The 238622-nt window shown below is 42.0% G+C and overlaps 1 protein-coding gene across 1 annotated transcript; it reads left to right on the top strand.

Annotated features, from left to right (window-relative positions):
• Positions 1-34740: 34740 nt before the first annotated feature.
• On the top strand, positions 34741-201352 carry znf407 (zinc finger protein 407). Its single transcript, XM_033640767.2, has 10 exons — positions 34741-35010; positions 37838-38569; positions 38821-41064; positions 48146-48260; positions 106127-106201; positions 133540-133706; positions 144315-144398; positions 147300-147420; positions 153369-153547; positions 199779-201352. Exons 2-10 carry the CDS (start codon positions 37897-37899, stop codon positions 200645-200647), a joined length of 4527 nt encoding a protein of 1508 aa, XP_033496658.2. The 5' UTR covers positions 34741-35010; positions 37838-37896; the 3' UTR covers positions 200648-201352.
• The last annotated feature ends 37270 nt before the right edge of the window (positions 201353-238622 follow it).

Consider the following 238622-nt stretch of genomic DNA (forward strand, 5'->3'; position numbering starts at 1 on the left):
TTGTAATTGGGAAGGCTACAATAATGTGAGCAATGCATTGATGGGAGTTAAGAAGTATGAGGAGTCAAGTTGGGGTGGTGGACAAAACACAGCACTATCCACCAGGACTTTCGCCCAGGAGACCATTGTTTGAACCTTGTGAAGCTTGAGTTATTTTAATGTATGTCGTTACCATGTATCTTTTTCTGAACCTAACTTACATGACTTGACTTGCCTAAACCTACCCTATGTAACTTTACATTAAGTATGTAACATCATTCATCAGTCATTAGATACCATACAAACCAAGGATGGCTATGCTGTTTATGAATGAATAAAAAGAAAAAAACTCACCTTTGCCTAAATCTATTATCAGCCTTTAGGAAACTTGAGGATCAAATTTAAAATACATTAATCATTTTTGATCAAAAATACATCACGCCTGTAATATACACAATCTCCTACCCACCCACTCACACAGTATGACACATTCTGGACAGAATATTGGCAGTAATAACATCCATCCATGGAACAAGCTGCTTTGCATTGACCTGCCACCTTTTTCCATTCAGACTACTCAGAAGAATGACTGGTAGTTCAGCTGGCGGTGAAACTTTGCCAGATTATTTGTGATGTTAAGCAGAGCTAGTGGACGAACCTTCAGTCCCTCCACTGAGAATATGTTTCCCGCATCAGAGGATGTTAGACACTGAAAAAAAAATCTATAAAGTAAATGTATGACTTGATGTTTATTTGATGCATATGATATTCTTTGTTCCAGTAGGATAACTGCATCAGCTTCTGATTGCTGGCATGCACCACGGTCATCTTTAATGCCGTATTTACCCACAGATTGCCAGCAACACTGATGTATAATGCAGATGTGCCAAATTATGAAACATATATTCCAGTGAATACTGTTAGTTGATATAAACTGTACATAAATAGGTGAATCTGCAAATACATTCTCAGCACTGGGTATGCATTATGTGCAGTATGATGTCACAATACACTCTAAATACTGGAGCAACATGTGCGAAAGAGTAGCTATAAATTACACAGTACATGAACAGGATGGAAAATTTTAGGCTAGAAGACCAGAAAGAGTTCTCACTCAAGTTAGATTAAAGGTGTTGCATGGAAAATTCGGTGACAGCAGCTCTTTGTTTTGTGCACCAGAGGTTTAGTTAAAGAGGGGGCTGTAAAATTGGAAGGCAAACTGGCCACAAACTTGGCTATAGCCTTTATAGTACGTGTAAGCTTATGCCTTATGTTACTTCCTGATTGTGTTAGTGTAATTAATTCCTTACAAGAGGCTTTGGAGTTTTAATTGTTGGCTTCACATTTCCTTTTAAGATACTTGTGGGTAAAAGATGTGCTGCAGCCCCTTCATGAAAGGAGTGTCATGGAGGTGGAAAGAAAGAGGACGTTGTATTGGTACATACTGTATATGATTGTGATTTATAGATAAACCAACACAGTCTCATTCTTGGGTCCACAAATGCAACTCTTTGTGATGCCTCTTAGCGCCTGATGCTGATGCACAAAGCACCCTCGAGTGTCTGTATGAGACTTCAATGTAAACCCATCCATGGCAATATTGTCAGAGCAACTGACGTGGTATAAATACTGAGGGTCCATATTGGGATGGGGTGAGAGTGGTGGACAGGACAGGTCAGGACTGGACAGGAGTTTCACCCAGAAGACTGCTGTCCATGTCCCATGTGAAACCAAAAGTCAATGATATTCTTACCCAAACCATGATTTTTACATATATATTAACATAACCAAGACGTTCTTGTGCTGAAACCAATGTTTCCTGTGAACATGGGAGTTTATTTCAAAAAGACTGTATGGGGTGACCTCTAGCTCATCTGTAGAGTGTAAGCCCCATATAGCCCTCTGCCAACAGCTTGGTTTGATTCTGACACACGGCCCTCTGTTGCATGTCATTCCTCCCTCTCCCCGACCTTTCCTTTCTAGCTGTCCTATCAGCAAAGGCAAAAACGCCCAAAAAATAGTCTTAAAAAAGAAAGAAAGAAAGAAAGAAAAAGATACTGTATGCATGTAATGAGTGGAAACGGACATGTCCAGAGCTGACGCTAGGGGTACCTAGAATGCCATAGTTAGGGCCACTAACAATTTGCTGTGTTTGACTAGTTGGGGGTGACAATGTTCTGGAAAAACCAGTATCCTCCAATTTAGCATTTAAAGATTAATGAAAATGATTTGCTGATTGTTGAGTCTGTATGCAACCCAATCTCCAAAATAAATGTTGGCATTGTATGTTTCTGCAAACCACGGATATGTAACATTTGTATGTTGTTATGGAACAGATATGTTGAAACTTTACATTTCTTTACGTTTTGTTGCGTTATGTTGCTGTGGTTAACTTACGATTAGGTTTAGGCACAAAAACCCATCAGTAACGGTTTGGAGAAGATCATGTTTTGGCTTAAAATACCCAGTTTTGGTGCCACAGTCATGGCCAGAAATTTGTCGATGCCTGGCAAAGAAACACGTGTTGAGTAACATGAAACATGAGTTGAACACCGGTTTAGTGGCCACTGAAAATGCCGCCAATGTCTTGCTAAAAAAAAGAAAAAGAAAAAGAAAAACTTTTATTGTTTTTTGATCTCGAACAGTGGTCTGCAGCTTGGCAGCTGTCTTGCCTAGGTGTCACGACATCCATCATTCCCTCATCCTCCTCATGAAAGTCAGCGCACATATATGTAGAACTACGTCACAAATGTTGATATGATATGCATAAGGCACAAATCTGACATATCTGTGGTTTGCATAAATGGACAATGCCAATTTTTCCTTTGGGGACTGGGCTGCTGTACAACTGCTTTTTGCAGGAGTGGATTGGATGGCATTTGCTGAGATCAGGATCAGGTTCTTTTCCAGAGTCTGCCACAGGTTTCAGAGAGGTGATAGGACCACATCGCTGCCAGCAGCTGATCCCTTCAAAGACTGGTCTCCTGGTTTCTTGTTTTCTTTACTGATAAACATTTGTTCAAACGTTTCAGTTGTCCTAGCTGTAAGCTGTTTAGTTTTTTATAAATATGATTTTTTTTCCCAGAGCCAGCCGTACATTTGACATCAGCGAATGATGGTAACTGGTCCTGGGGTCTTTGATAATTGACCTGCAGTGTTTTCCACAATTTGATGCAGCCCATACACCCCTGTGCTGTAGAATAATCTAAGTGGAGCCTCCACCCCTGCGTCCTTCTCCACCATGATTCTTCCTCCTCCACCTCATTCAATCCTGCTTTGGCTCTTTCTTTAGTCTCCTTTTTCTGTCTCTCACCTCATATTCATACTTTTCTTCTTTTTCCTCCTCCTCCTCCTCCCCCTGGTCTCTCCATCATACTCCATTGTACCCTTCTCTTCCTTTTCCTCTCTTCTGAACCCTCTAACCACATAATGAGCCTCATTCAGCAGGGCTAATTGTTTTAAAAACTCCCATGTGTTCAAATGACTCAGTAAGAATTAAAGCAGTCATTGATGATAGTAAAACTCTTTTTGCACGGCATATACCACACAATTGAAGTTTAACTATCACATGATTTGTTTTGCACAGAAGCCTTCATAAAAAGACAAAAATTATGCTGTTTATAATTTATGATGTTTGATGATGGTTTTTGTCAGTCTGTGGAGTTGCAGCTTTAGTGGGTGACATTGGTAGAATCCAGACGCCTGCTACGCCATAGCCAAATGATTGACCACCCACAGCTTAGCAGGCTCTCTAGTTTTAACACACAGTGAGCTGATGTAAAGCCGCTTAGTTCTCAGTCCTAATGTCTTTGTTCTATCGGTTCGGATATTACTCACACATTTAACACCTCCATCTCTACAATTCACCTGGGAAGGTAAATGCCCTTATAAACATTAGGAGTGATAAAAACAAGTGTGAGGTTGATAAAGGTTTTGCTATAATGACACAATGTAGAGGAAATATTCAGAGCCTTTATTTGGCTAAAAGTACCAATAACATGATGAAAAATACTTCTCTATGAGTAAAAGTTGAGCAATGAAAATCCTTCTTAAGTAAAAGTACATAAGTATATTTAACTAAATGCACTTAAACTGATACTTTGCCAATTTTCAGCCAGGTCTGTGTCACCCCGGTGTGGGGAGCGTTGGTTGATAAATGGTGTTAAGGTGCTCTCCCCTATGCTGTCAAGCTTCCTGCCCGTCTTCCAGCCAGAATTCACCGGATGACAGATTTTTGCTTAGGGTGTGGGCGGGCAACATTGTTCATCTGCACGCACTATGGTGAGTCAAAAATCTAGTTGAAAATTGGCAAAGTATCCCTTTAATAGCCTAGTAAGACCATCCTTATGACGTGAGCTCAACATTGTGTTTCGCTCTCTGTATCAGGTTGGCCCCAGTGTTGTCCCAAACACTTTCAGTGGGTGGGAGTACTCACCTTGACACTCAAACTTCTTCAACCAATCAGCGAACCAAAACACCAGGAAACATCTTCATCACCAACGGAGCCAGCTGATAAATCATGCTTCTGCCAAGTCTAGTCACAAGAATGGTGAAAATATCTTATCCTCCAAGAAACTCTGAGAGTTCATACTCTTGTTCTTAATTGTTGTTACGGACTACTTCTGCAATAACTTCACTTATTGCTGTGTTTACTCTGCTAGGAAGTGGCTGTAGCCTGCATTTTATGTCACCAGCGCCCAGGTGGAACTGTTGATAGGAGCACTGTTCTCTGCAAATTCTGCAGTGAGGAATTTTTGTACCATTGAAGTATTTCAAGCTTAAGATATCACCTCAATGCAAAGCATTTAGCAGCAACCTGGAGGTCCAAGCTAGCACAGCCTAAAGACAGTTGAACCACATTGGACCAGGCAGTCAAACGCAAGCTGAGTAAGTCTACCTTTGAGCGACTAAATAACTCCCTAATCAAAATGGATTCCAATGGACTGTAGACCTGTTTTGGTGAATTTTAAAATACTTTCACAGCAAAAAATGATGTATGCAATCAATTAAGATTAATCAACTACAGAGCATGTAATTAATTAGATGATTTTTTTAATCGCTTGACAACCCTAATTTTTATATAATTTGTACATTACATATTATTAGACTGTTAATACTAAAGCATTAATGTGTAAGTATCATTTTACTGTTAATTAAAATTTTAACTGCTTAATATACAGTTTGGCTATTTTGTTCAGCAGTTCAGCAGCATGTAGGGGTGAGGATTCTCCAAAGAGCAAAAGGATAAATCTGAGGGGTTGTGTGATGACTAATGGGAGAGGCACAAATTAAAAACTTCTGCTTTCCTGTCAGTGTAGTTTTTTTTTAGTTATTATATATTTTTTTAAATTTTGATCAGATCTTTGCTTTTTGTTTAGTAGTTGACAATGCATTGTATTCTTTAAGCACTGATAAATGTGCTGGGTAAGAAGTACAATATTGTCCTCTAAAATGCAGTGGAGTAGAAGCATAAAGGAGCATAAAGTGAAATACTCAAGTAAAGTACAAGCATCTCAAATTTGTATTTAAGTATCATACTGATGTAAATGTACTTAAGTTACTTCCCACCACTGACAGCCGGCATCACCAAATACCAACCTGTAGCAAGTAAAGGTCACTGGGGTACACCTATGTGTTATATCTGTGTGTGTGTGTGTGTGTGTGTGTGTGTGTGTACTGTGTGTGTATGCATGCACTCAAAATGTGAGAGACAGAGAGACAGACAGAGAAAGAGATCTCCAGCTGCGGCTGAATTCCCATAGGGAGGTGAAAATAAAGTGATGCCTTAATGCCTGGAGAGGAGGTCACAGCTGGGACGATGAAGCACAGAGTATAAGTGTATGTATCTGTGTGACTGTCAGTCTCTCCTCACTGACTGCCTTTGGGAGAATGGTGAGTAATGTTTGACTGTGTATTGTGAAAAAAAGTCAATCTTCATAAGGAACACAATTTGGTTTATTTTTTTTTCTATGCAGACCTTCTGTGTAGACAGATCAGGGGGAATTAAACTTTTCCTTCTGTGTCACTGCTGTTACCCAAAAATTAAATTAAGTTTCTGTATGAAAATTACATTTTGGAATAGTTTAATTTTCTGCTCATATGGCTCATTGCATTGGTCTTATATCAATTACACGTCAGTGGAATTACATCATTTTTTTCCCCTGTGACCTTGTTTTGTAGGCTCGGTGCATGAACAGTCACTGTAGGCACCAGTCATGTTTGGGGAGATATATGAATCAGAGTTTTAAGCGCAAAAAGAAACAAGTATATAAATAAACATGCAAAAACAGTCTCTGATTCATAATATGAGTGTGGAAAAAATAAATCTGTGTCTTAATCACTTCTTCTTGCAGGAGGCCTCATTTTACTGCTTGTACTGTAACCTCAGTCTTAACTGGCAGATAGTCAAGCTCTAAATTGGGCCCACAGCGAGAAATGGGACCGAGGGTGGCGATCACACTGAACATGAGTTGTGTACACGCTTGTTGTCTGAGGGTGTGTGTAATTATCAATTTGCAGAGTATAGCCAGTCTTCCCTGCCTAACAGGACCCATGTGTCCTCTTTCCTTTTCTTTCTCTGTGTATCTCTATTTTTTCCTCTTGTTTGCTGTCTGTCTCTCACACACACACACACAAACCACCTGAATCCCATAGTGCACATTGCACACACTCTAATTTAATAAAGCTGAGTAAATTTGACCTCTCCCAGTGGAAGCTGATTAAAGGACCACTGACTCTTGTAAGGGAGGGTCTCCTTATGTGTGCTTAATGACCACTTCAGGTTCTGGATGGTGATAAAGATGACGACAGTATGGGGACTGTGTGGACATACAGTGAAAAAAAATCCTCTATGCAAGCTTGAAGTAATATAAAGCAGAAGCTAGTGGAGTATATGCATGGACATTTTAACCTTAACTTAGGCAGAATATGTTTTTATTTTTCCAGGACAATACTGTGGGCATTTGAATCATCTTTTCCACAAATACAAGAATGTTTAGGATTGGGTTAACATCCACAATAAAACCATTAACCAAAGCAGCATTTGTCTAATGCTGTCAATGATGATAATGAGTAATGAGGGTGGAGCAGCTTTATGTGTTTGAACACCAAAATCCCCACCGGGATAAACAGCGAGAACATTATTATTATAGCTGAAAACAATGTAGAATGCTGAGAAACCCCCGAGATGAAGGGAGCACAGGGCACGCACATCTTGACAACAGACAGTCATGACAGAATTCAGACGGACAGATTCTGCTTTCTCTCGTGCAAGTCTGGGAGCACCACCACAACTTGGACTTCAATGGGTGTATAAAAAAACCATCAAGGACTCTGATTCAGAACTGGACCAACAATAGGAACATAAACAAAACACACTCTAATATTGTAATTCACAGTGGGGTTTCTTTCTTTCTTTCTTTCTTGACCTTGGAAATACTTACTTGACACATTTACACAAACAAAACACTGACTCAAGGTAACTCACTTAACTTCAGCTCATGTGCTTTGAATAAACAATTAAACTAAAATGAAAGCAAATAATCAAAGGGTCTTATTAAGTTAAGCAATTTGAACAGATCCTAAATTTGATGACTGGCGTATCGGACAGACATGACTTTTATTATGTCAATAAAATTTGTATGTAACAAAAGGCATATGTTTGATGTAAAGATTGACTTATATTCTTTTAAAACAGAGAACTGTTTCAAATACTTGAGTTGCTTTGAATAAAAGTACACGCAAAATTCATGTAATATCATGTAAAAATACAACAATACAATAACTAAACAGTCAGACAATGAATGATTATAATATTTTATTATATGTCAATCCAATCTAATTGGCTGTTGAAATGTATCTTTTGCATATCTCTCTCTATACACATCACACACATGCAATTACTAGATAGTGCAGGGTCAGCCATGGCACAGCGCCATGGTACGCCGCCCCTGGAGCAGTTGCAGGGTTGGATGCTTTCCTCAAGGGCACCTCTGCAATTCACAGGAGGCAAACCAGGCACCTCTCCAGCTGTCAGTCCATACTTAGTCCATTTGGGGACTTGAACCGGTGACCCTCTGGTTCCCCACAGCCTGAGCTACTGCCGCCCCCAATCATCTAAAATAAAGAAGAGCAGCAGGAAAAATAATCAGGACCGTGGAGCAATATTTCAGAATTAAAGACAGGTGAGTGTCACGGGGCGTGGACACTGACGGAGTTATAAGGTCAGAGTCATGTTGGGAAATCCAGCTGTGTCTTATCAGTAAGATGTGTTACCAACACGTCAGTGCATACGTGGCCATACACTTAAGTAATGCCTAACAAATGTATGACTCATGGCGATTAAATGCATAAATTAGTGCAGGGTGTATCAAGAATTTCTGTTGCTCACCATGAAATGATCAAGTCACTATGACTTTATGTTTTTAGTTCACACTTAATAGTTCAATTAAGGAATGTTAATTTGCGTATGTCATACATGAATTGATAGGCTACCACAAAAGTTCATTTCAGCCCCATGCATACACTTTAAACTGCAACACAGAACATGAGGAAAGCTAATTCCACTCCACCTAATGATTAATAATTGTTGTGAATATACTGTAATTACATGTTCACAATTTTTATGGCACTCTAAACCCAGGCGGATGCTTCAGAAGGCCATCTGATTCAGACACTAAGAATTTAATCCTTCAAAGCTTAAAATGAAGTTAAACCTTCTCCCTCAGGCAAAGGTTTTACAGTGCTATTTGCCGTGTGTACATATGCGTGCACTATATGTACAATACAGGAAGACCCACAACGGACACATTATTTTCTCGCCCCAGGTTCTCGTGTGAACACACACCATTCTCCTCTGAGCCTCCTGCCCCCTTTCTCATGGGGTCATCTCCCAAATAGAATAAGCAAGTTTTTCTGCAAGAGCCAACAGACGGTATTAATAGTCACTCAAACAGAAATCACAAGGATCATCTTAAAGAGAAATGTATTCACGGAAACGGAAGCTGACCATTTACCAGTTACAGATGCAGTTGAGGTCTTCAAAGCAAGGGGGTTCGAAGGACGTGACTTGACTTGGTTGTCACATGAGCAATATGAGGGTTACAATATGTACCCACAGCAATTTCAGTCTAAAAGGAACTGCCTGGATTGTGGTGTTTGTAGATGATGTAACATGTGTGGTAAATCAGCGAGCTACAGACCTTTTCTCTCAAGGTGTAGCGAGTTTGGTGGTACAACAGTGTGTACGTGTTTTAAATATGACTCATTCTAAGCCTTTTCTTTATGTGACATGTACATATTTCCCAGAATGCTGGGAAATATGCTGCAATGAAAAATCAAAAATCTTTTTCATAACAGTTTCTTAAAGTTAACATGTTTCTGTCAAGCTTCATCCAATTTCCTCAAAATTAAATTAATTTACTCCCTACACAACAGCAGAGGCGTATTTATAGTTGTCTTACGATCATGTTTCAAGGAAAAATTGACAGTTTTGGGAATGAGCATATTCGCATTTTTGCCGAGACAACCTGGCCTCACTCCAAGGTTAGCAAAATCTGGCGCTTGGACAGTGACTTGCGGTGTCAGACACCAATGAAAAATGTCGGCATGATGCGCAGCCTGCCACTGTTATAGTTTAACAGCGCTTGGTGGCGTCAGGGGGACCCGGCTGGTCAAGAAGGAAAGTTAAGGCAGTGAAAGTCTGAGTAGGGTGGGCGTGAGGGGTGGTGGATGGATCCTACAAACACAGACCTTCACCAGGGAGAGTGGTCCCGTGAGATTATAAAGCCAAATCCTGTTCTTTTTTTCTAAACCCAACCATGACCTTGATAAGGTTCATACTGTCTTCTTATTTAGAATATTTTAAAGTTTTCTTATATTCAGACTGTCTGAATATGAGAAAACCTTAAAATATGTGCATTAGTTGCTTAAGGAAAAAAAAACATCAGTTGGCGGAGTTGTACTGACATAGTGTATTTATTTTGAAAGAGACTGTATGTAAATGTTGAATTTCCTGTGAAAATGGATGTGTATCTCAAAAGAAGACAATGCATATAACAGGCATAACTTGACACTCAACAACCAATGCACCCATGGTACCTTGCACATCATACCTGGACGTGGAAAGTCCATGACCAAATGTCAGCATGTAAGAAGGTTAGAGTGAGAATATTTTGGCCGAGAAGACTGATACAATTCTAATGTCTGTCTTATATATAAGCCTGTAACCAGGACCTGGCTAACTTAGCTCAGTGCAAAGACTGGAAACAGGGAGGAACAGCTAGCCTGGCTCCGTCCAACTGCAACAAAATCTGCACACCAGCCCCTCTGAAGCTTAAAAAGTGTAAAAATGGCAATTTGCCGTTTTATGAGAGCTTATGTGCCAAACTATTTCTTGGCAACGACAAATTGCAAGGCAACCAGCGGAGACTGGAAATTACTGGTCCAGGCCAAGAAATAGTTTGGTAGAATTATCCCCTCTAAAACAGTAAATTGTTGTTTTTACACCTCTGGTTTCTGTACAGATTAGACAAATGAGATGCATGTAAATTAATGAGCTTTAGACGTGTTTCCTTGGACAGAGTCAGGCTAGCTGAGATATGGCAAAAATAATGTGCTTGATTTGCAAACTGTAACTCAACCAGGACTGCTCTTGTGTTGTTTGATTTAGTGTGTGTGTGTGTGTGTGTGTGTGTGTGTTTGTGTGCTTTTACAAGGGAAGAACATTGGAATGATTTTGGGTTTTGATGATGAGTGGCTGTTAAGTTGCTGTTGTCCGCCAAGAAAAGCTTTGTCAGATCAATGTGCCGTTTTGGCCCATGGTTTTGAGAGGAGGACGTGCTGTAACTGCTGTACCCATGCCACAACCGAATCTGAAGTTCTCCTCATCAAACACACTCATTCAAATGCTTCTGCACACACTCTCACACAATAATACACCCTCTGTTTGTTCTTAGCTTAGAGACTCTTGGTTTCAATTCTCAGAGAAATTAAGAAACTTCAGATGAGGTCAGATGAAACAATGACTCAAATAGCAGGACTATATCAATGAGATTTAGAAGCACTGTCATTTGTGGCCGATGGTTTGATTCTCAACAATGCAACACATTGATTCTGGCTCTCAGATGTCTCTGTGGTGTGGCTCATGTCATTCTGACTCCCTTTTGGAAAGGATGAAGGGAAATGAGTCAGATATACAAGGCTGAGAGGATTAGGACCAGAGGTCGAAAACACTTCAGTTAATAATGACTCTAATAAACACTGAAGATAGCTTTTTTTTATTTTTTATTTTTATCATCCTACATGTTCACAGCACATTAGGTTGGAAACTTACTTATAAAGTATTTAAATGTCAATAAAACTATGTGTAAATAAAGAAAAGAAGAAAAAATAACTATGTGACTTTCACTGTGAGGGGAGTAAAGAGGGGAAGAAGAGATAAAACTGTTTGGCAGTTCCCTCCCAGGGAGGTTAAGAGGGGATGACTGGGTCAGACTACAGGGAAACGACCTCAGACTCCGTGCTTCCATGTTCCCAAGGTCAGACATGCCTCATTTAGCCTGCCACCACACACAAGAGACTCATGGAACCTCATATTTTTTTCCTTAAAAGGGACTTTGAAATAATTTGACTGCAAGCAGAACAATGCTACTAATACTTGGGGCCCTGCAGTTTAACAGGGTGGGTTCTCCGCATTCTGTGCGGAGTTTGCATGTTCTCATGTCAGCTTCGGTTTTTGTTGGGTACTCCGGCTTCCTCCCACAGTCCAAAGATTAGGTTAATTGATGATTCAAAATAACTATAGTGGTTGTCTGCCTCTATATGTCAGCCCTTCGATAGTCTGGCAACCTGTCCTGGGTGTACCCGGCCTCTTGCCCAATGTCAGCTGGGATAGGCTCCAGCACACCCACGACCCTCAAGAGGATAAGCGGTTACGGAAAATGAATGAATGAATGTATGAACTATTCATGCATGAACATCTGAATATACAGTAGAGTCTTCTGTTTGGACAGCAAAAAGTGTCTGAGGCTGTAAATTGAATATGGGCTTTGTCCAGTGGCAGACTTAGGCTGTCTGGGGGCAGAGGTGAAAAAAATAGAAAGGGCACCAGTTCCATGCAGTCGGGCACCAGCGCACAAAGAATAGGGCAGCCTATATGGCCCTGCATCACATTTTCTTAATTGTACAGGCATTCTAGAGAGCACTTTATCATGCCCTCTCCACTGGATGGGAACCCTGGAGGACACTTCATCAGGTTTTCTTCACTTGAAGGGCACCTTGGAGGGCCCTTCAAAATGTTTTCTCCACCGGGAGGAAACCCTGAAGGGATCTCCATTATGATTTTTCCACTGGAAGGGCACTCTAGAGGACACTTCATAACAATTTCTCCATTGGAAGGGCACCGTGGCGGGCACTTCATCACATTTTCTCCACTGGAAGGGAACCCTAGAGGACACTTTGTCACAATTTCTCCATTGGAAGGGCACACTGGAGAACACTCCATCATGTTTTCTCCACTAGAAGGGCAACCTGTAGGGCACTTAATCATGTTTTTCCTATGAGAAGGGCACCCTGTAGGGCACTCAATCACATTTTCTCCACTGGAAGGACACCAAAGAGGGCATGTTTGCTGCAGTTACACACATATATATATATATGTGTGTGTGTGTGTGTGTGTGTGTGCGCGTGTGTGTGTGTGTGTTTATATGTAACATGCTTCCCCATAAAGTGCAGGATGATTTTGTCCATCTCTCTGTCTTTCTCACACACACAACACACACACACACACACACACACACACACACACACACACATATCTAGGGCAGGCAGTGGTCTGGCTGTTGATTTAGTGTTGCCAGGGGAACCCGGGATTCGGGGATTCTGTGCTCCAGATGTTTCATGAACAACAAGGGGACTTCCTGATTCCTGAAGGACTGTGTGTCAACTTTTGTGCGTCTGTGTGTGTGCTGCATGGATTTCTGTATTTCTTAGAAGCTTCAAATGCTCATCAGCTGTAACTCCACCAGCATGTGTGTGACATCAGAAAAGACCTTTTTCAAACCCACCCCTCCCAGTAGGACAGGACGTTTTCTTCTCTTCTTCTCACACAAGCAGGACAGTATAAATTGTAACACACCCACACACACACACACACACACACACACACACTCATACAGAAAGTGGGGTAAGCCTGTGTGTGACAAATCAAAAAAGTCAGAAACAGTGAAATAATCAGATTCATAAAGAAAGAAACACAAAGAGAGGGAGCAGTGTGTGTCGCAGTCAGCACTGGCCTATGCTCCTTACAAGGCTACTGAAATAATCTTGTCTCACACACACACACACACACACAGAATAAGATCCTGCTGAGTGTTTATATCTATCATAAGTCCCCATGGCATGCTTCTCCAAGTCACTGCGTTCAAGCCACAAGTCTGGCCTGTTAAAATATTCCCTTTATTACATTTTCTTTTTCATCTGATGACAATGACAAGGAATGGGGAATGAATGGGAGCTTTTAAGTAAGCACGCTGTACATCACAGCTGTGAACTGGGTTTAAAACTGTGACATATGTGTCATTACGAAGAGTACGCACGTTAAAGAAGCCACAGCGGCTATCTGATTTCACTTTACTAAATTATAGCTACACTTATGACACCATAGTCTCAAAGTCTTACCAATAGGTCTACACTCTAAAAACACAGTGTTCCACCATTTAAAACTGCACTAATTAATATTTTTACATTAACAATGGATCAAATGATCATGTATAATGTGGGTTGCTCATAGTGACAAACCAACAATGAATAATCCACCAACTGCAGTTTTGATCAGCTCTATTTTTGTTTAGTTTATTTGACAGTTTATTTTCAGAAGACATATCCATGGTTGTAACACCAGTTTACATGCACAATTAAAAACGTAATTGTGGTCCTCGTTGTAGTTAAGTACACACTTCCCACTATTCTCAAGCTGGTCCATGACATGGATTATATATGACCCTGCCTACACAACTGTCTTTACAGGGGCTAAAAGCCAGTTTTTCAATTTTGACTGGGTTCCCAGTCTGTTTAAAGCTATAAGAAACTCTGTTCTAATCATGGGCACCCCAGTAACTAAAACTACTCTTATGGGCTGAGACTGAAGACCATTTTGATCAATTCATTTTGGGTTTTATCTCCCATGGCTTGGAAGATAATGCTGGCATCATGAGTGGCACTGGATTAAGCTGGATGCCATGAGTTTTAGGCTTTCCCTATCCAGGAACATTAATTTTCTGGCTAAGAACTTAGTTCAGGCGTTCATTTTCCTACCACTCTCTGGGCCATTACTGCACCCCCTGCATTGCTGTTGAGTGTACAGCCCAAGTAATGGACAGATGTTTTAAGGAAAATGTTATTTCCCTTATGATGTAATTTGAGGTCCTTAGTTATGTTTAATCTGGGTTTAGAGCCACACAGAGTTAATTCTGTTTTCCCAAGGTGTAAAGAGAGTTTATTATTAGAGAGCCATGCACTGATGCTAGTCAGCTGTTCACTGAGCCTTTATTGGAGCTGAGCCAAGTTTTTGTCAACGACCACCAGAGCTGAGTCATCTGCGTATAGGAACGGGTCACAATTCCATGCCTCTTTCATGTCATTAATATACACTAACTGTGGTGCGTTTATATGTCTTTGAGCTCATTGTTTTGCTTGTCTGGCCCATAACTTTACTGTTTGCTTCACGATTACCGTTCTCATCAATGTTGTTTCCAGCAACATTAAGCAACTGTTTTCAGTGGAAAAACTCTGCTTAGCTGGCTGTACACTACCTGCACAGTGCCAACAAGCAGACAGACAAAGTCATAGTGACAAGCTTATAAACAATTTGGAGCATTTAGCAGCTAAATATTGAACTTATATTTCCCATGTGTCCAAAAACAGCACTCCAAATGAAACATATTGCTCTGTGTCTGCTGGATGTGTTATGGGCAGCACCTTATACAGCTCATAGGGACAACTATGAGCTGTATAAGGTGATAATGCGTTGGTGTTGTATTTGGAGCTTGATGTGCTGCTCCCAAGTGACAAAAAAATAAAATAAGATAAAAAAAATAAATAATAAATTTGTGCTTCATTGACTGTATTTACTTATAACAAATGCATTTTCATCAGTCAGAAGAAACAGTTTGGTAGCTTTCTAGTTTAAAGAAATCCATATATTTCATAGCTGCAGTGAGTACAGTAATATAATCTCATGGCAGTCAGTTTGTTCATGGACATTTTCAGTAGGAATTCAGTAAAACACACAGCTGGAGCCCGTGCACCTCTCCTCATTGTTTTCATAGATAAAGTCAATTAAGTAGACTGTATATACAATATTTGGACACCGAATTGAGCAGTGGCCAAACGCACAGACAAGAAAATGTCTTTGTATTTCTCCACCCATTTCCAAAGATTAGGTTAATAAAGCCTCAGAGAGATTAATGTCATGCTCTTATACTGTCTTTGAGCGGATCTCTGGTAAATTGAAATAAAGAAAGAGCTCAGATTTTTTTGCTAATGCTGGTCACTTACTTGTAGAAACCTGAGAGTGTCCTGATTTAGACAATTTATCACCCAAATGACCTTTACAGCAAAGCAAAAGTTTATACATATTCATTTGTCATTTCGACAAAGTTTTCTACAGTTCTCAGGACAAGTGGCCACCCAAGCATCCACTCAACGAGGCTGCGTTCATGCTCTTTATGGACTCATTTCAGGGTTTGAAAGATGATCTTGGTGGATCAAAACCATTGGGACAGAGACTGTCAGGGAAGATCTGCATGACTGCTCACACTGATAGCTCCACAGAGAACCTGCTCCTCTCATGTAGCCTGCTACCCTGGATCCTCTGTCTGGAATATTCAGTCTGTGTAAGTGCAAAAATGCATGAGGAGGAAGTCGGAGGAAGTTGATGCAGCTGTTCCTGCTATCTATGCTCAATCTGAGAATCTTAGTCTATTTAATCTGTAACTTGTGGGCAGTTACTGACAAGGAGGCAAAATGAAAAATGACAATACTGTATATTGCCTCAATGCCAAGTGCACATAGTGTGATATGACTGGACTTCATGGGGCTACTCTCTACTCTATATTCAAAAAGATACTGCATTAGAAAATGAAGCCAGGTGGAAATACACTTCAGAAATCCAAGCCTGTTCAAACAAAGGCTGATTTACTTTTTACAGTGATTGTATTGTGTTCACAGTCCAGAGTAAGCAATAAACCAATGTTTCTGTATTCCCTCACTGTCAAAAATTCTTAAAAAGAGCATATAATGATTTCAGAATAGTGCTCTATCTCTGCCATAGCACGAAAACTGAGAGTGTTTTAGGGCCAAATGGATGAGAGGTTACCGTCTTGAACACTAGTTACAGTGTTCTGCTCTCAGTACGATGTGTTCCCTATGACAACACAAGGGCACAAACAGATTTCATCACTGTCCTGCCAAACTGTGTGACTTTCAGTGCCTTCATTTTATTTTAACGAACTGCTGATGTGAAAAAGTTTGACCCCAGTTCTTAAAATTTTTTACATTTATGGAGATGCAAAGGTTTTAAAAAGATAAGAGTTGACTCAACAGGCAATCCGCCCCTCCCTTTTTTAAATGACTTGAACACAGATGAGCAAGAGAGACCTTAAAAGCCAAGATCAAAGTGACAGACTGCTGGGAATCAAACCACTGAGCACAGATCACACAGCTTTTTAATCTCTTCACCATCATTTGAAACGTCATTTCGTCTGAGCTCATTCATGCGCTCCAAATTCCCATCTGAATTACAGTGACTTCTAATGTGCAGTGTTATCTTTTTTCTTAAATCCAATATCTAAAATGAAATTCAGACAAGAACAAAGACATGCTTAAAGTAAAGCAGCAGAATAAGAAGATATATAGGAAGAGAGGAGAGATGGAGAGATAAAGAAAGGGGGGAAAGAGGCAGCAATTCAAAATGCATTTTATATCTCAGCGTCATAGGTACATACTAAAATAATTGCTTTTGGAGTACAGAAGCTTAAAAGGGAGTACTTAAGCTTTTAGCCCACTGTCATCTCCAACAAAAATATTCCCATGTAACACAACTTCTGGGCAGTATGTCATCCCTAGTCAGCTCAGACTTACTGTCTGTCTAGCACATAAGTCACAGTGATAAAATTACCTGCAATGTCATGTCCTGCCAGGTATTTATCCATCCTAAATGAGGATCTGATGTGATGTTTGTGTGTAATTTAACACTAAACATAGCTGTGACCGGCAATTTTAGCCAAGTAAAGTGAGGACACACAGACAGAAAATGCCAGGGAAATAAATAAAATAACATTAGAGGAGCCATAGAGAGACTGGCCTCTCTCCTTGTCTGTACTTATGTAAATATCTACCTTTGTCAGTCTGAGTCAGTGAAACCCAGGAGGTTATCTCTGGGTCAGAAAAGTGAAGCTAATGCCGAAGTGCTCTAAACCTGCATTGTTTCTAATGGCCAACAGGACTACGAGAAAATGACCCTACTTCTCATTTGATTTATTACCTCAGTAAACATTTTCCTAATGAGTTTATGGACCCAATCGCTACTTTCAAGTCTTCTTTAACACAGCATGATGTTTATTTTGTAAGATAAGGTCCAATGTAGAGTAAAAAAGACAATAAAGCAGGATGCACCTAAGGGTAGCCATGCTCACCTTATAGCCCACAGGCTAAATGTGGCCTTCGATTGGATGCTGGGTGCCCCGACGAATCTAATTCACAATGAAAATAAATTGATTCACACATTCTTTGTACTTTGAATGTAAATAAGGTGCCAGAGTGCATAAAATGCATCAAAATAGAGCTTGTTCATTAAAAAGGTTCCAGGGGAGCAAGGGCATTTCAGTATTGACGGGTGCCTTTGTATGGGCCTTTTCTGTATCAATTTATGGTGTAAATGTCTTCCAGTTTGGGAAAATAAAAGTCCTCAGATACTTTGTTGTGATGTTCTTATTGAAGGGGTGGGGGGATGGATGACAAATGCACATGTTCTAATTATTGAGAGGATGTATTCTCTGTGTTCCCCCTGAAATCTATGCCCATGGAGGGGAGGATTCCCAGGACACCCCAGCAGAGGTCCAGGTTAAGCCTTGATTGTGCTCAATCCTAGAAACACCCCTGCAAATACCTGACCTGTGCAGGGCTGCTGCACTGGATTTGCCTCTTTTATCTGATAAATATTAGTAGCTAGTCCATACCCATTGGTAGCTTTGTCACCTTCTACATATGCCAATCCTCAATGCTTAAGTGCAGTTTCACATAGATTGACCACGTCAGTGAGTAGAAAAACGCGGGACAGACAGAATGACTGACTGACAGAAAAACACACTGACAGTTTCCGTGATTATGTACAGCATACCATACCATGACTTAGTCATACCAAAAATTAGAAAAAACCCCCAAACATTCGGCCACAGGGGGAGCCACAGTGATCGGCCGCATTTTAGCCATTTTTAAGCATTTTTCTGTTGTTATAGCGCCACCCAGTTGCCAATTAGAGTTAAATTTCTCCAGTCACCTTGAGGCATCCTGTTCTACATATCTACCAAGTTTAGTAAAAATCGATATGGCGGTTAGGCCTAGATATGAAATTAGCTCTCTAGTGCCCTCATTTTGTTTGATGGGGTCAATAATGGAGGGGTCCCCTCAGATTATGTGTGGTCATATGCCTACAAAGTTGCGTGGTGATTGGTGAAACCCTTGAGATGTTATACACCTTTATGTGATGAGCCACACCCTCCGCAATATTCATTGCCTTATAGAAGCTCAGTTTTAGTAAGTTTTCCAACTTTTGCCAAGAGGGAACTTTAGATATTGGTCCCTAGATTATGTTCACCGAGTTTCATGCAGATCGGTCAAAGGAAGAGATCAATTTTAAGTGTTTTCAAAAAATTCAAAATGGCGGAAAATCTATATAAAGCGGAAGTTATGGGTTCTTGAGGCAAATTTGTTTGTGCAAAGTTTCATGTCTCTACGACATACAGGGCATGAAATATGCCCATTCAAAGTTTGCAATTTCAACGGGGTCAACAATCAAAACACCCAGGGTACCTTTCACATCATGTGGACATGGAAGGTCTATGACCAAATGTCCATGTGACAAGGTCTGAGTGAGAATGTGTTGCCAAAACACCAAGATGTCAATGGCCAAAATGCCAAACTCAAGGCTTCAAAACAAGAGTCAAAAAACTAATGGATGACAACACTGTTGCTATGTCCACTTCTTTTGTACAGTCTGTGGTGAAGCCTTGTATTCCTATATATTATTAATGTATAGCAGAAAGCTAAATGTTGATATCCTTTAAAGAGCTAGGGAGGATTAGACATAGAGTAAACCTGTGCTAACTTCTAGATATAAGAAATAATACAAGAAGCTCTTGTCTCATGGGAAATAAAGGAGGGTTGTTTTTTTTTTTTTTTTTACACACATGCAGTAACGTAAGTTCCCCTTCATTCCCAAGCATGAGTGACTTTCCCAAAAGCTCAGTAACATTATAAACCCTTAGTCCTCCATCCACTGAACAAAAGACTGAAAGAGATCAAGGCACTAAATCTGTTTGGGAAAATCACCCCTGCTCTCTCTCACCCTACCGGACTACCGTGTCATTCTCACCTGGTAATTTAACAGCAAGGCTTCAGCATTTCTTTGTTTTTCCTATTATCCAATACATTTCTCCATATGACGTGAAAGACACTGTAATGCTTTAGTTATGAAAAAAATTACTAGCAGATGCCCCTTGTTAATAATCAGCTGGACTGTTTTCTAGTGGAGCTTGAAACAATCTTTTGCATTCATGACCTGAAACCGCAGAATGAATATCTTTGGAGTTGCTCCCATGTAATTTTGAGGGAAACCTTTGCAGTGGTTTGAAATTGTGATTAAAGAAAAAAATGTCTGAATATCATGCAGTCTTCTTTTCATCCCTCAGTCAGTCAGAAACATTTCTTGTTCAAAGCATGTGGTAAACTCCAAGTTGCATAATGCCATTTTTCAAAGATGGTTTGAGATTCTTTGTTTCTTCTGGGTAACATTTAACAACAGTAATTCATACATACTACATGAAAGTTCTCTGTGTAGCCAACCAGGGGCAAAGCAGACCCTTGAGGCTGTGACACACTTAAGCTTTTGGACTGCTGGCTGGCTTTGGTGTTATTCTAGACTAAACACTCAGTAAACCACAAAGGATACAAACATTTTCTCAGCCAGCACAACACTAGTGTGTGTGTGTGTGTGTATCTGAGGGAGAAAGACAGAGGGGCGGAGAAGGAGATGTAGGAAGTTTGTGCATTATATCCTCAATGAATAACCTGAAACTTACACCTTTTTTCAACTTCTCAGAGAGTGATGAATCCCTGTATGATTCATATGCTGCAAATACGATCAAAGGCTCTATCAAACATTTTTTAATAACATGGGCGTTTTCAGAATTGATACAGGAAACTAATTTCCTCTGAAAATGGGAAGCGGATCATGTTCTTGCTGTAAATACGGTGGTCAACGAGGGCAAAACCAAATAGACACAACACAAGCAAATTAAAACACATCTTCATGAACTTGACAATGGTAAAATCAGAAAAATATACTTGACAATGCACAAAAACATCAATTTGATTACACATGTGGAGCATTTAGAAAAAAATGCTGCAAGCAGCCCAAAATATATTGGAAACTTTGCAGAGGATACTAAAAAGTAATGCACACGACTGGGACATGCTTGTTGTTACCATGGCTTTTGGCTTGTGAAGTTATTGAAGTCAGCTATCCATCAGTAGTGTTGGAAAAATCACTTTAAGGGTTTTATTGGCTTATTTTAATATTGTGACCCTAGTAGATATTATTGCAGATTGAGGATCTGCTATTAACTTGACATTAGCCTTTTGCATATTCCATAAAGTTGAGCTTGGATGTCGATGTTTTTGTGTATTGTGGGGTTGGTGAATGTTTTCTAAATGCTGCATATGTGTCTTTAAGATGGGGATTTTTCTGTATTTGCTTGTGTTTTGTCTATTTGCAGCATCATTGCCTTTGTTGGCCACCATGTAAATCAAGACATAAAGTTGCATAAAGACATAAACTAGGCATAACCAATTAATTTTGACAAAGCTTTGAACTTTCAAGATCTACTGAAACTCAGATTTAGATTTGGACTCAGATTTGGACAGCTGGGGATTTGAAAAAAGACCATGTTAGAAACTAAGTAATGTCAGAGTCCAGGAATTGAAACTGAATGTTTAATTTCCACATTCATTTCTGATTTACTATCCCAACCACAAGCACTACTGTAACCACAAAGCCACACTGCAGCTTGCTCTTATGTTGTAGTTCAGCCTGTTCTTTATGTGGATAAATGTGCACCACCCATCCATCTAACCATCCCTCCATTCATCCCTTCTCTCTCCTCCTCCTATAATAATATAGACCAGAAATTTTGGCGTGGAATCTGCCTTTGTGTGAGAAACCTATGCAAAGGTCATGGCTTCAAACAAGCCCTCAGTTTTACACAAATTCCCATGATGCAATAATATCACAATTGACCACACATGTTAGCAGATCAAAAACTGATAGGTAATGCTGAATGACATTCACTGTCTTTTAAGTATGCAGGAAGAGGGGAGGTGCACGTATTTTAGGTGCACCACCTATACTATAAACATACACCTATACTCTACTGTACTGTACTGTACTGTACTATACTATACTGCACTATACTATACTGTGCTATCACTTACTTGAGGAAACAGTCTGAAGTTGTTGGATCTTATGTCTGAATGGGGAATAGATTTTTGAAATTCCATAACCGCGAGAAATGTGAGTTTTCTGACTCATACAAACGTCCCAGATTCCCTTAACCCAGCACCATGACTAACTGCAGATTATTATTTCTGAGGAACCTAATACATATCAAGCATCTGAAAACATGTATGGTAATGAGTCACTGCTTTGGTTTTCTTTTTGGGGAAACTGAAGATATGCTTAGAATCTTATAATACAGAAAGTAGACACATTCAATACTGTGAAATCTGCCTTATTGAACACAAATATGAAAATGTGACTTCAAAATTTGTGCTGGTTGACAGTTGATGCTGCTATCCGTCTTATTCTCCTTGTTTAATTGACAGTGGCTCTCAATGTTTCTATGTATTTCTTGATATGGCCTTCCATTTAATTTACATTCGTGGATTAATTATATTCTTATAAATGGATAGTTCTGCCTTTAGAGAAATAAGCATATTATATTTCTTACTCAGAGTTAGATGAAAAATTGATACCTTATCTGTATGCTAATATGAAGCTATCACAAGCAAGTGGTTAGCTTAGTTTAGCACACAGAGAGGAAAAGGCTAGCCTGTTTGTGACCACAGGTCTCAAAATCAGCCTGCCAGCACTTCTAAGGCTCAGTAATTAACATGTTAAGGCCCAGACACACCAAAACAACATCAAAGTACTAGTGGTGATGACAGTCGGTGGTTGCGTCTCCTTGCATCTCCTGTGTCTCAGCCAAAAAGCACAACTTGAACACATTGCATAGACTACAGCAGACAGCCAACCAGCACAAATCTTCTGCGCCTGTGTGAGAGGAAATATATATCCATGCCAGCAGGTGGCCATAGTCTGCATTCACACTATGGAGAAACCAGAAGACTGACAGGACGGATTCAAGATGTCAGTCAGCCAGTTAGCACATTAACAGCAAAACCTGAAGTGAAAGAACAAAGGATATTTTCCACGCACAAGCAAACAATAATACAAACAATTACAACCTGTTTCTGCTAAAGACCTCAACGGCTAAAAAAAAATTGTACCTCATATAACAACTTTGTTTCAATCTAATGCCCTCTTGACTTCCGTTTTCTCTTCTCGTGCACTAAAATGAACTACCATTCAGAGTGATTTCATTCACCAACAGGCTGCGCTGTCTCCAGTGTCCGATGTTTCAGTCTGCTGAATTGGCTGACAACGGCTGACGTACCACAAAAACTAGGGCCCGGGATGCCCGCCGACAGCATTGATCAATGGCCAACTGTGGGCTCGGTGTGTCAGAACATTTATAACTCATTTGTTCAATATGTACAAAAACGTATCTGTAAAAACAACAGTTAGCCATTTACAAGGGATTATATGCCCCTTGTAGTCTTGTCCCAGCTGAAATCTAAATGTGCATAACCTCCCTTAACAGCACCTAGTAGGTGTACTTTAAAACTCTGGACAAAGCCAGGCTAGCTGTTCCTCTCTGCTTCCAGTCTTTGTGCTAAACAAAGCTAACCAGCTGCTGGTGATAGCCATTAGAGTGGAATCACTTTTCTCATCTAACTCTCAACAAAAAGCAATTCACTTTTCCTTTAATCCCCCCCTAACTCACTGCAGCATGTGTGTATGTGTGTGTGTGTTTGTGTGTCTGTTTTCATGTATGTATACTGTATGTCCATATCCACATGTGCGTAAGTTTAGCCGAAGTCTTGACTTTATTGTAGAGTACTGCAGGGCAGTGCAGTTTACTTCACAGTCATAAAAGCAATCTGCCTTCATAGCAACTCAGTATCAGTCACATACACTGTTTACACACTCACATACACATCTGAAACATAAATACATATACACTCAGTCAGTCTCTCAGCGAGTTGACTTTCAGCTTGATGTGGCTGTTACCGACAGAAAGCTCTCCAAACATCAGCTGTCAAGGGTCTGCAGTCCCCCAAACACACTCACCCACTATGAAGACCCGTTTATTGCCAAATCACGTGTGTGCGAGTGTGTGCGAGTGTGTGCGAGTGTGCTTGTGGAGTGTGAGTCCTCTTGCATGTGTGTTTAAGTGAGGGAAAGGGGTAAGTGTTTGTGTTTGGGAAGGGGGTTGCTAAGTCTGAACGTTTTCTCGGGTTCAGCCCTAACACCAGCAGACGTCATGACACCATAATCACCCTCTCTCTCATACACACGTGCACACACACACACCCCTCATTGCTATGACATGAACCTGCAAAGGAAAATAAAAGCATTAAATGCCGTAGGCGGAGACGTCACGTCTCGGACAGGAGCTCTGGATCATAGTCAAGTCAAGTTTAAGAACTGCAGTCTGTTACTTGGAAAAAAACATTTGTCATTGTCAGACATAAAAGTTAAAAAGCCTTGAGTCAGGACTCACTGATTATCTAACACTATACTCATCTGTTTTTGGCAGTGGTGTAGTGGTAGCGGTTGAGGTGGGTGTACTCCAAGGTAAATGAGTAGGTTACTGAGGAGGAAGTGGGTATACTTCTATACATTCCAATGGCTTTTTGGCTAAATGATGGGTATACTGTAAACAGCCAGAAAAAGAGGTGGGTATACCCTGTATATAGTATAGAGCAGTGGTTCCCAACTGGTGGACCAGTCACGGTCCAAAAACGGGTCATGGGTCCATTCTGCATGGACCACCAGTGACCTGAAAACGTGTTGTGTTTGTAAAAAAAACACAATTTTTTTCTTGGTACACTGAATTTCTGGCACAGAGCTTTTATTTTGAAGTGCCATTTCCTGCTGCAAAGTCAGAGAAACATATTAAACTGTGTGGACCTTTAACTAATGACTAGGGAGAAATCTGGAAGCCGTGGCTGGACCAGTTGGGAACCACTGGTCTAGAGTATAGAGTATAGTTTTTGGTCTCTTTCATCCCATGGCAGTGGCAAGGTTGTACACTCTTCCGATATGGCAATATCTTTGATATGAATTGTGAATATCCATACATCTGCATAAAAAAACAGCACTCTGGGGTGTCCCCGAGGCCATGGGTTGATCCACTGATAGCTGTTTGAACATCCACAGCTCCAGTGCAAACAGGAACTGCTTAACGGCTAAAAAGAGAGGCTACAACTAACTCATCTCCATGGCAACTTTTTATACTCAAAACATGATAGGATCCCTTGTCGGGGGTCCTAATTAGAGTTTGCCTCGGGGCAGCAACACATCCAGGACTGCCACTGCAGGACACTATTAAAACTATTGACCAAACTCATGTCTGCCTCAGCTGTACTTACACATTAATGAGGCAGTTTTCAGACTGACATAGCTATTTGTGAAAAAACACAGCCCCCTCATTCACTTCAATGAGACCACTGCGTTGGCACAGTGGGGTCGCTGACGCAAAAGGCACCCACTGAAATAAGCAGGGTTACACGGCAAAACAAAGCAAAAACAGAGACTGAGATAGAGACAATAAGAGGTAGGTGAGAGCTGCGAGGAGGAGATTATACTGTAATAAGCACATAAGGAGAGATTTTAAGAGAAACCACTCTCAGTCTAATTTCTCCTGTCTCGTTGGGTGGGCCTGGGGCGGTGCTGAGATTTAAATCACGGCTGTTTGACTGATGTTATACACAGCCACTCTCATAAGCCTCAGCCTCGAGGATGTTTAGATGACCAGCAACAGTCAAAATGTGCTGAGTTATGCTCTCTGTATTTTATGGTTTTCTTAACAGCACCCTCTCCTCTCAGAACAATTCACTCCCATTTTCTCATACCCTTCATTGTGGTTACTATCAGCAAAATCACAATAATTTCAGCGTATACAAGGATACACCCTCCACTTTTACCTTTGCTGTAATGGGATTCACACACTACAGAGTTTGCAGTAAATTTTACCATATTATATGAAGGTGGGAGTGAAATGAAACACCTCTTGGTTGTAGGTCATGGTAATGTGACAGCCCCTCCATTCCACTAGGGGTCCCTGCATCCTGGTACTGCTGTTACTGATTGATGTTGCAGGTGGTGAATGGAGGGTCGTCTGCAGGATGAGCTACCTCTGGGCCTGGTGTGCTCTGCCCCAAAATACCTCTCTCTTCCCTTGCAGGCACATCTGTGTTTTTGATTGGGTGACTACTGACATTTCCACACACCCACACATGACTGATTACTGACTTTTTATTTATTTTGTTATGTACCGTTATTTTGTAAATAAATATGCTATGACCCTTGTGGATAGCCGTCTTGTCCAACACATTCTCACTCCGACCTTGTCACATATTGACGTTTGGTCATGGACCTTCCATGTCCAGATGCGACGTGAAAGGTACCATGGGTGCATTGGTTGTTGACGTTCTGGGACGCTGTGTCAAATTCTGCCAGTTACATGCATTGTCTTCTTTCAAATACACTGTTTACATACAGTCTCTTTCAAAATAAACGCACTATATCAGTATAACACGAATTGACGTTTCTTTTCCTCCAACAACTTATGCACGTGGTTGGGTTTAGGCAACAAAAACACATGGTTACGTTTAAGAGAAAAGAACAGGGTTTGGTTTATAATCTTACAGGACACGAACACCGCTCTCCCGGGTGAATGTCAGTGTTTGTTGGACCCATCCACCATCCCTTCCACCCACCCTACTAGGACTTTCACCACTTTAACTTTCGTTCTTGTCTGTCAGCGTCTCCCTGATGCAGCCGAGTGCCTGCAACCAGCTGTGTATCATGCCGACGTTAAAGGATGGCTTTTTTGGTCAGTGTCTGATGCCACAAGTTACTGCCCAAGTGCCAGATTTTGACGACTTCGGAGTGAGACCAGGTTGCCTTATCACAGTCTTTCTTTTACTCTTGTCCTGTGTCTTTTGCTGCAGTCTCGTTGCAAAGCTACCTGTCCACTTTGCAATGAACATCTCAAACCATGGATGTTTCATATCAGAAAAAAGGTAAAACCTTTGCAGGATACAACATACCAAATACAAAAGAAGCAGCTGGAGAAGGGAGCTGAATTTAGAGAGAAAGACGGATTAAGTCTAAGTGCTCCACCCAAAGCTGTTTAAATGTGCCATTTAAACAGAGACGTCTCAGACCAACAGCTTCTTTCTCTTGCTTTCCCTTTCGCTCACATGCAGACACATAGATACAGAGTTCAAACACACATACACAAATGCACTCCCCAGGTGATACCTCCGACTCTGCCTAATGTGGTGTGAGGTAATGCTTCTAGGAAAGGATGGGGAGGCTGGAAAGGGAGGGATAGGGGGTGTCTAGGGGTGTAGGAGAGTGAGAGAGAGAGACCCTGGAGAAAAAGTGTCCCGCAGCTGTGTGGCTTACATGTGTTGTTGTGTTTGATGCCAGAAAACCAAGGAGCTCCCCCCTTGAATTCATCATCAGTCTGTTTCAACTCAGGCGCGCCCAGTGAACACAGAACATGAAGCAAGACCTTGATACTTGGTCACCGTTCCGACGGCTTACATGCAATTTTTTCCATGTTTATGCTGTGACAAATGCTGTAGCAGAAATTGGCCATTGTAGTGGCAGGGTTAGTCGTCATAGTCGTCTGAATAACATATCCGCCCATTCCTTCTGTCCAATTTTACTCTAAATCCACACACTTTTTGAGCCTCAGGATCTTGAGATAGAGAAGTAGCTTCATTTAGATCCAGCAGAAACCTGATCTGTGTATCAGCCCTGGCCTGGCCCAGATCTGTGAGGGAAATGTCAGAACTTGAGTGACAGGGATTAGTGAAGCTAGTCTAAAGGAATGCTACTGCGCATGCCATCCACTTGGGATGCAGATTTACAACAGATGGGATAAAGGTACAGGGTGGACAGGAGCAGGTCATAACTGAGGACAGAACAGTACAGTAAATTAGATTAAAACAGAACATAAGCAAGAAACAAAAACTCATAGTACATGTAAATCAGTTCACCACTGGGGAAACCATCAGCTGTGTTCCCCTGAGAGTCTTTGGAATACCGACATGTTGTGGGACAACAGGGTTGTGGGTCACTGAAATCCACTACAGTTTTTTTTAAACATTCTCTTTTAGACTAAATCAAAGCCAAAATGTTCCACACTGTGTGTCCTTCAAACCCTCAAACCCAAACATCACTGCACCCCATTCTGAGAATCACCTTTTAAACATGGCTGTGTGTTTACACAGTGAGGTGATGCTTTTTGGGGCTGCAGTGACCTCATGGTCTTAAACAGCTGCTGGTACAATAATGAATGAAAACTCTTGCGCACACACACACACACACACACACACACACACACACACACAGAAAATAGGGGGTATCCTCATACTGCATTACAGTGTATATGGAGGGTGGAAAAAGGCTGCATGTGCAGAGTGAAGTGGTTGGATTTCCCCTGTCCTTCTTGTAAACCTCCATTTTTAAATCTTCAGGGTACTGATAACACACTTGACCACCAATGCAGAGTAAACAACCCAGTCGCCAGCATAAATATTGGCATTGTACGTTTCTGCAAATTATAGATATATTGAAACTCGCGTTACTTTTTAGCACTGTAGTAAACAAGTGGTTATATTTAGGCACAAAAAACACCTGAATACAGTTAGAAAGGGATCATGTTTTGGCTTAAAAGACCTGTCTTTGGGTGATAATCACGACTGGAAATGCCACAGATGTCTCGCTACAAAAACTACTCGTTTTATTGCTTGTTGGTCTTGAGCAATGGTCTGTAGTGGTCTGCAGCTTGGTAGCCATCTTGTGTAGGTGTAACACCATCCACCATCCCCTACACCTCCTAATAACAAAGTCAGCTCATATACATGTTATCAGAACTACGTCACTTTAGAAACACTGATATGATACATATGAAATGTACAAATTTAACATTCATGGTTTACAGAAACATGCAAAGCCAGCATTTTCTTCTGGTGACTGGGCAGAAGTAAAAGTACACACTGAAACTGTCAGCTGTAAGGTGAAGAGAAGTAGCTGACAACTCTGGAAGGGTCACACTGGAGTCTACACCCCACCCTGGCCAACAGGTGGGCATGAGACCATGTTATACACTGGGCAACATATACATTGGAAACAAAGAAGAAGCAGGAGAATGGCTAAAGTCACATGCAAATCCCAGCATTTATTACAGTTAATTATTTGATTAGTATAGATGTACTTGGACACACTAAATTCTAAGCCACGTCATACCCAAAGATCCCTTTAAGAGCAAAGCTTGAACTCTTGCATATGCAGTCATCCATGAGAACAATCTTCCTTGAGATCAGGATCAAACCTATGCATATAATGTGCCTTACTCAGTGAAAAAGGTTGATGATAAACACTAAATTGACTCCTATCCTAACCCATTTGACCCACACTGAATGCCTGCATGTAAACAACTTGACAGAGGGGTATTGTGTGACATCAGGTTTGGTGGATAAGAGTCACAGACAGGTCAGCCGGGAAACTGAGGTTTTCCAAGGGTCCTGCTTGTTTTCAAGAATATCAAACTGGTGATCTATGTCACATCACTGCATATTGTGATTGAGTGTAGATTCACATGCAGCATCTTAGTGTTGGTGTTAACAACACATGGAGTGTTGTTAACACCAACACAAGATGCTGCAGATGTTGATTGGGTTGTGTGAAATCCGTTTCAGAGCCATTTCTGGCTGATTAGTTTGGAGTTCAACACTACTGGCTACTGCATGAGTCCCTTTTATACTGCCTCTTCAAGGCGGGAATATTGTGCTGTTATTCCACCTTGCACTTCTATATAAAAGGTACAATCACGGAATTGGGGAACGGAGTCAGACTTCTGAACTGTGAACGGAGGTAGCAACAACACCAAACCAATGTCTGTACTGACAGGGCAGTTGGCAGGACGGGATCTTGGGAGGCACGGGTGTGACGTTTTGACGATGTGTTATGCGTGCGACCCACTGCGGGAAATTTAAAGTTAGTAGCCAACTTAAAGAAGAACAACAGCAACCGACAATGCCCGCAAATTGGGAAAACAATGAGATCCAGGAGCTTCTTACCCTCCGAGCAAAGGACGAGTACAGGCGCCTTATAAAGGACGGAAAATGATTGTTATTGCCATGTTATGCCATTGTTATGGCTGCCAAGGCATATGTTAAATGTCACACTAGAGGGCAATGCTAATGTGTTGCATGTCACACCCATCACACCTCTTTCGATTCCGAGATGCCAGCATGCTGCGATCTGTAATCACACACGGGAGGGGCATGATGCACTGTTGTTTGGTTCTGTGTAAAAATGCAAAGGCAACATAAAGAAGGGACTTCATAGCAGACCTATAGCACCATCTCTGTGTAAAAAGGGCTATGGTTACAACTGTGCCTGCTATAAGGGGAAAAGTACATTTGGTGTTAGCAGGTGCAACGATTTAATGTACCCTTTAGAATGGCATAAATCACAACTTTCAGCAATAACTAATGTGTAGAGCAGTTTGTGTTTTATTAATGGATAAAGCAGCAGTTAGCAGGTTGCACTGACACAGCCTGCTCTGTATGTTCCCACACAATATCCGTTCACAAAACAACAGAAAGTAGTATTTTTAGCCGTGCATGACAAAGGTATTTATGTGATAAGAAAACTATACGAGGGCAGTTCCTGTAAACCTTTCTGTAAAAAGAAGTCTATTTAAAGTCTAATTTTGGCTGCTTCTGTAAATTCAGACAAGAAAGGTCCTTACTTGGTATCACTGAGCTGTAATTGTGTTTGCATGAGCTTTCTCTTTCTTCCTTTACTTCAATTCCCTGAAATACTATTACAGCATTATCACTTTCTGGCAAGAGTCTTGTCTTTCAGCAAACAGTTTTTTTGTTAAATGTGTCTCGGACGGTTGCCATGGGCACCGCATACACACACACACACACTGTGCAGCTGTGGCTGAAGAGTGCCGAAGTGTGATAAATGTGCTGATTGCTCCCTCTGGTGGGTTCAAGTTAGTCTCTGTTATAGTGGAACTTGAGCAGCTGGAGAACTCAGAACCAGATATACTAGGATTTACACATGTGCTGTGTTTATCATATAAATGCGAAGGATAATAAGCAATATTTTGAGTAATAGTATGATTTTCTCAGGTTGAGTTGGCCAAAGTAATCATCATTTCTTTATTTCTTTCACTCTGACCAGTGCTTTGGAGCTCTGCCTCACTTCAGAGTGAGCCTGGAGGGCAGTACCAGGATCAGTCCAGGAGCTGACTGTGTAATGAGCTGCTGCCTTAGTAAATCAGATGCTGAATAGACACAGACTGGGGTCGCAAACTAAATGAAAGCCGCAGAGCACATTTGTACAACCATTTGCTATGTAAATCTGGCCCGTAGTGTTACATAATATTCCATCCTATCCATCTTCAGTAGGCACCCTCAGGCAGCATGAACACACTGACACTGGCTGTGGCTCAGCAGACTAAAGTACATACATATAATTGTCTAAAGAAGAGTGGGGAATATGGGGTACATCTGAAGCTAGAACATCATTCCTGTTGAGAGAGAAAACAACTGCTGCCATTTGCTCATGTGTCCTAACAATGTAATGCTCTTTCACACTCTTAGTGACCATGTTCTACTGTACACTGCATATATGCTTGTTTCAAAGTTTGATGTCGGTCATAGCTCAGGAGTACACATCCTGGTGGACAATTTGGTGTTTTAAAATATTCTGCCTGATTGGATCTGCTCATATTTAAGTTATCTGAAGTGACCAAACTCCTCAATAAGAATGATTATGGTTTCATTTTATCCCAGCCTAAGATACACAGTAAAACTAAATTCAGGAAGATGTCAATAGGCCTTTTTCTGAGAAGACATGTCATATCGTCACAGAAGGAGAAACGCAAGTGTTATGAAATTAATGATGGCTGAATTTCACATAGCTGCATCTGTTTCTGGATTCTGGTATTGTGCATGCTAGCTCACTGTCATGGCTTACACTTGATTAGAACTAGCTATCTAATTAGGCAATAAACTGACTACACCTGTGTGGGTGGACCATACAGGTTCTTTAAAAAATAGTTCATGCCAAATATTTAGGGATTTATTGATTTGAGTTGTGTTTTTTTTTTTTATAGAGCATCACTTGACAATAGTCAAAAGGTCAAAAGGATATGTGCTTGTGTTTACTGGTACAGTAATATATTGAAATGTGCATGCGCATGATGTGTATGTAGTGAGATAATGAGTGTTTTGTAACTGTACCTTGGTATCTACGTTATCTTTTGGACAAGACACTGAAATCAACATTCTTTGACATTTAAATCTAATATAGTAGAGATAATGACTTTAACCTATTCAGTAAAATGTTGTTTCACATATTACTGGAAGACAACGTCATGGCTTGATCCCCTGTATCTGCACATGCCCGAGTTAATATAGACATCTATTACAGGATGGCATTGGTCAATATATATCATACAACTGCTATTATCACTGTGGATAGTAAGACCACTGTCATAAATAACTAAAGGTACCAACAAAATAAAAACTGGTCGGCTTAACTCGCCTAGCTTTAGCAGCAACTTTTGAAAAGCATATAAGTTCCTTTATATAGACTGACAGGTGCTGTGTGTATGTTAAGTGTGAAAATGTAACATTGTGGAAAACTTGTAACACTCTAAAGGTGATTTTATTGCAGAGAGTGAGCCCTTTTATAAATGTAGGTACAAAGTGACAGCTGGCTATAATGAAGATGTGGCTCAGCGGCAACACAGGCCTCTTAACTGTAGACTGATGGAAGTACTCAGGTAGAGTCATTTTTGAGTTTATAAAAACATTCAACTTATACAGGCGCTCTGCGTCTGAGTAAAAAACGAGACTACTATGAAGGTTGGAAGGAAGATATGAATGACAGGAATATTTTAGAACCAGCAATGTCTCTTAATATTCTTTCTATATCCTTTTTTTCCTCCATGAATCTGGAAATGTAGTTAACTGGCTGACTGACTGTTTGAGTGATTGAAGATAAAATACAACAAAAATCTAAAATTTAAAGGGGGACAGTCCGCTGATTTCACGGCAAAACTTTACAAGAAGCAGAACGGCTATAAAAAGGAGACGGAGGCAGTGTCCACCAAAAGCCAGCCTCGTCTCTTTTAAACAGACAACTAATGGAGAAAAATGAATGATGAATCCTAATGAAAAATGGGGGGTGGGGGAGGAGGGGTATGTGTTTCCAACCATCCATGTCATATAATTTTGACTGTGATGAATTAAAGAAAATTATTGCAAAGTAAACTGTGTATTCATTGCAGGAGGTATCATTTATCACCTCCTGACCTGTCAGACTACTTAATCAATTAATGCCCATGCATTAATCCATCTTCAGTCTTTCCATGAAGCTAACACTGGATGTCAAATGGAAGTGGTGATTCATCACAGGCTGACCATCTGAGAAGAAAAATACACACACTGTGTCTGCATGGGCCACATGCTGAGCCTACTTTGAATAAATACAATAATTTAAAAATATATTATCTTACCATGACATTTTAATGACTAAAAGGGACAGAAGTGTGCACACATCCAGGCAGGCATAGTCAGGTGCAAGACAAAAAATATATTGTTGTAGGGCACAATAACTCACACTGATAAGTCTTCAAAAAATGTGCCAAACGTGTAGGAGAACTACAGTGGCTGATGCAAAAATATGAATGGCCCTGTCTAGTGCCAGTGAACTGTCTGAGCAGTCCATTCTGGGCTACTGTAGTACAACATAAAGGACTCTGCGGGAGAGGACAGACAAGGCTATTCAATGAAGACTCTGACACAGTCTTTGCTCCATGAAAGCTATGGGGTATGACACATGGGCAATATAACTGAAGCTGCGATCCTTTAGGAAATAAAAGGATGGTATCCACTCAAGTGGTCTTTGGGTGTGCTCTTTTTATCCTACTTGGGTGCACTCGGCCTGACAGAACTTTTCGGGTACACCTGAATGGATGGTGAACGATACACAATAAATGTTTTCACATAGAAAGAACTTTATTGGTCTTTCATTAAGGAACTTTTCAGTGATTGCAGGATTGTATTTCTCACCCATATTTTCATTTTTTGTACAAAATATATTCCTGCTCAAGGCTGCCTGTGGACACCTCAGCGAACCATCAGTCATCCCTGTGATCTATGATAATGTACCAGCTATTGAGCCTTTTGGCAGGTGCAGACCATATTTCACTGTGCATGTGTTTTACCCCAGTGATGTGATGCAATATTATTCTTTTTGACCTCCTTGGTCTGTACATAGATATAAACTGCTCATTCTAAGATAACAAAAACACAATGACTCTCAATTTCATGTGACAACAAACTAACATGACTAACATAATTATGAATATTATATACCATTTCTAGATTTGCCTAAATCCTACTCACTGGACCTTTAAGGCATTTTTATAATTTATAAAGCAACATTTTTATCTTCAAGATCCTCCCCAGGCCGAAGGAAAAGCCTTAGCCTAAAGAAGAGAAAAATGCCTTAAAGAAAAAATGTATATGAAGGAAACCTGAACACGTACATTCACACTATTAAAGACTATCGCACTGTATTTTGTGGTTTGTATTTTCTTTTATTTTCCAAAAACAGACTAAAAGAAATATTTTCTTCACAGTATAGCAACATGGTAAAGACAGTTGGTATTTTGTGTTACATATTTGTATAGACATTTTTAAACTTCAAATAAAAGCACAACTCTATCAACACTACTGCAGAACAGTGACAAAATGTGCTGCATTCACATTAATGATGTCAGTCCTTCGTCATACAATGGTCTTCATCAAGTAACAAACGTAATACCATATCATAATGAAATAGAAATACCCAAATTCAAGAGCAGTAAGTTATTTATTTAAACTTAAACGTAGGCTACAGATTATTTCCATATCTATGCATGATGTTCCGCCTGGCTAACCATGTACTTTGCTGCGATACATGACCTTAAACGCATCACCTCCTGACTGGGTGTGTTGCCACAGTTAAAATTCTGGGCAGCAGCACTGAAAGCTTTCACATTTCCACCCGCGGCGTCCTGGGCAGTCTCTTCAGAGTGTTAAAGTATCACAAATTTCAGTGTGTTGTCTTCACGTTATGTGTTGCTGGCCGTTTTCCCACAGAACTGGAATGCATCATGTGACCAAACCAGCTGAAGAAGGAAAAAAGAGAAGTCGCGCGCACAGGCCGCCTTCTCATGTGACGCATGGCTCACGCTACGGTACGCCATTTGTGTCTAGCAGCAAAAAGCGCGGACAGTAGGAATAGTCGTATAACAAGAGGTAAGTCCAGTTGAGATTTGACTTTATTACCTATTAACTGCTTAAGTTGCTTTTGCTTAAACGACAAATGACTCTCTGGGGTGTTTTCAAGCGCTGTTTCTGCAATATAGAGCAGTGTTTCAGAGGTCGATGTTAGCCTCCTTTTTGGGCCTCTGTGCTGCCGTCGTTTTCCAAACCATGGACCGACATAGACCCGCCTCTGTCCCGCTGTGATTGGACGACACGGCTGATGTAGCAATTTAATTGGACGTGCTGTGCGTATCCACTTGAGAAACATGTCGACACTTAGCAAGTTAGCCGCGATAGCAAGCAGCAGTATCCATAACAACTTCACCCGATATTTGCAGGTTACGGTGAAGGAGCCAGTTACGAGCTAAGAAGAGTTGTCAGCCGGTATTTTACACTGTAACGCTGGACGGTGTGCATTGTCGTCGCAGTCTGAAACATGTTGGGCTAACGTTACTACTCTTAATTTTAAGCTAGTATCGGATGCTCATTAAAAAACACTGGTAATTCATCTAACATAAGATAGCAAGTTCACAGTGTGGCTGTGCTGTGTTTCAAGTCTTGTTCAACGACGACGGAGTTGCACCTCAGTTAGACTCAGCTGTTTCCTTTGTCCCTCAATGAATGTGGTGTTTACAGGTATCAGCTCCTGCCCAGATGCTGTCCGAGGGTACGTGGTGGCAAATCCGCAATGAAAGCATTTACACATGAGCTCGAGATAAATGAAGACCCTTAGTAATTCACCTCTATGTCACACTTCATTTCGGCGTTCAATCAACTTAACCTGAGCGACCAAATGATCACAATCCAACTCGATGTGGTGTTCCTCCTGTTAATCCTGTTGTCATATTGTACCAAAATACCCAGTGGATGGCGGTAGTGAGCTCACTGAGTATGTTCTATTAGTTGGACTTCATTGAAACAAAGTACTCATTGGTTTGACCTTATTATAACCTCTCTGAACCGCTATTACCCTGTATGCTCCTGCATTTACATTTGCAGGTATAAATAGACTGAGGCTTGTCAGTAAAACAAGACATAAGCCACTACACGTAAGTCTAGGTGATGGACAGCATCTAATAGGCCTATAGAGTTCACTTAAGCCCTTACCAATATCAAAAGATGAAATGTAGGTAAAATGTTCAAAAAAATAAAAAATGGGTTGAAACTTAATTGGCCAAGATGATCCCTATATTTTAGACAAACTGTATTATAGTGTTTGAGAAAGCTGCAAATAAACACAAGCAAATTAAGAATCATTTGGTCTGAGTACGTGCATGTGACACAAACAATCATGCTGCAAATACAGAAAATACAAGCAAATAGAGTGACACTTATTGCAAGGGAACTACACCCATTTTCAAAATTAATACATGTTATTCCTGTGGTCTAAGACAGTCCAAAATATGTTAGTATACATGAACAGCCCTCTCTCAAATCCAAAAGCTAGAGTGCTAAAACTCAAATTGTTGATGTCATAGGGTATAAAGTCTGGAGCTGCTCCACAGACAATGACTTGGGAAATATGTCATATATGACACCAAGAGCACCCAGGGGGATGTTCTGTTCAGTGGCTCCCTGTGGCTTTGACAAAAAAATATGCAAAGGAATAATGGTTATTTTTTAACATTTTAATTTTCATTTGTCACCACTGTAAACCTTAAGAAGCTCTTACATTCTCCAACTGTAGAAATGTGAAGCCTATACACCAAATAAGAAAAATGTTTTAACATTTCATCAACTAAAATATGCATCATACATCTATGGCTTTGCCCCTATTCCTTGAAATTTTGCCAGACCTCAATAGCAGTAGCTAGTCTTGAGCGTTCCTAGCTAGGGTGTGGACAGGTTTGTTTGCGTTTACTGCTAACGCAAAAAAGTTTAAGTCCGGAATAACCATAATGAGCCCACTGCAGAGTAGCTACCTTGGGGTAAAACATATTAAAGAATGCTCATTTAGACCTATCAATAATGTTGATAGGCTAATTTAGACTTAATTGGCTGTGTTACCCTCTTATAAAACTCAAATATGTTTTGTGGCTCCAGACAGATTTTTAAAAAGTATTTTGATAAAAATAATGGTTCTTTTGATAGTAAAGGTTGCCGACTTGTGGTGTATGAGTACATTTTCTGTCTCAGAACTGAGAACACCACACTAGAATAAAGCCCTTTTTGGTATAAATAAAGAAAACAAACGTTCTGTGGTTCCACAAGATCAGTTTCAGTTTCTATGGAGCAACTCTAGAGTTTACACTTGATGACACCACAAGATTTAGATTTCTCTGGTTTCTGGCTTTGAGAGAGAGTAGCTCATGTTAACAAATACTGATTGAACGTTTCTAGGCCCTGAAAATAATATATTGGAATTCTTAATTTAGGTGTTGTTCACCTTTAAAATGGAGTGCACCGAGCTGTCTCTGCCACTGTAAAATTAACTTGCATCTTTGCCGTAAAAAAAAAAAAATCTGCTAGTATTGCAACTGTGCAAAGCATTAGGAATATCGTTATGGTTTTTAAACCAGCAATGCCTTTATGCTTTATCAAATGACTGACTCAGATGAACTTGTTTTTCCATTAAATAAGCAGCAAGTCAGCTCAACAAACAACAGTTTGTGCCTTGAAGCACTAGATGGCGACATTTCCATATGTTACAGCAGATTATGCTGTTGAACTACTGATCACTTTTCATAAGCTTGTGGTTAATTGTACAATTTGTGGCAAATGCACTTGACGTGTTTATAGAATTTTTCATTCACTAAAATTGTATTGTAAAATTGTACAATTGAAGATGCCAAGCATGGATTTTGTCTTTTCTTTCCAGGAGTTTGATCCAGTTTTAGTGATCAGCTTCCCTGTTATATAATTATAGCAGGATATGATATGGATAAAACACTGACATCAGAAAAGGAGGCTGTTGAGGGCAAAGTGCCTGACGATGACCCCAATGGGAAGGTGCAGCCAGATGATGTGGAAATGGAGGAAACTAAAGGAGACTCCCCCAGTAGGACTGTGAAGCCTGATGAAGCAGATGAGGAACTCGCTGAGAGCCTGCAGCCAGACTCCGTACCTGAAGATGGGAATAGCCTCTGCACAATTTGTGGCTTCTCCGCCAAAGGTCCAAAATCACTGAAGATTCACTATGCAAGAAAGCATGGGAAGAGCTCAAAGAATACCAACAGAACCTCAAAGCCAGCTGAAGAAAGTGAGAATATCTCTGTCGTGAATCCAGCTGAAATCCAACAGGAAGTCGACATGCACACAGATAGTTCTACTGAAGTTAAACAAAACCAGGAGTCTGATGTTGATGAGCTGAAATCAGCAGCCAGTGACAATGACGTGAACACAAATAGTTTAACTAAAAAGGAAACTGTACTAGACAAACAGCAGGCAGATCAAGAGGAGGCGATCCCTGCTCAAGAGAGAAGAGTAAGCAAGCGAACCCCAAAACCTAAGATGATATATTCCTGCAACTTCTGCGGACAAGAATTTAGGGACAAGTCCCCTCTAGATGTGCATGTCCAGAGATACCACACCAAAGACGCCCCTTACACATGTGAGTATATGCTATTCTCTAGTTCAGTGAAAGTTGGCAGTAATAACTTGTTCATTACATCGAAATGCTCTTTTTGGGAGAGAGGTCACATAATATATAATATTGGTATTAGGTGTATAATTAAAAAAAAATATATAGTTTTTTTCCCAACATCATAGCATGTATTGTTCAATTTGTGCACTTTTTTAACTGAATTGTTTAAATGTATGGTTAAAAAGAGACTTGAAAAATGTATTTGAAATGTCTTTCAGTTGAGGCAGACGAGAACATGGATCAAGAAAAGGCAGCTGAGGATCCTGGCAGCTCTCTGAAGGCTACTCCAACTCGAGTGGCGGTTAAGCGCACACACAGCAGGTTCCAGCTCAAGTGTACCAACTGTGATTTTAGGGTTAGCACCCCTGCATTGCTGGAGAGCCATGTTCGTGTCAAACACCTGAACCAGGAGTGGTACCATTGCAAATTGTGTAATTTCTTTTCGGCCACATCTGCGTGGATGGACGTTCACCTGTCCTCAGAAAGCCACCTGCAGCAGCAGAAAGGGGAGAAAAACCCAGAATCGTTCTCATATGATGTCCACGTTGAGCGTGTAAGCAGGGACTGTGCTGGAGATGGTGCTAATGTGGATGATATGGCTCAGGTGGCTGGCGGAGAAGGGGCAGCTACTTCGACAGGAGGTGATCAGGAGACTGAGGAGGCTGCCAAAGCTGTGTCGGTTGAGGAGGAAGATTCAGAGCTTGAATCTCCCAGAAAGAAAAGAGGAAGACCAAAGCTAGGGTCCACAACAACTTGTGGATACTGTGGCCTGGTAGTGTCCAACGCTACTAACCTCAGTGTCCATGTCCGCCGTAAACACAGCAAGGAGTATGGCTACAGCTGCACTCTGTGCAACTACAGCTGCGTGACCAAAGGAGACATGGATCGTCACTGTTTCACAAAGAAACATGTCAAACGGGCACAAGAGTGTGCAAATAAGAACGTAGCCAACAATCACACGAGTGCATCACCGCAGGAACCCACAACTCCACAAGCCCAGGAACCAAACATAGCCTCGCACACCACAGACAAAGAGCCAGAATCTGACAACACAACCTCCAAAGAAAACAGTGGAGAAGAGCAAACTCAGTCAGACAGCCAGAAAAAAAGCAAATACGACTCTGTTAATGCTTGCAGCCATTGCGATTTTGTAGCTCAGTCGGTCCCTTCGCTCCATCTTCACGTCAAGAGAAAGCACACCAAAGATTTCGAGTATGTCTGTCTAGCCTGTAGCTACTACGCCGTAACGAGCCGGGAAATGTCTCGCCATGCCAACACGGAAAAGCACAAACAGAAAAGCCAGAAATACCTGGAACCGCTAGGGAGTGAGGGACAGAGAGCTTTGGAAGATCCATTGAAGCTGAAAGAGGTCATTGAGCTTGTGGGGGAAAACTCTAACCCTGAATGTGAAGCTCTTAGCCCCACAGAAGAGTCTGACTCTTGTTCTGATGACATCCAAGCTGTGGTAATTCAGAGTACAGCTGCACCCTCTGTCACCACAGAGCCTGTCGATGCTGTAGCAAGCGTGGCTGGTAGTGCAGATGAGAAGCAAACAGAGAGTAATACATCTTCCAGTATTAGTGAACCAGATCCAACCAATGAGTCAATTAGACCTGCAGCAGTTTGTGAACCCCAGCAGGCTCCAGCAGAACTTCAGCCTGCAGCGGATCAGTCCACACAGCAAGAGTGCCAGGAGGCAGAGGGCAAAAAAGTGGATGACGAGCACTTGAATGCAGATGAGATGATTTTAGATGTAAAAAGTGACGGCTCTCATTCAGATACACAGATGTCCAAAGCCATTCCCTTTGATGCCTGCATTGTTTCCATGAAGGCCCTTGCTGAGCAGGAGCAGGAGCTGCAGGAAGGTCTGGCTCTAGAAGGCGAAGCTGCTGTGATATGTCTGACCGGAGGATCGCCTGTGCCCTCTGGCTTCCAGCCCCCCAATTCCACATATATCAAGAAGCTCAAACAAAAGGAAATGAAAATTAGAGAGGAAGTCAAAGTAAACTCTCGTATACGCTGCGAGGACTGTGGCTTTATGGCCGACGGCATCAGTGGCCTCAACGTCCACATCTCAATGAAACACCCATCCAAGGAGAAGCATTTCCACTGCTTAGTGTGCGGCAAGTCCTTCTACACCGAGAGCAACCTGCACCAGCACTTGACCAGCGCCGCCCACCTCCGCAACGAGCAGAACAGCGTGGAAGAACTGCCCGAAGGGGGCGCAAGCTTCAAGTGTGTGAAATGCACTGACCGCTTTGAGTCAGAGCAGGAACTGTTTGTTCACATCAAGGAGAAACATGAGGAGCTTCTGAGGGAGGTCAACAAGTACGTGTTGGAGGACACAGAGCAGATCAACCGCGAGCGCGAGGAGAACCAGGGCAGCGTGTGTAAATACTGTGGCAAGGTGTGCAAGAGCAGCAACTCTATGGCCTTCCTGGCACACATTCGCACACACACTGGTAAGCATCCTGCTTTTCTTTACTCACACTCTTCCTCTTACTCTGTGTATCTTTCACACACATATACTCAGTATGCACACACCAGTTCAGTATGTATGCCGTGTAAAAGCAGGTCAAAGCTATTATCCCTCATTTAATGTACAGTTTGAAGACTTAAAGGAGCGCCCGAACCCTTACAGCTCCACTACAAGTTTGTTAAGCACCACATGACAACACAGCATTGGGAAGGTGTTTATAATGCTTTGCTTTTTATTTCATCTCTCTGCAAATATTTGAATTGGGTATCTTGATAACACATACTTCAATGCATTGTGCCACAATTTATAAACTCATTTGGACCATAAATAATATTTTGATCTGAAAAATGTAAAAATACCTGCACTTACATGCAATCTTACAACTTAACAGCAGCTGCATAAATCACCTCACCTCTGGTGACTGATATGAGGCCTGTTAATGCCTTATGGGGACCTAAACGCATCAGCTTTTACCAAAAACAATAATCTCTTTGTGTAGCTGCTCAGCTATTAGGCCTTTGTTTTTAGGTACAACACAGCCTCTTCTTTGGCAGCTCAAGCTAATGTTAAGGCTACTATCTACTGCAGCCAGGTAATAGCTGTTTCAGTAGAGGTGAAGGTAAAGACTGATTGAGCTTCAGACCAGCAGGAGAGACGCTAATGGACCCCAGATTGGGATTCCCTGAGCAACGCTTGGTCAGAGACATGTGCGACTCATAATTGATGTGTCCATTACCAAGACTCAGTTGTAATTATAGTCAATAAGTCTCTGTAAATGTGTTAAAGCTTAGGCTAAAAGCATTGGAGGTCCAAAGAGAGGTGGGCTAATAATTTAAAATAATCAATGCAGACGTATTCAAAGCCTTTAATTTCCCCAGTGTCTGTACGTCCATGTTTGTGTATAAGTGTGTGAGCACTCGTATACCCAGCGAACGTGTGTATATGTCAGCCTTCATGGCTAGCTGATTATCCTCAATCCATTAAGATTTATCTTGTCATTTATAATGCAAAGCAGGGCTGCGTCGGTCAGGCCTTCAGCAGGGAAATGTCCGGCAGGTTAAGAACATAGGGCGCTCCATTACTTTTCCCTGACCATGTGTATTAATTGCTTTTAAAATCAACTTAATGCAGGAACGAGATGTGAGGGCGCCATCAATAAATGCCCTTCTCTGCCTCCTTTGGTTCATCCCCCTTTCAGCCCAAACTTTAATGGGACTTTAATTGAAGTCTTTGCTCTGTGCTTACCGTGTGTGTACATGATTGTATGTGTCTTTGTGTGTGTGTGAAGTGTCTGTTGAGTCAGAGATAAAACAGGATGTTTCCACTTTGAGACTCAGTGACAGGGGATGGTTTGTGTAGGCATTGTAGCTTTCTGTTTGCAAACCTGGCGATAATATTCCCTCAGTGTCCCCACTGAATACTGCTGTAGTTCTTAAAACAGTGTGCTGATTTCACTCTATTATGTCATCATAAATGCAATGGGCTAAAAATGTGCTGCAGTAAAATATACTTTGAGGGATAAACAATGTATTTGCCGGGGCAGAGTAATAATTTCACTTTAAGGAAACTTGAACATTTTTTGTTCTTTTATGTAGTGTGTATGCCAGTCACCTTGTCTGCCCAAAGTCAGATTGCTTACTGCTAAAATCAGATTGCTTAAAGCTGTAAGGATTGGAGGTTAAACTCCTGATGATTAATGTTGAGCCACCACTTTCTTCTTATTAATGAATAGTCTATATGTATTCATAATTTTACCCTGTGTCATAATTCTTGAGTTTTGAGGTCACTTACTTAGTGTTACTTAAGAAAATGAAAGCTGTGACACTGAGGTCTCAACAGATGGCTTCAAGTCAAGGGCACATTCTGACGTTTCAAATGATGAATGCTTTGTTTTAAGGTTTACCTCTTTTTATTCAATTGAGTTATGGTCTTGTTTATGAGATTACTTTCCTTTATGCTGTTCTTATTTGTGGAAAGCACCTATTTCTCTTCATTTTTTGACAACATATGCCAGTTGTTATTATTGCTAAGTTCTCTCATTACAGTGAATTATTCACCTTTTATGTGGTGGTCATTTATTCTGGGAGTTTGTTTGTGGGGCTGTGGAGCTGCACGGTGGGGGTCTGCCAGTTTCTGGGCTGGGAGCACATCCAGATCCTTTTAATTAAGACCTAGTTTTTATTCACTTGATTAATCAGTGAAATCAGGAGACGGTAGTGGGAGGCTGCACACAGATTTGTCAATTTGTCCCTTAAAGGAAACGCGTACACATGCTTGCATTTTGCCAATGAGGGTACAGCTGGAATTTGCATTTTGAGGTAAATTGGTCACTTTTTCACTGGAGTGAGCTGTCTGACCTCAGACTGAGCCTTAAAGTAATGGACACACACGCCATGAATGCACGTTCACACACAGGATGTGATGTGTGTTTGTAGAAATAACTTAAAAGTAAAACTGTAGAACACGTAAAACTTAGAAGTATATGGGCTTTTGATACAGAAGTTCCTCAGCTCCTGAAATCCTTGAAGTTATTTAGTGTTTTCCCTCAGGATTTGATACTTTATCAAGTATAAAAGTATTTCAAAGCAAGTTAAGAACATCGTGGGACAAATTGTAAATACAATGCCAAATGAGGTTTCAAGAATGATTTGTCTGCATGAGTTCTACATCAACCACCACCATCGCTCACCATCCAGCTTATCAATGCATGGGGTTGCAAGGACTAAAACAAATGGACCAGATTGAGAAAGACAAGAGAAAAGTTGAAGGATGAACCAAAGTGAAAATATAAAGACTGGGACAAGACTGAAGTATTTACAGCTCTAGATGTAATAGCTGTTTTTCTTTGCCAGTTCCTCCTGCTGCAGCACTCACCATGCAGGCAGTGGAGGGACTGGTTAAATAGTCTTTACAGAGGGAGGTCCCTAGGCTTCACAAGTGGATGAGCTGGCACAGGACCACAGGAAAGTACTGAAGGACAACTCATCTCTCAGGAGAACAGTTGGGGAGCTGGAGTGGGAGCTGGCCAAACTTCGTGAGGACAACAAGTCTTTCAGACAGGCTCTCAAGAGGATGGGGGAGAGTGAAACCCCAGTGACAACAGTTGCGACCACGACTGTGAGCAACAGCTTTTTACTCCATCACAAGAGCAGTTGTCCCCGTTGCGCCTTTCACCCTCTCCCTAGCCCCCCACGGACAATGGCCTGTAGCTCATCCTCAATGTGTGCGGAGCCACAATATTCACCTCACTTACCATTGTCACCAAACGGGGAATCCTCTTGTACCTCTACACTGGCTGTACGAATATCATCGACCCTTAATGCCCTACCAGACATGCAGACAGATATCAAAAGCAAATTGAGAGCAAAACAAAATGGACCAGACATGGATCCAGAGGTAGAAGACAACAGTTTTCGAGTTACAAAACACAAAGATGGCTGCCGGCGCCCAGATCATTATGCCCTCAGAATGTTTATGATGATTGTGGCCTTTTCCATATACCTGTCATGGGCACAGAAAGTGAATTGGAATGGGTTGCATGGCCGTCCCAGAAACGTTATTTTTAAGTTCAAGGAGCTTCTTCAGCACTGTTAAGAACTTTTCAGTCAACGAATGGAAAGACATTAGAGACTGTGGTAATGAAAGACTGAGAAACCCCAGCAAGGGTGAAAAAGTTTTAGGCTATTGTAAAAGACTGAGGCCTACTGTACATGCCACTTTGTCTTCAGGATAATGACGATGACATTGCTTTACAGTAAATCATTTTGATGGTGCTTGCTCATTTTTAAATAACTTCCTTACTAGAAAATTCCGGTTTTCTTTGTTTTAGTGTAATTATATGCATATTTATGGGACTACGCCTGTAAGCCTGTATAAACAACATACATACATTTTGATTTGTACTGCTTATGTTGTGAAATGGCATATCTAGCAGCTGTTTGGGGTTTCTTTGGAAGGGAGCGTGGTTCAACTTGTCTTCAGCTATTTGAGATACTTCAGTTTCTAGGCCTTTTCCATGACACTGCCATACCACGGTTAAGTAGAAGTACCCAAAGTTGCATTGCAGAAAAGTATATTCCTTTGTGCTACTAATGGGCCATCAGTTCGACATTCCTCAGCCATATATAATTCCCCAACTGCGCAGTATATGAACAGGCGTGTGCGCCAATGTCACTGACAGAATGAAAACTCATCTGCAGCCTTTCTCTTCCAATTTCACACATGAAGTTCAGTTTGTTGATCATGAGGACGACCAATGAGCTTGGGAAAACAGTTGTGTAATGTATACTTTGGCTTTGGTGGAAACTTTCTAAAGTTAAAAAAAAAAAACCTGTCAGTGTCAAGATTATCTTGACTTTGGCTTGAATCTCTGATAGTATATACAAGATATAAGTGAGGTTTGGAATAGCAAGCATTTAAGCAGCAGGGTGTCAAATGAAAGACACTGATAAGTTATGTTATGGGAAATGAAGGATCCAGTGTTTTTGGAGTTATACCCGTATTAGGGGCCACTTTAATACAGCCGCATATTTTAAAAGTTTGCTGCTTTTATTTACTTGAGACAGTTTCCAGACACCATGAAACTTTTTTGTTTGCGAGGCAGGAGAAATGCTTGTCTCTCCCTCCCCTCAACTGTAGCTCACAGTTTCAGTATATTTCTGATATGTTTGTGCTGATGTTCACGGGTGAAGTCTCCCCATATAGGATCATATGGCACTGCATTAGCCATGTTCTAATCCACTCACTGTTTAATACATCTGTTGGTTGGTTACAGTAACTGAAAACAATGTGACAGACAAAAATAAATTTTGACTGGATATCTGTAACCCTGTGTCTGACAGATTATGATATACAGTGTGAGCTGTGTACACTGTGTGGCCGACCCGCAGCAGAGGAAGTAGGACACTCTCAAGTGCTAATGTTGTATATCTGCTGGTCATAGAAAATAACAAAGCAGACATTTACTGATATGAAATTATCATGTATGATTGTCTTCATCCAAACCTGAAGATTAAAGCCAAGGTCATGACAGGAGTGTGTGGCATGTGCAAGGCTTAAGATATCACCTTGTGTGTGTGTGTGTGCGTGTGTGTGCGTGTGTGTGCGTGTGTGTGCGTGTGTGTGCGTGTGTGTGCGTGTGTGTGTGTGTGTGTGTGTGTGTGTGTGTGCGCGTGTGCGCCTGGAGTGAAACATTACATGAGGTTCTTTTCTCCTCTCAGGAAATGAATTAGTCATTCTCTGTCTCATCTGGGATGTGCGGGAGCCACATCGCCCCTATGTGGATGGCAATATTAATTTAACATGACACTGCATTGATGGTCAATTTCAGTTTCATGGAGGCTGTTTAAGTGGAGTGGTGGAGTATTAATGTGATAAGATGTGGGAACTGAGGGACGTTACATCTCTCTCCTTTCTGCCATGTCTCATACTCAGCCAGCCATCTGGACAAATCAGCTCCCCACACGCCTCTCTCTCACCTCAACTTTAGGTTGTGTGTGTGTGTGTTTGAGTGTGAGAATGATTGTCTCTCCTTCTGTTTGTCCATGGGTGGTTATGTCTTGTGAATTTAATGCGTGTGTCTGTATGCACATGCATAGGTGTGAGGTGGGGCTTTGAATCTAGATCTAGGTATGTGTAGGTGTGATGGTGGGTGCGGTGTGAGTGTGCATGTCTGTCTTTTTTGTTTTTTTATGGGTGTTGATGATTGTGTGATTTATTTTTTAAGTGTGTGTGAAAGTGTCTGCACATTTAGGTGTGAAGTGTGTAGTTATGTATAGGGATTGTATGTGTTTATCTGCCTGTATTTGTTCTTGTGTGTGTGTGTGTGTGTGTGTGTGTGCCCCTGTGACTGTGTGTGGTGATTTGTGTGTATGTGTGTAGTATACTGTAGGGACATGTGAAATGAAGAGGCTGGCTTTGCGTTTGACCATGTGTGGATCCCCCCCCCCCCCCCGCCTCCTGTGTTTATGGGCCTTGTTAGCACGGGGTTGCCTTTCAATCTTCGTTACCGGCTTAAAATTCGATGTGTCGTACTTCCAGCTCACAGCAAGTGAACCGTGTATGAACGAATTAGTAATCTACACAAAGTGCTTAATCAAATCAGCGGCTGCCCCTGGAATAAATATTGTAGAACGTCTTGGGATATTCACTGCGAGAGGGTGAGGGTTTGCTCAAAGATGCGTACATGGATATACCAGGCTGCCACTTAGATTTGAGTGTCGCACTGTGTGATGCTGGCCCGAATCTGGCCCAGCCTGACAAACAAAATATCCCTTTCATTTTGCCAAATTCATATATTAAATTTTGGAGCTAAAGTGTTGGCTGCACAGCAAATTATTTTGCTCAATTTAGAGTTTGGTATTATTTTTGAAACCATATAAATAAGTGATTTTGACCAAGATATCCGTTTTACTGCTTAATGCTGAAGGACCCAGTTTCCTCTTTTAACTCAGTGGATGTTTATGCGTCACACAGATAGCGCACGCATCAGCCCGCGCAGCTCTGCCCTTAAATGACGGATGGCAGGCAGAGGCTCTGCCACTCTCTCAAACGCTACCCCGCCCCCTGGACTTATTAATGACAATAATTAGGGAGAAACCTCCCTGAGAAGCCCGCCAGAGTGATTAGTGCTTTAATGATGGAATGGGAGGTAGTGAGCGCACACAGAATTGATTTACGTATTCGCCCTGACCTTTGGAATCCAATTTACGCATCCACAGGCAAAGCAAGAGTAGGTAAGAGATGAAGGAGAGTGACAAGGATAGATAGAGAGTGAAAGAAGAGGACGCCTGGCACTCGGAGTGTGACTGTAGTTTTTATGGGGACTGTAGTAAGGGCATCTGTTTTTATAATTCTGAAGTCATTTTGTGGCTGTAAAGTAGGTTGAAGTCCTAGCACAAGACTAATAACAGTCTTACATGCCTGGCATTGAAAAATGATCTGTAATGTAAAATCACATTTCTGCCCAGCGGGTATATAGTCATGTTTTATTAAAATTGCCACCTCTTTCTTTCAAACATAACATTATTGTTTGATATGAACTCTCTCTATACTTTGTTTTGCAGGATCCAAGCCTTTTAGGTGTAAAATCTGCGACTTTGCAACTGCTCAGCTAGGAGACGCTAGGAACCACGTCAAGAGACACCTTGGCATGAGAGAGTACAAATGCGACATCTGTGGGTGAGTTACAAAGACTAACATCTTTTTAAAAGAATTGAAAACACTTTTTTTTTTATAAAGTAAGGATGGTATTGTATACTGGGAAGGAGTGAACCTGACATTGGCAAAGTGTGGAACAAAGTCTTTGCTATGGAACAACTTAAGCAAGTTTGGAGACACTGTCAAATCATTAGAGACCTGAACATTCAAACTGAGAGTCTGGTACTTTTTCACCCTTTAAAAAAGAGTGTGCCCCAAGTCAAGTATTTAAATGTGTGTAGGTTAGCATTAAACTGATGATGTTACAAGTTATAGGGCCAGAAACAACCTTGTGAGAATCAGCCTGATCAGGTAAGTCAGGGCCAATAAGTGAACATTTATTTAGATGATGACATGAACTGTCCTGCTGTCTATGGAAGTGTCTCATATTCATTTGAAAACAACCTCAAAGTATCTAAAATGTGTCCTGTAGCTTATCCCTACGACTATCAAATACAATTGGATGTTATGACATCAACATTTTTTTCCTGAAGGTGAGGAATGAGGTACAACACATATACTATGAGATACTGGCGGACTGTGAATCGACTGGGAGGGAGCCACCATGCACATTTCCATGTCATTTCAACAATATTGTCAGTTTTCAAAGTAGGATACTTTTAACATACAGACACACTGAACATTGTGCAACACTTGTATGTAAAAATAACTATTGTTACCAGAGATAAAATTAGTCCTAGCACATTAAATTTAAGGCCTACATTTACATGACAGAATCTTGTGAAAAGAAAAAGAAGTTTCTCTTTTAGAAAAAGTGCAAATGGAGCTTTGAGTAGCTTCTTTCTTTCTTTCTTTCTTTCTTTTAATAATATTAACAGCAGAGAAAGCTGACTCACAGTTGTAAGTCGACTCAAATGTGGTAAAGGTGTTTTGTGCTACTTTGGTTAGACCAGGTAGAACAGTTTCAGTCTCTAGCCAGATGGTAACAGAGTCAGTTGCTCTCCATGCTGTCATCACTCTCACATCTCTCTTATGTTTTCTGTGGTAAACAACTGATTTGACTGGCTCAGTTGAGTGAAGCTATTGCCATATTACTGTAGTTAGCCGTGTCTGCGGTCTATAGTCAAGACCATCTGACAAAAACAATGCTCCATAAAGACTATTTATTATCATTAACTGGTCATGGTTCTGGATAGAACCGCCACCTTGTCCAGGTCTGGACTGCTGTGCGCCATTTTATAATGCTCTGTTTAGGAGGAATTTGGTGGAGTTTCAAGGACAGCTGCCATATATCCTGAATTGAGAGTTGAAACATAGAAACAAACACCAGACACATCCAGTGAAGGGTTATATTCCTCCCCTTTCATATTGGTGTCTAAGGAATGAGCTGCTAATTATCTATTGTATGGACCACCTTAAATTGCATTTGTCTCAAGCCAATTCATAATGCAATCCAGTTTAACCCCGCCTACCCACAAGTGGTTCTAATTTGATTTAGATTCCTTGTCAAAATTGTGAGATTTCAATCTCTAAACAAAAACATTACAAAGTATGCACAAATGAGCTGCTAATATTATTTGTGTGTCTTTAGAGAATCTTGGTTTCATAAGTTTAAATTGTATCTAAAAAGGGTAAGAACACATCAGTTAATGTGATATTTGTACACCACATGGAATAAAGTCAAACTTGAAAGGTTTTGGCACATTTAATATTCGGGTTGAAACTCTAAATACATAGGCTATTATTTATTTAGGACATAAAGCAATCAATTTAAAGACATTTAACATTGACAAAAACTGGCCGCAGTCCAAAAACTATCCAAAGAATTTCATTATAGTATCACCTTAATGTGTGAAAAGACTTTCTTTAACCTTTAAGTGCTCCCAGGCCTTTCTTAACAAGACGAATGTATTGCTCCCAGTCAACTTTCTCCATGAATTAAAGGTAAAAGAAATGGAGTTTATTTTACCTTCCTTATCGTTTCAGCTGTACAAATAATCCTAATTGGAAGTTTATGTAGGTAACCGCGAGCCTATAAATACCCAGTAGTGCAAGAGTACAGTTATTATCCCACTACCTTGTACCCCCTACATGTAGACCATATGTTGTGTTCAGCTCGTTTCATTCCCGTGGTAGACCTCCTCACTGCCTTGCCATGTTCAAATGGACGTGTTAAGCTGTTTAACATGCAGTTGGGGAATAGAGTAAATTGTGGGATTTCCAGCTTTGTGCCATCGAGCTTCTGCGGCTACACTCTCGCTAAGATGAAGACATATGTAGAGTTATTAGTTTCTCCCTCTGTGTAATTCTGTGTAAACCGTTCCATTTAGTTCAGTCGCGGGCCGATTTTGTTCTTCTAAAGCCAAGCAGAGCAAACGTGTTTATTTGCTCCTGCTGATGTTCGCAAACATATTACAGCAGGAGCAAACAAGCTTTGGTTTAAACACAGCTTCTCCTTTAATGAGAGGAAAGGCTCATGTTTCACAAACCCTCCAGCTGAAAACCCCTCTTCTCCCAAGTGCTGCAGATGTGTCGGGCTTTGACCAAGCGTCGAGCTTTACATACACACACACACACACACACACACATACACGCACATACATACAGAACACTTCCCCGATATGCCTTTAAATGGGACTACTAAATACAGCCCCCGGTTTCACAAATCATGTGGATGGAGGAGCCGTGTGCTGCCAGTGCCAGCCACTGGTGACAAATCGGCCCTGTGTGTGCTTTCAGTACTGACTGATCACCAGGCCATCCCTCCTCTTGACTAAAGAGCAGCAAACACAAAGAAACCCCCAGAAACACCCTCATTAAGGCCAGAGCCATACATACACAGAGCCCGCTCCCCTTCCCAAACTTCTCCCGTCTGATGATATGTCCTTAACCTGAATCTAAAGCACCTTACTAATGGATGGCCATGTTTTGGGTACAATATTTAAAGTGAGATTATAGCGCGATTAAGTTCTGCGTTCTCCGGCGGATACTAATGACGGCAACATTTCGTAACAAAAAAAACTTTTTCTGGATTTTGTTTATAATCACCATTAATCATTTCAATTAAAACAGGACTATGTTTAGACTGCCTTTTCTACAATATAAGATTTAGGTTTCATTAATTTTTTTCATGACTCTTGGGCCTCCATGGGGCGTGGAGTTTTGCTGGTTTAGTTTATTGCCATTTTGTTCAATGCATCGGCTCAGCATATTGTTTGAATGTTTTTTCTTTTCCTTAAAAATCCCACCCCCCTTGAATGCCATCGATTGCCGTGTTTTCCTTGTTAAAGTTTCAGACTAGAAGATTATCTCGGCTCTGACACTGTGATTGAACGGATGTGCTGCACCTCGGCTGTCCACCTCACTTTAGCTTCGGCTCGCTGCCGCTGGTCTCCCCTTTCAGGAGCGGGGGAGGGGGGAACTTGTTGATAGTTAAAGATCATATTGTTGTGGCATTTAATTAACAAATGCAAATGCAGGGCCAGGACAGATTGGAACCCTTGACCATGCTGCCAATCAAACCTGAGTGGGCTGGTCAGTGCCTCGCTCATCATTGCTAACACTTTATAGGCTTTCTGTCTCTGCCTCGCCATTTTCTTTCACTTCCTCCGCACATCTGTGTCCATGTTTCTACCTATCTGTTTGCCCGTATGTGTCTTCATTTGAAAACAGCCTGATCTGTCTTAATTTGCTTATAAAGAACTCTTAAGGTGCAAAAACAGCAGAAAAACACAAATTGGCTGTTGGCATACAAGATAAGATTTCTCATATTTAATTGGTTAAAAAAATTCTCCAGCATGTGAGACGGTGGATTCTTGCATTTCCTCACGGCGCGTTTTGTCCACAGTGGGGCTCGGCCACTTAATGAGCCTCCTCCTCCTCTCCTCCATCATCTAACAGAAAGGCCCTGGATTCAGCATTTCCACCCTCCCGCTCTCTCGTCCTCCCCAAAGATGCAATGGACATCCAATGCTGTTGTAGGTGTTAAATTATGCATAAACAGTCTAAATGCTTTGAGGCATTGGTTTAATATCTCAGCCCGGGCCTTAGAAGTATTAACACTATCATGGACATGGATTGTCCTCTTGTGGACTGCCGTTTTATGATTATGGGTCATAAGCTGCCCGTGTCCTAGTGTCACTTCAGGAATTTGAACAAAACTTAAAAACCTTTGCTTTCTTGCAACACAAAAGTTTGCAGCGTGCTAAAGTTTGTCTCCTCTGTGGAGGAGGATGCATTGTGTTTTTCCCTCCCTCCCTTCCTTGTCTCAGTTTTCTTGACTTAGTGTTGGAGGGAGTATATATAGTCATGATTTCATGTTGGGTGTTGTGTGTGTGATTTGACTGTTAACAGGATGGGGCTGGCTCATGTCAGGGTTTTTATGTCCCCCCTGTCTTGTGAGATTGTCTGGTCTGTTCCCAGAATAGCCCATCAGTTCCGCCCTGCGTGGCTCATCCGCTGTAATGTGCCTTAATGCCCGGGCCTGTATGAGTAGTGTGAGGCCTGGCAGTGACAGTGGAGGAGCATCTTAGCTTGCTGCTTATCCAGAGAAAGCCGTCACTTAACTCAGCCCCTCTATTGTCTATCCACACCCCTCTCCTTCTCCCCTGACGTGATTCTCTATAATCCTCAAACAGATTCTGGTTAGAACTCCCTGAGAACTATTTTTATGTTTTTTTTTCTACCCTTCCTCCCATTTAAACATTAATGGTTGTTGCAGATGAAGAGAGGGATCCCTATGAGGATGATTATAATGTCACTCCACTGATCTCCCGCCGCCCCGAAATAATTGTACATCATCGCTTCATAACGTGTCAGAGGGACACGTTGGTGGCGTGCAATTAAAACCGCAGAATATAATACACCAAATTACTGCCTGTCAGGCCTATGAACAACACACTCGGTATTTGAGTTACACTTAATCATCATGTACATTAGCGATTTCGCTAAGATCCCTCCACCCCACCCCCTCCGCTCGTACAGCAAGGGCGTGAAACACACTGCTCCTTACAGGCTGAGGGATTGTGTCTGATACAACAGCTCTAGGGTAGCTACGCATTTATGTTAGAGTTGGACCTTTTGAAAGCTCGTAGTGTCCTAAATGATTTAGCTGTGTGTGACCAAGAGCGTGCACCATGTGTTGGCAGGAACTGGAAGCAGGGATTTTGAATTCATTAATGCACAAGAGATGTAAACACTGGATATTTTCCTCAGATAATTCAGATCCAATAAGTCTTTTGTGTTTGCATATTTCATTAGTACTTTTGTCAATCTTTAGATGCCTGTAAATATGTAGTTTAAGACATGTTAAGTGAGGAAATCTAAGGCTATAAGTATAAGCAGCTTAAGGCAAACTATAATCTTTTTTAACCAACTACATTTTTTCTGGCCTAAAAGTTGTTGAACCAACCTTGACGCAGGTGTTGTAAAGATAAAATGACAACCATATATTTATGTAAGTTGTGTATGTGCTCCTTATCTAAATGAGTATGGCCCTTTTTTCACTTGTTTTGATCCATTTAATTTATTTGTGCTGATCAGACTCAGGGCCCGGTCTTTAGTCCCATCAAGAAGATGTATGAATGTTTACTGCTGTGGACACTTTAAGAGTTTGTGTCTGGGAACATGGTCCTTGTCAGTCAGTGTAGTCCCCTTCACCAAAATAAACACATTTTGCTCTGATGCATTTAACTAAATTTAGTGTGCCATTATCGGAAATGAAATAAGTAACGCTAAAGGTCATTTGGAAAATAATGCAGAAAGGCTGGTCTGGAAAGGTTAAGTATGTGACGGAGCTGTTCTGACGATAACGAGGGCTGCGTATAGCTTGGAGAGCTCGGCATTCTGGTTTGACTCGGCACTCTGCGATCGCTCTTTATGACCGAGACAGCTTTACAGCCCGTTACCCCCCATAACACGATAAAGCGCAGCATAATGGATTGGATGTGTTTAGTAGCCTTGGGCTGATGTTTGTAAAATTAATGTTTTTTGCAATAGAAACACACTCGTGCACGGGCACACATGCGCACACAGAAAAAGGCAAGAGAGGAAAAAGAGAGGAGGGAGAGAAATCAACTCCGGACACCATCGATGTATCAATATAAATCCACCAGTGTACGGTTTTACACTTTTTATACTTGTTTTGGAGCTGGGTTGTCAAACTTTATTTCCTCACAAGTGTCGTGTCCTCGCAGATATCGCTCAGCTGAAGAGATGACAACAAACATATGGCTTCATTAGTTGGGTTTGGATTACAGGCCCGATACTCAGCAGAAAGGCGATGAATGCTATTAGATTTGTGTTTCAAATTACACAGCACAAGTACTTGAGGGAGATACAGTCTGTTTGCTCAGTCAGTCTCATGTTGGTGAAAGGATGCTTTTGAAGAGTTCGAATGGGACCCCGCACAGCATCACTGAGCGCCAGAGACAAAAAGAGAAATCTCTGTCAGCAGATCAGTCCTATTAGGTTTTAATAACCATCTCATATTCTTTAGTGGGCCCAGAACTGGGGCCTGGGGGCTTCATAATCAGACCATTTCACTTTAATCAAAGACAAACAAAAACAAACATTGGGTCCAGACACTAAACGGCAAGATCAGTAGTTAAGCTAGGGAGCCAACGCAGCACATAGGCTTATGATAGTAAGTTATACTACTCTTGAGGACGGTCTAACTTAAGAGGCTATTGTCTGCACTATGTATGATCTCAATTGTTTTTTTTTTTTCTAAAACATTAAACTTCTTGTGGCCTCAGCCTTTCTCAGCCTTTTATCACTTTTTGTTTTTTTTTTCAATCTCAATTTGCAGGGCAAAAATGATGTAGTATTAAGTGGAATAGAGAACTAGTCACTTTTTGTCTATAAGACTCTTATCTTTATAGCATTTATAGACTTTGAATTTACCCTCTAAAGATTAACATCAGCTAACAAAGGAGAATTACCTCCATTTGGTAGAGAAACACAAGTAAAGTTTGCACCCTCCCCCTCCAAAACCACACGAAAGAAGTAGAAACTTTATCACTTAAAGTAGTTGAATTATTTTAAAAAATGTTGCTGAACAATCCATTCTATAGAGTTAATCATGTCATAGGTATATTGTAGGAGAAAAAAACATAAAGGGGGGAAAGTTAATGAGTGATTAACAACAGCAATTAAAAGATGAAGAGGAAGGCAGATGAAAAAAGGGGTGTAATTAAAATATCAGTCCTCTCATTGTCAGAAGTGCGAGTGTCATCCATTGTGCACTTATTAAAAAGCTGGGTGGAGGGGAAGGAGCAAACGGCGCTTAATTCCAGCAGCCCAAAGTGTCTGGTAATCTGCCCATGGATGGAGCTGGAAAAGGCTGTAACTCATGTTTAAGTGTTGGGGCCGTGTCATTGCAGGTTCACAGTCATGCATTTCTGTGTTGACACCCATCGGGGCAGGGGATATTTGGCAGTCAGGAGTAATTTAACTTAATTAATGGGATGCATATTTGATGGAGGAATAAAATATCCCGGCTCAGCAAAGTGGAAAAGGGGAAAGATTTAGTGGGAGTTAAAGGTGGAGGGGAGAGTAATTTGTGCATTCAGTTACCGGCTGCTTGAGAGACAGAGAGAGAGAGGAGAGAGAGAGTGGGTCGGGGCTGATAAAGATGGCAACCGGGAGAGAGGAGGAAGGGAAGGGGAGGATGAGAGATGGATGGTTGACACAAAGCTGAGCTGATGTGTAGAGGGGAATGGGCTGTCCCTCCATTGAGAGGGCCATCAGACTGACAACGCTTGATTTAATTGATATCCGGACTGAGCCCTTCCTCGCTGCAAACAGACACATTACGCTGGTTTGCAAACTTGTGGCAGAGCTGCCGGCTGCCAAGGGCCTTTTTAATATTCATGAGGGGGCTTTTAAGGGTGTTCGGCAACGGTCTTCTCCCTCCACCACCAACACTGCCGCCGCCACCCCGCTTTCCAACATGTCTCTACTACCAATACACACACTTTACCTTCCGCACGCTCACAGCAGACACGCAACACGCTGGTTCTCCCAGACAAACCCGTGGCCTGACGAAAAGCTGTCACGCTGCTCTTAATCTCCCCTGGCACTTTTTAATTGACTTCCTGTAGGTATAGATTATTTTCACGGTGAGTCTGCCACCGAGATGTTTGATACCGTCCCGGAGACTGGCATCTGGGATGCTTGTAGCTCACCGGAGATGATGCCGTTATCTTGGTCTCTGTCTCTCTCCCTTTCTCCCTCTCCTCTTCCCTCTCTCTCTGTGTGATGGCCAGACTTATTGGGGGAACGGGGGAGAGGTAAAATGCAATCAGTCATTGCCATCATCATAATTGAGCTGATGTACCTGCTGGGAGTGCTGGGGAAATGTTGGCTTGCGTGGAAGGGAGGCTCTTTGTGTCTGACTCAAACTGTTAGTAGCATTAGACCGATATACAGGGCAGGTATTGGCCCTCTGTTCGAAATTGGATGTCAGCCAGTCTGTGCCGTCCAATTGATGTGATGGATGTGATGTTGTTTGTTTGATTACATGCTGTATTTATTGTTAAATTAATCAACACTAGGCTGCTTGTCTGAGGTAAGCTCTTAAGTCTAATGAAACAATTTGATCAGATTCCAAACAATTATGTATGGATTATGGTTATGATGAGTAGTTAGGTCAAGTTCATTTGTATAGCCCAGTATTACTTATGGTGCCTCAATGAGCTTTACAAGCCAGCAACATCAGCAACCCAGCTTAAAGGAAAACAGCTGAAGGTGGAGGAGCTGCAGGTCGTAGCCATAGATGTAAGAGATAGAAAATCAAACAGTTTATAATCCAACAGTGAGATTATAATGTGTTCCATACCAGTATCCGTGGTCTCCGTGTTATGCCCAAAGCTTTTTTCCTCCATAACCTGGATAAGAATCTCAGAGAACACAGAGTCTTTGTAAGTTTTTGGATATTTTGGCCTTGAAAATGGTGACATTTCAAGTTATGAAATACTGGCACAAACTGTCTGCTGTCAGTGGCTTGAGTCCAAAAAAAAAACATTGTTAGTGATACAAGCCTTCATATCCATCGGTACGCCAAATACCACTCTCACTTTGTGTATCACATGTGGTCTGGCCCACACATGCTCATACCAGGCAGGCACAAGCGCACAGGGCCTCCTCCTACACACTACCAGCTATTTACACACTTACACACACATCCAAACTTGCCTTTTCTATTACGATGAAAGTCTGGATATCCGACATAGTGATTTAAGCAGGCGGGATATATCTAACATCATGCGTCGGTTCCCAAAATGGGAACTGGGGGCTTGCAATGATCCACAGTGGGGGCTAATGTTATTGTTATTTTCAGCCCATGAGGATTAATCAGAGACGGACTGTATAATGTGAAGCTGCTTTGGCACTTCTCAGCAGTTTTACAGTATAGAGACAGTTATGTGATTTGTATATTATCGCACAAACAATATCTAAGAACAAAACTGTTCTCAGATGCTGTTTGTTAGCTGTAAACTTTATGAATAGGGTTCTGTTTTCCATCGCGGATCTGTTGAGGGCTTACATAAAATATCTGTGCTTCTGTTTTACAATATGCCTCACAGTGTTTGCCACTTGTTTCAGTGGGCTTGTTAAGTTTGGAGCTCATTCTCTGCAGTCGATCATTTCGTAGCATCCTTCAGGCTTAATATCACAAGATCCACATGATTCTCAGATTTATGAAGTGATATTGACCATTGTCTATGCGAAACAGATAATAAGCCGTGATGAATGGCTGACATTAGTGATGAAATTACATCAACCTTAACAGGCTATTGTATTAACACACCTAGCCGATCCCACTCCTCCCCACTGCCCGTTTAATTGATTAATTGCTGACGTGGATGGATGAGGGGTTGCGGGTCCTGAATCGGTGGCTGATTGCTAGTCAACCATAAACAGGAGCAGCCACAGTGGGCCCTCAAGGGCAATATTCATGCTCCCCAACCTTATGGTGATTCCTTATCCAGCCCTGACAAGAGGAAAAATATTCGGCCATAAAATCGCTGGTATCACCGGGCTGACATATAAAGCCCTCCGTCACTCCCTCCCTCTCTCTCTCTCTCCTTTCCAGCGTTGTGTCTCCTTTAGCTCTCAGTCGCTCAGCACACCCGTCGGACTCTGAAATCACCCATCCTCCTCTGCATGTGTAGCTACAGTCCCTCAGGTAGCCCCAGCTTTAAATATGAGCAAATAATGGCGGAGTGAGTGATGCTGCCTGTGTCCTTGACTGGGATCCTCTGTGTGCTATAGCCACATCTCACTGTCTCCGAGCCCCATGGGACGCATAAAACACCCTCGTAGAAAAACTCCCGAGGCTTGTTGGTGGCATCCGTTGGATGGATGCAGGGATGCAGAAAGGCAATGAGGTCTTTGTGTATGTTTATGCAAGTGTGGAGGGGGGGGGGGGGGGGGGGGGGGGGGTGGATAATGTTTACACTGCTGTGTGTTTAATGAGAGGGGCACTGTGTCCACTTTAATGTGTTTGCATTTCCGATGTGGTGCAACAAAAGTTATTAAAACGTTATACGGCACATCACATCTCCTTTATGTATTACTGTTTGTTTGCCTGCATCCTCTGTGGCCTTGGTAGCTGATGTTGGGTTTAGTTGTGGAAGAGGTTAGGATTATGCTTTGTGGCTGTCACTAAAATCACCTCATCAGTGCAGTTGTCACCAAATTGTGCCGAAGCTCCTGACACGGGCAGTTTGGGGTAATTCTTGAGGAGGATAAAGTGTAAGGAGGGGGGCGAACGGGTGGGGAGAGTTGCTTGCCTTTCAGTGCGGCATCCACAAGTGTCAGGCCCTGCAGGAAAGAAGAGCAGACATGTGGCCAGAAAAGTAGAAGACCCCGTCGTCAGTTACACTGTCTTCGCTCTCCCCAACACTGCGCCATGTTAACCCCCGCGCCACTGAGCCCCTCCAAACCACGGCGTGGGTCTGCACCCCTGCAGCCGGCCGTGAAAACGCTGACACATTGATTACCCCACAGGAAAAAAATGTTGAGCGTGATGAGGAGGAGCGTACCGTGTGAAGAGGAAGCATTTATTCATTTATTCTGTTTATTCAGCAAAACAAACAGAGGTCAGGATTATGCTGCAACACTGATAGCTCTGTGTCTATTACAGTTAAATTTCAAATTAGGGGGTTCACTCTCCCACTTTTATGGTCACTTCAAAGCCTGCCTGCTGCCTTCCAAGCCCCCCAGCAAAATCTGATTACTTGGACTTTTACAGTCCACATAAGCTTCAAGAAGAGCCAAAAAAACTAATTTGTTTCTTTGACTCCAGTTTGGAGCTCAAAGAAACACACGCTGGTGTTCTTCACTTGTGGTCTTCCTATCGGACATTAGATGGCGCCATTCAACTTGCTAGAAACCCACAGTCCCCGGCTTCATTTGCAATATTTGGCTTCCTGGTGTGTGGTACATGTGGATCTCTTGCATGAATGAAATGCAATTAAGATTCTATTCATTCTGTTTAAAGGTTTGTTCAAATCTGCGACTCTTTTAACATTTATCTCAATTGATTTTGTCATTTTAAAATAAAATACAACTAGAACATGCATGGCTATAATTGTATAGGTTAGTGGCGATGTCAGAACTGGGGAAGACAGATAATGAAGGGAAACTTCTCGCTGGTTTATTTCAGATTTCAGCAAATTGTACAGTTAATTAAATGTGTAGATGCCCACAAAGGGAGATGGCTCATTTAAATGTACTTTAGTGTCCAACGCTTGCCAAAGTTCTACTTTCAAAAGTAGGAAATTTGTTAACAGAATGTTTCCCCCGTATCTTTTGGTGAGTAGGTAGACAACCACAGTGGGTGTTAGTGCAGTTGTAAATGAGCGGAGTTGGAGGCTGGGCTTGTGGCAGGGCAGGCGTAGCGTTCAGAGGGGGTGTCCCTGCCGGTGCTGCTTTAACTAGGACAAGCCTCTCTATACCGGTGGACCTCAGGGGCCGATCAGCAGGTCTCAGGAGAGGCTCCCCGCACCGCCGTCTAACCAGGCCTGTCACGAGGGGGCTGATGCTGGGCTGGCTGGCTGGCTGGGTGTGGGGCTGATGTGACGGTGGTGGGTGGCGAGCGGGTGGGGGCTGACATGCCGAGAGGGCAATTACAGCAAGGACAAAGACTACACAGTGATAAGTCCCCACAGCACCCTAATGAAGAGAGCAGGTTAGCCTGTTAAGAGGACTGGGAAAATGAGCGTGGTCTCAGTGCGTGTTTGTTTGCGGGAGTATGTTTGTGTGTGTTTAACCTACCCGAGGAGGATACATTTTCTGAGGTCATGTTGCTACCATGCTCGCTAACCTCACTGACTGATGCCTTCCCGAGCTGGTGTTTTCCCCTCATAGAGCAAAAGCAAACAACGACATGAAACTGGAAACCATTGCATCTTTAGGGAATTGTATTCCTGTGGCTGTGTATAGTAAGAAAGAAAGTCCCGATGCAAGCTATTAATAAAATGAAATCTTTAAAATATCATGCCTTCGGTGGGTAATTGTTGCACATTAGCGGATCCACAATTTGTTTTTATCACACCACTTAATGATTTTTTTTTAATAATATCCCACTTAAAAATTCAGTACATTATATCCTGCATTTTATACGTGAATTAAATTGATGAGTCTGTAGGTCAGCAGTTGTGGAAAATACATTTTGGATGAGAGGTAGCATAAAACAGTAAATGAAAACAGGAAAAGGAATCATTTCCAGAGAAGGATTAACTGCTTTCCTCTTTTGGTCACTTTTGCATATCCAGCCTGGATGTGATTACAGTTAGATCATGTTATCAGGCAACAGATCCCACATGCACCAACACTCTTTTCTCTTCTTCTTTCTTTCTCTTCTTCTAACCTTTTTCTGTTTTCTTTTCTTTTCTTTTTTTTTTGGGGCGGCAGAGAGAGATGGTGTGTACCTGATACTGCTGTGTTGGCACACCCGTCTGGGATCTGATAAGAGAGCCTCTGGAGCGGTGCTTATTCAAATCAGTGCATGTTCACAGTGAATAGGAGCAGGTAAAGGCAATAAGATACAATGCGATAACCTTTCTGGAGAGGGAGAGAGAATAGTTTTACACCCTGTTTCACAGCTCTGCTACACTAGATGAGGGATTTTCAACAGAGCCTAATTGATTTGCTTTATCCCGATTTAACCAAAAAACAAAAACCTTTCTCTCACTAGTGCAACTTAGAACGGATGTTTGAGGAGTTTATACGGATTTGTGATGCATTACAGTGATTTTATCATTAGGCTTTCTTTTTTTAATTTGATTTGTAAATTGATCAGCTCTCAACCTCCTCATTGACTGCGTTTGACTGCTGTTTTGGCGCTACTCGTAAGTGTGTGTTTGGGACCGGACTCTGTGTGTGTGTGTGTGTGTAAATGTGAATGTGCAGTTACTTGTTTATATTAAATACATATTCAAATTTCATGTAATCAGTTTAGTTTTTAACATTCGCCCACCGTAATCTCTTTTAGACCGACTCTAAGATAAAAGCAGAAATGTGCTCCGGAGTGTGGGTGCTGCTTGTGAGTGTGTTTAGTCTCTGCATGTGTATGTCTGTGTACATGTCACAAACATAAACATCATATTAAATCAATTTAATTTAATAACACTGATCTGCAGTGATCAGTTTTAGAGGCACTGTGCAGAAATCTGAAGTGAGGCTTAAAGCTTAATTGCGGAGTAGAGTTTGGTGTTCCAGGAGTCTCAGGGGGTGGGGTGGGGGGGTTGTAACATATGTTACGTGCACTCAGTGCAAGACTCAGCAGTGATAGTTAAACATTGGGGTGAAATGCATCCTCCAAGGGCCTCCGTGTTAATGTGTTTGGCTTGTACCGAACTCAACATCCCTGCATTTAAAAGTACGATGCTGTGGAACAGTCGCCCACACTGAGTGTATTTTGATGATACAAATTATCAAGAAAATTTTAATATTATTATAGTAATGGCAATAATTACTCTGGCTCATAATTATGATGCCGGTCTAATATACAAATAATATGTTTTGATGTGTCTAACACTTTATTTTTGAAGTACAATTTATGAAATTATTATTTAAGTTTACCACTAAATTTTTACTATGTGAAAAAGTCTGTTGGATTTTCATGTTCTTGTCTGGAAAATGTGTGTGTGTGTGTGTGTGTGTGTGTGTGTGTGTGTGAGAGAGAGAGAGTGAGAGAGAGAGAGAGAGAGAGAGAGAGAGAGAGAGAGAGAGAGAGAGAGAGAGAGAAAGAAAGAGACTGTGCAGACTTGTGCTTGTGAACAGTTTGTGATGCAGGTCTTTTGGTCAGAGATGACGAGATGATGTGTAGTTACACAAAAAAATACACAAAAAAAGAATATAGAATTATATTTTCGTGTATTTAACATATACATTTTTATATCTGTGGAGCTTCTTATCAGTATAACATGAATTTAAATGCTTTTTAAAATGTTGTAAATATTGATATTGCAGAATTCTAGCACACAGTAGGAAGATACTGTAACTCCCAGTGTGGTAGGCTGTTGTGCTGCTCATTACGGTCAGGGGTCTAATGTGCAGGCTCCCTTGCTAAATTAATCTCTTCTCTCCTTTTATATTGACACTCACAGTATGCAGCCTACCAAGTGAACAAGATAATGAAACACCCCCTTTCCCCCCTTTGCAACCAAACACTACTAATCTAATATATTAGTCACCCACGCTTATGTATGGGTGAGCAATTATTCTAAAAGTTTCCACGCCGTGCCGAGGTGACAAAGGGAATATGGGCAAGGAGCACTGCAGACACATTTGACGGCTGCTCTGTGATGCTGATAGGCCAAACGGTGGTGGGAACCCGCCACTTTTAATCATGTGGAGGGTGACGGCTTTCATAAGAGCACGCGGCGACTCTGACAACTCTAATAAGGAGAGGTGACAGAGAAACTTTCTGTGTTAGCGGCAAAACAGAGGGGGAAGGTCTCCTTGTTTTTTTGGTTTTTTTTATGTGTGTGTTTTTTATTTTTTTGTTTTTGGTTGAGTATAAGAGATGAATTTCACAATCTGAGACCGGATTTGTGGTGAAAGAATGTCAGCATTAATAAAGGGCTTTGGGGACAAGGTCACACGGGTCCCTGTACAGCAGAGCACCCCGAGTCTGTTTGTGGCTTTTGAGATAGGCAAAACATGCTAAGACGTCTTCCTGTGCATAAGGTAACCGACTGGAGTTTTGCCCGTCAATGTCTCATCGCACAGTCTAATTTATGATTCTTCAGCCTTTTTTATTCAAAGACAATCTCAGCTCTGAAAAAAAAAAAAGAAACGAAAAAGGAATGATGCTTTGAGGATATAATTAAAGATATCGTTCAAAGAACAACTTTTTGCATATTTGAATTATTACTGTCGTTAAAAACCACACAAAATATGGAAATATGATTGCCGGAAGCACATAAATCAATGATCAGCAAGGCCTCAGAGCCCAATAAATATGGGGAGTTAAATACTTTAAAATGCAAATCACATCTTAAAATTTGCATATGGATGAATTTAAAGGAAGTGTGCCTCCTTAAGACCCTCTGAGGTAGAAACGGGTGGAGCTGGAGGGGGTTCGGGGGGGACACAGACAGGCAGCCGGAGTGTTTTTTTTTTTTTTCTTTCACGTCGTCATTGGTCAAGTTGTTGGATCGTTCTAAATGATAGCAGCTGAAGTGGGCTGACAGACACGACTGCATCTCTTTTGTGGATCCAGAAAGTGCCTTAAGTGATCTGAATAATTAGGAGTTAATTATTCTTCATCCATCTAAATCAGAAAAGGACAGATATGGGAATGGAATTTATAATTTTAGCCCGACGTCCTGTCTTGTTCTAATGTGGTAAACTAAAGTGACTGTGAATAATACCTACTGACCTTCGAGTAATTACGCCTCGCCTGGCAATTTGCTTGCTGTTGCTAATTGAGGGTATTGATTCAGTGAGATTCATATTAAAAATACATATGTTTTATGGCTGGGATTTTTTTTCTCTTCTGCTTGTCTTTAATGTATTATTAATCCTTTTTTATTTTTTATTATTTTTTTTTAACAATAATTAGCAGACAGGATGTGCTACACCGCAGGGTTGGAGTACTTTCTTTGTCCTACTCCTACCCACTGTTGCAGGTGCTGTATATTTTGCCAAACTTTCTGCTGAATCTAAATTAGTTTTCAAGTTGTATAAAGCTCCACATCTAAAAGCAGCTGTTTATGTAAAGTTTATTGCCCAAACTAAAAGTAATATAAGTAAAACTACTACATTACACTGACTATTTTTCCTCCCCATCAAATGGCAATGATGGCTGCAGCAGCAAACAGTGATAAGTGTGCTGTAAATTGAAAATAATTCTCTGCGAGGCTCCCACATGAAGGCTCTGATCCCACTAGTTTAGCATAAAACCCCCCGTGTTGTTTTCCCCCCTCAGACATTTAAAGACGCTCTGGCGGCACCACTGGATCAATGGACATGATGTCTCTTTGTGCATTAACACTCAGGTTAGAGTGTTAGGTTAAAAACCTGCCCAGCACCTCCCCGGGAAAAAAAAAAAAAAAAAAAAAAAAAACGACAAGAGAGAGAAAAATCAATTTTCCCTGTGGAGTCAGAGGGGCGATCTGTTGGTTCTGAAGGCATCCCTTTACCAATATGCGTGTGTGTGTGTGTGTGTGTGTGTGAGTAGCGTGGGGGTGGCCGTGACTGTCACTCGTGAGTGTTTGCATGTGTGAATGCCCTTCCTGTGGCGCCTGCAGGTATTGACCAGCACAGAGGACGAGGTGGTTTGCTTCAAACACATCTCTCCTCCCTCTTTAGCCCGTAATATTTTAAGCCTTTTTTCGACCAGCGGAGCTCCAGTGGCAGCTCACAGCCTCATAATAACCCAGATAGGGATCGATGGCACTGGATTTAGGCACTTACCCCTGCTAAAACTGGTAAACTCATTTGTCTTTTCCCGAGCAACGTTCTCTCTGTTGTTTAAGGAGACACTTAAAAGAATCCCCTGAATTAAGATAATGTGACTGTTGGTGTGTGATCAGGCAGGCTCAGCTGAAAGGACAAGCAGCTTTAGCTCTTTTATTAGCTCTCTGTTTAACGGGGCCATACATGTTTTGACGGAGTCCGACTCTCTTTATTTTATTTCTGTCATGCCGATTAGTGTGCCAGGGAACACCCGCTTTGCCCCCACACCCCCTCCCCACTGGACGAGTGTGTGTGTGTGTGTTTGTGTGTGTGTGTGTATATGTGTGTGTGAGAGAGAGAGAGGCTGTGTTAAGCATGCCAGCTCTAAATGAGATGGACCAAAGTGTGATGGCCCTGCTGCTCCATGTATTCAAGCTTACATGAACGCCTCAACACAAATTCTTGGTGAAGGACTCAATGGATGCCGTGAAATCATATTTGCTGTACAGCTAATGGCATAGGACTGGTTCTGCTAGAATGTTCCTCAGAGCAAGAAAACACGTCATTTGGCCATGATGCACATTGACCATTTGTGCTTTACCACGCACAGACCACATACTGTATGGATGTTGTAGTGCCACACATGTGCACTTAATAAAAGCAGACATGTTTTCAGGAATTTACACAAAATAATTCTGAAATTAAACTACATTTTTACGGTGTTTTTTTTTTTTTTTTTTTAGGAATTTTCCACCAGCCCTTGGACTGCAATGTCAAACTTGCAATTCAAGTAAAAAATCAGAAAATCAAGGGATACACACACTGTACAGCACCCACACAGCAGCAGCACATACTGTGTGCTTAGCACACAGAGAAGAGAGCCCATCTGAGTCTTTAGAGGTGCTGTTAAAGGTGCCTTGTCTGGGGAAAGTAGGACAAAGTGTCATGCTCAGTGGGGGAAGAGAAAAAAAAATATTGTTAAAAACAAAGGAAGGAAAGGAAGAGGCATTTTGATGAGTCAGAAAAGTGACTCCTGTAAGGAAAAAAAAAAACAGCCAAAACTTGCAAACTTCAAACAGACCTCACATTCTTTTTAGCCCACCTCCAACACGCGCACATACACACATTCACCCCGCCGGCGTCACATGGGCGTCTCTTTCTCTCCTTCCCTGCTTTCCTCCTGCGTGTGAAACTACAAAGGGCCGTCCGTCCGAGGGAGCCGCTCTGCTGTGGGTGCCGCTGGGTGCTGATGCTGGTGGTAATTAGGCGTCACAACACTTAGGCCGGGTGTCTCGCGCGGCACTGAATTCCTCCTGACGTGACGGAGGGATGGAAGAGTTATTCAGCTCTGCAGTTTCTTCTGCTCTGCTGGTCATCTGTCCTTTTCAGGGCCCATCAGCCTAAACAGCCCACCCAACACACACATACACACACATGCACTTGCACACACACTCCCTGACCCCCACCACCAACCCTTCCAAGCACCCGGAGGCAGAAGAGAGAGGCAGTGTGTTAGAGAGAGAGATATCAAAGCCCTAGAGGGGTTAGGAGAGGGTTGTGGGGGGGGGTGGTTAAAGGGATGGTGTGTGTGTGTGTGTGTTGATGGAGGTTGAGTGTGTGTGTGTGTGTGTATGGGGGGTGGGGGGGGGGGGGGGGGGGGGGGGGGGGGGGTCTTAGTCAATACTCAGACCTCTGCATCACTAACTGTACAGACAATATAGATCAATATGAGGTGAAGGCACATATATTTTACTAATTACTGCAATAATTAAAAGGGTCTGTTGTGATTAAAATAAAATCAGTAAGTGGTCAATTTTTAGCTAAATGGATTCAGACACAGTGGACTAATCCTGTTTCAGCCTTGTTGCTCCCTTGTCATAAAATCATTTGAGAAAAGAACATTAGCGACGTGTATTCCCCCCCCCCCCCCCCCCCCACCCCCCCCTTAATAGGTCAACCACACAAACCCTTGGGACAAGATGAGGAAATAACTTTCTCAGTTTATTGTTATTGCCACAGCTGACAGTGTTAGTCAGTGGAAACACACCTGAATCTGATCGGATGTGGTTACTTCAATAATAATAAAAAATGCAGAACTCACTGGGACTTACAGTAACTTTTAAAAACGTGGATTTTCAAAGGATTTTAATCACTGGCGGTGTTAATGTTTCTTTGCTTATCTGCTTTGTATTTGCATCTAGTTGTCGATCCTCTATTAATAACACACACATTAACAACAAAAGATTTGATTGAATAATGAAGAAGGCAGGATGGGGGGGGTGGGTGGAGGTGGAGGTGGGGGGGGGCGTTGCAGGGTTGGGAGAAATCTGCTGTGGCAGTAAATTCCGAGTTTGTGTGGCGTGCCGAGCATAACGCCGGGGCTACAGGAGGGAGAGACATGCTGCTTTCATGTCCCTAAGCCATGTTCACGTCCACTGAAGACTTCTGTTTTTACACAGGTAGGCAGTTTGGGGACTATCTCAGTGAGGAAGAAGGAGGGGGTAAAAAAAAGAAAAGAAAAGAAAAGAAAAAGAAGACATGAGAGGAATCAAAGGATGTTCCCCCTTTTAATAATGTAACAAATATTCTAATTTCTAAAAATAAAACCTCCTCTTCATCCTTCCTGCTAATCTGAGCAGTAATTTATTCCAACCCAAGGCCATATTAGTATGCTAGCCAAGGGCAAAATGGTTACGACAAGACCAAGTTCCCTCAAAAAACTTAGACACGTATAAAAAGAGAATGAAAAGATCAGGCTGCAACTTGTAGACACCTCCTGAATTTAGGATTGGGTCCCAGCAAATTACTACTACAGGGGATTGTAATTACTATAGAAGAGAAAATATAAAATTTAAGCCTAATTTTTAATTGTGAAATAATTCTTAGCAACACATTTTTGCCTTTGCACAGGTCGTAATAATTAATGGACGCACATTTTTTCATATTGAATTAAAGGAAAAAAGGGCAAGGTAACATATTTTTAGAGCTAAAACAAATGTAGCATAAGACAGTGCTTGGCTCTGCGCACGCAAGCATTTTTTATTTCTGATTAATTGCATCTGAACTGTGCGTTTCTATGTCTGTGTGTGTGTGTGTGTGTGTGTGTCCACATGGATATATTGATGCCATTTTATGAAAAGCAATTGAGCAATGGGACTTTGTACCAACCATCAAACAGACACTTCATTATGGGAGCAGTGATAACAAATACATTGTGTAGGATAATGATGGCAGTGGTTCATATTGTTCATTATACGTCTGGGTGTCACACGACACTCTGAATTTATGTGTGTGTGCGCGCGTGTGTGCATGTGTCTTTGTTTTTGTCATTTTACAACATCATGTTTCAGCAAATTAACGTCTGAACCATTGGGAAGAAAAATATACCATCATTTGCCATCGGTGACAAACAATATATTTTGGATAATGATTGCATCTATTGGCTTCTGCATTTGTAAATGTGAGGTAATGAATTTCCTTTGTGAGCAATGAAAGCAAACAGAGATATTATGTCAGTTTGCTTGAATAGGACTACTGGATGCACGATGGACTGTCATTCTATGATAAACTGTATCTGTAAGAAAAAAGCAAATTTCTTTTATAGTAAGAACATGCTAAGTAACCGCTCTGTGTGTAACACATAAATATTCCTATAGATTCTTATGCTGTTCAGACACACTGGCGCTGTCCCATGCAGAAAGTGGGAGGTGTGTGATGTGGAGTCTGACTGGTGCAGGCCTCGGGCGTGTTGGCTGCCTTTGACTTGTGGGCCTGTCAAAGGTTTTGGGGCACTGGACTGAGTCAATGCCTGCCACACACATGTCATGCCTTCCCTCCCTGATGAGCCCTGCAGTTACGCAATCAACAGTATTATTGCTCGGAAATGTATATATTTAATTTGTGAAACAATGACAGTTTCGCTTGATTTATGGCGCAAGGCAAGGTTTAATTAATTGAAAAATGCATATTACCCCGTGACTTAATTATTAGCTAATTAATCACCGGGTACTTGTTCAGTCGTCCCCCTCCTTTTTCCCCTCTTTTCAGGCATATTTCTGTGTGTGTCTGACACTTGAATTTCCTCCCGGGGTCATTTTTATGTGAGGTCATGCTTTTTCTTCCTGAGTGGCTGTTGAGATGGAGAACAGTCGCTGTAGAGAGCCTTAGGTAGAGCCGGACGGCACACAGCTCAGGTGAAACTGAAGTCAGTGAGAGTGTGAGTTTCAAAGACCTGACATTATATATCGGGTGCGTCAATACACATACAGGACAGGATAAACAGTGTGTTTTGAAGTATTTGACGCAGAGAATATTAGAGCAACTCAGGTCATATAAAACCTTCTAAAGAATCAGCTTGTTAGCTTCTTAACGGGCATTATGTGTTTATGTACGTGTGTTTGCAAAGGAGAATTCAGGCACTTGTATGTTTGAGGCTGGAGAGTAGCAACCTTATGCTGTGTTCACATGGTATCAGGGAGATGGTAGACTGCAAACCAGATGTCATTTTAGTGGACGAGAGCAGGACGATAAGATAAGGTGAGGCCAGCAGAGAATGCTGGCAGTGGTAATGGTAGACAGCATTGTCATTCGAAGTTCAAATATTTTAACTTTTTACCCCCAGATGTTACGTAGTACCCTCACGAGGAGAAATAATGGGCAATATGGGCATTATCAGAAAAATTACATGAAATAATAAACACAGCATAGTGTTATTTCAACAAACAATAAATAAGCAATACAGCATCGCCATCTCAACAGAGCATCATGCATGTTCCGGTTTACCGTCCCATCATTCCGTCGGACTGACTATTTGTTTTTCCCGTGCTGTTCAGATGGTTTTTCTGTCTGTGGTCTACTGTCTGCCTGATTCCATGTAAACGCAGCATTACTCTGGGTTTCCCATCTGTGCGGTATTACTACTAAATGTAGAAATAGGAAAACCACCAACACAGTTTACACACATCCACTGGACTACCCCGATGCTGAAATGTCAAGCATTTTTGCACAAGAGCGAGAAAACAAGCATGTAACCAATACCTCCTCCAGCTCTGAACCCAATCAGCCGAATGACGCAGCCTTAACCCTGGAGACCTGGCTGTGGCTTCTAAATGTGGCAAAATGGTCACCTCCACCCCACTCATAAACACATTCACAGATATAAAGGTGTACGTGCATTAATATGCACTCCACCAATCACACATGCATTCGCAAATTATAGTCTACACTTCAAACTCTATGAGAAGGACAACCGCCGGCTTGTTGCACACATAGAACGTATTCATATCTTCTGTAGTAGCCTTGGGAAGCACAATTTGCCAAAGGCGTAAGCTGATCCTTGGGGTCATGGTCAAAAACGGTGAATAAACGTCTCACTGTTACAGCTGTCAGTGGTTTACCTCTCACTGGTGGAGGGTCTAAATAGTAGTATTTATGTCAGTTGGTTTTCTACTGAAAATGCAGGGCAGGCTGATCGGAAGATCAAGGATTTCCCCCTCATGAGAGCTTCTCCAGATAGCTGCTGTTAGGAAATGATAGGGAATGGACACATTGGATGCAAGCATGTAAGAAAGAGGAGGAGGTGTGGCTGCAAGTAGAGGCTGGCCTGCCAAAACACCTTACCCCAAACACTCATCCACCCTGCCTGGCCACTATCCGGCCCCATGTGTCTGTGCCTGGTAATGGTAAGCGTTTTAAACTATTAGAGCTGCTGTGAAAAAGGCCCGTTTGAGTGCAGAGCTGTCAGTCTGCAATGAGGCAATTGGGGGTGGGGGGCTGTCATGGCTGTCACTCAATGGGAGGATGAGAACTGTTTGGCCCTAATGGATTCCTCCAGGCGGACGGCTTACACGGCGGCTAGAAGTAAAATCGATGCGTTGTCATGAGCGAGTGAGGCATCATCAAACGGCCAGGTGGACGGGGAGGCAAGGAAGGGGAGGCCTGCCCGGGTAGTTACGTCTATATCTCAGCTTGTGTGTGTGTGTGTGTGTGTGTGTGTGTGTGTGTGTGTGTGTGTGTGTGTGTGTGTGGTTTGGAAAGGAGAGAAGAGACAGACAGATGCTCGGCTCAGCTTTACACGCCCAATGGGGCCTCTGCTATGATTGTAAGCATGAAAGGGGGCTCTGACCTCCATCATCTCTGTTGCTTTTATTTTCCGGTTCTCTTGGAATCGGACACAGATACACACAGACATACCCACACACACACACACACACACACACACACACACACATACACATAGATAAATGTGAAGCTGTGCAGACAGGGGTATATCGCCCTGACAAAAGTCAAACATTATCTTGTAGGCAAAATCACTTTTCATCGTACAGACTTGTGTTCAGTGATTCCAGGTTTTGACTAGAACCTGCAGAGAATGAGGCAACTGGATTTCAAAAGAGGCCAAACGGTTTAACAGTTGGTGACAGAATTTCAAGCGCATCTTTCCGAAAATATTTAATGTGACAAGAGGAACACTCTGGAAAATCCTGACAGCATAAGATGAACATGAGCAACCTGCAGGAGGAAAGAGGAAACCGCAATTTGAAATTTACCAGTGGTGACGGAAGACTTCTAACAAGATTGTGAAGAAACCCAAAATAACTAAAGTGAACCATCAGAGTCATTAAACCAAAAAGGGATAGGGACTATGAATGTTACGAGAACTGATACTTTGGCACCATATCAATTCCAAAATTCTGAAAATATGACAATACTCATTTTTCTCCAGTGCTGTAGATACTTAGGATGCAATCCTTTCTGACCTGATGGGGCAGCATATACGCCTACAAGTATTCTAGTCTGCCATTCAGTGTCAAAAGAAGAAGACGAAGAACACCTACCTCAGAAGAAACACAACACGTGGGCAGCTATGGCTCAGGAGGTAGAGGTCGTCCACTAATTGGAAGATTGGTGGTTCGATCCCCGGCTCCTCCAGTCTGCATATTGAAGTATTCTTGGGCAAGATATTGAAACCCAAATTGTGCAAGTGTGGGTGCGTTTAAGCTGAGTAGCAGGTGGCACCTTGTATGGGAGCCTCGGCCACCAGTGTGTGGATTTGTGCATGAATGTGACATGTAGTGTTAAAGCGCTTTTGAGTGGTCCAAAAAAATTGAAAGGCGTTATACAAGTACAGGTCTATCCACCATTTATGTGGATTACAATATGCTACAAGAAGCATGATGAGGCTATAAGCATCCATTTTGCAGTGAGCGCTGCAAGTTTAGCTTTTCGCCGTTATTTCAAATGTCCCAATCGTCATTTTGAATTGCTGTCTTCATCACTTTTCATGCAGTTGTTCAATCACAGTGGAGGAGGTGCTGGAACAAATAGCTTTTCACAAAGACCAACCGTCACATCCTACACGTACAAGTGCTCAACAACAACAACAACAACAACAATGGAGGAGAAATATTTTAATCTAATGAAGAAAGTTAATTAATAGTATTTTTTAAAAATCATGAACCCACATAGACTAGTAGTTTGCGTTCGAGGCAGATCATCAGGGATTATTAATGGAAATTATTCCTTTTAATTCCTTTTAAAAAGAAAGGTATCTTGAAGTACACAGGCTTTATTGTTTTGTTTTTCATTGTGGTAATGAACTGGGTATTGGAATCGTGGAATTTAACTGGTATTGTGACATGACTAGAAAGTGTAGAAAATACATTTTATGTATTGTAGTGAAGCCCCAGAAAGGTTATTTGAAAGGTATAACTTTGAATCAGGCTTGAAGCTCAAAGGTACCTTAACTGTTCATTAAATACTTGACTACTACTCCTCTTCTTTTACACAATATTGTTTAATTGCTGGGGTTTTCATTGTATTGTTGAGAGAGACAGCACCCTCTAACTTTATTTTAAACACAAACAGACAGACAAACAACTGTTTCAGCTTATTTTACCTCTCCTCACCATTTACCCTGGTGGTGATGGGCCTCCGGGGACACAGCACGGCCACCCCTCTGGCCCCCGACTGGGCCTGGGGGAGAGGTCCAGGTCCATTGATTGACAGGTAGAGTTGGAGGAGATTGCTCCAAGCTGGCTGTAGGCAGGCTGCTGATGCTGAGCAGGGATGCTGGTGTTCAACTTCCTCACTTGGCCTCTCTGTCTGGGCTCAGTCAGCCTTTGCCAGCTCCTGTCAGCCTGCCTGCCTCTTTGTCTTTGAGTTAACGTTTAAAGGATAAGTCTGGTGATATTCAGTGTTTTCTTATTGTTACCAAATTCCATGAAAAGACCAAAACAAACCATGATTTGATCCTACTAACAAGGATTGCCTCTGTAGCCAAAGTCAGATGCAACTCATTCCTTTGCACCGCAGAGCTCCATGGGTGTCCAAAAAATGATTAAAAACACATCAATGGGCCACACTGTTAGTTTGGGTCACATGCTCCTTCATTACTGTAAACATGGACAATATGACTTCTTGTGAGAAGATCCCACATGACTAAAAATGATTCTTAACAAATGAACTATTTATTCCTGTTTGAGAAACATTTTGCTACAGTACCCGACTGTTTTAGGAAATGAATTAGCCTTTTAATAATATTCCTGATTTAGTGCCAGTAGGAAGCAATGGACTGGGCAAGTCGGGGACATCCAAAAGTTGCATTTCAGGGAATTTTTTCATAATAATATCCTTTTCCCACCGAAAAAAAGTGTATGCAGGTGCAGAGCTAACCTTACCTAAAATAGGTTAGTAAACAGTAGAAAGTAGCATGGAGGTCAGTGAAAATGTTATGGTGGCTACTTCTTTTTAATATTTCCTACGTATTCAGCCTCTCTCTCAAACTCAGTGCGGACTAAATTTGGAATGACGTTTGAGTGCTGCTTTGAGAGACACGGACTGTATTTTATGGCGGCCCCTGATTGCATCCTGCCAGCAAAGGGGCAAAAATTAGTGCATCTCCGATCAGGTGTGATATTACCGTCACTGCTGATTGGAGCTGATTGGAGTTGGAGTTGATAAATACCTGTGACTACTGCAGAGTCATTTGTCCTGTAAAAGTCCGGTGAAAGGGGCATAAGAACAATATAGAGTATAGCCAGCCTCATTATTTCCTGTGCTATGGTGGGCAATACTGGGCATTCAACAGCTTTTATAATAAAGTTTTGTAATTGGTGTTTATATCAGGTAGTACTTAAGAAAGTCTTGCTGATTGCACAGACTAACACATTTGAAGCTGTTGATTAAAATCCTGCACAATTCACAGCAATATATTTTTTAGGTCTTGTATACAAGACTAGATTGATATGTTTTTCTAAACATATTCGACGGAGTTGTTTTGAAGTGGGTATTTCTTCCTTCTACCAATCTTCAGTTTAGAACTTGAGTCAAGACACACTCAATACACTTCTTGTTAGCCTTTGGAAACAGGAATTTCTTCTCTTTATTGCTGAACACATGAAAGAGTTGGTGTTGATTAAGGAGGCCTTTTAAGCTGTGAAAGCCCTAAATGTGCTGTGTCCTTAGTAAGATGAAAAGGAGTTGAAGTTAGCCGGAGTTGTTTCTTACCTTAGCTCTTCCAATGGGAGAACCTTTGGGAGGATGCCTGAGAGAGAGACAAACTAGAAGCCCTTATTCTATATGCTAATTTCTCCGCATTTTACTTGTAATTATGCCCCAGCATCCTCCTTTCTTTCTCTTTCCTCTCTTTTCTTCTCTAACTGCACCCTCCCTCCTTGTCTCTTATTGCTGATGAAACATTTTCCTGCTTGCTCCATCTTCTTCATTTTCAAACACCAGCCACATCTTTTAGACCTTACTCCTCTGTTCACCAAAGAAGTATTTGATTATTTCCATCCTTATAGGAGTAGTTCCTCCTAGATGAAACAAAATACATTTTCGTTTCTTACTTCATCGCTACACAGTGAATTGGAACAACATGGCCCTTTATCGATGCGCTACGGATGTCTGTTTAAGCCAAAGTGTTTTGTGGTGACGTATGTCCCCTTTCTCCTTCTAACATGTCACTTCCCCTCCATCTCAAGGCTGCCATTGCCCATATTTATTTTATCTCGCTAATGTGGGTCACCCCTGTATGGCGGCCATCAGCGAGGCACAGTCAAATAGCTGTGTCTGAAGCCTACCTTTGGCATGATTTATGGGCCGGTGTGGCGCTCAGCTCTCAGAAGGACCGCCATTGTCCTGCTTCAGCTCTCAACTCTCGACGTAGGGGCGCTTTGTCTGCGCTGAGGCAAACCAGACCCCCGTCTTTAAAAAGAATCAAATTATTTCATCATGTTGGAAATGAAAAGGCTGTAATTACTCCTAATTAGACCCTGACTTTTTTTTCTTTACTTCTTTCTTTCCCTTCTTCTCCTCCCCTCGCCTCCTCTCTTTTCTCACTCTGGAGTTTCGGAGGTGAATTCTTTTTCCAGAGGGTTCGAGATTGCTCTAAATCAGAGCCATTGGAGTGGAGAGTAGGAAACAATTTTCTGTTCAGTTTGAAACTGATTAATATAGGCTTTTGACAGCTCTTCTGGCTTTGATATTCAGTGAGAGGGGAGGTCTGAAGTGGTGTGATGACACTGTAATGTTTGCTTTAAAGGCCTACCTTAATGGGGCCGGCTCCGCAATGTCATGATGTTTCACAACCCAGAGGAAAAATGAGAAGCAAAACACACCATTTGTGGAGTGTTAAAGCACATGTCCGTTCATGTGTGTTTGAGCATCTACATGTGGGAAGCCTTGGTGGACCATCTACCTCACCATGTGTCTTTGCAGCCGTGTAGGGTTTCCCTTCCAATAACATTGCTCAACGCTGGAGAGCACTAGCCTAATGGCCAGCTATCACGGAAAATCATTTTCTGCCCGTCAACTATTTACATGTATCTTTACCACACAAGTCTTGTCGTTTTAGGCGGCACAACAATTTGCTAAGCAAATCCACTCGCCATTTATCCATCAGGGGGGAGGCTGTTGGTGTGTGTGTCTGGAGAAAGTTGGGGGGTGGCGGCTGGTGGAGGAGGAGGAGGAGGAGGGCTTTTTAGTGGAGGTGGGGGAGCATTGAGGGAAGCAAATATTTTCTCTGGCTTGCGACAGCACAGTGAAAACACACTCCTGATGCTGATGTGTATTAGAAGTGAGCCGGGCAAATATTAGCACTGCCTTACAGTGGCAGAGTGGTGGTGTGGGGATGTTGCTGTGTGTGTGTGTGTGTGTGTGTGTGTGTGTGTATGTGATGGGAGGCTGCTGTGCTATGTAGCACTGGTGGATTTCAAAAAATGATGTATTCTTAATGTCATGCCTTAAATTTTTTGTTTGTATGTAGCCATAAGAAGAAGTTTAAAGCAGCACTAGAATAAGTAGGGCTTGAGTCAAATAGTATTTTTGGTAAACTACCATATTTGAATTTGTAGTCTGGAGCTGCACCTAACAATATTTCCATTATCAATAAATCGATCAACTCATTTCTCAATTAATCTCTTAAATTGTTTGCTCTAAAACGTGAAGGGCATTAAATGTCTTGTGTTATCTGACTAACAATCCAAAAGCCCATGATATTTGATTTGCAGTGATAGAAAATATATGAATATATCTCACATTTGACAAGCTGAAACCATTAATTGTGTGGCTTTTTTTGCATGAAAATGGATTTAAACAGTCAATTTGTTATCATAAAAGTTGCCTACTGTACTCTACTCACTGTCATGACTAAAATGTTGGTTCAACCATTAACAGGAATTTGGCTCAGGATTGAACTGTGGAAAATAAAGCCCAACATTCACTGTATGACACTCCACAGTCCATGCCCAGCTCACACACTCACACATACACTGTACACACACAGACCTTCCCACCAGCCCACCCAGTTCTCCCAAACAAATCATAGCATTTACTCAGCCGGACATTAACTTGTTCAGGTTGGCATGTGTGCTCAAGGGCACAACAACAACAACAGCAGCAGCAGCAGCAGCGGCTAACTCCACCCACATTTCCTGCATAAGTCAAATACTTGCGAGAGAGGGAGAAAGGAAAAAGACTGCGAAGGGGGCGGTCAAACAGAACGGTGAGGCGTCTTGTTTGTCAGCAACAGAGTGCAAGGAAATGTGACAGAGCGCTGGAGGAGGTTTCCAAATCCATTTCCTGCTCTTGTCCGTCCACATCAGCCGCTGACGATGGATCTGCTGGTTCTTATTGTGTTCTATTATGGAGGGGCGGTGGATGTGGATGGGGAGGAAGGGTGGGTGGGTGCCTGGGTGGGGTGGGGGGGTTTAGCTGGTGCACACATGCCCAAAAATGATGCGTCTCCTTTGATCTGTTCCAGTGTGAGCCACATGAACAGCTCCGCCGCCAGGCACACACACACACACACACACACACTAATACTCACGCACACACACAGACAGCCCTGCAGTTTGGCCCTTTGCACTTTTTATAGCCCTGTTCAGTCTGTGTGTGTGTGTGTGTGTGTTTGTGTGTGTGTGTGTGTGTGTGTGTGTGGTTTTGACTTACTCCGGCATCTTGTTTTTTCCATCCACATGATTTTTTTTTTCCCAGATACATTTGTAGACTCACTGTAATAGGAGCCAGTGTTTGAGGTACAGTGCTTATTAGTTTCTTATCTCAGCTAATTACCCATTAAATAACCACATGCACATACACATACACACCCCGACGCACTCCTATTACTGGATAATTAGCAACCAGCCCATCATGAATATGCATTTCCCACTGCTTAATACACAGAAATATGAATATATCCATTCTAATTTTCTCAATTGACTTGTCATGCTTTTCATGATTCTGAGTTAAAGGCTGTCTTGGGTTACTTCACCAGAATCAAGGGATCAGAGTCAGCTAACCAGACTGCTTGTTATGGGATGGGTCTATTTTCTTCATAGTGTGATTTGCGGACAGTTTCAGTCTGTTCAGTACTTATATCTGCAGTGCTGTATTCCATGTGTAGTCAGTTTGATACTTCATTAGCAGCAATTGATGCTGGTGGCCTGCAGGCGACCTCAGGAGTTGGTCCAGCAGTTGCAGCTGGGAGGTCTAATTCAGTCCTCACTGGGGCTGAACCTTTTTATTGACGCTGATTTCCAATATTTTCTTTTTGTATAAGTGTCTGTATTTTTAATTCAAGCTTAGAATATTAAAAAGCCAATTAATAAACTTTTTGGTTTGCACATTGCTGCAGGACTGGACAGTCTGTTCTTGTTTCTCTTTGTTAGCCTCTCTGCATGTTTTGTTGTTTTCACTCTGCCCATCCTCTCTGGCCTGTTGTGCAGAGAGGATGCTCGGAGCGGTGTGTCACATCAGGTGCGTCAGGATGCCCATTGGCTACCGGCCGCCGACCGGAGCCATCCCGGCCAATCAGCTGTCGGCGAGCTGACCTTTTCGCTGGCGCCCTGACCCTGATGGGAGGTGAAGTGTGTGGCTGGTAGCAGTCAGTACTGGCACAGCAGGATGAGGAGGAGGAATAACAGGAGGAAGAGGAGGAGGAAAAAGGACCAGGCCGGAGGGCGAGAGATTTTCTTGGCCAGTCACTCCTGTTCCCGTCCTCCTTTCTCCTCTCAACTCTTCTTCAACTGGAGTCATGACAGCCTCCCTTGGCCGGTTTACACCGTGTTTCACATGCAAGGACTCTCTCGTCTCTTGTTACAGAAGTCAGAAGTAGAAGAGTGTAACCACATGAGATACTTCCAGGCTCGTCCATTGTCGTGTGTGTTTTTGTGACTTTGTGTGTGTTATTTGAAATGGTGACTCGTCCCATTTCCCACTAGCCTCTCCTGTTGTCTCAGAGGTGCTTAGCAACAATCTGTCCTCCCGAACGAGAAAACAAAAATCAGAGGATGCTCGAAAATGCTCTGAAATGCAGTAATGAATATTTTAGACATAAAGGACCACTCTCCCAGCCTCCATTTGCCTGGCTCAGTCCTCCAAACAGCCCTTTTAAAGTCAAGTGATGGGGGTTAAGTTAATTATGCACATTAGGGCCAGCCTCCCTCCCTTGCTCACTCAGTCGCTGTGTATGTGTGTGTGTCTGTGTGTGTGCGCGGGCTGCGGCGGTGGCTTGGGATGCCGAAACTCTGCCTTTAATTAAACACAGATGCATGGAAGGAGAGACTGTCTGTCACACACACTTTTAACAGCAGCTGCACGCATGCAGACACGCGTGGGCACATACACAGATACATACGCACACACACACAATTGAAGAAGATGAAAGAGTGTAACAGACTCGGTATGTGTGTGTGTCTGTATGAGAGGAAATGACCTCTTTCTATCTCCGCTCTGCAAACAGATAAATAACTTAATCTAAATTAAGACTGAAAATGACTGGCTTTAAAAGGTGCAGATATGTTGGGTATTTAAATGTTTGTGCATGTTTGCAGAGGAGTTTAAAAGTCGGTGTGGGTTTCTGATTTATTTATCATTTTATTTATTCATGTGTCGGCCTTTCAATATATGTTTTTCTCATTTTCATATTGTTTATCTGCCCACTTGTTTGGTTTCCCGTATGTTTCATGCAACCTTCAGCTTTTTTTTTTTTTTTTTTCTCCATCAGGCTGGATATGGTTATATGTCTTATTGTTATGACAGTATTTGATCTGCCCTGACATGGCAGCTGATTGATGAAATCCATTTGCAGGAAGCAGAGGAAGCCAATGTTAATCAATGACATGACTTTGATATAAAAAACACCACTTCAAGACCAAAAATAATCAAACATCTAGAACTAACAGAGTCCAGTTTCTCCAAACCTCTGATGGCTTTTGAGAAAACGTGTTCTGCTTTTTGACAGAAGCAAGAGAACCACACATCTGTACTAACATTTAGTCTTGTGATTGTAGATAATTTCATAAAAAATTAAGTCTCAATTCACTCTGACCAGCTACAACATACAAATGCTGCTTACATACTAATGTTTCAGTAAGAATAATGTGATTATCTAATATATGATATGGTGGTATTACCATGAAAACCACTCTGCTGCCTAAGGGGAACTTTTGATACTTTAAATACCTGCTGATACTTCATTACTTAAGTAAAACATTGAACATAGGACATTTACTTGTAACAGCATGACTACAGTAGTATTCACAGCATTCATTTACTTAAGTAAAAGATCTGAATACTTTTTCCACTACTTAGAATTTACAGTGTATTTTTATACATTATTGGTAATTTTTGAAAAAACAAAAAACAAAAGAAACCATCTTTAATCTGTTTTTAATATTTCATGAATTTGGCAAAAAAACATTCAAGTGTCTAAATCAAACTTTTAAATCTTATGAATTTAGATTTTTAAAACATTTCTAAGTTCAGTCAAGACTTCCTAATATTATTTTACTCTTTTTTTCTTTCTTTCTTTCTTTCTTTCTTTCTTTCTTTCTGTCTATTCCTTATCCTAAAACAGCTCATTTCTGCTTTCAGCACTTACGCCAGTTTCATATTTAATTTAGCCTAATTAAGGATGTTCACCTAGCGTTTTTTTCTGCACAGGAATGAGGCGTTTGTTATCCTTGAAAGCCTTAAATTCAGAACCCTTTTCTCTCCTCTTTGTCTCTCGGTCTCTCCTGTGCCGCAGCAACGGCCTCATTTTTCATTAGAGGATTGCCCCATTATTTCATTTCTTGTGATAAAATGACAAGAGATTACTCACGAGAAATACTAAATACAGAGCCGGACCGATGGGATCTCCCCTCATATGTAACGCTGCTGCGCTATGGCTGAAGGCTTCATATTTCCTATTTCTCTCTCTATTATATATATCTGGCAGAGTTGTAGATACAAGAACTGTGCGTGTGTGTCTGTGTGTGTGTGTGCACATGTGAGTACTGTATTACATTCTGGGTGTCCCAATCTGATCAGACACCACTAGCTGGTCAGCAGACCTTGCTTCGTTTTTTTTTTTTTTTTCTTTATATAAGAAACCTTGTTTTTGCAGGAGAAATGTAGAAAAATTAGTTGCTCTGCTGACAGAAATGCCAGTGAGTTGGGGAAAGAATAACTTATTTCACACAGAGAAGGAAGAGGAGGGTAAACACAGCAAACACAGGCCAGCGATGGCTAACTGGGAATTAAAAAAAATATCCACACAAGATAAATAAATAATAACAACACCATATCTTTATCTAAGATGATTCATATTTTATTTCAAAACAGTGCCTCCATTGGTCACATTTTTCAGTAGTGGATAATAGAAAATGTAAAGATACGGGCGGTGAAATATGAGTCGGTTTGGGGAGGTAAGAATGAGAAAAGATTAGCTTGAGATTAGAATAAGAGAGATGGAGGAGGGAGGAAGAGGAGGGCAAAGAGTCTCGCGGTGTGTGTGAGTAGTTTTCGAAGTGCAGGTTGGTGTGTCTGTCAGCGTGTGTGCGTGAGAGAAGAAGGATGATCGTACACACTCCCACCCTACTTTGTTTTCCACCTACCTCCACGGCAGCAGAGATTGGACATCCTTGACCGACCGACTCGGCTACACTCACACCTGCCCACGCATAGCTTTTATTGTTACTGACCTATCAAACCCCACATATACCTTAAACTCGCATACATGCTTCCTGTTTTATCAAAATATTCAGCTGGTACAGTCTGCTACCTTCCATGCTTTGCAAACTGATAAACATATGTTTTGTTTTGTGCTATTGACTCCATTGTTTTTGCATATTCATTTGTCTGTTTGTATCAGATGACCCACCTCCAGTTGAGTTCCCGCTGTTGTTTATTCAGTGAAGTTGTTTTTCTTGACTTTTCTTGCTGCAGTCCTTCAGTGGTTCACAGGCTGTTCCCTTAGTGGCCCCGGAGTCTTTAATTTAACAAGATACCCACCAAGGAGAGTTGTTTTGGCTGCTCCCCTCCATCCTGAGAGTCATTAAGGCCAGCCCATGGTGAGGGAGACCCAGCGAGGCATTAGCATAACTGGGCAGAGTGACAGAAGGAGCCCTAGGTCAGTGGAAACATCCAGATCAAACACTCCAAGTTACCCCCCCAGACCTGGGCTCTGGTTTACACCAGCAGGAACCAGTAGCCCTGGGAATGTGTTACCAGGCTTAAACCAACACTACCAGCGTGCCCACACACGCACACACAGACACACACAGACACAGCACGCACACAGGTTTGGAAATCTTTCTTTGTCTCTGTTACTTTTTTTTCTTCACCTTTTCTACGCCGTCTCCTATTTTGTTAGCAACTTGAATCCCCCTCTTTTTGTTATTTCACCATTAGCCCTGCTGCAGAAGTGAACCTGTTATTAGTAGCAGCCTTCTTGACAAGACATTTTATTTATTTATTAATTTTCTATTTCTTTCCCTGACTGGGCAGAGATGTGCAGTGCGACACTAACGAATGTCCCCCTGAAGAAAATTTTAAGGTGCTGTGAGAGCCCAGACTCTCTTTTCAACGAATTTTATTTTGAAACAAATTTCCGCTAACATCATCGTCATGATGTGTTTCTTATCACGTATATTCGTTTTTTTCCTTTTCGAACTGAGCCTCTTATTTTTCCCCTTTTCTCATGGAGAAAGCAATTCTCTGTTCTGCATCTTAAATTTGAGCACAAGTTTCTTCCTGTAGACATGACTATCAGTGACATTTTTATCTTCATTGACGCATACATGTGGGTTTTTGTTACAGCATTTTCTCAAGAATTTACAAAGTGTTTTTCACCATGTTTTTTGGAGGGGAGGGCTTCCATGCAATATTGAAACATGACCTGCACAAACACACAGTGAATGCACATCACTGTGAGTTACATTCAATAAACACAGAGAAGGGTGGGTAAGCTATGACCTTAGTCAGTTGTCATCATAAGTCAAACATTCTCCAGCATCAATAAAAATTGTATTATACATTCAGAATTGAGCTTTTCCACGTTTTTCAGATCGGGGCTGAAAGAACCATCAGGGTGATGCATCTTTACTTTAATGTATACAATGTATTTGTGTCCTCAAGTTTGGAGCACACACTCTTTCTAAACAAAATCAAAGGGCGGGTCATCAGGGTTCAGAGTTCTGGTTACATTACATAGCATTACATGTGGAAAGGTCATTTCAGTCCCACAGCTGCTGTCAGTATGTAATGCACGAGACAACAATTTGGATCGCTCATCTTAAAAAAAAAATAAGCTGAAACACATACTTTTCTGTTCATATAAAAAGCTCTGTGTTGTTTTTATCATCGTGGTATGAAGTGTCCCTTTCACTGTGCCTGCTCTGATGGCATCTGCTTTGCTTTAGAGGAGTAGCTGAGCGATTCACAGTGACGGACGTGGTCGACTCATCACGCAGGGCTAATTTACTTTAAGTTCTGCCGCGTTTGTGTTGCTTCAGATCTGTCACGGGATCATGTTGACGTTGCTATAGCATGCTGTTGTTTTGTTTTGGGGACTAAGAAAGGCAAACACTGGGATAAGGTATGATGAATAATGCTCTCTGACAGACAGGGCCTGTTGTTGGTGGACATAGCTGGCAGAGCCTGTGTGTGTGTGTGTGTGTGTGTGTGTGTGATCATGAGTTACCATTACTTGAAGCAGCAATGGAAGACAGTTTTTCCATGGATTGTCTCTAAACACTTCTGTCTTTTGATTGTTTTCAGTCACTCTCATAAAGCTGTTCAGAACTGTTGAATGTGCTTAAAACCTGCCTGTGCTCTTCAGCGGCTATTGGGATTTAAATGGATTAAACAGCTTTGTGTAAATGAGAATACTCTTACCTTGCATTCACGTTTCTAGCAACTAGGTTGATGTGCCTGACTGAATGTGTGTGGTCAAAAGACACAGATCACATCTTTTGTCAGGAAATGTTAAGTAAAAGTACAAAGGTATTCGCATCAAAACCTACTTGAAGTTCTACATGGTAACTTTTAATAAGAAAAAAATAGCAAAAACAACCAATCAGAGCCGAGGAGTCTCTTAAGCAGCTGTCAAACATGTCAATCATTGCTTGTGAATTGTGGTAACACTGTCAAACTAGGCGGTGCAGATCAAATATAAATCAAGATTCTGTTACTGCATTGCCTATTTCTTTCCTCAGATGTTTTCAGAAACATATTTTAGTGTACTGTTTAGCTGTAATATGAGACAGTTGGTCGAGCTGGTGGGCGGTGCTTGGTACTTCATTTGAATATATCCAATATGGCAGCCAGGTCACAAAGTTAGAGACGTAGGCCCTGATCACACAGAAAGCGCTTTGCAGAATGCAAAACGCGAAGCGCACTGCACCGCACTACCTTTTTTTAAAAAAACAAATTGAATGCCACTTGTAAAAAAAAAGCCTGCTGTGCCTTTTTATTGTTGCCCAGGTAACCAGCCCATCACGTTCTTTCACTAATATTCCCATATAATCAATCTACCATTTTGTTGTTGTTTTTTTTCATAGTACATAGTAGCTGGTTACTAAAATGGACAGGCAGCAGGTACTTGCTCTCGCTCTGGTTGAGGGTGAGAGGCTGTCAGGAGATAGTTTGTTGGGCACAGTGAAACGGAGATCTGTGTGGGTACATGAGACCCGAAAAAAGAGGGTGGATCACAAAATCACACAATTACAAAAAGGCACCTCCAGCTGCTAAAACGCTTTCTGTGTGATCGGTGCTTTAGAGACTCCTCAGCTCTGACTGGTTGTCCTTGGTGCGCTGCCATCTGATTCTAGCCAGTGCCATTAGAGACCGTAAGAGGGAAGGAGGGATATGATTTCGGACTATCTGTCAATACAGTGACAGTTTCAGTAAATAAGAGAATAATAATAATAATAATAATAATAATAATAATAAAGTTCCAACAGTAAAAGTACTCACTATGGAAAATACCCCATTTCAGAATGATGCACATTATAATATTGGCTTCTAATTACCGATGCATTAATGTGATCATCACTAATATTGCAGCTGGTAAAGGCGGACCTAATTTTAACTTATTTATGTATATATTTATATATGTAGCTTGTGTATCGCCCCAATTGTTTCACAATTTGTTGGTTTATTTACATATTTGACTTCATTTATTCATATGATAGTTAATTTTTTATGACTTATTTAATTATTTAATACTGAAGCTGTAGGGCTCAATTGGCTAGTTTCAACTCTTGCACTTGCCAGGTGGAACAATGGGACATGACATGAAGCCATGCTGATGAATAACTGTCAAAGACAGCTGATAATAGTTGTTGTTAATCCTGCAAACAAACAGTAATGTAGGAAATGATTTGATATTCAGTGACATTTTGCTCAAAGTTCATAGTAATGCTATATGCCTTTGGCAACAGAAATCAATGAATATATAATATGTAGATTGATTTCTTTTACTGGGAACAGAACTCACAGTTTACCCATTTACTGGTTGTTAATGGTAGGTTTCACCACTCAGTGCTTGCTCTGGTTGAACCAAAGTTTTAGTCCAAGTGAAGAGTTGACTCAAAAAGTAGTGTGAAACCTTTCTCTCACCAAGGTCTTGGTCCAACCTCTGTTGCCTGGTTTGACCAAACAAAATAAGAACTCCTTCCATGCTCCAAAGTAACTCCTGTGAACCAACTAGATGCAAAAATCTCTCTAGTTAAAATACAGCTCTTGCAGCAAAGCAGAAAAAGTTTCAAAGCTGCCGGCCTGCTCTGTTTTGCAAGGGAAACAGTAGCTTCCTACGACACTCCTTGCAGATGTTGAAGAATTGTTTATCTAGTTAACACACGTCAGTCGACGCTCAAAAAACCCTTCTGTCTAATTAGAGACGGGAGTCATTGTCATCTGTCTCATAATGAGGAATCATGAAGGCTTCTTATTTCTCTCTGATATTTCCCTGTGTCTACAAATGAACAGGGGACAAGTTTCCATATTTTAAGGCAGCGCTGTAAACAGGGTCGCTTGGGTTTTTTTTGTTGTTTTTTTAAACATGCACTGTCAATTACCCAGTGGCAGTAGCCTCGCAGATACAGCAGAGTGCTGTGCTGGCTGGCTGACTGGGTGACTGGCTGGGTGGCTGACTTGGTGGCTGACTGGCTTGTCTCTTGGAAACCTGTGAAATATGATTTACATTGAGAGCATGTTGTAGCAAACCCTAGCCCACGGTATGCATATTCCCCCATTGTTTGTGACAGTTGGTTGTACCTGCGCCGGGGGGGAAGAGCGCCAAGTAGGCATCCGACTTTGCATTTCAGTGGCTGAGCTCAGGGTCAGGAGCACATCTGGTTGACTGGGAGGTTTGTGTGTGCGGTGTGTCATTTTTGCGTTTCAGATTCTGTAACACACACACACACATTCACGAGCTCACTTGTTGCTGTGCAGCCAGAGCCCGTGCGCATAAAGCAGCAGCCGCGGCACACAAACAGCAAACCCGGCACACCGGTGCACTCCTACACAAACAAACAAACACACCTGCTGCTCCTGGCAAGTCGCTCTGACAATCAGCCGAAGGAGGGAAGGCAAACAAAACAAACAGTTTAATTTACATGACAGTAGCCTGCTTTACATTAGCATGCCGCGGCAATGATAGAGTGAAGCTCCGCTGGAAACAGCAGGTAATGAAAAGTGATGGTCCTATTTGCGGTATACTGTAAGTACAGGAATGGGAAGCTCGAGCAGTCAGAACTAATAGCGTGCACTGTGCTGCATGTCTCCCAGACAGTCCTTTTGGTGTGTTGGTTTAAAAAAAAAACTACTCTCCCAGTCCTTTCTGAAATAACTAATTTTCCAGCAATGCAGAATAAATATAAGCAATTTGTTGTGGTGAAGAATTCAAGATGTGTACATGTGTTAAGTGAAGAGAGGAGTGTGATATTTTTTTTCTTTCCGTTTCCTCCAAACTTTCCTCCTTTAGACAGAACATGAAATGTTTATGTAGTTTGTGCAAAAGAATTCATGTGCAATTTTAACGAGCAATTAACTTCATCAATAAATAAGTAAACAGTGTTTTGGCCGGTTTGTAATTGCGCTGAATGGTATTTGTGTCTTGAGACTGCTGTATTTGTACTTTGTAAGCTTTATTTCCTGGGACATTTACGCCATGTGTGTTAAGTGTGTGTGAGTTTGCATGCTCGTGTGTGTCTGTGTGTGTGTGTGTGTGTGTGTTGAATTTGTGTGTGTGGTTTGCGGGTGGGTTGGGTTTGTGAGTGTACGAGTGTATCGTGCTCGTTTGTGTTTTTGCAGATGATAGCACACACTCATCGTGTCATATGTTTGTAGTAATACTATTAAGGTGTGTCTGTACATCTATACATGATTCTGTGTGTGTGTGTGTGTGTGTGTGTGTGTGTGTGTGCTGGCTCCAGTGGTCTGCTCCTCATGTAAAGAGATAGCATCTTCCCACAACAGATCAATAAGGGAATATTTCTAGAATCCCTGTTTCTGTCTCCGATTTAAGCAACCCCGTGTGTGTGTGTGTGTGTGTGTGTGTGTGTGTGTGTGTGTGTGTGTGTGTGTTTTTGTGTGACGAATACTCAGACTGACAACCTCACTTGTGTGCTGGTGGATAGGTTGAACTTAGCTGCCATTATTGAACCTATTGGCATATTATCAGACTCAGAAGAGCAGCAGAGCCATATTTGGGTTTGTCTCTGCTCTTCACTCAAGGGCAACTCCGTTTAGATTTGTACTTCCTGTTCTGTTTGCGATCTGTTCATCACTCAATCCAAAAACACTCTCACTATTGCCTCATCAGTTGTTTGGAGCATTTGATAGGCAGAACTACTCTGTCCTCTCTGGATACATGCTTCTACTGCTGGTATGAAATATTGACACACACATGTGGATACACTCCGTCTTGCACATACAATCTCCACCAACCCCACTCTTCACCTAGCTCATGTTTACTTGCTGTAAATTGTCCTAAAGGGACGCAGCCACAGATGATTTATGATGCCAGATATGATTAGATCCCATGTATTTTTACACAACGGACACATTTTTGCATGTGGCGCCTTAAGTGGGAGACAGTAGTCATTAACGACTGAATAAACAGCATGTTCCCTACTTATTAAAATATAGCTTCATGTTTCCCCATTACAGCCGTGGTGGCAGTGCCTTGGCAACAGAGGATAACCCGCTCTGAGTGAAAGTGAAAATATTTATTTAAGAATGTGTAATATGACTGAGGATCTGTTTCGTTTAAAGGCTGGCAAGTGACAGAAGTATGGAAAGGAGTCAGAATGACATTTTCTGGAAAATGAAAGCCCTGACTTTAATTGACCCGAATTATTCACAGATTATTGACAGACAGTGTTTTAGTGGGAGATGAGTCTGTCCTTAGCTACTTGGACAAAGCAGTTAAAAATTCCTAGAAATAGTTGAAATAGTTCTTATGTTTTTCATTTTGACTCGACTGTAAGTCCTTATCGGTGTGGTGATTGACTTAGCTCACTAGCTGTGGTTACATGGACAATATTTCTTCAGTCCGATTCAAATAATTTTGATTACAAATTCTAACTTAACTGGTTATATGGAGACTAAATAAAGTGATCCAATAAGATGCCAAAAGCATTAAATTGGAATATAGCTGTCTTGCGCACAGAGGTTTCACCTGCTGTAGAACATCTAATCTACTGGAAATATAACTTTTTTTTTCAACTTACTGACGATTTAATTTGTTCAATACATGAAGAAGGAGAAAAAGTGGTTTCGCTTGTGATTACAGTTAGCGAGTAAGTAAAGTAAGTGTAACCCAGGTTTTTTACTGTAGCTACAAATATAGATGTCTCTTAAACACCTCACATGCAGCCTGTCGGTAGACGTTACAGTTTGCTGATGTTCCCTAAACGTCTCATATGGAGGCTAGCATTTGTGTTAGCAATCGGACATTGTTATGGCCGGCAACCCCACAATTCAGCCTGTAGCAACAGCGTTATGCAAGGCTACTGTTTAAAAACCAAAGAATCCATTCATTAGTCAGAACACTCACAACAGAACATAGCTCTAACAGAGCGCTGAATACGTTTTGAATTTATGAAGGATGAAGGATTCTCTGCTAATATAAGCAGAGGGAAGTGCGTAGAAACAGCTGTTGCAGCACGTTGTGTGTGGCGTACTACGTCACCTAATGTTACCACCACGTAGGACAAACATATGCAAAAAGAATAGATTTTTTCCAACCAGACGCAAACAGTCCTATAGGGCGTTTATATAGTTTTCAGATGCTAATATTTTCCTGTTTAACAGATTATCAAAGGTTTGCATTCAACATGTTTTTGTTTTTTTTTTAATGTTCGATACACGAATGTTCGGTTTTTGACAATGCAAATTTCTTGAACAACTTGTTCCTGTGAAGGGTTAATGTCCGGCACGAAGTGCCCTCATATGGCTGTCAGAACAGTTTGCCAACAGATGAAATTTTTCTGTCATTTAGAAAAATGATCGTTATAACAACAAGTGGAAAAAATGTAAACAAAATAGTCTTACTTTTTTGAGGCAAAATAAAATAATTTCTTTCATGGTTAAGAAGGTGGGGCTGTTTTGAAAAGAAAGGCCCAGCTGAATACAGAAAAGTGTGCACAGCACAAGGCCATGTACATATAGCAACTTTACTTATTTTTTATACCTTTGACCTGTTTACTTTTTGCTCATGAGGGTATTCAGACCTGTTGGTATAGTTTGCACACACAACCTTTATGTCTTGCAGAGGTTGAACACACACAGTTCAAGGTTAGTCTCCAATTCAGCTCAGTCCAGCTCACAGATAATTGTCAATAAAATTGATCTTTCTATTTTTTTTTACTCTGCTCATATTTTTCCACTCTCCTCCCCTCCCCTACACACTTCCCTTGACTCCCTCACTCCACTCTCCTTTGCCTCTGTCCTTCTCTTTTCATCTTAAGCCAGATAAGTCTGCCTCGACTGCCAAGAGCACCGAGTATCACTGCTTGCTTTTTTTTCCCCCTCCTCTTATGTTCTTCTCTCAGTGCACTGAAGCCATGTCGCAATTTCTCAGGGAGTTTTGATGCCTGGATGTCTCCTGTCCGGGTCCATCTCGTCTGAGCTGCAGCGCCGGCCCTATGCGATCTGAACTTCGCTGCCTCGCTGCAGGTCAGCCTTCACGGCCGATTAGTGTCGAAGCGCCACTTTGGTCACAAGTTGTCGGGAGCGCTTATCGTGAAGATCAACAGCGATCAGTCTCGCCGCTGCGCTCTCTCTCTCTCTGAGTCCTCTACATCTCCTCCCTCTTTCTCTCTCCTTTCTGTTTTCTGCCCTCTCCCCTTTTGGCATTACCACCCTCCCCCCTTCATGTTTTTTCCCCTCAAATCACCATATTTCCATCTATATCTTATCATTGTCATCCTTCCTTTCTCCCACCTTCCCCCCATGCTGTGTCTCTTGCCGTATCCAAACAATCTCAAAATGTTTTTCCTTCTTAACAACTCCTCCCTTATTGAAAAAAACCTTATGAGGTCAACATAGATGTGAAATCACAAGAAGAAAGGGTAGGATGACATTGTGCTAGGAGGATTAGACTGAACCTAACTTAGCTGCTCGTGTAACGTCAGGTGTAACTTACATGGTCTTTAGTGTAGTGTGCTTAAAATAGGGCAGTATAATTCTGTCTTTAGTAAAGCATATTGAGGAGGTTACTGGAAAAAGAATCACTAACAGATTTTCTTAACATTTAATTGTCTGGTAATTCATGGCTGCTATTTAGGTGTTTCCATAGTAACTTGGTCTGAATTCTACATAATTCAAATACTTTCTGACCACACCTTACATGTTTCTGCATTTCCACATGTAGTTATCTTCCTCTGCTTTTTTTTTTTGCTCCTTTTTTGCTCAAAGAAGACTTCTTGTGTCTCAGAAAAAGCTAAAAGTTTATCTCTTATTTCATATTTGAACAACAAAGTGGTTTTGCAAGTCAAAGAAAAGTGAGTGAGCACTTTTTCAAGTTGGCAAAAGTGACTTTTTATTCAAAGAACAAGTGAAAAGAGACTTTTAAGACATGTCACTGGTGCTTACTTTTTCCACTCATTACAAAATAGGGAGGAGACTATTGATTGGTCTGTATCCAGTCAAAACAGGCTGACATCATTTCAACCAACCAACCAACCAACCAACTACAATCTTTTTACCTATGAGTGTGTCTGGCCTTTGTGATTGACTGGATCTTCTTTTGGCCCGCACAGAGCTGTGTTCGTCCAGTTCAGCGGACACAGATTCCGTTTGTAAGCATTTGCCCCCCCCCCCCCCCCGTGCTAATCCCTTCATCCCTTCTTCTCTTGGTGTCTCCGTGTGCCGTCAGGCCTCGTCTGTGGCAAGAGCGGAGACGAGTCATGTTTGGCCTGTCAGTGTGGCTGCTAGTGTCAGTATCTGGAGCTGCTGGTTCCTCTGACAGCGCTGGAGGGGCTGCTGGTCCTAGCAGAGTGCAGCCGTCACCCTGTGACACGCTCAGTGTCACCGATCCCCTCCGTCTGGTGACATGGCATCCCCTCCTCCTCTTCTCCTCCGTCCTCGTCTTTGCCCACCACTCCACTACAACTCCCCACCCCCCCTAGCCAGTGGCCTTTTCACTGCCACTCCACAGTCAGTCACTCAGTCAGTCACTTACTGCTTCACTGAGGAGTCTTTAGTAGGAGCTGACCTACATGTGTGTTTGAAAGCTGATACCCGTGTTTTGGATTGAAGCTGGCAATAGTGTTTGCAGCTGATACTCTCTATCTTTATCTTTTACCATTTTCAGGAAGAAATTATTGTTAAAATATAGTTAGAATGACAGCTAGATAGACAGATGGATGGATAGATGGATAGATAGAGAGCCTCTGTGCACAGCAGGACTAAATATGTGTGTGATTTAATCTGGCCTTGGCGAGTGTGCAGCAGTGACAAATGGATGCTCACTATGAAACCCCCTCATCCAAGAGACAGTATTAGTTTTTGCTTTAATTACCAGCAGCAGTAATGTTTCCTATCCATAACTGTCGGCCTGCTAGAATGCAGCCTGGCAGAGGGGTGAGGGCCTTGTCTCTTCTCTCAGTGGGCCTCCTGTCTCTTCTACCCCCCCAATCCGTCTATCCTCCTCTCCCTTCCTCCCTCCCACCTCCTCCTCCCTCCCCCCTCCCATCCCCTCTGCGCCCGCCGCATCTTTCATTTCAATATTTCAATATTTATGCCTCATCTGAGAAAGTTCAAAGTCACAGTAAGGAGGCATAACTTTCCCCCGCCTCCCTGCCGACAGCGCAGGACCCTGCCTGGTGGACGGGAGAGGAGAGGCTGGTGACGGCTGGTCTCCCCTCCCCTCCGCTGGTCACCGGTGGCAGAAAGGGAGAGGCCAGGCTAGCTGAGTCAGATGCAGAGACAGACAGCTGGAACTTAAGTGTAACAGATATGGGATTTTGAAGTTTACGGTGACACTGATTGACACTATTTACAGTGTTTTTTTGCCGATATTATTTTGAAGATATATGTAAAAGGGAAATGAGTTTGCCTTTTATAACAACAACTGCAACTACTCAGGTTAAGAGTTCTTCAAAGACAAGCAGTTTTTCAATTTTGTAAATAAAGCTGCATTACATCTTGCTTAACTGGACAAAATTTAATACTCAGGTGAAGCCGATATCAGTCCATCGGTGTGACACATGGCTGGACACCCTCGGCTGATATTAGGTTGCACAACATGTAGCACCTCAAAGGTCCAGGGGCAGCGCAAAGGTCCCATGGGAGCCTGTGTTGGATCTGTTATCCATGTCACTATGCAGGTACATTTTTCTGTGGGTCTAGCTGACCATGCCTTTACAAAAATCCCCAGCCAGTTTTAATAAATAAAGTGTCTGACAAGTCCGTCCTTTGCCATAAAGATCTTTGACAGCCGCCGTCTGGTAATAGATTAGCCTAATTACAGCGTCCCTGAGTTTAGATCACAACGTCACGTACTCAGCCTGTCGCTCTAATAGCCATTACAGCCACCACTCTCCACTCCCCTCCTGTTAATGTAAAGTTGTAAAGAAAAAAGAGGAGAAAAAAAAAGGAAAAGCCAAAAGGAAAAGGTCGTCCTCATTTGCATGCAAGCCTTCATTAGAATATGCGAATATGCTAAGGACCAGAGCTGGCGCTTTGCATGTGCAGGTGATGAATGGCCAGTGCATCGCAGAATAGGACGAGATGGAGGCTTCGTCACCCTCATCTGCATAGCATACTTTATTTACTTATTTATTTATTTATTCATTTACTTTTGAGTGCTTGCTCTCCGTGATACATCTCTCGTCTGTAGTGTGACTGAGGAGGACCTTTGCAGTTTACACCCCCTCCCTCTTCACATTCTCACACACACACACACACACACACTTCAATAAGACGAGGCTCTATTAAATGGCTGAATGAGATCTTGGAGTTTTCACAAGGCTTTCTTTGCTCTTGGAAATAAATAAGGGAATGTTTGGATGGCTCGTGATGTAAATCATTTGTGTTTGTTAAACCACTTAATACATTGTAGCAAGGACTTAAACAAGGCATTAGAAAAGGTAGACATTGTCTGCTTTTTGAGCGATGATTCAACCTGTGGAGCATCAGAGAGTGTCATCGGTGGGAGGGAGGCCAGCGCTCGTTTGAGTGAAACCTTGCAGGGTGTTTTTCTCGAGGGGGGTGTGTGGATGGGGTGGGGTTTGCAGGGTGGAGGGCGAGTTTCCAGAGAGAAAGTCTTCTCTTCACTCTTCTCTGTTGCGGGGCGGCAGATGGTGGGTGTCAAGACAACGGCAGCAATAGCCAAACAAAGACATCCTTTGTGTGTGTGTGTGTGTGTGTGTGTGTGTGTGTGTGTGTGTGTGTGTGTGTGTGTGCGTGCGTGCGTGCGTGCGTGTGTGTATGCATACTTTTTGAGAGGTGTAGAAGTGTGCTTGCTTTGAGTAGGAGGCAACAGCATCTATAATAACACTTGAATGGTGCATTGTATAAATTCCTAAGCTGTATTCTCACTCAATCTCCAGAAAGTCCGTTGTTTTATTTGACTTGAGACAGCTGACACCTCACTGAACCTCTGAGAAAATACTCTCAAACTTACTCCCGGGTGAAAGTACCCTTCAGTATCCTCCACCAGAGCGGACGTCGGATGTCACATTTGCAGTTAAACTTTCCAAACCCAGAGAGTGTGAACTTCCACCTGGCACAATCTTTTCTTTCCATCAACAGTTTTGGTTCTTTGAGCTTAATAAGTCATTCTTTGATAGGATCGCTGAATATTAGATTAGTACCATCGCGGTTTATTTTGCTCCTCTGGAGTGTGACCTTAGCTGCCCTTCACAGAGGCGCGAGGATAATGAGAGTGGTAGCTGGCCCACAGACAGGCCTGACATCCCAGCTACGCCCTTCACTCAGCTGGCTGAGGAAAAACGTCAATACGGAGGCCTTATGTTTTATGGATTATCTGCTTTAGCAAAACTATAGCGAGAGAAATACAACTCTCGCTTGTCATGTTGCTTCAGTTCTTTTTTAATGTGCGAGACCACTCACCAAAACAACAGCGGTCGAAATTAGAGGCTGTCTTCTTTGTTTGTTTCTTTTCAATTTTCACTCTCCTCACCTCTCCCTGCTCATTCTTAGCATCTCCCGATTGCTCAGGTTGGAACACGGTGACCTGGTGTTCTTTGATTCAACGAAACCTACTTTTCTGACCTTATTTTGAAAAGCCATAGTTTCTGGTTCCCAACATATGTTTGATTTTAGGTGATCATTTTGAATAGATCTTTGTCATGCACCTGTTAACACAGTGTAGTGTGTGTCTTGAACAAAACCTGTTATTATATTTCTCCTGTGCAATTTAAACACACTTCATGGTGCTAGACTTTTGTGTATTTTATTTTTATTTCCGGAATTTAATTATTTATTTTACCAGCTCTCTCCTTTCCTTTTCTTCACTCATTCTTTCTCCCTCTCTTTCCTCACCCTCTTTTTCATACATTTAATTTGTTCTCAGAGGACGGGCAGATACAGTATACAGTAAACAGACTGAATAAATCATGTTTGGGCTTTTTTTTGGGGGGGGGGGGGGGGTCGTCTCAGGGATACTGTTGGTTTTTATCCCCAGGAGGCACAGGGGAGGCTTGCTGCTGTAAACGGACCCAAGTGCAGCCCTGTTATCCGCAGTTTAATCTGCCCACTGGGGGCCAGAGAGAGGTCGGGGGGGGCTCATCACAGCTCCCGGTCCCCGCAGGAGCACAGAGGGTGCAGAGGTGGGGACGGAGGTGAGAGTGCTGGCTGGTGTCTTTCCCCTCAATTAGACTCTTTAAGAGGAGATGAGGCCCTGCTGGTGTGTTTTCCTGTTATAATGACGCCGTGCTCAGCTGGAAAAAGTGGTTACAGTTCTACCAATATATCAGTTTGACTGGCTGATTAAAAATATAATGCTAACATCAGCAGTGTTGTCCACCTATGGTACAGCGTAGCAACCTCTCTGACCACAGACAGTCAGTTTTTATGCTTGCTGCTCCTTCAAAGAAGTCATTTCAGGGCAGCGGGGAAGGATTCAATGTAACAGCTTCAGTAGTATCAGTGCGTAAATCTTGAAATGAAAGCAAACACCTCTCGCCTTAAGGAGCCTTCTAAATGAATGATATCAGTATGTCCTTTAGCTGCATCCTGTGATGGCCTAAGAGCTGTTTCAAAAGTGCTCTAACCTTCCAACAATACTCTGCTGGAAGAGGCGGATTTTTTAAACCATAAATGATTAAATTTAATGCTATTTAATATCAAAACAAAATGCTGTTGGTGTTTTTATGCAGCATGTGAGCTGAAGTTCTGACCTTCAGTCCACACATACAGTTTCAGTACATGCTTTTGAATGTCATCTGTTAAACCCTACTGTCAGTGGTCATGTTTTGCTGTGTTTGTAATATTATTAACTTTATAAAAATATATTTTACGGGATGTAAAATAATTTTGCTTAGTGCTAGATTTACTGCCAAAACAAGCTTAATAATATTGAAAGTACAAAGAACACAAATAGGCTTTTTTTTGTTATTCTTCACTCCCCACCCTTCACCTCTCCTCCCAGCAAACACCACACACACACACACACACCTGAGGAGACCTTATAAACATAAGGAAACCTGCATTACAAATTACTGCACATCATAGAAATTGTGCAGCAAGCTTTTTAAAATACCAGCGCTGCCAGTGAGGCGCTTTGTAATTTATCCCTTCACGGCTGTTAGCTGCGCCGCGCAACGGTGATTTATTTGGTTTAAGAGAAGTTTTGTTTAGAGAGATAATGAGCAGGACTTCTCTTTAATGATTTAACACGGCGCGGTGGAAAGGAGATGGGGAAGGAGGAAAAAAAGCACATATATTTTTCATATCTTTAACTGCACTGCAGAGAGGAAGGAGAGAGAGATGCATTAGCAAGAGAAGCTAACGGCCTTTAACAACGAGCATTTTTGATTCATTTTGTTTTGTTGTGTAAAATGAGACTGTTTCACCTCCACATAACACAGCAGTATTTTATAATGTTATATGTATTTCATTTAAAATGTTTCTCAGGACATGTTCAGTCTTCGTACCGGATAGTGTTTTCTCTCTCCTTTTCCTTTAATACATAAAGGTGAATCGTATTTGTGCTGATTCCACACAATATGGCAGCTCATACAAGTCTGTTGTGAAAAGTGCTATAGCCACTTGTGTAGCTGTCTGTACCTTGTTCTTTATACACCTCTCCTTTCATCTTGACACCAAATACAGTATTATTCTCTCTTGTTCAGCGTTTTCAAGTTTCTCCCCTCACTTAGGATTTAAATCCCCAAATTAAAGCAGTTAATTAGAAAATATAATGATGCTGAGTAGCATAATATGCAAACAGTGCTATGACGCTCAGAGCTGGGGGCTCCGTAACACTGAAACTGCCATCGGCGCATAACGATGATGATATCAATAATAGATTACTTCATCAATCGCCGTTCTCTTGAAGATGGAAATGCGCTGTTGGGAAGGGACTGAATTTTTATTTTTCATTATTATAATTTTTTTTTTCTTCCCTTCCTCCCTCCCTTCCCGTAGCTTGAAAATGTCTGTTTCATCTCACATTAGGGTGTGCTCTGCATAAGTGCAGGTGGAACTTGCTCTCCCTCTAAATGATCCTTTAATGGAACAGTGTGCACTGGAGCTGGGAACTCTATGGGGCGCTGCCACTGTCGATGAGAACTTCGCCTCAATCAATCCGTCAAGCCCCATCACCTGCCTCAGCAGATGATCCAAAAACCCCTTTGGAGAGGCAAAGTGAGCTTTTTATGTACCTCCTCTAAGACTAGAGGACACACACGCGCACACACAGGCACGCACGCACAAAGCGGCGGCATCATAAGTGAGAGGTGTCTGTTTCATTGAGAGGCTTGACGTTGATCAGTCGTCAGAGAAACACTTTGCCTCTCTTTTATTTTTTATCAAGATTATCTTAGAATAGATCAAGTGCTTGCTTTGCTCTGGCACAGGCATGAAAAACAAAATCAATTCAGATGTTTTATTTATTTATTTCCCTCCCCAATATCTGTTACATTATGGGATGTTTCCATAAGCGGATCTCTTAGAAGCCCAAGCAATATTGATGCGAAGTCGCCTCTTACTTCCGTCAAACAAAGCGGCATCGCTGCAAACTGCATTTGCCTCGGCTTCTCTCCCTAGTTCACATTCACTCCAGCTTATCTGGATACTCCATCATGATTTTTCATATTCCTTCATTTCCCCTTCTTTCTCTCCTGTGGCTTTTCTTTCTCCATCCTTCCATCACCATCTATCTCCACATCTGCAAATTTGACACCACATTTAGTTCGCCCCATCTACTGCTATAGGCCCGCTTGTAGAACATCCATTAAACTCAGCCTGTAAACTCAGCAGAATCCCTCCTTCCTCAGTCCTTATTCTTGATTTCTTCCTGTCTGTCTGTCTGTCTGTCAGGAAAGCAGTCGCTCCGTCTGTCAATAAATGTCTTATCTTTTCGACTTCTTGTTCCTGTCTGTTTATCTGTCTGTCTGACATGTCGGCAGCTGTCTCAGCGCTCCGGGGTTGCTGTCAGCCAAGTGTTGGTTTCTGTTCTTCTGTCAGTTCACCTGCCTGTCAAAGCTTCTCAGATTAGACTTGTCAACTTACCTCCAGGTTTTCCGCTTCTCTGGGATGGGTTTATAAAAAAATAAATAAACAAGGAAGAAACACATTATGTTTACTCAGAAGACTAAATTAGTTTTGGCATTGAGAAAAGTTCTTTTTTTATGCTATGGGTCTCCCTCTTCAATGATAAATATAGTTTGCAGGCACTTTATCCTTTTACATTTATGAGCTAATGTTTTATAGCATTTCCTCTGTCAGTAGATCATTGTCAAATTAGTTGTGAGGCCTTTTACAAAAAATAAATGAGAATGTTTGACTGACACACCAGTGGCACTGTTCTTGCAAGTGTTTCTAAATTAAGACCACATTTCCCATACATCCTAGAGCTTCTTCACTTACCCTGTATGAGAATTTGGTTCAGTTAAAGATGGCAAAGATGATGAAGAGTCAGAAAGGGAAAAAGTGGGGAAAACAGAAGTTTGGGAGAGGAGGTGAAGCAATGTGGGTGCTGCAAGAGTCAGTGCTACAGGAGGGGAGAAGAAAAAAGAAGTGTAGCAGAGAGATGGATGGGAGGAGGTAATATTGAGATGAGTGGTAGGAGAAACAGAAGATGGAAGTGCAGGGAGATGAAGGAAGCCGAGATGGCAGAGGAGATGGAGGGAGGAGTGTGCAGAGGGGAGCTACCTGCTGCTGATGGCAGTCAGAGTCAGTGAGGGATGGAGGGCGATCCAGCTGTGACATTAAAGCAGCAGGTGGAGGCCATCATTAGGACTGGCACAGGAGGCAGGATGAGCCCACACACACTCATTTCTTTGGGGCCCAGCGGACCACTGAAGAGCGTGTGTGTATGTGTGCGCTTCTCCTCAAAAAGAGCTGAAGCATAGTCCCATAACTTCAGAGCTCATCCCCACCTCCCCCTTTCATCTTTCCCACATGGAATCCCTCTCCTCTGCAGGTTTCAGCGGCTTCGCCTGGCGAGGGTTGAGCGGTTCCTACATCTGGTAGCTTTCTCGTAATGGTTTTTCAGTTACCTTTTAACCAATTACAATACAGCAGTTTGTTCGATTTCAGCTTAATTTTTCAGCTCATAGCTTTTCCGATGTTGCGTTCACATTGTGGCAGAGCACAGCAGGCAGCAAACTGGATGTTCAATCGTTTCCAAAGGACAAGCGATAAGAAATTGTGCCAACTGTTCCCTAAGTTTTGTCCTCTACAGCCATAGTTAGGACAACAGAGTTGTTTTAAAATCTGAAATATGTGCTCTACCTTTGCCCACCTGCTTCTCTCTTGATTTAGTCTTCTGGTTCTTCATATTAGTGTCTAGGAGAAAATAATGTTGGTTTTGGTAAAGCTCTCAATTTCTCTACTGAGATGTAGAATACAATGTGTAACAATCCATTAAACAGTTAGAGGTGAAGTGGCACATACATACAGATGAGTAATTGTGTCCATGGACTTATCTAATCTTTTGTTAACAGTCCATTGTGTAGGATTTAAAGGGATTATTGGCAGAAATGGAATATAATAAGTATGATTTCTTTAGTGTATAATCACTTGACAATGAGCATTGTTGTGTTTTAGTCACTGTAGACTGAGCTGTATTTTACTACATAGGAAGTGGTTCCTCATCCATGAAGTCTGCTATGTTGCACCCCCATGTTTCTACAGTAGCCCAGAATGGACAAACCAAGCACTGGCTCCAGACAGGGTAATTCGTGTTTTTGCTTTTTTTTTATTGGCCACTGTAGTTTGATGATGGGCTGTGTCGGATTGTTTTAAGTGGAACTGCTTTATTTATACTTTAAACTGGTTTAAATCACTGAATCCATTTGATTTGGAGAGGGAGAAGCCTTTGCGGATAATTCGGCCCCTGGTAAAAATCCCCTGAATGTCAGGATTAGAAAAAAAAGGTGAGCACATAAGTTTTCAGAGACAAAAACGTGAGGACACATTAGCAGGTGATTGTCGCAGACAGGCTGAGCAGCGTCAGAAAAATACTGATTTGTAACGTAAAACTGCTTTGTTCAGTGTTTTTACCAGTTATGATAACCAAATCCATTTGTTTTAGAGAAGAGACCTCTGCAGATAATTTAACTCCTGATAACCAAAACAATGAACACCGAGGGAGAAGACAGGAGAAGTTTCAGCTTGTTGCAATCTGCAATCCTCACTGCTGGATGCCACCAAATCCCCCTAAATCTTACACACTGGACCTATAATAAGATACATTGACGGTAGTGCCCATTTTATGTTGAACCAGAAGTTGTCGACTGACGACTGGATATTTCTGCCAGGATAAAGTGTTTCCTACCAAACAGGTTCACATTGCTTGGTTACAAAAATTTAAATTTCCCAGCCACACCATTTTTGTTCACAGGCTAGAAACCACTGGGTGAAAGCAACACAATGGAGGATTGCGCTTTTTACCTCATGGGGTCCCCCTACAGACAAAAAACAGTATTGTCTGTTACAATTCTTTCGGCGCGTGCATTTGTTGACATGCCACTGATATCGGTGAACTTCCCGAAGCTGGCCGTGTAATGCGCGATCATCATGTCTTCAGAACAGGTGAAGTAGCCTTATAGCATTTTGTACATACATGATTAGGCCGATTGCTTTATTTATTTATTCATTTTCGAAACTCAGAAATGAGTTGCTCTCTGCATGTCTGGGCTGACCTCCTTCTCACAGCACGTTCATGCTCACACACACACACACACACACACACACACACACACACAAACTCAACATAGTGAAGTCAGACAACAGCAGAGAGGCCGCAGTGCAGATGACGGGAATATAACTTCAAGATTACTCTAGTTGACGACAGTTACACTTGTTACTGTACGTATGTGCGATAAAACCTCTGCCAGCCAAGCCAGTACTTTATCAATACATGTGATCAGCATGTAGAAAGCCATATTTCAGTCTGGTCTGTCCACAGTCTCTCATTCACCACTATTATGATTTACGATCATGGTTGACACAAGCACATCACGCTCGCTGTGCTCACAGCAAACTGTTAAAGACAAACTAACATGAAAGCTGTCTGTATGTAGGCTAACACTTTATCTTAAAATGTACCTGAGGCAGCCGACCTGCAGACAGTGAGTCTCCTAAGTAGAGGGTAACAGCAGTAACAGCTCCAGGTCACCATCGGTCGGGCATTCCTCCTCCTCTTTCAGCTCTCGCCGGCATGTGAAAGCCAGACCAATATTAATTCTTGTTCGAGCTCTTGTTTTATCGCTCTCCCGTTTTCTTTTCTTTGTCTCCTCAGACAACACCTTCACCTTCTTACTTTTCTTTGTCACTTCAGCCATGACAACCATGTCGAACTTTGTTCACCTCGGTTTGGCTACGCTACTCTAAAGAGAATAAGGGGATATGATGTATGCCGTAAAGCAGCAAAATTTTAGTCCTTCTGTGTCTGGGTTCCTACCCGAACCCCGAAACTGCATAGTGCCAGTGCAAGTGAAACAGACGCTCTCAAGCAGTGACGGAGGTGTCATCCAACCTATTGTGAGTTGATGTACCATCACAAGGATCTTAGATATATATTTTGAGGGCTCAAAAACTTCATTGTGTTGCTTTTAAAACCACGTATGGGTGAATGTAGCACCGACACAATATGGGGTTAACCCGCCCAGTATCAGTGGGCTGTTATGATGCTTCGTTAGTGTTATTGTTATAATACTGTTCGGTTATTGGATCAAATCAGCCCTTGTGTTGGGTAGTTTTCTACCCATGGCTTCTGGGTAAAACTAACCCATTAATGCATCCATGCAATATTTAGCCATGCTGTGTCAGTTTAAACCCATTTGGTATTTTTTTTTTTTAAAGCAACAATATGAGTACAGAAATGTCAGATTAAGTGAAAGACGACAGCATGTTTGTCCTCTTATACCTTTCAAGGTTAACTGTCAAAACCCGAAGAAACAAGTTCAAAGTAACTCAAGCAAAAGTTGGCAAAGTATGTCATGTCTGACCTGGCGCTTTCCCAGCATGCCTTGTACACAGCTCTCGGGAATGGGTGTGTGCGTAATTTGATGGGTGGTGGGCTACGGTACGTCTAAGCCGAGCATTGCTCCAGGCCTTTTCTTAGATCTCCCATCCCTTCCGGACCTGTAGATGGGCCTATCCAGGAACACCATTAGGCAAATGAAGTTGTTTGTATCAAATATTGACATATTATCTCTTCATCATCAGGCAGCGGGAGGGAGGAGAGAGAGAAAGATTGTAACTGTGGGTAATTGAGCCGTGTCTCCCCTGCTTATCGGTAAAGCTCCGGCACGTCACGGACCTAACGAGCTGTGGCGCGCCGATTAGTCTGAAGGGAAAGTCGAACGTGAAACACCAGAGTCTCTGTCTTTCTTTTTCTTTTTCTCTTTTTTTTCATATCTGCAATGGATATTATGAGCCTCCCTGGAGGGCAGAGGCACAGCCTTATTAGTTCAATTCATGGGGGGGAAGAGAATTGATATGGATGAATGGCATGTTAAAGTATCCCTTTGTTACAATAACCATCAAGGCTGATGGTTCGGGCTGATGATGCAGCCCAAGGCAGCAGGACGACAAGCTGAGGCCTTGACCTGGATGGCAGAGGATGCACACACACCAAGGGCAGGGGGCTGATTACACACTGCCTTAAACAAATGGATTTGCCCCTTTAACATTTAGATATGGGATCTTTGTGTGTGTTGGTGTCTGTATATGCATGAGAGAGAGGGTACTTGTGGATGTCCTTTTTTGTGAGTAAGGACTGTCATTTGTCTGAATTTGTATCATTGTGTGTTTGTGTGTGTGTGTGTGTGTGTGTGCATGCTGCCTGTTTTTTATCTCAACATTATCAGGAATAGTAGTTTGGGTGTATTAGATAATCATATGGTGAATAGCTAATTATAAATGTGTTATCATCACCATTTGTGCGCATTTCCCATTTGTGTATTTATATCTGCGGCTGTGCATGTTGTTATTGTGCATCTTAGTGAATATTAACACCCATTTCTGTGTGTGTGTGTGTGTGTGTGTGTGTGTGTGTGTGTGTGTGTGTGTGTGTGTGTGTGTATGTGTGTGTGTGTGCGCGTGCAGCCTGTGCCAGGTGCCTCCACAGGGCATTACCCATCTTGCACTCATGCCACTCTGAGAGTAATCCAGTAAAAAAATGGGCGAGATGAGAATCTCACAACATGCCAGTTTGATTTGTACCCCTTGCTATCAAAGAATGCTAATTAAAATCATATTTTGCATATGTCTTGTCTTTCATGCGCATATGCAAATTGCCCCTGTTGCCTTTCAGCACTCTGTAATTAGGTTTATGAAGGACAGCTGTAATACATAATTAACAGAAATGTTTGCAAGCTCTTTTTTTCTCTGCGTCTAAACACGACGACTTAAACAAGCACGCGTGAAGTGTTCCAAGGCCGTGCTTTTCTCTCAAATATATTGATTAATTCGTTTACCCCCCCACCCCCTCAGAAATATCTTAATTATGCTGTTTGTTTATTTATAGATGATGCCGTCAGTCAGAGGCACTTCCAGTGGGCCAGAGAAGCTCAGCATTTTGATCTTGCCAGTCTCCCTGATTGGAGTATACAAGATTTAGTCATACGCTCGCTCCCAGTTTAACTCCAAGGCAGCATTCTGGACGGGTGGATGGATTGAGTTAGAGAGGATTGAGAAAATGTGGAGTGATGATAGCGAGGCAAAACAGGGGAACATGTTTGAATATTTATATGGTGGTGTTAGTTAGCGTCGGCCTCAGGGGCCTTGATGACGGACGGGACTCTGGGGCCATGATGGGATGGAGGACACAGCCTTGTGTGTGTGTGCGTCCAGACTTTGGGGGGGGGGGGGGGTTGGGTAGAGAGGGGCAATAGCTAACATAGCGACATAAATAGCGAAATAATTATGCTTTCGCTTTATGGAAGACTGACTCGTAAAGTTAGAAGGAAAGCTTCAGAAAGGCGCAGACGGGGCTTGCCGAGGAGAAAATAGAATAATGATCTACTTGGAAGAAACAAAAGTGAAAACCTCCAGAAATGGGAGGAGTGACAAGGGGGAGGACCTGAGTGTGTGCAGTGACAGTGCCAACCACATGACTGTCGGTTCAACTCCCTCGGCCCCTTTCATGTAGCTCCATCCTCAGCTCTCAGATGTGGTCATTGTCTCTCAGTTGCACAATAATGGGAAGTGATGGGTGCTAAATGAAAAGGCCAGGGGATGAAAACTCTGGTGAAGCAGCTTGGATGTCAGAGTAGTTAGTCCTGTCATCCGTTCATTATGTTTTCATATGCTGTTTAGGAGACACGGTAAACTCAGGGCCCTCGACAAAGTCAGGACATTGCGGTCACTGTCAAGCTTTGGTACCATGGTATTTTTGACTGTGCGTGTGTGCAACTGTATTTACTGTAGATACATGTGCATTTGAATCCTTGCACGTGTGCACATATTTGTTTGACACATTGATGTACAACATGTGGAGCTCTTTGCCTAGATTCTCACTCTACTGTCTGACCGAAAAGGTGCTGTTAAAACAAACATTCTCAAACCTATACTCCTCTTGTGGTACAAAGTTTTCCTATACATTTTTTGTCCGCTTTGCTGGTCTGTCATCTATTAACAGAACAATAGTCTCTCTACCCAAAAGCAACTGTTTATGACAGATTATATTTAAAACTCAATGTCAGATGGGGTCTGTTCCTGGGAAAAATCTTGGAATGTTGGAGAAGGATGGGTTTGTTTTCTCATGCAATTGTGAGAGTGTCTATCGGGGAGAAAAAGAAGGACGAGCAGCATAGAAATAAAGGGACAACCAAAACGAAGACACAACATCTTCTCTGCTTTATAGCTTCTTGTTGGAAACAGTGACAAATGGAGAAGGTGCAGCTTGAGTCTTACTTTAGGAATGGTAGTTCATTGATTTGAGAATACATGATTGCAGAAGCTGTCTTAAAATCCTAGGAAGTATTTGTCAGGCATGTATAAGGCTGGGTATAGTTCAAAGAATTACAGTACCAGTACCCTTAAAAAGAGGCTATCAATACCAATAGAGTACTTCTATTGATACTATTTTATGCCTCCTCATGGGGACAGTATGGGCCAGAGGCATAATGTTTACGTGTTGTCCATGAGTCCATCCAGCCTGTATGTCAAAAACGCCATGAGGTGATTTCTTAAAAATTTGACACACACTTCAGGTCACTTTGACTTCACAGAACACCTTTTTGGCATTACTCAAGAATTCATATGTTAGTCATGACAAAATTTCACAAGTATCTGACAGAATAAAAAGATGAAGTGATGAAATTTTACATCCAAAAAGTCAAAGGTCAACTTCACTGTGACATCGTTAGATAGTGATTGGTGACACTAATCTCGGGTGTCTGCTTTGGAGCTGTGCCATACTTTGGAACATTGTGGCGGCGTCTTGACGTGTCTAACAGAATAAAATGATGAAGTGATGACATTTTATATTCACTATGACATCAAATTTTTTTGCAAAAACACTTTTCTGGACATTATTCAACGCTATAACTCAGGGGAGAAAGGGCAGAAATTTGGTAAGATACTGAATTGGTGATACAAATCTTGGGTGTCCACTTTGGAATTGTACCATACTTTGGAACGTTTTGGTGGTGTCTTGACACAGTAAACTGCCAACTCTGTCAAATACGCTGCTCTATTTCACCACATTGCAAACTGTATGGGTTGTAGCTGCTGCGGTGGTGGGCCAATCACATGTTGCATCACATCGAAGAACACTTTGCATGATTGGGGGCAAGCAAAACCTTATGAAGACTTTTTATTTTAAATTTAGATCTTGATATAAAGGCAATCAAATGTAAGTTTTGTTTGAGCTTGTTTGAGTGGATACCTTAAATGTATAGAATACCAATTCCCAACCCTACATATGTACTGTAATGACTGCTTTACAGATTTTCTTGAAATAAACAGCAATTGAAATGAACCCATACTGGACAAACTCCCTTGTGTATACTACTATGTACATTAACCCATGTTCTGTGTGTGTGTGTGTTTTGTAGATGGGCTTTCGTGATGAAGAAACACCTCAGCACCCACCTGCTGGGAAAACATGGAGTCGGACAACGCAAAGAAAGGTACATTAAACACTTGCAACCACATCCAGCACTGCACATCATCATCTCCTTTTCAGTCAAAGTCAAAATCAATTCTAGCACATTTACATTCATGACAGACAGAATTTGATTCAGATATGATTCCCTATCCTAGATCCTGACTGTCAAGTATTTTAGCTTGTTTTCAGGAGTCTTAATATGAGAGATACTGCTGGCAATTAATTCTAGATTTTGGTGGATGACTCCTTCAACCCCTATGGAGGTCTGCAAGCTTTTAAGCAAAAAGTCCCCACTAGTTAGAGTAAATTTCAAGTTAAATATAACTTGAGATCCTCCGTTCCCTAATGAGTTAAATGGCTTTCACTCATCTTGTCTGTCTCGGTCTCTTGCTTACATCCCTTTATTCTGTCAAACTTTATCTGGCTCCCTTCCTCATCTTACTTTCAGCTCTCCCTCTTGAATTAAGGATGAATGATGTTTCTTTTACCATTTTTGTCTGCGTATGCGAGTGTGTGTTTCTGTGTATGTGCAATGTCTCCCGCTTGGCCCTGTCTATCAGAAGCAGAGCCCTGCTGTCAGTGTATGTGCGTTGTGTATGTGTGTGAAAAAGAAAGATGAGGAGATGAAGTTGTGAAGCCCCCCCCGCCCCCCTACTCTGACAAGCCAAAACGAGACGTTAAACACCTCTCAATCTGTCAAGCGAGCTGCTAAAATAGAAACAGACCCACTTTTTCATTACTCCACAACCAAATTGATACTTTTGACAACGTGTGGTATTAGATATGACAAGTGGCTTCAGATATGGAAGTAAGCAACCCGACCAGATGCCTCTCCATCTCTCTGACATTATCAACTAAATTCCTACTGTCAGCTGTTCATCTGGATTAGATGGAAACAAATCCTCATATCCTCAACTGCTTCAAGTATCCGTTTGATCCACATATTTTTTTTGTTATTGAAACCTTTATTTGTCCAAGTATAGCTGATACTCCTTACTCACAGTTACATATGTTCACATCTGTGACCAACCCAGTGCAACCACATTTTTTTTTGCCATTGGTTAACAACATTTATGTAACTTACTGTTTGAACACAACAGATAATGCCAGGCCAACTGCCATTACCTCAGGTATTGGTGGTTTCCACTGACAGATGAAGGTTGAAGGTGGAAGTGTACAAGCTGCCATGACTGCGGTAACATCTCATTTGTAAACTCGCACAGTTGTAACATTGTAATTACTTCTGCCAACTTTCGTGTTAAAAGAATGGTCAATGAATGCCATTTAAATAGTTTTGTTTCACCTGCAAATCCCCCAGACTACACTTACTGGGCTGTGCTCACACAGGATTAGGTCAAAACCTAGTATATGGCCGGTCATTAAACTATGGCTTTTAATTTGAAACAGGAAGTGGAGGCACTTGCTCAGTCACAGACTTTTAATTACAGTGCTGGCCTTGATGGTGCGGTCCACGCAAAAATGTATATAAATACATGTTAAAATGAAGAACAATACACCTAGACAGGCTCACATAGCAGAAAGGTTCTGGTTTTTGGAGCTGAGTGACCCATGACATTATACATTGCACAAGGTTCACCAACATACCAGGTGTCTTATACGAGACACATTTTCCCTACATATACAACATGCTAACATTATTAGCATAGACCTCTGACATTTCCCACTGCATAAATTAGCCTAGTGGCTAGCGGAGTTTGCTTCTACTCATATGAAGCTTGAGGAAATCACACAGAAGACTTCAAATGCTTTTTTGTGGGGGCTTTATTATTAGTTATTGCTTTTTATCTGTGAAATAAAAGTAAAGTAAAGCTTTCCAACATAGGCTGTGAAGATAATAGTTACTGTGAAGTTAACCATTAATTTGTGGACGTGAGGTTAGCATTTCAGCCGTCACCATCTTGGCAAGAAGCTGGCTCTGTGGAGGAGCGAGGGGTGGATCTGACTGAACAGTCGAGGACACTATTGGTAGACAGCCGGCACTCAGTGCAGCCCGCCCTCAATTATATGTAACTTTAAGCATTAATGAAATATAAACTGGTGAGCAATATAAAAATTCACTCCCTGTACAGTTGTCAGGCTGTAAATATGTTTATTGCTAATGACAGTTGAGCATTTTAACATGGGTGTCTGTGGGGATTGACTGGCTTCTGGAGCCAGCCTCAAGTGCACGTTTCAGGAACTGCAGTTGTATTTTTCAGCCCTAGGGCTTGCCGTTGGGTTTCAACTGAGGGAAGTGTTTTTTAGTTAACAAAAACAAACAGGAGGTCTGCAGTAGGTCGCCATGGCTCTCAGCGCCTGTTTATTTGGAAAGAGCAACAGCCAATGCGGAAACTCCAGATCTCACAACATTAGTCATTCTGACCAGTGGTGTAACTTTATCACTCACTCACGGCCTTTTATGTTTGTAAGGCTGGCCTTACATTCTGCGGCCCAGTCAACAATATGCTAAATGCCAGGGTCTGCCTGCAGCGTGCTGCCGATTCCTTGCTAGCTGGGCTGCTCTGCAAAGGCTTTGTGGCCCTAATTCCAATTTAACTTTGGCACATCTTTCAGATTTGATGTGTATGATCTGATTACAATTCTAGAGAGGAAGGCCAGTGAAGGTTACACAGCCAGATACATTTCACACTAGTGTTTTGAGAAAAACCTCCACATTAACACAAGCTACCAGTCTGTCAGAGGAGGCAATCGCTGACCACAATCAACCCCAAACATTTGCACTTTTATTGTCAGATAAATTGCACACAGTTTGATTCTCCCACTGTAGTAAATGGGGCAATGCTAGAAAGCACAGTGCCCAAACAGAAGAGTTAGTCTCTATTTCTAATTCCCACACAAGTTGATCTTTGCTAATTTGGAAATGCAGCACATCTGAGATGTGACATTTTAGCCAAAGCTAGTGAAAGCACTGATTTTAGTTGAAACAACCTATAGTTTTGAAAATAACTAGGATGCCGTTTGGCTTTAATTGTCTAGCTGGTAAAAAGACATAAAAAAAACCCCATGTGTATCACACTTTTGTTCACAAAGACCTTTTGTGCTCACTGCTTTTGTGATAGAAGGTGGCAACACTGCCAAGGTCATCAAGGACATACACACACTTTCACACGCAAGGATACTGGGCATGAATTAAGTTGCACTGTCTTTGTGTGTTGCGTTAACCTGGTGTGTGTTTATGCCATAAAACGTCTCAGACACTTTGCTCAGCCATTAAGTATTATGCCACACAGCATCATTACATCAAACACACACACACACACACACAGACAGACAAACACACAGAAGTACTGTGTTAACACACACCCATGTAAACTTGCATACAGTTACGCATAAACACACAAACTGTAAGCTCTCACTCGTCATCAAAAGATCATTCTTCCATCTCTTGTTTTCTCTCATTCTTTTTATTGCGCTCATTCATGCACACTTAAACACATGCCTACTGTGCGCACACACACACGCACACACACACACACACACACACACACACACACACACACACACACTCCATTGCATACGCACTTAGAGGGAGGACAGCCACAAGGTTTGTTCTATTTAAACCTGTAAAACACGGTGTCATCATTTTTCTGACAGTCCTGCAGACAGAATTTATCTCATCATTAATTAACCATCATATTTCCAACACAGTGCAGCTTAATTAGCACAAGGTCATTGGGGAGGGCTTATTAAGTGGAACAAATTTGGGCAAGTGTAAGAGAGGAGGCAGAGGACGGAGGAGGGGAAAAAGAAAGAGAAGGTGGAAAGAGAGAAAGTGAGGTGGGATGACAAAGAGACAGGCAGGCAGAGAGGGGAGATGAAAGAAAGAAGGAAGGAAAGAAATGGAGAAAGAGAGGAAGTACGTGTCTGTGTGTGTATGAGTGGTTTGGTTCGACATGACAGTGCTGGCTCAATGATTGATAACTGCACCGGTTTTGAAAGCCCAGACCTGGAGACTAGGACAGTAGCTGAGGGAGAAGGAGAGACAGGGAGAGGGAAAGGATGGGGAAATGTGTGTGTGTGTGTGTGTGTGTGTGTGTGTGTGTGTGTAGGGGGGTATTTGAACCGGCAACTGGGGACCAGTGAGGGGGGGGTTGGTGTTGAGAGGCAATGGGGGTTGCTGGGGGGAGCCAATTGCAAACATATGCTGGCTGGCAGGCGGTGGAGAGATGGATTGCAGTGGGACAGTGTCAGAGAGGCAGTTTCATCACCATCGCTACGGCCCTGTTCACCTGGTATTTTTAGAACACTGGGGAGATCTGTTAGTCAAAGGAAGAGAGGAGGAGGAGCAGGAGGAGGAAGAGACCTGACTAGCCGTAGGTGACGCCAGGCTCCACTTAGCCAAATCCGTCTGGGGCCTTAAACGCCAGGATATTTTGGGTGGGTATCTGTGAAGAGGATAGAGTCCCACTGATTTTAAAAAGCTGAAAGTGCTGATGATTTTTAGTGTCAGTATCCTGTTTTGGTTGATCCGCCTAAACTTTATTGATCCACATGGGGGACTTGTCCCCATTTGACCTTCCCTAAGTAAGGGGCAGTGAGAAGCCTTTGCCCAACACCCAGTAGGTAATTCCTAAAAGAATAACGTACAGTATCCTTTAAAGTAACGCCAAAGACACCGGTATGCTGGGTTAGCTGAAAACATGGCTGTACAAAGACATCAGCTGGCTGGCCTATACACTCTGCAGCGATCAAAGCCAAATAAAGCACTTCCTTTTGGTTTCAAACCTGCAAATTTTCTTGTCACATGGAGCCTACTTTCAGCTCACCATGCATGTTTTTAGGGAGCCATACAAGCATGGCAAGGCCATGGTAAAAACACACAATTTCTTTATTTTGTTCATATGTGAAAAATCTGTTTTGTACATACCCTTTATGTCGCCCAGTCACAGTGTCACATTACAATCAGTCCCCACTAATGAGTGTTGTAGGCAGTGGTGGTCAACAAGGCTAATATTAGCCCCACATATCGGTCTAACCCCAGTGGGGAAGAGGAGGAAGAGGAATCGGAGGGGAGGATGGGTGAGATGACAGACTCCAACTATCTGACAGGTTCAGGGTGAGAGAGAGAGAGGGAGAGAGCTGAACTGTTATAAAGTGACACAACTGGGTCTTCGTCTCAGTCACACCACCACTCCTCACTGCAGGCAGTGAGCGGAGACGAGGGCTTTTTGTCCTTTTGTCTGCCTGCATGTGTGCGCTCTCTCAAAGCTGTGTACTCACATGTTCTCATAAGTTTACACAAACCTAGCTCCATGGTGTCTGATTGTAACAGCTCACGGTGATCTCAAAAGATTTTTACTGTAACATTTTTGCATTATAGCTCAGAATTATAATAAGAAGTTGTCACTTTTGTTATCACCCACTTGTATCGTCACACTGAGCCGAATTATCTCTGTTCCTCGGTACATTTTCATCTGAATATATAATCTCCCTTGTTTAGTTAATAGATGTGCGGTGTGAGCCTTGTGGGAAAATAGTTGTATAGTCCTCCAGAACGTGTAAAAGTACTCCCACTAGTTTGATTTTATTGATTGTGATTGAGCGTTGCACATCAAGAATGCTTTTTCCTGCTCATTCACAGGAGAACAATAGAGTTATCTTGACTGTAAAACAAAAAGAGGATACAACCATCAGTTTGAATGTGTGCTGTTAATTACAGCAAAGAATAGCTGTCCCTAAGGAGGGACATGAAATAGTGTATCACTTCTTTTGAGTAACACTTTTTCATGTGACTAAAACTGACTTCTATAAAATTGTGTATGCCAGCATGTGTGTATTGTAAAATTAATTCTCTGCCTTCATGATCATCCGAAAAAATCTGCATATTTCACCACATATTTCGATTTTTACTTCACTACTTTAATCTTCAGTTTTCTTTTAGTTTATCATTTTAACCTTGGTGTGCCTCTAACTGTGTGTGTGTGTGTGTTCCCTGATGTTACAGCGGGTCTGCCGGCACCTAAACCAACACTTCAGTAACAAGGGAGTGGCCTGAGAGCATGAGTGACAGCAGCGACCTTGCCTCAATTGCTTGTAATTAGTTCTTTAAAAAACAGGGTGCCAAAAGACAACTGACCTGTCTCACATACCTGTTTTCATAGGTAATTGTTAAAACGCCTGCCATTTTCACGCTTGTAATAATAAACTCCTTGAACTAATACACTCATCACTCTCGAAACAGGAGTGCTGACAACTCAGAAGAAAGATATATTTGTTTAAGTAGGGGGGGCGGGAGAAAAGGCATGATACAAGCAGCTGGAGAGAATGTTTTCAGTGTTTTGGAGATGTCTAATTGCTAAAATCTGCTCACAGTTTTGCTCTAGTGCAGTTGCCTTTTTTTCTCTCTCTCTACAGTATTACTGTATGTCTGAGCCAAGTAAGCGGGCGCTAAAATCCCTCGGAAGAAAACAGAAAACCAGGTGAAAAGGCATGAATTCAGATCCAGAAATAGCTAGCATGATGCATGCAGCGCAGGTGTGATGACTCACAAAATGAAGACAGGGATATTCAGAGCATCCGTTATTACGTGACTGCAGTGAGAAGATTGTAGAAAATGACCAGTTTTTGAAGGAGATAGGGATTTTGGATAGAAACTGCCATATGTGCTTTATGTAAATATTTTGCATCTTTATTTGTGACTTTAAAATTGTCAATTTTCTTATTTGTAACCGGTGTTTCTTGAATTCTTTTTTCTCAGGGTAGAGACATTCTGCAGTTAATATACATAGACAACAATGATATGATATTTTGATTTTAAAAAATGGACCTGACACATCAGTAAACCCATATTCTAGTCAAACACAGGTTTACATAATGTATCACCTTTATTTCTGTATGTTCACACGGCAGAATTGATATATACATTACTGCGGTGGGTTACATTGCTGTGCCAGGGGCCGAGCTCGGCTGAGTGGGCATCTGGCTTTGCAGCGCCGGGCTCTGGGCTCGCAGCCGCGTCCCAGCATGCCGTGCAGCGCGGCCATATTGCCCCGGCACCGAGGGCCGGGACCATCCAGGCTTGACGGGTGGAGCAGGGGCGGAAGAGCCCTGCCTGGAGCCAGCATGGTGGCAATATGGACCACACGGAGCAGGCAGGGGTCAAGTCACACAAAACCACGAGCCAGTGTGTGTGCAGGGCATGCGTGTGTATGTGTGAGGGAGGAAAAGAGAGAGAGTTAGCAGTGTGATAGGGAGATAAAGAGTAGATAAAGACAACCCCTAATTCATTAGAATAAATCCTTTCCCTTAATTATTGATAATGAATCTGCTCTTTAATCTTTCTCTTTCTTCCTTCCCTTATCTGCCTGTGTCAGCACTTTGTCTCTCTGGCTTGGTGTTGGGTGGTAAGGCCTAGTTTTTAGCCACCCAAGGGCAGCAGTCAATAACATCCCGTTCTTCTGGTACTGTAAGCAGGGATGTGATTAGCAGCACAGAAAAGGCAGGAGGAAAATATTAACTTGAAAGTAGCTGAGGATATTTGGACTCACTGTGGGATACTGAAATATCCTTAAATTCTGGAGGAAAATAAAAGGAAATCATTTGTTCTTGTTTTTATCCACAAAAAAGCTCAAATTAATGTAAAATCAAACTTACTGTAGCAACATGAAATAAACTAATGTCTGGCACTAAAGTAGGACCACTACAACACTGACCAACATACTCCAGTAATCAATGCCGTTTCTTAATGCAGTAATCTTAGTGCAACATCAGCAGACTCATTCTGTGTGCTTGCACTCATGAAGCCCCGTTTCCCAGAGGTCTGTGTAGCTCACGTAGTCCCGGCATGGTACTGGCAAGGCCTCAGCGACCCCTAGCTCACCTTTGTGTTTGCTGGCTCCTTGTTTGAACAGGAGCCAGCAGACAGCGCCTCGCTGTTTACCCTACTCAATATTTCATGGAGAATGAACACTCGCAGAATGAGGGATCGCGTTAATATTGCTGTTAAAATTAAGCGATAATTAAAATTTGTTAGTTTAAAAGCCATTGCAGTCTATAAAAGTTTGATTACTGGAAAATTAGGTGCATTAAGTTTTTATGGGTTGGCCTGTGCTATCGCTTGGGAGCGATTTTTATGCACTTGTCATGGGCATATGGTGCAGAATTGTGGGAGTGTGTGTTTGTGGGTGGGTGGGGGGTGTGAGGGAAGCATGTTGGTTCTCTGAAAAGCTGACACACTTTAATGCTAAAATCTCTACCTCTGTGGTCGAACTCATCATTAGTTAAAGCACAGTAGTACCACAGCCTGGGAGCAGCAACTGTGACAAAATGCCAATTATAAATCTGGGCCTGTGTCTCGGAGACGACAGGTCAGAGGTCATGTCGTTTGGCCAGTGATGTCACATCAGCACTCCTGTCGATGTATTGTTGTTGCTCGCTCTAACATCCAGCTCCTTGTTGCAGGGTGCAGCAGGGTCCTATCAGCTCCTATTACTAATAATAATGTTAGTTAGCAGTCGACAGCCCGTCCCAGAGTTGGAAGCCACTCGTCATGTCAGAGCAACATGACCTTGACTTGTGGAATAAATCCGCAGTCGTAGTTTGTCTTTTCATAACAGCATCTACCTCATCTCGGTAGTGCAGCTCCAACGGTCCCTCCAGCTTTTGAAGTTTTTCTTTCCTGTAGAATGATGTCACCCAGCGCTGAAACCCAAGTGACATTACTCAACCAGACAAGAACGGAGAATGTGCACAGTTCACCTTCATATTCATTCCACATCCCGTGGCACAAAACCAGGCGGTTATACAGCGACACAATTGTGCGGCTAACTGTTGACAGTGGTTGGACATTATGCACAGTGGGACTGTGGAAAAACTGGGCTGTTGCCAGCCTGTTTTTCTTTTCTATTGAAACATCAGACTGTCATGGCAGAAATGGATGTTGCCAGGCATCACTAATGAGGCAATTAATCAATGAATTAGCTGAGCAGCGATTAAATTAATGCGAGCTGGACGGGCAAGCGGCAGTCGTGGATATATCCTGGGGAAGGTGATTAACACAAACGCAGAACAGGCAGCGATCAACAAGGCCACTATTAAGTTGGACAACTTCCTGAACTTTTCTCTTTTCAGCTAAATATAGAACAGCTTCATTTGTTTTATGTTGTTTGGACTGGAGAAATATTATCATATTTTCCCATGTGGCTACACTGTATTGCTAATATGTGGTTGAACTCTAGAAAGATTGAGATGTTGTTATCTCTTTTTTTCTCCAATTGTTTCTGCCAGTCTTTAAGGGCCATATTCTGAAACAAATAGCACAAATAACCAATAAGTATACACTTTCACACCATATATATTTTTTTTCATAGATAAACATTGTAACATAATACTCACTCATTCCAGAAAATCTCCACTGAACATTCCTATTTTTTAGATTACCTTTTAAAATAAATAGTTATTGAAACAAATAAAAGAGAGTTAACGTTAGAGGGATCAGACATGAGACAAATTATCATTAGACAAAAAAATCTAATATTATAAAATGCAAGTCTAAGGGACACTTGCTCTCTAAGCCACAGCTAAGATTCATAATAAATAAATCTGTTAAATCTTATAAATTTCATCTCCTTACATAGACCAAAGAAAGTTTGCTGTATGTGAGAAGGTTTGAGCGAAACTTTTGCACTGTCACTCCTAACTCTTTTCTGTAATTTGGGTAGTTTTTGGTAAAATAAATGGTTGTGAAATTAAACTATTCCTCATTTTCCTGGGGTCCTCCTAGTGCCCCCTCAAGGAAACCTGCTCATTCTCCAAACTCACTACTGTAAACCACTTCCTTTGATGCTTAATGCAAAACGTAACAGCTAAACGTGATGTACAACAAGCATTTATTTATCCTCTTGTATCTGATGTGCTTGTGTGGGCTGTGATTGTATGGTTTCATATGTTGGACAGCATATAAGGCTTATCTATTGTAGTTAAGGACAGCGGTTCCTAAAGTGGGGTCTGGGGCCCTCACAGTGGACAGTCCTGAGCAGGCTGTAGGGGTCCTTTAGGGGCCTCCATGGAGTCTCCAGCTAAGTGAGGAACAGTCTTGCTTCACTGCAGTATAATTCACTGAAAATTACTCCATTTAGAGAATGTAAAAAAATAATGACCATTGGAATTGTAGGTGTCACTTCTTTCACCATATTCTCCTCAGTGGAGATAGTTCTATAACTCACTGCTAAATCAATAGTAAGAACACCCCCTTACAGAGCAGTAGGAGTAGAACTTATGCAGTACACTGGGGGACCATGAGGCCTGTCATCTACCTGATTCCTGGAGCACTTTGTGTGGATGTGTGTGTTTAGTGCCAAACAATGCAGAGCTCATCCTGTCTGGGCCACAGGTCCCGCACTGTACCACATCATCTCCCTTTGTCCGACGCCCCTCCCCCCACCCCCCCCCCCACCCCATACACACACACACACACACACACACACACACACACACACTCTGCTTGAGCTCAGACGTTACAGAAAGGATGGGCGGCTGGCGGTGTTGGGCGGGGGGGCTCCCTTGATTATGTGACATCCTCCGGAAGACCGCTGGAGTTGTTTCCTCCATTACTTAGAAGGGGAAAAAAGGGGCCTTTTCACTATTGAGACTGTCACTCTCAATTTGAGCTAACGGTAAGCATGCACAAGGCCTCCTGGATATTCCCCCCCACCTGCTCTTACCCCACTCCCACACACCCACGCCATCCCAACCTCCCCTCCCCCCGCAGCGGATCGCCGTGGTGACAGTTTGATTAGATCATCAATCGTGGCCGTTAACAGCGGTTTTCCTGAGCACCTGGACCGGCAGGTCACAGCTGGCTCTGAGCTACCGCTGTCCCCCTGACCCAGAGCTGTGAGTGTGTGCGTGTGTGTGTGGGTGTATGCTCACAGACACACAATTGCATGTGCAGTCCAATTGTTTTTGTGTTTGCAAGAACAGCTCTTTGGACTGAAATTGTGAACTTTCAAGTGTGTGTATTTGTGCGTTGCATACTCCTGTGTGTGGCAAACATACTGATATTTGTGCACAGTTGTGTTTGTGCATTTGAAAGCGTGCACGTGATGTTGAAATGACCTGACTGCAGTGCCGAGCTTTATTTGGATGTCCACTGCTGTTTCAGTTCAATACAAATGAGAAATACATTTCCTCAGGGGGCCTTTAGACCAATCTTGTTACCTTCTGGTGTTTTTTTGTCTGACCTGGGAGGTCGAAACACTAATGAATGTTTGAATTCTTTACATAGGTTGTGGGAGATGACTTTTTAGAAAATGAGTGTGACAACAGGTGGAATCATGCATGTTTATGCAAGCAAACAGCTAGAAGAATAAAATTAGAGGAACTGAGTAATACAAAGGATACAGAGGACACATCTGTATCTGTGCATTCTCTACCATATACTTTCCAGAGTGTACTGCTCTGTGTTTGCAGATACACAGATATCAGTGTGTAGCAGTTATGGCTGTTCATCTGTAACACCATACACATACACACTCTTTACCGTAGCCACGAAACAGTGCACTTCACAAACACACACATACATAAATTCACCTGCTTCCCCGCGTTGTCTTCGGCGGCTGTATCAGGTTCCTCGTCGTTCTGGTAAAGCAGTTAAATTTATGGGCTAACAATAATGGGACAAAGTGTGTGTCTCATTGCGATTCCTCAGGTATTCCATGATTAAATAAACGTCCCCGGTCTTTTCATAAAGCTTGTTTATGGCAGCGTGGCACCATATGCTACTGCTTCCACCCCACCCACCCATCTCTTCCTCTCTCTCTCTCTCTCTCTCTCTCTCTCTCTCTCTCTCTCTCTCTCTCTGTTTAATTCTCTCCTCATCTTTGTCTCTCTCTCTGTTTCTCTCTATGCTTCATACACTGCCCTACACTGCCTGTACCAGATGCAGGCTAGCCATTATTCTGTGGCAGAGTCGTGGTGGAGAAGCTAAAGTTGTGAATTAACATGTAGAAGCCATTACGGAGTGATGATGATATCCATCTGCGCCGTTCATAGGTGCTACTTAGTAAATTGTCTGCGCTGTAATGGCACAACAGTAACAATATGATTCTGTTTTATCAACTCTATGGTCTGTTCCTGTCTTTTCTGTTAAGTACATGCTCAGGTGTGACTTATTTGCTAGATGCCATTTGGTTCATCACAGCTCTGTGTGGTTCTACTCTGTTGGTCAGAGCAGAGTCATGGAGATGTATTTTAAACACCTAGGCTTCAACGGAGGTTTGGGCTGGTGTGAACATTTTAAAACCAGTTTGACATTATGCCAAACACCGGACTGGATCGGGATACCTAATTTTACCAGGTGTCCCACTTGACTCAGCAGCTGGTCCTGAGTGGAACATGATGACACCATGTCCCAACAGAAAACTTGTGTCTGACTATCATGTAGCACTGCGTAACAGTGTTCTGAGTTCTCTGTCCACAGTGACGACATTAAATATGCACCTCTGTCAAGTCATGCAAACAAACCATGTAAATATCAGCTTTGCACTCCAGATCAGACCAACTTCATGAATCAGCGTTTTTAAGGTGAGTGACATCCGTCCGTTGAAAGTTCTGTTCAAAATGGCGCCTGCAGCCAGAGAGGTAACACATTTCGTCTGCTTCAGAACCAAAATGTCATATTAGAGAAGTTTTAGTTTCTTGAGAGATGAACTCTGCCATGTCTCCTGTCCTCACCCCAAAATAACACATGAACTTTCAAGTAAACAAATACAAACTGATCAAATACAAACCAAGATTCTTTCACTATTGCCTTTTTCTTTCCTTAAATGTATTCAGAAACACATTTTAGTGCACTGTTTAGCTGTAATAGTGAGAGTTTGTTAACAGGAAGTGGGCACCCTATTGTTTCCTGTACTGTAACAACAGAGGCTGAAAAAATCTCAGATCAAACTGGGGCGGCAGTATCTCAGTGACTTGGGTTGGGAACCGGAGGGTCGCCTGTTCAAGTCCCCATCCGGACCAAATATGGAGCGTGCACTGGTGGCTGGAGAGGTGCCAGTTCACCTCCTGGGCACTGCTGAGGTGCCCTTGAGCAAGGCACCAAACCCCCCAACTGCTCAGGGACCAAGGCAGCCCCCTCACTCTGACATCTTTCCACTTTGTGCATGTATAGGTCTTGTTTGTGCGTGTGTGTGTGTCTTTCGGACCTGTGTGTTAATGACAACAAGAGTGAAAAAATTGAATTTCCCCTCAGGGGGATTAATAAAGTATATAAAAATAATAAAAATGTAATCAAATGTAAACCAAGATTCTGTCACTGGGTTGCTTTTATCTGGCCTCAAATGTTTTAAGAAACATATTTTAGCTTTCTGTTAAATTGTTATACAAGATTGTTTGTTACCAGCTGGACGCCACAGGGAAGTCACACTACGTCACCCACCAGTGGGTATGTTTATTGGTTCGTTGCAGCGCAGTGCATTCTGGTAGTTGCAGGTTTTCTGCCTATTGAGCAAAAGCAAATGTCACAGCCATTTTCCTCTGTTTTATCTGGCCATATAGCACCAATTTTAAGTGTTTGCATCTTTCTACTGCACAGACAGACCAGTTTTATGAAAAGACATCTTTCCACCAGTGATATACTTCTTTAAGGCATGTCAGTATGTAAAATGTAGCAGATCATTCATTGAAATGTTCATATACTGAGAGTGAGGATTATGAATTTAGCATGTCAGTAGTGTAGAATCTTGCATAGGTGCAATACACATAAACCCTGATGTTAATATTTGTCTTCCTCTGAAGAGCCCGTGACACTCAGGTTCTCTGTGGCTGGATAGTTTTGACTATGCAAACACAGGCAAAGCAGCAAAAGTTGGCACTGGTAATTAATTCTCGAAAGCAGTGTATGATTGTGTGTGCATGTGCGTGTGTGTGTGTGTGTGTCAGGGGAGAGTTGGGAAAAAACAACAGTTGCTACAAAGCAAAGTCAGAAAAGCAATTAACTTCTCCAGCCAGGACATGGCAGTAAACACGTGTGATTGTTCACTATATTGTCTTGTTTGGAGTTACATCATGGTAGAAGGCTGGAGACAGAGACTGACTTTGTATACTATAGACTTTTGTTGTGATTATTAATGGCCATTTCACTTTAACCTCGTCGTGCTAATACGCTCGACAATGGCCCAAATCACCTGAGTGATGAGGACGATGGAGCCCCCCCCCCCCCATCCCACCAACACTGTAGTAGCTACCCTAGTATCCCCCCACCCAATGACCAAGATTAATGAAACCTCCGCCGTTTTTAATTAGCACGGCCGCAGTCATCAATTACGTCTGCCCCACCCCAAATACAAATATTGTTATATTTGGGGGAAAAATTCTTGATTTATTTCATTGTGGTGGCCGAAGGAGTGAGATGAATGGCCTCCCATCATGGTCATTTGCAGGGATGAGGAGGAGGAGAAGAGAAAGGAGAGTGGGGTGGGTTGGGTAATAAGATCAGTGGGTGGGAGGCGGGGAGGGGGGGTCACACATACAGTACAGTAGAGGACATGGACAGGGCCAGCCAGGGAAAGCCAAGTCTACAGGGAGAGACCGGTCTGGGTCTCAGTGTCCCTGTGCAGAGATCTGACTCCAACTGTCCAGGAACTTAATTAGACTTTCCTTGAACCCACAGCTGCACTGATACCAGTTTTCTTAAGCCGATATTATTGTATTGTTCATGTACCAGTACCAAATTACCATTTTTCATGCCATGGCCTGTTACAAACATGCAAGAACAAATGCATCGCCTTTATTTATTTGATTTTTCTCTTTTCAAAATCTACCATCAGCCACCAGCCTGGGAACCAAATGAATTTACAAGTTCATGTTTTATTTGATTTGTCAGATGTGTCTGGCCCATCTCCTGTTCAGACAGATTTTCAGCTGACCTGGCTCGGGTCAAGACAATTGCAAACATTTGTCTAGTATTGGGCGTGTTTAGACAGTGACTGACCATGGATGTATAAAGAAAACTGGATACAATGTTGAAAACTGGACCCCATTCATTCCTATCTAAGTTGCTTAGTGGCGCATGAAGCCAAATACATTTGACATCACGGGTATAAAATTACCTGGATCTTCTGCATTGTTGGGCCCATAGAACAGGCACACAAGAGACAACCCTGGCCTAGCGGCTAACTTTTGGTTTAGCCCTCTATTAACTTCAGTGGGCATAAAATGACATCATCGTGCAGCTCTTCTAGATTTTCCAAATGTTACCAAACTGAATGGATTAAATCCTGATAGTGAAATTAACGGGATGTTGTGATGCTCAAAGAAAATGTATCCACTGATGTACAGCTGTCTCTTTCCCAATATAAGTCTATTGGAAAAAGTATTTTTTGGACCCAGTGGCATCATGTGATGGACCCGGAAGTTGTAGTTACACGGTTTGGCCACTATGTCAACTTGACTTCAGAGTTCAGCTCACTTCTTGGGGGCCTGGGACTAACAAGTTGTGGAGCCTTTGCGCTTAGTGCAAAAAATGTGATGAGGTCATTTTTGGCTAACACTCCTCATGCCAGGGACACTATAGCGAGCATAAACCTAACTAAAAAGAAGCTGAAGCATGTTTTGGAAACAACCAGGATGGCTGCAGCTGATGTGGAACTTTCTGTTGAAGCACTTTTTTAAAATTGTGATGGCAAAAATTGCAATACTCGTTCACAGACATATTGATGCTACACCATCACAGCTCATCTCTGCAGGCTGTGGTCTGTTTACATTTGTCTGTCACTCTGCACTGTCACATTTTTCATTGCGCTGTAGGTCTAATGAGTTGCGCTCAGAGGCATTTTGGTCTACATTCTCAACCCCTCTTGGAATTTGAAACTGAGGTTCTAGACAAATTCGCATTTGTGATTTTGTCTAGCGATGTCAGGCTACTAAGCCAGGACAAATCACTAATAAACCATTCAGATGCTCTTTTCTGTAGAAAGCTATGAAGAACAATTCACAGAATTTGTCATTTTTTCATCTCAATTGCTGTCACGGTGGATATGCAGCTCCATGCAGCTGGAGCTCCACTTCTTTTTTTTACAGTGAGGAAGAGTCTATCCAGTCTGTTGTCAGTCTTAAAAATGACACAGGATGTCCCATTTAAGGCCCCTGTGACAGCTGTGACGGTTGGTCATCCAGCACATAAAAGTTTCTCACAATTTTCTCTGTTGCTGACTTTATTGTGCTGCTGCCTTGAGGCCCTTTCCACACATCCTCATCGCTTCCAACAATTTTTATTGCTCCAGCACTCTTGTCTTATTTTTGCTTGTTGCTTGTACAGATTTGCATGATGCCTCTACAAGTGTTTCATTACGTTCCAACACTGATTCTGCCCCTTGAAACACTCATATTGCTCTCTTAACATTTTGCCAATTGCTTTTTTTTTTCCAGGAGGCATGTGCCCTACAGTATACTGGCTTCGCTACTATATTTGTCAATAGCTTTTTTTTTTTTTTTTTAAATCAGATTGTAACTTTTATTTTCTTTTTCTGATGTCTGATCCAGGGATTTTGGCTTGTATCATACCAAGTACTGGATGTGAGTATTTGTTTGCTGGATCATTACAGTTTCCAAAGGGGCATCTCTTGTTGGTGTTATTGTTACTGTTACTTGAACACAGAGAATGAGTGAGTCAGAACATAAGGCTAACATTTTACTCTTGTCAGTTTTGATGTGCTGTTTACAACAGCATTGGCAGGCACGTTGCGGTTGCCGGCTCAGTCTTTGCCACGGACATTACACCCCTCGTGACGGCTTATGCACTAAGCAAGGGCACCTAATCCGTATAGATGGGTGTTGAAAATAAGACAGCATTAGCAAAAGCTACAACTTAATGTGTTCGTCCTTGTGAAAAGAAATAGGACCCGTGCCAGACGCTTTTCTCTCTGCTGCTTCTAACTCCACAACCCTCAGATTCAGAGGTTCGTCTGTTGTTAGTGAAAGCAGACTGGACTCGTGTAGTTAAATCCTGCCGTCCAGCTCGTTCTGATACGACACAGCATAGAAAGAAAGAAAGAGAGTGCAGACACAGCGTATTGAATCTCATGCTTTTTTTTCTCCACAGTTTTTTCTTTAAGGGTTTCATGTCTCTGCTGGCTCTTGCTCAAACCAAGTCAAGACTCACTTTTTTTATAGTAGCATTCTTATATAAATTGAGTTATGAAGAAAAATAAACTCTTCTCTAAATCAGTTATTCAAAAAAGAAAAAAACCCCATAGTGGACTCGTTCATAAATGATTAGCCTTATGCAGCCGCTTTCTGCAGTTCTTCACATTTGCTAATATCTGACTAGGACATGTCGTAATAATAATGCAAGTGCGCTGCTTTATGACTTGAAGATGTGCACAGCTCATTTCTGTGGTTTGGGAGTTTGGGTGTTTGCGCTGCGGTGAGCCACCGGCCATTTCACTTGTGCTAGCCACACACACAAGTATAAACACACACACATACACACCGATTTTATACCCTTACTGCCACGACCATCGCCTGCCCACTGACTCCAGAGAGAAGGGTGGGAAACATCTTGAATATTTTATGAAGCTCGGGAACCCCACCTCTGTCTTCCCCACCCAGCAAACCATCCGCCGCTGTGTCCAGCAGCGCACGCACGCACGCACACACACACACACACACACACACACACACACACACACACATACACACCAGCAGAAAACAGAAATAATGTTTTAAATGCAATCATTGTCAGGCCCAAACAATGTCATTTATCAAGGGAGCATTTGGGACTGTATAATAAGTTTCACATTATTAATACAATTTTTCATCCTCTGTCAAGCCTATCTGATTTATGGCACGCGTGTGATCTAAGGTGATCATTGAATTACAATTCCAGTAATAAGAGAGAGAATGGACCTGGTCTTTTACTTCTGCCCACTGGAGCACATACGCATACACACACACACACACACGCACAATCGTGGATAAACAGCCTCCAGTTGCAACATGCAGCAATTACACCAACATACAACAATAGTCACAACCGCCTTATAACTTTTACCGGTTATACAACGGAGCAAATTTGCTAAATATTTGTATGTTAAAACAATATGCCAGCTTCCTAAATTTAGTCGGAGAAAGAGAAGAGGGAAAAAAACAAATGAACCAAGGCCCCTGTTAATTAGATAAGGGACAAAGCTCATTATTTTAAAATGATATTGGGGCCCAGAGAGTAAATATGAGTGGCCTGTTAGGGGCTCGGTAATGGGACGGGAATGCACGTCGTTACAGGGCCGAATGATTTACAGCTAGATGCTCTCTGATGTATAGACTGTACCTTTTTATTAAGTGGCTGTCGTTACGGTCACTGGCTCAGTCATTTCCCTTTGTGTCTAATCAAAATCCATATCCAGACACCCCACCATCCAGACCCAGCCGCTTCCAGATGGGGAAGAAATTACGGGAATGTCGGCGTTCCCCTTCTCACGGCCCACCTTCTCTCAACCCCCTCTCCCTCCCAGCCTCGGCTCACATTCAGCACAAGCTACCAGAGATGCTTATGATGCAGATAATATAATCTAACAAACAGCAACAACAAATGAACAAATGGAAAATTCTTTTTGAGGTAATTAGATAACAAAGACAGACTCCTATCATAACATTTGGATCCAGTTTGAACAAGTATTTGCACTATTAGCAGTCTTGCTTTCCGCTTTATCAGATTAGCTTGCTGTTGAGGGCCCGGTGATCGGCGTCATACATCATCCTGTTTGATTTCTGTTTAGAGCGAATTTGGGGAAGCTGCTAATTGGATTGGGGGAGTCTAGCCCCGGTTAAAGATGGTAAACAGCGGAGCAGACTTGTCCCCCAACTCTCAGCCCCACAGGCTTCGAAAACGCCAGCTCTCCTCAGGATCGCCACAATTTATGACACATTTTCTCTGTATTCTTAAAAGATAATTAGGTTTATCACCCATTTTTTCCCTCTCAGCCCCCCTTCCTTTCCTTTTGTGTACCTGTGAGCACACAATCGCAGCATAAAAACATAAATATTTCTGCAGCACAGCAGCGCTGGCAGGTGAGCCTAATGAAATTCTAGGAGTGTAATTTGATTTACGAGGTGCTAATGCGGCCTGATATTAGAGAGAAAAAGCTCTGATATGGCTGCCTTGTGCTGTATTTAAGGCCTATCAGAAGCCTGATAAAGAGCATCCTGTCCTCAGCACTGCGGCTGAGTTATTGTTGCAGATATTCATATTGATAGTAATTCTTCCCGACGCAATTTAGTGCCGGCAATATATAAATATGGAGATAATAGTTAATTTTGGTGGCTGCTCAGATTGCAACGCTTTAAATTCAAGACTTACAAAAAAAAACTTTGAGCCGTGAAGCATCTGGACACTTTTTAAAGTGCCGTTTAAAGGATGGTTGGGGGGCCATTGACCGAACCATGTCACACAAATCAGATTTCCAGTACTTTTCAGTGGCTGCTAATTTCAGCGCAAAGCTTTTTGGAGCGCTTGATTTGCAGTTTTTTGGTTGAAACATTTTGATTAATAGTCTGATATCCGTAAAAACCTATTAAGCCTTTAAATTAACTGAGTCTGGAAACAAGACATCACACCAGTATGCGCATACACTCAGAGAAAGAGATCATTTCGGGTTGTTTTGTTCAGAATCATGTTGTTTCATTCTCTTGCAAAAAAAGACGTCTTGTAATTTAACGTTGCAAGTGTGTGTGTGTGTGTGTGTGTGGGTTTGTGCCGGAGTGTGCACACGCTTGTATGTGTGTGTGTGTGTGTGTGTGTGTGCACACTTCCCAGGCTCAAATTTAGGTCTGTATGCTTCAAAGTGTGTTTGGGACTATTGAGCTATGGCTCATAATAAAAACAGGCAATAACAGGGCCACCACAGAGGGACCTGGCCTTTGTGCCTCCCTGCTCCCCCCTCACTCCCCTCTCCCCTCCATGCCACCTCCTCCTCATGGCCTCTCCCCACCCCCTAAGTTATGGGCTGAATAACAGCGCAACAATATTAAGATAACATTTCCTGATTGTTTGTCAGGCAGGAGGCTCCTTCACCCCGCTTTCATCACGTCCACCGTGTTCATTAAATTGACAATTTGTATTTGCCCTACAGCGGGATAAACAGGAGCTTATCTGATGGGCCTGGTCTTTTATTATTTATTTCATTATCTTTTTTTTTTCCCTCTCTCCTCCCCCTCTTACTCCCGGGATTGAAGGTAAACATAAATCAGCAGCAGCATCTCTGTTGTGTGCTGTTGTTTATATTGCAGTCATATGCAGCAGCAGTCCTCTCCGAGGAGGTTCATCTACAACACTCTGCAGACACATGTGGCCTCTTCATGGAGGTTTTAGTTGTTGTTTTGTGTGACATGCTGGCTGTACACTCCTGCAGGTCTCAGTATGATAGAACTCCGCAGATATTTCACTTTAAATGCCCTGCTGTTGGGATAATTCTCTGACTTGTTCCTAAGAGATTCTGCTCTTCTTTCTACAGCAGAGTTTGTACCAACGTTGTATCTACTGCAGCAGGCCGGAGATGGTTGTCTGTGTTCACTTTGAATGTTAAACTAGCACCATCCAGGAATCTGATTTGTGTACCCGCAGACCACATTGACTACAGTTTTTTCTAAAGCATTTCTCCTAAGTACCGTGAGCGATGATGTTGCCCGGTTCGATATCTTAGCCCGGGAACAAGCCTGTCGTCGGTCGACATTGTGCAGGCAAACGAAAAATAACGAAGCCAGTGTCCTTACTTAGGAAACACTTGTCCCAGAAATTTAATCTTTTCCCCATTTTTTACCCAACACCCCCCCGTAATCAGGTTTCAATTGACTGCCATTGAAGGAAGAGTTTCTCCTCAGACACATGTATAGGTCCGAACCCAGTCAGACACCATTTAAGGCTTACTCAGTCTTCCTCCCAATATCTTGGAGAGCTCAGGGCCAAATGATTTAATCTTCATTCAGCTAATTTAGTCTGGATTTAAGCTGCCGGGTTGTCGAAGTGCAGAGTGATGGAGTCTGAAAACAGGATGAGAGGGGAAAGGGAGAGGAGGGGAAAACGGAAGGAAGGAGGGCGGGAAACAGAGAGCGAGAGAGATAAAGATAGAGCGATGGAGGGAGAAAGAGAGAGATGAGGGAGGGAGGAGAGGGGGCTGAAGATGATGATCCATCCTGACCCTAGTGAATGCTGTCATGTTCCTCCCTCTAGGTAATCTCTCTCACTCACTCGCTATTTTGCATGTGAAAATGCTCTCCTGACAGTTGCATATCAGATAAATTTTCTCCCTTTTTTTCCCCCCTCCCCCCCCCCCCTCCTTTCACCAAATAAACAACAGTCTTCACTTTGAAGTTGTCTGTTTGTGTCAGTTTGGCTTGAGGCGAGAGTCGGCCTCTCTCTCTCTTTCTGTCTTTGTGTTGCAGTGCGAGAGCATCGGTGGATTATTTCCTCTCACCGACTGGCCAAAGCAACACGAACAAACCAGGGAAGGAATCCTTAGTTAGTCCAAAAAGGCCAACATAATTAATCCAGTCAATTAAAAAAATGCCTTAAGTTCACACGCTAATTGATTAGTGTGATGTTCCGCAGCATAAAGCCAAACTGAGGAGGACGGGGTGTCACTTCAGCCCTAAGCTATGACAGTGTCAGTGAAAGTCATATTTTTATGTCTGTTGCAGTGAATTGAGGGGTTAGAGGAAACATTTGAATCTCTCTGTCATCTATTTTTGCTCTTTACCACACAAACCTGGCCCCCTCAACAAGCACCACCTCACCACTTGGGGGCGATGGCGAGTGTGTGGTAAGGAGTCAGTCTATTTTTTTTTTCCAAACCCTGTTAGAGGTACAGTAACTGCTCCTGAGGGATTTTTTTATCACAATTAAGGTCAGTGTGGCCTGTGATGTTCTGACAGTAGCCCTATATGCCTGAACTGATGACAGGATCACACCACTGTATAGATATGGTAATAAGTGACAGTATAGACACAGCAGCATGCAGCTCTCTGAACGTACAGGCAAGAGGCCCACCTGGGTCTTTGAATAAATCTGCACGGGGCGTCAATCATGTCGCCTTGCTTTGTGATCAGTGGGAAAAATAAGAAGAGATGGTGAGATGCAGGAGAAAGAAAAGCAGAGATATAATGACTGGAAGTAGAACTTGCTCACAATTACAGTTTATTCCCTCTGTGGCCTCTGCTGATCAGAGCTTGACAGTTGTGTGTAAAAGCCAAGGAGCAGTCAATGCAAAAATAATCGGCATAATTTAAACTAACGGTTCCTCCTTTTTTGTTCTCTCGTCTTTTATTTATTTTGATGTATATTCTTGCTTTAAGATAACAGATATCTTTTGACTGCGTGTCGATCTTTTCTTGTGTGTCGTAATTTAACACTAAAAAGTGATGATTTGAATTTCAGACCTGAAAAACTATCAAAAAAGCTTATAATCCGTACGTGAATAGAAAGATAACGACACATTCATAACAGAGCTCCTTTTTTATTTGTGTTTCAACTCAACAAAACTTCCTCCTCAGGAAATATACCCATGTGACAGAAATTACAGCTCTGTGTGATACAACTGTAATCGCAACATCTCAAAATCATCCTTCATGTTAACATATTTTATTTATCTTGTGATTAGGCACATATGAATGTGATTCAGTCATTGTGACATCAGCAGCCATTTAATCATTTTTTTACATCTAATTTTCCTTCACATGGGTTTTTGCCTTCAGACCTGTGTCGAGTTAAAACAAACCTTTCTATTGTAGTTTTGTCTCCAGCACCTCTTCCAGTGAAGTTTTATGAATGTGCACACAACTTTTCTAGCAAATTGCTGCATAATATTTACATGCCAATACACAGTGGTGGGAGAAGTATTCAGGTCTTTTTACTGAAGTAAAAGTAGCAATACAACAGTGTAGAGCTGTTACAGGTAAAAGTCGTGCAGTCAAAATCTTACTTAAGTAAAAGTACAAAAATATTAGCATCAGTGTATACTTGAAAACAAAAAGTAAGTACTTATTATGCAGGACATTTTATAGGCTCTGGTATTATTGAATTATAACAATTGATGGAATAATGTGAACATCACTCTAACTTTACAGCTGGTAAAGGTGGGGCTGACTTTTCACTATATACACACTACAGCTTGTGAATTTCACCAAGGAAATAATGAAGTTTTATCTTTATCAGTATGTCATCAGTTGATTTGTTGATTATATTTCTATTAGTAATATGAGTCTGCAAAGTAACTTGCAACTACTCTTTTAAAATAAATGTAGTGGAGGGGTGGGAGTATGAAGTAGTAAAAAAATAGTAAAAAAAAATGTAATACTCAAGTAAAGTAAAAGTACCTCAAAGCTTTACTTAAGTGCAGTACTTGAGTGAATGTCCTTGGTTACATTCCGCCACTGCCGGTGCATCAGTTTTCATTAGCAGTAGTTGTATGTGATGTAAATGTACTTTAGATCCTCAGCTCAGTTGCCTGTTAGTCATTAATAGCCCGTCATCTCTTTCTAAAATTGTCATGATGTGTGGTTTTATTATTCTCTTACACCTGGGTGACGACTGGTTCTTGAAACAAAGTGCAACAATATAGAGTATCATAATTAAAGGCCCTAAAAATAGAGATTCTGCAGTTGTCATGATATCATCATCGTTATTTTATTGTCATTATCATGTTAATAGATTTATGTGTATGTTCTTTTCGGAGTGTGGCACACATTCTCACATATCGTCGTTGTCCGATGAAGAACACGTATCTCCACTTTTGCCGATTTTGACTTTCTATGCGCTTTGATGGACACTTCTGACAGCCAATGGAGATACGTGTTGAATAGATGATGTAATAAAACGTTTTCCATTGGTCATTTGGATACCCAACGCTAACAGTTGCTAGGGAATATTATGGATACTCCATGCACTGCAGAAAGTCAAAATCGGCAAAAGTGGAGATATGTGTTTTTCATCAGACAGCGACGATATGTAGGTTTGAAAGCAAAACAGGCAATTTCTTATATCGTTTACTTTACTATGTACAATTAGAGGCCATAGGCATACACTTTCCATCCCAAAAATCCTAACAAATAAGAGTTTCAGAACTTTCTCAGGCTATGTTGAATCTGAAACAGGTTGCTTTGGCAGCATTTCTGCATTAATTGTGGTTGTTTTGTTGGTTTTAAATTCAGTTCTCGGAAGCATTATAAAATGTCTACAGATATTTTAAATTGGCAGACCTCTCTTTCTCTCTTACTTCTGTCTCTCTTTCCCTTTCTCACTCTATTATACACATGCATACACAAATTCACCCTCTCTCTCTCTCTCTCTCTCTCTCTCTCTCTCTCTCTCTCTCTCTCTCTCTCTCTCTCTCTCTCTCTCTTCCTCTCTATCTGTCTTCCCTCTGCCTCCTACCTTTGGTGTGTTTTGCATGGTGCCTGGCTGTTTAGAGGCAGTATGCATATGTATGGGCGAGACGGTGGATCGTGACGGGATCTGACATGCGGGGACAAGATCAAAGCGCTCCATCTGATCCCATAAAAACAGACGCAAACCCTCCTCTCATCCTTACAAAACCCCCACTGATAGTCAACTCTGCCAGCCCTGACTCCTCCATCTTCTCTCCTCTCCTCCTGCCTTATTTTTCTCTCTCATTCTTCCCTCCATCCCAGCATGCCGCGTGCCCACGTCAAGGCCTGCCTGCCTGCCTGCCTGCCTGCCTGCCCGACTTTGCGATTACGCCCCGTGATAAACAACGGCCCGTTTAGCTCATAAAGCAGGAGTGTTGTGCATAATGCTTACAATAAAAGATAGCATCTCTTCACTCATCTTATTTACCTCTCCCACGGTGGCACGGGCGACGGGGCTGTTCTATAAATACCGCAGGGAGGAAGGAAACGGGAAGGAAATGCAGATGCAGACATACATCTGTTGGTCAAATAAAGTCTCTGCCAAGTCAGTTGATTAAAATGAGAGGAAAACAGGACTGTTTAAATATGCATTTGAGCTTAGAGCCAGGTGATAAAGGCGCCATTTTAAAGCCGCTCCATCCTTCCTGGTAAGTGAGCTTAAAATGTCCCCTCAACTAGCGTCGGATGACATCCATATCACATTTAGATTCATCTATACAGAACATATAGATTGATATGGAAGCCAGGACACATTTTCCTTTCTATCTCTTCCTCTCCCCAGCTTCCCATCTTTAATTCCCTCCTTTCTCTCTTTTCCCTCCCTCCCTCTCATACTCCTTTCCCCCCCCCCCTTCTTCCAGTAAGGAAGATGTATGAGTTTGAATTATTGATTCAGACACATGCTACATGCTGCTTGGAGTCATTATTTGTTCAGGTGAGTGTCATGCTGCTCGCTATGAAACAGATACCACGGGGATTAAGCGACACAATCAGGACTTAAAGACAGCCGCCCTCCCTAAAATAACATGGCCCTCGCTGCAAGACGAATGCTCCCCAAAACCCGACTTCATTTGTTTATGACTCGCACATTAGTCATCCTGTGCCTAAATTATAGCGCGGGGGTAAAAGATTAATTCAAGCACAGGCTTTTTCTATTGTTTTTACTTCTGTGTGTTTCTTGAAGCCTAATAACACAGCAGATGAATATAGGTGCAAACATCCTACACAATGTGAAAACCCCCCCTAAAAAACACAGCTATTGTTGGGTGGTAGGTGTCTGTATGAAGAGCAGAAGGATGTTCAGAGTAAAGAAAGAACACTATACATATAGAATAGTCACATTTGTGATCTCAGAAGCACCTATTTTGAATGTTATCACTCTGTTCAGGATACTGTTATCACCCTCACAAACGGCTGTTGGCAAAACTTTCAAAAGTTTCAACAATGCTGCAGTTAATGTTTGGTTATGTCTAGGTACAAAAAAAAACACTTGGTTGTGGTTAGGGAAAGATCATGTTCATCCATTTTGGGGGCACAAACAGCACTGTAATGGTGCAATGTGTCACGAAAAAACACCAGTTTTGGGACACCAACACTGCTGGAAATGCTTCAATGTGTCACAAAATAACACCAACATTTAGGGGCACAAACTTGGCTGAAAACACCTCTATGTGTTGCTGACAAAACACCCACATCTGGGGGCCCAAACACCAATGGAAAGGCCTTGATGTGTCGCTAAAAAAAGCCCTCACTTTTGGAGGCACAAACAATGATGGAAACACCTCGGTGTACTGCTAAAAAACACCCGTTTTGGGGAACAAAGGCCACTGGAAACACTTTGATGCCTCGGTGAGTCGCTAAGAACACCCACATTTGGAGCTACAAATGCTGCTGGAAAGGCCTTGGTGTGTCACTAAAAGGCACCCACGTTTGGGGGCACAAATGCTGCCGGAAACACCTTGGTGCATCACTAAAAATCCCCCACGTTTGGGGGCAACAGCACAGCTAAAAAACGCATAAGTTTAGGGGCACAAACACAGCTGAAGACAACTTGGTGTGCTGCCAAAAATGGCCACAATTAGGGGTACAAATGCTGCTGGAAATGTCTCATTTATGAGCAACTAGTGTTGTTTGTTGGTCTCAGACAGTGGTCTGAAGTGGTCTGCAGCTTAGTAGCCACCTCGCCTATATGTCAAACCCTCCACCATCCCCTCCACCTCCAATGACAAAGTCAACTAATATACATGAAACGCACCGGTTTAGTTGCTGATAACAGCATTCTAAGCTTTATAATGTATATCTTTAACGCTACTGACCAGGGCTTTTGGCAGCATATATGAGGATGACACACCACACAAGATAAATCAGGCTTTTGCATTTGTTGGATTGATACTAACTATCCAATTTCAGGAGCAGAGATCGGATGGACATGTTTGTAGAAAGGTTAAGATGGAGGGAGGCTCTGATACAGGAGCCTTAAGAGAGAGGCGGGAGGTAAAATGTTGCTAACTGTTCATTTAGCCCTGGCTAAGTGGTCAGGGACGCTGGACAGGTGAACTCTATTCTCCCCACTGGCCCTGCGGGGTGTGTATGAGTGTGTGTGTGTGTGGACTGTAACAGAATTTCTCTAGTCCTCTGGGCCCTGGTGCAAAGCAGAGAATAAATGGTGGAGGTGGCAGGCCAGGACAGAAAAATCAATGCCTGCTTATACAGACATGACACACCAGCAGCAAACTGCATTTTGTGTGTGTTGTGTGTATGTGTGAGTGTGTGAGTGTGGGCGTAGATGTACAGCACGCAGTCATACGGCCCTGTGCTCTGTGGGTGTGAGCGCGAGTACCCAGCAGCCCCCATTTCCTCTCTCACAGGGTAGATTGTCTAGCATTTTACGTCAGCTTTGGGATCAGTAAATAACTCTTCGTTTTTTCTCCCTCCTCCTCCACCTCCTTCTCGTTCCCGTCTGCCTCTTCTCTTCTACAGGAAGTTTGAATGCGACTTGTGCGACCGCTCCTTCAGTGAAAAATGGGCCCTGAACAACCACATGAAACTGCACAGTGGGGAGAAACCATATAAGTGTGCCTGGCCGTCCTGCCACTATGCCTTCCTTAACCTGTCAGCCATGAAGGACCACTACAGGACACACACAGGTGAGACAATGAGAGCTGGTAACCTCCACCATGAAGCATCACTGCAGTACGCCTCCCTAAACTCATTGACTGGCACTCTAAACTGCAAAATTCATGAGATTGGCTTTTTACAGGCAAATTGTGTTTTTATGAGTTTGAGACAAAAGGTTTTTTTTTTTATCAGGAAACATAATTGGATCAGACAGAATGTACTTTTTTTTACTCTTCTATAGCTGTAGACGATCTAACAAAATGAAGTTTATGTGTTAACTGTGAAAATCTCACATTAATTATGAATCTTCACAGCTTTGTTTGGGAAAAAAAAACATACACACGTTTTTGGCCGATAATAGCCATGACTTGTCCATCTGTACTGATTTTCAACATCCAGAGAAAGTCGAGAACTAGTTCTTGGCGGTCTCGCAGACACTCTTGTCGGATGGTTAAACCCTTACCTCCTGATCCCGGCGGGACCGCCACAATTATACGATGTTATATCAGCCAATTCTATCTGAATAGACGCAATTGATAGCCAAAGAGACAAAGGAAAAAGATGTTTGGATTTCATGTTTGTTTTTGTTTTCTGCCATCCTCCAGACTTGGAGGGTTGCTAGATGAGGGAATTAAGGTAGTGTGTGTTCCCCCAAATCCAACTGGTTGTCATGTGTATTTCCCCAAATCCATCTGGTCACTAAGTGTGTCTTTCCCAAAACCCAGCTGGTCAGCAAGTGTGTGTTCATCAAATCCATCTGATCCTCAAGAGTGTGTTTTCCCACATTGAAGCGGTCCAGTGTCTGTTCCTCTGTGATGCAAAATACAATACAATTGATTTGAGGGTAATGTGATGACAAAAAATACGACATTTAGTATTAGAAAAGTGGATACTTTATTTTTTATGCGTGCAGTGCCTTTTCTTTTAGATTCCATCCTTCCCTTTCATTTCCGTACATACAGTACAGTACACTGTGGGACTGTACTGAGTCGTGCTTTTTTACTTACTAAAAGCTTTGGATAGACAGATGGTGCGGTGGGCGGTGGGAGGATACTGTCTTGAATAATAGCCCCTCGATAGGAGCCCAAGTCAGCCTCTCTGAAAGTGTCTTTATGCTGCAGCCCAGCAGTTTCCCCTCGGCCTCAGTAATGTCCCACACACGGCTCCTTGATGCCCTTTTAAGTCAATGACAGAAGCAGCAGCAGCCAGTGGTCTGACAGCCTGACTGAGCGCTTGCAGGAGAGCCCTCCATCCGTCACGGGTGCCTGCTGTGTGTGCGTGTATGTGTGTGTGTGTGAGTGTAAGACTTGCTGGATGTTATTTTAAATGTGTTTTAACAGTGATGTAACGTCAAGGCGCCTCTGACATAATTAGACGTTTTATTTTCATTTGTTTCCAGCCCTCATCATTCCCCATCAAGCGGCTGGCGTCATACTGTCACCTAGCTGTCACCTGGAGAGGCGTAGGGTGGTGTGCGTTGGTGTGTGTGTGTGTCTTTGTGTGAATTTAGCAGGAAGAAACACAGACTTGAAGAGAGTGAGTGAAGTGATTGAGATGGAAACAGGAAAGTGATGAAATAAGAGAGCTCGGAAGATCAAGGGTGAGCGAGTATGAACATATGAAAATAGGAGAATTGAGATTGAACCTGAAACAACCTCATTTTAGTGAGCGACAGGACCTGACTTGATTAGCAACACCCAAAAAAAGCTAACACAATTTGCTCTGCTGTGACCCCCGACACTCCTTTGCCAGTTATAATTGCTGCTGGGTCGGACGGTTAGCTACAGCTATACAATCATTGCAATCACATTCCAGCAGCCAACCTGACACACTGAAAAATTATCTGCATGTGTGTGATCTGTTTAAAGGTTATAAATCGGCTCCTTCACGGCACTAAGATGCAATACTAATAAAATAAGTAGGAGATTTTAAAGTCGAGCTAATCTTTCCTGGGAACAGAGCAGTCGGTAATGGAGGGGATGTGAGTTACAGTATGTGTGTGTGAGTGTGTGTGGGTTATACAGACGCTCACAGGATGATGACTAACTGGGGAGTTTGTACTGGAGCTGAGTGTAATGATACACACATCTAGCTCATTATTTCGGAACTGTAAAATTCAAAGTCACTTGGTGAAGAAAAACTCAAAGAAGTATCCCTCTACCAAGAACTTCATACTGGCAAGTTTTGAAGGAGTTGGTCTTTGTCAAGTGGGTATAATTGCCTTATAATCCCTTAAAACAACATTTCTAATCCTGTGGAACAGCAGTCAGTGTCGTGATCTCATGCTGAAATACCATGTTGGAGGTACCCTGAGATCCAAGATCTTATTGCCAATGACTGCTTCTATGTAACTGTTATGATTAACAAAGAAACTTGAGACAGATTGAGCGGAAGTTGAGCACTGAGACAACGTAGAAATATGTTAACACATTAAAAAATGATGTAGATACAAGATACACATTATGAACAATGCAAAAGACGTACGTGCAAGTTAATTGTCACCCACAAAAGGCTAATGTCAACCCTAAGTACGCACGGCGTCTGTCAAGCTTTGGAATTCGTCACATGTCGAGGCGCTGTGAATGGGACTGTAGTGATACACCGTATATAAAAAGTGTGAAGGGATTTTCCACACCAAAAACACAACAATGTCATAGTCTGCAAACGTTAGCATGTTTGGCCAAGTAGCATACTATTTGCAGCAGTAACCCAAACTAGCTTGACTCCACGTCCTGGAGCATTTAATACCAAATTGTTTTGTGTAGTTAAATAAAACCTTGACAATATCCTCTGTGTTTTATTTCCCCACTGTCTGGAAGCTGGTCCTGGATGTGACTGTATCAAAGTTAAGGCTATTGTTAGCAGCTCTGACCTGTTCTTTGTAAGATTTGGGGAAAGCTTACACTCCAGCAACCCGGGTCAAGCAGGTTAACTTACGTTCACAAAACACACTGGTTAGTCTTCATCCCAAAAGCCTTTTCTCTTGTTGTGTTAAAAGTAAGATGTCTATCCATCCATCCATTCATTTTCATCCGCTTATCCGGGCCAGGTTGTAGGGGGCAGCAGGCCAAGCAAAGCACCCCAGACGTCCCTCTCCCCAGCAGTGCTTTCCAGCTCCTCCTGGGGGACCCCAAGGCGTTTCCAGGACAGACGAGATATATAATCCCTCCAGCACGTTCTGGGTCTGCCTCGGGGCCTCCTACCAGTGGGACGTGCCGGAAATAATATTAAAAGAACTATTTAAAAATGAAAACAATACAGCATAAATCAAACATGTCTTGCTTGTTCGAATATGTAAGCTATTGTAGGTAGCCCTAATGTAAAGGTATGACCATGCATTTCTTCTAACACTAGGACTAACTAGTTATACTGATGACAAGAACAATGCTGCTTCTTCATTACTCCACTACATGGATTGTCAGCTGATGATGATGAGAACTTTTTATGCCCGGGACGTACAGGTTTAGTTTTGCTTTTAAAGGGTTCCTGTTTTATATGCACAGTGTGTAATTTTTACCGTTACGGGTTTCTCAATCAAAACATTGACAAATGATTTACTTTGCAGATGTCAGTAAGTTGCGTGGGATCTTGGGAGTTGTTGTTTTAATTGTTCAACAACCACCATTGCAGATGAAAATCTGTCTGACATGACTCAGCCAGAAGTTGTTCACGGATGAGGAAATGTATTTTAAGTTTTATTTATGATATGCTGAGTCAGGTTTATTTACGTTATGTCAATTCATTCTAATGAAGTAGCCACAGGTAAAGTTAGCTAGCAGAACAATAGCTGCCCGATTTCCCTCCTCACGCTCTGACGGATCATCTTGTGTTTCCTTTGTTTCCCTGGAAGTTAGAGCAACTGGAGGAAGTAAAAGCAATATGATGCCATTGATAGGCGACCGAATGAAATGTGCAGTTACCTTGGATAAAATTACAGATTAGTCTGGATTTGAACATTGTTGAAAACATTGGGGATAATGCAATTACACAGTGCCACAAAATTTATAACATAGGTCCAGTCATGTACAGACATTTTAATGTGGAAATATCACACGTTAAACTTTGAAACAAGTCTGCTTGAAACATTAAAGTCAGCTGGATAAGGCATTTTCACTGAGCTGTTGAAATGTGCCAACGAAAGTTGTCATTTAAGCCAGCCATTTGACGGCCACAGGCTAGAAATGAGAAGCTCTCTCTCTCTGAGGTCAACGTATTGTTTTCAAGTGACTTTTGAAACCCATTGTTTTAAAATGACCAAAAAATGTATGTGGTAAATCTGCCACCATTATCTTTGTAAACTGGGTATGTGCCATGTGAGAATGGGAAAGCAACAGTAACTAAGAGAGGCAGGACTTAGGAAATGGTTGGTTCAGCAATAAACACTTGATTAAGGCAAACTCAACGAGACATATTTAGCATTTGTACCCATAACTAGACTGTAACCCAACAAACAAACAAGATTGAAGAGTCCCTAACGAATCATTGGTGGGTAGAGTTGCTGCTTGTGACATGCAGAGCCCCCCTCCCCAAAAACAGAAAAAAAAGTTAACACCTCCGCTCTCCCTCTCCTGCCTCTAACTGGATTCATTGTTCCTCTCTGATTTGTGTGTTTTTTATGTTAATCACTCCCTCCTCACACACCAGTCGTGTCTGAGGGAGGGGGTGGGTGGTGGTGGGGGGGGATTCAGTGGTCGTCAGCCGCCAGGGTCATTTGTAACGGCTGATGAATGAGCGACTCAAATAAATAAATAAGTGCACTGCATCTGACCCACCCAGCTTTTCCCAGGCTCTTGGGCGTTGTGGGGAGTGTGGAAGGGGGGGGGGGGGGGGGGGGGGTAGAGGAGGGTTGAATACAGCGACAGGGCCACAATTGATTTCCTCATTGCATCAGTTTGTCGCTTAATCTGGCGATATGCTGATAAATCTTCGCACTTTGTCAATTAATTTCCCTGAAAAATGAGACCCAAAATGGCGAGCACATCAATACAGCAGCGGATTCCGTGTCAAAAATTAAGCGGTAAAATTAATTGCCCTCCCATCCGCTCCTGCTAAAACATAACTAATGAGGGAGGCAATTATAGCTGCATGCAGACGCCTCTGGGGTTATTTAAAACACACACACACGCACACACACTCACACATACACATATATATATATATATATATTCACACACACATGCAAAGAGAGGTTGTATATTTTGACTTCAAAGTTCTTTTATTGTCTCGCAATAAGGCATATTTAATTCCAGCAAGGGTTCGGGGGGTTGAGGTGTATCACGGGAACAAAAGAGAAGAAGCAATGAGCCAATATTCAAAAAGCCAAAAAGTTTAAGGGCTCTCAATGCAGACACATTAGCAGGAAATGTAGTTTTTAGGGCATTTTTGTGCCTGGCACTAGACTTGACTGGGTACATTGGGTCGTATATGCTTTATAGCTTGATTTGTGCTTGTTTGCACGGCTGTTGTTTAATTTCAGAGGCTCATGAGTTTGGTTTTAGGGTCAGTGTCGGACAAGGCTAAAGTTTAACGTGTCGTGCGTGTACTGATAAAAGGTAGGGGTTAAGTTGAATTGGGAATGAATGAAGTCAAGGCAAGGTTGTGTTGTGGCTGGGTGGGGGGATTCCATGCTGCTTTGGCCGGCCACGTCCTCCAGTGTTGACAGCAGCGCGTCACTCTTCTACTACCCCACCTCACTGTCCCCACCCAGGTCCTCAGAGGGCTCACCGCCACAGAGCAGCAGATGAAAAGCACACATGTAATTTATCGCCAACGTTTCCTCCTCAAGAATAATTGTGGCGACCGCGGCTGGTAGCAGGGATCGATGGCTATGGATTTTTCTGTGGTGGGGTCTTGTAGCGTTGGGCGTAATGAGAGATGGAAAGGAGGGAGGAGAGGAGAGGAGGGGAGGAGAGGAGAGGAGGAGGGGCTGGTGCTGTTTTTCTGATAGGGAGAAAAGGTCTGACCAGATCCTTAGTAACTATTCTAAAGTTTAGAGACACAGGAATAAAGAAGACTTTTTGTTTGTTTGTGCATGAAAAGGTCCTGAAACCTTTTCTCTACTTGAGCAACGGTCCTGCATGAGCGCAAAATTATCTCCCAAAGTTTGGGCAAACAGTTTTGGACTCTTGGCACCTGACATTATCTGGTATTTATGTTTTTGTCTGTGCTCTTTTCTCTGGTTCGTAGTGGGCAGGGCTCAGCCATGAAAAGCTGATGTGTGCCAATCAGGATTTGGCTGTATTTAGATCAAAATTAATGACAATTGTCAGTTTTTTACTATTAAACTTAATAAATAATACATAAGGGTGTTTTTTTCTAACTTTAACTTTGATTCTTGCTTGTTTTAGTCATGAATATTAAATGAAATACTTAAAGGGGACAGTCCTTCCCAAAATCAAAAATACATATTTGTTCCCTCACCTGTTGTGCTTTTTCACAGTCTTGATTGTTTAGGTGTGAGTTGCCGAGCGTTGAAGATATTGGTTATGGAGATGTCCGGCCTCTCTTGAATATATCGGAACTAGATGGCACTTGTTTGTGGTGCTCAAGGCGGCGAAACAAAAATACATTTGAAAAACTCTCTTTGAAAAACAGAAATCATTACCTGGATACTCAAGATAATCCACAGACCTTGTTGTGAGCAGTTTTACGTAGGAACCATTTTCTTTCTACTGAGCTACACCCATCAACAGTATCACTGTACAAAAGGAAGTGTGCACCTACTCATGGACGAGAAGCTTGTTCTCGTTACAGTGTGAGATGTAAAAATAATGGCATCCTCCTTGGCAGCGCTGTAACTTTAGCTAGTTCAGGTGACCAAGCGCTGGGGAACTCACACCAAAACAGTCTAGATTGATAAATACCACAGGTAAGAGAAAAAAAATATGAATTTTGTTGTGAACTGTCCCTTTAAGATTTTAAACCAAGTTTTGGGGTGTTTGAGAGATCAATGATTTTCTTCTATTTTCTCCTCATCGTCTGTGCTTAGTGCTCACTGCTGCAGTGCTGCTTTTCAGAGATCACTCGTCAGTCACCGGTGTGTCTTTGTCCTTCCTTTTCTGCTGATGAAGTTTATTCAACCAAGTTTTTTTCTATTCAATAAACACAAAATACTCTCTGTAGATGATTTCCACATTCAGTGATATTTTACTCCAGGAACATCACACGTCAGGTTTTCAGAACCGCAAATGTCAAGGGTGATTTCATGCGACCATGGAAAGTAGCAGAATGGACATTTATTTATATGAAAACATTGTTCCTTTAACGGCCATTCACACCGGGATTGAAAAGTGAACCTGTATGAATTGGCTAACGAATGCACCTTTTTAAGGCTGTTTTTCTCCCCTCTAAGTGGCACTGCATTAAAACTCTTCTCACAGTCGAGTGGCTTTAAATGGGTGTAATAGAGGAAACTTGAGGCTGCTTTGTCTCTGCGGACCCAGTGAAAGCTGCTATCTGTGCAGAAGAGGAGCAGAGCACCGCTGAGGCCCAGCTGGAAGAGTCACCCAAATGTGTTACCAGTGTGTGGCGAGAGCTGGAGTTCAACATCAGCATTTAGATGAATATTTAAGTGGTGGGGATCTCTGCAGCACATAAATGTACACGTGTGTCTGTATGTTTGAATGTGTGCTACCTACCGTGTTTCCATGTATGTGCTGGCGTGTGGAAATGTGTAACAAGCACACCACATGCAGTTTGATGTGTGTCTGTACATGGGAATAACTGCATCTCGGTATGTGTGTGCACGCATTTGCATGCACATCTGTGTCCATTCTATAAATGTGTTTATATGCGCACGTGCACGTGTTTCCCTGACTGAGTCTTATCACAAACGTTGCTGTGTGTGTGTGCAGGAGTGTGTGACTGCCTGCATGCAGCCGCAGAGAGAATGAGAGAGGGAGAGAGAGAGAGAGAGACCATCATGCTGTTAATGACAGAGCCAGATGCAGGGAAGAGAGGAGGAGTGTAAAAAAGCTCTCCACGCTCCCCATCTGGAAGGCATCGCCCCCAAATGAAGTTGTACAAAACCATCCCATTGATAATAAAGCTAATTTTTATGGCTCTGACAAGTATGTAATTATGTTCAGCGGTGCTTTTCAGATTTTATCACAGTCAATAAACCACACTGGCAATTTCCCGTCCCCCATTTGACATATTTACACGGATCCATCTGATTGGAGGAATTAGTTAGCTGTGAGAGCTCTGATGGATATACACTAGTGATCTGTGACTTCTGCTCGGCTCATCTGTTAGCCAACTAGACCCGCTGCTCATCTGTTCAGTCTGTCTTTTCTTTTCTCGCTTTCTGCCTCTCTCCTCCTTCACACATTTCTCCCAATCCATTAATACAATATTTTCCTCTTCTTTGTCTTTGTGAGAGCTCTCACTTCCTTGCTCAGTGGCACCTCAGCAGCAGTTCTGAGTGAAGGCGCTCATTCCCTCCTCCACCAGACTTTCCCACGCAAAGGATTCAAGGATTTCATAAATCCACTCCAATAACCTTCACTTGTTACCACCCATTGATATTTGAGCTTGTAATTTTACTGTTTAATTGTATTTGTTTTTGTTTAATGTCGACGCAACTTTGAAATTAAAAACTATTGGTGACAGATTAATTATACCGAGCCATATTTAGTCGAGGCAGACAGAGGACAAACAACTGAAATAAGACAAATGTCATGAATCGGGGAGCTTTGCATGTGAAATGAAACCAGCAGTAGTAGCAGTTTATTTTATTGTTGATGGCATTACTTGTATTTCAGTGTCATAATAAGCTTGATCCAAATGCACACCAACACATACCCACATGTAACAGACTCCATGCACATTAAAAAACATAAACATTTTGTCTTTTAATTTAATTTAGTTTGTTAAGCTCAATCAGAATCAATGTCCCTAAATATTAAAGGTTTGGTGTCTTTTTATAGTTTCAGCATCTGGAAATATCCTGTTTATGTTTCCTGTCATTATCCTCCTGTATGTGGCAGAAAGGTGGGATTAGTTTAGTTTATTGCAACATGGGTCTTATTTTATACATGTGTCAGTCATTTCTATCAGTTTTCAAAACATTGTACTCACCAAAGTAAGTTTTGAGATCTGGGGGCGGGGCAGTTTTTGGGCACTATCACTTAAGCAGAGTCCCATGGGGCAAGTTACACAAGTGATCAGATGACCAGACAGGTTGTAAATAAGACAACAGTTCAACAAGATTATGTGGAGAAAACTTAAAATAATAAAAGATAAAAAAAAAAATCAAGAGTGCAACCAATTTTTTAAAAATGTATCTATTTATTTATCTATTTATTTTATGTGCACACAACTATGTCACTTATGTAAGGCAAACAGTGATCCTGGTCAAGTGGAAAACCTCCGGGTCTGAAAAATGAAGTCAACGCCAAAGTGCCAAAAAGCGCAGTTCCTCAAATGGCCACTTGAGGCTGGCTCCAAAAGCCAGTCAATCCCTATTGATCCTCATGTTAAAATTCCCAACTTAACAGCAGAAAGAGGCATGTTTACAGACTGGTACGAGAAATGGTTTTGGTCTCTATAGATAATTTCTCCTTTCAGGAAAAGGGGTCCATGTCATTGGTCCGGCAGCCCATTGGTCCGACATCCCATTAGTCCGACGGTCCGCGGTGCTGAACGGCTCCAAGCGGGCGTATTTCTGCCTTGATGGTGCGCCGCGACTGGCTCTGGGTCAGCTGGGAAAGGCTAGAGGCGAAGCAGGCTCACGGCTTATGTGTTTGCCACTTTGTTTTTCATTTTAACCCACACCATGATCTTTTCCTAACCCTAACCAAGTGATTTTTGTGCCTAAACCTAACCAGACCTTAACCACAGGGCATCATGATGATTTCGGAATGGACTTCGGAACAATGAGTTTAATATGGTCGGAACAATGGGATGTCGAACCAATGGGCTGTCGGACCAATGGGCAGTTCCCCAGGACAAGTGCGTGAGGGTGAATTTTTATATAATTCACCCATTTACATTTTATTAAGGCTCAAAGTTGCACATAATTATGGGCAGGGCCACTTTGAGTGACAGGGTGTCTGCGACTAGTGTCCTCAGGCTCTCAGTCAAATCACCTCTGGTTCCAAAATTCCAAGATGATGACGGCCAAAATGGCAAACTATAGAGGCTTCAGATTTGGAGTGTACAAACCAATGGGGGTCGTCATGTTGGCTACGTCCATTGTTTTTATATAGTCCATGGTCAAACTGTGATGAATGTGTTTACAATGGACATTTTGGATAAGTTTACAGTTTCCACTTGTCTCTTGCAAGTAAATGTGGTTTACCTTGGGGTTCTTTCAAAACCTGTATGATTCTTTGATGATTTTCTTACTTAAAAGATTAGAGTTCTAGTAACCTGGAATTATACTTTAAAGAATTATATCTTGATCTCTTGAAGGAGATTTGGAATTGAATGAGTGCATAAATAAATATTTAATAACATAATATAAATGAGACAAAACAAAATCTTTCCCTCCCAGGGTCTTGCTACATCTCCCTTTATTCTGTTATTTTTAATGTAATTTTTCGGCAGTTTTTTTCTCCTATGATTTTTTTCTCCATCCTTAGACGACTGTAATGATTTAACCTTCCTTTTCTTCCTCTCTCATTGTGTCTTTATAGGAGAGAAGTCTTATCTGTGTGACCTGTGTGGTTTTGCTGGGGGCACAAGACACGCCCTCACCAAACATAGACGCCAACACACAGGTAAGTACACACCCCGAACTCATGTCCAAACAGTAACTGTTGTATGTGCAGACCTTCATAATCTAGGACAGTGATTGACACTTCAAGATCCAAACAGCCTCAATATTTTTTTCACATAGTTTTAGCAACTGTTTGCTCTCTCTCTCTCTCACTCACACACACACACACACACACACACACACACACACACACACACACAGAGGCACATCAGTGTGACATTCTGCTGTCAGTGATAGGCATGTGTACCAGTATGGCTGACTGAATCTGAGATTTTTAATTTCAGTTATCATTTCACCATGTCATTCTGTCGCTTAGGGAAATTGCATTTTTCAGATAGGCTGTCAATAACGAGTGCTTTTTTGGAAATTGGGATAGTGAAACAAATACTGTTCTTAACCGTTGTTTGGCAGGCGCCCAAGGATCAAGAATCCTGTTATAAATATTCATTTAGGTTTTCATAATTCATCTTGTTTGCTCCTCACTTTCTCTGCCATTTCCCCCCGAAACCTCCAATTTCTGTCCTCCTCTCCTGTGTTGACATGTGTCAATTCCACTGATTTAGCTGCATATTCAAATCTGTTGTCATGCAGCTGCACATGAAGGGACTGCCCTGTCTGACAGTGTTTTCTTGTCAGAGTTTGACAGATACAGATTTTTAAAGGCCACTGTTGATGTCAATATTTCTGTGGTTCAAGTTTTCTTAATACAACATTGTGTCATAATTTGGTTTCTTCAAATATTTCCACTTTCATGCCCAAAATTTACAAGGAGTTGGTGGCTAATGTTATTCTTATCAGCACTGAAATGTCACTACAAGAGTCACTTGAATGCCATGTTATTAAACTTGGTAAGTGTTGTGTAGGTTAGCAGCTTCTTAAAGCAGGGTGAGGTTTTATTGCAGGTTTTAAACACTGACATCCTCGAAGGTGTTGAGTCAAACACTTCCTCACTACTCTTGTCTGCCATTTGGACTAAGAAATAACTAAAAATACATCGCTCCCAGAGAGCACAAAACTCTGCCAGTCGACAATGTCCCAACCTGCTGTTACACCCACTGAAATCAGTCCTACTGCTATGATTTTAAGTTAAATTGATACCTTAACCCTGTGAGCATACCTCTACAATTTAGAATCAATTCTCTCTCTGTAAGATCAATGTTCATGTGTCGAAATTGGTAATCATCAGTCATCTAATGATACAGTATAAGTCTCCCATCTGGATTTCAATCAAAATCTTACTCATGATATTTCATAGAGATGCATTCACAAGTTTTAAACATCCTGCTAACAGACCGATAAACTGTCTGAGGTGAAAGCACAACATTTAACAACACTTTGACACTTCAACGAATCTTTACTGACTTTAACTAACGATTTAAAAACTTTGGCTGACACTTAGACTGGTGTCACTTCTTACGTGACAACTGATACTTCAACCATACTGCATCTGGTGCTTCAACCTCACTTTAAATTTCTTCTTATTTCTGCTTACAGTTCAACTGCCTTCATATCTTACTCCGTAAATTGCAGTCCAACTGCTTTCAACTCTTCAGCTGTTAAACTACGTGCAAACGGACAAATAACGTCAATTGCACTTCAGCTGATTTCAATTCTTCAGTGGACACAAACCCTTTAGGTGCCTCAGCAATTACTGACACTTAAAAGACAAGTCCCATACAACATTTCACATACAGAATATTTAGTACTTTATTTTAGTACATTTTAACATTTTTTTGCACCTGCAGTGCTCAGAGTAAGCAAGAACACATAAATGTACTTCAGAAAATGTTGTTATTCAGTAGCTTGAGAACTGTTCATGGTTCTGTTGAATAGTGTTAATTTTGTCAGCTTTTTTAAATAGTTTAAGTCCTGTGTCAAATGTCCTTGTTAAGGACGATGTTTTACTTGCCTAAAGTCTGGGCATTTTAGTCTTATTATAGTCAAATAATAATTATTGTTAGTTTTAGTCAATGAAATCTGTTGACACTTTAGTCTTTTTTAGTCATCAGATCATATTTACATTTCAGTCAAGCCAAACCAGTAATATTGTCATTTTAGTCAAATTTATTTCACACATTTTTTCATCTCATTATTTGATGAAAAACACAAGTTAAATGATTAAGAATGCAGCTTTGAAGTAAGTGTCTCTTCTAGTGGTCTGATAGTATCCATTTAAGGAATACATCCAGACATGGAACATGATCTGATTTGCCTTTTTATTTTGAACCAACAGGATTCAACACCTGGCCTGAGGCCACATACTCTTTAAAACTGTTATGAAACAATGAGAGCTGTACAGACCCAAGTCCTGTTGTTTTCATTGTTAACTTTAACTTTAAGTAAGTAAGTCCTTTCTGTGATCATTGTGTGCTGCTGGAGAAATAAGACCAGACGCACAAACTGTTGCTGTCTGAACAGCCCAATTGTTAACATGGGCACCGAAAGGAAGTGGGCAGCCCTTCTCAACACTTCTTAACTTGTCACCAATACTGCATGTTGATATAGTCCCAGTTGGTGTTTAATGATGTCAGTGCCATCTCGTCATCATCTTGTCTTAGTCAGGAAAAAAAAAAGGTTGTCAATGAACATATTTAGTCACAGTTTTCGATGATTAAATTAACACTACTGTCAGCAAAATATACTTTTACTAACTTTGTTTTTGTCATTGATTGGTCTCCAAATAATCCCACATAGCATTATTAACAACTTCAAATTCTAAATTTGGACTGTTGAATCCAGCAAAATGGTGTCACATATCAGCTGAACCATTCCAGTGCAGTCCTTCTACCTGGGTGTGTATATTTATGTGTCTATGTGTGTTTGTCTGTGCGTGACATTTATATCATCTTGGTCTCACCACCATTTTCTGTGTCTTCTCTTTTAAACCTCCCCCACCCCACAGGAGAGAGACCCTTCAAATGTAAGCTCTGCAACTTCGCCTCCACCACGCAGTCCCACCTATCGCGGCACAAACGGGTCCACACTGGGGAGAAACCGTACCGCTGCCCCTGGTGCGACTACAGGTACCGGCTCATTGACCCGCCCATGGTTGGTGGCGCTGATGGCCGCCACCATGGCACTGATGATCAGGGTTGATAGGTGGGAGGTTGGAGGGCCTGCACCGGGTATATAAGTGAGTGAGTGTGATGGTGAGATAGCAGGTGGCATTGTAGGGTAGTTTGGAGAGGTGGAGGGTGGCGTAAATGCTCGAGGCTTGTGTGTGTGTGTGTGTGTGTGTGTGTGTGTGTGTGTGTGTGTGTGTGTGTGCACGTGTGTGTGTGCAGGGTGGGTGGGAGAGGTGGAGGGCAGACAGGTCTAATCTCCACAGCACGGCTCCATCTCATCACTCTGCCATCATCAACAGGCCCAGCCAGATCTCCCCCAACACACATACACCCGCGCACACTCTCGCTCTCACACACACACAATGTCACTGTCACTGGCAGGTCCCTGTCATTAAAACACCATCATACCACATCAGTAATTACACAGGAAATTGTCGGTGAAATTGAAAAAGTTTTGGCTGGCGTTGCACATCTCCATCTCTCTCTATCTCTCTCTCTCTCTCTCCCTCTCTCTCTCTCCCTCCGTCTCCTCTTGACTCTGTCTCTCCCTCTCTCTCTCTTTCTCTCATCCTGTGCTTCCTCGTCAGGTTGTGGCAGAAGAGTGTGAAAGGGAATGATCTCAAACCCATCATTGGTTTTAGATGTACTCTTCATTCGTTTTTTCCCCTCTGTGACAAAGTCATTTCGGCAGCTTGCTACACCTGCTCCGCTGCAGTGAAGCGCTCCGCTCATTTCATAAGTCTTTTATATGCAGTCCAACTTAGAAAAAATGAAATGCTGAGGTGTAATAATTGCAGTCAGGCTATTATTTTGCAATTATCACAGGTTTATCTCACCTTGTACCTAAAGTTATCATGAAGTATGTCTTGAATGTATCAATTAGGAGTCAACCAGTGTGGGGGATTTTAGCTGATGTTTGATTTCAGACATATGTAAGATGCTTTGAAGATTACTGTGCTGAAATGATTACAAGTGTCATTTAATCGCATAGGAAGATTGTGTCCTTTTTTTTTTTAATATGTGCCGTTTTGAGTTCAACTGCAAGGTTTTTAGGCCAGTGTATGGTTGGTATTTTTATTAGCCACGTTTGCGGCATGCCTCAAGGGGTGATGATGATGCACGGTCTACCACTTTGTTTCAGACTCAAATATCTTTACAACTATTGGAGGAATCCCGCTGATGCTGGTGATCCGTGAACTTACCCTTGTGTCACCATGAGGCTGATAGTTTCGTGTGTTTAAGTGGAATTTTTGGGTGGCTTGCCATGAAATTGTGTACAGGCATTTAAGGTGCCCAGAGGATGAATTCTACTGACTTTTCATAGCACCACCAGCAAAGTCAAGTTTTCACTGCTTGACCACTTGAATGGGCACAAAACGTTGTACAGATATTTGTGTTTTCCAGCTGACTTCAGTGATCCCCTGACTTTTCATCTAGCGCCATCATCATGTCAGTAATCTCAGTTTATGACCAAATACTTGGAAAAGTGTCATTCCCATTAGTCTCAGCTGTACTTTGTGTTTAGTGCTTATTAGAACATGCTAAACTAAGATGGTGAGCACTTTGAGTTTTTTACCTGCTAAACATCAGGATGGTGGCTTCATCATTGTAAGCATGTTAACATGCTGACATTAAAAGCACCATCGTGCCCAACAACATTCTCACAGAGCCGCTAGCATGGCTCTAGGCTCTCAGTCTTGTTAGACTAGACCTGCCAGTAGTCTGTATTAAATTTGCATACTGCAAGAATTTGTTGTTTTGCCTGAATATCATTCGTGCTATGCCAGAAATTTTGTACCTCATGGGACACTAAACCTCAGAACATCAGGGAAAAACAAAGCAAGACTGTATGATGAAAACACACCATCTATCCAAATGTCTCATTAAACATATTACAGCAGGTCAAAGGCTCAAAGTTAAAAAAAAAAAAAGGTAATTATATAAATTGGCTGATTTTTTTTTTTTCCTTGAGGGCAAATTTTGGTCCTATATGAAACCACTGCTGTAGCCTAACCCCAATATCAGAGAGATACTGTACATAGAACATGCCAAATGTTCCTGGCCTCATTGTTCCTGCACTGATACTTAATGATCATTACAGATAGTGGCAAATGAAACAGTAAATTAGAAGCCCAATTAACATTTTGGTGGCCCCAGGGGTTCTGAGAAGTCCAGAGGGCAGTGAAGGGGGGGCAAGGTGGGAGGAGGAGGAGGTTGGGGAAACGCCCCGCTGGCTTACTAATGTGAGGATGAGGAATTGAATGCAGGGGCCTCAGACAGCCACGAGGGCCCTCGCCTCCGCCCTGCTTTTACACACTGAATACATGTTTAAACCCTGACATCTCTGGTGGCCTGACCACGATAAGGAGCTACTAGATGAGTTAGCACGCTTGACCTTTCAATGTAAGCTTATGAAATAGATATGGCACAGTTGTACAGACATATCAAGGTCTGAGGCAAAGCAGTTGTGTGATTGACAGGTCTTGCTCATGGAAAATATACATCTGATTTCCACTTTTAAAATATCCATATTAAATGTTATGGATGACATCCATGGTTCCCACTTGATACAATGTGATCTCCGTCAAGGCTGCTCCTCAAATGCATGTAAATGAGCAGGGAGTGAATGATCTATCAAATGCCACTCATCTCCTATTCAGACAGAGATAGATAATAGAGGGGGATAATTATAGTAGGAGAATAGTGGTAAAAATATTCTAATGATATTGCACTGGGAGTCCTTGGCTGTCAATTAATGATGTCTATTTGACTATTCTCCAGCTTTTTATGCAAACCGCAAAACTTCTTTACTTCAGTGTTTAAGGAATCATTTCTATTGTTCCCAATGAGGAGTTTTTTTTTTTTCTCATTAAAGTCACAGTGGCATCTTAAGCGGTCTAATTGATATGTAGCCTCTGACTCCTGCCATGTTACCATCCTTCTGGGGCTATTATTGTTTATTGAATGCTGCGGCATTCATGTTTCAATCTACCTGTTAAAATAGTCTTTCAATTTGAGGCGATGGCGGCTTTGAGGATGACACGCTTACTGTCAGTGCCAGGAAGGTTTGCGACCTTGTAAAGTGAAGGGAGAGATGAGGGAGGAGGGGGGGAGACATTAATGATGATAACTGAGCCTCCATGGCAGAATAAGATCCAAATAGCCCCAATGATCCAAATACACCCCCTCCCCTCCCAACTCTTAACACACACAAAGAAACACATTTAAATCTCCTCTAACGAAGCGCCTCTCAATTACACCTCTCCCATTACCATACACTCGTTGGGAGGAGGAATATGGAAATGGCTAAAATAAAGGGGCGAGTGAGGGAGAGACAGAAAGAGGCAGAGAAGGGGTGATGTATCCGTTGAGCATCACTATGGCTGAGTCCCATGGTGAGTGCATGGATGGGGGAGGAAGTTGAAACAGTGTTGGGACTAATTAATACAGTGTATAGTAGGAGGGCTGGTGTGGGCTTTCACTAACTGTGACACCTGCTGACTCCTAAATGCACGTTGTGTTGTTTTAATATGACAATTACGCCATTACCATATCTGAGAGATAGCATGGCCCCCCTAGGAATCCACCCGCGCTCTCTTTAGAACCTTTTAGCTCCGCTTCAAATTTTATCTATTTATGCTCCCACTTTTCGAATAAGAAATCAGTTCACTTTTAGTAAAAAATGCATTTTTTAGCAGCATGATTTGCGGTAATTCGTGAGCATGTGACAGTTTTAAGTTCTTGCGTCTGTCTGTTTTTTCATTAAGCAGAAGAACAGTCAACAGATGTGGCCATGATTTGTGTGTGAACTTGCTAGTGAAGGCTGATGAAGGCACGACAGCAGTGGGTGACAATCTACTGGATAAATGATAGAGAATATGTGTGAATATTAAGAGTCATGTGAATCTCACTTGTTTGGATACTTAAAATTCTTAAAGCTCTTCACATTCGTTACACATGACATAAACCTACAAGGCCTTAAATGTATTGTTTTCATATCAGGTCATAGTTAAGGTTCATCATCTGCAGCTCCTTTTTTTTTTTTTTTGAAATTCTGGACTCTGAGCCTTGTTTGATTGTGCTACATGTCACCTGTGAATCAGGTGTGGCCAGTATTGCCAGTCTCTTTCATTGTGGGTCTTTTTGGAGGATCAAAGCTGGACCCCTTTTATTTGTCTGTTTGTTCCCTGTGTCAGTCAGCGCTCATGCTAACTACCTGGTTTTAATTTTGCTTAGCTTTGAACAAACCAGAAAGCCAAATCCAACACTTGTGGGAGCCAGGAATGACTTCTGTGACACAAAGAAAATGGAAAGGTGTTCATGAAGTGGATATATTTTTGAATCAATCATCAGTGATCTGGTAAGACAGACATATTGATGTGGATTAAAACACTTTTTGTTGTTGTTGAGAGCGTGGCACCCCAACTGACTATAGCGTTCAGTTTTGTGAGGAGCCATCATAGTTCACCAGTGGCTACAGCTTATGTGTTTCATACAGCATGAACAGAACCTAGTGAGGGCCCGCTCTTTTTTTTTTTTTTTTTTTTAAGGCCCCAGTGGAGCCGGGCTGGACTGTGGCCCCATGATGGAGAGAGGTGTCTCTGCAAAAGTGAAAACAAATTCTCTCCTTGGCTGGCGTGAGCTATGGCACTGTGAGGCTTTATTGTCCCGGCCAAGGTGATAAGGGAGAGTAATTGCGTATTATACTGTCCGAGAATGTCAGGTCCAAACTGAGCACGAGTGCCCCATCCATCAACACATGATGGTGTGTGTTTATGTGTGTGTATGAAACTGTGTTCTACACTGCACATGCTTGCTTGCATGATGCATTATGTGTGTGCTCTCTTGTACGTGTGTGTGTATGTGTGTGTGTGTGTGTGCGCAGGTGGGGGGGTACGGTGTTTACGGATTCATGTCTGAATATTTGCACTTGTGTGGTCATATTAGAGATTAATAATTTTTATTTTGGTGCAAACTAAGGTCTGTTCATGTCTGTGTAAGTATATATGTATGTGCATGTTTGTTTTGTCCATTCAGGGTTTCAGTAACACATGTGTGTGTTTGTGTTGGTGTGTCCATGGGCAGGTTTAGATAGAGCCTGGGAGCAGGTCAGGCAGCATCATTAATCAGCGGAGGGTTGTGTGTGACTCTCTGAGCTGACATCATTACATCCTACACCCTGCAGTAGCTCACTGCTTGGCCTGCCCTATCTGACCAGTCCGAAGACCCGCAAATTCTCGCACGCCGCGCGCACACAACATACACCACCACTTCTTTACCTTTCATAGAATTGCAAAAGATACATAATGCGTAACAGATGTCTTCAGACATATCTCTAACGCACTCAGTGGGCCTCTAGATCCATGTGCAGTCTCACAGGATGCATCACCCACTGCTCCCACCACCACCATTACACACTAAACCTGAGCAACTGCAAGGCAAGAAAATAAGAGATATGAAAGAGCATGACGGAATATCAAAGAAATTGCAGGATGTAAATATTGTTTGTGTAACAACTTGGGTTTAGTTGTTTGTGAAAGCGATCTTTAGTCACTTGCTGGTTGTGGGCTTGTTTCACAGAGGCGTATTTAGGCAATGAATGCTTTGAGAGTCTGTCCAAACACGGCTGCTCCCTCAGCTCCAAAGCCCTGTTTGAGTTTTTTCTAGTGTGTGTGTGTGTGTGTGTGTGTGTGTGTGTGTGTGTGTGTGCGAGCGCATGTGCGTGTGTGTGTCATCATTGCAACAAAATAAAATGTTAGTACAGCAAACCTTTTTTCGGGAAAGTTGCCAAGCGTTTATCTTGTGTTTTCTCCCTCATGACTCTCATCTTTTAATCTTTTTTTTTTTTTTTTTTTCATCTATTCCAAAAAGGAATGAGGCCTTTTATCTTCGTTTGTCTCCCTTAGATCCAACTGTGCTGAGAACATCCGGAAGCACATTCTCCATACGGGCAAACATGAGGGCGTGAAGATGTACAACTGTCCCAAATGCAACTCTGCCACCAACTCTCCCATGGAGTTCCGCAACCACCTGAAGGAAAATCACCCTGATATTGAGAATCCAGACCTCGCCTACCTACATGCAGGTAACTAACTGTTCAAATTGTACTTAGGGGGCTACTGTACGTCTTTGCCTATTTTCAACATCCACAACATTCCATACGATTCATATTCAGTGTCACAGTTCCACATCTGCCCACTACCACCTTTTTTGTCCTATTGACTGCTGAGTAGCTCCTGAATTAGCTAAAAGTTAAAGGGACACCACCAACTTTTCACATGGAGATCAGTTTACTAGTCATAAAAGATTCTGCTTATAAAAACAGTTGTAAAATGGAAGGCAGTGGCTCAGTCTGTGGGGACTTGGCTTGGGACCCGTTGGTGGCCAGTTCATGTCCAGCATGGACCAATCAGTAACAGAGTTGGACTAGTAGCTGGGGAGGTGCCAGTTCACCTCCAGGGTATTGTTGAAGTGCCCTTGAACAAGGCCTGTGTGTCTGTGTAAAAAATAACAGTGGAGTGAAAAATTGAATTTCCCTGAAAGGTGATAAAATAATTATTTTCGTGTATCTCTAGAGGAGATTTCTAGTTTGAGAAAATAATCCAGGTGATGTCATATTGATGTCATCTTGGTTATCTCAATTCAGGTCAGGAGGTGTGGAGTTTCAAAGAACAGTTGGAGAAAGTCTAACAAAGGCTGCAACTGAGTTGTATCATGGGAAGTGCAGGATTAACTGTTTCTGGAGCTTTACCCAAGCTATGGACTAAGAGTCAGTAGATCTGTTTCTGTATCTCTTGCTGTTGCTGCTTTTGATTATTGACTCATTATTTTTAAATCTCTCTCTTTGCATCCACCCAACTATATGAAAATGCCATAGTAAATCTCTGGACTTCCCTTTTAACTGCCTTGTCGAGGGAACCTAACCAACACATTATGTTCTTCATCTACAATTGCTCCGCTATTTCCAGCATTTGAACCACACCACTTTCCATTTTCCTCTCTAAAGTTTTCTCAAGTCTCCCCTTTAATCTTTCTCTCTAATCTGCGTTCCAATGTGTAACATGCACACAAACATTTATACACATACAGTGTATACCCACAAACAAATAAACAATTGAATTCATTCCACTGAATTAAACCACCTGGCTGCCCCTACAACTCAGCAGAGGTCAGATCTTCTTGAATCATTGAGTGTGTTTTTGTCAATGGATCGAGTCTCGCTATTCAGTGCTGATGGAGGGCACCCAGCCACAAAGAGGCAGCACTCAAAGACTGCTGGTCTAGCCATCCCTGCCAATCACTCAGGCCATAGAGACAGATGAAATCTTGTTCCTCTGCTATTGGATCCTTTGTATCCCAGTGTTCTTCCTTTGTCCTTGAAGGCCACCAAATCCAATCGACAGAGTGCTTGTCCTTCAGAGGAGCAGAGAGGACAGCCTTTATCCTGTTATCCCTTTGACCTTACATAAAAGCAGTAGAGTTGGAGGGGAGCACCATGGGAAAGAGGCCAGGCAGGGACATTACTCGACGATGGCTGCAATCTGGTGGTACTGTTGTTTATTTCTTGTTGAACCCGAATGTATCTGGAGTTTTATCTTCTTGCTGACCCTTAAAAGTTTATTTTAAGGCCTATTGGTGGTATAATTTCTGTTCTTCAAATTCAATGACCAACTTATATCTTTGAACTCCTTTACTCCCATGTCCTAACCTCTCTGCACAACCTTTTTACCTTCAAGTACTGTTAAAAACACCTCCCTTCTTCATGTTCTCCATACCCTTTCACCTTTAACCAAAGCACACCTTTTACGCGTCTTTTACCCTTTTACCCCAGAATTTCCCTCACCTCTGTTTGTCCTTATGCATGGCCTGGCCTTTGGTGAAGCTTTTGTTTCTTTGCGTCCCCCTTAGTGTGACCTGTTAAGCCATATAAGAACACAACAGTTAGAGCAAATCTCTGTATGTGTCCAGGCCAGTCTTGTGGCTTCATCTTAAAGGTGTCTATGATCTTACTGTGATTCCACCAGCTACAGCAAGCAGTGCACATCATGGGTTTCAGTTTTCAGTGTTTTGAATGAAGGTCAGATCTTGTCTGGAACGCGCGTAGTCTTTCAGTCATCTGGAGGAAACATATCCTCCTCTTTCAGTCGAGTTAAGCAGCATGTTTTCAAGATGTCATCATGACGTCCTAATTCATATTCTGGTCACACCACACCACAGATATGAACCCAAAGAATGACAGCAAAAGAAATCATCCAAAAATGCAGCTGATGGTGTTTCTTACTCCACAATTACTGCTCCCACTTTGCTTTCGTTGATGCATTACAGTTTGCTCCAAATTTTACTTGTAGCAACACGTAAATAAATTATTTTGCAGGACTGAAGAAAATCAACAACTCTTTACCTGATTAAGACCCAAGCAACCAAGCAATCAAACTATAGGTGGTTTGAAAAGGCATTGGAAGTACACTTGTGATCTCTCCCTCTTTCATAAGAGAGAAAAGAGAGGTGGGGGTGGTAGCGGAAAGAGCAGTGTTTCATCTAAGTAGACAGAACGAGACCAAAAGAAAGAGACAGGGGAAAAAAAGATTAAGAAGGTAGATGTTGAATTAACCTGCTTGTGATTGCTCTCTGTCAGAGTGGCACCAGGGCCAGCAGCGAGAGGCAAATCATCTGTGATGGCCCTTCCCGCTGTTCCCCCTTTGAAAGACACAGATCAAACGCACCCTAGTCACGGGCCCTTGCAGCCCCTCGCGCCAGATTGATTGACACCCGAACGTCTCCACTGCTGCTCTGTCTTTCCATATCACTCTCTCTCGCTCTCCGTCTTCCCTTCTTTATTCAGCGTCGCACTTCGAATTAAAGCCCTTCTCAAGGATGAAAGCAGAGGTCCTTTGCAAACGAAGGAAGAGAGGGAATTAGACCCAGCAAGTGATGGAGGGGAATGATGATTAGAATTAGAGGGGAAAAAAAGAATGAAAAAAGAGGTTAGATATGTGAGGGGAAAATGTTGCTGATAGGACACATTTTAATAAAATGGTAATGACAATTGTCTTCCTTGTGCGATCTGCAGAGAGATATGCCAGAAAGAAGTGGCGGCGCCTGTGTGATCTCGGCATAGATAGCACTGCAGCAGAACTCGAGCTACAGGTACCTCAGAGCGCCGCGACTTTGCTAAATTACCCCTCTGCTAGAACTTTCTTTCTAGTTAAAATGCTGCAAGTACACTGTGACTGGAGCAGCTTTGGGAAATGGTATATTTCCTTCTTTCTTTGCTATCTCCCTCCAGCGAGGTCAGCTGTGGTTGCAGGGCAATGGCTTTGTTAAATCAGCCTCCTGTCCTGTTCAGTACCAAAAAATATATTACACACACACACACACACACACTCAGACACCACACACACACACAGGTGAGATGTCGCCATTAGCTTTGTCAGAGCATCTTCATCCCACTGTTTTAAATTGTGAAATATTTCCCTAATTTCCAACCAAGGTTATAATTGCACGTCTTGGGGGCATAGCGATCAAATGCTTTGTAATTAGCTAACAGCGACTGAGTACTTGGATCTGCTGCTTAGTGCCTAAGCAGATAAAACAAATAAATAAATAAACTTCTTCAAGGCATTGTTGCTGCTTTATGCAGATTCTATTTTCCTTAATAATGCATGATGGATGGCTACTGTAGAGGGCTAGAGGAGACCTGGCCTTGTAAGTGATGATCTTAATACACAGTTACAACCACAGGCAAATTCATTTGTTTGCATATATTTTTTCCTTATTAAACAAATCTGTAAACAAATATGGGTTTGGATGGCTTTTACTTAAGTTATGCATCTGTGTGCCTCGCCGGCTCCCCTCCCTCGCTTTCACCTTCTGTTCGTCATGTAATGAAACATTACTCTCCTGAGTTTTACTTGCGTATTGTGTTACAGCGGCGTGTTGGATTGTGGAGGACAGGTGTGTATGTCATGCAAATGTGTCCTGGTATCCCAGCGCATATGACACTGTGTCGACGTTGTGAGAGAAGCCTCAGACACCGACGATAAAATCAACATCTGTTTCTAATAACAATGTGTTATATGTGACACGTTTCTGTGTTGGAAAATATGTGTAAAAAAAAAACAATGCATCACAGATCTTTGAAAAAACACCTATAGGACATCAAGTCGTCAGCGTTAGTGATGAACCTGCGTCTTTGTGTCACCGTCCTTCTGTTGCGTTCACATGATGGGCATTAATGAAAAAAGTCATTCTGTTCAGTGCGATGTAAAGTCAGATTAACAGGGTGGCTCATTGTGCTGATGCTGTCACGCCGTAGATTTAGTTATTTTGAGTTGTATCTTACAAAATCAACAATGAAGCATTTATTGGCTTGAGGGGAAGCCAAAAAATGTATGATACTTTCACCAGCGAAGAAAAGAGCAAACTTTGACGGAATTGAGCTCAGCTGTTTTAGTTTAGGTTAAAATGATCAAAGCAATCCCACATAGAAAACACATCATATGCAGTTTTCTAAATGTTTCTCAAGTCCCAGTGAATATGGCCTTTAACGTAATAAATGTGGTCTTTTGTAGTCACAGTATGTCTTCATTTTGGTTTGTACAACACTCACTATTTTTGTGCTTGTGTTTGTTATTCTTCTTCCATCATATCTAATTTCCCCGACCACACAAAGCAACCTCAACACGCCTGCATGTTTAAACTTGAGGATTAGCTCAAGCCAGTGTTGGGGTGTTAATTGGAGGATTCCCTCAAGGAGGAACACCTTTCAGCTTCATCTGGTCCTGAATGGCTCATTGTCACCCCTTTTTACCAAATTAGCTCTGGTTCTTGAACTGGTTCCATTCAGGATTCTTGGAACTCTGGTGCTATCTAGCAACCAGCCCACGCGTGCTTTTCTTCTGTTATTACATATATTTGTTTTTTTATCCAAGAAACGAACATGGACCAACTATTAATAAGACAACTGCACGCTCCTTTTTCCAACAATTTCTCACTTGATTTCTCCATCGTTGCCTTCTTCACCCTCTCTTTCTAACCTGTAAAATATGACATGTCAACCGATGTTGTCACGGTTCGCACTTCAGGTTGAGGAAAACCTGCAATTTTTTGGTTTCAGCTGGGAACCAACTTTTTTGGGGGGTTGAAAATGCTCTGAATTCTTCAAAAATAAGTACACAAACCTGAGCACCACCCATGCCTTGTTGGTGGAAAAGAATTGTTTAAGGACTGAAGTGAATTTTTTTTAACTTCCAATTGTGTATCCCTCTTCTGCCCCTTCATCCTTCCCTCAAACGTCCCTCTCACTAACCTCTTTCCATCCACACACTCCACATGGAGTCATGGTTGAGATGTTACAGTTTAGAAGCAGCTGCTCAATGCCAGTGTGTCCCAGGAGACATGCAACAAGGAGTGTGTGTGTGTCTAGGGGGTTAGCGAAGAGGTTTAGGGGAAAATGCAGACCCTAGGTTGCGTGCGTCTCGGTAAACCAATACAGGGCTGATCTGGGCCGAGCAAGCAGCAATTCCTGCATAATGACCTGCTCCAATGAGCATGAAAACTCCCCCAACCGGCTGCATTTATCACTCATCAGCCACAACAAACGGTCTTTTGTTTCATCCTCGTCTTCTATTCCCTTTCCTTCCTCCTGGCGCCAATCTGAGGGCCTCAGCTCAGCTGTTTAGTGGCCATTCAGATCCTTGACTGACAAGTCCCATCCAATCAGTGTGGAGACGTAGAGGCAGTCGGTTTCCAGCTGCCCTGAATGTGAAGTGATGTCTACATTGTGTCTTTGCCACCTTTAGGCCATCACAGACAGATTTTTTTTCCACACGGTAAATGATGAGTGGAAGTGTAGTGTCATTGACAGACTAGGTCAACCTCCGTCTGAGCCTCTGGACAAGTTCTGTCACTGTCAGAAAATTTGAGGCAGATTGATGACACTTGATATACGCTCCCTGGTGTTGCAGTGGCACAGTTATGTTAGGTGCTTGCTTATGTTGCAATATTCTAAAAAGTTGCAGATGGCTTATGTAGGGCACAGCAAAACAGTTGCAGTGTGATAGCGGGACAAAAGGATAAAATTCAGTCTGCATAGGTTTTTAGTCAAATACTACATTGTGATCGTGGCATGTGGAGCACAGAAAGTCGGATGTTCAAGGGCACAAGGAGAACAGCAGGAAAGAGTTTTGTAACCACACATATAGATTGAATTTATCTACAAAAAGGCAGTTTAAGTAGTTAATAAGCATATTTCTTCTTAGACTCCAGCTCAAACACTGAAACAACTTTTCCTGGATATCTATGGCACCGGTTTTTGTTTCCCTAGTGTGAATCATTCATATAAACTATTACTCTTCAGACAGTCTAACAGGACTGTTTATAATGTGTCAGAGCACATCAAATGCTTAACGTCTTTCTTACAATCAAAAGATAAAAGGAAAAATATTTGGTGTATGTTTTCAAGAATGTTTGTCGGAACACTGGAGTCTGCTTTCATGTGAATATACAGTACTTAGACAGAAGCACACACATAGATACACACAAACACCTCCCGTGAGTGACGTGTGGTGGGGATGCTCGCAGGCAGGGCTGCTCCTCCTGTATGGGACAGTGAATATGGGACCAGACAGGCCGCCGGCTCCTATAAAGCCTCATCCATAATTCAATCCTCCTTCTCCTTCAATTCAGACACTGTACATATCCAGCTACAGCTAACAGCTAACCTGTCCAAGACAAGAAACAAAGACAGAGCGACAGAAAGAAAGGAAGAAAGAAGTTGAGTTAAAAAGAAAAGTAAAAAGATAAGAAAGAGAGGCAGAAACTGTTCAGGAGAGGAGGTTGTGAGACGAAGCCAGACTGCTGATTTTCACTTTCAGCCCTGCTTGCCCCATCTTGACCTTTACTGAGTCAACACAGCCCCTAGTACCAACATGTTTTCCCTGATCTACACCCTCATTGGCTGAAGTGCACTTCAGAGATCTCCACCATGACCTTTGCCCCTTTTGCTGTGCCAAGGACCCTTGTCTTCCTCCTTCGCCTCTCGAGCTTCCGCGTGTCGTCTGTTTGGTGGCTCTCCAAACGTCTCGGCATCTCTAATTAACCAACAGACTCAACTTTCCCCAACTAAACAACCAATTACCAATGCTTTAGCCCAGCCCAGCCCCATGTTTCCTGATACAGTGGCCTATTAGGGCCCCTTATTTCTCCCCCAGCATAATTGAATCCCCTGGCTGCTCATCAGTGGGCTAATTTAAGCCAATGTGCAGAGTTGGTAATCAGAGGGGCTGCCTATTAGACTATCAGACCCCAATTAAGTGCCCTCTTATTTCCAACATAACAAGCCGCTATCACTACTGCTGTTATTGTATTTCCCTCTTTAGTGCCCAGTTTTGTTTGGGTAAATCTGCGGTCTGTTTGGAGAAGAAAAACATGGAAAAAGTGGAAGAGAGGACTTTCAGTGTTGCGCACTAGTACAGGCTGTGTTCTAAGAAATACACTTGTAGATGCAGAAGAAGGACACTATCTAGGGTGACAATCCAGAGAGCAAAGATCTGCCAGTTTTTCTACTATCTGATTGATATAGCTCAGTAGGATGTTTCTGTCCAAAACACCCTTTACGGAAGAAACATGGGGCACAGTTGCAATGTGACACATCATCAACAGCATGCTCGCAGCAGAGTTCGTCTATTGTAACAAACGAAAGCTGCTACGTAGACAACAGAAGCCATGAGCCCTCCAACGGTTAAGAACTACACAAAACTTGGTGAAAAACAAAAACAATCTGTTTAAAAATGATTAGAATGAATACTTCATTGTACCAGAGGCAATGTGACACAGCAGAGCAACCTTGTGGGTGTTTTTACATTAAAATAAATCAATCAAATCAGTGCATCCTGTAGTTAAGATGATCCAGTTAATTAATTCAGTTCCAATTAATAAAACCTACGCTTGCGAACCCTGCATAACCCACTGCATTATCACTTGCCAAACCTCCATATGCACAGGATACAGTGAAGCTGGCATGCAACCACATGCTACAAAGACGGAGTGTGTTCAGCAGGTAAAAATCCTTGCTCCGCCTTGCCTACATGACGCATTGCGTCCTTGCTCCATGTATTTCAGGCGTTACTGTGAAAGCTGTTTTGGCGTACTTGGTAGTACTACAACAGAATTCATCAAAGATGCACAATTAGAAAGAAGGATTTTGTGTAGCACCTTGAGGCCGTAGAGCAAGAGTTTTATGTTAAAAAAAAACTCCTGCTTTCCACCTAAATCACAAACTAATGAGTGAAATTCGAGCATCTCATTAACATGAGAGAATGCCTGGCCTGATCTGTTGCAGAGATGTTTTCAGCACATGATTTGGGTTCAATGAGTGCACATATCACCAAAATCTTGTTAGAAAATTTATGAGGAGCGAAGTCTTTAAACTTTAAAAAATTCAAACATCTATCTCCCGCTGCCACTTGGGTCTGCCAAAATCTGATGTGGCTTAATGCAGCTTTAACTTGACAAATAGATTTGAAATGGAAAAGGTTCAGAGATGAATGCCTTCAGCACCAGCACCTCTCTCTGTCCTCTCACAAGTGCAGAATATCTCACTTTTTTATCCCCCCTCTTTTCTTATTCTCCCTCCCGTTTTCTCTGTCCTGTCTTGGTGACTGGTGCAGTTGAGGGGAGCCAGAGTGTGAAAGAGGCCCACAGAGGGCTGATGAGGACTGTCTTAGCAAAGCGTGTCTCAAGTCTGGGACTGCAGCATTTGAGTGGATGTGTGTACATGTATATGTGTGTGTGTGTGTGTGTGTGTGTGTGTATGGTAGCGAGAAATAGTCTGCGTGCGTGTCTCGAAGTCTAAGTGTGTGTGTTTAGTGTTGGTGTCGACTCCCCATAGCCTAATTAAAGGGTGAGGAAAGCCACTCACTGGGAGATTAAACCTAAAAGGGTAAATTAGCACTCAAAAGGGGTGTGGCAAATTCACACATACGCACAGGCCATGAAATCTCTTCTGACACCTGTGAAAAAAGGGGAAAAAAGAGAATAAGGAGGATGGAGAGGCGAAAAACTTTTGTGTTTCTGTAGCAGAGCTCTTTGCTGTGCGTTTGTTGGAGATGGAGATCTGAATGGGGAACATCATTTCAAATAAGAGATCAGAATTTGGGAAGGGTGCTCAACATATGCATGGTGAAACTGTCTGTTTTACTTAATTAATTTAGTTACTTGTTGTACGCTGCTTTAGATAAAAGTGCCTGCTAAATGATGTAATGTAATATCATTTCAGGAGCGCAGGGCCACAAATGTCTTTAAATATTAGACTGAAAGTGATAATCTAAATATGAAACCTGAAAATATCAGAAGAGCTTTTAATTTGAAATTTTAGTGACAAAAATATTCTGGCTTCATGACTTTGCCATGGAGCCATAAGACCTTAACTTAATATCATGTCAGGTGTGAATATGTCTTTTATTTCATACTAACTTGCATCAAACAATTCATAAAACATTAAATTTAAACTGTTCACGTTTTAAGGGTCATTTTAAGAGTCAATATAGTCCAGTTTACCCCTTTTAATATTTTAACATGCAGTTAGTTTTGACTTTATTTGCTGCATTTCTACAGTAGTTTCCTAGCAATTCAATATTTCGCTTTAAAATTTATGCTAATAATTATTTTGTAGTCATGTTATTTATATGTCATGTCATTTTATTTAGAGAGTCCAGTGTCATGAATCACAAATTTGCCTCAAGGGGCTTTACAATCCGTACAGCATACAACACCCTTTGTCCTCTGACCCTTGATTCAGATAAGAAAATTCTGTTAATGGGGAAACAGAGGAGGGATCCCTCTCCCTGGATGGACAGACATGCAACAGATGCCTTGTGTACAGAACAGATCAACATAAAACATAAAATCACATTATAGACAATCCAAATGATAAAAAGTATATAAACATGAAGAAAATGGATCCAGGAGGATGTCAAGCAGCTCCCAGGTGTCACCAGACAGATATAGCCTGAGCCATAATCCTAAAACCAGAATCCAAATTCTGCCAGATATTAAAAACATTGAATATTATGTACTTTTATGAGTGATTGAATTCATTAAATATGGTGGGGACTGATTTACACTTTAAAATTTTGTGATCTCTGATACCTGTTGGCAAAGAGTGAGGGGTGCAGTAGTGTATTTTGATGTTAAACAGGCATGTGTACACACGTGTGAGGGACAGATGGGTGTCACATCATTGGTCACCACTTCATATAAATATCCCACAATTCAACAGCGTGCATTAACACCCCGGGCTGCACTGATATCTCTTTTATAACTGTCTGCCCATGTTTTTTAACCCTGTTCTACTCTTGGTGCATCAGCTCACTTTCTGCCTCTTTCTTCTCGTGCTGTGTGTTTGTGTGCGTTATGATGTCTTACCAGTTGTGTGTGTTGAGAGTGAGTGATGTGACTCTGGGCCAGCAGCTGAGCTCTGCCATGCTATCTGTCTCTCTATCTGTTTGCCGGTCTGTCTGTTGTCTCTTCTGCGTTGTCTTCTACTCCTGTTTGACTGCTATCAGACAAGTGTGTTGTTTGAGAGAGAGAGAGTGTGTGTGTACATGTCATCTGTCAGTGTCTTTCTCCAGAATCCGACATCTAACGGAGAATCTCAGCTTGGCACACACACACATACACACGTACTGTAAAAAGAAGCACACACACACGCAGTTTCACACAGGACTACATCTCCAATCTTATAGTTCTTTGCCCCAAGGACTAAGTGTGTATGTTTGCACGTATAAGAGATTTCATGTGTGTGTTTCTGCAAATACACACAAACACACACACACACACACACACACACACACACACTCTTGCATGTCTTTCTGTTTGTGGGTGTAAGAAAATAGATCTCGGTTCTGTCACGGCTGGGCCTGCAGGCATAAGAGGCCTTAACGGATGTCTTTTTCAGTGAAACAAACACACACACACACACACACACACACACACACACACACACACACACACACACACACACACACACACACACTTTCTCTCACATGCACACACAAGATACAGGTCCCAGACCCCTCTCCCTCCTGGACTCGTTGTGAGGAATACAGATTCAGGCTCCTCTCTAGATAGTGATCAGCCTCGCCGTGGCTTCAGAAATGCTATCTTCACCGGGCGGCTGAATTGATAATACTCCCCCCTACGCATTTTATTACAAAGGCCCAGTTTGTAAAAAGGTAATCATTTACTGTTGCTACTATCTCCCCTGAGCCATACATCTTCTGTCTTCACAGGACAAAGTTCTTCCGCTGCTGCCGACGCTGTTTTTCCCTATTTTTTTTTTTTTTTTTTTTTTACTTTGTCGGTGGGTTCTCAGATGGCTACTTTTAGGTTTATCACCTCTTACTGCCTCAGAGTTTTACACATACAACAACCCACCTGGTAGAATTACATCTTTTTGTTAAATGTATGTATTTTGTGTTTGTAAGCAGGCATGGGCACTCTGTGTGTGTGTGTGTGTGTGTGTGTGGAGGGGAGAGAAAGGCTGCAAATGACAGTGAATGGAGGACTAATCCCTTTGGGCACATAGCGGAATCCAATACCAAGTACCAAAATCTCATCATTTCAATTATCATATTTATCATATTTATTCATTTTCTCCCAGCCAGGCTTAATGCTGTCTCTCTCTCCTCCCTCTCACCACTCTTTCTTCTGTACATTAATCTATTTTTTTCCCTCCATTGCTCTCTCCACTGGCAACATGTGAGCCTGTCAGTCATGTTGATTGACAGCACTCAAGTGGCCTACGGAAAAGCAGCTCATTTTTCTTTCTTTTTTTTTCCCTTTTTGGTCAGGCATTGTGCTGGTGATGCCGGGGCCTTATCAGGAAACCCAATTTATTGCCGTTTCTCTGGGCGAAAGGGGTTGCCACTCACGCTGACTGACAGCTCTCAGATTTGCAGGCTGCAGTGTAGGGATTTCCTTTAAGTTGTTATGTTTTCCTTTTTTTTTTTTGCCCGTATTGTCGGAGATTATTTTACCGCGTGCGGACATACATTCACACTTTACACACAAACACAAAGACATAGCAGCTAGATCAGGCTCGTTCCCTCGTCTGCAAACCATTTTGTTTCCGTCTGACCTTGGCGGGGATTTTGACTGACTGATGGCAATCCACGGTCCCGCTCGCCACACCGTGGGTCAAGTTCAGCCTTGTGAACATCTTTGTTTGGGTAATTGTTTTACTCTTAAGGGAAGGAACTGAGGGTAAAGAAAATAAACTGTTAAACGGAAAACTCACTTTCATGCCGACATTGGTATTTCTCCTGTTATGTGTTTTTATGTGCGAGTGCAAAAGCATGTTTGTTTTCATTGCTAGGAACATTACATGTGGGAATGTGGGCTCATGTATGAATTTATGTTCTCATTTCAACTGTGTGTTTTTACATTCCCCTCCCTGTGTGTGTGTGTGTGTGTGTGAGAGCGAGACTCCTGTATGTGTGTGAGCACATGAAAATGTTTGCCTTCGTTTGATATGCATTTGAAAACACATCGATGTATGTCATCATGTGTGAGTTTTTTTGCATGTTCCTGTCTGTGTATGCATGTGATGCCTGCTTGTGTGTGTGTCAGCTCCCATATGTGTGTTTGTGTGTGTCGAGTATGACCTCCGAATCCTGAGGCTTATCGTGGCGGTGTTCCACATTATTGATAGCGAGCGGAGATATCGACAGGCCAAGCGCCGGCAGCTTGCAGCAGCGCCGGCAAGCGGGATGGGACTTTGATATGACATATTGTGCGTCTCAGCACAAGCCATAAATAATTCTGACACGTTTTTGTATGCATGGGAAAGTCCTTGATTCAGCCTCCCATAAAAATAAACTTCTATTATGGAAGGTATTTGTCAAGTGGGTGCGTGATGGATGGCCCGGCGTTTACCCCGTGGCAGGACGATGGGTTATGGATGCCCGCCGCCCCTTGCCGGGGGAGGAGTCGCACCCAGCAACGCTGACACCAGAGTAATTACTGCCCTCCTCACCACGGCTACGGAGGGAGGGAAGTGGAGGAGGGATGAGGGCAGAGGGGTGGGGGGGTGCTTTATACACACACCTGCACCTCCCTCTGTCCCTCCCTCCACCCTGTCCTGTAACGCCACTGGCGTGCAGTGAAGAGGCTGATGAAGGCTGTAAGGGCACTGATGATTGGACACAGATGGATGGATGGACAGATAAGGAGGGATGGATACAGGACACGGATCAATAGATTTGTATATTGATTGATTGATTGATAGATAATTGATTGACTCACTGGGGAGACAGCCGTTTTCATTCCTCATGAGGATGTTACATGTCATATTTTTAAACATCAGTACATTACTGCTTAATTATTTCTGATGTTTTTGCTTGATTACTGTAAACAAATGAGCCGGTGGCATGGTCATGATTACTCATCTCTTTTTCTTAGAGCTGACATAGTTAAACAATGGAGTCAATTAAATGATTTATCCATTATCAGAAAATTAATTGACAACAGTTTTGACATAAGATAAACTTTATTGATCCCACACCGGGAAATAGAAGAGAAGCAGCAGCAAAACAAAGTACAAGGACTTATATACAGCGTAAATAAGCAACCTTAGAGGAAATAGTCATTTATACATTATGAATGTCTGCTTTATAAGAAATGAAGCATTAAAAAAAAAAATACTATATACAACTGGCATAAATAGTAACTACGAAGAAATGGAGACAAAAATATTCACAGACAAAGTTAAGATTTACTGCTTTCCTCTGTTTGATATTATTGTAAATGAATACCTATTTACTTTTGGATAGTTAATTGGACAAAACAAGCATTTTTAGACTCTAACATTAATAGACTGAATAATTAGACACTTTAAAGATTGACATCCACTTCAATCAGAGCGAGGGAACTATGCTCAAAATGTATGTTACAATGATTTAGTGACACGAAAATGATAAATGTACCAAAAAGAATTAAAAAAAAATATTCAGTTATTGGTTTTGCAGACAAAGGTTGCGCAGCTTGATCTGATGAGAGCACAGTACAAAGAAAATGAGTGCCTTAAGGGAGCAAAGGTGTTTATGTGTGTCAGTTTGCATCCATTTACCAGCTTATACCCATGCATTCACATGTTGGCACACTTATGAATATGTACAGGCACATTTGTGTGCTAATGAGCACATGTGTGCGCGTTTGTATGTCAGTCTGTGGGCCCAGCAGACAGATTGAGTTGAGGCTTAGGTGCCATCTGAGGAAGAGGAGGAAGGTGGGCGTGGGGCTAGGAATGGGTGAGGGATGGGTGCTCTCCTAACCATCACTATCCCCACTAACCTTGCGTGGGTGTGTAGGTGGGGCGGGAGGGTCAGGGTGGGGGCCACAGTGGCAGCCCGTCAGTGGGAGTGACACCTGTTCACCGCTGCCCGCCCCTTCATCCTTACAGCTGCTCCGCTTCCTCTGTCTCAACCTTTTCCCTGCCTTCCATCTCTGTTGCCCTTACGCTCCTCCTCCTCCACCTCCTCCTCCTTAGCAGGCAGCATGGAGGAGAAGCTCGTCACAGAAGGCCGGGGAGCAGTGAGTTGGACCAGTCCAGATGTTCTTACATGCGAGGAAGGAGGAGGGTTTTGTCAGGACACAAACACAAACTCAGACAATTACTGTAACATCAGCAGATTGCCTCAGTGCCACTAAGGCTGCTGTTAAGTGAGATGATTGGTACAAGATGGTGTATGTAAGTGGACCAGCATCAGCCACACACACACAGACACCGTCTTCAAAAACACAGGTTTACATAGACCCTAGACTGTTTTGTCTGTACAACCTTACAGTTTGCCTAGTTTGAGAAATAACAATGCATTGTAATCGTATCCTCTTGTTTTGATTATGCTTAATTTTATACGGTAATTATTCTGAAGTTCAACATTAAGTTTTTATTTTGAAGAACAGATTGAGTTGCAGTTTAAGTTTTGTTATTGTCTGAAGCTATACACCTGCTGAGAATCACACAGCTTCTTAGTCATTTACCAAACCGGTCCAGGGATTCAGACTGTCAAACACCTCTAGACTTCTGCAACCCTTAACAGGAGGGAAAAGTGCTTTATAACTTTTTTATGATGTGCACCCTTAAGTTTGATGGGTTTTTTTTATCAAGCTAAATAGCTGGTAACCTGTTATAAATGTCCACTACACACCTTGCATACAAATGCAGACGGAGGCAGACCATATTAAGAAATGCCTGTTTGCATGGATCGGCCTTGTTTAACCTGGTAACCCCCTCCCAAGGTCCACATAGGTGGACTGGAGCTGCTGTCGGCTGCTACAGATGAGGGGTCAGGGAGAGGAACGGGCCTCGGTCAATAGGCTTAGAAGACCATCAGGGACTATTGATTGTGGCGGACAGTGAGGCCAGCTCTGCACTAATTGTTTCTTTACTAGCCTGTGGCAAAGACAACAGTCACGGGCAGGGACTCATGAATCTTACATCTGTTTTGTTGCGAAAGCACCGGGAGTTAATAGCCTTTGATTACCGAGGGGTTTGTGTGTGCATGTTTGTGAGATGTGTGTGTGTCCGTGGATGACGCACATGTAAGAATGTGTGTGTACAATGTGTTTACATAAGACAGAAATAGGGGTGTATAAAATGATGGACAGATTTATATATTAAACATTCATGGAATTGTGAGTGTTTGATTTTACCTCTGCTAAAGAATCACTTTTTATTATGACAATTTGGTAAATACAATTTTGATCACTTTTTTATGGGAAGCACTCTAGAACAGCCAATAACAACAGATGTTTTTTGCAGAAGAACATATGAAATAAATTGTTGTTGTTTACGGCATGAATTATTAGAGTAATCAGTTATGGTATTATAATTATATCATCATAGAGAGGCAAAGTCCCTCCCATTCTGGTGGATCATCATGGGAACTTATTTCAGAAAAAATACGTATGGTAGGTAATGGCGAGAGAGAAATAACATTTTGATTCCATATGAATTGTGCCATGAATTACACATTTAATGTTTGTCAATTTAAAGGATGGTTTTGCAAGTTAAATAAGTAATTTGTTGTAGAGCTGTTGAGACAGAAGACTGAAAATACATAATTGGAATGACTACAAAAGTTGCATAAATGACATCATGACCTTTTCTCTTGCTGAAGCTTCAACGCATGTGTGTTTCGTACGGTGATATGGTCACAGGAGCAGTGGGTCTTGCTCATTCTTTTGTTTATTGGCTCATTAAAAGACCAGAAGTCACTGAACAAAACACATCAGGTAAGATAATGCTACTTTTGTGCGTGGAACATAGCTAAGTTACCTAGCTAGCTGGTGTTGGTGAGCAACATTGTGCAAAACGAGAGATGTAGTTCACTGATGCCCCTTTTCTACCAAAACAGAATGGGTTCCGCTTCAGTTCCTGCATTTAATTTTGCACTACTGGAAGCATTTCAACTAAAAGTAAGTTATTACAGAACCTGAAAAGTTGGTTCCTATCTGGAACCAAAAAATAGCAGGTTTTCCTTGACCAGAAGTGCAACCCCTGTCCACATCAGTGGGCATGTCATATCCCACATGCTAGAAAGAGGGGATGGAGTCTTCTCCATCTTGTTATCATTAGTAGTCGGTCCATGCTTGGTTTTTGAATAATAATTAAAAAAAAAACCAAAACAATTATCTGATATTACAGAACAAAAGCTCACAGGTAATCAAATTGATCCGCCCTGTTGCTACTACTGATAACGTCCGTTGCATGTCATGCAATGGCCTCCGTTGATGACACATCCTGGATTACAAATATTCCACTCAAAGCTGATGGAAATGGGGGGTGGTTCACTGGATAGCATCAACGTTCAAAGAAACCTGAACAGAACTGGTTCAAGAACCAGAGCTTATCTGGTGAAAAAAGGATAAGAGCAGTTTTACACAAAACTAAACGGTACTACAACAAACCAACAACAAACTGCAACTTTCTGTACTAGATGAATTATTTTTTTAAATTGACAAGCATCATACGTGTGATTCATGGCACGAGTCAAACCATACATATTTTTTCCAAAAGACAATCGCAGGAGGGATTTTACCTCTCTACTGGGCAATGTGAGCATCAGTTCAAGGAAAGGAATGACAGCATTACTGTGTATTTACGATGGCACTTGTAGCGTTTTGATTAAAAGAAACAAACCAAGAAAAAAAAAAACCCAGCGGTGTAAATGTCATGTCTTGTTAGTCTGGTTTGTTGTACTACATGTCCCATAAACCCTGCGGTTTCTTAGCTTCTTGGAACTCAAAGTTAAGGTGCTACTGTTGTTTAGGTTTTATGTTAACACTAACATTAAACATAGTTCACTAATCATTGCCCTTTACCTTCGCTCACCATTTACACAATGATACTAATTGTTTTTCAGCTCACCTGCACACCCTTCCTCCTTTATTCCTGCTCCACCAACATGGGTTTTACTGGTTGTGCATCTTGTTGTGTTTTCAGAGGGCAGTGTCCTGCACAGGAGTCACATCTGCTATTCTAACCCCGTCGCAGTGGCCGGGCTGAATTCAACTGCGTGCGGTTTTGTTTATTGCGTACAGCAGCAGAGTTTGTTTGTGGCCGGCTGTCAGAGCGGCCAGCCCGTTGTGATGAAAGACACTTGGACCTTCCCATCCATTTCACATTTGCTCCAATCAATTATTCAACAGGACAGCCAATTAAAAATGAGGGAGAGCGGTCAGGGCCTCGCCCCCCGAAGGCCGCCACTAGACAACTCTCTCCGTGAATAATTGGTGCAATTAATTTAGCATTGAGCAATAAAGGAGTTCTCACTCTCCCCACTCGCTCTATCTCTCTCTCCCTATATGCTGCAGAAGCTCTCAACACACCAGTCATTACAGACACACATCACAACAACGCACACACTGCAGCAGTAATAATAGTGGAACAGTCGTGAACTATTGTACAACATGCAGAGATGGAGGTGAGGCCATCGCCTCCAACTGCAATTTGCCTTCCTTTTAAATGAAAGCTATGGTTATAATGTTATAGAGCTTAACAAGATTGAATTAAGAGTGTTTTAACAAGAATCAAAAGGCATAAAATAACAATTTTGGTTATATTGGTGGATATTTTCTTTACAATGATCATCATCTGGAGGTCATGCTTTGTCTAGTTTGTTATTCCCCAGCTATATAACTAGAAATGTAGTCACACACACTAACAAAAACACAGCTGTGCCCTCTGGGACACACACTTGCGCACACATTCTCGGGTCACAGTGGGAGAGAATCTGAGCCAGGTTTCTGGAGCCTTGGTCAGACCGTAAATTATTGCCATACAAAGGAATTATTCCATTTACTTGATTCTATACATTTCTCCCTCTTATTGTGCCTTATCTGCAATTATGGTTAATTTGCTGCTGCCCTCACGAGACGGTGCCTGTACCAGTAATGGCACCCACGCCAAACACACACACACACACACACACACACACACACACACACACACACACACACACAGTAATAAGAACACTCAGGAGGAGGGTAATAGTGACAGCTAAATTCCGCAACAGCTTTGATTTATTCAATCACAACAGAAGTATTATGACGGACGAAACATCCTGCCCCCCCCTGCCTTCTTCTTCTCTCTGCCCCCCTCTCCTCCGCTATCATCCTCCTTTTATTGATCAATCTCTAACTCCTAGTATAACCCCCCCTCCTCCTTCTCCACCACCCACCTCTACCAACAACCCCCACCCACCTCCTTTGATAGCCAGATTGACAGTTGAGTAATTTCACTGTCAGCGCTGACTGACGCATGGTAATGGGAAGACGTTTCAGAGCGGCATTACAACACAAAATAATTTCCAATTTACCGCTCATCAAAAGCACCCTTACAAAAAATAAGGAGAGCAAGGGAGGGTTGGGTAGAGAGAGAGTGAGAGAAAGGGAGGAGGGGGAGGAGGTGAGGGGAAACACAACAGTGGATTTATGGCTTCAATTACTGATATTTCACATTTAGTTTAAAGCGACATGTTTTTGTAATATGACAGGCTTCACTGGATTTGAAAACCTCTTCAGACCTCTCCACTCTCCTCTTCTTCTGTTTTTTTTTTCTTCTCCCCCACCCATTTCTCTCCCTTCTTGCGGTGGAGATAATGAAAGGGCGAAGGGGGGGGGGGGGGGATAGGTTGAGGACGAGAGTGATAGCTGTGGCTCCTGAGCCTCTTTAGAGAGTCGAAGAGGAAGGAAGACGAGGCCTGGAGCTTTGATGTAGATGGATTTGACTGCAACTCAGCCCATCATTCACTGGGTGGGCCTCAATCTCTACCCCACCTGTCACTGGCAGGATTTACAACTGTACCTCACTCATCATTGATGGACTTAAACTACCCCATGACGGTCATTGGTGGGTTTCAATTGTTTTTTTTTTTCCCTCTTTTTTTTTCTCCCTGCTGCTGATGGGTTGGCACAGTATTTGTGTCTTTCACGAATAAGGCCTCTATTTTTTTCCTACTTCCTTTTCTTGGATCTTTTCTGCATGTTGGTGACTTGCCATGCACCACATTTGGAGTTCAGTAAGGGAGTGTCCTTGGCAAATCTAGCAGCAAACAGCAATTTTGGTATCAAGATTGACTGCGTTTTGCTCAGAGAACTGTTGACCTGGTCTGAGGCAACCGTGGTCTCTGCTATTTTTTCACTAAAATTGGTGGAGCCATCTTACATAAACCTCCCCAGAATCTCAATAGCCCATTTTAATTAATGTTTTCTTTCTGTCTGTTTCACTTTGATTATTATTTCTTCAACTAGACACATTTGAATGCCAAAAAAATGGAATGCATGGAATACAATTATAGCAATGATGCTAGGAAGACAAAATAAAGTTACATTTTGAAAATTTTGCCAGCCTTTTTTTTTCACAATGCCTTCTGAATGCAGCAGGTATATATGAAGTGCGTTGTCAAAGTGGAATTGCACATACCAGAGCCAGTGGTTACATTAGCATCAGTCTGGCTGGCAAAATAACTTCACAATCTTGGTGACATCCTCAGGAAACATAAGATGCACCCACTTTATTTAGTTACATGAGAAATGAGAAGACAAACCTCATAAACTTCTCTCTCTTCTTCATATCTTTAAAACTCCTCAAGACTGTCCATTCTACCAACTCTATAGACCCTTTTAGGGTCTACGTCATAATGATGTCAGTTTGTTAGCTGGAGGTTAAACAGGACTCGCTCTTACAGGGCTGTAGGCTAAATAGGCTCTTTTTGGGAGCCAGAATAGGAGTCATGGCTCAAAACTTAAATTTCACTGTATACCAGCCGCCACTGCCTGTCAGCGAAAACAAAGACAGCTATGGTTAAATGTGATAAGATAAAAGGACCGAGTTGATCATCAAAAGTGCTCACATGTGCAGCACACACTTCATATCAGGTTAGGGAAAAAGTGTTTACTGTTGTAGGGTTGAATGAAGTTATGTGTATTAAGGATTATGTGTCCACCTAATCAGAAATATGGAAGGTATAAAGAGGAATACTGGATTTCTTTGTAACACTAACTTTTTTAAATCAACTTTTTGGTAGGCATAGTAATCAACCACAAAGCTGGCCATCCCACCTTCAGCAATCCTGTAAAATCTTCCACCCACTGAGTGAGAGCATACAGGTCAGCCAGTCTGGTCCCATTGGTCAGTGTTTACTTTTTCAAGTAACACTCACGGCCCTAGAGAGTGAGTGACCTGACATGGTGTGCTCATAAATTCAGTCTGATGCTCTACACTAAAATCAGAGCCCTGTTGGTCAAAGAAATGGAGCGTTATATTTCTATATAACTTAATGAAAAGTTATGTTAATCACACATTCACTCCGCTTAGTGCTCTGCTGCTCTGTCTCCCCAGACAGAGTGCCCAGAGTAAGCTCTGCCACTCTGAGAGTGCAGTGCTCTGGATAATCACACGGTACATTCTGGGCACTCAGAGGAAGTATTTCCAAAGGCACCCTATTCAGAGAGACTCGTATCACCTTCCTCCATGGTCTAAAAGAAGCCAACAGAACTTGCTAGCTAGCACTAGCTAATGTCTGTGGAGAATTGTTTTGCCTCCAGCTAAACCCGCCCACCAAGAAATGTCATACTGTTTATCAACAGTAATTGGGTCTATATACATCCTTGTACAAAGATAGCGGGTTACCAGGGCACTAGCTGCGTCTGCCTGTGTTATTTTAACAAGTGTCTCAAAAGTATCCCTTGAAGCATCACTTTTTTAATGGCAGTAGAGGTAGATGTGTGGTTGCTGTAAACAAATGTCGTAGAACAGCATCCTGAATATCTGTAGAATGTGTTGGTTGCATTCATGGTGGGACCAGGACAGTTTGTAACTTCAGATGTAGATTGTAAACAGGATCCCGACGGGGATTTCTCTTTATGCAGCCATGTCCTGCTAAGGCTTAAAGAGACTTGTGGTCCATTCTCCATTAGGCGGTATTGACATTATTGTTCTATGTTAGCACAGCCAAATCTATCTCAATGTAACCCGTAATGGTTTAAATTATGATTTGAATCGTTGTGGTTTGAAATAAAATAGTTTGTCCACATGCACAGAAAATACAGTGAAAAGCGGCATAATCCGTCCTTGGCAGCATATTCAGGCATTTGGGGTCTCTTTTGGGATGTTCAACTTTGCAAGTCCAAGATGAGTTCCATCTCAGTAGTTGTTCCTCCAGACTTGTTCCTCCGCTTCATTACCAAACTGTGAGCATGTTAAAGTGAGAGAGCTGTGATTTTAAAGGGAATGAGAGGAGCTGATGTGGTTGACCTTGATTTTTTTTATTTTTTTAACCAAGATAAAGGCATTGTTCACGTACTCCAGCTTCACATGGCACAGTTAGCTGCAACATGAAGTCAAGTGCACTGTGCATGGAAATAAGCATCCTTATTGAACATGATAGATAAAAGCACTTACTGAAGTTTAATACTTTCTAATGTGTTTAAAGCCAACGGAACACCAAAGCAAATACTCAACAAACATGAATTTAAGGACTCATTTTGACTATTTAAAACCTGGAAACTGATGTTTTGTATTCAGATGCTCAGGTCTACAATTTCATGTTCCTCTGAAGGGATTTAATTGTATCAGCAGTGGTTTTCAGCTATGGATTGTTGTATCCAAGAAAAGTGGACTGAATTGTATTGATAATGGACCTGAGTTGATATCTTTGAATGTCGTACTATTTAGTTACATATCATTGCCTAGAGATAATTGTGTCAGCACAACTGTCAGATATTGGAATGTATGGTGACTTTACTCTCAAATGCATCGTCTAAGATGTAGGGGATTTGTTATGTCACAAATCTTGCTGCTCTGTCACCAAAGTGCATTAAAACAAATGATAAAAGCTTTTGTCCTGGCCATCTGACCCAGGTTTTAACAGTGTTGATGGGCCTCCTTCTTTCACTCATATTGAATTACTCTCCCCTCTTAAGAAAACTGTCCTTATTCTTTGTCACTGAGGCTTCTTGTTTTTCAAACTCCCCTTAACTTATTTGCTCCTCTCCCCGAGCTTCTTTTAAAAGGCAGGTAGGTCGAGAATCTGTGTACATGTTGTGGTCGTGACCCACATTTCTCAGTCACCTTTAGCAAATAAAGCAGGTTGTGTTGTATTGTTTCTTTCCCAGCAGAACTGCTCTGCCTCTGCTCTCACCTGCGTCCCCTTATGCTGAACTCATTCACATAAACAGGTACATGAGTCACCTCCCACGGCGCTCTCCAGGCAACACTTGCATCGTGTGCATACGTACGTGTATACGTGTGTGTGTTTAAACTGTACTTTCCCCACCTCCCAACCTGCCCTCCATCCATCCAGCTGTTAGTGGTGTCGCAGCGGAGATTGATAAGTTGATGCTAAAAGCTCTTTGTTTGAGGAGCCTCCTGGAGTGAGAGAAAAACACCACCTGCCTGCCACAGCCATATGAGAGTACACACACACGGATACTGTATACACACGTCACTCAGCGCAGAAGCTCAGCCAACATTTGACAGAGCAGGAGGAGTTGAGTCAATCTTAACAGCAGCCCATAATTTTCACAATATGATATTATGTCCAACCATACATTATATTAAAACAACTTTAACTATTGATTTGAGCTGATGTTTTGTATATTGTTGACTTTGGATGAAAAAAGACATACTTACCCTATCAGAGACTGTTTTGCTGGTTGTTGAGGAGCACTAACAACTGGCACTTAGCCACCACCTGCTGAGCAAAGATACACCCGCCTGTCTCTGCCTAACTTTGCTATGGCGGCGTCACATAAATAAGCACACATGCTTGACAACATTAAAGATGTAAAAGGAAGCAAAGCCAATAACTGATGATACTTAAAATGCCAATGATAATGTCGCCATGTTGGCCATGTGTCTGTAAGCCTGCTGGCTGTGGTCGTGTTTATGATCATTAGCCATGCTGGTATTTGGAACTGCATTTAAAAAAAAAAAAAAGGTAAATCTAAACAGATCTAACTGTAGCATAGTTAAATCTGCAATATTTACAATACAAAAATTAAGTTTGTCTTTACATGAAAATGTCTACTTTTGAAATAAATCTGCATATATTCAAAACACGAGACGTTGTATTTTGATCAACATAGTATCTTAAAAAGGTGTTTTTATGTAATCCCAGCCAATCTTCTAAAGGTGGCCCCACACAACATTTTATTATGTCTAGGCACCGGAGGCATAACATCATCAGGGTAGGCTTTATGTTTTCGGATTGTTCGTCCGTCCCATTCTTGTGAATGCAGTATTTAAAGAACAGAAGAGATTTCCTCAAATTTGACACAGACATCTACTTGGACTGAAGAACAATCTGATTAGAATTTGGAAGTCGAAGGTCAAAGTCAAGGTCAGTGTGACCTCACAAAACACCTTTTGAGTATAACGTGAACTCCTGCGCTAGTTATGACAAAGCTTTACACAAATGTCTAAAAGGATAAAACGATAAAGTGATGACATTTTATATCCAAAAGGTCAAAGGTTAACTTCGCTGTGACATCATAATGTTCTGCATAAAACACTTTTCTGGCCATTACTCAGCGACATATCTCAGGAACAGAAGGGAAACATTTGGTCAGATACTGACTTGGTGACACTAATCTTGATCTTTTGTGTTGCCAGGGGGAAGATGTGTGTGAAGCATCCATGTTTTCACCGACATGGATGTAAACTGTAAGAGAAACATGACTGGTGCGCAGAGGCATAAAACTGTTTGGCTTTAATTCTAGTTTACTCTGTTCCAGTATAATTATGAAGAGGGAGGAGCCGCAGGTGTCGCGATATTTTCCCCTTTGTTTTACCCCACTTAATGACAACCACAATGTAAATTAACACAGAATCATGGAAGTCTTCTAGATAAACACACAACACTACTAGGTTATTTTATGGCTGTTGCTTCTAAATGTTCCAAAACCACCAAATTTCTACCCCCCCAAATACTGTGATAGGGAGCTTTGAGAAACATGGGTCATGCTGGACCACATCAGCTTTTTTTTTTTTTATTAGCCTGCAAAAGCCCAGGGTCTCTGGATGAGGTTTCCTCAGCCCCAGGCTAACATGAACCCATAGTAGTAGCAGTAACAGTCCTAAATATAACAAGATCTTCATGGAAACTGGGGGTGTAATTAATTACCCAATCAGCCATGTGTGGTTTGAAACATTTATCTTCTCAAGTAAATAATTGCTGAATTATAGTCTTGCTTGATTAACATAATAAGATTAAGGTGACTTGCAAATTTATTTTTTATTTACAAACAAAATAAATAGTTTATACAAAGACTGGTCTTTTAAGAACTACATAATATTCTGGTGCAAAAAGTTGCCTTGACTTTTTTAGTAGATCAAGCAGGGTATTTTTAACAGTGTGTCCCGAGCAGAACTTCATATAATACAAATGGATTTCTTAGGGGAAAGTCTTAAAAAGTCATCTAATATCTGCCAAGGAAACACTGCATTTTGTTGCAAGACTTTGGCTCACCTGTCAATAAAGCATAAATCATCTTAAGTATGCTTACGCCCTGACTTTTGTCACAGAGTATTGTATTTTTATTCCCGGGGGGAAATTCAGATTATCACTTTGGGACTGAGGTCAGTTTATATATAAATTCAGAAAAGTATAGTTGTTAAGATCAAACAAGGGTCTTTTTGCTGTAGCTCCTGTATTGATATGCAGTGTGTGGTCCTATGAGATGGCATGTGTTATCCCCAGTGGAGTGGTCTTTTTTTCTCCAGTGCTCCTGGTCTTTGGAGAGCATTTCTACCTCAGCCCTCTGCTGCCAATGCCCCACCACTCTCTCTCTCACACACACACACACACACACACACACACACACATAGAGACATGGCGGCCTGTCACTCCGTTAGTCTTTGCACGTGACGTTGCCAGCAGCTGTTACTGTATGTTCAGCACACTTTATAAGTGTTGTGCATATGAGTGTGTGAGTATACGTGTGTGTGTGTGTGTTGGTGCCATATGTCTCTTTCCCCAGATACAGCTTCATATCAGCTCCAGAAAGCAAAGGAAAAGAGCCAAAAGACTAACAGTCACCCGCTGTACACTGCAGTCAGCACACATGCCATTTACACAGGCACTCAGTAACAGAGGAAAACAAGATACCTACCAATGAGGAATATGGTTAAAAAAAAAAAAAGTAAGAAAAGAAAAAAATATAGAAAGGTTTTTATGCATGCATGTGTGATCCCGTGTGGTTTTTCTAGTTCTGGACCGTGACACTTTATCCGTCCTCTATTAGAATCCCTGAATCCAAACTTGTGGTATTCAATCATTTTGATTAAAAGCCGCAGTCTCTAACAGAAGTGTTGGGAGTGGAGCTGCACGGCGGCCCGCCACGTTTGAGAATTCATATATTTTCATAAACTTTTAACAATGTCAATGAGACACGTCTTCAATCTTTGGCCGCGCGACGGCGGGGCATTCAATCTTTCTTTAGCTTTTCGACAGAAAATTTGAATACAAGTGCAGTGTTATTAATGTGACAGTTCATATGGAGGGCTTCATGGGGGGATTTGTGAGGGGGTTTTTTATTAGTTTTGGAGACACTTGAAGCAGAGAGAGAAGGAAGGGGGAAGAAACACGCTCTGTTAGGTCAAATGCAGCTGGAGGGGCCTTCTCTGCGTTCCCAGCTAGCAGTGACGTTAACATTTTAATTTTGCACGCCCAATTAACAGCACTAACTAACCAGGGACATTAATTTCTGCTGCAGCTTCAATATTAGAGAAGCAAATACATTTTTTTCCCTGTTGTGAATCTCTTATTTATTTATCATTTTGTTTTGCACCCCCACCCTGCTCAATTTTTTTATCCAATTGCAGTCAAATCAATATCGCTCTAATTCTGATTTATTCTGTGGCATACCTATCTCTTCTCTCACTCAGTTTTAAGTGGTTGGTTGAGGGATTTATCAGAATATTGTGCAATCAACAATTTTTTGCCACTTGAGTGGATCAATCTTACCGAACTTAACATTAATCCTGTTATTGATTACCACAGAATTTCTATTCTTTTCCTTTTTGCATTAATCCTAATGTTCAGGTTTATTTGAAAGTGACCCACCAGTGAGTGATTGAAGCAGGATGACTTTGAGTGTATCACATTTGGATTGATAGGAGGTTAAATTTAGCCCGATGCAGTGCAGTGCATCTGATTGCCCTTGATGCCGTACAGGAGCAAACCCTGGCTAATATGAAATGGTTCGTCAATGCCAGATCAATGTGTACATCTTAAATGAACGCATGCTGGCTACATAATCCATAACGGTGGGTAGGGTAGAGCAGCACAGCACTGTATTGAGTGTCTGTTGTCTTTGACACATCTTTGGTGTCATGGGTGGTGCCATAGAGGCGCCTGAGAAACAGGCCAGTCCCTGTTCATATAGCTTTTATTACCATTCTCTGGTTACGTGCTATAATAACGCAGGACATTTTATCAGCATTAACTTCACTGGTGTAGATATCCATCTGTCAATATGACCATATTTATGGGATGTACATGTGTTGTACACGTGTTGTTGCATCATCTGTGTTTGTACCTACATACCATTTGTGCGCACATGGCTGTGTGTGTGCATACATGTTTTTCTATTAAGATTTCAAGAGGATTGATGTTGCTAATAGGTACATGAATTTATATCTGTTGAAATGGATTGAAACTCTGGAGAGTCTTACTGGTGTGTTACTGATTAAAATGAGTCATTACAGTCAGTTAAAGGGTCGGGTACCCAAATCTGAAAAACATCATATATTTTTCCTTGAAATTAATGGGATCAAGCTGCACAGATCATTTTGGTTTATTTGTCCTGGTTTTGAAGTATCTGTTGAATAGATTTTAATTTGTCCTCTCTGAACATATAATTTAACAAGATCGAATATGTCTTCTCACAAACAGTATAAGTACACCATCTACTTTTATTCCAACTTCTCTGTCTGGTATGTTACAGCTCAGTTAACAAGAGTGCCTTCTAAAAATTATGAAATAGAAGCTGATGGTACAAATATGTCTTTTAAATAAACCATGCCAACTCATTGTCCCGTTAGCAACCAACCTAATTAGCTTGCTAACAGAGAGTTAGCAAGCTTGTTAGTGTGGCGCTATTTTTCCTTCTTTAATTGCTAAAACCAGGGTGTTAGTGGTTACTTTGTCAGCTACAGTAGTTCACCAACTATTAAAGCTACTTTTTAATGTAGAGAGCAACACAAACAAAAATGTATTCATTTCCTAGCGTGGCAATTTCTGAACCTATCGGCCTTCAGTGTGATGACAATAGCCTGACATTCAGGCCTCCTCCATGCACCGCAGTTCCAGACAATATTTTGACTAATCTCTAGATCTCCACATGAATCCAGATAAATTAGAAAAAAGCTTATTAAAAACTAAATAATCATCTGGCGATAGCCGATTGGTTCCAAGATTGGATTTCAGCCAATGTATTCTGTCTCTTTTGCTCTCCACACACACTGTTTACCTGAAGGCAGAGATAGAGATCTCAAAACCTGGTGAAAGTATATGAAAACTATTAAAGGTAAGCAAGGATGTATGTACTTTAGTAATTTTGGTGAACAGACCCTTTCAATTTAACTCCTGTTGGTTAACATATGCTGCATAAAAATGTCCCCTTTCTCTAAAAAGGCCAGTATGTTACCCCAAATATCAGTCGAACCCTTGTGTTTATTTTCATCTGCACCTGAGCATTACATGTTTCTTTGTACTGTGTTGTGTGCATGTTCCAGTTAGTTGCACACTGTCTTGCACACAGCCTGTATGATGTTTTTTTTTTTTTTTGTTGACTTGCGGACCCTCCCCTGCTCTGAGCTGAGTTTCTCTCAGCCTCTGCTGTGTATCGCCGGCCTGTTGTCAGCAGAATGGATGGAGTCCGTCCCCCCCAGTGAAAACCTGGCCAGACACCGAGCGCTAACCCACTGGATAACAGATAGACACAGACACCCCACATCCCTTTTGGGGATTTGAAAGGGGGGTTCGGAGTCTGTCTGTGTGTGTTGTGTCTGTGTGTACGTGTGAGTGTGTGTGTTCCGAGAGCGATCCCGTGGTCGTTTGTAACCCTGGCACTCTCATAGCACCTGCTGCCCAACCCAGGCAGCCTAGTAATGATGCAGACTGATGATGTTAATAAGAAGAGGTGCCCCCCTCGGCTACAGAGCTCAGGCAGGACACACATGCCCACTTATACACACACACAGACATACATGCGAAAATATACATACACGCGCACTCACAAAAACAAATAAATGTACATTTAAGCTTTTTGCACCATTCTATAATCACACGGTTCATTCGCACACACATACAGTACGTTACATCCACAATTCCTCAGAAAGCCTCTGTTTGGTTTGTTCAAGGTGGGAGGCGGCTGAGCTGAGAAACACTACCTCCCTATCTGTACAGAGATACAGAAATAATAATGGAAATAAAAATGTGTTGGTGCGTGCGGTGAAAGTCTTTCCGCTGGAAGGAAGAAAAGGGAATTATCACATATAGTGATGTCTTCATGCATGTAGCAATACTCTGTCTCTTTTTATTTAAGAGATAAACATCAGTAATTGGTGGCTGATGTACGGTTTCTAGGCTGCATTCGCTACAGGTAGATATATACAACCGTTCTCTTTTAATCTGTGTGTGCACGGCGGTTTCGCAGGATTCAAATGTTTGTTCTCGAGAGCTTAATCTCTTGTTTCAGTCATGATGTTGCTGTGTAGTAAAACCTGGCTGGAGCCTGGCTAGTACAGGTTGCTAGTTACTATATGTCTCCCTCCGCAGTGTCTTCTCTTTTATTTTGCCTCACAATCCGGAAGAATTGATGGAGTCGCTGTGTTTATTCCGGCAATGTCAGCACAGCCCGCACACACTTCCACTCTCTCTCTTCCTCTTCCTCTGTCTCTCTCCCCTTCTCTCTCACGAGGTAAACATATTTTGCAGAAAAGCTGACGGAGAGCTTGTTTTAACAACCTCAAGGTCAGCAAGTCAAAGCCTGCAGTCGTCACGCCAGCCTCGCTGTGTGTCGGTGGCCTCTGCGTGCGTGTGTGTGTGTACGACTGTGCGCGGATGCATGTGTGTGTTACAACAGTATGGCATCTCCATGGCAGATTTATACCTCACCGTGCACCTTCAATAATTCAATAACAGTGCCTGTGTCTCCTCCCCAGCTCTCAGTGTCATTATAGAACAGGGCTAAATGCCACCAGGCCTAGTCCTTCTCTCCGTCGGTGTCTCTCTGCTGCAGAGCAGCGGCACACACACAATGTGCCCACACACGCACACATAAACACACACTCTGGTGTGCTCCTCTGCTGCCCCACTTTCTGCCGAGCTCCCACAGCTTAGCAGGCTGTCTCCTGTTGCAAATGTTGCTAAAAGCCTGCTATATTTGTCATATAAGTTCATTTCCAGCTACAACCTGGTTACTGTCATCTCCTCTTCTACACAACCGATACTCCTTGGTGACCACCATTGCATTCAGCCATGATGAGCATCAAAATCAGTCAGTTCCGCTGTTCCTTCACCTCTTTTATGGCCTGTCGATGGCTCCTCCCTGTGGTGCGAGGCTGTTTTAACCCTCCTGACCTGTCTCCTAGCCCTGCTTAGCTGAATCCTGGACATCCGTGACTCCTTCGGTATTACGGAGCTCCTTCAATCTCTCCCATCGATCCAGTTCCCCCCCTCTGTTGCTATGTGCTTCAACCCCTCTCTGACCCATTCTCTACTGCCTCATAGTCCTGTCTAGTAATGTGCCCTGTGCAATGCCCTCACCGTGCATGCTCTTATGTGTGTGTGTGTGTGCACGCATGTGTGTGTTCGCCGCTGACCTGAGTGATGAGTGGTGACCCTCTGGCTGGCGCCTGGCGTCCTCCTCACTCCTATTGATTAGATCTGAGGTTTCATACAGTAGCCGCCTCACGTGACTCTGTCATTTACTGTCTCTCCTCTGTCTACGACCTGTCTTGCACACACAGACACACACACAGACACACACACACGTGCGCATACATTCATTCAGTCACTTATGAAGCACGTGTGTAAGTGATGAGCTCGTTCTCGTCTGCACTAATGAATGCGAAAGAGGTTAAAGGACCAGGATCCATATTGCATGTATGAACATACTCAGGCATCCAGGAAAATGAGTTTAATTAAGAGACAACAGATGCAGCATGCTAACTGCTTGTATCATTTAGCTTATAGCTACGGAATGAGTCAGCAGCAGAGTTAAGTGCGAGTGAAGGATCAGAGAGAAAGCGAGGATACAGCTGTCAATGTTAATATACATCTTAGGGTTTGATTTGATTTGATGGAGTGCGATCTGCAAGTCTTTCATTTTTTAACATGCCAGGTCGTTTCCTGCCCTCACAGCCTTTGGTAAACAGCGTCCTCAGAAAAAACTAGACCTTTGTGTGTGTGTGTGTGTGTGTGTGTGTGCCTCTTCCACTCAGTCTTTGCCACAGTAATGCTCAGGTTAAGTGTAGTTGCAGGCTATTATACATCATTAGGGTAAGTAAGGCTCAGGCTGCGCGGCAAGAGAAATGGACTCTTTCAGATGCTTCATTCCTCACCGGCCATGGCTGAAATAGGACCTGACGTCACACACACATACACACACATGCTCGTATGCAGGCACAAACAGCTGCACGGAGCAAGCAGCTAGCCACTTATCCAGTCAGTCAGTCACAAATCACCCTGTCAATCAGGTGGTTTATAGAGGCTAAAGTCTCCTGATCGCGCTAGTCAGTCAGTCCAGCATGCCACTCTACTTCCACAGCGGAAATTGAAGCATTCTTAATGGATGTGTGTGAGTGTTTTATTGTGTTTTCATGTTTTATGATACATGTTAACACCAGCCACACTGGATTTAGAGTGTGGTAATTTCCTCTAACCCTGTCAATTAGAGTCAGGCAGGAACATGGGTTAGATATAGGCCTTTCATTAACATTAGAGATTAACTATCCAGTATGATAGATAGGATGCAGTTTATTTCTGTAATTAATGTTGCATTGATTAATAATAAATTGAACTTTAAAAAAAATAGTTTAATTCCAACTTAATGCTAAGAAAAGAGATTGAAGGGTAAACATCGATTCTAAATCATTTTGAGAATTATTTTGCCATGAAAATTGGCTTTGACGTTGGCTGTCGGCATGTCCATCATAAAATATGAGTGTAAGCGTCATGCTCCAAAAGCCTGTGTGAGTCAAAACCCATGAACACATTGCTTTTTAGTGCAATCAAACTAGCTGTGCAGACTTCATGGTTAGTTTTAGGCAATAGTCAGGTAGATAAAGAGAAATGTCCTCTGTTACCTCTTTGAGCTTGCTGTATTTCTTATGCAGAGGGGCACAGTGGTGTCCTCTGCCCAGAGGATGGACCTCCAGCTGGGTTTAAAGACAGAGGCCGGCTGGATGGCAGAGCCACAGGAACGTGGAGGTGATAGATGAAGGAGGGCAGGAAAAAGACTAATTGTTCTCATTACAGAACAAATAAAAATCAATACCTCTCAAAGCGAGGGGGAGGTGGTAGTGGTCTTGAAGGGCACTGTAGTTATTGCATAGGAGTGGATTTTGTTGGAATTACAAGTGGTGGCGAAGGCGCAGTGGAACCGATCACATTTGAATGCTAATTCCGATAAAGGACAGTTAGATTAATAGATGTGGCGGTCCAGCGCTGGTCCTTCCCCCCATAAAGCGGTGGGGGTGTTTGAGATTGAAGTTTTAAATGCAATTAAATGAGAAAACACAAGGCAAAAAAGGGGAGATATTTCCCCAATTTTTTCAAATTAAAGCAGGAAATTTCATTACCAGGGGAGCATATTTTACACAGGCAATTACAAGGTTAATACATCTTCAACATCCCCCCTTAAAGTCCTCATATATTTGTTCAGGGATTTTGTTCTTGTATTTTAGTTTAATTGGCTATGCAGAGGCTATGCAGAAGGTCTGTGTAGTACTAACACACACACACACACACACACACACACACACACACACACACACTCAAATGCATTAGATTCTTATACATTAATTCCCTTGAGGTTTAGTCTTAAACAAGACCACTGTAACTTTTACCTAATTCAGCTACAAGCCCTGATATAATCTGCTCACTATGACGAGTGTCCCCAAAACTCAAAATGTCCTCACAAAAGTAGTCAAGAGCTGTCACAAGTCAGTCCTCACAAATAAAGCTAAACCAAACTGCATATGCGTCCCCTCACACACACACACACACACACACACACACACACTATTTTTTCATAGAGCGCCCTGGCAGCATATTGTGTGTGCGTGTTGCACAAACAGATAGTGGCTCTGGTCTGGTTTCTGTCTGATACAGATGACAGCATTGTGTGCATGTGTTTCTGAATGTGTGTGAGTGTTTGCCTATGTACTGTGTGTGTGTGTGTGTGTGTTTATGTTTATGTGTGAGGCTGCAGACTTAAAGAGCAGCTCTCACTCACATGTTGACATTTGATTTTCTGAACATAGAAAGCAACAGCATGGAAACAGTGCTCACACCTTTTGTGTATGGAGAGTAAAACTCATCATCAATCGATGACAAACTTTTTAAAACTTTACGAGGCACTTTAAAAAATGCGTTAAAACTAAGAAAAAATAATAAAATCAAATAGAAGAGAATTTAATAGTTGCTTTAGAATGAATTTGTAGGGAAAATGGGTTTTAAATAAGAAGTTTAAAATACCAAAGGGGTCTGCGCTGTAACGTGTCGATGCCAATCTCCTCAGAGTTTCCTCTCTGTCAGGTTGTTTTCCTCTGATTTAGCCTGTCTTACAGCCGTAGGGACACCACACTGTATGATAGAAATTCAACAGTGAAGCAAATTGGCAGAGCCACAGAGGGCGGATCGACAGCGAGAAGACAAGCTGGGAAGGAGGCGGAGTGCAGAGGAGGCAGTGTGAAAGATAGAGCGCGAGTGAGATGGAGATGATGATGGAGGGAGAGAGAGGCTGTGGTGGTTTATATAACATCTCCAGGATGGTCTTTGGCATGCATCAGGGGGCTGAGCCATCAATCACTCCATCTGTGTAAAATCACGAGCTGACTCCAATATTGCTAAATATTTATACTGTCACATACACACAGGCGTGCAGATGAAAAGAGTCATTCATTAGGGCCTTCTCAGGCCTGTCAGCCTGGAGATGGAGATTAGAGAAGCAACCTCCCACCGCGCCTGCCTCTCCTCTCACCAAGCTCCTCAGCCCTATATATAGAGCCATCAGGACGATAAATATCTCCAGCATGCCTCTGTTAGGTAAATACCCAGTAAATATGGCAGGAAGGATAGAAGACTAAGCCAAACAGACCTGTGTGTCTGTGTGTTGTATATGAGTGTGAGTGACTCAACAGGGAACAATAGGGACTTGTCATACAACATTCTGTATGGATATACTGTAGATGGCCAGGCTATGATTTAGTTTGCCTTAGTGATGTTTTGGTGAATAAAAAGGTGGGTAAACTGTTATTTTAGCTGATGATCACAAGCAAAACGACCATTAAAACAATATTGAAATCAGATTATTTTCAGAGAGGCATTACTGTGCTGGAAGAATTTGCTCTTTATATAAATCTGTCCTCATAACTCACCTTGGTTTAGGACTACATACTGTGAGGTCTGTGTCATAGGGTTGTTTTGCCCATAATATACCACCCAGTGTTTGGGGATTTTGACCCAGCTTGAGCCCTACAGCTTGACCTTTCCCCTTTAGTACAAAAATAAAGTGCTGGAATAGCCCTTTAAAGGAATATACTGACAGAAATGGAATATAACTTTGATAACTTTGTTTTCATTAGTGTATATTCACTCAAAAATAAGACTTTGTGTATTCGTTACCTTAGAATGAGCCATTTCTATCTACATACGGACAGTGGCAGAGTCCACCATGTTGTTTCTACAGTTTCCCAGAACAGGCATATCAAGCACTGGCTCTGGATAGGGCCATTCATATTTCTGCCTTTTTTTGCATCAGCCACCATTGTTCTCCTACACTCTTGGCACACGGGATAAGTTTCAATCTGCAACCTCACAGCTAAATGCCACTAAATCCTACACACTAGACTTTTATTGTGTTGTATTGCTATCAATGTCTCACTGCCATCAATCTGTAGTTGCACCACAGAGCGCCTTTTTTTTTTAAATAGAGGAGCAAAGGAGAAAGAAATCTGAACTATATTTACTGATATGCAGAAGAATACCTTTGCTCTTTGTCCTCTATGTACATAAATTAAGGCTACAACTAACAGTTACTTTCTTTATTACTCATAGTGTTGCACTTGCTCACACACTCAAAAGTCACAAACAGTCTGAGATAGTTTGTAAAGAATGAAAAAAGAGAGCTTGATAGAAAAGTGCCTCATCACACTGGGCCAAACTCTGCCAATCTGTGCTGTCGGTTTGTCGGTTTCAAAAAGTTTGAGAAACTGTGGGACGCAGCCGCCCCCAATTTTGACATGAGGAAGGTGAAGGGAGATGGGGTTTCCAAAGCTATTTGACCGTCCGACAGGCACTTCGTGTGGAGCATACTGATGTCTTAATGTCCTCAGATCACTTGTAGAAAAGCAGCAAATCCTCACAATTTATTTGCCAGAACTAAAGAATGTTGGTTTTTGATTGTTTATCAGACAAACAAACAAACAAAATTGATGATGCCACATGGGCAGATCTGACTGTTGTCTGAGATCTTGTAGACAAAACAATTGATCAGTCAATCAATAAAGTACTCATCAGTTGACAATCAAAATGATATTTGAACTTAAACACAAGCTTTGGATAAAGAAACCATCCTCTCCACAACTGATGGCTGTGGTCAGGCTTTAGGATTTAGGCCTCTTTGATTCCCGGTCTTGGCCTCTGCACTGACATCTTCCACAGCAATCTGCTTCTGTCTTTTCGTCTATATTCTTCTTTTATTCTCCCCAAACCAATCCAGCCTACTTCATTTCTCCACCCAGTTTTTTTGAAACTCTGAAGCGAGCCATTATGTTGTGATTATTCATTCCATCCGCCTTGACGGACCTCAGATCAGTGCGCGGGCCAGGCCTTGGAAACAAAAAGACATCAGCAACATCATCTTCACACTGTAATTACGAGAATGGGGGTTGGGGGGTGTGGGGGGGGATTTCATTTTGATTAGCAAAAAAGCTTTTATTCTCAAACTCACATCCATAATTAATCATTAAATCATGGGAGAGTGAGTGAGAGGGATAGATAGGGGGACACAGTGAAAGGAGGATGGAGGGATGGATGGAGGGATGTAGCAATGGAGAGAAAGGGAAAAGGCATGTAATTATCTGCAGAAGTTCGACATCCCCAGTAAATCCACGGAGCTGTCTGACATGGCTAATTAAAGAAGCAATCAAAGGTCCACCTCCAGAGATTCTGAGAGAAAGAGAAGAGAAAGAAGGAAACAGGCTAGAGAGATAGAAAGAGGGCCTAATGGGGAGAAGGGGAAGGAAGGAGGGGGAATATGGGAAAGAAGAGTGTTGTGATCTTTGTTATTGTTTCATATGTCAACCGTCCCTCTTGGATTCTTGGATGAGGCTCTTACACGCCTTCTCTCTCTTTTCGGTCTCTCCTTTTTTCTGCTTGCATCAGGCCATCACACTGTGATCATTTCTGACCTTCATCTGCAGAGTGCAAATAGCTGCAATTTGCAGCATCGGGGAAAAACAGCCGGCACACTCCAACAAAAAGTTGTACATTAGTCATATCTGGTTAGTCATTTTTTTAAAAGTTGAAATGATGCATCTTCTGATGCTTTTCTGGGGCACATAATCAGTGATGTAACCTGCAGTCATCAGGTGTTTCAGGCCTTTCAGCATCAGACGCCTTCTCGCTGGCAGCCCTGCTGAGGTTGATCAGGCCTCACTTTGTGCAACTGTAGCAACCTCCCACACACTCACTCTTTTTATCCATAGCCAACCGAATGACGTCCTAGCAGCCTCTGCGTCGCGGTAGATGACGCTTGTCTCCTCTGTGATGCACTTTCCTGCCGAAGCACTGCATCCTGTACTAACTGTACTGGCTGACCAAGCCGTGTGAATTTAAAAATCCCCTCCAGGAAGTGGTTAGCACTGTTGGCCTATTTATTACTCCTTGAGAACAATTGTTACACTGGGATTTCTTACACCCGTGAATTCCATTACATCTCCAAATCTTGAAGTGAATCTTTTCTTGCTGCAGTTTTCTTATAATCAGTTCTTTGTGTTATGAAATACAGTAGCATGTCGTTGATTAGATGAATACATCTATGTTTTTTTATTTATTGATGCTAATTTCACAGCTGAAACTGTGCAATAGTACTTATCATATTGTATATTAGCTAATGGCCATAAGAGACTAGAAGGTATTCAAAGGATGGAAAGATGAAAAGTGAAGGTGTAGAGGGGATGGTTTCCCTGATGATAGGTTGTTTTTTTTTTTATTCTCTTCACCTTTCACCTCTCTTCCTGTCTTTCTCTCTCTGTCTCTCTGTCTCTGGGGGCACAGACCTGGGGGACATGAGGTAGATAGAGTTAGTGTGGACCAGATTATACTCGCACTGGGTCATCCTCTGTCAGCAGAAAAAAGAGCTGAGAGCAGGACACTGACCTGTGTTCCCTCTGACCAGTGTGTGTGTGTGTGTGTGTGTGTGTGTGTGTGTGCGTGCGTGCGTGCGTGCGTGTGTGTGTGTACACATCTCACCTTTTGAGCCCTTCCCAGCTCAATCTATGGAGCACTACCGTATATATCACTGTTCAGAGTTTGGGGTGTGATGCCATACTTGCTTATGGCAATTCTTGTTTTTCATGTGTTCATGTTTATATGCCAGTATTTCAGATATGTTTTTATAATATTTAAAATCTGTTCCCCCTGATGCATGTGTATCTGTTCCATGCAAGAATTATTTACTCATGAATGAAGTACTTTACTTTATCAGGGCATCCATGTTCCACGACTAGTCTTGTTTACTTATGTCAGGTAGCAATTTCCTGTTTTCGGGAAGGAGTTACGCTCAGTGTTTTAGTTACATAACTTGCTTTTTAGCTGCCAGTTAAAACATGCTTTAGTTAAGCTCTGCTCTAATTTTTCACCTTGTGTGATTGTTGCATGCAGGTGAAACAGCTCATGTGAGGCTGACCTGACGTTATTTATTCTGAAAACGTGACTAAAGTAACTGTTTGGTCAGTTATTTGTTTTCCTTTAAACCCTGGCTGAACTTGTGTTTTTTTGCAAACTGGTGCAGCAGGAATGCCTTAAAATCCACATTTGCAGATTCTGACTTGCACTCACAGCACGTTCACATTTGTGCTCACAGATGTTGAGTCAGTCTGGATATTTCAAACAACATCATTTATTCTCTTAGCTTTTACTACTCACCATACACGCTGAAGAGACACAGAAGAAAACATATAAGAGAACATGTTGCTGGGAGTTACAGTTTCCTGGCCAGACCCAGACTTTTCTCTTTATTGTAAAAGAAAGATAAACAATTTCTATACATTATAGAAAACTTTTTTTTGAAATCAGGAAACACTATAGAAAAAACAAAATGCATAACTTCCTGTGTGTGTCAGAGGATTTATGCTTCCTTTTAAGTCGTCATGAAATTGTTACAGACTAAACATTGTGTTACGTCAGCTCACGACAGAGAATAACAACACATTCATTAACGTCAGCAGATCATGTAAAAGATGTTCACTCTTTCTTTAACGTCCAACTGAAGTCACTGACGGATTAATATTGGCCTTCAGAGCCACCGTATCGGTGTTACAGCCCAGAAGGCCCTTCTGTCAGTCTGTGCCCTCATTCTCTTCTGTTTATTCGTCCTTGGGGTGTGTTCGGTGCGTCTCCATCTCTCTCTCTCTGCCCAGTCCACCCGGTGTCAATCTGGCTGCTGTATAATTGGTTGTTTTTTGGTCGGCCGGCCTGTCCTCCCTGGCGTTGATTCATGGCGTTTGTAAAGGTGACAGTAGCGGCTGTCCCTACCAGACAAAGTAGAGCCATCACTAGCCAGACCTCAGCTGACCTGCTAGTTTGTGCGTACGCACACACTCGCACAGAGGCAGACACACACATACACGCATAGGAAACACATGCAGCTTCGCCTGAGGCCTCACAGGGGAGGAGCGGCAGGTAAGGTCATCATGTACACAACTCGACCAAAGTAAGATCCTAAAATACACACACACATTACAGTGAATAAACACATACACATATGGGTGATATTCTTTTTGTGGTATGCAAAGAAATTTATGTAAATGTATAAATCTCAATGCTGTTTAGACTCATAAACACTTAACATACACTGTCTGTATGAAATATTTAAAGACATATGCACATAAAAGCTGTATACTTAGCCATACTGTATATTACTATACATATCCTGCAGTAATATTTAAAGAAATTCATACACATACATTATGAATAATTAAACACAATGACAGAAACTGCACACTCATTTTTCTATACTGGAATCTCCGTATGGAACAACCTGCCCCTGCATATATAGCAAAGCCAAACAAAAGCAATTTGTAAAGCAAAAGTGAAGGTGGATTTGTGGGGATTGTTGCTTGTTCACCTTTGAGGGAGGAAATTTGAGCACTGGTTGTAGAGTTGCAACAGGAACGAGCAGGTTTATATTGTAATTTGTTAGTTTGCATTGATTTGTATGGTACTATGTATTGTGTTTGTTGTTTCCATTGAGGACCTCTTTGGAAATAAGTGTTTTTAGTAGTGCTTTTAAGCGCTGTCCTCTGGGATTTTTGTGTCATGATACCCCTCTGAGTTGCTGTGCTTTTAAATTCCTGATAAAAATCACATCAAAATATAATAGATATAAAATAACAACAAGGGTTTGTTTATATAGCACCTTTGCTTAACCAATTAAAAATTACTTTATAAGTAAACAATGCCTGAAATCATTGAAATACAAGTAGAAAAATTAAGGGAATCAATAGAAACACAGTTTTATAAAGATAATAATGAAATGCATACACACTTAAATGTCTTAAACACCAAGAAACACCCACATACGCACACACTGTCATATCTAGGCCTTCCCTGGTGACCTGGATACACCCAGAACTGACACTTTATCTACTTAGTAGTGTCACCTTCAGAAGCCACACACACTTACACCGCCTCGTCTGTAAAAATCCCCCCACAAATAACAGCTATATGTGTGTCAGGTTTAGGGGTCTCCATCATGCTCTTTTTAAGGCACCGGCTTCATATCTATAATTGAAGGTAATCGGCTGGTAAAAGGATTGTAAAGGGTTTTGTGTTGTAGTTAAGAATTGATCATAAGCTCTGGCTTTTTCACGGTCCTGCCATTGACCTTGTAATTGATTTGGTGAGTGTGTTTTTTCTCCTCTCATGTTATGGTTGATATACTGTGTTTGACTTTGCTTGCTGTAGTGTCTATTGTGGTTGAGTTTTTGTCTTTAATGTGTGTTTTTTTGCACTTCTATCTTTGTGAGGACCAATTAGGATTAGTGTGTAGTACATAAAGATTTAGGTGAGGAATAAATGTAGCTTTACAACCAGTGTTCCCACAAGTGTAACAACACTAAGGTGTAGGTGTCATGTGTGCTCGCCTGATTACATGTATATGTGCGTGTGAGCTTACATTTGCCATGAGCTGACCTGTGTTACAGCGAGTGTAATTGATTGTGTGTGTGTTGGTGTCTCGGTGTTAAGGTTAATTTCTCTAACTGCTGGTAAGTGCTGTCTGACCGCTCCCGTGGCGGCCTCTCCGAGCTGAAGTAATGCCACTTAGAGGCCCTGGGGCCCCCGCCGCTGGCCAGCCCATTGATCCACTGATCAATAATTGCATCTGTACCGTACACTGAGCAGGGAGGCTCCCCGCACTGACCTGACGCTAACACACCGGCTGGTGTAAGGCAAGGCAGTGTCGCCACACAAATGGTTAGCAAACTGCAGCCCAGGGAACACCTAAGAGGGTCCAGAGGAGTCTCCAAAATCAGGTTTAGTTTAATTTCGGTATCATCTCATTCATTAGGAGAACAGATTCACTTTCATCACCATCATATCCCCACGTAGTGCAATACTTTAAGACTGTGGGAACAAAGCAGAGCAAAAGAATAAGTGCACAGTGAATACAGCATTTCGACTCTACAACTGCTTTTTAACAGTAATAATAAGGTTGATTTCTGGGACACACTTGTGGATCTGTTGGACTGTATATATGACCATAATTCTTAGCAACTAGATCTGATATTAAAGATCACTTTTACGGCATATTACCGCCCTTGCCAATGGTAGTGGCAAAGAAAATCTGCACTTTGCGTTTGACATTTGATTTACTGCGAAATATAGACTGCAACCACAAGATATTGCGCATTTGTAGTCCTTTTTACAGACACACATCCCTCAGTCTTTTCCACTCATCCTATTCTCCTTACTGTTTTCTCTCTGACTCTTTGTCTCTGATGTCTTCTATATTGCTTATTTAGTGGTAAATTCTCACATAAGGGTTGCGGTATACCGGTATTGACAATCACTGTGATATTTAAAAAGGAAATATTGATTGTTAATAATCCACATATGATAATATTGTGCGAATAATCCAGTGCTGATTAAATAATTTCTGTTTATTTACATTCTTGCTTTGTTTCCCTCCCCAAGTGCCAACTAGTTGCCTTTTCATTATCCATTAAATGTTATTGCTCTTTTTGCACTCTTTTGTACAGTTAGTTACAAACTCCTTCGACCTCCCTACATTTGTATTTTGAATGTAATTCATTTGCCCAAAAAAAAGACACAAAACACACAATGAACAAGTCAAAGATTATTTTGACTGATTGCTAATTTTCTATAAATATCGCAACAATAGCCTTATCATGAACACACTTTGCCACGATAATCGAGTTGTGAAACTTGATTTTGTGCCAGCCCTATTCTCACTTGAACCAGTCATCTGTATAGAGAAATAAAATGGCATTCACATACCTCTACAGGATGTTTAAATCTGCTGTGCAGAGAATTAGCATTCATTAAGTGCATATAATAAGTAAAATTCCCCCCACATATACTCTGAGCTCTGTACGAGTTTATCATTAGTCAGTGACTCAGTTTTAATGTAAGACTCTCCTGTCATCTGGAAATCAAAATGACATCACCGCCTGTCTCTGCATCCTTTTCTTCCTCCTGTTGTTTTATTCCTCTCAGGGAGCCTCCATCTTGTTTCAGATCACAGCCAATAAAGCAGCCTGTCTCTCCCTCTCTCTCATCCTCTCTCCTACTTCCTGTTAAAGGAATCAGTCAGTCAGAACACTCAAAACACATATTAAACAGGCATCAGCCTCTCGCCAGGGCCAAATCACGCTGTTCAAATGTTGTTCTTCCACCGGGAGCGCAGGACAACTGAAGAGATGGGATCTGCAACATTAACTTGATTCACGGCTGCGGCGACTGAGTGACACTCCATAAACCTCAGCGGGCTGCCGCTGGGTCCCGCCGACAGCACCCCATGGCTAATGTGACACACACTAGCAACGCATAGCCTTACCACCCCCACAGCACTACACACTCTCAGTCACACACACACACACACATATAAGCAAGCACACGCAGGGTTTGGCATATACATACAAATACGTATAGTAGCACATATTGTACAGACGCACACCAGTAGAGTCTGACCTTAACATTCCACCCACATATTGACACATGCATACAACATGTGAATTCAGAGACTCGCATAAATGCATTAACACACATTCGGCACTAACTGGCAAAACGGAGCTTTACCAAGCTGAACATACACATGCAGTCAGAAGTTCACACACTAATATGCCCCCTCTCTCTTAAAACACACACACACACACACACACACACACACTCATATATAAACAGGTTTTATGATAATGCAGCAGAAACTGCACAACCATTGAGTTATTGTCCTCTCCAGTCGACCTCTCAGCTCGCAGCGCTTTGGCGTAGGCAGTTAGCATCGGCCCTGTAGCTCTGTGTAAATAGGTAACCTCTGCTGCTCAAAATGCCAACTTCCTCTGGCTGTATTCGACAGTGCTGACTCCCTCCACACACTAACTACTGTGCTTGTCACTTGAGATACAAATAGCAGAGTCCGAATTGATATTTACTACACAGACTTGTTGCCTGTGTACTGCAGCGTCACAGTGGATGTTTTTTTTTGTTTGCTTGCCTTTAAAGAATCGTATACTGTTATCTTAAACTACATAAATAAGGATGGAGAGATATGCAGTAGATAAAAAGAGATAAACAGAGACTCATAACACGAGAGAGGAGACAGGCTAGAAGAGTTTAAGACAGACAGAAAGACAAATGCAGCAGACCGATCTAAAGTCTTTGACTTCTGATCAGAATCAGGGAGATGTGAAAAATTGCATAGCATAGTAGGTCACAGATGCTCCAGAATACCAAGAAACCTCCCTCCGAACAAGGTCCTGTTCTGATTGCCCTTTATACTAAAAGTAGACTGTTCCAGAGTCTGTAGTAACGACTCTTACCAGGTATAAAAACACACAAAGAGAGAATTCCTCTGAATGGACATGAGTGAGTGAAAACAGCTTTGTCCTCAGAAAATCACCCCTGTCCATCTACACTTAAAAGACCACACTCTCTCTCTGCTCTCAGAATATCAGTTTTTGTTCCGTGACATCTCGGTTTGTAAATTCTCTTACCATTTGTTAAGCCCATTATGATTCAACAGCAGAAAACACTGGCTAACTCTTCCACTTTTTTGCACAAATCAAAATAAGTCTCTGTGAAAAGAGATCTTGAAACGTCTGTCTTTTGTTCAGTCTTCTGTCTTTTTTAGCTACTCCCTAAAATAAACCTGGCAGTTACAGACAGGTGTGGGTGTGTATCTGTGCAGATTTCATTATAATCACCCAAAGTTATCATCTTCTCATTTTTTAGGATAATATTATAATAAAGTAATAAAGTGCGAACATTAGCACAGGACATTTATATACAGAGATAAGCAATCTTTTGTCACTCCTCCCATCAGATACTGGCCAAATTGAGCAATAAAACAACAATCAGAGTATCTCTTCAAAGCCTTCATCAGACAGGAAATGTGTGAGTCCTCAGCTGAACCTGGGAGCTGCGTTTAACTCTTTGACACACAACTTGACACCTTTGAAGCCTGAATTATGGTAGGACGCTCGACACTTTTGATGAGTGTGGCTTGACAGAAATTAAAGGGCCGTGCAACATTTTGAATTCATGCTTCAGCGAAATGTTTCAGTTATCTCCATGGTAACCAAACGCTATCCTCCAGCTGGTTTGTTTAGTTGCATTGTATTGTCCCTATCAGTATATATGTCCCTTTAGCGTTTTGATAATAACAGTGGAAACTGAAGAGACTTTGAACTTAACTTAACTGAAAAGATACTGGGAGCGCAAGAAAAGGAGGTTGTTAGTGCTTCCATTGTAGGGGTGGGAATCACTAGAACATCTGCAATATGATATTATTACGATACTTAAGTCACAAGATGATATTATTGCCATTTTAAATATATTGTGATATGCTGAGTATTGCGTTAAAATATATTGTGATATATTGCACTTTATTACATTTTATTTCAACTATAAATTATGCCCCCAAAGGAAAATCTTGTCAACATGTTTTATGTAATAATATAAAGTTTTCAGTCTGTTCATCTAACTTCAGTCATTTTTATTGCAGCGAAATGTGTCTAGTGGACTGATCATGATCATATTATTCTAGTAGACTGCCAAAAGCTGATTTGTATTTGTAGTAGTAAAAATTTACATAATGAAAAAAATCAATACTTGGCACTGTGTAACGATACGATACTACCACACAAAAATATCGCAGTAGTATTCTGAATTATTTTTTTCCCCCTGCCCCTAGTCCATTGAACCAAACAAGTGAGGTACAGGGTGAATATGTTTTGGTCCAACAAATCAGGGGTATGGATGAGGAGATGAAGGTCATTATTTTCGGAATATCTGCCAACCGTTTTAATGATGTGGTCACCTGGATCCAGCGCTATGTTGCCCATGGTAGGACACACAAAACACTCCTCTCTGACACAGTAGATGTGTCAGAGAGGCACTCGTGACTACCCAATCCCATTGCGTGACAAAATGTAATGGTTTCTATGACATAACAAAACTCTTCAGATGCCTGACATGAAAAGAAAGTGTCGAGTGACACCTTTTCTCTGTCTAAAATACAATATTCCTGTTGAGTGACACCCATCAAAAGTGTCAGGCACCCTTCCATAAATCAGGCTTAACTTTGCTTACAGTAATAAAGAACAATAGGTGTGTTCCTTGACAACAGCATTTGCACTCTCCGTCAGTTCAGGTCTTTACAGCTCACTTTGATGTTGGACTCACTGAACACATAAAGTGTTCACTGTTTCCTCCAGCGCTTTATGTACAAGCTTGTGCAGGTAGTCCATTTTGATAGCTTATCTGTGCAGGACTAACAGGCTTGCTGTCACCAAAGGACTTGTGGTCACTGCCTACTTGTCCAATCAGAGCAGGAGTTAAAGCTAGCACATATCTGTGTCTGTTTACACTGGAGGAGGACAGGGCACAGTTGGGTCAGAGACTGTTTGCAGCACAACTCTGACTTTCTGATCACATTGTCAACCTTGTGAGTTCAGGACATTAAATGTCAGGGGGAGATAGGAATATCAATGATTGATGAGTTTGTTCCTGTATGTACTGTGAGATCTGTGTGATCTTGTCGCTACCCTAGGGGGTAAACCTCCAAAGCTTCAACTTTTCAGGAAATGAGCTAAAAGCAACAAAAGTTCTTTTGTTACTTCCCAAAAAAGTTGATGTTTTAGCAAGATTTTGATATTTTTAAGGGTAACGTGAGCCCAAAGGGTCGCAGAATCTACAGGCTTCCAAGAGCAAACCTTTAAGTGAAACTAAAACATTGCAAATGAGGGTCAATGTAGTCTTCCCGCCACAATAATATGTGTGTGCTTTCCAGTATTTGTGCAGTAAGTTCATTTGTGCTTAGAAGCCAAGGTGTGAACAGAGTCCCCTCTTCACTGTCTCAAATTCCCATTTTTCTGCATAGATTAGCCTACAAGTGTCTGAGCCAGGCGCTGTTTAAACAATGGCATTTCTAACACTGTTCCTATCACCTTGGAAACGCCATGGCAACCTGTGATCTGAGAGGGCACAGTGTGGCTCAATTAGCACCAGCCGTATCTCACCACACTCTTCCGCCAGCCTAATATCTCCATATTCTGTCTCCTTTCGTGCATTAAGTGACACAAATATGTGAAGTGTTACATCACCTTTTATATCAACTAACTTATAGCTTTTTCTCACAGTGATGGATGCATAAACACAGTAAGTTCAACAGTTGTGGTTACCGAGAACATTAAGAGAGAGGATGAATATAAACAGGCAAGTGTGGTACTGTATGTGCAGTAATTGTCGTGCCTATTTTTGGTCTCTTGGATATGATCCCGACCATCTTGCCACTAAATTATTTTCCTTTTATATTCTGTTTGGACAAAAAAAATCCCTTCTATCTCTCATTATGGCTCCTGTTGTCTTTTCTTTCTATACTTAATTGTTATAACACATGCCATTACTGAAGGTAGATGTCAAGGGCTTTAATCCCTCACCTTTCTACTCATTTTTTTTTTCTTTTCGTTTTAGCAGTCCATGATTTGAATAAAAGTATCAGTAAAATACCCAGACTGTGAAATGTAATGTCGACTGTGTCTCTCTGTTCCCTAGGTATCGTGTCCAAGTCTTTCGAGTGTCGTCTCAAGGGTCAGGGGGCTACGTTTGTGGAAGCAGAACCAGAACCTGTGCACCATAAGAGCACATCTGAGGTATCAGGTCACGATGACTCAATCCAGCAGGTCATCATTATCCAGGGCTATGGCGACGGGGACGTGGCCATCGACCAGGCTCTGGAAGAGTCAGCCGCTGCCACCTTGCAGACACTGGCCATGGCCGGCCAGGTGGCGGAGGTGCTCCACATCACAGAAGACGGGCAAGTAATAGCCTCAGGCAGGGAAGTGGCGTCCGCAGGGGCCCACCTGGCCGGAGGCAGCACCCAGTACGTGGTGTTGGAGTCTGGGGAGGCTAAGAAAGAGCTGCGGGCTGTGGCTAGAGGAGGGGTAGCAGTCGCAGGACAAGGTCACATAGTTCCCGAGTCATCCACAGCTCTGGATGCACTCCTCAGCGCCGTCAGCGAAATGGGCCATCAGGAGGAAATGCAAGGGGAGGCAGCCGTCGTTCACGAGGTCCTGACCCCTGAGATAGCCGAGGCTGTGCAGAGCGAAGCGCAGCCGGTCGTGAAACAGGAACAGGAGGAGGTGCAGGTCATCCAGGAGGCTGGACAGGAGGAGATGCAAGAGGTGCTGCAGCTTGCCGCATCCCAGATGATGAAGGAAGGTCTAACGCAGGTTATTGTCAACGACGAAGGAACGCATTACATCGTGACAGAGCTGGACAACTGCACCTTACAGGTGGAGGAAGGCATGTATGGAGAGGCTGGGGCAGGTGACGGGGAGGTGCAGCAGGCAGAGCAGCAGGCTGGAGAAGAGATGGTGGTCTATCTGGATGGAGCTCCTCATAATATAGTTCTGGAGGAGTAGAGGAGAGAGAATAATGAAATAAGGTACATTTCATCATTTCATCTCAGTTTTCCTTGTTTAATTCCGTTTTTTTTTTTTGTTGCTGTTGTTTTTTTAACATCACATCTGTTTTTGTTTTTTTACTATATTCTCTTGGGCAACACAAACTCAGGTTAAACATCATCTATTCAGAGGGACATTGAAAGAAAAGGGTTTTGGTGCTAAGTGAGTTAACTTGCAATCCTCACAACCACCAAGACTATAATAACCACATGATTAATGCCATGCAACCTAAGAAACTAAATATATTTCCACCTGATATATTTTTGTTTTTGAAAATGCATCTAATATTCTGAAGGTCAAATGGCTCATCACAAAGGAAAATCTGCTTTCTGTTTTCTTTATGATACCTTTGTTTACCACAAGTTTTGTTTGTAATGTTAGAATTTTGACAATGACACGATGATTTGTTAATTCTTGTCTGCTTCCTTAAGTTTTGTCTTTCCATCCTTTTATAGGGATTAGTGTGTTATTAGTTATGAAAATAATAATTTGACGGATTTTGAATATCTCCAAAACAGATCTTACATATGATATATATGTAATAAAGTTGAGTTGATCATTATACATTTCAGGTTCTCATCAACCCCTCAGCTGTTTGTAAGTTCAGCTCTAAAAACCGTCACTGCAGTTTCATTTCTGACAATAAAGACTGAGTCTAATTTTTAACAACTGTGTCCAGACTTTTTCCTTAGTGGTATTTGCGGTTAACTGTCATGTCAAGCACACGTTTCAGCATCAATACTGCGATTACATGTGCCGCACAGCGTCATCATACAAGCAACATGCACATACATGCATCAGCTGATGGCTCCCATCATGCTTGCTGATCACTAACACAGTCATTATCATCACCATTATCATTATCGTCATCATGATCACCATCATCCTAATCGTCATCCTCTCTTCTCTCAACCCCATCAGGCCCATTCTGTTCATTGCATACAACACTCTCATCCTTTTTCCCCCCAGCAGTATTCAGCACTGGAGGGAGAATCAATATTCATTTAGGCCCCTACACAGGCCTGGTTTCTGATGGAGTGAGTGGGAGAGCAGTATGACGGCTGCAAACACAATGGCCGACCGCTGAAAGTAGAGAGACAAAGCACTCATACACACAGAGGGCATCAAAAGATCATCCCTTTTAACACACACACACACACATGCGTCGTGCACGCAGAGCACGAAGGTGGGCTGAGAGTGAAAGCAGTGGAGGAGTAGGCAGGAAAAATGAGAGGATTACAGATGGATGTTGAGAGAGGTGAGGCCAGAGAGAAGTGAAAGAGCAGTGAAATCCACAACCACACAGAGAGAAGGGAGCCTGTAATTTCACATAACACCTGTCTGCATTTCAGCCTGTCTTTGTCTCCTGCTCTCAGCCCCATGTTGCATTTAGAGACTCACACAGTCTTTTCATGCTTCTTTTTTCCTCCATTCAGCAACGATAGGAACATTTAACAGAGGTCGCGCTTTCTGTTTGAGCATCGATACGTGCCTGAGAGCGCCAACACAAGTTTAACACCAAGTGAGACGTAAAAGATGCAATAACATTTGAATGCCTTGTATTTATAGAATGTATCACCATAGTCTGTTTTGAAATTGCTGTATGTTATTGAGCATTAATATCAACAGCAGTGAGTGTATGTGTTGTGGTTGGAGGGGGTTTAATATTTAAAATAGTCCATTTAACCTGCAAAATGGATGTATTCTTTAAATTAGTGCTTTCCAACCTTTTTTGGCTTTTGACTCACTTAAAGGGGAACACCACCTAAATCAAGAATTCAAGTATGTTATTTCCATGGCCTTGGAAAGTTAAGTCAGTATTTGTGAACATGTGCTACTTCATTTAACCTTTATTTAACCAGGTTAGTCCCATTGAGATGGGGGATCTCTTTTTCAAGGGAGACCTGGTCAAGAAAGCAGTGATACAGTCACATATTTACAGTTGACAATAATTAGAAAAACATTAACAAACACAGAACAAACACTCAGACAATCAGATAAAACATTTACAGACTGAAAGCCTAGACTCCAAGGATTTCACTCTCTCTTTAAAATCAGTCAAAGGAATCGGTGTGTGTAAATGTAGTTCAGACTGAAGCTTGTTCTGACTTTTGTTCCTCTGACTTCCTTGTTTCCAGGTTAATAGTGAACTTAAATAAGAAGGAAGTCTGCCCAAAAATTGCTTTGTAAATGAAGATATACCAGTGACTGAGGCGATGATGCAGACAACAATGAACATTTTCATTTACTGTAGAGAACACAGCGATGAGTGAGAGAAGCACAGTTCATAATGAATCTCAGAGCCCTGTGATACACAATGTCCAACAGGTGAAGAGAATGAGCAGGTGCATTCATATAAAGTGTGTCTCCATTAATCAATTAGTCAGTTAATCTTTTCAAAGGCCTTTGTTGGGGTTGGAGCAGAGTAGTAGATTACAGTGTCATCAGCATAGAAATGAAAAGTACTTTTTCCATAGTTGTTTATATATATGATAAACAACAAAGGGCCCAGGATAATGGACATTGAATGGGAGACAGAATTGTGGACCTGCAAAATGTTGTTTTCTTTTTTATACATAAATGGTGTATAAAAAGGTCCAAACATTTTAATAAATTCAGGATCCTACTTGCTTTTGGCCATGTGTTACCGAGCTAGGTTGCTGTCTCTGTCAAGAGACTTGCGGTCCTGTCACAATGGAACTTTTCGACCACAACCCACCAGTTGGGAACCACTGATCTAGAACCCAATTCATTGTCTATAGAGCAGCTCCGGACTTTGTACCCGATGACATCACAAGTTTGAGTTTTAGTGAGTTTTACCACTCTAGTTTTGGGATTTGGGAGAGAGTTGTTCATATTTTCTAATATTTTTGGACTGTCCTAGACCATATGAATAGCATGTATGAATTTTGAAAATGAGTACAGTTCCCCTTTAACACCCCCCCCCCCCCCCCCCCCCCTTTTTTTCTGTCGCTGGGACCCACTGATTTCAATAACTCAAAATTTAAACAGAAATAGGCTACCAGATTCTCCTCGTGAAATGGAGACACTTAAATCTTCATGCAATCATGCTGTATCACATATAAGTGTTTTGTAAGTGTTTAGCTAACATGCTCTTTTTGTGTAGACTCCAATCTCTAGGTTCACCATTTTACTGTATTGCACCTTTTGATGCAAGCCACTAAGTGAAGAACCTGAGCTGAGCTTGGTTCATGCCCTCCACCAACATCCCCAGTTCGCTGTGTGTGCTGGTGTTTTTGTCCTCAATAGGAATGTCCGTCTGCGCCTGTACTCGCACATTATTCTACATGTCTGGCTGAGTGATTGTGTACAGTATTGTGTGCATCTCCACCCTCCTCGTGTTATATCCCTAATCAGGGCTGGATGGCTCATTATTAACTGCAGCAGGCCACTCGTGTGACATGGAAGAGAGAGAAATTAGCAGCTGTCACCCAGTGATGAGTTCATTTCCTGACAGGCCTCTGCTCCGAAGAGTCCTGCTGCAGACGGCCAGACGGCTGATGGAAACCTGCTGCTGATGCTTAATTGGAGAGCCGGAAAAGGGCAGGGGGGGGTGGAGGAGTGGGTGGAGAGATGAGGGTAAAGAAGTAGGAGCAAGGGTGGAAGTTACACATTAAGGCATTAAGTAACAGTTGGAATGTAACTCTTGAATTTACAGCAGAAATTTGACTTCTTTACCACCAGTACGCTACTTTAATGATATTATTATGCCTTTTCCAGTATGTACTGCTGTAGATACTAGTTACCTTGCAGATTAAGATTTTGCATTCTAAAAAAGGATAAAAGAAGAGTGAATATTTGGACTCACATTCATCCTGTGGCTAAAAACATGACTCCAAATGAATGATAGTCTTGCTCTATCAGCAGGATGTGTAAGTGGGCAACTGATTGCTATATCTGTGTAAAACATGATAATGTCAGCGTTGTGTTTACAGCTTGTTTTCGCTGGCCCCAAATAGCCAAAAAGTCAGTTACTGTAGGTTTAAATGTGTTTTCCACACCCACAGTGTAAGCTGTATACTCCGCCATAAATTGTACCAGGTTTATTTTTAGTGACGAGTATAATCTATCAGTATGTTCGTATTCACTTCCACGTAAGTCTGTGTAAGTTCCACGTAGTGCTAGCGTGTCACAGGAGCATCAACTGGTGCTAAAAGGTTAATACCTCTGCACTTGTACTTTGATGTTTTTAAATTGTGGCATTGCTACTTCAAAGACAGGCTGGGTGGGAGTGGAGCGCAGAGGACTCAGTATGTTTGGTGGCACACACCCGCACACACACAAAGAGGCACTCTCTCATACATTGAAACAGTAACTTGCACCCTCTCCCGGGGGCAACGCTCATCACTCTCCCGGGGACAACTGAGAGGGACAGGAGTGTGCATGGGGGTCTCTCTCTCTCCCTCTGTTTCCCTGAGTATGATAAATATAGCAATTCTGTTTAGTCGCCATCTATAGAAAACATATCAGCCTGGGGATAATTTCCTTAATGTCTCCGCTATTAGTTTTGGCTTCCCTTTGGCAGTATTAGCATGCCGGCTGATATGCTCTGCTTGTGTGTGTGTGTGTGTGTGTGTGTGTGTGTGTGTGTCCTCGGGGCTCCAGGTACAATTCTATTAAAGCCGACTTGTTTGTTTATTTCCTGTCTGTCTCCCTCTACATGTGCCCTGCTTGCTGGAACCCCAGATCTTAGTGTGTACATACATCCATGCTAACATCGATAGGCCACGTATAGTTGCATGTACAGTCAGAATCCAATGTTTGTTTTTGTCATTTTTGTTGCTCTGAATCGATAGTTGTTTGAGGCAGAGGTGGAATTGCAGGGGAAGCCACGGTTCAGTTACGGTTCATCTCTTCCATGGGAGTTATTATGGGAAAGGGGGAAGGGAAGGAGGGGTGTGTGGGGAGCCCTGCATGGCTCTTCTCCCTTTCTCTTACTTTTCCTATGTGGCTCTGCATTTGTGTCTTTGATCATGTTAATCCCTGCCTAGCGACCACCCCCCCGCCCTCGCTCTCCCTGCCATAGACTCACTGCCACACACACCTCAGCGCCTGACAGAAATTGACAGCCCACTCTATCCCACACATACACCCCCCCCCCCCCCCCCCCCCTGCAAAATGGCAAGCATTCTCCATTCCTAGCAGCTTACCCCCACCCCAAAAAAGAACAAAATAAAACACCAGGCAGACAGGCAGGCAGTCCCATTGACCGTCTGTAGCACTTCATTAAGAAGAAGCAGTGATTGAAAAGGGATCTGATTAGCTCTCTATGATGAGATAGCAACATTTCAACCTTGAACCAGAAACAACTGTAAGTGCTTTTTAATTAGGCACACAACACTGAGGAATAGCACTTCAAAACATAAAAAAGAGGGAGTGAAAGACAGAGTATCTCTGGCAGAAGGGAAAGTAAATGATGAGGCAAAGAGTGTATCAGTGGGAGACCTATTCCCTCTGCCCTTACAAGAGCATCACTTTTTCAACACCATGCACATCGTGGAAGAGAAACTCGAAATTGAATTGAGCTGAAATGCCCTCGAAACTGCTCCAGTTTAGTTTCTTCTCCATTTAGATTTACAATATTTAAAATTATATAGACCTCTGGAGGGTGAGAAAATGTTATGCCTTAAATCTACCCTCTTGAATTAAACAATTTGACATCCTCAATTTTATATCAGTGGCCCTCACACAGCCTGATTCACGTGTGTAGACTGAGGGAAGTCGGCATGCTACCCCGCGCCAACACGCCACTCTGTTTAAATAGCAGATCTTCACTGTCAGCCAGCGATAACACCTTTCTACATAGCTGCTGCAGCCATCTGCTTCATGTCAGTCGTGCTGTATAAGGGTTAATTCTGTTGATATATTCATTTTATCAAAACAAACAGCGTGACAGATGAAGAGACAAAAAAAAAGATGGTATGATGGTATTTCTTGAGTCAGAAATTATTTCCTGATAAGGTGAAACTTTAATGTTTTACTTTACATAAAGTTGGGTCACTCAAACAGTAAATATTTACAGCAAAGGAAAAATAACCTGTGCCAATACTGAAAATAGGCTGCTAATGCACCAGAGTGAAGCAAAGTGATCAGTTAAGTCTCATATCCAGTTAAATCAGTTAGCATGAATATTTACTGTGACATAATTGTTAAGAGTTTTTCACCTCCAGTCAAGTGTTAGGTCAAACTATAGTCATCACTAGGCTATATAAGTGCAAGCTAACAAAAACAAATCATGTAGGCCTAGTACTAATGCCTGAACATCAATATAGACTAGTGCAAGAATATATTTCCTGGGTTCTGTTAAAACAAATACAAGAACAAGACTGAGTACAGCAATGTTAGCAACTCGGTGAGACTTAGGCACAAGCACGAGAGGCGAGAGGAGATGCTAAAGCACGTGTTTTTGAGCTAAATGCTAAAATCAGCATGCTAACATGCTCACAATGACAATGCTAACATGTTCATGTTTAGCAGGTGTAATGATCACCTTGCTCACCATCTTAATTCAGCGTCTTAACATGAGAACAACAGCTATACTGTAGTAGGCATAGCCCAGTGTGGCTACACATTTTGACAAATAGAGGCTAGGTCTGGTTGCCAAGCTGTTCATTTTATAGAGGTTGTTTTGCTGTATAAAACCAGGTTGTTGGCTACCCGCTTCAGCTAACATTAGTAGCAATAGAAATAGTAATATTTATGCTGATTCAAATAAATATTTTGATCATACTTCTCATTTTTGCTTAGTAACAGTTATGTGAAAAGGAATTATGTCCCAAATGTAAGCCTGTTGTATTCAGTGATTTAAGCAAAAAGTTTTACGGTATTGTGCAAATTTAAATTTTGAACAGCCGATGGCGTTAGGTCAAAATTTAGAGATCACTAAAGTTATGATGGTCCTGAGGTGGATATCAATGCCCCCCATTTTTATGGCAATCCATGAAATATTTGTTGAGGCATTTCACTCAAAACCACAAATGTCAGAGTGGCACTATAGGAAAACTGAAACCAGAGTTTTTAGGTTTGCTCCTTTTGGAAACTTGACTGCCTGTATTAAATTTCATAGCAATCCGTCCAAAAGTTGCTGCGATATTTCAGCCTGAACCAACACTGTGGGGTAGTGGATCCTGGAGCCACTCTGCTAGCAACATTAAAAACAAAAGACTCTTTTAGAGCCTACGTCACAATGACGTCAGTTTGTTAGCTGGAGGCAAAACACAACCCGCCACCACAGGGCTGTAGGCTACATAGGAGTTTTAAAATGTTGTCTCGTTGTGTTATTAGGTGCCAGGACATAAAGAGTCATGGCTCAAAACTTAAATTTTATTGCATACCAGCCGCCACTGCCTATCAGCAAAAACAATGACAGCTATAGTTAAATGCAATAAGATAAAGGGACTGGACGAAGGCAATGATCAAAAATGCTCACGTGCAGCACACACTTCATATGAGGTTAAGGAAAAAGTATTATCTGTTGAAGGGATGGATAATGTTATGTGTATTAAAGGTTATCATGTCCACCTCATCAGAAATTGGGGAGATATGAAAAGGAATATTGGATATCTCTGTAACGCTAACTTTTTAGCACCTTAGCTAACATTAGCTTTGATAGCAAAACAAACCAGAGGAAACTGTTAGAGTGGCGTCCTCCTTTGTAAGATTGGCATAGTAATCAACCACAAAACTGGCCATCCTGTCAAATCATCCATCCACTGAGTGAGAGCATACGGGTCAGCCAGTCTGGTCACATTGGTCAGTGTTTATTTATTCAAGTAAGTGTCCTGCAGAGTGAGTGACCTGACATGGTGCACTTGTAAATTCAGTCTGACGCTCTACACTAAAATCAGAGCTGGTAGAAGAAACAGAGGGTTATATTTCTATATGAATTAACAAACGGGTGCACAGAGTGCACTCTGACACTCCCGAGAGTGCGTGCTGTGGATCACCAAATGGTACATTAAGACATTGCTCCGAATTTACAAATGGCCCAGTTTGTGCCAGAGTGCTCTCCAACACTTGGAATGAATATTTCTGAAAACACTGCTTGCATCATCTTCCTCCAATGTCTAAAACAAGCAAACAAAACGTGTTAGCTATCCCTAGCTAATGTCTGGGGAGAATTGTTTTGCCCCCAGCTAAGCCCCGCCCACCAAAAAAAATCATACTGTTTACTAACAGTAAAAGGGTCTACAGAAAGAGCACTCGGAGAGCACAGTTGGCCACTCAAGGCCAAATGCCCAAACTCACAATGTTAACAAAAGTGAAAGACCAGCTAATTTGTGTTTCCCCCCCGATTCTGGTGTGCTCCAAAATTGAGGGGTTCTTCCTCGGCCCATGTTACACTCTTCCACCAAGTTTTTTGAAAGTCCAGCCTGTAGATTTTCAGTAATCTTGCTCTTTCTTAGGTAACCAGAGAGGAAAATGTATTGTTTTCTATAACTTACCTGAGATGAAAACATTAGCAGTTTATACACTACCTCAAGAAATATCATTTGTGAAAATTACTCGCACTGACAATTTCCAAGTAGCCTCCGACATTTCGTATTTTGATACCTAAAATTATGGCTAACACTTTCTGACATGAAAAAACAACAACAACTTGACCGATATTAATCCAATCCTGAAAGGCTTGTTCCATTATTTTTGCGGATGCTCCTTTTTTGACATTCACAAAGCTGATTGATTGACCACAACTCGGCTGCTGGGAACCCAATTGAAATGTTATTAATATTGCACCATTTCAAAAGGTTGTTGAAAATGTGTTTGTCAGTTGGATGGAAACAAAGCTGTTGGTATTCTTGACTAATTTAACACAGTGAAGCCCCATCCTGTGGTTTCAACTACCTACGTATTGACACTGCTGAAAACTTTGAGCTACAGAGAAAACAGGAAAAATACTTTTCTTAGGGCAGATGTGACAGATCTCAGATGAAGAAAAGATCCCACAGTCTCTTGCAACACAACTCTGTTTTCATTTATTACACTTACATTCCAGTCCAGTTGGACTATCGTCAGTGCGTGAAATGTTTATAAATGGGCCCATGTGTGTTTGCATCTTTACTATTAAAATGATGTGACTAAAATGAGAATGTCAAATATCTCTGTGCATGAGCAAAGTTTTATTTTGCAGCAGCCTTTCCTCTTAGTCACCCCCTCATGTCTATGACTTTCCCTTTACTGTGTTCTGCTTTTTTCTCCTGATGTGCAACGAAGAAGTCGGGCCTCAACTCGTGGGGTGATCTCATTTGCTGGATTGAGTTTTAGTGTCACTGATATTGGATTAGATGTGATAGTACTCATGACGGTGCCACTGGAGTAGTGCAGTCACGAATTTATGGTGCTGCCAATGGGTGGTGTCTGTGTCATTCAACAGGACTCATATTATTGGCTAATTCCCTCATCCCTGGTTGGCATTTCAGCCCTCTAAAAAACCCTACATAGGAGTTAGCCTTTGAGTATAATGTCCTTGGAGAAGAGGAATACGTCATTTGAGAGGATTTATTCCCAAATTGATCTTAAACATATCTGAGCTTGTTATAATTTCACTGGTTTTCTCATAGCAGGATATTTCAAAGCAGGACATAATTGCGGTGTGCTTCCTTCGCAGCCACCCTGACCGTCTGCCTTTTAACCATCTTGCATGGTGAATTGAGCCCCGCATTTGTGAAGTGTAGCCCTGGGAGTCCCCTAGTGGCCCCTGCCTTGCTGTAACAAGCGTGGGGGGCCCCTATGGTAAGTGCTCTCTGGGGACCCCAGCTCTGATCTGGCCCTCCCTGGGGCCCTGTTAATTCCTGCTCTGCTCAGAAAGCCTCGCCACTCTCCACTGCTCTCCTCCTCCTTCTCTTCGTACTGCTCTCCTCCTCTTCTTCATCCACCCATCGTGCTCCCTGGCTCTCTCTCTTTCTGTTCTTTATGTAGAAGGTGTGCTGTCAACAGGGAACTCGGCCAGTCTCATTAAAAAGCTGGTGGAGGTTGTGAAGTTGTGACGGTGACAGAGATGTGCAGATCAGTGGCAGAGTTAGTATCGTGGTTGGAGAAACAGTCCATTAGCCAGACCCTGCTCATATTCGGTTAACATATGATGTGGAAGCAGTATCCAGAGGAATTCATATGGATCATTCTGCACCTCGTGATTTACATTGAATGCCAAAATTCAGTGCCAACACAAGTAGTGTGTCTTACCTGTAGCAAGGAGGGAAGTTAAGTTGTGAAGGTCTATTTGTTGGATGGACTTGTAGCACAGTTTACTTCTAAACAGATGTTCACATTTTTATTATCCGTAACCACAGTCTTTCCCTTACATTAACCAAGTGTTTTAGTTGCCTACTTCTAAAGATACCCAAACCATATTTCATTTGCCATAACCTCAATCTTTCCCTGACCTTAAAGGACTACTTTACCCACAAAATGATGATTTGCATATCAGTTACTCACCCCATGTTACCTTGAATTTGTGAAGAAAACTTTGTTGCTGACATTGGGCGAGACACTGAGTACACCCTGGACAGGTCGCCAGACTATCACAGGACTAACACATAGAAACAGACAACCATTCATGCTCACATTCACACCTTCGGCCAATTTAGAGCCACCAATTAACAGAGCCTGCGAGTCTTTGGATTGTGCGAGGAAGCCGGAGTACCCAGGGTACCTGGACAAAACCCATACTGACATGGGGAGAATACGCAAGAGGGGCTCCCCCACCCCGGGGGTTCGTACCAGGAACCCTCTTGCTGTGAGGCGACAATGCCAACCACTGCATCACCATGCTGCCCAAATGGATAAATGAGACTTGGATTATACTGCACAAACTATGTGAGTTTATACATGGATGTTTATTTTTGCTGTTGTTAAACGCAGCCCCCTTTTAATTGAATTCATAAAGAAGATTTGTTTTTTGTCTCTCATACTGCGTATTCAACGATACTGTAGTTGCCACAATCGCAAATTGTATAGTAGAATTTTAAAAATGTTTCTAATGGATGTAGTAAGCCCCCCAAACTTTGCAGTGGAGCATTATCTGGGATTTTGTCTTTTACGTCAGGGTTACAGTTGTGTTATAGTTTCAAATGAAAGCTGAAATGTTTGTAGCTGTCCACAGCAGCTGCCTGCATCATTTTCTTTCATCTGTATCAAAATCTTTCTCTATCAGTTCAACCAGAGTTTGACTTTTGGCTTTAACTGACAATTGGCAGTGACAAGCAGTTAGAGTAATGATATGTGACAAAGGTTTTTAGCTGGAATCAAACCCAAGGCGTTGCAATTATAAGTACATTAGTCAAGTGAGCCGCCAGGTTGCCCCACCAGCTTTGCCGTGCTGCTTTAATATGAATGTTCTATAGCAGCATAGTGTAAAACTTTTGGGCTGTGAGATTTGAAGTTTGGATCCCTCTCCTTGCAAAAGTGTCCGTAAACAAAATCCAGGTATCCTAGTTTTTCTAGATGAGGTCATGCTCCAAATAAGGCCCACATGATCTTCTAACCATCACTTGTATCTTTCTGCAAGCTTTTCTGCCCTCTTTCCCTCCCTTTCTCCCTCCAGTCCCTCCACCCCTGCCCTATGGCTGGGCTAAGAAGAGGCTGGAGCATGGGGGGCTAGGGAGGTGGAGGATTGAGGGGAAGCAGGGGGGAGGCGTGTACATGGAGGGAGGAGAAAGGGGGAGGCGCCCAGATCATGCCGGGCGACTCCACAGGAGTGATAAGAGCGAATAAGCTGTCAGCGTGGGCGTCGGATGGGCCTTATTGTTCATATTTAGATGGAGGAACAATGGCGGGGTGTCAGGCGCCTATAGTTCATAATCTGCTGATGCTGACCAAGTGTCAGTGTGATCCATGAGCACTGAGGCTCTTGAATCCTTAAGCAATCCCCCGTAGGAATGTCATGGGGGAGAGTACAAATGGGACAGCATCTGCCGGACTATAGATAGATAGGTATAGCAGAAGGAGGAGGGAGGAGAGGGAACGGAAGGAGGACGAGGAAAAAAGAAAGGATAGAGAAGGAGGGTGAGACAAATCCGGAGAGGACAAAATAAAAGGCATGAAAGGGAATTCGCCGAAAGAAAGATGGAGCAAAATTTCCCCCGAAAGCGAAAGCTGCTAATTGTGAACAAGTGTGGAGGAAATGGGAAAGCACCTGTGAGGAGAGAGCGATGGATGGATGGGGGATTAAAACGAGGAGGCAGGAGGGAGAAGGAGCCAGGGAGGGGAAGGAGGGGGAAGAAAGAGGGAGCTGATTGTGAGCAGGCCTTTAGCTGTGTGAGCTCCCACCTGCAGGTGAGACAGAGAGGAGAATGGGCGTCAGATTAGAAGGGGGCCCTGAGAGCTCCTTCCCCCACAATGAAGGCTTGATTCTGGGCAGAGAGATGCCCCCGAGGCGCCAGGCGCACCCTGGAGCCGTCACAGCCTATCAGTCGCTTTTCTACACTCGTCTTGATCGAAATGCAACCGCCATGCCCTCGCACTGCTTCAGCTGTGACAGATGACAATTAATGGTGATTCTTTGATGGAGATTTTTGAACAGATCTTATCAAGCTTGAGCGTGTGTGTTTGTGTTTCGTGACAGCACTTTGAAGGATTGTAAAGAGGCATGCAGAAGCTGCACACGCACACATGCACACACTCAAGTCACGTGTTCTTCTGGCGTTCTTAAATGTGTCACAATGAAAATGCCCCCCCAGGCATTCTTCATTTACTGTCACAACTATTAGACATGGAAGGGGAGAAAAATAAGAGATGGTATCAGTAACGCATGAGCTACAGTAATTAGCCTCCTGATGCAAGTATGTGTACGTGTTTGCGTGTGTGTGTGTGTGTGTGTGTGTGTGTGTGTGTGACAGAGCTCTGTGTTAATGCACAGCACACAAATGAATACCAGTATATTCCCACATCCACTGAGGGCTCTCATCAACAAGAGCTTTGTAAACTGGAATCGCTGTTTTTAGGGCCGATTCGTAGATTCTCTAAATTATATATCATCTCCAATGACTCTTAGTCATAGTATAAGCTATGCTAATGCCTTCATTAGTTTATGAGCTGACATGAGATGTAATGGGAGCCTTGTCATGCCGTGCTGATTCCTGCCAAGGCCCCAGATCTTCACTTTCTCTCCCGCCTTGTTCCCCTGTGCCACCACCTTAGCGTTTCCTCTCGCCTCTCCTGAGCTGATGTGTGTGTGTGTGTGTGTGTGTGTGTGTGTCATTCTTTAACCCGGCTTTAACATGTCAAGAAGCTGTGGGGTTTTGTTAATACTTACTGTCATTAGTGGCTTGTTATCACGGGAGTCACAAGCAATTTCACTGTCTTTACATTCTTTAGTGGCTAATAACAGTGTACTCATTTCTACTCCATGTAAAAGCTTTATTTTGTTTTGAATAAAGCATGTTAGTATTCGCAGAACATACTGCTTATACTAGTGGTATGTTTTGTATTTGTTTGGTATTTAAAGCACAATCTCAGTCATAGAAGATTTCAATTAAAGTCTCTGACTATACACGTTTAGAATTACTGTAGATATCATAAACAGATAAAGGCCAATCCCTGCAGGCTGATCTTTACTTTTGTTTTTTTCACTCTTATTAAATCCAATCTCTCCAACTTCACTTTACACTTCTTTTAACTCCTGTAAATTAAGCTCATAATTTCCTGCAGAGATTTGGCATTAAAAGCCGACCAGGAAATGATATGATTATGCCTCTGGAGCTGCTAGAGGGCTTTTAATGTGAAACATTTGTGGAGGAAGTGATTGGCTTCACTGACAGAAGATTAGCAGGAACGAAAAAAGAAAGTGCAGTATGTTGGTGAATGAGAGCTGTATTTGTATTAAAAAGAAATACTTGAGCTGCAGAGTGGTGAATATGACATGGATATGTTGTTACTGTACGAGGGAAACGTACATTAATCTAGATTTATTACAGACTAATTCTGGACGAAACAGCGACATCAAAGTAAGAAATGATTTAGGGTACAGAAAGTGGAATCTTAACCCCGAACTTTGACATCCATAAAGCGTGGCAGGTTGCCATAATCCAGCCCCTGGTCTCACCAGATCTCGTTACCCAGCATGCCCCAGGTTCTTCCTCCCCTTCCCCTTGCACTGTGTTGGCCGAGGTCTAGGGTCTGCTCAGCGTCAAGTGCCGCCGTGCTGACGTCCAACACAAACACACAGCAGTCAGGGTCCGGTTCAGTGGGCGACACTGCAGAGGTTTTTCCCTCTGTGTTAAACGCCACTGACATCACTGAGAGCTTAGCCAGTCCTGCACCACGCTCCCAAAGGCTGAGACTCGCCCCCAGTAATCAGCGGGTTGATCCCACAACACAGACATGCACACACACACGCACAAATGCACATACACAGAAAAATGTACTGGCACTCATTCATTTGCTTGAAAGAGGACAACACAGACATTCAGTGACAGGAGACATGTGTGGGTTTAGTCACACTGGCATTTATGACAACACAATTTCAGGTTGAAATCAGTTCCTTTCAATGGAACTGCTGTAATCAGTGGATGACGAAGAACTTTTGTGAACTTTGACTTGCAAATTTGCAAAGCTGACAAATGAAAACTGAACAATTCTGACCTTTGACGGAACGGAGAGAAGCAGAAAGTTCAGAATGGAAAAAGCTATTATATTAGTTGCACAAGTCACTCTTCACCAAACATCCATCTGTTTTTGTGAGGACATGTGAATCACTTTGACTGTGCCACACACTCACCTGCTGTCTGAAAAACCATTAATGGGAAAACATTAGAAGACAATCCAAATGAATAGTGTTGTGCACATTCACACTTCACAAGAGCAAGGTGAAAGTTCAGTTCACACAGACTAAAATGAACTTGTTCACTTCACAGTTTCTCACTCTGAGCTCGTCACATATTGACGTTTGCTTGTGAACCTTCCAAGTCCAGATATGATGTGAAAGGTACCCTGGGTGCCTTGGTTGGTGACGTCTGGGACCTGTGACAAGTTATGACTTTTGCTGCCTTAACTTTCACTTTTGTCCCACCGCTTTTCCCCCTGATGCCACAGAGCGCTGTTATCAGCGTATTGGCGTATCCTGCTGACATTAAAGGACAGCTTTTTCGTCAGTGTCAGAGAACGGGTTGTCATTCACAATTTGTTCACAGTCCCAAAAAATGAAGTAGTTGACTTTTTTTTGTTTCTATAAACAAAATAAAATCTGGTGATCATTATTCACTTGCAGATATTTCCTAAGACTGGTCGAATGATTCAACTTGATGTGGCATTTCAGATTCGTTGCCAGTATGGCCGACATTTGGAGCTGTTTTTTCAGACAGATTTTTCTGCTGGAATTTGTACTGATTTGTTCATAATACTCAAATAATTAAAATATTGATATAAATGCGCTTAACCAGTGCCGATAGCTGCACTAGCCATGCAGGTGTTGTGGTGAAGTCTGATCCCTCGTCAAATAGCATTTCCCTCCTGTTAAAATGTATAGCGCCCCCTCCCTGATTATGTAACAACAACAACAAAAAAAAAAAAAAAAAAAAAGTTTGGTTCAGATTTAGGTAAGAGGAAACACATGTAGACTGGAAAACAGTGGCATTCTACATGCCATAAATATGCCATAGACCCTAGGTTGCCGTAAAACAGAGTTTGCGAGCATTGTTAACTGTCACAAGAGTGAACAACGCTTACATTCTTGTTTTGTTCAATGGTTTTAAATGGATACATTCAGTTCACAGCTGACTAAAAACACGAGCACATTCAGTGAACACGCTCTTTTAGCACATTCATGCTCAACACTACAAATGAAAGCAGGAAAATTGATCTTTTTATAGGCATCACTTGTATGCAGACAAGTGTAGAGTTGATCTACAGCTGATAAACAGCTGATATCGGCGTAACCCCACTTAACCTGTACTGCATTCATCTCAGAAGAATGAATAAAACAAGAACATCTACTCAGACTGCACAAAAACAGTCATTGTTTTCTGAGGATTCTGTGCCCCAAGTTAGAATAGAAAACAAGAAGCTATGGCTCATCTCTGACACTTAATACCATCTGGCATGGAATGATCAAAGGAGTTTGTCCTATAAAAGCAAGTGGACAAAAGAGCAACGACACAACACCTAATGTACTGTAGCGACTGTATTCCAGGCTGCAGTGTTAAGACACATGAAACTAGGATAGCAACATTATGTACATACTGATGTACAGTACAGGCCAAAAGTTTGGACACACCTTCTCATTCAATGCGTTTTCTTTATTTTCATGACTATTTACATTGTAGATTCTCACTGAAGGCATCAAAACTATGAATGAACACATGTGGAGTTATGTACTTAACAAAAAAAGGTGAAATAACTGAAAACATGTTTTATATTCTAGTTTCTTCAAAATAGCCACCCTTTGCTCTGATTACTGCTTTGCACACTCTTGGCATTCTCTCCATGAGCTTGAAATGAAATGGTTTTCCAACAGTCTTGAAGGAGTTCCCAGAGGTGTTTAGCACTTGTTGGCCCCTTTGCCTTCACTCTGCGGTCCAGCTCACCCCAAACCATCTCGACTGGGTTCAGGTCCAGTGACTGTGGAGGCCAGGTCATCTGCCGCAGCACTCCATCACTCTCCTTCTTGGTCAAATAGCCCTTACACAGCCTGGAGGTGTGTTTGGGGTCATTGTCCTGTTGAAAAATAAATGATCGTCCAACTAAACGCAAACCGGATGGGATGGCATGTCGCTGCAGGATGCTGTGGTAGCCATGCTGGTTCAGTATGCCTTCAATTTTGAATAAATCCCCAACAGTGTCACCAGCAAAACACCCCCACACCATCACACCTCCTCCTCAATGCATCACAGTGGGAACCAGGCATGTGGAATCCATCCGTTCACCTTTTCTGCGTCTCACAAAGACACGGCGGTTGGAACCAAAGATCTCAAATTTGGACTCATCAGACCAAAGCACAGATTTCCACTGGTCTAATGTCCATTCCTTGTGTTTCTTGGCCCAAACAAATCTCTTCTGCTTGTTGCCTCTCCTTAGCAGTGGTTTCCTAGCAGCTATTTGACCATGAAGGCCTGATTGGCGCAGTCTCCTCTTAACAGTTGTTCTAGAGATGGGTCTGCTGCTAGAACTCTGTGTGGCATTCATCTGGTCTCTGATCTGAGCTGCTGTTAACTTGCCATTTCTGAGGCTGGTGACTCGGATGAACTTATCCTCAGAAGCAGAGGTGACTCTTGGTCTTCCTTTCCTGGGTCGGTCCTCATGTGTGCCAGTTTCGTTGTAGCGCTTGATGGTTTTTGCGACTCCACTTGGGGACACATTTAAAGTTTTTGCAATTTTCCGGACTGACTGACCTTCATTTCTTAAAGTAATGATGGCCACTCGTTTTTCTTTAGTTAGCTGATTGGTTCTTGCCATAATATGAATTTTAACAGCTGTCCAATAGGGCTGTTGGCTGTGTATTAACCTGACTTCTGCACAACACAACTGATGGTCCCAACCCCATTGATAAAGCAAGAAATTCCACTAATTAACCCTGATAAGGCACACCTGTGAAGTGGAAACCATTTCAGGTGACTACCTCTTGAAGCTCATGGAGAGAATGCCAAGAGTGTGCAAAGCAGTAATCAGAGCAAAGGGTGGCTATTTTGAAGAAACTAGAATATAAAACATGTTTTCAGTTATTTCACCTTTTTTTGTTAAGTACATAACTCCACATGTGTTCATTCATAGTTTTGATGCCTTCAGTGAGAATCTACAATGTAAATAGTCATGAAAATAAAGAAAACGCATTGAATGAGAAGGTGTGTCCAAACTTTTGGCCTGTACTGTATGTGGGGATGAAAAACTTTAACACATACTCATAAGCAGCCAAATATATTTGCCCCACATGATTAGCAGTAAATTGTATTATGTGGTTCTTCATGAGACCCATGCTGACTTCCCTCCTCCAAACAGTGGATACAGCGGGTCCCTTGGGTGTTCAATGGCAACACATCTGAAATGTTACCCCACTTCATAGAGGAGCCTCTTGCCTCAGCAGAGGTGTGGCAGCTGCCTGTAGTGGTGGCCTCAGACATCACTGCAGGCGAGTGGGGAGGAGGGGGTGGCCCCAGAGAGTACCTAGTGGAAAAACATTGAGCACAGCAGCTACAGTACAGCTCAAGTGCAACTACAGTACCTCCACAGTACTGTACGTGGCAGTCTGGGAGTTAGCTAACTGCCTCAGGGTCAACTTAAGGGCTCTGACTGCGGGCCAGCTCATCGTTTGCATCACACTACATTTCTCCTCTCGTAGTCAGGTCACAACTGGCCAGGAGTACCGGTCGGCATTTGGGGACCCAGCAATATTTGCATCAGACCACAAATCCCAGGTTCCAACACACTTTCTCCATTCTCTGCTGCACTAACAACAGACATCATAGTTTTCTGACTCTCCAGAGGAGGCACATTACAACAACAAGTTGGTGGGAATATAAATACTAGGAGGACATTTTCATTACTCCTTTTTCAGATCCCATGGTTTTTATTTTTTTAAATCTCTGCTGTTGCTCAGGATGCATTTTTGAAGCCTGAGTTCATTAAACACACAGTATCAAACAAAGAAGACTCTTTAATACAGGACTTGATTGTTTTGGGATCTCTGTTGCATTTGTTATGGATATTCTAATCAGTAAGTCAATTTCAAATCAATCCTCAGAATTGTCTGTTGATGAAGCCTTTTATTTTGTAGGTAATGCTTTTATCTTTATTCAACGGGAAAAAAAATCCTGCATGCCAGGTGTTTAGAATAACAAATATGCTTTCATGTATCACTCTGTTATAATTAAGGAGCAAAATGGACATGTATTTACATATAAATGTTGCAGCTTATCACTAACAGGTGATCCTGCAGCAGAACGATTAAGAAGTTAGGACGAGTCGCGGCAAAGATGTCACCCTCTGCAGCCGAATAATCCTGAACCAATTGCAACATTTTTGACTAAATGATGTTCCTCTCCTCTTCACACAACTCTCCTGCCAATTTAAAGGGAGAGCAGCTCGCGTCAATTATGGATGTGCACTATTGAAATGTTCATGTGATAGAGGGTAATAGTAGAGAACATGTTTTATTACTTAATTGAGTGGAGTTCCAGCAGGCCTTGTAAATGAGGAGTGACAGTAGGCGTTATCGCAGAGCGCCCTGGGTAATTATGTTTCGGCTAAGTCTGGCTCGGAGGAGGTGAGACTCTCGCAGTGGTTATAAACAGCAGAGTTAGGCGAACACACACGCACAGAAGCTGTTTTTATTTCCAAGGCAACGAGTTCGGAGCGCGTGCAGTGGGAAGAATGTCATTTATTGTGCTGAATGTTTATCAATTTAGACTTCCATCTCAGGGCTGACACTCTTCTCAAACAGGTTTGCACGCCACAATTAGCACATGTTACGACTTTGCAATCAAAAACAAAAACAAGCGTGTTTGAAGCACTCGGCCCTGGTGAGAGGTGTAATCATGTTCAGGGCAATTACACAGGTTTGTTGTTCTCTACAGCCATGTTATGTACCTGTGGGATGCTGATTGACTCAACAATCTAATTAGGTTTCGTTATGTAGGCTCCACAACCTGTAACAATTGGCAGTGAGGCTGATGGTACACAGGGCAAAGAGGTCGTATTCTTCAAGCACTGAGCACAAAGTGACCACCGCCCCGACATCATGTGTCTTGTTTTGTAACCTGAGACCTTTCAGTAACCTTATGAGAGAAAACAGTGAAGGAAATGTTGTCTTTAGTTTGGCTCACATTTGGATTATGAGGGTGCACATCACTGTTTAAGTAAATCACATCTACATACAATATGATTAAAAGAACAATACCTTTGTTATTAATAGTAATACATTTTCATTTTTTTTTATTTCCCAGCTTATATAAATTGTCTACTGAAAGTCATGTAGACTACTCTGCCATTACATTTGCTGTCTGATAGCATTCACAAAGAAAAAATATATAATAATAATAATAATAATCTGGATTTTTTGATACATAAAATTGTTTGAAAATATTACAAATTGCTATAATTCCCCAGAGGCCAAGGTGACAAATTCAGATGACTTTTTTCACAGAGACAACAGTCCGAAACCCAAATATATTTTATTTATCATTATATATGGCAAAAAAAGGACATCAAATCACCACATTTGAGAAGATGAAACCAACAAACTTTTGTCAGTCTTGCTTGAAAATATTTAAAAGGTATCAACATAATTGCATGTCATCTGTTGACCAACACACTGAAGAAGGGAAATAATAATAATAATAATAAAAAAATCCTCACAAAATACCACAGCTGTGTTCACTTGCCACCACTGAAGGAAAAAGTATTACAGATTATCACCTAAATGATCATTTCAAATCACTACAAAAAAAGATACAGAAAAGTTTCAGATCATCTGCATGGCTGTGTTGGAAATTGCCCCTCCGTGATGTGAAACATTTGACGAATAGGAAAGATAAAGACCTGGAAGATGAACAGTGTATGATGGAGAATCACAGATGTTATGGGGAGGGGGAAGGCTCCGGCCGTGTGACACGTTATCTATGAAAATGGATAAAGCGAGAAGAACAGAGGATCAACACAGTGAGGGCAGAGTCTCCATAGACTAATTATTCCTGTGACAAAGTGGAAACTGTGCCACCATTGTTCCCGCTCCACCCAATCACACATGTTAGCGCTAAACTGAAAAGGAAACTCTCCTCTGAAACGCATATGTTTTTTTCTCTATATAACTTTAGGTGAAGGCAAAAGCGAGGCTCTGATTAAGGCAACGTATGGTGAAGAGAATCTACGGTGTCGCCCACCTTTGGGGCCCTCCTTAAGTGGCCTTAAATAAGATAATAAGGGCGATGGGCAGAAAAGAGAGGACTTTGTCTGCTGGCATTAGTGCGATGGCCGTGTTAGCGGTGATATCTTTGAGGGGGAATAGTGTGCCAGTAATGAGACAGGGTTGCCTTCCCTTGCCGGCCTAATTAATCCTACATTTTCATAGCGTATAATCACTGCCCACAGTGCAGCCTTCTACTGGCCAGAGAAGAGAGATGTCGGAGGAGTCTCTATCTGTTGCCCTATCTTCCTCTCTTCCTGCTCTATCTTTCCCTCTCCTCCTTCCTTCCCTGTGCAATTTATTACACTGGTATCCAGAGTGAAGTGAAACCTCCCAGTATGGACCTATCTGTCATCGCTACATTATCAGGAAAACACACTGCCTACCATATTGTGCTACAAGGGGCTCCGGCAAATTACTATTTTTATGGGACATGATAAAGGAAATGCTGCCTTATGTTCAAATATTTTATTGTCTTAGAGGAAATGGGAAGGATTGAGTGTTTTAGATTGTTGTGTGCGTGTGTGTGTTTTGATCTTTGTGTTTGAGTGTGTATGTGGCAGACAGTACTGATGGATCATGCATCAGTTGGTTACGGTCTCATAAAAATGTGGCTCTAAAGGGTTAAAATGCAATAAAGTTTTAAATGTAATACACTGCCAAATCGTGTCATAACTCTACCATACTGATATGATAATAACTGAAAAATAACCACTTTAAAAAAAGAAAATAATTTTTATTTTTTTTAATTTTTCTTTTCTTTTTTTTAAATAAATGTATTTTATTATTAATTTTACAAATTTAGAGGACCCCTTAATATATTTGGACACTTTATTTTTGCTCTCTGGCCTCCTTGTAATTACATATTATCAGATAAAGAAACTATCAGTATATATGTGGTGAATCTAGATCAATTGTGTTTTATGGGAGCTGAAAAGCTGTGTTAAATATTATATGCTTATTCTGAATAAAGACACTCAAAGCTCATATTTGTATGCACTCTTTATAGACAGCAGTATGTGACAGCGATTGTTTTTGTTTCTGCAATAGCCCCTGGACTGTAAATGCATCGAGGACTGCAGTGTCTCGCTGTTCGGCGGCATTGAAGCCATGTTGCAGAACGATCCCTGAGATGATAAAGAGAGGAAAGTGAAAAGTCACATCCTGTCACATCTCATGATCTCCCGGCTGAAATGTGAGGCCTGCAGGGCCTTGAGGGTGACATCCTCCATATACCAACACACCACGACGCAGTGAATGAAGGAGGTGGAGAAACAGAGGGGGTGGTTTGTACAGAGGGGAGAGAGAGAAAGACAGAAAGGGAGACAGAGAGGGGAGAGGGGTGGAGCGTACGGAGAGAAAACAGAGTGGAGGATTTAATGGTAAATAAGCCTGTGTAGAAGCAACTCATCCTGTCCCTCCCTATCTCTCTGAAATCCTACTTTCCTCTCTCTCCCCCTCTATTTCTATCTCTCTCTCTCAATCGCTGTCGGTGTGAGACAGATACCCCAACCTCAAAGTGACAGGCCCTCAAACGACTTGGCGAGGAAACCAAGCATTAATTAAGTCATTGCCGGACTGTAATTTCCTTGAGAAGTGAAAAAATGCACGAGAAAAGGTTACTGAGACCTTTTCTGTGTCAAAATTACCATTCGTCATGAATATTAATGCACCTAATGAAGACAACCTTTGCTTCATCAAGAATGTTCTGGAGCAGGGTGCCACGCTGATAGACTCTCCCTGGCTGTTTTTCTCCTTCAGTCAGGAGGGGAAACTGGCACACACACACACACAGAGTAATGCACACACACAAACTGAGGTTTACCCATCTGAGTCACCCGTATGCATCTTCTCTTTATGTGGAGCAAAACTTCCTTTCAAATGCTAAGGCGCCATATTTGACCAAACATGCTATTTAGGAAAGAAAGCAGTGCAGTTCATAAAGCATTACTGTCTGTCATGCATTAAAGAACTTAAAGTTAAGAATTTATTAAAAATGTTTTCATTTGTTTATCATTATTCCATGTTTTATTACTTTATAATAATTTTAAAACACCCAGTATGTGTTTTAGTTAGTCTTTTGCGCTCACTACAATAAAGACAGGTTAGTCTGGACATAGAGATTTTGCTGGTGGACTAATTCTTCATCAGTAAATTCAACCAACGGTTTTGTAGGACCCATTTCCTTGGTAGGAATTAGTTCCAATTATGGTATGTACTGGGATTTAGTCTATGGAAAGAAACATTACTGTTGGATTAGATGCAAGTTTTAAGCAGCACACCACAGATTTTACACATGTTTACTCATCACAAGGAGAACTTCACAGACTGAGGAAACAGTGGCTCTGGATGAAGCTAAACCCTGATGATTTAATCTGATTGAAGATGCTATCCAGCTGCATTATGTGAATCGTACACTTTTTAAATTTGACCTCTAGGGACTAAAACTAAGGCTAGCTGTGCTTCTGTAATTTTAATAAACTTTACACATCATATATTATTGCTAAATATTAGCATAGTTAACATAGCCCTTTTGAGCATTTTGGCATGCATAAATTAGTCCTTAGCTCTAGCTAACCCTAACCCTAATGGTGTGTTCACACCAAATGCGATGCAAGCATTTTTGTATGGTGAGATTACATATAAAGTTCATGCAAAGACGTGAGTAGAAATTAATTTGTGCCAGGTGATGTGAATGCAAGAATTACGCGATGCAAATGCACGATAATCATGTTATCGCATCTACGTGCGAGTTGAAATTCATGTGACGCCTTGTCGTGAAAGCCTATCAGCTTTGAGATCTAGTTGTGGGCCGGAGCTCTACCACTCAACGTCAGTACTGCATAGAGACAGATCCAAAAAGAAGAGGGCTTGGAGATTAATACGCAAAGCCATTAGACTACCTGGTAAGTTCTGAAGATAAAGACAGAGACTGAATTTTGGCAACTTGTGTATGCTGTTTTGTTGAGTTGCTTTGCAAAATGCTAGTAATTTAAGTAAAGTAATTTAATGCTAGAGTAATTGAAGGTGGTCTTTTATTGTGGAAAGTAAACAGAAGGAGTGAAGCAGTAATGTCCTGCTGTGACAGAATGAAAAATAATAAAGAGTACTGCCGTATTGGTTCACACCTTGCATGGAGCCTCCATGTTTACCCTGTTAACATCACTTCAGCTGTTAGTCATAGTTTACTGCAAACCAAGTTAGCCATTAGCTGCCTTCCTCAGTTGGTTAGCAGTGAAAATTTGCTGGTTGCAAATTACTCCAATAAACACTCCAAGAGCCATAAACTGCTGCAAGTCTTTGTCATCTCAGCCATAAAGTCTGACCTTCTCTGTCCAGGCAGCTCCTAAACATTGTTACAAATTGATTGACACTGAGCTTGAATGAGAAAATGAATACGTAACAGATATAAAAAACAATTAACCACCGTAACATCTTCACTGACACCCCCTCCATGCTGCTTTCTTCTATTTACTAACTCTGTTTGACCAAACACAGAGGCATACTTGTCTGGACATGGAGTAACAGGAGGTGTTTTAACATGAAACTGTCAAAGATTGTAACTTTAAAATATTTATCTGATTCTGGCTTCACCTGAAATAACCAGGCAGGAAACAATGAAATGATGCTTTTCCGAGCCGATCCTACACACACATGAGCTGTAATCGCCACTGCTCAGCCGCCATCTTTGCCCTCCTTACTCCTCAACGTCTCTCTCTCCCCTTGACACATACCTCTCATTAATTCAGACCTGTCACATTCACACACACACACACACACACGCACACGTACACGCACACACTTGTAGTGTCTCAGCAGAGGCTGACAGCTCAGTGTTGAGTGACAGCAGCTCTGTCTGTCTGCTACAGGAAGATCTTCTGCTGCCAACAGTTTTGTAAAGTAACCCTCGACTGTCACTGCGAGAGAGGGAAGGGTCATCTATTCATATGTCTGCCTCCTCAAACCGTAAATAGCTTTCAGTGATGTCTTCCCTCATCCATTATTAACTGCTTTTGAATTAATGACAGTCTTTCATTTGGCACATGTAACTCTGGTGTGGTTGTTTGGAGTTGACTTACCCATCCAGTGCCAATCTTACACTGTCCTCTGATAAGGATGATTTGAAAATTAATGTTTAAGGAAACAATTTAAGGATTTTCTCATACAAGAACACTCCAAATTGTTGGAAACCTAATCCTTCTAACTCCCACCTGGCTTGTTCCTACCTGAAACCCTTTCATAAGGGCTGAGAAAAAAGGTGAAAACTTGTTGCATCCTATTGATGCCATGCCAAATAAAACACACTTGGGAAAATATCTCGTTTAAACTTGGAGATGCCGAACATGAACTGGAAAAATGTCTTCCTCAGATGTGTTTGCCACAGTTTAACTCTATTTTATGGTCCAGAAACACAACTAGATATTTACTTCCCTTTACCCAGGCTGTTCTCATTTTACTGTTCATACTTACACCTACTAAGCTGTATACCCATGTAATTGTGGCTGTGATTATATGACCTATGTGCTGCAGACTGTCTTCCGTCATATGATAAGAGCGTAGGAGGAAGTCAGGTTCTGCAGTATAAAGAGCAACAAAGTCTGTATAGGAAGGTAGTTGGTGGTGGATGGGTCAAACAGGAGACCAGGGTTTGTGAAACTAAGTCAGCACTGACTTATCTTAAGTTACGCCATCACGCTACGAAGTACATAACTTGATTTACCTTACAACATGTAATAAAGCCCTCTGAAATGAGACCATGTTCTTGCTCATCACCCAGGAGGTGGATGACTAGAGCTGTGTTATTGGCAATACTTGATCAAGTGCCTGTTTGGGAACCCTACGTGCATCTGATCGGTTCATTAACCAACCAGTTTAAAGAACAGTTTGGGCTAAACACAACCCTGATGGACAATTGGTGTTCCATTCAACTAAAAAGAACTCACTTTGACCTGCTGTACCTCTCAAAACTCCTGCAAATGATTAGACTGGGAAGACCTCAGGTGTGTGCTGATAAGTCAAAATGTTGAGCTGGATCATAAAAAAATATAAAAATTCCAAGGCCCTCAAGTTGAGTGTGGACCAGATGTAACGTGGCCAGAATAGCATTGTCTACCTGTTTATAGGCTGATAAGCAAAAGCCAGGGGACCAACAATAGTGGTCTCCAAGCACTTCATCACTGGCGATGTAAAAACAACCGGGCAACAGTTATTATTGGCCTCCGAAGGTTTGGAAATCAACATGATGGTTGGACAGTAACATGGAGATACAGGGCACTGCATATTGTCACGTTATGGGGGATAGCCGATCCCACTAAAATTCTCTCATGTCTGAGCTGTAACTATTCATCACTAATTCAACCCAGGTTTGCTCAACCTGTATTGTACAAATGCAGCATCAGCATGGCAGTGAGAAAACAGAGCTCTTTGAAAACACAAACAGCAGTTATTGGTTGATGTATCGGCTATTAAGAAGGCCAGGGAGCTGCTTGGCAAGAATTACTTATTTAATGAGTAAATGGATTGAACGTGCTCTTGGTTGAAGCCAAAACATTTTGACTTTACACTTTTATGATGACCGGAAAACCTTTTTTTGATGGCAAGATATTTAGCTGTAACCCTTGCTGGCTGTCGGTACATCTTAATGGGCCAATCATGAGGTGATTTTGGTCATTAACCCTTGTCCTGAACTGGATTGGATGCAGATTGGACGCTACTTTGTTTTGGTGAACAGGTGTCTGTGTTTGGAATTAAACGTTCTTCTAACGATGTTGTGATAATTTGGTACTAATGTGGGCTAATGTTTTTTGTGTTATTCTCTGGTTTAGCAGTTACGTATATGGACCCACAGCTGCAGACTGGAGAGGATGACAAGAAATGATTTGTTGCACAGTACCATCTGAGAAGCCATCATTGCAAACTATTTGGAAAAGGGTAGGCACTTTCAAAAAATTCTTGGCAGGTAATCGGATATACCAGCCAACCTATCACTGTCTATCATGAAAACCGAAGCCAGTCGGGAGAAGAGCAAGAAAATCTTTTCCATCGAGAAATGCCTTCAGTTCTTTGCTTTTTAATGAAGCAGTACTCTTCAGTTCTGATGCTATTGCAGCATCTATGCTAACCTCTATAGGAGCCTCCACAGATGTTTTGAACAATGACCTCGCCATGTCAGCATACCAACACGCTTGTAGCTGCCAGTAGCTCCTCACAGGATACTGATTTGTTTGAACCACTGAGATTTTGACCCAACACAATACTTGAAGTCTGACAAGATGGATTTTCATGTGATCTTGTGATACTGCAAGGTAAATGACTACAGATTAACACGTGAGAGCAGTCTCATATGGAGGGGTCAAACACTGGTTGAATGGTTGTTCAGTAGGCCCACAACATGCAAGTATTTGACCCAACAGTTTTCATCATAACAAAGAAATATTGTAAAAACTTTTATTGGGTCAAATGAGGTCAACTGTTGGTAACAACCGAATATTGACCCCTGCTCCCCCTGACATGTGACCCAGGAGAAATTCCTGATAAAGGCTGCATGTGTTAACCAAATATTCAACCATCCAAATCATATTTTCAATGTCACATTGTAAATCAAGATGAGAACAGGCCAAAGGGAAAGAAAGAAAAACACCACCAAACAATACAAAGCACCCAGAAGTGCAAGGTACATTGCCAATTATTTTCAGATGTTTTCAGCTAGATTTGTTTCTTTAAGAATCCCTCTTCATTTTGTGACCTGTGTGTTCATGATGTGGATTTGGACTGAGTTCAAATTTTACTACTAGGACTATGGAGGATCTCTGGCATCCCCTAGGTGAGAAGAATAAAATTGTGATTTGCAGTCAGAAGTTCTGCCAAGGAAGCCCATAGCTCGAGGGCTCAGAGACTCACAAGACAGACAAGAACATACAGTAAACTGGTCCACCGAACGTCAGAAACACCGTTTTTTTTTCCCTTCATCATTTGATCTGTTCCGCATCAGTCTAAAAGAAAAAAAAATAATTGGCCGTTTAGAGGCACAAAAAGAAAGTTTGCCTTTGTTGTGAATCTGCATAAGAGTCACCACCATACATTATCATGAATAATACATCCATATCTCCTCCATAGCCACGGGTGGTAGGGATTAGATAAAGCGCCATAAATAAGCTTCAAAGCCCGCTGTATGCCGTTTTGTTACACCTCGCCATAGAGGCCTTTCCTTTAATCACAAACTTAGCCTTAGCTGGTGGGGCCCTTTTGTTGCGATTGTGCTGGTGTCGCTATTAGTGCGGGGCGGCCCCGTCTGTACACACGTATTCATTTACCTAATTAACACGGAACTCACACTGGGAGTCAAATGAAAGCTACCGTAGGGGAGTCACAGAGAACAAAGCCTGGCGAGGAAGCTTAGCTTCCTACTGTTGCTCGCCACCAGAATCACTGGGGGGAAAAAAAGCAAAGACACCCGGATGGGCGTTTGGTTAACTGATGGTTTATCTAAAGACATAGATGATGAACTGACACCATTCTCTTAAAAATAAGTCGTTCTTGTTGGTTTGTCATTCAACTGCTTCTTCTACAAATTATATATTGTAATAGAAAAAAGATAAAATCTGATTATTGTTTTTTGTTGGTTTTGTTGATACCAGTGGAAATTATATTTGCCAACATTACAAAATATGTAACCAGAGTGTCTTTACTAACTGTTTAGGTCATTAACTTTTGGAAAATACGCTAGCTTGCACATACATAGTATTGAACTGACTGTGTTCACATAAGATACCATAAGCAGTGGTCTGGGAAACTTGTAACGACATTTTAAACATCTATTTGACAATTTTAATAATGTTTCCTATAAACTAACACCTGCCTTAAAAGAAGGAATGTCTCCTAGAGCCTCCACTGAAAAGGTCAAAAGGTCACCTCACCTTAACAATCTTGACTTCACTTTCAGAAGTTTTCTCTTAACAAGAAAAACATTTGGGGATGGTTACTATCTATGTGGCATCAAAATCCAGAGACATCAACTACCCCTGACTTCAGTCCAAAAACATCTGAAAACCTGAAATAAGTGAAAACCTAATTAGTGGATTGTCATGCAAATTTCTTTGTAGATCTTCGACAGACAACATGAAACATGCCTCTCTCTGGCATCTTGCTATGTTTTATATTCAAAAAGTATATATGGCTACTTCAACACAATGGAAACACACATAATTAAGATTTTATTTTTGGCGACTTTTCAAAAGTTGGTCTAAAATTTGCTTGACAGTTGGATGATACAGCCTCGGTCTCTATCACTGTTTATATCGCTCTGTTCTCTGTCTTTCTCTTTGAGGTGCAGGACTCACCATCTCGTGTTAATTTAAAGGGTTGGATGTCTTTAAGGACTGATTATCTTTAATTAACACAGTGAGATAGATGCTCATTCTATCTGCCTCTTATCTCTGCCTTGTACTCTGTCAGGTTATTTTCACGGCTTATCACCAGCTGCATTGCAATAACATGGACTACCTGGTGTGTATTGTGTGAAACGTTATAATGTAATATTGTTTTCCAAAAATGGATTCTAATTAAGTTTCTAGGATTTTTTCTGCTGTTATTTACATAAACTAATTATTTGTTATTTTTAGTTATTCAGGAGGATCCCATACACTGATGTCCCAATGACTGCCAGAGACGAAAGAATTAACAATATACTGTATTATCCAAATATCAACAACAACACATGGAGGTACTTGGCAGGTGGACTTTGTTATATGATTAAGAAACTATTTGCAAAATAGTGTTCTCTAAAAAATTGGTTGGTTGGTCAGAAAATCATGAGTTGCTATGTGTAACTGTCCATTTAAACCCCAGATTACTTTTAGCAAAGTCTTTGCTGAGGTGTGGAAATTTCGACTATGGACATAATTTGTGAGGAAAAGGCTGTGTTAGTGTAATGATTCTAGTATTAGAAGCATTGAATAACAATGATAAAGTAAAAATGCTAACACATTTTACTCTAAGTAATCAACCAAACAAGCTACATCTCCATCATATCAGGAGTGGACAACATCAATTTAATGATATTCAAGCATACTTTAAGGTGTGCCAGTATAGGCGGATAATGCAACAGGTCCTACAACCCATGCAACCACATAGATCATTTGTTCCTACCCTCTTATAGACCCACAGGGGTGTCTGTGAAATCAGCGTCCCTACCAGTGGCAGGAGATTAACAACAACAACAACAACAACAACAACAACAAAAAGACATATACTGTTAATGGACATAGTTTTAAACATGTAGTTTATGTTGTGAGATGTTGGCAGTTTGGTTAGGTTTAGGCAATAAAACTACTTGGTTAAGTTTAGGAAAAGGTCATGGTTCAGGTTATAATAGGCATGTTTGTTATATCCCTAATGTCACATATGTAACGTTACCTAACTGATATCACATGCAAATGTTTACATTACATCAGTTAATTTAACTTGACATTACTCAATGCTGCTTTTGTTTCACACGGGACATTAACAAGTGGCAACAGGTTGAAAAATGAAGCCAACGTGGAGGTGCAAAAAACTGCAGTTCTTCGAATGGCCACTTGAGGCTGGCTCCAGATTTCCATAAACTGCTATATGAAAATATTCAACTTTCCAGCAGAAATAAACATGTTAACAGCCTGGTACAAAAAAACAGTTTTGATTTCTATAACCAGTCTCAACCGTCAAGACAACAGTATGGTGGGTAAATTTATATACAGCGAGGCGTCACTACAGTTTGTGAGCCAGCTCCTTGTCCAAATATGCTCACTTTTGGCTCAAAAAAAAAAAAAAAAAAAAAAAAAAAGTTAGCATTAGCTGAAATCTCGAACTGAAGGCTTCAAAACAGGAGTCCACAAACCAATGGGTGATGTCACGGTAGCTACGTCCATTATTTTATACAGTTGATAGACATGAACAGCAGTCTCCTGTGTGAAAGTCCTGTGTTTGTTTCCATGGACTCCAACCTCCTCCCTATATCGATTTCGTTACTCTATATACTACATCACCTGACTTCTTATGGGTTGTAATGCTGATGTAACAACAACCTATGGTGTTGTTTTTAGGGGAGGACAGTCTCTGATAATGAGGCAGATGTCACTTCATATTGTGTGCGTTATCACACTATCCTGCACTGTGGCAACTAGGTGAAAATTTTTACAGTAACGAAAGAGCAGTATTGGCACTGTCAGAGAGCAAATAGAATCAAATAAAGATGGAAAATATTGGGTGTGAAGGTCAGATTTTGCTAGTAAACTCGTATATATATTTAAAGTCGCACCCCATTGGATACCAACACAATCTTTCTTTATTTTGTGCTATAAAAATTTCAGATTACATAAAGAGGTGAACACATGTTGTCTGTGATGTACACACACACAAAACCGCAGAGATTAATTACGAGGGGTTGGATGTTGCATCAGCAGCCAATTATCACCTGAGTAGAGTCGCTTGGCCTCAGTCGGTTCGCAGCCACCCTTCTCCCTTCTCACGCCTCCCTCGAAATCAGCTGCCCATCAACCGCCAGCAAATTGGATGAGGAGCCAGGAAACATATTACCACCCAAATACACAGTGACAACAAATCTGGGATGGCGGTAATAAACTCTAATCTATCAGGAAGAATGAGGGGTGAAGGATGCAGCCTGGTCGGAGAGCTGCAGCACAGAGAAGAGAGTGGAGGGACATGAGAGCACTGAGTGATGTGTTTAAACTTCATTCATCCGGGGAAAGTCAGCAGTGTTGTAGCGGTGGCTGCTGGGTGGCTCCATGGGAGCAGCTGGGGGTTCAATGCCTTATTCAAAAGTACCATCAAAGGATTACCTAGCTGATGTGGGAATTTGAAGCGGACCGCAACAGAAAATCGTTGTCAAGCTAAAAGAAGCTCTGATTCCTGTGGAAGAGGAGAAAGAGCAACGTGAGCAGAAGTGATGGACAGACACAAGGAGAGACAGACAGAGACACGCAGAGTGAAGGATGGAGGACATTTCATGAATGATTTCAGTGAACCCGCATTCGCCTCTCACCAGTGGCCTGACCTCCTCCGACTTGGATGATCATTGTTGTCATGGAGACTGGCAAAACAAGTGTGACACTTCTCTGCTTTTTTCCCCCCTGTATCTGAGTGATGAAAATGAATGTGGCCCTGGGATCAACACGCAGCCATATTGGCAAAAAATCAATACTTTTTCCCTCTGTCTTGCATCGGTCCAGTAAGCTGTAACATATCAATCCATATGTGTGCACAGTCTACACTAATCCTCCCTGTGTGTGTGAGTGTGTGAGTATGTGTGTGTGTGTGTGTGTACGCGCGAGGGAAGAGAAAAATGTTGCATTGAACAAAAGCTGCCCAGTGTGTTTGAACTGCTCCATTAAAACAATCTTTGTTTTTGATACAGAGAAGGAGAAAAAGAGCAAGCTGACTGAACACAGACTGGATGTCAGTCTAAGATGGAGGGGTTTTTGTTGTTTTGTTTTGCTTTTCTTTAAATTCTGTTTCTCATTACTGTGCCGAGCCTCAAGCAGTGAGGGGAAAAAAACCGAACCAGAGCAACTGCGCCTGAGCCCAGGGGCCCCCAGGAGCCACGGGGGGTCCCTACTTTGATGGAGGCCTGAGCATCATTAGAACAGATAGCATGATGGGGTCAGAAACACACTGCTACCACTGCACCGCTTCTGCAAACTCCTAGCAGCACTTTCACTGACAAACACAGACACCAAAATGTGTTTCCATCCAGCTATATCTGTGACTTATGATGTATTGAAATAGGAAAAATATCACAAAAATATTTTTCGAACTCGCTTAAGGCAGAAATGAAGAAAATATGTGCAGCTGTGGGCCTTCAAACACACTGACAGCAAAAAGGTTGAGTTTCACTGCACTTAAGATAGATAGATAGATAGATAGATAGATAGATAGATGACAAGGTTAAAACAAAGCCAAAAGAAACCAAAAGAGCAGGACTTTGGAATATATGGCGACGGATTAAGAGAAAGCAGAAATTAATTGTGTAATCCATTGCGGTTCGCTCTGAAAGTTCACTGTTCATGAAAAAATTAATGCGAGCTAGCGCTTCCTTTATGGGCATAATAAAAATTATACTGTTGTACTTAAATTTTTTAATAAAGTGACTGCGAACATTTAGGGAGACTGGCATATGTTAATAAGACTGAGAGGAGCGGGCTGTCCAAACAGCGCTGGGGAGGAACAATCCTGCTCTAAACCATCCCTGGTCCTCAAAGGTCAACCATATTTTTATAATAGCAGCCCTATGGCCAAATCTAAATCTGTCCTCTGAATATGGTGCACGACCGATGAGGTGTGAGAGATAAAAGTCTAGTACCTGCGTCTTTATAGGTGAGATGGATAGGAAGATGGGACTTGTGATATGCATTGTGTTTTATAGGCTGGCTATAGGTACATTTCTGTCAAGTTATGACATGCGGAGGCAGCAGTATTCGTTAGCCTCAGTCATGGTACATATAAATATAAATATATGTATGTAAGGACTTGACAGATGCATATTTTTAGTAGCCAATGTAGATATGATGCATTAAAACAAGACTACAGAACTTTTGCTGAGCAGCAGCTGCCACACTTACGACTCACTGTTACTACAGCAGAGATTTCATAATTAGCTGTTTTCAAATGTTTCCTAACTCTTTGTGACACAAGAGAACAAAAATATGTACTGAATGACTGAATCACCATGATATTGCACAAACACAATCACTCCCGGGTAGACAACCAGAAACTTTTATGAATTGCATAAAATCGGCAAGCTTGTTTATATCTGTTGTCATTTTTAGCCGTGACTGTAATATTTTACAGGTATGTAGTTAAACACTGTGGTCCGACCTTTCTGACATTTCTGTTGTGCTTATTTTATTTACTTTGATGCTTTGCTATCATCTTTGATAAACCAGATCTACCGGCATGGAAGCTAAGCTATGTAGCCTATGGACGCAAATTTGTGTTTCCTAGGATAGTGAAGGAAGGGCCCGCCTTACTCTTCCTCTGACTGGCTTACCCTGACATTCTTACCCTAACCCTTACCAATCCCACGCCTATTGCCTACACCTAACCAATCCAACCAATGACGGCAACGAGTACTGGCCAATCATAGGACGAGGAGGGCAGGTCTTTCCTTTGCTATCCTAGGATTTGCACATTTGTGCTGTGGATGGGGCCACAGCAGATCAGTAACAGTGTAAGTGTACCTTGTATTTAAATATTTGCTACACTACTTACACACTAACCAATCAAGGCAACAGCGGACCAGCAACTCAGTGTTCTGCTAGGTAAAATGACAGTTTTTGTTTGCAGAGTTTGGTGGCTTTGAGATAATGGCTTCAATTCCTGGTCAGAAAGGGCTGTCTGACGGCAAGGTAAAGCAGTGAAAATATTTTTAATATAGCGTACACTTAAACTGATATTGATTTTTTTTTTGGTGAGTCTTTTTCAAGTGGCCAAAAACTAATGAATGAGGCAACGCTTAATCAGTGCTGTTTGATTTTATAAATGTAACGCAAGGATTTTCCAACCAGAAGTTATTTGAAATAAACATTGCTATTCGTTCTATACATAGTTTCACTAGAATTGCATTGCGAGGCAACAGCTTGGGTCCATTTACTTCCTGTCAGCTGATGTCATTCACATACACTGTAAAATATTCCAACAGAAAATACAGAGGGACCAATTTAAAATGTTGTTAAGACTGAAACGGTCTATGAAAAAAGTGGATGTAGCCTTTGGGTCTGAAAGTGCAGCCAACGCGTGAATGCTTTAAACTTGCATTCTTTTTAATGATGAGCAGGGAGTCAACACAACATGATGTTCATTTTGTTGACAATGGTCCCATTTAGAGTAAAAATGGAAAATAGAGTGAGGTATGCTTTAGGGCATGGTTACCTTGTGACTGACAAGTCGCTACCACTGCAACCTGTAAATCAGGATAAAGGATCAGACCCACCCCTCTATCCAAGTATGGTCAGTTCTGGAGATGGTCAAAATGCTGAACTCAAGCCTTCAAACCAATTGGTGACGTCACAGTGGCTTTGTCCACTTGATAAAATCTATGGTGCTGTGTGATTTCCAGTCATGGAAAATAAAAAAAAAGCCTGCGTGAACAAAAGTAAGAACTTGACCAGAACTAACACGCAGGACAGTATCATTTTTTCCCTTGGTCAGTGTCAAATGGATTGAACAACAATTGTGAAAGCAAATGATGTTCCCTGCAGTACATGGATGAATATTATTACTGTGTGAAGCTTTGACACAGCGGCACATCAGCAATATTGTCTCACCACTTTTTCTCAGCTTCCTTAGAATGGCTTTTTAATCATTTATTAGTCAGTAAATATGAAATCATTCAAACTGCATCACGTACATCACATCAGAGGCAGATGATGGTTGACACCTGAGTTTTAGTACAGGCCCACTTATCTGTAAATTTCCCAGTGTACGTGTGTGACTGCAGGTGTGTGTTTACACTGTATGTGAGAATGTATGTTGGGTGATGCTGTGAGGATCTCTGATGGGTTGTCTGTGCATATGTGTGTGTGTGTGTGTGTGTGTGTGTGTGTGTGTATGTGTGTATGTGTGTTCCCTGGCGGTGATGAGACCCTGTCTCTGACACAATGCTGCTCTGTTAAGGTCAAGCCCTACAGAATGTCAGGGATGATGACACGCACTGAAAGGTTTCATCTAATCCCTCCATTTCCCCTCTTCCCCTCCGTCCCTCCAATCTGTCTCCCCCACCTCCGTCTCCAGCCCGCTCACTCACAAGACAAGACAGACATATACCGGCCTTCACCTAGAGTCTACATCAAGACTCTTTGTGGGTGTGTTTGTCTATTTGTGTGTGTGTGTGTGTGTGTGTGTAAATAGCGTCAAGCCATGCCATCCCACTAGTAAGGCCAATTCAGAAATGCCTGAGGCCACTGTCTCTGTATCTGCATGGTTGGCCTGGTCTTTACAACCCACTGTCAAACATCTTTGCTGCAGTCTACAGTGGCTGCACATTTACTGATACTTAGGTTGCTTTAATATAGTGGAGCTTAAGGGTCCAGTGTGTAGGATTTAGGGGCAGCTATTGGCAGAAATGGCATATAATATCCATAACTATGTTTTAGTTAGTTTATAATCACCTGAAAATAAGAATCGTTGTGTTTGCCTTACCTCAGAATGAGTTGTTGAGCCCACCATGTTGTTTCTACAGTTGCTCAGAATGGACAAACCAAACTGTGTTTTCATGTTACTTCTCCTACGTGCTTGAAAATGTTTCAGTTCTGCAACCTCTCGGCTAAATTCCACTAAACCCTGCACACAGGACCTTTAGTGAATGCAACAGTAGAACACGCAGTATTCATAAAGATTCCCAGCATGCATTTGTTAGCCTATACAATGACTGACAAGAGATCTTTATTTCAGAGATTACAACAGCTTTGAAAACCCCTTTGAAATTAAATCAGAAATATGTTAATGTCCTGATGTCAACTTTTATACTCACATAAGTTGATCATCAATTTATGTCACCATCTGTCCTGTAGTTAAAGCATTTAGCTGACATGTTCATTAAGTGACACCAGCTTTAAGTTCTACGTCACAACTGAATAATGGACTTGAGTGCAGCTCTTGTGCAAAGTGCAGGAATAAGAGCTCTGTGGGAAGGCGCGAGGAATCCTATGTACTTTCAATTATTTCCATTTCTGATCCCTTCAGATCTGTTTGAATTATAACTTTAATTCCTCTTCTTTTCACCTTCCCAAAGAACGCCTCTTGACAGTCTTTGGTTTGCATGTGAAAGCAAATCTAATTCTCTTATTTCTAAATAGCGTCAAATTAATTCAATTAAGCTGCCACGAAAAAGAATGTTATTTACACCTTATGAGATTACCTGGACTTAATTTCCTGGGGTTTTAAATAATTGACAAACAGCATGTGCGTACTTAACTAAGCCTCATATTATGCGCACAGTTGAACATGTCATCAGTTAATCTTAATGCTTTTTACTCCTACATTTTCCCTCATTTTTCCCTCTTTCCCTCGCTCGGCTGCTCCACAGTTAACACTTATTAAATTAGCAGTCATCCAGTGATCAAACAACAACCCTTTTCCATCTAGCCCACTGAATGACGGCAGAGGTCTCCTCAGCATCTGGTGAGATGCCTAGTTTGGTACAGATGAGCACAGAAGCCCTGCTAATTATGATATTACAAATTCCAGTAAACCGTTTTGTGAAAGCACAACAGTTTGGATTTGTTTTGTTGTTTTTTCTCTTAACCCAGGTAAGCAAAGAAACGATGCTGGATTCAAGATGCCTGGCTTCCACTGCACCTTCTCAAATTGTCATTTATCCTCTCACCTCTGTGGATTGGGTCTGAAACAGTAGAGGAATGGCGGAGATGGAGAGAGCAGAGGGAAGGGGGGGAATGAAGGATTATATAAAGAAGAAGCAGCACTTGACGGTAACTGGTTGAGATTAGCGCCTTAGGGGTACAGCAGTGGCTGTGATTTTGATACTGCGCCCCCAGCTAAACGCTGAAGGCCGCCTTGCCTAGAGGAGTCTGCCTTCACCCACAGGCAGTCAAAGATTGTTTTCTTACCAGCATCTCCTCCTCCCCTGCCCCCTCCTTCTCCTCCACCCCACAGACACCTGTCATCTCCAATGTCAAAACTCCACACAGAAAGGAAAAGACAACGCAAAGAATAAACAAAAGAAACATGCTTTTTTTAAAGGCACACTCTGCATACAGATCGGTGAGGGTGAGGCCCAGGCTTCACCTGCAGCAGCCTGAGCCAAACGGATTCAAAGTCATGACAAACGGGGCTCTGCTGGCTATTTAGGGTGAAGTCGAAATGATAAAACAACTGTATTAATCTTGCACAGTTATAAGTAGAGGTTATCAGTTCAGTCAGCCCCCAAAATAACACATTTGTTTTCACATTTTTGAGTCTTGATGCAAAACACTTTTCAGCTGGATTTGATACAAGTTGTGTTTCTGCTGGAACACAGTAATTATTTGCAAGATATACAAGCATAAGTGTCTTAATATTAATAAAAATGGT

This window comes from Epinephelus lanceolatus, chromosome 10 (genome assembly GCF_041903045.1).
Source record: "Epinephelus lanceolatus isolate andai-2023 chromosome 10, ASM4190304v1, whole genome shotgun sequence".
NCBI classification, from domain to species: domain Eukaryota; kingdom Metazoa; phylum Chordata; class Actinopteri; order Perciformes; family Serranidae; genus Epinephelus; species Epinephelus lanceolatus.

Coding starts and splice junctions, on each gene's coding strand:
- znf407 (XM_033640767.2), top strand. CDS start 37,897: ATGGATAAAACACTGACATCAGAAAAGGAGGCTGTTGAGGGCAAAGTG. Junction 106,202..133,539: donor GTCGGACAACGCAAAGAAAG/GTACATTAAACA, acceptor TCTCTTCTACAG/GAAGTTTGAATGCGACTTGT. Junction 144,399..147,299: donor ACATAGACGCCAACACACAG/GTAAGTACACAC, acceptor CCCACCCCACAG/GAGAGAGACCCTTCAAATGT.